We start from the raw sequence: 288,358 nt of genomic DNA, 5'->3' as shown, positions 1-288,358 counted from the left end.
GCACCACTCACACTACGGGACTTATACTCAAAATATTTACACTGTAAAAATTAATATATATATATATATATATATATATATATATATATATATATATATATATATATATATATATATTGGAACTAGAGGTCTCCCTGACCTCTCAAACGATCTGTTAAACAGGTACACTAAAACAATATTCACTCCTCATAATTGTAAGTTCATAGTCTCTGACAGTCTTTCAGAGAGGAGGATAAAACAAAATGATACAAACTTTATATGTAAAATCCCATAATAATGTATATATATGTACGAAGCAGTGTCCTGGTGACTCAAATTCTCAACTGTCCACTTATTGGTAGTCTAGTTTTAAGATAGGGCGGTACACTGTCCATGATGGCAATTCACTATGGTAGTTTCCCACATTACCATTGCACTAAAATGTCCACAAAAATTGAGAATGTTCGTGGCGAGCAGACCAACTGGATGGTCACTTTGTTGATGGTACTGACTCAAGGAATGGCAGCATAGTAGCAATACTAAATGACTGCTAGTCTCCTTGTTTTAAAAAGTTCAAGGATGGCACTGCCGAATAGCGTGACAGCCGAGTAATCCGAAATAGAGATTTGACAAAGAATGTTCTATTCCATACTAGGAATTTAGGATTAGTGCCACTGCACTGTTAATATCATTCGTTGGCAGAATAACTGCTACTTAGCAACGCAGGCTTAGATATAGCCAAAATAGCCATAGTTCAGACAATATTTGAAAAGATTGAATTTTTGGTGAAACAAACGCAACATAACGTGATTTTCAATCTTGGAGAATAGCACTGTTCTGTATCACTCGTAGCAATTCCACAATAAAATTGATATTTATAAGCACTGTCCACTAATAAGAATTGCTGCTCGATACATGATTATACATGTATATTATTCACAGAACTCCTCGGGAAGAACGGAACCTTCACACATGTTCTGGGTAGTTACTTCTCAATACTCGAGAAGTTTAAAACTGCACACGCGATATTTACGAAGTAAACTCTTCTGTGTCTATGAAACAACTGCCCCTGCTCAGCACCTGAACAGGTTATTAAACTCCACAATTCTAAGAAACTAGTCGACTCGCTCTTCTAAGAATTTTCCCACAAAGGGTTTGATGCCTCAGCCGAATATCGTGGGTGGTCTCATACATCCAGCACCACAGAAACTAGCTTCTGCCTGCACACCTAACCAGACACCTCTTGGTAGGTGCTGCCATCATGTTTAAGAGCGGCCGATTTAAAAGCTCCTGCACCAAACAGAAGTCCATCACAATAGCATTATAAACATTTGCTATTTTCACTGAAATCAACACTTTGAATAATAGATACACATGATTAAATATACAAAAATAAAGTAAATTATATACAGAATATATTGGTAATAATATACACAGCTGTCATCTCTCTGAGTATTTGTAGGAAGTCTCTTTTCCTCTGGCTTCCCTCAAAACTGTCTGCTACCAACCCTAGTAGCCATTATTGCAAGAGAGAGAGAGAAGAAACATCTTAGGTTATGATTAATTTTGAAAATATACAAGAACTAAGTGTCTTGAACGAAGGGAAACACGTTGACAAATCTAGTCATGAATTTTAAACGGTCTTTCCAAGAACTAGTGAGCGTAATACGTTAATATTAATATTTTACACATAAAATGAGTCAAAATAAGATACATGTTTTCAAAAGTGCAGTGCATCCTGGGAGAACTACTTAGATCCGCTTGCTTACGACTAACGAACTTTGGGTGAAGCGAAGCCAAGAGCTTGCGACGTGTGAGATTCTTTTAAAAGGTGTGAATATCTCACCTTTAGAAACTCAGAATCTATCATGTTGATGCTAAAAATTTTACGACTTTTTCAACAAAGCCTGGAGAGCGTCTGTAAGCAATGTATCCACCTCATCATTGCTATACAAGAGGAAGTTAACAGTATACTTCCTATACTTAATGAGTCATCTTCTCTTGGTCATTCAGGGATTTCTTCCCTCGTGAATTGTCATAGACCTCACATGCAGTTTCAAGGCGGACTAGTGTCGCCAAGAAAAAAAATCTCTGTCCAACTAACTCTGTAGCACCAAAGTTCAAGCTTCTCTACATGAATCCATTGCATATGATATGATTTCTCCTTTTATTAATCATATGTAGAATAGTATGATGACTATATAACTTCATTAACGCCTGTATTGGGTACACTATAAAGTTCCATTAATGACATGCACGCAAGAAATAAATGATTTATAGCCTACAAAGGAAATAAAGTACATACATGAAATACAATATACAGCAATATTGTATTAATACTCTCGTATTACGCTCGGTGTTTACCCAATAATATTCATAATAATAAGATAATGTTTAACATGAACGCTAATTAGTAAGCAATAAATTTGACCACAAATTAGCATATATTTAAATATTGATATGCAAATGTGCACTCATCTGCATTTTGATATGCAGATGAAGGAGAAAGGCACTCGGCCTTCTACAATACACAATTCAAAAGTGCATATTTCATTAATTTTGAATAGGTGTACAGGATATTTCGTAAAGCATGTAATTCTGACATGCTCTCAATAGAAGTTTCAGATATACCCTGAATTCAAGGAGGGTCCAAAGTAGACAGGAAGTAAACCTTGTCAACAATGGACATCCAACGTTTCGGAGGGAAGTCGGAAGCGTTAGAAACCGTCAGCTCCATGTTTTTTCTATTCGGAATAACGTGTAATCCAATTAGGAATGCGCACAAGACGAGTCGAGACAGGATTTTCCTGATAAAATTCGAGTCGAGACACGGCTCTTCTAATAGAGAAATATACATTTTTCGAGTCGAGACATCACTTTAACAGCATATTTTCGAGACAAGACAACCACAAATCTTGTCTCGTGCGCATCCGTAAATGCAATGTATTTTGTCATTGCATATTTCACATTTTCTTCACTTATAAGCGTGAAAAAAAAACATTGCAGCATGCGTTTGCCGAGTACGAGAGATCGGGTTACTGACGACGTTTAACACTTCCGACATTGCGCCAAATGATTCCATGTTCACTGCTATCAAGGCTTATCATTTGCCTACTTTGGACCAATTTTAATGTCAGGGCATATCTCAAAATTCGTTTGATGTCATGCCTAGGAATTTCAATTTGCAGGGAATATTCTGTACACCAATTCAACATTAATAAAATATGCATTTTCGGATAGCGTATACGTGACCTCCTTTACGCTGATAAGGACCACAATTGACAGTCTTAAATTCGAAATAGGACCTCTTGAAATTCACTTTTTTGCGACTTTGGACAGTCCTACTCTGACACTGTGCACTTTTCCCCACAGGTTCATATGAACTTTATGTTTTATTTTGATGTAAGGATTCTTCTCTTACAGTTTTTTCGTCGGTATAGTTCATTAACACCCTGTATATATATATATATATATATATATATATATATATATATATATATATATATATATATAGATATAGATAGATAGATAGACAAACAGATATAAAAGAGTGTCACTATGTTTGACTTCGTACCGCTTGAACCACCCAACCGATCTCGATCAATTTTTCAACATAGATGAGGTTCGGGTCTGTAATATTTTATTATTATGATTATGATTATTTCATTTTGATGGTGCAACTTATAGGAGAGGGAGTGAGGATTTATATATAAATGATCGAAAATGACCAGCAAGACGAAAAAACTTCGTCTATCAGAGGGCGCTTCAGTAATAGTAAATAGTGACTGACTAACGGAACATTTAATAATTTTTCTTATTTTAACCAGCGAAGCGGGTAATTGAAATTCAAGGGACACATAAAACGTCAGTGTAGCTAGAGACAAACTGAATCAGTAATCGGCTGAAAATCATAAGTGGTATGTCTTTAACTCTTAAGGGGTCCATACATAGGGTTGTCAGATTTGTAAAATCAAAAAGTAGGACACTGACTTTAAAAAGAAATCACTAAAAATTGCTCCAACGGAGACTTAATTTTGCTTCCAGATTATATCAAAGAGCACATCTTAAAGAAAAATTAAAAAATAGAAATTAATACATTATTAAAGTAAACTAATATAAAAAATACAACTACAAAATGATGACTCACTAACAGACAGCAATACTAATTATACTTTAAGTCATGCTATTAAAGTCATAGTACTAATAACTTACGTATTTATCCTATCTCCATTCTGGCAATATTTTAAGCATCTTGAAAACCCATTTCATTGATTAATCTCTTGAATCATCCCTGTTTCATTAATTAGTTGACTTGTCTCATGAATTAGCCTCTATACTCGAAGAGGAGGACAAAAGCGCGTCCGGCTTGGTTACGAAGCCGGACATAAATTTTTATGTCCAAAAGCCGGACGTCTGGCAACCCTACCCTCAGACGGAAACACATGCTTGAAGAAACTTTCCCACATGCATGAAAAATTATAAAATCACAGGAAAGCTGATCGTGTATGGCCTCGTTCATGCATGTTGAAAGTTTTCAAAATTTTCTGTAAACATGCATGATGGTTTTGCCGTTCTTCATGAACGTTTACCGTGTATGTGCTCGTTCATGAAAGTTGGTTGTTTTATATTATGTCTACCAATCACGACAATGGAAGAAATCACGTGACTCTTTCCTCCGATTCATTCTTCTAGTAAGTTGGTACGAGTGTGGGCAAAAAATTCTTCCAACATTCATGACGAAACAAATCTTTCATGTAAATTGGTCATGGAAGTATGTGCGTCTATGGCCTCCTCTAGAAGTAATGTGTGTCAGCTTGACAAGACAAACAACAATAGATACAATCAGGGGCAAAAGTGAGGGGAAACGCGGAGGGACGCCGTTATCTTACTTTCAAAATATATCTATGGCGTCTGCCGACATTTTTAAATCCATATTTACCCCTGGATACAATCTGTTACTTAATAGTCCATTTTATTGATAACAGTAAATAAGTAGCGATGCGTTCCGCCAGAATAAAAGCTGCCCTTTATTACTGGTAACGAACTGGATTTTTGTAGCCTTAAAAAATAGTATTTATCGGTTCCTAGAAAACTACGCATGGGAATTAACCTTCAACACGTTGTTTTGCTCAGCTTGATGTGATGTATCTGGAAATAAGAGTTAATTATTATTTTTTGGCTATATCCTATTAACCATTTTGTATGTTTTTTTTCTTTAACGTCCCATTATTATGCTCCTAGGCGAAAGGAGACAGAAGTCTGATAATGAATGAAATGGGAATAAAGAAGGAGAAAACGAGAGAACTCTATAGACACCAGTAGTATGATGGCAGCGGTTCGTCAAAGACTTTTGAGTCTCGATATTTTAATGTTTTTTTAGTTGTTAACAAGCTAGAGAAAGCGTGTAATGTTAAGTAGTTGACCATTATATCTTTCTGAGTGTTCGATGGAAAGGGGAATGATATTTTGTGAGAAGTTATTGACCTTTGGTGTGGCCACGCAGGAGCATGGCACCTGGCTTTTGTGTAGGACCCTTCCAGGACCTTTCCAATGTTTCCAGGACCCTTTTGTGTCCCAGGGACCTTGTATAGCCCCTAGCCTCTAAACCGATGGTTGTTTCCTGACTTTTCAGGTTCAATACCAGGTAGAGTATAAAAATTACTTGCAAACGCTGAAAGAGCTAGTTCTTGACTGTAAATCTGGACACCGTGTCACTCACTTTATTTTTGTTAGTACAAGTACACTCATGCGCGGAATTTATTGTGCTAGAGTAGGGGCTACGCGAAAACAAATGGGCAGAAAATAAGTATGAATATATTAAAAAAATTTCCAATGCAATACTTGACTACGTATTGAATTACGTTGCATGTATTTTAAATAACAAAAAATATTTATTTCGATCTGTCAGAATAACATCACTTTTATTTTTTATTCTGATTGAATATAATATTATAAGAATCACATTAATTATATACATGATCATATGAAGTTATACTGTGAGAAAACATGGATTTTTATTCATACAAATGTAATTGGGTGGCAATTCTGTATTTGGGTGTTACAGCACTATATCCATGAGTAATGTTTCATAATACAATACATATACACAAAGTAAAGAAATAACAAAGGAATAATTCTGCCATATACGGTCGACCTATGTTTGGCTTATGCCGCACATGCATGGAGGAAGAAACTGTCAAGAAGTATTTGCATAGTGAAAATGATTGTGCCATTACATGCACATTCTGCAACGCAGAATTGCATAAGGCTATACAGTGTGGATATAAGATACTTGCAATAAAGGAAATTTGTGATTTCGCGCACGTAGGTTCGGAGAATTGTAATGCGTGTAGTTTGTTCCGTGACTACGTGAATTCTTTCCTTCAAATGAAGCAGAAATCTTTAGGATTTTCTGCATGGTGTAAAACGGAAGGAGACAGGCACAAATATATTGAAGAGTGTCATGCACATGAAGGCATTCAATTGAATTACAATAACATTAGGACGAACTCTGGTCTCACGTATATTGTAAAAACCTTTTACAAGTCAATGTACGGAAAATGGACACAACGTTCAGACTTACTGCAGACAATATTTTGACTTACTTACTCTTAACGCAATACAACGTGCAAACAGTAGAGCACCTTTCATGACGAACATTTGGTTGTCACATACATGGACTTCGAAAAGGAAAATAATTCGTTACAGCTTGAAAGAAAATGGTAAAGACATTAGTAAAGCTAAAGGTTTATAACGTATTGACAACAGTTGGACTCAATGCAATATTACACGAACAATATTATATTTGTAAAAAAAATGTTCAAATTTACAATTGTTTTTTTTTTTACTTAGGAGAAGTAAATAACTAACTAGTGAAGTTCAAGTAGGGTGAAATGTTATCGTTTTATTACAAAAATATAATTTCGTTAATAAAGTGTTATGCAGGGAATTGGTCAAAGAACCTGATGAGTTTATTGATTTGGTTAAGTTTCCCTAACCTACTGTATTATACACGGACAAGAGTAGTTGAAAATTACCATTCCAAGAGAATAAGTGTACCTAAGGAAAAATATCAACATTTGTTGATCGAACTATAGAGACATTTTAAGGTTAGACAGAATATTATTATATAGCAGAATGTAAATTAGTATTTGATATAATTGATCTTTATCGTGATATTTGTAAACTTGTAAAAAAGTTCAATCAATTGACATTGATAGATAAAACCTATGAACTTAACAAGATCAGGACACATCAAATACAATGTATGGTACAATAGTTTGAAATAGTAAAGACAACATATCGTAATTATATATACAGTGTGCTACAGGGAAAAGAAATAAGTATTAAGTGTTCAAGTGAAAATGAAATAAAAAAAACCTGAATCCTATATCCGATTGATTTTGTAATGAAACAAGTGTTAAGTGGTGTTGATGAAAAGCCCGGGTAGAAATAATAGTTGAGAGCTCGGTTTCAAAGCTGAACAACCCTATATATGTTTCATGGAAAGGAAATCGGAATTGAACTCGGAGTTCCTCTTTTCCGTAGTAGAAAACACCGTCAATATTAATGAGACGTTCCTAATTGGAAATGTCGTCACGTTTAAAGTGCATAGTGTGCATCTCTGAAAGGGAAGAGGTAAGGATCGAACTCGTGGATCTTCCAAGTATGAGGATTATACAAATCTTTTGAAAAAGTGTACCATTGCGATGGAAAGAAATATCTATTGTCTTCCCAGGGCTATCATCGTCGGTAAGGCTAGGACCGATCAAAATTATAGACAAGTATACAAGTTGAAAAATCACCCTGAGCGAGTATTAAAGTAGGCCAAGGATTTGTGTGATGATGCTGATGTTGCAATTGACCATCAAAATGGTTGTGCTATTGCTAATGCAAAACATTCCAAATCGAACTAACCCCTGAATACCAGATCGTCATTTATGAGAACAGAATGAGTCGGGAGTGAACTATAATATATCCGGGAATTAAAGCTGGCAAACAAATTTACATCTTGTATGAGAACAACCATTACCACTTGATAACTAGTGTCCGTAAACATTTGGGAACTGACGGTTTTTGTGATCATTGTTTGCAGGAGAAAAATAAATATGAAATTTATTATTATTATTATTATTATTATTATTATTATTATTATTATTATTATTATTATTATTATTATTTTAGTGAACATCTTACTATCACTTATTTAGTAAAATTGTTCATTCATTCTTACATTATGAAACTTTTAAGAGTCACCAACATCTCAAGACTTATAAACACTTTTTTGCTATAATAATAATTGTACAAAAGGAGTATCTTCCAATATTTTAAATTGGTTTGCACGCAGTTTTAATTTTGTAATAGCGTTAATCAGTTTTCTTCTGCAACATTTACTATTTCCTTCGCCTTATTATGGAAAATAATGTTTATTATTATCGCATTGCACTGAACTACGCAGTAACCCTTTTCAAATTTCTTAGACAATTACAACAGTAAGATTCAGTTATTATCAGTTTTTATGCTCACAGAAAAAAATTAAGTCATAACATTTCTTTTTAGACTTTTATATGTGTAATACACCTGCAGAACACGGACAAGAACACTGAAAGAAATACAGTTCTATCAATCACGAACAGTTTTTAAACACATTTGTTTCTATTCACAAACAATGTTATTAACTTAAAATCTTTATGCAAGAATATTTTATATCAGTTTTTAAGAAAAGTTTTAGTATGAACTCCTTCATAAAGTATGATCATACATTTCCTGAAACTGATGCAGAATTTCATCTTGTATATCTATATCCGTAATAATACTTACCACACTTTTCTTCAATATATTTCTATCTAACAGAATGCAGTCATGGTTTATTTTGTCTTTAAATCCTCTTGTACATCCACTGCAAAGAAGCAAACTTCTTCTTTTAGATTCCCACATTTGAAACGTATTTATTAGACATTGAATGCTTATGTGAATGTTGTTACAGTAATATATAGATGCACACATCTTCACTACTATTTTCATTAGACATTTTGACTTCTAATCTTTAGCACCCACAAAAAAGAAGAAATAGAAGATCCCTCTATTCAAACACTTTTTGAAAATATTGTCTATTTATGTATACATGTAAAACAGTAGGAAGAGAGATCAACACTGCATGAAATACACACTCGCACATAGATTTTTCTTTTCTTAACTCTGGTATTTATAGTTTTTAGTGACCTCATTGTCGAACTTTCACAGGATTTTTTATTGTTTTATTTGGAAGACCTACTTCAAACAAGTTTGAACAAGCATGAGACGGTAAATGACCATGAAACTCCCAGTTTCTATTTTTTTATTACAAATAGGTTACATTCTTTCATGATCATGGAGTGTTCTTGTATTCTTATGTTTAGATTAAGACTATTTTCTAAGTTCAATGAAATATTTTTGCAACAGAATACTCACATTTTTGCTTTCACAGTTTTCAAAACTGTTTATTGTACCCACCTAATTATTTTTTCAATGTATATGTACTCAAAGGACGAATTCACATTACGTGCTAAACCAATAATATTATATTTTAATTTGTTTTCGTTTTAATAGTGTATCCCACATATAGTCTAATACAAAACATTAGAAGTTAAAGGACATGTCTATCTAATACTTTCTAATAGATTCTTCTATACTTAGGTCTTTGTATTTGTCATTTTCTCATTTTGATTATCCTATTCTGCATCTATTCATCATTTTCTTACTTTGACCATAATTAGGTCTCTTTGATGTTTATTTTCTTACTTTGAGCATCTTACATTTAAGCCTTAGCGGTTCACTCTCTTTTGTTTGCTTTTGGCATTGCTTTCATAACAATGTATATTCACATAGTATTTCCCGCGTAAAATTCAGCACAGTTGTCACCAGGAGGCAATAGTTGTTTCACTATCGAAGAAAAGTATGTACACAGATAAGCACAACGAAGAATACCTGAAAATAATACTGTTCAAACGCAATAGGCAAGATCAAATAGTAACAATAACTCGTTTAAGGGTTAAGGATCACGACAATGTTTGTTGGCATTTCATACTGTAGGTTGAAAATATATGTTGCAGTTGGTAACCAAACCAACTATTTTGCCTTTGCTACAAACACATTCAAAATCATATGTACACTAGATAAACCTCCGAATACTAATATTGATCACAGCACAGTACACTTTTTATCGATAGATTGATACTGAGATCTTCATAGCTAACATATTCTTAAATGCTGGTAACCTCAAAGAAAGAAAGGAAAAAAACTGATTCTTAACAATATTTTACTAACTTGTGCAAATTATAAAATTTCCAGCACCGTCCTCCAACCCTCCTTCTCACGTCCTAATAATTTTTCATGAAACTGGCATTTATATTTTACGTATAAATTGTAGTATATCTCCTATTTATCTGTTTTCTCAAACATATATGTTGTACATTCCAAAATCAAGTACATATTCGATACCTTTATATCTATATGTAATAGGTTACACATCTCTGATCTGATAATTTCTGGTTTGATCCCCAACATTCATTTCATCCTTTATTTCATTTATTCATTTATCCACTTATTTTAAGAGGAGTTCTTCATACCTGTAAGAAAGAAAGATTTCAGTTCAAGTATACTTTCTGAGTTTACGTACTTGAGACCGTTCACCTTGTTGGTATTCAATAGCTTTAGATATTTGACGTACAATGTATATTGTGTGTAAGTTTTGAAGTGCTTACTTATCACATATTTAGTGTTCAAAACAGAGAAGATAGACAAAATTTGGAATTGGTCCTAGTAGTTTTCCAAAGAAATGTTGACAAATCCTTTAGCACGTTACCCATAACTCAGTATTGCTTTGAGGAATTCAGTTCCTATTGAATCTCAAGACCAACATTTTGGGAAGAAATAAATGGTGTGAACTATGAAATTGTTGTAGAAAAATAGGTATTATCTGTCAGCAAAGTAAATGTACACATATTTTTCGAGTCTGGCATTCCTGCGCTCCATCCGTGGAGAGTATGAGAATTAAATCAATCAAATGTTTACTGAGGGGCAAAAAGAAAAGTTTAATCTGAATAAGACATTGCAGAGGGGCACAAACTGTGAATACGAATAGTGCATAGTGCAAATAAAGGACGACACCGAAAGAGAAAGTAAGAAACAGCTGTTAAACTTAGAAAAAAGAGTAAAAATTGTCGAAATGGGAACATAAAACACAAATACAACAAATACGCCGACAACCAAACGTTTACCATGCCATGATATTGGTGTAGTGATTGAGGTGCTGCCTTATAAATGCAAAGGTCGCCAGTTCGAACCCTCGGCAAGGACATTTTTAAAAATTTTTGTTAATAATACATACAGCTCATGACAGATGATAAAAGAGTATTTCGTAGCAAATATTATTGGAAATGTTTAGTACTGATAATACTTTTTGTCTTTGCGTATTGCTTTTATTCTTGTCTTCATTTCGAAAGAGAAGAATATCCGAACAAATGGCACTAAAATTCCTCATATTTTGAATGTAAACGCCATTTGCACTTAGCGAACAATAACAATTGAACGTTGCGATGTAGCTGCAAAAAGTAAAAAGAAAAACATGGAAGTGGACCATACTCATGGTTATCAAAAATACAATTTCTACATGCCTTACACCTCCCGACCACGTTTCTACGTTAGCAAGTAAGAGGTTTAAGTTTAGGTTAGGCTGGTCAATGCGTTTTGCAAAGGGGCCCGGTTTAGCTCTGACGCACCGCAGGTGCGAGAAGGGATCAAAACACTTTTTTTCTCTCCCTCTGTGTGTCTATTTATCTATCTTTCTGTATATATATATAACGCTATTTGTGAATGCCATAATCATAATAATTTTCAGCTGACTGAAACGAAACTTGGCACAAACATTAATTGTTGAAATATCTTGATGAATTCGTTAACAAGAATCATCAGATGAAAATGTTCAAAATAGGGGCAATTCAAACTCTTAAAAACATCAAAGGGAACCAAATTTCGCCCATAAAAAGGTATTCAGAAAGTTTGAATAACTTTTCCTCTTTTACTGAAATATTTGTGTGAAGGGACATATTGAAATATTGGATCCGATTAATCGCCTAAAGAAGGTTCGCGCCCTTTTGCTACGGTAGGGCTTTTTTTATTTGTAGGAGAGGAATATTTTCCTATTGGAACAAGATGATTATTCATGATGATATGGAATTACACATTGAAAGTGAAGTAACTTGTGAAACGTGTTATTTGAAAGAATAATATAATAAATGTGCTTTCCTCTAACACAGAGAACTGTAAATCATGTATTTCGAGTTCGGGAGCGTGAATGGCGAGGTGTGTTATTTGATTTGCTTTTTAGTAACACATTGCAATGCAAATAAAGGTAGACAACATTAGTAGAAAGTAAAACAATATTAATAATAATAATAATAATAGGTGTTGTTTGTGGCAAGGCAATATCTTCCTCAATTCTTCTTCAAACGTAATGATTGTAACGTCATATCTCCCTTATAAACAAAATATTTGCAATTTATTTCGAAAGAACTGGAAACTCTTGAGTGATTGGAGCAACGTTGGACAGTATGCACTCATAGTACTCAGAAAAATAAGCGATTTCAATGCAAAATGAACGAAGAGTCTTTGTCATGGGTAGCCATGCAGCCACGGCAGAGCCCTCTTGAGGCAAAATGTCGACAACTTATATCGAGAGAACAGGAGGTGAAAGTGGGATGGGACCAACGTTGGACACCGTGGACCCATAAGGCGCATCGAAAAAATTAGGGGGGCGGGCGCCAACCAGCCTTACCTATTTCCACATAATAATATAAAATTATATTGTCGAAATACACACACGAGTTAGCTACTAATATTTCATATTATTATTATTATTATTATTATTATTATTATTATCGACAGCGTCTTTTCATCACGTGAGCATGTTTGACATGAAGCCAAAGAGAAGATCCGTCATTCATAGAAAGATTAAGAATAGCCAGTTACTTTAACTGTGAACGACGGCGAAAAATACGAAAAGAGTGACTACCTGTAGCGAAAAGAAATAATACTTTATCTCAAATGGATAAAAAATCAAGCCGAGATAGATTCGAACTCGCATGGATGGCGCGAAAAGCCAGTTTATTGTCCACTTCTTTTAAACTGACTCGCCGAACGTGTTTCAGTAACTTACTTATTGCTAATTTTACTTGCTACACTCGTGTAACTTGATTTTTCTAATAACTTATAACGACAGGGACACGAACAAAGACACATCGAGGACAGTTAAAAATCATAAATTCTCTCCCGCCGGGAATCGAGCCCGGGACACCATACACCAAAGGCGCACGTGCTAGCCACTAGACAAGCGGGGAGGGCACCGCTCACTGCCTGTGTCGTTAGGGATTACGACCACTGTATTGCCAGCTACCACTTCTGTGGGTTGTATACTATGATCACATGTTTCTTCTTTGCTGGAAGAGTTAAACCTACATTCAATGTAATACATGAGGTATTTGGACCTACATGCTCTTCATATAATGTAATAAAAGGGTCATGCTGGGAATAAGAAAAAGAACATTCCTTGGACAAAACGGAAAATATTGGCATCAGAAATATTTATCTACGAAGCATGAGCAGTAGTATATTTCAGAATAGTTACTGTTTAGTTCAGTAAACGAAGAAAGGGGTATAAAAAAGCAAATATGTCGCGTCAACGAGATCGATCAGAGTTGACAGAGGCGGAAGCAGATGTGTAGTAATACAACAACTTGGTTAAATTGATAATTGTTACTTTATTATTCTGTAGTAGATCGTATCACAACTTTACGGGAGATCAAAGAGCAGAGGAAGATGCAACCATACAGTAAGCTTTAGTAACCCGATAATATAGACACAAATTGATGTAACTGTGAGTACTACAACTTGGATTTAACGAAAGGCCTTTAGATTTTCAGTGGTTTGCAGGGTTGTATAAAACACAAAAAGATAACACACAATACAATTCTTCATCCTCAGCTTCCAGTAGGTAGATACATGCAATTTCTGGTTAGATACTGAAACTGCTGACGGATTTTAATACATGACGTATTGCAGGATAAAAAATGCTTCGTGTTACTTGTTTGTTTGTAGACAGCTACTAGCTTAGGTTCTGAAAGTTTGTGTATAAACTAGGGATAGCCAATTCCGGAATTATTACTTTTCGGACTTCCGAAAGTAAAACCGGAAAAATTCCGATTTTGGAATAATACCGAAATTCGCAAAAATCCGGAATTTAAAAGTTCCTGATTTCGTTAACACTCTGAAATTCGCAACAATCCGGATTCTTTCGAAATCCGGAATTTTCTAAATTCCGGATTCTTCCCGAGTTCCGGAATTCTTCTGAATTAGGGAGTTTAACTGAATTCCATAATTTTCCGGAAAGTTAAAGTTCCGCTTCCGAAAAATGAATTTATTTTGGTTAATATGAATCATGGAGGAAATAAGTCTTTGACCAGGTAATGGCGACTGCTTTGAAGGAAATAGAGAGTATGAGAATTCAATCTGTCATATTTGTAGTTTCGTGTGGAGAAAAAACAAACTTGTGACCCAACGGTTTAAGAAAAACTCAAGTTATTAATGTAAACTTTGAAGACATCATAAAAGAAATACGAAAGACATTTTGAATCGAAGAAATATAACATACAAGTTTGTAAGCGGAGACAAAGAAACCTAACGTAACCAGACTAAAAACGAATCGTTTACAGCGCAGGGATCGCGGTTCAGTGGTCAAGGTGCTTGTGCGAATGCACGTTGCAATTATTTTCTTTTACTTTAGGATTTCTGATGGCGATTGATCAGTGATAACATACGTTTTATTATATTCAGATATTTGAATACTCGGATGTTTCAATACTTGAACTATCAAATCTTCAGGAATAATAATAAACTAATAATAATTATTATTATCTCGTAGAAGATTAAAAGCTAGAAGCTAATTACCGCTCAGGTCACACCATTACAAGCAGAAACGTTACATTTGGAAAGAATATTTCGGTTTAGTTTAACGTTGCTCACGAGAAGAGGAATTTCTTATCTTGTTTCTAAAACAAACAAAGTAACATGAGAATTAACATTTTACATTCAAGACAGGTCAAGGCTAACTCAGAATTTTCGTCTCTCTTTGGAGATGAGAATCGAGACGAGACGAAAATTATCGTAAACATTTCCCGTCTTGTCTCGATTCTCGAAATAGTGTATGTCCATTCTTAAAGTAACAATTGCTCTGTAGACTGAATCTCATAGGCTATTTCGTTACATTGTATTTCAGAGCTCATTGAATTATGCTCTGTGTAGGTATTTTGTAGCAAAGGTTTCATATTTATCTCTGCATATCCTAAAAATTAGTTTATTATATGCCTTACTGTTGCCTGATATTCAGTTATATTTATTACAGTTATTTTCTTTAAAACATACAGTAGAATACTTCCTACATGAAACTTCAATGGAACGGTCTAGTTTAAAATGTTGGTAGTTGCAGAGGTGTGTCTTGAAGGTACGGAACCCTTTCCCCGAAATCTCTACTTTTAAGTAAGTTTTGCCAAATTTCAGGACAAGTTTAAATTTTTATAACAATAACAACAACAACAACAACAATAATAATAATAATAATAATAATAATAATTATTATTATTATTATTATTATTATTATATCAACACCGTGTATAATCTTTAAAAGATATGCGGTTTGTATCTGAATAGTAAAAGCTAATTGACTGTCGATCTCGGTCGTCGAGAAGTCTTCAGGAGGGAAGGACATCGGTCACGTTCTGGGTTTGAGTTCCGAAGGGGCAAGTATTCGGGCTCGACCCAAAAATTGTTAAAAGTTATAGGCTTCAGCCAAACATGTTCAAAACAGCTGGACCGGGTTTAGGCTTTTTAACGGCTCGAGCGGTTCGGCTTACAGCTCATTCACTATCGAATCGAACCGAGAAGTGAGCCGAGCAAACAGGTTACCCAACCCAGCCGATTTGAGCCATCGGCTTAGTTGAGCTGAGTCGAAACGTGTCGATGGACTAGTCTCAACTTAGCTGGCTCGAACCGGTTCACATGAGCGGAGTAGGTGACACATCCCAACCGAGAAAGCTCGAGACATCGGCTCAATTGAGCTGAGTCAATGGCTCGTTCCAACTGAGCCGGCTCAGGTCATCGGCTCAATTGGGCCAAGCCAACGGCTCATCCCAACCGAGCTGACTCGAGCTGTTCGCTCTGTTGATACGAGCTGAGCCGGTTGATATCACTACCCTAGTTGGTGTTCTGCTTGGGCTCAAGAATTCGACCGTGCAGGTCTCAGCCTTGATTTTATGAACTACAGTATATACTTATATTGGTGATTACGACAATTGAGACTGTCTCGTAATAATAATAAAAAAAAACCTTTGTCTTCTCGTTATCTAGGCGAGACGAGATACACTAAAATTGCCTCACGAGATGCACTAAAATTACTAGACGAGACGCATCCCTGTCGTGAGCAACACTAAAAGTATTCTACATTACTGCTTACATATCTCATGGCTTTCGCTTTGAGTCTAATCAGGCCATTATTTCAAAGCGAGTTAAAACGAGCTTAACGAGCGAGCAAGCCATTATCAAACTCGACTCAACTCGAAACTCGACCTCGAAAACAGCGACTTGGCTCGGAACTCTACTCAAGAAAATTACTTTTGACTCGACTCGAATTGAACTAGAGTTGAGTCGAATTTTGGCTCGACTCGTGCTCATTCCTATTCGTATTCGTTTCCACTTACCTCCTTACCTTGACTACTCATGTGATTGATTTAATTCTCACTTTCTGCGCAGGACCGATGAAAAAACATTATATTATTATTATTATTATTATTATTATTATTATTATTATTATTATTATTATTATTATTATTATTATTATTATTATTATTATTATACTATTGAACGTGCACGGCGAAATTACTGTATAATACGATATTATTTCTGTAATTATACTCCGTTGTGGGCACTAAATTGTCTCCAGATCAACGAATAAATTAACTACGGCATGCACTTTGGTGGAAATATCATTACACGAACATTATTGGTTCGTTCCAAACATGTTCATGTAATGATATTTCCACCAAAGTGCATGCCGTAGTTAATTTATTCGTTGATCTGGAGACAATTTAGTGCCCATTAATAAACTAAATAACATATAATAGAGTAAAATTACAGAAATGTTATCGTATTATGCAGTAATTTAGCCGTGAAGGTCAATAGTATAATAATAATAATAATAATAATAATAATAATAATAATAATAATAATAATAATAATAATAATAATAATAATAATAATAATAATAATTATTATTATTATTATTATTATTATTATTATTATTATTATTATTATTATTATTATTATTATTATAAAATCTTTTCATCGGTCCTGCGCGGAAAGTGAGAATTAAATCAATCACATGTGTAGTCAAGGTAAGGAGAAAAGCCTAAACTGAATAAGACATTGAAGCGGGTCACAAGCTGGGAATAAGAATAGTGCATGGTGTAAATAAAGGACGACACCTAAAGATAAATCTAGAAACAGCAGGTAAACAAAGAAAAAAGTGTAGAAATTGTTGAAGTGGAAACACAAAATACAAATACAAATAGGGATGAGCACGAGTCGAGCCAAAATTCGACTCGACTCGAGTTCAATTCTAGTCGAGTCAAAGGTAACTTTTTTGAGTTGAGTTCCGAGCCAAGTCGCTGTTTTCGAGGTCGAGTTTCGAGTTGAGTCGAGTTTGATAATGGCTCGCTCGCTCGTTAAGCTCGTTTTAACTCGCTTTGAAATAATGGCCTGATTAGACTGGAAAGCGAAAGCCATGAGAAATGTAAGCAGCAATGTGGAATACTTTTAGTGTTGTTCACGACAGGGGTGCGTCTCGTCTCGTAATTTTAGTGCATTTCGTGGGGCAATTTTAGTGTATCTCGTCTCGTCTAGATAACGAGAAGACGAGAGTTTTTTTTATTATTATTATTACGAGACAGCCTCAAATGTCGTAATCACCAATATAAGTATATACTGTAATTCATAAACTCAAGGCTGAGACCTGCACGGTCGAATTCTTGAGCCCAAGCAGAAGACCAACTCGGGTAGTGATATCAACCGCCTCGGCTCGTATCAACTGAGCGAACTTCGCTCGGTTGAGATGAGCCGATGACCTGAGCCGGCTAAGTTGGAACGAGCCATCGACTCAGCTCAATTAAGCCGATGGCTCGAGCTTTCTCAGTTGGGATGGGTCACCTACTCGTGTCATGTGAACCGGTTCGAGCCAGCTAAGTTGAAACTAGTCCATCGACACGTTTCGACTCAGCTCAACTAAGCCGATGGCTCAAATCGGCTGGGTTGGGTGACCTGTTTACTCGGCTCACTTCTCGGTTCGGTTCGATAGTGGATGAGCTGTAAGCAGAGCCGCTCGAGACGTTAAAAAGCCTAAACCCGGTCCAGCTGTTTTGAACATGTTTGGCTGAAGCCTATAACTTTTAACAATTTTTGGGTCGAGCCCGAATACTTGCCCCTTCGGAACTCAAACCCAGAACGTGACCGATGTCCTTCCCTCCTGAAGACTTCTCGACGACCGACATCGACAGTCAATTAGCTTTTACTATTCAGATACAAACCGTATATCTTTTAATGATTATACACGGTGTTGATATAATAACAACAACAACAACAACAACAATAATAATAATAATAATAATAATAATAATAATAATAATAATAATAATAATAATAATAATAATAATAATAAAAGTTTTAAACTTGCCCTGAAATTTGGCAAAACTTACTTAAAAATAGAGATTTCGGGAAAAGTGTTCCGTAGCTTCAAGACACACCTCTGCAACTACAGTAGAGCGTCGATTATCCGAAGTAATTCGGGGACATGGGTGTTCTGAAAACTGGTTTGTTCGGATAATCGAACTGTACATGTTTATTTGCCATGCGCGGAGCGGCACGCCTCAACTGTAAGCTGCCGCAGCTGTTGCTGTGAACAGCTTTGATAGTGCCGCTACTTCAACAGCCAGTGCCAAACCGACAGAAGTGTGCTGATTGTTGAAACACAGCGACTGGCGACTTGGCCGGTCAGCAGCGCCTTATGAAGGCCCCATTAGAAGCAATGTTCCGCCAGCGGTGGCTCAGTGCGGCGACTACTGTGGGAAACTTGGTCTGGGAGTGAGAGGGATGATGGACGGTAGGATGGGAGAGTAACAGGTGCGAGCGAGTACACAGTTCGGTTAACCGACGTTCGGATAATCGACGCACTACTGTACCAACATTTTAAACTAGAACGTTCCATTGAAGTTTCATGTAGAAAGTGTTCTACTGTATGTTTTAAGAAAAATAACTGTAATAAATATAACTGAATATCAGGGAACAGTAAGGCATATAATAAACTAACTTTTAGGATATGCAGAGGTAAATATAAAAGTCTTGCTACAAAATACCTACACAGAGCATAATTCAATGAGCTCTGAAATACAATGTAACGAAATAGCCTATTAGATTCAGTCTACAGAGCAATTGTTACTTAAAGAATGGACATACACTATTTCCAGAATCGAGACAAGACGTTAAATGTTTATGATACTTTTCGTCTTGTCTCGATTCTCATATTAAAAGAGAGACGAAAATTTTGAGTTAGCCTAGACCAGTCTCGAATATAAAATGTTAATTCTCATGTTATTTGTTTTAGAAACGAGATGGGAAACTCCTCTTCTCGTGAGCAACATTAAACCAAATCGAAATATTCTTTCCAAATGTCACGTCTCTGCTTGTAATGGTATGACCTGAGCGATAATTAGCTCCTAGCTTTTAATCTTCTACGAGATAATAACACTTATTATTAGTTTATTATTATTACTATTATTATTCCTGAAGATTTGGTAGTTCAAGTATTGAAACACCCGAGTATTCAAATATCTGAATATAATAAAACGTTTGTTATCACCGATCAATCGCCATCAAAAATCCTAAAGTAAAAGAAAATAATAATTGCAACGTGCATTCGCACAAGCACATTGACCACTGAATCGCGACCGCTACGCGGGAAACGATTCGTTTTTAGTCTGGTTACGTTAGGTTTCTTCGTCTCCGCTTACAAACTTGTATGTTATATTTCTTCGATTCAAAATGTCTTTCGTATTTCTTTTATGATGTCGGCAAAGTTTACATTAATAACCTTGAGTTTTTCTTAAACCGTTGGGTCACAAGTTTGTTTTTTCTCCACACGAAACTACAAATATGACAGATTGAATTCTCATACTCTCTATTTCTTTCAAAGCAGTCGCCATTACCTGGTCAAAGACTTATTTCCGCCATGATTCATATTAACCAAAATAAATTCATTTTTCGGAAGCGGAACTTTAACTTTCCGGATTTCGGAAAATTATGGAATTCATTTAAACTCCGGAATTGAGAACAATTTCGGAACTCGGAAAGAATCCGGAATTTACAAAAATTCCATAATTGAGAAAAACTTCGGATTTCGAAAAAATTCGGATTTTTTCGAATTCCGGAATGTTAACGAAATCAGAAATTTCTAAATTTCGGATTTTTCCGAATTCCGAAAATGTTCCAAAATTGGAATTTTCCGAATTCCGGAATTTGTCCGGTTTTACTTTCGGGAGTCCGAAAAGTAATAATTCCGGAATTGGCCATCCCTAGTTTATACACAACCTTTCAGAACACTAAGTTAGTACCTGTCTACAAACAAACAAGTAATGCGAAGCATTTTGTATCCTGCAATACATCATGTATTAAAATCCGACAGCAGTTTCAGTATCTAACCAGAAATTGCATGTATCTAGCTACTGGAAGCTGAGGATGAAGAATTGTATTGCGTCTTATCTTTTTGTGTCTTATACAACCCTGCAAACCACTGAAAATCTAAAGGCCTTTCGTTAAATCCAAGTTGTAGTACTTACAGTTACATCAATTTGTGTGAGTTTCCGCTTTGTCCAAGGAATGTTCTTTTTCTTATTCCCAGCATGACCCTTTTATTACGTTATATGAAGAGCATGTAGGTCTAAATGCCTCATGTATTACATAGAATGTAGGTTTAACTCATCCAGCAAAGAAGAAACATGTGATCATAGTATACAACCCACAGAAGTGGTAGCTGGCAATACAGTGGTCGTAATCCCTAACGACACAGAGGGTGAATGGTGACCTCACTGCTGGTCTAGTGGCTAGCACGTGCGCCTTTGGTGTATGGTGTCCCTGGATCGATTCCCGGCGGAAAGCATCTATGAATTTTAACTGTTCTCGATGTTTCTGTGTTCGGGTCCCTGTCGTTATAAGTTATTAGAAAAATCAAGTTAAACGAGTGAAGCAAGTAAAATTAGCAATAAGTAAGTTACTGAAACACGTTCGGTGAGTCAGCTTAAAAGAAGTGAACAATAAACTGGCTTTTCGCGCCGTCCATGCGAGTTCGAATCTATCTCGGCTTGATTTTTTATCCATTTGAGATAAAGTATTATTTCTTTTCGCTACAGGTAGTCACTCTTTTCGTATTTTTCGCTGTAGTTCACAGTTAAAGTAACTAGCTATTCTTATTCTTTCTACGAATGATGGATCTTCTCTTTGGCTTCTTGTCAAACATGCACACGTAATAAAAAGACTCTGTAGAAAATAATAATAATATTAATAATAATAATATGGAATATTAGTAGCTAATTCGTTTGTGTATTTTGACAATATAATTTTATATTATTATGTGGAAATAAGTGAGGCTGGCTTGCCCCCCCCCCCGCTAATATTTTTCGATGCACCTTATGGGTCCACGGTGTCCAACGTTGGTCCCATCCCACTACCACCTCCTGTTCTATCGATATAAGTTATTGAAATTTTGCCTAAACAGGCCTCTGCCGTGGCCCCATGACTAGCCATGAAAAAGACTCTTCGTTCATTTTGCATTGAAATCGCTTATTTTTCTGAGTATTATCGGTGCATACTGTCCAACGTTGCTCCCGTCACTCAAGAGTTTCCCGTTCTCTCGATATAAATTGCTAATATTTTGTTTGTAAGGGAGATATGGCGTTACAATCATTACGTTTGAAGAAGAATTGAGGAAGATATTGCCTTGCCACAAACAACACCTATTATTATTATTATTATTATTATTATTATTATTATTATTATTATTATTATTACCACTATTATTATTATTATTCATATTATTCTTCTTACCACTATTATTATTATTATTATTATTATTATTGTTTTACTTACCACTTATGTTGTCTACCTTTATTTGCATTGCAATGTGTTACTAAAAAGCAAATCAAATAACACACCTCGCCATTCACGCTCCCGAACTCGAAATACATGATTTACAGTTCTCTGTGTTAGGGGAAAGCACATTTATTATATTATTCTCTCAAATAACACACTTCACAAGTTACTTCACTTTCAATGTGTAATTCCATATCATCATTAATAATCATCTTGTTCCGATAGGAAAATATCCCCCATCCTGCAAAAAAAAAAAAAGCTTGACCTTACCGAAAGGAAGTGAACCTTCTTTAGGCGATTAATCGGATCCAATATTTCAATAAGTCCCTTTACACAAATATTTCAGTAAAAGAGGAAAAGTTATTCAAACTTTCTGAATACCTATTTATGGGTGAAATTTGGTTTCCTTGGAAGTTTCTAAGAGTTTGAAGGGCCGCCATTTTGAACATTTTATCTGATTATTCTGGTTAACGAACTCATCAAGATATTTCAACAATTAATGTTTGTGCCAAGTTTCATCTCTATCCGCTGAAAATTATTGTGGTTATGGCATTCACAAATAGCGTTGTAAATATACAGATAGATAGATAAATAGACACACAGAGGGAGAGAGAAAGTGTTTTGATAGCTTCTCGCACCTGTGGTGCTCAGAGCTAAACCGGGCTCCTTTGCAAAACGTATTGACGAGCCTAACCTAAACACAAACCTCTTACTTGCTAACGTAGAAACGTGGTCGGGAGGTGTAAAGGATGTAGAAATTGTATTTTTGATAACCATAAGTATGCTCCACTTCCATGTTTTTCTTTTTTCTTTTTGCAGCTACATCGCAACGTTCAATTTTTATTGTTCGCTAATTGCAAATGGCGTTTACATTCAAAATATGAGGAATTTTGGTGGCATTTTTTCGGATATTCTTCTCTTTCGAAATGAAGACAAGAATAAAAGCAATACGCAAAGATTAAAAGTATTATCAGTACTAAACATTACCAATAATAATTGCTACGAAATACTAAATACGACCTCTTTTTCCATCTTTCATTAGCTGTATGTATTATTAACAAAACTTTTTAAAAAAGACCTTGACGGGGATTCGAACTGGCGTCCTTTGTATTTGTAAGGCAGCACCTCAATCACTACACCAAGATCATGGCGTGATGAACGTTTAGTGTTCGGCGTATTTTTTGTATTTGTGTTTTATGTTCCCACTTCGACAATTTTTACTCTTTTTTCTAAGTTTAACAGCTGTTTCTTACTTTCTCTTTCGGTGTCTCCTTTATTTACAGTATGCACTATTCGTATTCACAGCTTGTGCCCATCTGCAATGTCTTATTCAGATCAAACTTTTCTTTTTGCCCCTCAGTAAACATTTGATTGATTTAATTCTCATACTCTCCACGGATGGAGCGCAGGAATGCCAGACTCGAAAAATAGGTGTACATTTACTTTCCTGACAGATAATACATGTTTCGCAAACCATGTAGTTTACTGAATTTAAACTTTCTGCAAAGTGCATTGGCTCAGTTGTAAAATGTACATCTCTTCTGGATCTTGTGTCGATTGGCATTCATTCGCCAGCATTATCCAGCTCTCTTAGCTTAAAGAACATAAGCACTGGGACGTTAAACTGAATGAGGAATAGAAGTTAAGTGGTATAAAATTCAGAATAATTCCAAAACACCATCAGTGTTCCTCCGTAGCTAAGCGGTTAGTGTACGTGGTTTTAGCATAAGAAACTCATCCTAGTTTCCGACAAAACCTAGATTCCACTTTAGGTCCACGTCTCACATAGTCTGCCTGCTAAAAGTACGCAAATCAATTCAAGCCTCTTAAAAAGAAAATTAAAGTATTAGCGCTCTGGTTCTTAGTATGGAAACAATTCCAACGGTGGTTAATCTGAAGGTCCACGTCTCATGTAACCTCATTACTAAACGTAATAATAATAATAATAATAATAATAATAATAATAATAATAATAATAATAATAATAATAATAATAATAATAATAATAATAATAGTTTTTCTTCTCTCTTTATTGTCAGGCCTACCTATGAGACGAGACGAGATAAAAAAACACTTCCGTCATGGTTAAGCGGTTAAGCAGTTAAGCGGTTATAGTACACGCCCTTTGCATCCACTTTTTATTTGTACTATACATTTTCTAATGTCACTTTCCATTTTTAACAAGCAGCTCCTAATATGTTCACACATTTTTTAGTATTTTAGGAACAAGTTTCTCTATGTGATTTCATTGAAATCGATGCGTCAAAACACAAGTTGCACAAGCAAATGGTCCAATAAAAATAAATACACGAGAGAACAAATAAGTTAACAGCGACTTTTTCATTGGATCATAAATAAATTTGTTCTCAGTTCCCTATTGCAAGCTAATCTGTTAATAATAAAAGTCAATAAGAGAGTTTGGTTCCCAGTGGAATCTCATATCCCGGTGGAAGCTTTAAAAGAACTTCAAAGTCTAAGAGTTTGCTCTGTAAGGACTACAAAATAACCTTGATGGTGAACAGGACTGTAAACTCAACTCCAAAAAGCACCACTACCACTACCATAGACTATCTCAATGGAAGTTTTCCTTAATCCTAGCACGCAAATGCTATGTTAAATACATATCTAGCATGTAGTCTAGTCTATTATGTCAAAAAAATAAGATCCTTTTCACATTACGTGCAAGTGGTCAAAAACCAAGCTTCGTTTTCATTTTACAATGAGACTTAACATACAACTTTTATAGCTTGCTTTTCTTCCCTCCGTTTCCACGAATACATGTTTCGAATGAGTTGTTTAACCGTACTTCACCTTAGATGGTTCACCTTATATGGTAGGGATCCCCGGTTCGATCCTTGGCCACATAAGTTTGTGGTGAACAATATCGTGTCCGTGAGTTTTCTTGGAGTTCTCCCGTTTCCTCCTCCTCCCACTTTCTTCACTCCACCATTTCCTTCATTTCTTATCATCACCGTCTCCTTTAGCCTACCTGGTATAATCGTGGAATGTTAAACTAACAGATTTCATTTCATTTAAACTTACAGACTTCATTTCATTATAATACATAGCCAAGGGGAATTAAATCCAGAAATTCAAAGCTAAATCATTTCGCTAATTATCCACTCAGCTAATGAAAAAAAATAATTTCAAATTTCAGTATAGTTGCGGCAGTGGCTCAGTGGTAGTTTTCCCCGATGCTTGAAGTCCCTGCTTCCACCAGTTAGACTTTGTGGTGAACAACATCGTGTGCGTGGACTTTCTTGGAGTTTTCACGTTTCCGCCGTAGCTCAGGTGGTAGAGCGTTGAGTTCACATTTGGGAGGTCGCGGGTTCGATTCCCGCTGCCGACCATCCTGACTGGATTTTTCCAGGGTTTCCCTCAACCCTACCATGCAAATACCGGGATGGTACCTACTAAGACAGGCCCTGGGCGATACTTTCCCAAATCCTTTCCATTGTTTTTTTTTGTTGTTGTTGTTGTTGTTAGATATCCAGTATAAAATGGCCTCTGAGCTGTATCTGGTGATTGTTAAATAAATAAATAAATTTCATCCATTTCTCATTAACACCGTCTCCTTTAGCCTATCCGGGTTGAAAGTCTGATTAGTTTACTACAAGAGAAAGAGAAATATTATTGCTGAAAAATTAATTAGGATATTATCATTAAGAAAATACTACTTCAATTCCCATTGAAGGTATATTTTTCATATAGACGAGATTTTTATAAAATATCATTGTTTGTATTCTACTGTAGAATCGTGTAAGATCTGTAAAACAAAAAAGAAGAAAGATTCCATTTTCAAAAAATATTTACCAAGTTCTTTCATGACAAAGTGGTTAGTGCCCATGGCTTTGGCTAAGTGGTTAGTGCACCAGCCCTTGGCATTGGGAGACCAAGAGTTTCATTGCCGATGCAAGGGATGTGGCTCGGATTCCATGTTAATCAGTTAGGAACATGTCTCATACAGCCTCGGTGCTGAAGAGGAGAATAAACTCAAAAAATCCAACCAATCATAAAAATTGAACTTACCACGATTTCAAGTATATGAAAGAAAAAAACCTTATGTGTTTTGCACAAAGTGAATTTTCACTACACAATATTTACTGACGCTATTATTAAAATACCTCAGCACTGTTAAGAATGTTTAAAACTTCCAAACAGAGAAAACAAATTTTCCCCAGCACTCAACACCAATAAACAATTTATTTACAAAATATTTACAACTTCTTTTATTTCAAAAATTTTTCTTTTAATTTTCTCACCCTCTCCATTCTTTCAAACTTTCCCCTCGCCTTTCGTATAATATCGTCTTCCCCATTGTTCAAAAATTCATCAAACTCATTGTTCCCCACTATCATCACTATTTACAGTTTTGGTTCTACTAATGGAGGCGCTTGCATTTTTCCTTCCACTATTGGAAGTGCTTGCACTTCTGGTTCCAATATTGGATCTGGTTTTGCAGGTTGTTGCAGTTCTTTTTCCATTACTGGAGGTGCTTGCACTTATTTCTTCACTATTGCAGGTGCTTGCAATGCTGGCCCCACTATTCGTTACAGCAGCACTGGTGCATATTTCTTCTTTTTCTGTAACTTGTTCACAAATCTCCCACGTCTCTTTCCAGTTACGATATTTTCGTCAACTTTGTCCAATAACTTATCCAGAGTGAGAAAACATTCCTCTGAATTACAAGATGATGTGGATGGTTGTGGTTGCTCTTCCATTTTCTTATGGAAATATAGAAATAAAAGTGTTACTAATACAAGATATTTTCACCAAAATAATACAAATTATAATTATTGTTTTAATATACACAATATATACTTAATACAAATAATACTACGTAAGAAAGATTAGTCACAAACTTCTGTTAATCTAACCACGTACAAGAATTAGTTTCTTTAGCGTGCAATACTATAAAATATCTTTACTTTCCAAGACCTACGTAGGATTCTGGACTCATTCCAGTTCGGATTCTCAGCAAAGTAAGCCTGTTTTGTGAGACCCATTTCTAATTCTTAATAAAATGTTCATATAATTCAATTTTCTCGTTATGAAGAATATTTTTCCGAGAATCTAAAAGAAATACCGCTGCTAAATGTAAAGTTAAGCTGAAAATCAACTCTAGTGGCCCGCGTAGTATAGCCTCTAACGCTCTCACGTTCGTTGCAAAATATCCCGGGTTCGATTCCCGGTAGGGCTAAGGTGAGAAGGGTCCCGTGTTCGATTCCCAGCAGGAGTTGCAGTACGAACGGTCTCGAGTTCGATTACCGGTGAGGCTCTCGGTCAAAAAGTGTAAAAACTCTTTCAGACCACCCACATTCAATGAGATTCTTCTCATTCACATCTGTCAAATGCCTTGGTTGGTTCCCAACTTATAGGTCCCAGACTTTTTCCTTTCTTCCTTCCCTCTCCCTGGATAGTGTGCTCCCCGAGGGACGTCATCCCTCAGAATGTGGCGGGTTAAAAAGTCTTCAATACCCAGAAAAAATCCTAATCAAAATCAACTCAATCTTTCTGCGAATTTTAGAAGTTAAATTTTATTTATTACAGGAACCAACAAATAGTCTCGCAGTTGTGAAAAATTATGTACTTCAATCTTAGTGAAAATTCTTATGAATCGGATTATTAACTGTAAACAAAGTGTTGATGTTATTAAACCGAGTTCATACAAAATTATTTAATTAAAATGGTAAAGTATTCATTTCATATGTCTGGGAGTCTGTAGTTCAATCCCAGATCATGCCAACTTGACAAACCTATGTCTATGGTTTCTTTACACTTTTTTCAACTTTAATGTAACTGGCATAAGTGTGAGATGTTAACTAAAGATTTCATTTTATTGATTTAAGTATAATATATAGTCTCCTTGGCAAACAACAACAAAAAATAAGATTTTTCCAAGTAAATATATTACATTTCTTCTATTTTTTCTTTCTTGGCATACACAGTACTTTTATACTACTACTACCTATATGTCTTCAAACACTTGTTTTTAAGTTTCCAACCAAATTTTCAGGTCTAATACTCGGAAAATATACTACGGAATATATCTCTATTATATTTTTTCTCTTCATTTATTCTTGTTATGCAAGCAAAACAAAAGGCAATCTTTCTGTTGAAGATAATTATTTTACACTACAGTAAATAAACAATATTTACTACAAATGTGGTTGAGAAATACCCCTATATTGGGCATCTGTCTTTATGTGTAAACTACTCATTTTCGGGAAACACGTCCCAATATCTTTACAGAATTTCGACAATTCATCCAGACCTACAAACAATCAAAAATACTGAGCAATACGTAATTCTGTTTAATCTCTCTTTCAGTTATAAAAATCACAAGAAATTCCACACTTTATTTCTGCAGTAAACTATGAACTATGAACGCTACTAAATAATTCTTTCATCTGTGGCTTCTCTTAAGCGACATCAACATGCATTTTTCGAAAAGATTGATTAACTTCTTTTCGTAACTATTTGGATTTTGTTCACAAAGTATCATATGAAATTTGAATCCTCACATATCCTTAGTTATAATAAGACAGGTCACTCTTCTCCAATGTTTCAAATTTTAGAAATACATACACAGAAAATGTGTACACCTGTAATAATAATAATATAAAAATCTTCGTCCTTCAATCTTTCTTGGTTAAGTCGCCCACGGGACGCGACTAAGACATAGTGTTCAAACAATATAAAGTTTTGGATTGCTTATGTGAGACGAAATCAATACGAAGCAAACACTTAGTTTCAAACAATAATTTGGTTAGAAATAAAACAATTCATGAACAAATAAATATTCACAACATTCAGGGTAACGAGGGGGGCCCGCTGGTTCAGGGGTAGTTTCCTCCGGTTTAAAAACATAATGGATCAGTGGCAGAGTACATATCTCCGATGCTTCGTCGTTCTTGCTTCGATCCTTGTACAAATAAGTTTGTGGTTTACAAACAAATGTATGTAAATTTCCTGGGGGTTCCCGGTTCGATCCTTGTGGAAATAAGTTTCTGATGGACAAACACAATGTATTAAATTCCCTGGGGATTCCAGCTTCAATCCTTGTGCAAATAAGTTTGCAAATAAGTTTGTGATGGACAAACACAATATGTGTAAATTTCCTAGAGTTCCCTTCACTCAATACAAATATATCAAAGTAATAATAATAATATATTGCAAAAACTTACTAGGATTTAATATTTTCTTTTGATGAACACTCAAAAACACACGAAAGATACGTTGAAAAATACACAAGTTTTTACACTACGAAAGATAGCCACCTGTTAACCGCCTCGCAAGAGTAAACTTAGTTCTAGAAGAAATGGATGTGCACTGTATTTATATATATTTATTAAGGATATAGAGGGTATAAAAGAGAAAAAAGGTAAATTGTCCTTTTGTCCTTGTTTAAATCCCATTTGGGTTCAAATATGTCAGTGTACAAAGAAGGAAAGAAGGGATATTTCGTTTCCAGACATCTTGTCGGATCTATAATGACCAGTTCAAGTAATACATTCCAAGATAAATAATTTTCTTTGTTTCCTATGGAAGTAGATTATTATTAAGTATCAATTTCTTCAAAGTAATATCCATTTCTTAGACATTTGTACAGTGTGCTTAAAACACTCGTGGCGACACAACTATTTCGTAGTCCCCAGTATGTCTAAATTAGTGGTGCGCATTGCTACCAACCAAAGACAACTTGACGGGTTTAGTAACATATGTTGCCTCACCAGACACCCAAGATGAGAACTACAAAGGTAGCGAACAATGTTAAGGTGTGGTGTTAGTTCCAATTTTCTTTCAGTATGCAGCTACTAATTTAGATTTTATAACAAATATATTTCAATGAAAAATGAAAGCCTTTGTGATTTTTATATTCTTTAAATTTATTGCCTTGATTTCGACGTATATCTCAATAAATGTATTCTTGCCAAAAATAAAATCGTGCATCTGAATATACAAGGACCAATAACCCATTACCAATAAACACATTCAACAAAATATAAAACTATCTGAAACACTGTTCAATGTACGCCAATTGGTCGACCCGGAAGGCAGGTGGTAAGAGGACAACTATCCATCAACTTATTTGCATGATAGAGGGAGACAAAAAGGTGCAATAAATTCCAGCTAGGTGTCGGTGAAGAGCACACATGGAAAAAAAGAAGCAATGGGAAATCCATTCACCCCATTTTACGGGAGAAGACAGGCAAGGAGGAACTTCAAGTCGCAGAAAAGGTTGTCCAAAGACAGAAAGAAACCCTGTCAGCGGGAAAAGGAGGGTTCTGTCCGGTGGAAGGTCAGGTGTACTCTTCTGCGTTCATGTGTACTCTTCTGTCTGACTACCTGTGCGGATAATTACAAGAAAGAGAGAGACCGATGTAACTTGTAAATCATTGTAGGGAAGGGGAAGTTTACCTGTTCACTCACAACTAAAGAAAGTGCAAGCATTGAAACGGAAGTGATTGACAAGTGTCTACCTTAGAATCAGGTAATGATGGGGCGTGGCTATTTTGCACTTGTTTTACCAATCAGAAAAGATAGCTAGTTTCTGTAGCAGAGACATTCGGGATTTGAGAGATCTTATTTCTCTTCAGATATTTTAGCAAGCATACGCGTATTGTTAATCTTTCATAAAAGTTCCCAAAGTTCGCAACATTTTAAGTCAAATTATTTGTAAACTCATCGCGTAGCTCTTATAAGTTTCATTGGATTTCTTCTAAGTTCATAGCGTAGCTCATCTTAGGACGTTATTTAGTAGAACGAGCCAAAAACATGCCATTAAAAAATCATTGCTAAACATAATAAATCCTTTGATAATGCGGAAATTTGGGGGGCAATGTTTCAGGGGGTATTTGAATAATGTAATCATATTCATTATTTTTTAATTTAATCATAATTTGGTACGTTCACACATTGTGTTCAACTAGTTACAAGCTATTTTAAAGATTCTTAATTAAAAATTATTTTTCGATAAATTAACTCGAAAAATATAAGGAAGCTAGGAATCGCCTCTTAAGCCTTATACTGAAGTTCTAATAATCTGAAACACATTTTAATCTTCATTTGATCATAATATTTAAAATTGTTATTGAAGAAACGTGGAGGATAATGTTTCAAACACCAAAGAGGCCATCCACCCTTCTAGAACCACCTCAGTTCCGTCTATTGCCCAGGTAATAAACTTTCCTCCCCAGGGCCTGTCCGGCTCCACTGACATGGACGTGGTTAAGTAATAATTCACTCAATCAAGCAATATCACTATTCACGACCACTTCTTACTCCAAGACTACTGTAATGTGTATGCAGAATTTGATGCCTTAGGACAGGTAGACAAAAATTGAAATATTACTTCTGATAACATGTTCTAATTTATTCAGTTGAGTATAATAAGGATTGTTGTGCTTTGATTCCTTAGCACAAGTAGACAAAGATACAAATATGTATACTGATAACACGTTCTAATTTACTCAGTTGAGTATAATGAGGGTTCTTGGGCACTTCTCAGCTTTCCACGATAATGAAGATGAATTTATTGTAAAGGAGCTAGCAAATGTAAATTTTGACGTTCCCTTTTTTCAAAATTGGATACTTAAACCACCATATCAATTAAATAAGTCATCTGATCCAATCATAAGTACAAAGAAGTATCTAAGTTAGAATGTGTATAGCATTACCTGGCACGAAGGCGATGTAGAGTATTCTCATCTGAGGAAAATTTTGCAATCATGTTCTTCAATACTATAAGTATTTACGCTTACAGAATGACTAGAAAGTGTTTTCTTGAAGAAATTCTGCAAAGAAATGTTACAAATTTAGAAGAAATAGAGTGTCCAAAGTATGCTGTATTAAGTTTTCACGTTCACAGATGTTCTCATAATAAACATGGTTTGGGACAATATACGAGCAGTGTTTATAAACATTACTGTATAGCGAATATTTAAAACTGTATGATTATGTTTTACATGTGAATAATAGTCATAATTACATACAAACTAGAATTAAGAACAATTATATTTACCATGTATTGCGACGAATTGTCAAAAGTGTTACTAGCTGATAAAGTAACTGTGCAAGTACTACTGGAATTTACCACATTGACAAACATCCTGTAATGGTAGAACCACCGGATGAATCTTGATACATCCGATTCAAGTTGATCGCATTGGATCACAGTGTACATCGATGACAAAAAATAGTTATATTATTTTGATACTCTTGCTATGGGCATTCACAAGAAAATAAAAAAATATCATAAAATATTAAGACATATTTTACAAACAGTCAACAAGATCAGGACGATAATCCTGTGTTCTTTGGATATTTTGTTTTATTCTTTTAACATCATATTATTCGCACTTAATCATTTGAAATGTGTTTAACAAGAAGATTTGAAAAGAATGATGATATCGTTTATAAATTGTAAACAAATATTTAAACAGTTTATATATATATATATAGTATGAGCAAGCAGTTTTTTTATTATATATACATTTCCAATCTTTATTTTTATTATATAAATTTATATACTTTAATTACATTTTTTAAAATTACAATATTGTTTAACTACATTTTTGCTATTTATTTGCAATTCCTCATTGCAATCTTTATAATGCATTCATTATTGCTGTTGATCTTTCATATTGCCACCAATAATTCAACTGTTCTGCTTTACGATATGCACACCCTGATTTCTTTACAATATATGAAAAGAGGAATATCCATGAAATGTGTTTCCACACAATTCATTTAGGGAAGGACAACTTTTTGTTTTTTAAATCAATAACGTTATCTAATAAAAATATTCTCTTAATCCGAAGATATTTCTCGAAACCTTTACATTAAAAGTTTGAGTTCTTTTGACATAATGGATATACAAGGTTGCGTATGAATGATATAGTATATCCCGTTTCGCTATCCCACCTCAAACTGTGTAAATTCAATGTTAACCTATCAATTTGCTTTTGACAACGAAATGACAATAAATTATATTTTATTGCTGATTTTATTAAGCAATGGAAATTTTCTGTATAATTGCAAGCGCTTAGACAAAACTGACGAATAATACATTCATTATCAGACTTTATAAAACTTGAATATTAATAATATACTGATTTACGCATGGTGAAATTTCATTTGTGTACTGAATGAGGAAGGTATAATTTGTCCAACATATTCTGTAATCCTTAAAAGATCAGAAGTTTTACGCAAAAAGCATATTAATGATATTTCGCTATGTTCTTGTTCAAACACTTCAAAAAAATCACTAAGAGTTTTATGAAAAGAAAAGTACTTAGATGCAAATGTAACAGAATTAACATGAGTAAAATCATGAATAATATTCAATATGCATTCCACGCATTCAAGTGGATTATGATTACGTAAGTATACGTTTACTGCTTTTAATACACAATTCATATTAATATTTTCAGCAGTACATAACACACATGAAACACTAACACTGTTCGAATATATTTTTTCAATGTAGAATGTCTGATTTCCGTCTGTCTTTTCTTAATAAAATGTCCAGTGATTTTGGGTGATAGTCTGTATCATTTAAAAATTCCAGATATGTTTCATATAATTTTTCTCTTGTTAATATTCCAATAATGTGTGTATTCGCACACAGGTAAAACACATCTTCTGCAACTCTAGTACTTGCTATAATACTCCAAGCTCGGGTTTCCAATGATTTAGGGTGTACATTCATACAATCATGAACGTAAACTTGATATTATCCTTCTCTACATCCGTCGCATATTAATGTATCGCTAAATTTCATTTTTCAATAGCCTTCTTTATACATTTTCGGTCAACTTCTTGACTATTACAACAACAATCTAATCTCCAAAATCTCGATGCTCCTGATCATACAGGCGGAGGTGAGAGCGGGAATTCGGAAACAGATAGTACTGGCGATTCTATTGCGTCAATAGCAAATTCTTCATCAGAAGATGATTAGTATGTTTCTGATTCAGCATCAGATGATAATCCTTGAATATTGCAATAATCCTTTTTCTCATAGGACTGCATGATGTATCCTTCTATATTTTTTCTCTCATAATTTGTATTTAAAGTACTTTCATACCCACAAGGTAATCACGTGTTCACCTTACACGGCGCCAAAACATGTTTTCTATCAATTCTCGGCATTTTATGATGTCTACTTACCACGACACCAAGCTGTGATGTCACGTAGCTGTAAGCTCAATACCATAGGTCAGCAACTTTTACTTCCGCTCATACATCTGGGTTACAAAAACGCGCGAAATCATAGTTAGTCTCCTGACTTCGGCCAAAAAGAATGTGCGTAGACCATGCTCTGTACATGTACCAGGATCAAGCATTTTACTACGTTCACTTTCAAATTTAACAAGTTTTTAATATTTCAGAATATAATTCCTTCGAGTTTTCTTTAATGAAAAGGAAAAAATAAAAAAGATACTATTCCTGAAATTAAAATGTTTTGCATGAATAAAGTATATTCGCTGCCATCTTTCAAATGATCACAGCATAGCAGTTTTACATTATTTGATTGACCTTCGTTTCGCAACAAAAAACAAATAAATAATATAATCACAATTAACATCGAATCATAATCAAAGATAGTTCACCGAGAATAAATGATTAATACAATTACAATCAAATTTTTAACAACGAGCTTTTAATATGATCACAGCATAGTTGTTCTACGAATTTTTAAATTTTCGGAATATTTTTTACAAGGAGTATGTTTTACAAGGAGTAGGAGTTACGATGTAACACATATGCTGAGTTTTCTTTAATCAAAACGAAAGAACAAAAGATACGGTCGAATTAAAATAATACGATCCAATTAAAAAAGCTAGGTTCGAGATTAATTTTATTTTTAGTATAGCTGTTCGCATGCGCTTCATATCAAATTTTTAATATTATCACAGCATAGCTATTTTGATGGGCTTCCTACGGACCTTTTATTAGTATCCCAGCGTAGCTGTTCTATTTGAATAAACAATTACGTCATAGTCAAATTTAACTGTCAGAACGTTATAAATAATACGAAAGAACGAATAATTAATATGATCACAGCATAGCTGTTCTAATGAGCCCCCTACGAAAGCGAGCAACTATAAAATTATTACGTAAGCAGAGTATGCTATGCATATGATCACGTAATGCAGGTCATTGAACTTTCCAGGAGAACCTTCCCAAATTTTCCCATGTACCACTTAACGGCACAACACTTTCTAGGTCTTGTCAAACATTTAAAAAAAACATTAAAATAACGGGACTCAGAAGTCTTTGCCGAACTCCTGCCATCATACTTCTGACACCGTCGCATTCGGAGTTATTCTACTACGAATTCAATTTTGCGTTAACTGGAATCGAACATTTGACCCCACGCACCAGATATGAGACTCTGCAGTTATATCACTGGGCACTGGGATTATATCATCTTGCTAATATTATATAGGAAAATTTCATTTCAAGATCGATTTTGTGTTTGTAGGTGTCACAGTTATTGCTCAGCATCAACTTTTAGCGTTAAAAAGCCTTCCTTTTTTCCAACACTACGCGAAGAGTTTTACACTTATCCGTATCGCTAATTCATCTGAATGGGCTCTATCAATTAATATATATATATAGTTATTTTAAGCTTGCAATATTGTAGAATTATATTTCAATCAATGTTGAGAGGATTTAGTTTACACGTGAGCGAAACTTAATAATGAGCGAAGCAAGATACGAATAAAGTGCAAGTAAAATCCTATTGGTTCGATTTGTCTGTAGAGAACGTATAAACTACCACTTCTTAAATTAGAGTTATTATGATTACTGTACGGTTACTGAAAGAACATTTTGCATACTAGCAAACCACAAAACCCAAAATCACGATGAAATTATCCTTAAATGGCAAATGAAACTAATTACAAATTAAGCCATATGAAACTAGTGATTTGTATTAATCAAGAAAGACAATAAAATAAAACAAACTCTTGAGGTGGGGAAAGAGAATTTTCTTCCGATGAAGTCTGCATTGTTTTTTTTTCAGAGCAAGAAAGAGCTCTCAGAAAGTAAATAGGATGATAGTATTTGTATCCTTCAAGAGAGACCGCGCTTTGATAAAATATAAGAGATATCAAATGTTTGAATATGGATATGGTTGATACGTAGTGTGTTTCACAATTAGGAAGCTGATGAAAGAGAATGATGAAATTGTGTTAGGGTAGGAGAAGATTTTTTCCTGGATCTAGTTGAGTGACATTTATTGTCAAAGCATAGACCTTGAAGAGTGTCCCTGCTTATGTAAGTTTTATTCTTTCGTAATATGGCCCTTGAAGAGTGCCCCTGGTTTCCAATGAACCTCATAACACTTCCCGGCTTTTTTTAATGACCTCTGGTTTTCATCTTTTTTCCTATCTTTTAATCCCTCGCAATTACGCGTTGAAGAATGTATAATTCTGATGAACTAAAAGCTTGAACACAATGGATGGCCCCTTCCCTGCTTACCAGGGATCAGCTAGAACAAATGACCCCCCTACTCCCCAATGAATTAAAAATGAAATTATATTAATGTGACATGCAACCACAATTATACAGATTCGAACATGGTGTGAGAAATCTTAAAAGCCGCTGAACCACTACAACATCCCCATATTGAAATAATGCAACTATTGAATGGCAAAGCATATTATTTGTTCTTTCGTATTATTATAAATAATACTCCTTGTTTAAAAAAGGAATCCTGCAGGGACCAAACGAACAGTGTGTGAGAAATCAAAAAGCTCCTAACTTGTATACTTTCGTTTCTTATAATATCTCACATGTATAACATGTTAGAACAATATGTGATCATATTAAAGAAGGGACTTAACTTTATTCATAGTGGAACACATTTCTTTATTGATTCGTATGCCAAGGCATACTCGGTGACCGTACTAAAGCTGGAGCGTGGTTCTCGTACATCTGCTGCTGACGAACTCATGACATGAACCGCTGAAGTTTTCGCGCGCTTTTTGAACCCTGAGGAAATGACCTTAGTACAATTAAATAAATTTGTTGATACCACGATAAGTAATCATGACCGTTGACACATGACTAAATAACATGTGACCATTAGAGAAATGTGTTGACGCCACGATGAGTAATCATGACCGTTGACACATGAATAAACAGCATGTGACCATCAGAGAAATCTGTTGATTTTACATGATGTGAACACGTGATGGGTATGAAAATAAGTTAAATACAGGTCATAAGAGATAAAATATACAAAGATACGTCATGCAGGAGTATGAAAAGGAGAATCACTGCTAAAACAATATTGAAACGTCATTATCTGAGACTGAAACATAATTATATGAATCATCTTCAGATGAAGAATTTGATATTGACGCAATAGATTCACCAGCGTTAACAGTTTCAGAAACCCCAGTATCATCACCATCATCATCAAGATTTTGGAGTTTAGACTGTTGTTGTAATAGTCAAAAGGCGTTTCGAGAATGTATAAAGAAGGCTATTGAAAAATGGGAATTCAACGATACGTTAATATATGATGAATGTAGAGAAGGATCATATCATGTTTTTCCTCATGATTGTATGAATGTACCCCCAAAAATCATTGGAAATCCGTGCATAGAGTGTTATAGCAAAACCTAGTGTTGAAGAATATGTGTTTTACCTGTATGCCAACACCCACATTATTGGAATATTACCATGAGAAAAACTTTATGAAGCAAATTTGGAATTATTAAATGATACAGACTATCACAAGGATTTACCAGAGGTTCTATTACGAAAAGACGGACGGAAGTCGGACATAGTAGAGTGAAAAATGTATCCGAATAGTGTTAGTGCTTCATGTGTGTTAAGTAATACTGAAAATATTAATGTGAATTGTGTATTAAAAACAATAAAAGTATACTTACCTGAGAATAATCAAATTCAATGCATGAAATGCAAATTAAATATTCTTCATGATTGTACTCGTCTCCATAATACTGGATCATTTGCAGCGAAGTATTTATCTCTCGATAAAATTCTTGGTGAACTTTTAGTAGTGTATGAACAGGGACATAGTGAAATCTCATTTATATGCTTTATGCGTAAAGCTTCTGATCTTTTAAAAATACAGAATTTGTTGGTCAAATTATACTATTATTCATTCAGTGTACAAAGAAATTTCACCATGTGCAAATCAATATATTATTGATATTCAAGATTTTAAAATATCTGATAACGAATCGTGAGTTTTGTCTAAGAGCATGTGATAATACAGTAAATTTCCATTGCTTGGTAAAATCATCAATAGAATATAATTTATTGCCATTAGATTGCTAAAAACAAATTGACTGGTTAACATTAAACTTACATGGTTTGAACTGGGATAGTAAAACTGGATATACTGTATCATTCATACGCAACCTTGTATATCAATTATGCTCAACGAATTCAATCTTTTATTCTAAAGGTTTTGAGAAATCTCTTTGGATTAAGAGAATATTTGCATTAGATAATGTTATTGATTTAGAAACAAAACATTGTCAAGCATTAAATGAAATGTGTGGAAATACATTTGATGAATATTGTTCTTTTCGCAGAAATGTAAAGAAATCAGAATCTGCATATCGTAACGCACAATAGTTCAATTACTGGTGGAAATATGAAAGATCAACAGCATTAACTAATGCCTTATCAAGATTATAGTGAGGAACTGTAAATCAAATGCATGAATATAGTTTAAAAATTTATTGTAAAAATAATAATAAGAAATGTATATATACAATAATGAAAAATAAAGAAATATTTGTTTTCTTTTTAACATTTTTTTACATATTTATAAACATCATAATTCTTTTTCAATTTTTTGTCGTTAAACAATTTAAACACTTTTCAAATGATTGAGTGCAAATAATATGATGCAAAAGGAATAAAACAAAATATCGGCACAACAGAGAATAATCGTCCTGATATTATTCACTGTTTGTAAAATATATTTTAGTATTTTTTGATTAATATTTTTATTTCCTTGGGAATGTCCATAGCAAGACTGTCAAAGTAGAAGCCATGTCTTTTCTCATCAATGTACACTGCGGCCCAGTGGAATCAACTTGAATCGGATGTATCAAGATTAATTACAAGTGCTGCAAATAGTTCTACCATTACAGGAAGTTGGTCAATAGGATAAATTCCAGTAACACTTTCACCAGTCACTTTAGTTTTAACCTGCTCTAATAGTCATTTTACAATATGTAATTTCTGGTCTGTCTAAAATGATTATATAATTATTTTAACAGTGCTGTATTTTTCTTATGAGCTGTTCATAGCACTTAAAATAAAGTTATTATTATTATTATTATTATTATTATTATTATTATTATTATTATTATTATTATTATTTTGGAGGAGTGAAAGTTAAGCAGACAACTAACCTTGAATGTAGCTTCGCTAACTTACGATATAAATGTTCTGTACACAAAAATCCACTTTGGTAAAGAGCTGGGATCGAATTTTGTACTTCATAATTTTAGAGTTGAACTATTCCTTGTATGAAGAAAAGAATTTCACCTACATAGCCCTCCGTTTCACGACAGAAAGGAACGAATTAACTTAATGTCTTAAAAAATTCAATGCTTTCTCACCGAGAATCGAACCCGGACCCTAAATGTGCTTTCATTTTGAAAGCTCTCTCATCGGAATCAAAACGCAAGACCTGTACTTCACGACCGTCTTCGATTGTAGTTTCGCTAACTTACGATATAAAGGTTCTGTACACAAAAATCCACTTTGGTAGGGAGCTGGGATCGAATTTGGTAATTCATGATTTTAGAGTTGAATAGTCCTTGCATGAAAAAAAAGAATTTCATGTATATAGTACTCCGTTTAACGACAGAAAAGAACGAATTAATTTAATGCCTTAAAATATTCATTGCTTTCCCACCGAGAATCGAACCCGGACCCTAAACATGCTTTCATTTTGAAAGCTCTCTCATCCGAATCGAACGCAAGACATGTACTTCACGATTTAGAGTTGAATTAATCCTTGCATGAAAAAAATCACGTATATAGCACTTCATACTGATTTTCGTTTTCACGACAGAAAGGATCGAATTAACTTAATGCCTTAAAATATGTAATGCATTCTCATCGATGATCGAACCAGAACCCCCAAGGATCAGTAAGTTTCTTACTGTACTTTGACAGAAATAGCATTGGGTAGCTATTGAAGCTAAGAACGCAAACTTCCAATTGCATTGGGTATCTATTTTGAATCCATTGTCCACACCCTCCTCCTGTTGCTAAGTGTTAGGCAACTTCTGTAGGAAACTTTTTTGTCCTGGGAACGTTTCCTGGATTGATAAGATGAATATCATGGTTCATAATTGTTTTAAAACGTGTTGGATTTCATTGATTGAACATGGTCTAATAACTGAATTTTCTCATAGCATTTCATAATGTTCTGACAACGTAAGATGAAGATTTGTATACTCAAGTCGACAGGAGCACTTGTGTTTTATATGAAAGTGATATATGAAGGATCACATGTTTGCTCATGACAATGACCACTCAGGTATATGCTTCCCATAGCAATTCATAATGTTTTGAAGTCATAGGTTGGGAATCTTAAAGATTCCATCTTTTTTTCCTGACTAGTTGATGAGAATAATGTGTTTCATTGAAGCTATTTGCTTTATCTAATATGGACTTGGTATTCTCACGAATTCACTTGTATGTGATCATGGTATTAGGATTTGTTTGCAGATTGTTCTTTGATCGAATAGACCTTAGTTGCTAAGGTGAATATCACATTGCATGATTTTTTCAAACGTATACAGCATTTGAGATTACATGTATATTTGTTGTTGTCTTCACATACGAACATAGTCACGTGCGACTGAAGACAGTGTAATCTGAATGAAAAACGCTGAGTTATGTGTAATATAAAATAAGTTTGTTAAAAGATAAGATTTACTAAAGATGCTACTTTGATACAATTACCGAATAATGTGAGTGAATAAGGAAATGAAACTTTGTTTCAGATGTGGAATTGAATAAGGATATGGAATGTAGCAGGGGGAGAGGGGGGAGGTTGTATTAACTTGGAAAAGCTCATATGTTTCTTGAGAACTTTTATCATAATCAGCTTGCTTTATTTTTGACTTCAGATATAAGTGATCGTATTGCTTCGCGATTGTTTTTACCTTTAATGTATATATGGGATTTATGAATTTTTTTGTTCGTGTGTTTGTGAGATATTGTATTTTGCTGAGCACCTTTTTGTATATTCCAGTCGATATCCTTATGTGGTTTATAAAGAATATTAACTAATAACGATCATCTAGTTCAGTTTGGCGTGCATTTCTCGTGCAATTGAACCGAACATGGCTTATTAATAACGACATTACAACGCTATTTAAGATGAAATCTTTCAGTTTAACGCCCAGAAAATTGTCCTTTTTCACTAAGAGGTCACATGATTTAAACTTCAATGTTTTCCCTCCGGAAATCAAACTCAGGACCACGTTCAATACATGTCCGTGTGAGCTATTAGACCAGCTGGGGATGCTAAAAGAACTTAGTAACGGAAAGATAACCAGATGGTACAGTGGCAGAGCGCTTACATTTGGTTTATGGGAATCCCTAGTTTGACTACAGAATATATTAGATCATGGTACCCTTAGCATAATGGGTATATTCGTAGGACATTAAATAATTTGTGGTGGACAACATCGTGTCCGTTGATTCTCATGGGGTACTTCCGCTTCATCTCACTATATCATTTCATGTACCTTAATCATCCTTTCATCTTAGCCTAAAAGAGATATTCGTGGGGCGTTAAACTAAAAGATCTCATTTTTATCGTTGCACACAATTGTTTTCCCGTTCTACATTAGTAACATTCTACAATTTATTCGTGTTTCTGTTCTTATGGCTAGCTTTGGAAATTTACATTTTAATAAAAAAATAAGAGACGAAACAACGTCTTAGACGTTTCTTAAGTAGAATTACTTCGAACAAGAAATCTTAATTCTGTGGCGAGGATACGTCTCCCCATGATATAGTTCATTCTCGAGACGAAATAGAATACTTCGAGAAGCAAGATCAGACAATACTTTTACAAAAATTTACGAGGAGATCCAATGTCGGACAGAACTCCTTATAAAAGTAATAGAAAAAAGGATTCATTCTGTTTGCACTGTTGTAAATTAAGGCTTTAATCGGAAGATACCCGTTAAATCATGTAATATGGCAACCCGACTCACATCACATACAAAATTTGCCTTTCATTGTACATGTCTATAGTTCTCTCCATATGGTTACATATACTTTCTAGATAATAAAACATGAAGTTCGTAGCCTTGATGAATCGCTACTAAGTTGTAGATTCATGTGTTACTTGTCTAGATGCTCAGTATAATAATAAGGGCGTCAACGCATCTCTCTTTGTTTCAGACCAATCTCATAGTTCGTGAAGAAAATTTATTGCTTTTAGATTTATTTAAATATATGTTAATTAGTTTAAATAATTTTTCTCGGTATTTCAAATTTTGTAAGAATGTTGTACATTGTTTCCCACATAATCGAATCATTGGCCTTTCTCAAGTTAATAAATAATTGATATGCATGGATATAGCATTAGCACTTTTTAGCTGTAAAATTAGTGTAATAAATCTTTGTACCTATGATAAGCAAATTCTCTCGTTACACTCTTCCTTAACTTACTTAGTTGCAAATTTCATTATTTATGCAATTCAGCTTATTTCGTTTACGATTTACTTCCTATGTGATCGAAGAAATGATCTTTGTTCGTGTGATTTCTTCAGACATCATGTTCTCACAATATGTTCAGGAAAATCGATGAGCTTGAAATGTTCAATCCTGTGTGAATGTGTTAAGTTTTGTGTCTCACGCAGGAGAGTTCTTTATTATTATTTCCTCAGAGAGATAAGAAGGGTATCTTGCGAGTTCTTAAGACAATGAGGACATGCTGATTTAGTGGTCATACATATAGAATACGTCTTCGAGAGTAAACATATTATCTATTAGTTAAAGATGGCATCGTCAATGAATTTATTAATTAAACTTAATGCAGGGTCGTTAGTATCTTTTACAAAATTACAAGACGTAGAAATTAATAAAACCTATCGTATTGTAGATTGTCAAATTAATTACAACCGTATATGGAAAGAAGGTTTGTGTGACTTTTGAAGTAGGACAAAAAGTGATTCTACCAGGAAGATTTACTGAAAAAGTAGAAGCAGATAATGGTGCATTATTAACATATTTGCAAAGTGGAAACGTATGTTTAATATACTAAGGAAAAAAAGATTAATTTAACGCGACATAGCATGCACGATACTGAATTCAGTGAGTTGACCGCATCCTAAGTGTATGGACATGTACATGATTATCGACATCATCTTCATTCTCTTCCTTTCTCCCTTTCACGTGTGCTTAGACAAACATGTGTGTATATAGTGACATTATCCTGTACTCTTCAGCTATTGGAGTAACATGTCCATGAGTATTTCTTCATCGATTATGGTAACTAAGAAAGAGTGTTTGCTGTTAAGTGTTCAATATGGACTTAGTTCAATGAAAACAAAATTAATTTGTATTGGTCTGGATAGTGACAAATTTGAGCCAGTAATTCGTTTAGTAAAGGACTTATATTTGGAGTGGAGTTAAATTTGTCGGAGTGGGAAAACTTGTACATTTGATCCCATTTGTTTCGGACTATTTAAATTCGCAAGTGAAAATCACATCTATAAATTATCTTAGAAGAAATAATAGTAGATGTCCCGGCGTTCATAAGGTGGGAAAATTTTGGCCGTGGGAACGTTCTCAAGGTTCTTAAATCGGTATAAACTACTATGTTGCTATATGGTCATGCTCTTGGACGCCTACCAGATGTAGAAACAAGAAGAAACATGCCTTTCTCGTGCTATTGTCGTGTATTGGCTAGTAATTTGAATCCCCAAACCTCCACCCCCTCCTGCGAAGAGCGTAAGTGGAACGTATGTGCTTGTGTAGATCATTCTGTTGGCAGCTGTTGCAAAGGAAGAAACGTCAAATTTAAAGATGTCATCGTCAATGAGTTTATTACATAAGCTTAATAATCCATCAATGGTACCCTTTACAAAAATGCGAGACTTGGAGATTGGAGTACCATTTCGTATTGTAAACTGTGAGATGATTACAACGGTATATGGTAGGAATGCATGTGGACATTTGAAGGAGGCGAAAAAGTGATTTTACCTGGACGTTGTACTGAAAAATTGGATGCAGATAATGGTGCATTATTAACGTATTTACAAAGTGGAAGTGTCTGTTTAATATATAAAGGAATGAAGATTAATGTATCTGGGCGTAACATGCACGATCTTGAATTTACTGAATTGGTATATTCATCGTAAGTGTATGGTGGCATGTACAAACAAGATGAAACATGAGTTTTCCTCTTCGCCCCCTTCCTCTTCATGCATGCGCAGTCATCTGTATGCATAGTGTTGTTATTCTGTGTTGAGCAGCTACTGGAGCAACATATCTTTGAGTGCTTGTGCATCAAATATGGATACCAAAAAATAGTACTTGTTAAATGTTGAATATGGACTTAATTCAATGAAAACCAAATTAATTTGTATTGGACTGGATACATTTGAGCCAGTGATTCGTGTTGGCAAAGGACTTGTGTTTGGAGTGGAGTTAAATTTGGCAGAGTGGGAGAAACTTGTAAATTTGACCTCATTTGTTACGGCCTATTTAAATTCTCAACTGGAAATTATATTTATAAAATATCTTGGTCGAAAAAACGAACTGGTGGTGCGAAAACTAATGGGTGAAAAATTAGTGATGTTAGAGGAGAAAGGAACACTTCCTGCTCCTCGAAACACTTTGTACTTAACTTCAAGTGATTGGCTTTATTTCTTGGAAATATTAACGTGTATTGAACATGCTGTGAAAAACAGTAAAGTTTGTAGTGTTGTGCTACGTGAATATTTTGACTGGTGTACAGATACTATTGGTAATCATGTACAATCGCAGTGTCTTACATGCAGAGGACTTGTCGGAATCCATACCTGTGTAGATGAACAGAGTATTATTAATCTTTTCGGAATCCTATGGTACAATTTGTACCTTATGCACTTTTCATTGTACATTGCGTTATTTCTCTTCTTTTTGAGCTTTTTTGTCCGTTTTTTTTGTTTTCCAAGTCCAGAGGCCTTGCAGAAGACATTACGTATGGTTTTAGACCGTCCTGCGTCCAGACATAGGAGGTGATGATGTCATAAATCAAAAATTTCTTTTCTCATTTTCTAAGCGTATGTTCAATATTTTTTGGCGGGCTTATTTTTCTACGTAGAAGATTGAAATTTTGCACAAACATTCAGTCCACGGAGTAGTATGTAGCAGATTTTTTGTTCCGATGTCAGTGCTAAAACAGGGGGGGAACCAGAGGGGCAAATGGGTAAAAATAGGGATTTTTACCCCAAAAATCCCGTTTTTCTTCATTTTCCCGCCTTACATACATGATAGGATCACGTGAGTCATACCGTCTGAAAGGCAGTTCCATTCTGAAGAGAACGACGGGCGAATTATTATCCTAGGTAATTAGGGATGTCTCAGGGAATTTTTATCCAAATATACTTCTGTATAGGGTAAAAGTGGGGCATGGTAGGGAATTTTTTCTGGCGGGCCGATTTTTTCACGTAGAAGATTGACATTTTGCAAAAGCATTCAGTCCACCGAGTGGTATTTACCAGATTTTTTGTTCCGACGTCAGTGCTAAAACAGGGGGAACCAGAGAGGCAAAGGGGTAAAAATAGGAATTTTTACCCCAAAAATCCCGTTTTTCCTCATTTTCCCGCCTTACATACATGATAGGACCAACTATACTTCTGTATAAGGTAAAAGTGGGGCATGGTAGGGAATTTTTTTCTGGCGGGCCTATTTTTTCACGTAGAAGATTGAAATTTTCCATAAACATTCAGTCCACCGAGTAGTATTTACCAGAAGTTTTTTTCCGACTTCTGCGTAAAAACAGGGGGCCCAGAGTGGCAAAAGTTGAAAAAAGGGAAAATTTGCCCCAAAAATCCCCTTTTTCAGGAATTTCCCGCCTGAGATACATGATGGAGACATGTGAATGGTACCGCCTGAAAGACAGTTCTATTCTGAAGAGAATGATTGGCGGATTATAGTCCTAGGGTAATTAGGGGTGTCTAAGGATTTTTTCCCTGAGATCATAGTGTTTTATGGTACTTTGGGGCATTGTGGGAATTTTTGATAAAAATTCTCCCGGCCTTACTATTCAAGATAGAAACTTGAAATTTGGCACACACATTCAGTATACCAAGTAATATTTATCAGATTTTTTTGATGGCTGCGATCACACAGGGGGGTCCAAGGGGGGCCAAAGTTCGAGAAAAAAATTTCCCTCCGAAATTTTCACTTTGACATTTTTTCCCGCTTCTGGTATATGGTATGAGCATGCAAGTGGTACCATTCGAAATCCAGCTCTATTCTAAAGAGAATGAGGTATGAACCATAATCCTAGGGTAAATAGTGACGATACAGTAGCTGCTTGACTGAAAGTTTAAAAAATAGCCCAAAAAGCCAGGACCCGGAAAGGGTTAATGGTATGAACATCAGTTTTCCAAGTGTCTATCTTGATAAGAACAGTGATGTGAACATTGATTGTGAAAGATTAAAATTGGAAATGAAAAAATTTTGCAAACAAAAACTCATAGATTGAATTATGGCTGATTTATTTGATAGTGTACAGACACAGCCATGGTGGGGGGAAACCGATACTCAACCTTCGGAGGGTATCAATGAAGTGAACGTCTCTTCATAATGAAGAAGAAACTTGATTTGTTTTTTCATGTATACTAAACAACGTAATATCAAATGTAATAAATATATATATAATGAAAGTGAAATGTTTTATTCTGTGTGTCTTTTGTGTTCGTTTTATACACCTCAATATGATAGGATTTTTAATTTTGTTATGGAAAAAAAATCCTAACATTTTTCCTCGTACACTATAAGCGATATGTATAATACTAATAATAATAATAATCATAATAATAATAATAATAATAATAATAATAAATTCAAATTCTTGAAATGAATGTTAATATAAAGTTAGTATTTGAAATTATTATTATTATTATTATTATACTGTCTTAAGTATGATAGGACTTTATTTTTTTAAAAAAAGGAACTAAAATAATTAATACTAAATTTTTAAAAACAAAAGCCCTATCATAATAATATTGAATTCACATACTTGGTTTAATTTACGAAAGAAAAACTGATTAAGTATTTGAATTCGTTATTATTATTATTATTATTATTTAGTTATGTGATTATATCATTGAATTAAAAAATCAGTTTTATACTCTTTTTATAAAAAGACTATGAAATTTTTTAATTCAATGAGTTAAAAGTGTGTTTTATTATATGTGTATTTAATTACATAATTGATCATAAAACATATTTATTTATTAGGAAATGGAGAAAAGAAATGAAACATTTTTTTCAGAGGGAAAAAAGAATACAAAATATTTATTGACGTTGATGATGTTATTTACACAATTAAAACGACGGTAATTATAGTACATTTTTAAAAGAGAGTACGTTAGATTTTTTTCATTGTTCAGTTGATGATAACTTCACAGTTGCCATATAGTGTTCACTGATGCTGTCCATACACACGTACATAGTTGTGTTGTTTTTGCACATACAAATTTCACTGTTCAATTAATGATAACTTCACAGATGATACTTGCTGTTGATAGTGATGAAACGTAGATAGAAGTCATACTGTACAATGATGATGTCCATACACACGATGACTATCTTTTACTCTCTTTAATAAAAAAATTGAAAAACAACTTAAAATTTATTTTATCTATAATCATGAACAAATAAAACAACAAATGATAATATATACAAACACATTGTAATAAAGAAGAAGAAATGGCTACCCGTAATAATAATAGCGAAAATTTTATCTATAATAAAAAGTAATCAAAACAAACGAAGAAGAAGAAGAATGAAGACATGATGATATGTATACAGGAGAAATGATTACCTGTAAAAGTAAATACAGCAAGCGACGATCATTTTTTTCGGGACTTGATGAGAAAGTGTAATGAAATTTATTTAAGAACTTTAATTTAGCTTTGAAGCAAAGGAAAAGATATAAATAGTGTTCACATAGGGACGATTTCATACTTTGAATTTGTTTATTATTAAATGTATAAGAAATTGAATTTCTACGTAGAAATTGAATATGTTGCATTACATATGGAGGAAATCCAAATGTATCGAAGTAGTGGGCACGTCCATCAGTATGAATATATATGGAAATCCAGTGTGTACCAAGTTTGTTCGAGGGATCTGTATTTATGATGATAGCTGCAGGTAGTGGAACATGTGTTGGTAATTGGTTGGCTGCATATACGCCACCGAAATGATTGCGAAATAAACAATTTGTTTGCAAAGCATTCAATAAATCTAGTATAGAGGACATCATGTATAAAAATGCAGACATATACATATATGATACGGTATTTAAATAACTTACCTTTAAAAATCCATGATGATGTTCCTCTGATGATCCACTTCTAAGAGAGATTGGAACTAGCCATATGTGATGCATGAGACAGGTGTTGGTAGAGGATTCCTAAAATGAACTTCCAGACGAACACATCCATGTTTCATTAGATTCCAATGTTGCACAGCGCTGGCTTCTCCATTTTGGGAAATATAGAAAACAAAGATAGTGTATCCTTGAGGAAAGGCAAGGCGAGGAATATTGTTGCCATGATTGGAAAAGTGAATACCTGATCCACAGAATAAGATATGATATGAGGAAACATAGAGATTGTTTTCGAAATTCGGCTGTAAATGTTTGGAAGGTACCAGTTTTCCATCAATGTATAGAGAGAAGAAATTGATGTCAAAATATTTGAAATGAAATGTACTTGAAGTTATTGTTCCTGTATAGGCATCATTTTGTGTAAACGCGACAATCGCTCGAGTTGGTAATACTCCCATAAATAAATTATCAATGGTTTTTGATTGGAGGTCCTTTGGAATGATGAATGACTTCATTTGCACTGTTGTGAGGATATTTGGCTGTTGTTGATTGTAGAAGCTTGTTATGTGCTAGTTTTATTGTAGGACTAACATTAATATTTTTAATATATAAAATAGCGTCTAAAATATTCACTTTAGCCTCAACAGACGAATCACTTGCGATGAGACAAAAGTTTGGCTTTGCAGGAATTAACTTGAGACGTAATTCTACTCCTTGGATTAAAAATTTATCTTGATTAAAAATATCACAATGAAAATGACCAAGCATGTCGAATTTTGCACTTTTTTTCTTAATTCATAACGATGTTGAGATCCTCTATTAGCACTATATGTTGCATCCATATGTCCAGGAGTATCTTGAAACCAGAATGCACATTGAAGATGAGTATTTTTAGCAGAATCATCATAATTTAACAGTTTTTCGATGTATGATCGAAATGGATGATTATGAGATGGAATTGAAATCAGTTTATTTAAATACACTTACACTTCACTGAACATAGAATTTAAAAAGTCATTAATAGGAGCCACAGCTTTATCACTTTCAACAAATGCTGATCCATCAGGCTTAACGATTTGAGCTTGAATGTAAAGAAGAGTATGTGGTAGATCTATGTATTCACAACTTGTTCCTGTGATGACAAATTCTATAGGAGCATTATCAGCTAGTGAACTGATTGGTTTGTATGTAACAAGATGGATATCCAATATACTGGTTTGCGTTGGTTTTGTAGAAAAAATATCTAGTTCACTTTTTACACACTCGCAAGATTGATGATGTAAGAAAGCCATGATGATGATTTAATCAAATATATCGTGTGATACCTTACTCTTCTTCTTATACAACTGATTTTTCTTTGTTTTGGAATGATGTGTAATTCTTCTTTTCCGTCGTTGATATCGAGATCCTAGCATAAATTTCAGTTTATATTTTGCTTTGTCTTGCAAGACGGATCTCGCTTCACCCATTCGTTGATGAAACTATTCGTTGATAGGTTGTTTATCGACGATGACATCAGTAATAACATTTGCTCCAGATTTTAATAATTCCTTTCTTACTGCTTTAGCTCCTTGTTTTACTAATGGTATGACAGAACGAAATAATCCTCCAAGGGAACTTCCAATACCATGTCCAACTTGATAAGGGGTTTCAACATAAACGTTTCCAGTTCCAGAAAGAGCTTGTTTTTGATAATATTGTAAATATGGATTATTCATGTTTGATGATGTTGACGAACTGGTCGAAAATGTAGTTTAATGCATACAGTTCCGAAAGTGTATGATGTTAAGGTGTTGTCAAGAAAATATTCCATTGAACTATTACTGGGAAGCGTAACGTAAAAATCTCCATCTGGTTCTATTGTACTTCTCGATCTTCTTTACGGTTGATGCAGGTATCCAGGAATGGAAAGAAGAAGGATATCCTTTCCAATGAGCAAGATATTCTTTTCTGCTGCCTTTTCTTCTTGTACGTATGATTTTATCTATGAAAAACGTCTTTGACAACGTCACAGGTTGTAATTCCTCTCTATAAAAGAATCCATCCAGTGGTTCCTTGTTTAAATCTTCAATTTCATAAAGAGGTGGATCTCTTGCTATTATCTTCTTCACTTTAAATATTTCCCAAGTCCAGTTTTGCATATAATCTTTATCAAATGTACGTTTAGTGTTACTAATTCGTACTGTATTACCAATCTTAAGATATTTTGAGAAATTTGGATTCTTCTTCTTTTTTCTTCTTTATTTTATTATCATACTGATTGTGCCATACTTGTAATAGTTTATTTTGAGAATCATTTGCAGGTGACATCTTGAATGATATCCTTCATTGTATGATTTCACAAGAAGAGGTAATATATTTAAATAATTATACGTTTGATACGTTGTAAAATACTTCCACATTTTTTCTTTTAGAGTTCGGTTAAAACGTTCTACAATACTAACTTTTATATCAGGATTTTTAGTTGTAATATGTTTTATTTTGTTGTCTTCTAAGTACTTTTATATTGTTTTATTAGTAAACTCACTTCCTTTTTCTGTTCGGAATGTAATTGGTTTTCTGTCCTTGAACACAAGTTTCAATGCTTTTAAGACATCATTTGTACTTTTAGATTTTAATGGCACAGCCCAGGCATATCGACTGAACACATCTATCACTGTAAGAATATAACGATATCCAACATTAAATTTATGAAGAGATTGAAGATCATTAATATCACATTCCCACTCATCATCAATGTTATTCACTACATAGGAATCTCTTTTAAAACGACGACGTACAGGTTTGTGCAACGTATATGTTGTTTGTTGCAGTAACCATTTTCTTACGCAATGTATAGGAATTTTCTTCTTTCTTGCTATCCACAGTTTTTTAACAGTTGAAAACGAGGCAGGATGTGAAGGGGTGTAGTAAATCTTGCTTAACTGTTAACGGTTTCCACTTTGACCATACTGGACGTTTACAGGCACGTTTCCTTTTCCTTATAGGAGGTACTATTTTTTCCTTTTCTTCTTCTTCTTCGTCGTCGTCTTCTGGAAACGATTTCAGAGGTATTTTTTCCCTTGACGATGATGCTGTTGGTGATGCTTTAGTTCGTCGTAAAATATATGACGTTTCGGATTTCCAATACGTTCTTGAGATGTGTTATTAGAAGATAAATAATTACAAAATTTCCCCCATCTCTGTGGATTTGTATGTTTCCGGGGTCGCGACACATCAGAAATTAAATCTACAATATGCGATCCTTCTAGTTTATCACCTCTGATGTAAACAGTTCCTTTATTATCCCACTTGATATTATCATCATGTTTCATTCTATGTAGTAGTAATTCAGCTAATTTACGAAACATTTTGGGTATAGATAATAATATTTCTTCTTCTACTTCAGGCTTCTCTGATTTAGTTGACGTAATCGAAAGTTCTTCTTGTCTGTCTTAATGTATAATTTGAAATTGAGTCCCTCTTACATAACCATTCAGTTCATTTTCCTATACTACAGACGGACATTTGGAAGTAGTGTTATAGAAATTTTTAATCCTCCACACTATGTGCCTATAGAGAAGATGCATTTTGAACACATCAAAATAGATATAAGAGATAGTACAGGCTCTCCACTGGTATTCACTTTCGGAACTCTATGCGTTAAACTACACTTTCGACCACTTCGTCAACATGATCAAATATGAATAATCCATATCTACAATATTATCGAAAACAAGCTCTTTCTGGAACTGGAAACGTTTATGTTGGATCCCCTTATCAAGTTGGACATGGTATTGGAAGTTCCCTTGGAGGATTATTTCGTTCTGTCATGCCATTAGTAAAACAAGGAGCTAAAACAGTAGGAAGGGAATTATTAAAATCTGGAGCAAACGTTATTACTGATGTCATCGTCGATAAACAACCTATTAACGAATCCTTTCATCAACGAATGGGTGACGCTAGATCCGTCTTTCAACACAAAGCAAAAATAAACTGAAATCTATGCTAGGATCTGAATATCAACGACGGAAATGAAGAATTACACATCATTACATCTTTAACCCTTCATCATTACACATCATCAAGCGCAAGAAGAAGGGAAAGAGAAAACGTACACAGAAAAGAAAGAAAAATCAGTCTTATAAGAAGAGGAAGTTATCACACGATATCTTTGATTGAATCATCACCATCATGGCTTTCTTACATCATCAATCCTGCGAGTGTGTAAAAAGTGAACTAGATATTTTTTCTACAAAACCAACGCAAACCAGTATATTGGATAATCATGTTGTTACATACAAACCAATCAGTTCACTAGCTGATAATGCTCCTATAGAATTTGTCATCACAGGAAAAAGTGATGAATACATAAATCTACCACATACTCTTCTTTACATCGAAGCTCAAATCGTTAAGCGTGATTGATCAGCATTTTTTTAAAGTGATAAAGCTGTGGCTCCTATTAATGACTTTTTAAATTCTATGTTCAGTGGAGTTAAAGTGTATTTAAATAAACTGATTTCAATTCCATCTCATAATCATCCATTTCGATCATACATCGAAAAACTGTTAAATTATGATGATTCTGCTAAAAATACTCATCTTCAATGTGCATTCTGGTTTCAAGATACTCCTGGACATATGGATGCAACATATAGTGCTAATAGAGGATTTCAACAACGTTATGAATTGAAAGAAAAGTGCAAAATTCGACATGCTTGGACATTTTCATTGTGATATTTTTAATCAAGATAGGTTTTTAATCCAAGGAGTAGAATTACGTCTCAAGTTAATTCCTGCAAAGCCAAACTTTTGTCTCATCGCAAGTGATTCGTCTGTTGAGGCTAAAGTGAATATTTTAGACGCTGTTTTATATATTAAAAATATTAATGTTAGTCCTACAATAAAACTAGCGCATAACAAGCTTCTACAATCAGCAACAGCCATATATCCTCTCACAAGAGTGCAAATGAAGTCATTCGTCATTCCAAAGGATCTTCAATCAAAAACAATTGATAACTTATTTATAGGAGTATTACCAACTCGAGCGATTGTCGCGTTTACACAAAATGATGCCTATACAGGAACAATAACTTCAAATCCATTTCATTTCAAATATTTTGACATCAATTTCTTCTCTCTATACATTGATGGAAAACTGGTACCTTCCAAACCTTTACAGCCGAATTTCGAAAACAATCTCTATGTTTCCTCATATCATATCTTATTCTGTGGATCAGGTATTCACTTTTCCAATCATGGCAACAATATTCCTCGCCTTGCCTTTCCTCAAGGATACACTATCTTTGTTTTCTATATTTTCTAAAATGGAGAAGCCAGCGCTGTGCAACATTGGAATCTAATGAAACATGGATGTGCTCGTCTGGAAGTTCATTTTAAGAATCCTCTACCAACACCTGTCTCATGCATCACATATGGCTAGTTCCAATCTCTCTTAGAAGTGGATCATCATGGGAACATCATCATGGATTTTTAAAGGTACGTTATTTAAATACCGTATCATATATGTATATGTCTGCATTTTTATACATGATGTCCTCTATACTAGATTTATTGAATGCTTTGCAAACAAATTATTTATTTCACAATCATTTCGTTGGCGTATATGCAGCCAGTCAATTACCAACACATGTTCCACTACCTGCAGCTTTATTCATAAATACAGATCCCTCGAACAAGCTTGGCACACACTGGATTTCCATATATATTCATACTGATGGACGTGCCCACTACTTCGATACATTTGGATTTCCTCCATATGTAATGCAACATATTCAATTTCTACGTAGAAATTCCATTTCTTATACATTTAATAATAAACAAATTCAAAGTATGAAATCGTCCCTATGTGGACATTATTCATATCTTTTCCTTTGCTTCAAAGCTAAAGGAAAATCCTTAAATGAATTTTATTACACTTTCTCATCAAGTCCCGAAAAAAATGATCGTCGCTTGCTATATTTACTTTTACAGGTAATCATTTCTCCTGTATACATATCATCATGTCTTCATTCTTCTTCTTCTTCGTTTGTTTTGATTACTTTTTATTATACATAAAATTCTAGCTATTATTATTATTGCGGGTAGTCATTTCTTCTTCTTCTTTATTACAATGTGTTTGTATATATTATCATTTGTTGTTTTATTTGTTCATGATTATAGATAAAATACATTTTAAGTTGTTTTTCAATTTTTTTATTAAAGAGAGTAAAAGATAGTCATCGTGTGTATGGACATCATCATTGTACAGTATGACTTCTATCTACGTTTCATCACTATCAACAGCAAGTATCATCTGTGAAGTTATCACTAATTGAACAGTGATCTTTGTGTGTGCAAAAACAACACAACTATGTACGTGTGTACGGACAGCATCAGTGAACACTATATGGCAACTGTGAAGTTATCATCAACTGAACAATGAAAAAATCTTACACACTCTCTTTTAAAAAATGTACTCTACTTACCGTCGTTTTAATTGTGTAAATAACATCATCAACATCAATAAATACTTTGTATTCTTTTTTCTTTTTAAAACAATTGTTTTATTTCGTATCTTCTCCATTTCCTAATAAATAAATATGTTTTATGATCAATTATGTAATTAAATACACATATAATAAAACACACTTTTAACTCATTGAATTAAAAAATTTCATAGTCTTTTTATGAAAAGAATATAAAACTGATTCTTTAATTCAATGATATAATCACATAACTAAATAATAATAATAATAATAACGAATTCAAATACTTAATCAGTTTTTCTTCCGTAAATTAAACCAAGTATGTGAATTCAATATTACTATGATAGGGCTTTTGTTTTTAAAAATTTAATATTAATTATTTTAGTTCCTTTGTTTAAAAAAAATAAAGTCCTATCATACTTAAAACAGTTGTATAATAATAATAATAATAATTTCAAATACTAACTTTATATTAACATTCATTTCAAGAATTGGAATTTATTATTATTATTATTATTATTATTATTTTTAATAATATTATTTTTATACATATCACTTATAGTGTACGAGGAAAAAATGTTAGGATTTTTTTCTTACCATAAAAAAATTAAAAATCCTATCATATTGAGGTGTATGAAACGAACACCAAAGACACACAAAATAAAACATTTCACTTTCATTATATATATATTTATTACATTTGATATTACGTTGTTTAGTATACATGAAAAAACAAATCAAGTTTCTTCTTCATTATGAAGAGACGTTCACTTCATTGATACCCTCCGAAGGTTGAGTATCGGTTTCCCCCCACCATGGCTGTGTCTGTACACTATCAAATAAATCAGCCAAAATTCAATCTATGAGTTTTTGTTTGCAAAATACTTTCATTTCCTATTTTAATCCTTCACCATCAATGTTCACATCACTGTTCTTATCAAGATAGACACTTGGAAAACTGATGTTCATACCATTAATAATACTCTATTCATCTACACAGGTATGGATTCCGACAAGTCCTCTGCATGTAAGACATTGCGATTGTACATGATTACGAATAGTATCTGTACACCAGTCAAAATATTCACGTAGCACAACACTACAAACTTTACTGTTTTTCACAGCATGTTCAATACACGTTAATATTTCCAAGAAATAAAGCCAATCACTTGAAGTTAAGCACAAAGTGTTTCGAGGAGCAGGAAGTGTTCCTTTTTCCTCTAACATCACTAATTTTTCACCCATTAGTTTTCGCACCACCAGTTCGTTTTTTCGACCAAGATATTTTATAAATATAATTTCCACTTGAGAATTTAAATAGGCCGTAACAAATGGGGTCAAATTTACAAGTTTCTCCCACTCTGCCAAATTTTACTCCACTCCAAACACAAGTCCTTTGCCAACACGAATCACTGGCTCAAATGTATCCAGTCCAATACAAATTAATTTGGTTTTCATTGAATTAAGTCCATATTCAACATTTAACAAGTACTCTTTTTTGGTATCCATATTTGTTGCACAAGCACTCAAAGAAATGTTACTCCAGTAGCTGCTCAACACAGAATAACGACACTATGCATACAGATGACTGCGCATGCATGAAGAGAAAGGGGAACGAAGAGGAAAACTCATGTTTCATCTTGTTTGTACATGCCACCATACACTTACGATGAGTATACCAGTTTAGTAAATTCAAGATCGTGCATGTTACGCCCAGATACATTAATCTTCATTCCTTTATATATTAAGCAGACATTTTCACTTTGTAAATACATTAATAATGCACCATTATCTGCTTCCAATTTTTCAGTACAACGTCCAGGTAAAATCACTTTTTCGCCTCCTTCAAATGTCCACATGCATTCCTACCATATACCGTTGTAATTATCTCACAGTTTACAATACGAAATGGTACTCCAATCTCCAAATCTCGCATTTTTTGTAAAGGGTACCATTGACGGCTTATTAAGCTTATGTAATAAACTCATTGACTATGACATCTTTAATTTTGACGTTTCTTCCTTTGCAACAGCTGCTAACAGAATGATCTACACAAGCACATACGTTCCGCTTACGCTCTTCGCAGGAGGGTATGGGGGTTTGGGGATTCAAATTACTAGCCAATACACGACAAGAACACGAAAAAGGCATGTTTCATCTTGTTTCTACATCTGGTAGGCGTCCAAGAGCATGACCATATAGCAACATACTAGTTTATACCGGTTTAAGCCCCGTGAGAACGTTCCCACGGCCAAAATTTTCCCACGGTTATGAACGCCGTGACATATACTATAATGAACTGATGATGCGAAACATGATGGGTGAGAAAATAGTGGTAATAGAGAAAAAAGGTACACTTCTTGCTCCTCGAAACAGTGTGTATTTAAATTCAAGCGAATGGTTTCATTTCTTGGAAATATTACCGTGTAAGTAAACTTTGCATTGAGGCGGTACGTGAATATTTTCATTTGTGTACAGTGACTATTCATAATCATGTAGAATTGCAATGTCTTGCATGTACTGGACTTGAGGGAATTCATAAATGTGTGGATGAACAAAATATTATTAGTGAAATGAACATTAGTTTTCGGAATGTATCTCTTGCTTTGAAGAAGAACGGTGATGAAAACATCGATGTTGAAAGATTAAAATTGGAAATGAAAGTATTATGTAAACAAAAAATTATAGAAGCAATCAGGGATGAATTATTTGACAGGATTCAAACACAGCCATGGCGGAGGAAAACTAATACTCAAGCTTTGGAGGATATGGACGAGATGGATATGTATTAATAAAAAAGAAGAAAGAAAAATATAGTTTTCAGTTTAGTGATTTTAGTGAAAGTGATGTATTTTATGACTTAAATTGAGTGGCAAGAGCATGTAAAGGATGTCTCATTGCCTGAAAATAATATGCATTATCAAGTTTACTATTCCATTAGTGAAATGGAACACGCAAAGAAAGAAAACATAGTTTTCAGTCTAGTGATTTTATTAAAAGTGATATATTTTATACATTTCTGAAAAATGTATCATTCATTAGTTCAGTTTCCCTGATTGCTTCTATAATTTTAAGTCGTATTTGAATGAAAAAAATCGTATTTGAATTCATTATTATGAAAAGAAAAAAATTTTTCAATGTAATGATTTTAGTGAAAGTTATATATTTTATACATTTCTGAATATGTATCATTTATTAGTCAGTAATATTTTACGTTGTATGAAAAATCGTATTTGAATTCATTAGTAGTAGTATTTAGTTTAAGTGTACGCTTTTCTTGAATTTGAAAACTAAAAGACTTAAATTAATTGATTAATGAAATGTTTATTACGTTTACACCATCATCATACTTTACTAACCATATTCATCATTGAAAAAATACATCCCCATAACTTATGATTCGATGTGTTGATTTGTGTTTTAATGTCCTATACAACAGCGATGCTATATGAGACGTACGTCTACTATTGCTAATTAACGTTGAATTCAAATCACAGGAGTTTCAGACGAAATCGAACCATGGATCTCCTACGCTAAAGGAACTTGCGCTAACCGCTTAATTCACGAGGGAGATCTCCTTTAACTTTTATATAAGGAGACTCAGTGGTAAATCACTTTGTACACTTCTATTGGTACGTCATGATATCAAATAAAAATGATGTCGCCAATAAAAATCTAATTGAAGAGAGAGAGAGCTATTAGGTTTGGATTTAATCTTGTACATTTGTTTGGAATTTTTACAGTTTAATAAAAGTAAAAGAAACGAAAAATCGTCATAGACGTTCCTGAAGTAGAATCACTTCGAGCAGGAAATCTTAATTTTGTGAAAAGTTAGGTACCACCCCAGGCATTTGCATGGTGTGTATGAGGAAGACCCAGAAAAACCTCATTCAAGGTGACTGACCTAAAAATAGTTACATTTTTCGACCGAGTGCCACCACAGGGAATCGAACCCGGAATCGTTCGCCCTGAAGGCACATCGTGCTTAAAGTTGTGACAGGAAATTCTTATTTATTATGGATTTTCTCACTGCGATACTCTGCAGTACCTAGTTTCGAATTTATTGTTATACTGTGTTGAAGACACACAATGAAAGGGGGAGCGAATCATGTCATTCTCAAGCTCACGTATGGTTAGGCGAAAGAAACACTGACCTTTCCTATGTACAAAACAATAATATCCAAGAGTTTTGTTCTCGAAAAGATGTTAAAGTTATCACTATAATTCACAGGAGTCTCCACCCACCGGTGTTTTGTTTCCTGTACTGAAAGTTATTTTATTCAACTGTCTAGTTATTTACAAATAATATGTATACTAATATTAGTATCGTATAGAATTAAAAGATTCTTATTTGATCACGGTGGGATGAAAGCATGAATTTCACAATAAGCTGTAGGTCTTTTCATCACAGGAAACGAACGAACAACAGGAATGAACATGAATTGTACGTCAACTGTTCTGTAAGGACTAAGGGTTCAATCACAGCTCCCGTCAAGTGAACTTTGCGATGTACAAACATCGTGTGTGCATGGGTAACGTTTATGTTTCTATTCCATTGAACTTTTTCTTCTTATTCAAAAATCCACAAGATAGGTTATTTCTTATTTAAATGCTTCTTTCGGCTTTCATACTCTATCATTGTTTTTAAATCACGTTCACATTTTATGAGAACTATAAAACCAACAAAAGATGGTTATAAAATGAATTAAAAGTGCGGATTTCCCACACTAATTTCCTCGTTCGACTGCGGTTATGTACTGATTTCTGCAGCAGACATGCCCAATGTTTCTTCCTGACATATTTCCGGAGGTAGCGACCTCTTTCTGGAGCTGGTTAGCAATCTTTTCAGGTACGCACTCAGAAAATTTTGTTTCTAAAGCGTGCGGTTCAGTACTACAAGCCAATACATCTATGTGGTATTGAACGGGCATTTTTCTGCACCCGAAAAGACATAAGTACTTGTAAAATACTTCCACCTTTATTTTCAGAAAAAAGGAAGAAATAGATTGTTTTTATAAGAGAAAGAGTACAGATGAAGTGTAAGATCAAAATTTCATGTTGCATCAATCATTTCCCTGTTAAATAAGAATAATTTTGTTGATAAAGTGTACAAGTATGTTGAGTTAGGAAGTTCTGGTTGGGCCCGAATCCAGTGAACCACCATGGGTGCACCCTTAGCAACCTTTTCCGCGCTAAGAAACGATTACATGTTAATCTTGTGCAGATCACATCTTTGCAAATAGTATCCAATGTAACCCACTAACATTTTGAATCAGGTCCAGTTGGGGCAAAAGTTTCTAGAAGAGAGCCTGGACATGGCAATTTTGGTTGCTAATCATGGGCCCATGCTCGCCAAGTATTAGTAATTTTAAGCATTACCTCATTAGCCATTGAAATAATGATAATTTTGGGCAATATCTCATTAGCCATACTGTCTACTATCGCCTTGGTATTTTCACAACGGAAAGCTTACTGACAGTATTCGTAACTATTTGTAAAAGAGTGATGAGTAATCACAATTTAATTTTTTAACGGTCATGATGGGGTCAATGGTTGAGTTCCAATGGTAGATTGGCAGCAGTCAGCCCCAAAATGTAGAGAGAGGGGCTGTAGAATTTAGGAGAGACCCAATTCAATCATATTACAGTTCATCATCATATTTTAGTTCATTTGCAAGCCTACCGTGATAACTTTAGAGGCGCTCGTCATCCCTGTGGATAAGGGCCTGGGTAGAGTGATTACTTCTGGTGCTTGGCGTTCCTGCCTCAATCCGAGTTCATGTTAATAGGGAATTGTAGTAAATAAAAAAACTGTGAGCATTGGTTCTCCTGTTTACTTCTACTTTCTTCATTCCACCATTTCATTTATTATTATTAGCGATCCCACAAGACTAAACTAAAAAACAATCTTTGTTCCGGAGGGGAAAGCGTACTTCAGAGAGCAAAGTTCCATTCTGAAAGAAACATTGATTCCCTCCTCTTTTCTATTCTCGTTACCTCTCATAAAGTTTTGCCTCCTTTATTATTTATGAAAAAAGTATGATAGTCAATATTTGCAAATAAGTCAATATTATTATTTACCAAAATTCTTTATTTCTCCGCGGGGTCTTTACATGATGTACAAACCTATTACATTTTAGGTTTGAGGAGTGTGGTGACTCAGTGGTAGAGACTTTACAATCAGTGCTTTGGGGTCCCTGATTCGATCACAGCTCGAGTCGTGTGGATTTTCTGATGGACAAACACTGTGCTTGTGGGGTTTTCTCGGAGTTCTTCCATTTCCAGTTCATTTCACCATTTCGTTCATTTCTCATCATTACCGTCTCCTTTAGCCTATCCGGAATAATCGTGGAACGTAAAACTAAAAATGGGACATGTATAAACATTTTCGAGAATAAAACTAGCACATAACATATTTCCACAATTAACAACAGCCAAATATTCTCTCACAAGAGTGCAAATGAAATCATTTGCCATTCCAAAGTATGTTAGTAATCATCCGTACACAAAGAAAACATCGTTGAATCCTCGCGACGCTTTCTATGGAGGACGTGTGAATGCCATACGTTTGTATCATAAAGCACAAGAGTCTGAAGGAGGACATTGTCATTTGGAAGCCGTGTCTCTTCTGGTAGGCTTGCCCATTGTTTAATATAGGTACATATCGTAGAGGTGATCGAAATTACATATGTTAGTATAAAATCTTATGCGTAGTTTTCGAGAAAGTTAGAAGGAGATAATAAAGGATGTCCCATAAAGAATGCAACTTTTGAAATGCCAACCATTTTTGTTCTACTGTTAGCAGCACGTGCTTTCAAGTCGGGTTGCCATATTACATATCGGTACCTTGATTGTGTTTGCACACTATCAAATAAATCAACCATAACTAAATCTATGAGTTTTTCTTTGCAAAACACGTTCATTTCCAGTTTTAATCTTTCATCAGCAATGTTCACATAGCCGATCTTATGAAAAAACACACATGGAAAACTGATGTTCATTTCGTTAATAATAATAACAATCATGTTTCATCTTATTTATACATGTCTTATACACTTACGATGAAGATATCAATTTAATAAATTCAAGATCGTACATGTTACATCCAGATAAATTAATCTTAATTCCTTTATATGTTAAAGATACATTTCCACTTTACAAATACGATACTAATGTACCAATATCAATAAAAACCAGCGGCCAGGAAAAATATGTATCGTCCGTTTTATAGCATAAGGAGCATATTTGTGGGACGTTAAACTGAAAGATTTCATCTCTCTCTCTCTCTCTCTTTTACGATGGGATATGATGTCTGAATGATTGTGAAAACTATCACTTAACTCAGTATGATGTTCTTATTCCGTGGCCAATACGAAAACTCAAAGGTCCTTGATTCGACTTCACTTCGAACCGTATGGACTTTGTACTGGACAAAGACTGCGCTCGTGGGTTTTCTCGGGGCTCTGCCGTTTCGTCCCAATTTCTTCTTCATTATACCATGGGAGTATTGTTCAATGTTAAAATAATCATGTTTGGTGATCCCAGAGCACATACATTAGACAGACACAAACAGACAGATAAAGAGTTTTATTTTATTTATATTAAATAAGTAAAGGGATGACTGTTCGTACGTGAGGACACAAAACAATCACTACCTTTGTACTGTGGTATGAACGTATGAATGATAAAGTGTAGGGTATACTTATCTCTGGTGCTTAGGGTCCTTGGTTCGATCTCCGAGGAAGTAAATTTTTTGTGGGCAATATCACACTCTCTTTTTTTCGGGGCTCTCTCTTTTCACATTATATTCCAGCACTTTTCTTAAACATGTGTTCTTTTAGCGTAAGGAGCATATTTGTGGGATGTTAAACTGAGATATTTCATCTCTCTCTTTCTCTCTCTCTTACGAAGGGTATGATCTCTCAATGATTGCAAAAAACTATCACTTAACACAGTATGATGCTCTTATTCCGTAGCAAATACGAAAACTCAATTTAAAGGTACGTCCAGAAAGTTTTTGATACCTTGATCCAAGATCCAATATATTTCGAATCAAAAATTTTCTTGTACGTCTTATATCTGGACAACTACATAAAGTGTAGCCAGATTCAGATTATCACTTAACTCGTTATGATGATCTTATTCCCTTAAAAAAAATACGAAAAGTCGATTTAGAAGGGGGTCTCTCAAAAAATGTTGTGATCCCTGATTCAAGATTCAATAATTATATTTCATTCAAAAATTATCTTTACACCTTATGACTGGAGAACTACATGTAGTGTACGATGTTCTTCATTATAAGCTTACTTGTTCAGAGGTAGAACTAGGGACCCCATGCACTGGGTTGCGGAACATTGTTGTACTACACTAAGTAGCCATCTGAAAGAATAAGTCGTTGCTTTACCAGGGTGATTAAGGCAAATGAAGGATTGAATAATTAGTAGAATGAGAATGTGTGGGTAGCCCATGAAAGCTCACGGACACGATGTTGTTCATTATAAGCTTACTTATTCGGATGTAGAACTAGGGACTGCATGCACTAGATGTAAGCACTCTGCCACAGTGCACGACAACTAGTAATAAAAAACCTCTTTTAGCCTTTCCCACAGGTCTGCGTAACATCGCCGTCCTCTATGAACGAATACAGATTATTATAATCACACTTCTCAGAAACAAGATATCGCAGCCGCAAATGTTATGACATTGCATTCTTCTTCTTCTTTCACACATATAGACACACACATATATATATACATATACTTTCTCTCTCTCTTTCTTCATGCAATGTGATAAAACAAGGAATTAACATACAAACCTCTTCGTAATCTTGCATTGTATGCTTGTCTTTTTTTCACACTACAATGCAATGTGAAGATTGACTTCCAAACTATGTAATGCAACGGGAAGCCACGTGAAATGGTTATGTCTATTCGTCTAATTGACTGACTGAAATTCTGATGCTTTAGTGATTAGTGCGGATGTCATCCTAAAAAACAAAGGATGCTGATAACTTCTAGATAAAGTCAGGGCATACATTTTGTACTTACATTTTCAAAACGAGACAAGACGACAAACGATTTTTGAGAATACTTCGAGTAATCATTAATTAATTAATTAATTAATTAATTAATCATTAATTACTTCGAATAATTCATTAATACGAATTTTGTACACTTTTGTACACCTCTTAAAAAATTTGTACACCCATGTATTTTGTGAAAAATTACATTAAACTTACGGATTCTACCATAAGCAAACAACCAACTTGGAGTGCATATTAGCAATTCCGTAACAATTCAATATTGTCAAAATTCAATTTTGTTACCATCATTTGATTTGAAAACGAAGAACTCAATTTCAATTCAATTCCAATTACAATTACCTAAATCTTCTATATGATGAGTGCGAAGTCCGAGTTGTTGGTTGAGTGAGTAATATTGAAGGTATTCTTTTCGAAACCCAGGGGTATTGAAAATTATTTTAAAGGTTTCAAAATCCTACGGGATATGCACAACAATATCCAACAAATATTTCTCTATATCGATTACACACTCCAGGTTGAGTTCGAAATTTTCAAGTTAATATTCTCGAAACACAATTATGTGCAGAATTATTTGAAAATGAAATGAAATGAAATATTTGAGTTTTACGTCCCACGGATATGCCGGTTAGGCTAAAGGAGACGGTGATGATGAGAGATGAGTGAAATGGTGGAATGAAGAAAGTGGGAGGAAACGGGAGAACCCCAAGAAAACCCACGAGTACGGTGTTTGTCCACCACAAAGTCCACACGGCGCTAGCTGGGATCGAACCAGGGACCCCAAGCGCCGGAGGTGAACGCTCTACCACTGAGCCACCGCGCCCCCCTCAGAATTATTTGAATGGTGTACAAAATTCTACGGGAGGTGTACAAAATTTTATCGGACATGTACAATCATATTCGTTAATTATATCTCTGATATTGCTAATCGGCACTCCAAGTTGATGGCTTGCTTATGGTAGAATCTGTAAGTTTAAGGCCACTTTTCTCGAAATATAGGGGTGTACAAAATTTTTCAAAATGGTATACGAAAGTGTACAAAATTCGTAGACTATTTTTGTGTACTTAAAACTTCAATATGATGATTCCGCACTCTAAGTTGATGGTTCAGTTTGAAAGTGGGAGCTAATTTTCTCGAAATACATTGGTGTACAACATTTCTCGAATGCTGTATAAAATTCTACGGAAGGTGTAGAAAATTTTGCCGGTCATGTACAATCATATCCGTTAATTATATGTCTGATATTCCTAATCCGCACTCCAAGTTGATGGCTTGCTTATGGCAGAATCCGTAAATTTAAGGCCAATTTTCTCGAAATACAGAAATATGCAAAGTTTCTTAAAACGTGTACAAATGAGTACAAAATTGGTAGATTATATTTCTGTACTAATTCTTCGATATGAAAATTCCGTACTCTAAATTGGTAGTTGAGTTCGAAATCTTGGAGCTATTTTTCTCGAAACAGAGATGTATGCAAAATGATTTGGATCGTGTACAAAATTCTACGGAAGGTGTACAAGGTTCTACAGGACATGTACAATCATATCCGCTAATTATATATCCGATATTGCTAAGAGGCACTCCAAGTTGATGGCTTCCTTATGGTAGAATCCGTAAGTTTAAGGACAATTTTCTTGAAATACAGAGGTGTACAGAACTTTTAAAAAGGTATACAAAATTCGTAGATATGAAAATTCCACACTCCAAGTTGATGGCTGAGTTCAAAACTTTGACGGTAATTTTCTCGAAACAGTGGTGTACAAAATTATATTAAATCTGTATAAAATTGTACAAAATTCGCAGATTATTTTTAGCTACTTAAATCTCGGATCTGGTGATTCCGCACTCCAATGCCAACTTGGAGTGAGGAAGTTTGTATAACGAGATACTTTGTATCGGTCCATAATTACATATATCTCTGGCAGAAAGTGCTTTTACACAAGCACTATACCTGTTATAATGTTAATTAAAAATAATAAAAGAAGAATGTTTTAATATATAAGAAATATACATTGTTTTGTTGGTTGCTATGTCGTTGTTTATAGATACTGAACTAAATATTTTTGATTGCAAGACAGTTTGTGTGAATATACGTTAAAAGGTAATCAAAGAATAAATTATTTAATATTTATCATGAACTTGTAATTTCGTTAAAAGGTGATCATCTTAGTGAATATAACATCAGAAGATATTTTAAGGTATAAATGAGTATTGCCACTAGAGATATACTTATATTAACTGAACCAGGGTTAACGGCTACCTTTGGTGAGTCGTTGTAAAATTTTTGGTTTACCTCACCCGGGATTCTTGTAAATTCATATCCCGAAGTCTAAAGTAAGGGTGAATTTACCTTAGTAAGAAGGTTCATGAATACGAACTCAACCGTTCTTAGAAGTGGCAGAGTAATCACAAGAAAAATCATGATTGGTGAAACAGTAGAGAATGAAACTGTTGACAGTGCTAACAACGAGCAGAATATAGCTCCTATTGCACCCGGAATGTTGACCCTAGAGGATAGAATTTTAGTAGCATTGCAGCGACAGGAACAAAGTCGAAAGGATGATTTAGAAATTATGAAACAAAAGTTAGCCCAGATGTCCGAAGAAGTAAAACAAACAGTACAGCAAAAATCCGAAGAATTGAATGGACGACTAGAAACACAGTATGAAGAATTGAGTAGACGATTAGAACAAATAGATCAAAAGTCCGAAGAAGCGAAACAATCCGTAATACAAGCTGTGACAGACATCACGTTACAATTCGACGAGAAGTTAAAAAGATTATCTGAAGATTGCAAGGATAATTACAATCATGTAATCCAAGAAGTTAATATTGTAAAAAAAGATTTTGAAGTAATAGAATCTTCTGTTCGTCAGCAAAAGATTCAGGTGACAGATAATTCTAACCAAATACGTGTAAATACACAATTGATATCTACCTTACAGGAGGAAATTAGGACGTTACAGATTAAAGACAACGCATACAACAACATGGTTAATGATCGTTTGGAGTTCCCTCATTCACAAGAGATGACCTCGCATTCACCCGCAGTAGATCGACGTGGACCTTGCGTTATCTCTTCTTCAAGTAACCCATCCGATGAGGATATTATTTTGGAAAGAATTCAACCAAGGAATACAGATGGGCGGAAAAGAGATGGTGGAACCACGCATAACGCAGTAGGTAGAATTTTTCACTTAACACGAACACGAAATGGTGAAAGAAGTGTAAAGTTAAGTGTAAAAATTAGCGAAATACGAGCTATGAGTAAGTTTAGTGGTAGATGTAATGAAAATGCTACTTCTTTCCTAGAAAAATTTCAGGACGAATGCAGTATAATGTGTATAGATAAATCTCAATATATGAAACTAATCCCTCATTTATTACTTCCACCGTGTTCTTTATGGTTTAAGGCAGTACGTGAACACGTCAATACATATGAGGAATTCAAAGCAGCGCTGATCGCAAATTATGAGAATGACTTTTTACTTGCAAACAGAGACGCTACGATTAGAAATCAACCTTTTAATCCTCGCTTGCACAAATCTGTTGTTGATTTTGTTGTGAATACGTATAATGAATTAAAAATCGTAAATCCATTGCAATCTGAATCTAGAGTGATCGCATCTATTCGAAATCTACTACCGTTTAAATTACAACAAATCCTGTTTTCTACGCAATGCATGAGTTTTAATCATCTATTGATGCTTGTTCAATGTTATGAAACTCAATACCAGGCACAGAATCATCAATCGGGAATAGGCAAAATTAAAAACAATTCAGATAACTTTAGATCAGTACCAGTCCGGAATCTAAATATCCGTAATGTAGACGATACGGAACATAACCTAAATCGAGTAAATTTAAACAATCAGAACAATCAGAATAGGCAAAGATATGATGGGAACACACCTAACCTAACTAATCGTGACAATAATTATGTCAGACCATTTAACCAAAGTAGATTCAAAAACAGACGAAATACATGGCGAAATTCTAGAAATACTGTAAACTACATTGATAGACGTAACCGTAGTTCAAGAGATGGCACTTCGTATCAAAATCAAAACAATGACGCAATTCATGTACAGAATAATAATGCGGAACATAATCATGATTGTGCGGTACAATGTACTTTATTGGAATCATATACAAGTACGAATCTAAACTGATTGCAGTTGATGTGGTAGGGGTTAAACCCATATCAGCTATTGATTCTTATGAATATTTATGTGTGAAAATAAATTTAATTCCTTCTTTTCGTTCACTTGAACATAGATTATTATATCTACCATACGGGAAGATGTTAATGTTGTTAATGATTAAAAACAAAGATTATTTATATTATATTGATTTATGTTGAAACTTTATTGTCAAAGATTATATTCAGTAGAAGGTTCATTCTATTAAGCTAATTATCCGACGACTGTACTCATGTGTCACCTTATATGATACTTGGATAAGATTCTTTTGTATCATGACGCCTTGTTGATATGATGTATTCTTTAAAATACCATCTTACGTAATTGTTATATAATGCGCCCTGGAAAGAGCAAACATTTTTTTTACATGACCGTTTTTAATGATGAATGAAATCGTTGATCATTGTAATTTGTGTTTTAAAATGTAATTATCTCTTACGCTTTTGATTTCGCATCCTTCGTTGATTGTATTAGTAAGCGACAACATTTTTAATGATAAAAGATAAATAATAATGGAATAAAAGTTTTATTATAAATGTATTTATATGAAGGAAACTTAATGAAGTTATATATGAAGGGCGATCAAAATGTAGAGAACAAGATTATTATCATGTCATTATTATAAACGGACCAGTGGTTCTTAAATATAAAAGTCAAGCTCCCTTGTAACTTTTATATTTAGTCCCTTTATCGGGCGACATTTTTATATAACGAGATACTTTGTATCGGTCCATAATTACATATACCTCGGGCAGAAAGTGCTTTTACACAAGCACTATACCTGTTATAATGTTAATTAAAAATAATAAAAGAAGAATGTTTTAATATATAAGAAATATACATTGTTTTGTTGATTGCTATGTCGTTGTTTATAGATACTGAACTAAATATTTTTGATTGCAAGACAGTTTGTGTGAATATACGTTAAAAGGTAATCAAAGAATAAATTATTTAATATTTATCATGAACTTGTAATTTCGTTAAAAGGTGATCATCTTAGTGAATGTAACATCAGAAGATATTTTAAGGTATAAATGAGTATTGCCACTAGAGATATACTTATATTAACTGAACCAGGGTTAACGGCTACCTTTGGTGAGTCGTTGTATTTGATATCACATTTCGAGAAAACAGGAGTGTACATTTTTTTTGAAAAAGATGTTCAAAATTGCACAGTAAAAAATGGTTGTGTTAATTCAACTCAATTTTAACACAAGGCAGTGGTTCCAGCGTGACTACTACCATTATGCGGTGTTAGTTCAACACAGACCCCGTGGTGTTGGCGTTTAACACAGGAAGTGTGTTACGTCTTTAACACACAACCGGTGTTGAGCCGTGCCGTAAGCGTTAATGAAACACAAAATTACTCCCTCAAAATATGTTGAATCGCCTATATGCGTAATGCGTTTACATTATGCTGTCTAAAAAACACTTTAAACAAGTGAAAAAATACTCCAATGGCGGGGAGGGCACGAACCACCAATCTTTCGATTACTAGCCGCGTGCTCTTCTGATTTGGCCACGGAGGCGATGAAGAAAACGTCGCTTCTGGAGGGATAAATTGTTCAGGTCTTTTGAATTTGGCTAATCGGAGTGCTCCCTTTAAGCCGCGTATATTCGACGATAACCGTTCGGGATAAGATAAAATGTGCTTGCCATGTAATTTTATAACAATATGACGACTGTCTATTTACTTTATTTTATAGTTCTTCCATCTTCACTTTCAAATGATCGGCGACAGTTGCCATTTAATAAAGTTGATGCGTTTGTTGCTTCTAGTACACAATCGCTTAAAAAAGAAGCAATAAATGCATCAAATGTGGGAGGTGAAATTTTGCGTATACCTGGAGTTGTTTAAGTATTTCTTTCTACTGTGTTTTGTCTGTAGCTTCAATTCATAAGCCTTTCTAATTAGATGCCAAACATATTTGGCAATCACGCAGAAAACAACACCGAATTAATTTAACGCACGGGTTGTGTGTCATTTCAACTACCGGCATTCGACACACAACTCCAAATGGAGAGTGAGTTGTTCTAACCACTTGTTTGTGTTATATTTTAACAATCGTGTTAACACACAGACATTTCGTTGAAATAGCACAACGATTTTTTTTTACAGTGTATAAACATGTTTAATGTGTGATTTGCCGATTCCGCACTCCAAGTTGATTGACCTGGAAATTTGCCGTTATCTCCTAAAGGACTCCACACCCTGAACCTGCTATGCAATGGAACTAGATAAGGAGAGGTGGGAGTAAGAGACATATGGTGGCATGAAGTATATCTTGGGCTAGACATTGACAAAGAAAAGTGCATTCAATATGCTCTCTTTGTGAATAAAAATTACTAGTTCTGAGAATAAAAAAGATATACTTTACCTTTTATTTCACTAGCTAAGTCGCCATTAGTTACAACTTGTGAACCTATCCTCGCAAAACTGTAATGTTGTAAACTCGTTTACATTGTTTTGTCACATTCTGTAGCGGTTATTAGTGAAATATTCAAGAAAGAGTTTCAGAGTTTAAGCTCCTTGAACAACCATTATTGAGCACGATAAAAATTATGTTTACCATATTGAGTTACATATACGAACACCTCAACTTTTGTGAGCTTCTTGGTGGCTAAGCGGTTAGCATACGCGCCTGTGGCGTGGGAGACCCGGGTTCGTTTTCCGGCGGAAGCTCATGTGGTTCGGATTCCACGTTAATCAGTAGGTCCACGTCTCATATAGCCTCGCTGCTGGTCGGGACGTTAAACTCAAAATCACCTCACGTCAAATTTTTTGTACTTGGGAGCTTCAATTGCTCCCCCTTCTCTTCACGAATTCTGCGTATGCCACAGGTGATTACATTCGTTTCTAACAATATAACTGTTTTGTTATATGCTTTAAGTTCTTACTTGAAGCTGAGTTTGAATTTACGCTCTTAGCTCTATAAAAGAAATCTGTTATTATTTTTATCTGGTTATGTTCATGAATATTCTGTACAGTACGTATTATCACTGTTTTTACATTAGGTTAGTTGATTATTAGTTCTATTAAATTTACACATATAATATAAATATTGCGGACTAATTTTCTGTTTGTTCCGCAGCCTACATTTCCTTTTATTTGATAAGAACAAACCAGACTAATTAAGCATCTAATTGTATAGCAACATAAATAGGAGAGAGAATAATTCTAAATAATAAACAGCGTAATAATAGATGGAATTATCATATATGATGCTAAGAATAAAATTAGTGTCAAGTAAATTGTAGTGTTATTAATTTGATCGCATATTTATTTTAAATGTGACGTTATTAGAGTAATATTCTCAGGGATTAATATTTAAGGTTCAGACAAAGTCAAATTTGGTTTATTTTCTACGTAATTATTGGGGCATACACAAAAATTGCTATGTGGACTTCATTGTGATCATTTACCTCAGTACCGTATTAATGTTTGAACAGAAAATTTCCTGCAATACTTCAAAATTTAATCAAAATCATATACTTCATAGTACAGTGCTTCAGGATACACGGAGGTTTTGTTTCTCCATATTTTAACTCTTATATTATCAGTGTAAATATTATCTTAGAGTCAATCTTAACACTATACAAAATAGAATTGTAAAATGTTCATTAACCCAAAATGTTGAGAAATGTACTACACTAAAAAAAAGTATAATAAAACAAAATATGCATTGCATTTCATTCTCCAACTATTTTTTTAATGTTTGACTTTCGTTGCAAAAACAGATTCATTTAATCTAGTAGTATTAATATTAGGGATGGGCAAAACCAGTTTTTAAAAAAACCGGAAAACGGTTTCTAGAAAAGCCAAAACTTGAAAAACCGACATTTCTTTTTTCTCCAAAACCGTTATCAGTTTTCTTCAAAACCGGTTCGGTTTTCACCGAAACTGGTTTCGGTGGAAACTTTTGGAAAACACACAAAACTATTTCTGTGGAAACGGATTCGGTTTCCGAAGAACACCGAAACACTATTCTTGGCACACATAGAACAAATTTTGAAACAAAAACCGAATCCGCTGGAAAACCGAACTGGTTTTGAAGAAAACCGAAATCGGTTTCGGTGGAAAATCCGAACCGATATTTCTAAAAACCGAAAATCGAAAAACCGGTTTTTCTTCCCACCACTAATTAATATATGATGATGCGGACTCTATGTTGGAACACAAGTTGGTGTCAATTTCACATAACGTCATCATTTTTTCGTTTTTTTTTTTAAAAAAAAGAGTCTAATGGCATATCTACATGTATTTATATACTACTCTGATGATCGTGTCGTAGGATGTAGAACAATTTAGTTACTAAATAATTACAATTTGTAAGTTCTTTTGACATTACTATATGGGCCTAGTTCCACTCGATTGATGTAACTGAATAGTTTACATACAATTGAATTTATCTCAATTATCACAATGTATATTTCTAAAATTCTAATAAATTTAGACAGTGCAGAGAAGAATTAAATTTAAAATACATTTTGTTGTAGTTATAATTTGTGATATAATAAATACAGAATACATCCAGTAAACATCGTAATTTACAAAATTTTTGTTAGATTTTTCTCGATAACAAATTATGTGAGGTGATATAATACAGAATAACGAGTATGAGATAGCTTCACAATACAGACTTTGGTTGAATTAATGCACAAGTACTTTGAATCTTCTCCAATAGGAATTTGAGTTCCTGTAGCTCGCTTTCGACACCAAAATTTCCATCAGTTCGATGACTGTAAGAACAGACGCTCCCATTAATAGACCTAATGTTCCTCCAAAATCACAAAGCATCGAAATTAGTGAGTAAGAAAACTCTTCGGTTATCTCTTCGTAAGCCAAGTCCTAGAAGAAAAATAAATTATGATTAGAAATTTCACTTTTCTTCTTACAAAACTATGCTTTTATACACATAAACGGATCATTTATTTAAATTATTGTCCATTTTTCTTTTCTGTGACAGCAACGTTTTATTTTAATATAATATTCTACATAGTAGTACCCATAACTGTAAAGACGTAGAGCAAAAGATCATCCATTTTTCTTTCTGATAATAAGTTAATGATAGGAATTTAAAATTGCTCTTTAATGTAGAAGCTAAAAGAGATGTTTCTTAACACATTCAGGACAGGTTGTAAGTTTCAGCTCGTAGTGCTTAACGAAAATATTTTCCAAATGTAAAATCAATTATTATGAGTACAGAAAGTTATATCTTTCTAGAAAGTGAGCTTTGTAGTTTCCAGAAATACCTTTAAAAATACAACTTACTTTTGTTCTAAGAACTTTCGAATAACACCGAAAAAACTTCCATCTTCTGCGAAAGACATGTCCATTCGGAAGGATTTAAAGAGGGATCCGAACCACGGCGTTTGTACCAGAAACTGTCAATCTTGCATCCTTCTTAGATTCCATTGGGCCAACACCACAATGCTTGAAGCTACAATGGACTGTCACTGGTGTGCTGAGTAGGGAACAGTTATATCTTCGGACGACTTACGTTTCAACCTGATCTACAGTCGTGAACGCTTAGCCGTTAGATGATATCGTGTTAAGCGCAATGTCTAATGTCATAGTAAACGATAATGTAGAAAGGTGTATTTATAGAAGTCACCCATCAATTTGGTACAACATAAGATTTCGTTTGTAACGCCCAGAAATCAACCTCAACATTAATCCCTACATAGAGGTTCTAGAAATTGACCATATGTCCGTTTTTCAGTCAACTTCAGACGGTATATTTCAGTATAAGAATTCCAACGACATACATCCTATTGTCTATTATTGACTGGTACTGCCACTTCTATAACCATACACCATGACGTGATATGTGGCACATCGAATATCGAATATCGAATATATGTGGTTGTATGATATGTAAGCACCCCATTCGTCATGCTTTTCCAGTCTTATGTACCTCTATGTTCAAAAGAAATAAGCGTATACTGTAACTCACGATTTTTCGCAATAATTCTATTTTCCTTACGTTTATGGGTAAAATTCACTTATTAGTAGGGCCTAAGTGGTGATAATAGAAACCAATCCATCTAAGGACATATTTCCAAAAAGTATAATAAAATAATAAAAATATAAGCAAAAAACAAAATTATGTTCGGTTTTGTATACTGGCAATAATGCTTTCGAGGGATTTTTGCAGTAGCAGAGCACGATTGCAGAGGGAAGAACACGATTGGTGAGAGGAGAATTGAATCAAGGAATTGGAAAGTGAAGTAAAATATTATTGAATTTATTAGCTTAAATCTAGGGTGTAAATTGTCTGCCAAATATAAATTAGGTTCTGTAACCAAGATGATGTACGGAAATATAGAAACAAAGACGGAAACTGTTGTCTTAAGATTGGAAGTGAATGCTCTATAGACATGAGCATTTATTTGTTAAGAAAAAGACAGGCATCAAAAGGTAGTCTGTGTGGTCAAGTGGGTAGAATGACGGATGGGTATTTCTTATACTGTTTTGACACCAGATCGAATCCCATCCCATCCATTTTTTTATACAAAACATTATAGAAACTGTATAATTTTTATGTTAATAAGAACCGAAACAAGGAAACAACTTTCTGTTTCCTCTGATGATGTATTTATCTAGAATTAGTGTACTATTAGTAATAGCAATTGTTTTCAGTTTATGCTGTTGTATAGCTTCTTCTCTCATCCTCTTTTCTTGGAAAAAACAATTTTGTGTCCAATAAAGTATGAAAATTATATATAGACAGAAAAAGACATCTTAGTACCAAACGTAATTTATCGTGGTGAAATAAATTTCTCGTTATTAAAGAAGAAATCTATAGAAAATTACTGAAGTTGGTCTTCATAAGTTTTCAGCATCCTACAAATATTTTTTCTTTATAAAATTATACTTTATAAGGCAATATGTGCGATCATACCTACAAATTTAGCTAGTGTGTGAAAGATGGTTTCTGCACAAATATTTTACAGGTTTAGGTGTATGAAACACCAATATGCCATGGTCTCGCTTATCTGACCTTCGTTTATTCCACATACCGTATTATTCAACATATCATTGCAGGTAAAAAGTAGCATCAATAGACAAGAAGAACTACAAGTTGTGGTCTTCATCTTTTTTTGATGCTCTGGACTCTATCGCCTAGCACGCCCGTCTACAAAATAACTCATACGTCTATCATTCATTGCAGGCACGTATCCAGGTTTTCTTTTCGGAGAGGGCCCAATACGAATACTCGTAAGCATGTAATTCTAATGCTTCAAAAATATCAATAATAATAATAATAATAATAATAATAATAATAATAATAATAATAATAATAATAATAATAATAATAATAATAATAATAATAATAATAATAATAATAATAATGCAACAGTTCTGTATTTCTCTTAAACTTTTTCTTACTTTTCACTTATGAACCGGTTTATTTTAAACAAACTGTATTGTAGCACAAACGAAATCAAAAAAATATTTTTGAGAGATGTAAGGAAAACTGTCTGCTGCGTATATCACATAAGAAAAATAGCAATGGCAATCAGTGTATCGTTCTAATACCTAACGCTATAAACAGAACAAAAACGAAATTGTAATCGCATTTAAAAGTGTTCTTTAATTCTATTTGGTAGCAATTGCATTACGGTATGTTCTTAGAATTATAACAAAGCATTGCTCACAGTTTGGACACTGACTCAAAGTAATCTGATATAAAAGAACCCCAAAAGGGAAAAAGCAGGTTTATTAAAATGTGTTTGAGTATTGGAAGGGGACGGCTTCCAGGACCTCACACTGGATACGTCCCTGATTCAATGCATTATACTATCTATTTCTTACAAAACATGATTACTAGATGCGTTATATGTAAAATTATATCATAGTTTGACTTTTAATAGCTCTTTTCTTAGCTAATCCATATTATCCGGCGTTATGCCTGCCTGTTTTATCCTGGATAAGCGAACCTCTACTGTATTTCCAAAGATAGCATATGCACAGGGACTAGAGGTCTGCACTGGTCGAAATTTTAGCCCGGCCCCGGCCCGGCCACTTGAATTTATAATCTATAAGCATTAGCGGATTAAGGGCGGAGCCAATGGAGCCCAGGCTCCCGGACCCCAAGCTCAGGGGGCCCCTTGAAATCCCTCTGTTTAATACTAAAATAAAGCAATCAACTTATTATATTATAGGCTTCAAATCTACGCTAATTTTTTCCGCTCGTTACGCTCGCGGTATCGCTAGATTTAAGTCTTTCAATCAGGAGCATTTAGCTGTTAATAATGAATATAATTATTTAACTGTTAATAATGAATGTAACTAATTGTTGTAAATTGGAGCACATTAAAATATTACAGCATAGTTCTCAGTGGTTTGATAAGCTTATTAGGCTGTGGAAGGGAGCAAAGAAAATTTATGCTCTGGAACTATTCATAACATAGGGCCCCTATAAATTTATCGGCTCCAGGTCCCCAAAAGCCTAAGTTCGCCCCTGTCTATAAACAATATTTCACGAAAAGCTGGCATATTTTAACAAATGTGTTTGTCATCAAGTTTTCATCCCTTTCTCCTTTAAATAATTTCAGAGGCTGCGGTGTTTCAGTGCTAGAGCGTTCACCTCTGGTGCATGAAGTCCTTGGTTTGATTCCTGCTCACGTTAAGTGAACCTTGTGTTGGACAAACACTTGTGGGTTTTCTCGGGGTTCTCCCGTTTTCTCCCATTTTTTTCATTCGACTATTTCATTCATTTCTCATCATCACTGTTTCTTTTAACCTAGCCGGCATCAACGTGGGGCGTAAAATTTAAAGATTTCATTTCAAATAATTTCAATCAGAAAACAGTTGCAGGACGTATGTCATTTCTAAAAAAAAACAAACTGCTATATACAATTCTGAGTACATTATTTTTTAATGAAATTCTCGCGAACCTTATTTCTAAGTCGAAGGGTAAAAAGACTAAATTTACTCTCTTATTATTATAGATCCATTTCAATTGAAGCAGTTGAAATAGTTGGGAAAAATTAAAAAGCAATACCCTATATTCCAGTGTGCCACAATCGGTATAACGCGGCACACTGGTGTGTTCAGCAAAGTGACGCAAACTTTTTCCTATTATTTGCAAGAATATTTGACGTGATTCTGTTATTTATTATTATTATTATTATTATTATTATTATTATTATTATTATTATTATTATTATTATTATTATTATTATTATTATCAACGATTCTTCCATGAGTCAGCTGTCTGTATACGGTTAAGGGACCACAAGTATCACATTGACGGAATGAGTATAATTATTTACTTTAATAGTAATACAAAAGTCTATTTATTTGTATATTCTACCGGGAATAACTGCATCCGTTTAGAAAGCTAGCACTAACAACAAAGAGATACGATATTCTGAGCACACACCGCTCTAAAGTCGTGAGTGGCACAAGTTCTCTTTTACGCTTTGGCTCAATAACGGCTTTTGCAATTCAGGGAGAGAGAGAAACAACTTAATTCCATTGCAGTAATATAGTTTAATAAATGTTAACTTATGTTTATAAATTAAGTAAGTGATCGTATCGTTTCCGTTTATTATTATTATTATTATTATTATTATTATTATTATTATTATTATTATTATTAATAATAATAATAATAATAATAATAATAATAATTCTTATTATTATACATTTCTTAACACGGAGATTGCCACGTGTATGGAATTCCATACCCACTGCTCTCCGGTGCAGCGCCGCGTGATGATTTTCCATACACAAACAATATATTCCAAGTTTGTTGTGTTTGTTCTATAGGTGTGTATGTAATTAGATACATATGACGTAGAAATCAAAATTTAATGTCCACGCCACGTATATGCAAAACCACCCACAAAGAAATTTATGAAGAAAGACATTGAGTTTGAGTATAACATCTCGTTCAGCAACTAAGCTATATGAGACATCGACTTACTGATTAACGTGGACTCCGAACCACGTGAGCTCTCACCGGATCTGCCACGCCAAAGGCGCGTACGCTAACCGCTTAGCCATGAAGGAGCTCATGAACAAAGACATTTATGGGCTAAACCAAAAGTGAAAACATAGATGTGTGATGTGATTTTGAGTTTTCGTCCCTTTCAGCAGTGAGGCTATATGAGACGTGGATCTACTGATTAACGTGGAATCCAAACCACATGAGCTCCCGCTAGGCGAAAACAAGGAATTACTGGCAGATTGCTGTCCGTGATGCACAGGTGATAACGGCCAACAGTTTTAAATTTAAACAAATATAGTTTTAATTAAGCACGAATTTAACTTACAGTACAGTGGGGAAGGCTCGGCAGTTTGCTAGGATCGTTGCAATATCAAACCCCGTCAAATGCACTGCAAACCTGTCAGTAAGCCCCTATCAATATTAAACAGATATTATGTTATAATGGTCATTTCAATGCAAACCTATACTCGCTCTCAAACGAAGGTGCAGACTATCCATGATTTGCCATATTAAACTCTCTCACACTCACTGTATTCTCCTAACATGTGTCTCAGCGATTATAACATTTTTTAGTGTTTCAATCACTTCTTAGTAGGATAGCTTTATCTAGAGGCCACTGATTAACCCGGCATTGAATTTTTCACTTTTCTACTTTTGAAATTGACAATCATTGTTTGGATATTTCAGTCGCACCTACCTAATATTAACAACGTTTCTTCGATAATTTCGTAACATTGTATTATTTCTTTGTATTATTGATTAGCTTGGTTACGCTTATTTAAACACTTTTTTCTTTGCACCGACGTGTCACATCTCTTGGACGAAAATACACTAGCTCTCACTGTAAATCAAATCCAGAACCAGTGCACTTGAATCATTTGACCACAACAAGGCACATTTTAAAAGAAGTTTCGATTTTGTTCAGAAAATTGTGATTACGTGTAATATTTAAAAATATATTTAAGAAAGGTACGGAGCAAACGCACTGTATCAAACCAGGGGCCTCAAGCACCGGGGATGAACGCTCTACCACTGAGCCACTGCTCTACTACGGAAGCATAGCTACAAAAGACATTTAAAATATTAACTAAATAGAAGTAATATACATTATAGTCCGCGTCACCTAATTTGGTGTATGGCGTCAGCCAATAAGCTCGCAGTGCGCTGATTCCAAACCTTCAGTGAGGAATGTACTCCATACCGTAAGCGTCGGTGGACCACCGATGAGCAACTAGCGACATCTCGCCAAAAATTGGCGGCCCCGCAACGACAGTCCGCGGTGGCCCCACTTCTGTTTTGAAAATTATACCACCAGTTCCAGAGAGGCGACGAAACGCCAAAGAACCAGAAAAGTACTTCCCAAAATATGTTAAATCGGCTTTATGCGTGATTTGTTTACATTAACGTGGGTCTGAAAATACTAAAAAAAAAAGTTAAAAAAGAAACTCAGGAGTTGGCGCGATCCATCAACCTTACGATAACTAGGCACATGCTCATTTGACTTTGCTACAGAAGCGTTGAAGAAAGTTTCGCTTGTACAGGGATAAAACGTTGAAGTCTTTTTTAATTTGTCTAAGCAGAGTGCTCCTTCAGGAGTATGTATTTGACGATAACCGTTTGGGATCAGATGACAAAATATAACGAAATGATGCGCGTCTATTTACTTCATTTCATAGTTCTTCCATATTTATTTTCTAACGATTGGCGACAGTTGCCATCTAAATTCATTTAATAAGTACTCATCAAGATTTTTCACTTCATGATATAGAGGCAGGGAACCTCTTCACCGCCCGGAGCTCACATTAGAAACAATTCGTCAAAGAAAATAATATATGATAATAACAGCATGCATATGACTGGCGATAGTTTGTGTTGGTCCCTTCGCGATTCTCCGCGATGAATTGAAGGAGCGCGTACCAAAATGAAGTCATCGCTGCTACGCGGTGGTAACTTTGACACCACGACTCTACATATCTGTTTCTACTCGACGAAACCATGCCGCTAATGGCACAATCCTTTGACGATCGACATTTACCGGCAAGTGGGCCGGTAGGTGTTGGCGACGTTTACGGCATGGGGTTATCTTCCGTAATTGATATTGTTCATATTTATGGGTGTTTGCAAATGATTAGATATCTCACTGAAGGTTTGGCAACAGTGCACTGCAAGCTTATGGATTGACGCCATACGCCAATTCGAGTGACGTTGACATTAAGAAAATCTATAAAAAGGAAACGTCTGAAGATCTCAGCAGCTACATCAGGTAATATTGTCTTCGACTTAATTCTATAATTTGTTTCCAAGGCACGTACACCGTGTATATGTAATGTGAATATACTACGCTTCCATAGCATTCTACCTGATTTCTCAAATTTGTAATTCTTGATACCACATTGAAACTTAAAAATATATTATCATTGAATGTTAAGTTAATACGTTTCTAACTATTGGCATTTCTTTAAAGTATCAATATGAAGAATACATTAAACACTACATACCTGAAAATACACACAAATCTTAGACACATTTGGTGTATAATAAATCGCTTCAAGGGTTGGAATCATTTTGTTTTCGTTGCACTGGCGAATACACTTACACTGAGTTGATCTCCATGTGCCTCTTTATAAAAGTTCATTAACCACATCTTTAGTTTTCAGGTAATCGTGCCGATTATTACAATATGATGCATTGACATCTACAAAGGAAGCCGCACACACAATTAATTAACATCCATGCAACATGTAATTTGTTTATCAATTTAACAAAATATTTTATGTGGAATATGGATTATGTAATGGGAGAGTAATAAAATTGTATTTTAGATACATAACTACTGGAGCAGGTTCTATACAAAAGTAACACATATCTGCAACCGGTCTTTCAGCTTCCACAACCCCTCTTTGTAGAAAGTGTCACATTGGCTGGTAAACCAGTGCTCCATTGCAGCAATGACCTCCGCATGTGAAGAAAAACACCGACCTTTCAAAGACTGTTTCCGTTTTGGAAACAAGAAAAAATATAATGGCGTGAGGTCAGGTGAATATGAAGGATGAGAAAGTAATTTGTACCCTAAGCGTTGGACAAGATTCAGGGTTTCCTGGACTTTGTGAGCGAGTGCATTGTCAACTAACAGACAAAAATCTTTGATGATGGCGCTTGTCTCCTTTGTCTTTTTCATTTTACAATGGATACGAGAACTATGTTCGTTGTCTCGTCTTTCATTGGAAAACTTCTGTAGTGTACGGAAACGTAAGTAACAAAATCAATATCTGTTAACATGTATACATAGTTTCTAAATGTTGTATCGTTACATATTTTATTGATTGCTACTTTTTCCTACACTTCATAACATTTCAACCTTCTTATTACTTCAAACGAAGAAAAATACGTCTGCACATTTTTTTTTTTTCAGATTGAGATCGTTGACTTGGGGTCTCGACCTTGGCATCTTTGATTTACTGTTTCTGAAGACTTCGTTCAGCTTAATTTCAGCTAAAACGATCGTCCTTTGGAACAGGGTGTATACAGCGTGTAACCTAATTATTGTAACTAACGTCGGGAGGGCATTCCTGACATCGAGATAAGAAAAAAAGTTTCAATGAACATATAGCATGATTTAGCAAGAGTCGAAAGCGTGGGTATAGTTAGTTCGAATAGATAGATGTTGAAAACCAATAAGCTTAGATGTATCGGCCTATGAAAGTTTACAGGTGACACTGGTGTTCAATACGTAATTTTTCGTTTCACACACACAAGTGGTGCTTGTATTCAAGACGTTACAGTACAGGATTTCGGTCATTGTGCTGCGAGTGTTTAATAGGACAAGTGGCAGTGCTTGACTAAAACCTGGTGCCTTATTCAAACCTCTAACAGGCCTAGATGCTATTTATGTACGGTCGTGCAGATGGCAATGTGCGTGAAGCAGCATGTCTCTATACGAACATTGTCTTAACAGACACTAACCATCATATAAGATATTTGTAACAGTTTATTGGCACGTGCGTGTAACAGGGACTGTACTAGCTGCCGATGTAGATGCTAGTCTCGTTCGTCGCGTAAGAACACCTGTTATGAAAGCTGTATTACAAGCTGTAGACAATGAACCAGGTATAAGTACTAGGGAGGTTAGTCGTAAAATGTGTTAGTCACATGACTGTGTGGTGTGAATTACATGAAAATTCCTTGCACCCATACCAACTACAGAGGGTACAGGTACTGACAGAAGGAGATTCTAATCACGTGACGCATTCTGCTAGTGGTTCATCCAACAGATCACTACCATTATACTGTTTCAGGTAGTAGTACTGTTGACTGTTGATGCCATATTTGGAAGGGATGGTATCGTCAACATGTATAACACACACATATGGGCAGACGTACATCCCTTTGGTACGGTAGTTACTTACCATCAACACCAATTTGGATTCAATGTATGGTGTGGTATTATCCATTATCAACTGAATGGCCTATACATATTATCCCGAAGATTGAATGGAGCACAATATTTGATCTTCCTGCAGGAAACACTCTCCGAACTACTGGGAAATATTTCTCTAGCGGTTTCCCGCAACATGTGGTACATGATGGTGGAGACCTTGCACACTTCAATGTGAATGTCCAATGGTGGTTGAACAACAACTTTTAAAGGCATTGGATCATACGTGGTGGTCCAGTGCATTTGTCTGCCCGGTTTTCTGGTCCGGTTCCACTGGATTTTTATCTGTGACGACATATTAAAAGTGTGGTGTATGCTACTGATGTCAACGACTTGGAACAACCTATGCATCAGGGCCGGCCTTAAGCCGATTGGACCGATTGCTCCCAATCGGGCCCCGCGCTAGTACCGTTGTTCAGTCTAATCTACTCTCCAGTGCTGTTTTAACACGAACAGCATATTAGGCCCGAGAGCAAACATGGGTATTGTGGTCCCTATAACTAAACTTAGCTCCTAATACATATAATTAATACATGCCATTCTGCACGCGGGACCCCCAATGCTTGCAAGACCCCCGGCTACGTGGTTATGGTATCGTTAAGATGGCTCTGCTATTCTCGGTTGTCAAGTACACGAACAACATATTGCAATACAGGTATATCCATGTACTCCACAAGGGAGGGTATGACTTCTCGCTAACAAGTAAATGAATAGTTTGTGTTCAGTTTAAAGACACTAGCAAACATTTTCTAACTTCAGTGCTGCAGTAGTTTCTTTATCTTTTTTACGTTAACAACTGTTGTAAAAATAGATATTATGTCCAGGGAGTATTCTGTGCACACCCAACACCGCTAACAATTCCACAAATTTCCTTACACACACACCTCTGGGCATAAGAGTGTTGTTTTCTTTGAGTTTGTGTAAAATGTCTATCATTATTCTGCGTGCACACTCTCCTTTATTTGGAACACCCCACTAAATAAAAGTTCCTGGCGTTCTTACTAATTATGTCTTGTGATACTACCGTGAATACCGAGATGGGATCAAATAAATCAGTCTCAGTGAGACTTCTTTGCATATCCTTTCTCTTATTATAGCTATATTAAAAATACAAAACAAGAGCACAAACTTTGTCCTCTCCTGCGAAAAATCTGGTGGATGTTTTTTAAAAAAATAAGTAACGAAAACAAAATGTATACTAGTACGTACCGAATGGGGGGCAGCTTATGAAGGTTTGTCTTCTAACTCAAATAATTCAATGGAAAATATTTCATCCATCTCCCATCTTCCTTAAGGTTTGTGATCGTCTGATCACCATTTCATTTTCTCTGCAGTCGATAGCGATTTCAAGCTGATTATACCTTTCATAAGTAGCTACCTACGATGTTCTCACTAGCGTACATTAGGATTTCCTGACTTTAATTATTTTCAAAAAGATACGGCTGTTAAGAAATCTTTGAACCAATGAATTCATATGAATATGCATTTCATTATGCCTTACAAATATAAACTTATGGGAACATAGACCTCACCATTGTATTTCTCATAAAATTAAAGCCCAATTTGATATATTACATGACCTCCTTCGTATTTAAAGAAAAGTCAAGCTAGATACAAGATGGCGGCCATGATAAGCATACCATCAAATAAATTTATACTTACTCTCGGTGTCTGTTAATGTGTTTTTGTTTTCCATCCCTTTACCCGTTTAACAAATAAAATGGAATTTTCAAACTTGAAACACTGGTCATGGCTTACTCTGATCAAACAGGTTTTTGGCTACTGCGGACGTCTTTATGGACGAAAGCGCTTTAAATTTTGCTTTCGCTCGTTTCTTGAAATTCCTCACTTCTCTGCCAAGTTCGATCAAGAAACAGGATTTCAACACCGTCAGGCTTAGTTGTAAGAAAAGAAAACTATGAAACACTGGTACAGAAACTTCTTGGAAAATTGCGAGGCACAAGGGTGAAATATGTGTTTTAAAATTACTGCATTTCCATTTATTTCTATGAAAAATTAGCTGATATAGGGGATGACCAGAGTGAGCGTTTTCACCAGAACATTTTTGCACATGGAAAAACGTTATAAAGAGAAATAGGTGTAACCATTAATATATATATATAGGTTCCACAGACCTTGGTGCAAGTTACTTGTAAACCTGGGCTCCCGCAAAATGTTTTAATCAGGCCCCACACTACCTAAGCCCGGCCCTGCTATGCATAATGTCTATGCAACTGCTCGCTATGACCTAGGTATCTTTGAAGTTTCGAAAATCCATGACGCCATTGTCGGTATCTGGTCAAAACAGCGCATGGACAAAAACCGCGCAAGGACAAAAACCGCACATGCAGATACCGCGTGGACAAAAACTGTGCAAGGACAAAAAAACGCGCGTGCGAATACCGCGTGGACAAAAACAGCGCATGGACAAAAACCGCGCAAGGACAAAAACCGCACATGCAGATACCGCGTGGACAAAAACTGCGCAATGACAAAAACCGCGCGTGCAAATACCGCGTGGACAAAAACAGCGCATGAACAAAAACCGCTCAAGGACAAAAACCACGCATGCAATTACCGCGTGGGCAAAAACAGCGCATAAACAAAAACGGCGCAAGGGCAAAACATCGCATGCAAATACCGCGTGAGCGAAAACAGACACCAGCCCATGGACAAAAACCACAGATGAACATTTTGTACTAGGCTCGCTCGCGCTCGAGCTCACTTCTTTCAATTGGGCTCGCGCTGACTTGGGCTTGAGATCACTTACCTCAATTGGCTCGTGCTTCCGACCACTTTCCTCGACTGTTTTCACAATCACTCGTGCTCGCGCTAATGCGGCTCGCGCCTACTCGGACTTGCACTCACACGGGTCAAGATAGGAATTAGGTGGAGAACCACTGTCAGAGACTGTTTACAATTTTTATAGACATCCTTAGCAAGAGGAGTCAGGAACAATTACAGCAGAAAAAGGAAGAATTTTTATTTTATTTATTTAAAGAAAGAAGAACATTTAATATATTTTGTGTATCCAATATATTAAAGCATATACTTAAAAATGCATAAACATATTAAATTAAAAAGTGACAACATACAAAATATTAATGGAATAATGTAAAAGAATAAGGAAAAGTAAACTGCTACAGAAATTAACAAGCCAAATTTCCTACTTGTAAGTGCTATTAATTCTCCAAAGGAAATCGGACTTCCTAGATTCCCTTTATTAATAGTTTAACGACCCGGCATTCAGAGATGAAAGGACTTCGGACATCCAGAAGTCATGTCTATCTTCCGGTGTCGGGCAGATTATTTCAGTGCATTTCTATGTTGGGAAAATTTTTGAATTTCTTGTTTAAAGAATAAAGAAAAGAGAAAATGGCTCACACAATCAAAACCTTGTGTGTGAGCCTGATTCTAGTATTTAATTTACTTGTTTATTTTCTTACCGCAACATATAAGGTTTATAATTCTTACTTTTAGTTAATAATAGTTTTTTTAAAAAAAATACCTTGGATTATTTTAACCACTGTAAAATTAATCTTTTATATACTTTAAAATTACTTTGTTCCTTGTTTCGGAGTAGGAGTTCATTATAGATTATCGGAGCTCTGTAATATGTTTGATATTGAGTTATAGATTTACTCGTTGCTTTAATTTCTAAATATTTGTTTGTCATATTTCTGGTTATGTACATGTTTTATTCCCTCCCATTTGTTTCTATTCTTTTTAACATATGTTAATACGTTCTGCGAATATAATTTTGAAAGTGGTAACACTGAAAATTGGTTATAGAATCTATCTAGTCTAGGGTTGCCAGATTTTGTAAACAAAAAACCGGGACATCAATCTTAGGCTACACAGGGCGACATCCGTAACAAGACCTTAACTCAGGTCCTAGTGTACAGAAATCTTTGAAATTAAATAACAAAGTGCATATGCTGAATTCGTATGGCGATATTTCTGACATCAGGAGCGTCTCTGTAATTCCTCTATGGGGAAACAAGTTCAAAATTTTAAATGGAAACAGGGATTTATTTTGCCCCCATTGAAACAATCACTAAATTTTGAACAACTTTGAGAGGAAACACTTTGTTATGTATCTTTCCGTTTCAGAGCTACACGAGCTCATTAATACTTCAATGCGAGGATAGTAAATAATTGTTTGAAACTAAAGCGAAGTAAGAAAGTGAACATGAGGAAACAAACGGTGCTATTTTCGAAAACTGATTTCTCGTGAATACCTCTATTGGGAGGGGGGGCAACTTCAAAATGTCGGATAGAAACAGAAGATCGATTTTGCTTGCGTTGAAAGAAGCACTAAATATTGGACACTTTCATACGAATAGTTCATGATAGTTGGTACCGTACGGATACTACAGAAGCTGAGTAGTTGGAGAAAAATATGATGAGATACCATTTATGACGCTACATTGGAATGAATTTTGTTACTTCATATTGCAAAATATCTTGAGAAACAAGCATCGGACGAAAAATACTGTACGAAATAAAAAGTTAATATTTTGCAGGAAGAAATTTACTAAAATTTATGCTAAAATTGACCTCTGCTTCCCCACTTAGGGGCGAAACTGAAAACTGATATGGGAACTCCATCATTTTAATTGCAGATTCGAGTTCTAAGGGAAAAATACTCAAATTTTGTCCGAAACAGTTTTTCAAACTCTGATAGGTGGTGGTGTAATCAGTTAAATATAGGTTCACTAAGGTATATTTAATTAAGTTTGTTAGATAGGATTTTAGTGTCTTTCTCAGCACCGAGGGTACGTACAATTCAAACGGACTATTTAACGTGGAATTCAAACCACTGTAATAGGTTAAAATCAGGGTCGGATTAACCTATCTGTATTGATGCGCACGAGACGAGTTGAGACAGTATGAAAAAATAGCCACCCCTCAAAAATGTCTCTGTCTCTCCTTTGACCCTTAAGAAATTAAAGTCGGCGTCGTCACTGTTGTAAAATTGCGCCTCAGAAGACAGCAGACAGGACGAAATAGTTTAAATGCGGTTAACATGCAGCGACTGAGAGCAGTAGTTATTTCCATTGATTACTAAAGTTCCAGCAAATCGCTGGCAATTAAAGTGTAAATAACTAGTAGTTAAAGCCCGTCACCAGAAAAAAAGATATTCTTTTTTCCTATTGAAATTAATATTTAAGAAATTATTGCCACAACATATGATACCTCTTGAATATTTTTAAAAATCCATTTTCCCCCCTCTGAAAGCTAGACACCTGATAGAACGAAAGAATGGATGTGAATTTCAAACTCCTGGTTGTTTGTTTAGTAAAATTAATTGGCTACACAAATCTTCCGAAAAACTTTCGTTATTAGCTGAGACATACTATTTCTTGCACGTTAATTTCTTTCAATTTGAAGAATGAAAACCGGGACAAACAGGCGTCCCGAAAGCCTTTTACGGGACAGTTGATTCTATCATTGAAAACAGGGACCGTCCCGGAAAACCGGGACGTCTGGCAACCCTGATCTAGTCTACTGTCAAGACCCTTTTTTTAAACATATTCTTACAATATTATTTTCTTGAACCATCAAAGATTTCAAACGAGTAGAGTAAGGAGCAGCCCAATTTAATATATCATATATAAGTATACTATTTACAAGAGCATAATATACGGGACGTAATATTTTTATGCTTACAATTGAAAAAATCAGAAAATTGAAAAAACAATTGAAAAAATTTATATAATAACTGTCATATAGAAGTATCGTAAGTTTGACAACCCAAATGTCTTTACTGTGATTCAGGTTGCATAATTGACAGGCACTCTTTCTAGTTAAATAGATATAAGGACAAAAACAACGTATGGACAAAAATAGCGCATGCAAATACAGCGTGTACAAAAATTATAGATGAACATATTGCACTAGGCTCGCTTGCGCTCGGGCACACTTCTTTCAACTGGGCTCGCGCTCACTGAGGCTCGAGATCACTTACCTCAATTGGGCTCGTACTCACTCGAGCTCGCAAACATTTCCTCAACCGGGCTCGAGCTCGCGATCACTCCTCTCAATTGGGATCCCGATCACTAATCCTAAGTGAGCTCGCGTTCACTCAGATTCACGCTCACTTGGACTTGCGCTCACAAATTCTAAGAATCCATCCGCTCCCTCCAGGAGTCCGTTCTGGATTTGCCCCTGCGCAAACATAATATACAACTCATTCAATAGTACATTGTGTTGGCTTTTTAAAATTTTTATTTTAAAGGATTGTCATTTCTCGTGGCTACTTATGCAATTTTGTCCATAGGCATACATGCAATTTCCAATCATTATGCAAATACATTTATATACTTACTAGACTGCGGCTAGTTGGGGGCTTCGCCACTAGATCCCCGTTACTACGGCCTCGCACCACAAAAGCCTCTATAAGAAATGTCTGGGGATTCGCCCTTAGACCCTCGGATATCTCATTTGATCGGCCTACGGCCTCGCACCTCGTAAACCTACAACCATACCGAATCTCAGTTCAAATATCAAGTTGTATGTAATAACATTCCGGTATCCCGAGATATACCGAATTTCAGTGCGAGTAAATGTGGGTTTTCCCCCCAGCCCACAAATTTGTTCGGTCTACGGCCTCGCATATCATGCTCCTGCAAACATAACGAATTTTCCTTCAAATAACAAGTTTCATTTCTCTAAAATTCCAGGGTTCTGAAATATAAAAATCTTTTCTTCCCGCCCCCTTTTCTTCCCTTCTAAGACATACATAAAAAAAGCTTAAGAACATATCTATTTCAAATGAAAGGCCCAAATACCAACTTCTATGCTCCTAACCTTCAGAGGTTCCCAGATATCGACATGTTACTATAATAATTACAATCCAATTATTTTCAATGAGAAATGCAAATACCAAATTTCAAGTCTCTAACCTTAAAGGATTGACCATATTAATACAATAATTGTAATCTCCACTTAATTTTCTTCCCGCCCTTTTTCTTCCCTTCTGAGCCACATATCAAAAAACGTTGAAACACATATCTAATTATTTTAAGTGAGGAGTCCAAATACCAAATTCCATATTTCTAACCTTTTAAGTTTCCGAGATATAGGTATATTATTATACTAGTTGTAATAATTGCAATTTCCACCTTTTTTTACTTTCTACATTTTCCCTGCCCCTTCTAATTTAAATATAAAAAAAACATTTAAACAAGTATTAAATTATTTTCAATGAGAAACCCAAATACCAAATTTGAAGTATCTAACGTCAAGAATCTCGGAGATATGGCCATTTTATTGAAATATTTTCCACCCCATTTCCCCCTTCCTCGTCGAATTTCCCAAAGTCCTTCCTTAGTTGTATCCTACGTTACAGATCCTATACACTGTCCAAATTTCAAGTTTCTAGCTTAAGCGATTTGCCCTGTACGGTGATCTGTCACTCAGTCACTCAGGACTTTGCCCTTTTTATGTAGAGAGATTTATAATTTTATGGGAAAGCCATGGATTTTGTTCTAAGACCGCCAGTGTCTTAGAGATGTAATAGCTTTGCGGTAAACTTTAATCAATCAATTGACTGATCTGCGTACATATTATGTAAAATACCGCTTATGGTATTTGTTTTGCTAATAATAAAAAATAGAAATAATGACGAAAATTAAAGTACATCCATGATTTTAGCGTAATGCTCCAGGAGTTCAGATCACTGGATTAATCATAAGAGCCGACTGTATAAGATAGACTACATCAATTTCCAATGTGGGGCAAAGAAAATATGCAGCATTACTATGCAGTTTTCAACGCTATAACTCAATCTGAAAATATTATCATAGGTCTCACAAACAATCGAATTTTAATCCTAACTCGATTAATATATAACAAAAGGCAGATCTATACAACTACTGACTTGAGATGAAAATGGCATACTCGTAGTACGTTTAAAGATATACGAAAGACTAAATGATGGGGTGTGCGCAACCCGAACCCCGAAAAATGTGAAAATGAGATTTTGATGTAATCTCTTGTCATTTAAATTGAATTGTCTTGTCTCCCACTGAGTTAGATAAAATTCACCTAGTAAATTTATATATATATATATATATATATATATATATATATATATATATATATATATATATATGGATATTTTAGTTCTGGGTCTGAATCTAAGGCTCAAAATATTCAAAACAGGAGTCCGAATCTGAACTTCGAAATTTCGGATCTGGATCCAGGAACCGGATATCCGGATCCGGATCCAAGATCCGAAACTTCGGATCCGCACCCAAGATCCGAAATTCCGTCTGACCATCCCTAGTAGATACTACACATGAAATAAACGAATACGTGTTTTTTTATAATTTTCTGCGGAAAAACGGTTTTAGGGGCAAGAGCCAAACCAAATATTTTGGAAGTTGACGCCCGAAAGGCGAAAAGAAATGCACCTAAGTGAACGAAATTTTGTACAGATATTGCAGACATAAATTGAGGGAATATGTGTTAAGTATTTTCCTGGAAGAAACGGTTGATTGGGGCATGGACGGCACCAAATCTTTGATCACGAAATATCAAAAATGCTAATAACGGTATGTCAGAAGTGCCTAAAGGACATGAAGAATTGTGACAGAACTTTGTATAGGGACAATAAGCAAACAATAAACAAATACGAGTCTTTTATTTTCTGCGTAAAAATTGTTTTAGTGGCAAAAGCCGCACCCAAAATTTTGAAATTTGACGCCCAGAAGGCAAGAAGAAGTGGACCGAAGTGAATGAAATTGTGCAAAGATATTTGAGAAGTAAGATGAGGGAATGCGTGCTTCGTATTTTCTAACAAGAAAAAATCTGTTCGGTGGACCGAGAAGTTGGGTGGAAGAAGGTTGCACCGAACCGAATGAAATTGTGCGTGTAAATTGTATATGTAAAATAAGACCTTTCGCGTTTCACGAGTGTCTCCATCCGATTTCTCCAAATTTGGCAGATCAACAGTAAACACAAATACTATAGCGTACTTTAATCCTTACAATGTTTTTCACATAAACAAAAATACGTGTCGATTTATTTCGTCCTTGCTGTTGATGTCTCAAATTTAAATCAAAATCGGATAGGGACATTTGAGAAAGAAGAAAGGCCTTATTTTACATATATAATATCTACATACAATTTCATTTGCTTCGGTCGACTTTCTGCAATATTACGGTAATATTTATTTTTTTGGAGGGACCTTGGCCCCAAACACTGTTTTTCCGCACAAATTAAAACACGTTTTGTTTGTTTTGCAAATTGCCCGTACATGAAGTTTCGTTGCAATTCTAAATATCCTTTAGAAACTTCTGACGCGTTTGCACTTGAAATTTGAACTTTTGATATTTTCTACTCAGCGGTTTAGAAGGTCCGTGCCCCATTTAACCGTTTCTTCCAGAAAAATATGAAACATATATTCCATCATTTAACGTCTACAATATCTGTATACAATTTCGTTTACTTTAGTGCGCTTCATATTGCCTTTCGGTCGTCAAATTTCAAAATTTTATGTGGCGTTTTTCTCACCTAAAACCTTTTTTTCTCAGAAAATAAAAAAGTATTCGTTTATTTTTACTTATTGTCCTTACACAAAGTTTCGTTGCAATTCTTCATGTCCTTTACACATCTGACATACGGTTATTAACACTTTTGATATTTCGTGATCAAAGATTTGGAAAGATCCGTTCCCCATCTAACCATTTTTTTTTTCAGGAAAATACGAAACACGTATTCCTTCATTCTACGTCTACAATATCTCTGCACAATTTCGTTCACTTCGGTCCACTTCTTTTTGCCTTTCGAACATCAGCTTCCAAAATATTTTGTTAGTTTTTTGCCCCATAAAACCGTTTTTGCGCAGAAAATTAAAAAAAAGTACGTATTCGTTTGTTTTATTTGTAATATGTATCTGCCACATATCAAAATCCTAGTGTTACAATTGGGAAGTGTTACTTGTTAATATAGTTCTGACTGGCGGAAATCAGCAGTAAATGAAGTCTCTAGTAAAGGCTGAAATACTGCAAGTCTGCGCGATCCAACCAAGAGTCAGGTTTAGCGCAAGAGCTAGTGTACTTTGCTAGATTAGTCTCACAACTATTGCCTTAATGTTTGCTTTCGGAAAGGGTGTACATTGCGGGCCATGCATACGCTGCTTTTCTCATAGGCGTCCAAACTAGCGAGATCGACGCTCGTGAGCTCGGCACTGGCACTCAGATGTGCTCCGGCTGAATAATTGAACACGAGCCTGAGTGAGCCCGAGCATCAATGAAATAAGTAAGCGCGAGTCCGGCTGAGCTTAAGCCCAGTGGACATAAATGAATCCTAGACCGACTGAGCACGAGCCCAGTTTCTGGAAGTGATCGGGACCCCGAGTGAGCGCAAGCTAAGATGAGAGAAGTGATCTCGAGTGCGAGCCCAGATAAGGGAAGTTAGCGTAAGCTTGAGTGAGTGCGAGCTCAGTTGAGAGAAGTGAGCGCGAGTCCGAGTGAACGCGAGCCCAGTTACGATTATTGAGCGCGAGCCCACTCGGGAGAATTAAGTGTGAGCTCGTGTGAGCGCGAGACCAGTTTGAGGAAGTGATCGCGAGCAAAGTCAAGAAAAGTTATCGCGAGCTTGAGTGAGCGCGAGCCCAGTTAAGAATACTGAGTGCAAGTTCGTGTGAATTCAAGTCCGAGTGAGTACGAGCCCAGTGGAAAGAAGCAAACGCGATCCCCATTGACGTAAGTGGTCGCGAGCTAGAGTGAGCGCAAGCCCAGTTGAAAGGTGTGAGCTCTAGACGACCGAGCTTAATGTAAAATATCTATCTACGGTCCATGGCAAAATGTGCATGGGCTGTTTTCTTTCACGCAGTATTTGCATGCGGTTTCTGTCCTTTCGTGGTTTGTATTCATGTGCTGTTTGCCGTGCTGTATTTGTATGCGCTGTTTTTGTTGTTGCGCTGTTTTTCTGGATGCACTGTTTTTGTCCTTATACCTATTTAACTAGGAAGTGTGCCTGTCAATTATGCAACCTGAAACACAGTAAAGGCATTTGGATTGCCAAACTTGAGGGATTTCTTCTGTAATTGTTCCTAGCTCATCTTTCCTAAAGATGTCTATAAAAATTTTAAAAAGTCTGTGGCAATGGTTCTCAACCTAATTCATATCTTGGCCCGTTCGTGTTAGTGCAAGCTTGAGTGACTACGAGCCCAGTCGAGAGAGGTGAGTGCGAGCCCAAGTGACCTCAAGCGCGACTGATTGTGAGAGCAATTGAGGGAAGCGTTGGAGGCGCGAATCCAATTGAGGCAAGTGATCGCGAGCCCGAGTGAGCGCGAGCCCAGTTGAAAGAAGTTTGCTCGAGCGCGAGCGAGCCTAGTACAAAATGTTCATCTATGTTTTCTATCCGTCAGCTGTTTTCGCTCACGCGGTATTTGCTTGTGCTGTTGTTGTCCTTGCGCTGTCTTTCTCCACGCGGTATTTGCATGCGCTGTGTTTGTCCTTGCGCGATTTTTGTCTTTGCGCGGTTTTTGTCCATGTGCTGTTTTTGTCCTCGCGGTATTTGCATGAGCTGTTTTTGTCCTTGTATGGTTTTTGTCCATGCGCTAATTTTGTGCACGCGGTATTTGCATGCGCTGTTTTTGTCCTTGCGCGGTTTTTGTTCATGCGCTGTTTTTGTCCACGCTGTATTTACACACGCTATTTTCGCCCATCGCTGTTATTGTTTGCGCTGTTTTGACCCAGAACCGGCGTTGTCATGCATGCAAAATAAATGAAATCTTTGAGTTTTACGTCCCACGGTTATGCCGGTTAGGCTAAAGGAGGCGGTGATGATGAGAGATGAGTGAAATGGTGGAATGAAGAAAGTGGGAGGAAACGGGAGAACCCCGAGAAAACCCACGAGCATGGTGTTTGTCCACCACAAAGTTCGCTTGGTGGGGGCTGGAATCGAACCCAGGACCCCAAGCACCAGAGGTGAACGCTCTACCACTGAGCCACCGCGCCCCCTGTCATGCATGCATTGCATGTCTGAACATCTCCTGTGATGTACGTTTGTGGCACTGCATGTTTTTATTCACCGCTTCGAACTTAATGTTCCCACGCTTTCGGCTCTCACTAATTCTGCCAATATGTCCAATGTACTATTTGTTCATACAACCATTTTTTCTTTTCTCGGCGTCAGGAATCAAATCCCGACATTTGTTACATTAATTAAGTAGCACTTTGAATAAAAGAATCACTGTTGTAACGAGTAGAAGCACTGGAATGAGGAATATTCCTATAAAAAATTAAACAATGAGGTTGAGTATGAGATACTCTCTTAAAGTGCCTTCCGAAAAGGGATATGTGAATTTCTTAACACAAAGGTAATCAGCATGTCCTCCCTTTTACACTATGCGTAGTTCTTATCTACAGTAGGTATTATAGCCAACGTGTATGCTATCGTATAAAATGTCCAGTTTTGTTTATTAAGTATTAGTCCCCAAGTACTTCGAGGGGAAACATTCGTCATCAATACCATATTTCGATCCTGATTAAAAGGACAACGTTTTCTTTACATCCTCAATTTATAACTCATGCTTTTCCGACCACTGTCACCTACTTTTTTTCTTTAATTCCTTATACAATGCCGGAATCTTTAGGTATACCGTTGGTAAGTAACTGTGGAAATTGATCATTCTAAGAAATACTGATTGCATCACATCAATAGGAGGGGAAGTATTAATTATATCATTTACTTTCCTATCATCAGATATGATTTTATTTTATTATGACACAAATAATATACTAATAAAATATTCTTCTAGTGAAATAAGAACGTTCCTTTCTTCATCCATTTTCACATTCTAAACACAGAACCTCTGTAATATTAAACTAGTACGCTGGTAACTTTCTTTGAGGTTCGGTTCCACATTAGATTGTTATCCAAATAACAAATTAATCATAGAAGACCTTTCAACTTCTCATTCATAAATTTTTGAAAAATCTGCTAAGGACATCTTTAAAAAATCTTATTTATATGGATCCCAAGGTGTGTTAACTCCCAAATACTCTTTCACTGCTTGGATATGCGTAAGCATACAGGATTGTTTTAGGTGTAACACAATGAAGTATGAGACATTTTCAAAAATAAATGATGTGTCTCTTATTTAATAAGTTTACGTGCTTTCTTAAAAAATATATATTGGAGCTCTATATTGAAGCTTTTAGAGAAGAACTAGTACGACGTGTCAAGTCTTGAGGCAGTCGGCAGCGATGGTGAAGCCACGAAAACAGGATGGGATAACAGCGTGATAAGTCAGATACAACGATCCCTAGGAAAGGAACAGCAGCATCAGATTTGCCTTCTTCATACCAACAAGTTGCCATTTCGACACCTGGTTACCGAATTGGATGATGGGACGCCCGGACCCAACGCTTTTTACGGCCCCATCGGAAAGAAATTAATGGATTGTAAACGTTCACCGATCGTCTCCTTTACACCCATTCCCATTGAGTGGGTGTCTCAAATGAAAAAACCAGATTGTTTAAGCAGCGACCATAATTATCTCTTTGAAATTTGTAAGGCTTTTGCTACAGGAATGTCTACTACCGATCTAGCAAACACAAAACCAGGACCATTATCACATTCACGATGGCTTACATTGGCCTGTAGGATGCTTCGCCACTACATCAGTACTGATAAACCTAGTTCAAGTTTGTGTCTACTTTGCCAGTACATTGCTATAGTATACGCTCCCGTCTGGTTTTCAATACAGCGAAATCTTTCGTGCGAAATGGGCGCCATGCATCTGTTTAGCATAGTTAAGCTATCACGTTTTCTGCCAGAAAATCCACAACACATAGTTCATTCTGTTCTACAAACAAACGGATACTACGCTCATCATCAAAACCTGAGTGATGACAGCAGATGAAAATCTGCATATTCGAACGTTAGGTTGGAGAAGGATAGAAAAGTGCCGCAAACAGAAGACTGCGAGATCAAGCCGCCCACGTGACTTCATTGTTCCGAAATTAAACTTTACAGCTGAAAATTACTACATAATTAATTGGCCTAAATGTCTAACAGAGCCGCCAATCACACAAAGCCAGAGATGGAGTGGGTCGCTGGATCAGTGGGTCAAGTGGGTCAAGTTTTCTGGCTGGGTCAGTGGGTCGTAAGTCAACAACATTTGACCCACTGTGACCCACCACCCACCATGACCCACTGCAACCCACCACCCCATGACCCACTGCGACCCACCACCCACCATGACACACTGCGACCCACAGACTCAGTCTGACCTACCGACTCACTCTGCTCAGTGCATTGTAGACAGTATCTCATGAAGATTGGTGAATTTGTCTGCGTTTTATTTTCATGACCTTCATTTCCCTAACTTTTCCATTTGTTTCTATCTACTTACCTGAGGTGAGTAGGCTATATCTAAGTGAAAAAAGAACTTCAGGCATTTTTAAATATTGATATTTTTAAGTGTAATAATAGCGATAGGACGTATACTACTACTTGACTTTCGAGGCCTGTGAGTTTTTAGAGGAGCTAACTACTGGAAAAATACATTTTTGAATCACTGTAATATATAATTTTTATATAAAAATTGTATGTAACTATGTGTGCCTGATCATCACGGCCAAATTGCAGTCAAATGAAATGACCTTTGGTGTATAGTTAGGCCTTAATCCAAACTGGGATGTATATTACTTTCATTATAATACATATCCTAACGAGGTAGTGAGGATCCGAATTTTTGCGAGACAAAATGAGTATCTCGCAAGTCGTTAGACTTACGGAGCTGAAATTCAGTGTATTAACTCTTTATTGAAAATAACCAGAATGTGTCCTAGCATTTCTTAAAATTCTCCTTTATGGGGGGGAGTGCACTTTCTATATATCGAAAATTGGTAGTGAGTTGGTTTGTAAAAATGAACGAAAACGATCGATATTAGTTAAGAAAAAAATTCGGAAACAAAAAATACAGTGTTTCGGTTCATATACCCATTGCTTTCTACTATAATAATTGCTGAAGCTTATGTTTATTATATGGAGCGCTTGCAGCACAGGGCAATCAACCCATAAAGCTGTGAGAAAAATATACATAAAGTTTGTACTGTAAGCTTAATTACACGGAAATTTTAAGTTTGGATTGTACGCATAATTATATGGAAAATTTCATTCTTTTTTTTCCTTTACGTTGGTCTACTTACCTTGATTTGGGACTTTCAAATTTCATCCTTTTTTCACTGAAAAGTATCGATAATTCATCAAGGAAATAATTATAGTATGATACTTTAATTAATATTCATAGTAATTTGGCCCATTGCAAACAGCAGTGTGGTAATTGAAGGGGAAAGGGTGGAAATTCCCAGGCACCTCTGAACAATTCCCTGAAACCTCGTTCCCTTTTGCCTTCTAGGGGGAAGGGAACTTGGTAATGACATCAAACCTTCATGCGTAATTACAAAAATTAAATTTATAAACAAATAAGAAATCATCAGTTTAACAGGTTTTAATTGATAATTTATGAACAAGATTTCCTATCGAAGATGTGGTAGATGAAGTTTCTGTTCTCCATAAGTCGACATTGCCAACTGACATAGTCGATATGGAAAAGATGTTGTATGGTGATAGAGAGGTGATACTTCTTGCTGAGAATTTTAAACCTGACCGAGAAAAATCGTTATCAGACTTAAGTCTAACAAGCAGATTGTCGATGAGATGCAGAAATTTCTACGTCGGATAGAAGTATTATCAATTTCCACGACATAGTGCGAACGGGGATTTCCCCTTAGGAATTTACAGATGACTGATATTAGAAATAAATTAAGTGCTCAAACATTGTCTAACTTGTTCATCAATGTTAATGGACACCAGTAGACAAGCTCAAGGTAGACGAGCTTGTTATTTCTTGGCTGAAGGATGGACATCATTTCACTGTGGATGATTTACTACGAAAAAATCCTAGAGGCCAATAGGAAATAAACCTGATTTCAGATTTGTTTTAAGGTGGCAAACGAGTTATGGAAAATGTATACTTGTATTACTAATGACTTATTTGTATTATTCAACTTTGTATCTAATTTTTAATAAGTCTCTTCTTTCCTTTTTATAAACTAGAAGGTAAACTACTTTGAGTAAATATTCATAATAATTGCAATTATGCATATTTGTAACAAATTTAACGTAGTGCTTTAGTGATTACACAAATTACAATTATGAGCATACTTTATGGAGATGCTCCCACAGAGGGTACCAGAGCACCTTTATATGCTATGAAAAACTGATTTTTCAAGTCTTTTGGAGAAAAATACTGTGAACTGAGAAATCATAACATTTTCCATGTTGTACAAGGGTATTTTCCTGCGAATAGAAGTTTCTTTTGGAATGCGTTGAGAAATTAACACTCGCAAGAGTACTCTTTTAGTACAAGTATATTTTATTCACACATTAATTTCCCCCCACCTTGAAGTGCTTCAATTTCCTCAGTGACGTAACACTTTAATATTTTATATCGTAAAGGTTAGATCCACCGTTATTGTAACAGAGTTGTGCTTGAGCGGTTGACCGCAGAAGTTCAAACTGCGATTAGTGACAATATCACAGTCTTGTTTTATTGCAAGTGTAAACTCTTTAGTCAGTAGCGAAGAGGACGTGGATCATGTGTCAGAGTTGACGACGATGGATTTTGGTGAGTCAGAGTAGGTCACAGTGGATGAGGGTGGTTCATGGTGGGTCACAGTGGGTCACGGTGGGTGGTGGGTCAGAGTGGGTCACCGTGGGTGGTGTGTCATGGTGGGTCGTGGGTCAGAATGGGTCATGGTGGGTGGTGGGTCAGTAGTTCGTGGGTCACGATTGGTGGTGGGTCAGTGGGTCGTGGGTCAAGTTTACATTGACCCACGCCAACTCTGCACAAAGCATAACGGATCAGCAGCTTGAAGAAAACATCCGTACTTCAGCTACTCTAACAACAACATTCCGTTGTCATAGTCAAGCTGCGGAACGCACAGTGAAACCAGTGTCTAAGGCAGCGTCCAAAAAGTGCGGCCAGAACGCAAGAGAGATCTACGTTAGACCAAACTGAAGTCTAGAACAAGGATGCCCCTCTTCGAGACCAAGAAGAACTACGTGACCTAAGGTCAAATGTCAACGTAAGCTTACTAGGTGGGTGGGTGGGCGGAACTCGATGTGCAACCACCTCCCCGTGGTGAGTTCTGAGATATTTTGCGTACAGAGCAAAATAAGCAAAGAGTTGCACAAAGAAAATCGTGTTATATCAAGGGCTATGCCTATAATAATCGTTACCGTGGCATTCCAAACAAAATCTGGACATTAATTCCATCAACTGAGCTAAAATGGCTGTACTTTGACTCATAAACATTTTAAAATTATTTACTGGCATTGCTACAAGTATCTTTTAATAAAATAAGTGTATTAAAGCTATCAGATAACTTTAGAAACGACCACAAGTAGCTTTTCTGTTATTGGTATTGTGCGTGTTGCATAGCCAAACACTTAAGTCCATTGGGGCAGGGTAAGGGGTTGTCCAAAAATATTTTTAAAAAATCAGTAAGGTCGGTGCCACGAATGGCACCTTTTCCGCAGTAGTCGTCATCGAATTTCCAACAAAAGTGCAAAACGCTCCACCCTAATATATATCCCGGAAGATCCGCCAGCACAACAGACAATCCCTAAATCTGCTCATGCTCAAAACATGACATTTATATGAATTAAGACAAGAAGACAAACACATACAAAAGAAAGAAACAATTCAATATGGTACTACACATCAAAATATTAACTAGATGAACATCTTTGAAGACACCTCATTTTAAAAGGAAAAGATAGAAAAAAGATAACAAAAATGTCGTTGTTATCAACTTAGGAATTATTTCTACATAAGAAATAAAATCGTCTTACGTGCAAAGCTATTCGTCAATTACTGTGTATAAAAATGGATTTATTAAAAGTATTTAGCATTTACTTTCCAGGGATGGTATATCTTGATCACTTAAAAAAAAAAAACAGAGGCGGTATGCCTTCATCACTGAAAAACCAGAGTTGGTATGGCATAACACAACATCCTGTCTTACTTCGAGCATTGGAAAAGAATGCTGTCTGGACTTATAAGCTGGTGCACTATTCCAGCATTACTTTAATCTTTCAAAGAAAAGCTTACAAAGGCCACTGAGGATGGTTGGTTATAGATTTTTTAAAAGTAGAATTACTCGAACAGCTGTTTCCAGCAAAATTTAAGTCTGGGGCCGTTGACACAAATATAAATTACAATAATAGTAATAACTAGCAAAGGATTGTGAACGTTCACCGATCGTCTCCTTTACACCCATTCCCATTGAGTGGGTGTCTCAAATGGAAAAACCAGATACAAAATTAAAAATATTTATGGCTAGCAAAGTAGTTTTAATAACACTTTAATAATATCTTTAATTAAGAATTTCTCGATAATTATTCGAATTTAGGACTTCGTCGAACCTAAGACGCGACCCGATTTCACTGAGCTAAATTAAGGAAAAATAGTAGTATGTTCCATTTTTACTATTACGAAAGCGCTCTTTGATCATTTTCGGTCATTTGCGGTGGTTTTCGGTGATTATATATCCCTCTCCCCTCTCCATGTTGCGAGGCACTGCATGATAAAAAGAAATCCATGCCCGAATGTCATGTATATTGAAAATTTGATCGAGATCGGTTGCGTGATTCAAGAGTTAAATTATATCTATTTTTATGTATTCATCTTCCCCTTCCCCTCCAATCCCCTAGGTTTAAACGTCAAAGTGAAAATATTAAGAAAACCTTCCAGACTCGAACGTCATCTATGTTGAAAATTTGATCGAGATCGGTTCGGCGGTTCAAGAGTTATTAAGTTTTATTTATTTTTCTATATCTTTCCCCTTTCTATATCTTTCCGCTCCCCTCCTCCTGATCTAAGTTCTACCGTCAAAGGGATATGATAAAAACCACCCCAGGTTCGAACCTCATCTATGTTGATAATTTGATTAAGATCGGTTTGGTGGTTTAAGCGTGATGAAGTCACAAAGACAGTCACTTTTATTAATGTTTTTACATAAATGTCCCCCCTTCCCCTCCCTTACATTGTTATTATTGTGCCGTCAAAGTAAAATAATGAAAACATCCCAGGTCCGAACTATCTATGTTAAGTGTTTGATCGAGATCGGTCGAGTGGTTCAAGAGTTATTAAGTTTTATTCGTTTTCATATATTTACACTCCTTCCCTCCCATCCCCTAAGTTCTACCATCAAAATGAAATAACAAGAAACTTCCCAAGTTCGAACTTCATCTATGTTGAAAATTTGATTAAGATCAATCTAGTGGTTTAAGAGTTATTAACTCACGAACATGGTCACTTTTATTTTTATATTTATTATTTTTTGTATATCTCCCCCTCCTCTCCTACGTTGTTCTGTCAACGTAAAATGGTAAAATCCATCGCAGACACGAAAGTCGCCTATGTTGAAATTTGTTTGAAATTATTTTTTTGTATTTCTCTCTCATCCCTCTACCCTAAGTTCTATCGTCAAAATGAATAGCTAAAGACACTCCCAGGCCAAAACTGCATCTACGTCAAAAATTTGATCGAGATCGGTAAGGAGGTTCAAGAGATTAGGAGTCACAAACATAATCACTTTCAATTTGTATGTGAAGTTTTTTCTTCACAGACTGCTATTAATAGGCCTATATAGATAATAATAATAATAATAATAATAATAATAATAATAATAATAATAATAATAATAATAATAAGAAGAAGAAGAAGAAGAAGAAGAAGAAGAAGAAAGAAGAAATCGGTCAAGAAGGTGTAAAAAAAAAGCCTTTGCAGATCAGCTATCCAAAAAGAGGGTTTTTTCATTCGCACCAGGCAAATGACAGAATTGTACCTAACTTATAGACCCCAAGTAGTCTCCATTCCAATGCTTTTAACGAAGGACGTTATCCTTGTTATCTTCATCATCAATTGGAAGATGCCATAACAACTTTTATAATGTGAAACAAATAAGTAAAATGTACTTTTGTCCAGTGGCGTGCCGTGAGTGGGTCAAGCGGGGTGACGGCCCCGGGCGACGAAGTAAGGGGTGCACAATTCGGGAGTAAAAGAGAAAAGATATATATAAAATGGAAGGAAAGAAAAGTAATAAAAAGTGCTCAAAATCAAGGAAAAGCAGGGTTTATTTTTCAAAACCTTTTGCGCTTCGCGCCAACCATGGTGACACTTCGCGGCTGGTCTGTGGACCTCACTCATATGTACGGGATGGGGGGACGCTGTCATATACTCTCGCCCTGGGCGCTGATTTTCCACGGCACAGCACTGCTTTCGTCTTTCTCTGAAGTAGTAGCCGACAGATTAACATCTTCTTTGGATTTTTCTTCGCCGGTTCTCGATGTCTTTGCTTCTATGTTTTCGTCAATGGAATTTACACAGCTATTGTCTCTTTTTCCTTTTTAACCAATTTTCTAACACCTTGGACATCTTTAGCAAATTGCGAAGCAATTGTTAATTCGTCAACCGCAAAGAATTGTAAACACTACTAATCAAATATTTTCGAAGTGATGGCTGTACTGAAATGATCAAATATTTCTGTGACATGCTCATGCGCTACAAGTCTTTCCTGACTTTTGTTTTCTACTCTCTCCTGTTAAGAAATTTTCTTCAAATATACTTTATCTGAAAGAAAACAAAACAACAAAGAAAATATTTATTTGTACTCCTTCCCTTCCCTAACCTTCCTTTTTTTTTTTTTTTTTTTTTTGCTCAGATGGTTACGGAAAAATTACTACTAATACTTGTTGCTGAGTACAAATAAGCAGTACTTATTGTAAGTTCGCTGTTGTAGTTGGTATTGGAAATGACCGCGAATGCTTCAAACTAGATCGTAGATAGGTCACGTATTTTGTTATTTTTGTGGAGGTCAACAATTCCTTGGCGCAAATACATTCATTAATTTCTTCTTAACCCTTGAACTGAAAATAAAGACATTTTTTCGGAACCACCGTCCGCGATTAGAAAGGAACTGGTTCGATCCCACATTGCCTCGTTCAAATTGCATCTAATCAACAGACTTTGAATTTGGATCCAAGAGTGTGTGAAAACTGTATTCATTGCTATGTCAAAACAGAATAACTTTAATGTCACCAGTCATCACATGAAGGTAGGCACTACAGTAGTATAATATTATTCTACTCACTATTCCTCACCATTCAACTCTATCTCCCCTTGATCTCTAGAAACAAAAGAGTTTCCAAGAAAAGTATTTGGAAACAGCATGGCTTTATTTTATTATAATTGCAGAGGTCAGCTTTCAGAAAATAGGAACAGCGCATGTGACATCTTGAGGGAGAAACACTGCAGATTGAGTGCTGTTTTCCATTATAGAAGGAATTCTCGGTCGATTCTCGCGCCCCGAAAACGCAAACATTTCAAAAGAATCTAGACATTATTCGCGGCAACAGCCTGAAGACCAGCTGTTTAGTGAGAATTTTGTTTTGAAATACAGTGCATGACAAGCAGTTGTTGTTTGTTCCAATGAAGTGAATATACTATGGATCGAATGTAGCATATACCCGCGTACTTCCTAAATTTTAGGTGGCTATACAATAGTTTCCAAAAAAATTAGAGATGGGTATACGCCGTATACCCACGTAGGCCTATACTCTCCATTACATCCCTGGATATAGCACCAAGATTTAATTGCATGGATTGCTACTAAGAGAGTGGTTTAATCAGCACGGCTTAATTTCTGACTGGATTAGCTAAGGTATATGGTATCTCGTAGTATTTAGGAAAGATTGGCATAATACCCTGTTTTGTTGGAATCTCTTCAGTATGTCCTTTAAATTATTGTCGAGTTCTGAAATAGCAGTGAATATTTCGTTGGTTGTATGCAAATTTGGTGTCCCCTGCAGGATCAAGGCTATATGAAAAATTGACCTACAGACTATATGAGCTTTCACCAGGAATTAAACGCGTGGATCGCGCTCCGGATACTCATATATGCTTACTATATAATCACAAGGGAACTCCCTTGCCTGTGTATATTTTGCAATAACTTTTGCTGAGAATAATCTTTTTTTGCATTTGGTTATTTATCATTTTCAGTGTTTAGAATTTTCACACGATTTTTTAATGATTACTATAAGGTCTGTCCTCTAATTAGCACTCAATATGTCCATCCAACTGTTACTCAAAATAATCAAATTAAAATTGTGTTATATTATTAATATAGACAGTATATATATATGAGTCCTCTTGAAGCTAAATCTTAGGAATGATCATGCCTAATATTTTAGTGCCGAAACCATCCGTATTATCTACTTAACCCTTGTATTGATCTACCTTTTGATTTCCGAAGAATTGCTATCAATAATTCTGCCCCATTACTCTTTTGTCTATTAAAAAACGAATACGCATATCATTACACATAAGATCCAATTCATCCATTGTATTTAGTTCAAGCGTATATCTGGATAGATAACCTAACCAGTTATGTTTATTAATACTCGTATATCTAGTAAAACCTACTACTATGTTTTATCAGACGTTCACATCCATCTAAGTTTATAACAAGCTATACAAGTTTATTCCATACTTGTCAAACCAACTTTACCATTCACATTAACTAGCACTCACGTATGATGTGCTCTGGGAATCCTAAAATGCTTTTTTATATTTCCAGTATAATTTTGGCAACCAATCCTGTTGACTTTGACGGCTAGTCAGTAACGAAGAGCTCCAACTTCACTTTTTTATTATTTTGTTCAGCTTGGTCTTTTATTTCACACAAATCAGTAAAATCGGCAATAAGTTACTCAATCACTATTAAAAAGTAAATAGACTTATTACTACATGTAAGATCCAGTGTACTGCACACACTAACTCACAACTAGGAATACCAATATAAACACAATCTACAATGTTATATGAAGCGTTTTGTAAAGTATGAAATACTTCACTTCACTTCAATTTCCTTATTTTCTTGTTCATTTTCCTCTATATCCCTGCATAAACTTACACAAATCTGGCTAGAACAAAGATGAAAATTTTCGATTCCTATAAAATTTGAGATTGTAAAGTCACAGGTCGGGCCGGGCCCAGGCTAAAAATTCCGGCCTGTGCAGACCTCTAAGTCATTCCAATGTAAGAACTGTCACATTGACAAATGGCCTAGTAAACGGTGGGTTGTGAGTGTTGGTCAGAAAACAATCTTTTTAATCCAGAGATGTTTTTTTTTTCATTATTAGAAGCTCTTCACTACTGACTAGTAATCGAAGGCAAGTGATTGGTTGTCGAAATTATACTATTTCAATATGAATATAAAAATCCTTTCAGGATTTCCGAAGACATTACTAAAATATATCAAATAGTGTCTGTGTTAAAGTGAAACCTAAATGTTAGTTTCTCGACATTATTTTAAAGATTAATCAACGCACGTAATAATTACATGGAATGTAACATAACGTGTGTTAATTTTTATCCGGATATAACTTAATTAGTTTAACATTTTCCACCAACATCACTTTGCTCAACTTGTATTCCCTGATCGTATAAGCTTGTTTCTACGCCATTCTACACTTAAATTTAAATACATATAATTATAGTATTTATTCTTATTTATAGTATTTATTCTTATTTATTCTTAATTATTAAGTATTTATTCCTAAAGAAAAAAAGAAACAAAATAATCTAGATTTGGTAGGACTTTGTGAAGTTAGACGAGAAGGTAATGAGGTGTTGAACAGCGAATGAATGTTTTACTCAGGTAATGAAAAGGACGGTCATAATGACGTAGGAATAATTCTTAGAAAGCGCTTAAAGGAGAAGGAAGTGAAAGTGGAATTTATTGATGATAGAGTTATGATGTTAAGACTTAAAGGGAAAACGAAGGATCTAGTGGTGATACAGACATATGCTCCGACGACTTCGCATGCAGCTGAAGAAGTAGAGAAAAATTATGAGAAAATAAAATAAATTATAGACAGGGAGAAGAGGGGTGAATGCATAATTGTAATGAGAGATTTAAATGCAGTTCTGGAAGAAAAACAGGAAGGTAGTGTCGTAGGCAAATATGGTTTAGGCTAAAGAAATGAAAGGGGAGAAGGACTGGTGAATTTCTGTAAAGAATTCACTAGTAATTGGGAACACTCGATTCAATCAGGACAAGAGAAGAAGATAGATCTACACATGGAAATCACCAATAGACGGCGGAAGATATCAGATAGACTACGTTATCATTCAGCACAGGTATCGGAATAGCTTAAAGAACACGAAAACCCCTTCCGAGGCTGATATTTTCTCTGACCATAATCTTGTGTTGACCGAAGTAGATATTCAACTGAAAAACGTAGGCAGAAGAAAAGTAGGCAATAAAGTGTTGAATACTGGAAAATTTAAAAACGAGGAAATAAAAAATCTTTCGTTGAAAATTTCGAAGAAAAATATTGAAACGAGGAAAGGATAGGCGCAGATAGTAACGCACGCTGGGAAAGTATTAAAGTTTGCTTACAGCAGGCTGTAGTAGAAGCAGTAGGTTAGCGCGAACACAAAACCGCTACGAAACCATGGGTTACAGAGCAGATGTTGCAGAAAATGAGGGAAAGGAAGACGTAGAAACAGGTTGATACAGAAGAGGGCAGAAAGATCTACAGAAAGTTAAATAATGGATTACGAAGGGAAACAGACAGAGCGAGAGAAGAGTTTTACAAAAGAAAATGCTAGGACATAGAAGAATTAGAAAGAATTGGGAAATATCAGAAAATGTATACACAACTTCTAAAGTGCATTACCACCTGCAATTCTCCTTCTCCTGCAATAGAAGGCAACCCAAAAAACTCGGCCGTTTGGTTGGGTGCGAATTCGAAAGGCGTTAGACCAAACCTAAATTTTGTAATAAATATATCAGTGTGGCAAACTGCAAATAAGGGAATAAAACAAATTGTTAAGAATGACAATTTTATTATCTTGACGGAGTTGGATGACATAAAAAGTTACAAAATGATGTTACTTAAGAAGTTCAAACAAGATGAATGGCAAGAAACAGATATCAGAGGAAAGCATTTCTGTCTTTCCCCGAAAAGAGAATCTCGTAAAAAAGAAAAAGGTTAATAATGTAAAGGTTAAATATAAAACCAACACCCAAAATTTTGAACGTTGACACCTGAAAGGTAAGAACAACTGAATCGAAGTGAAAGAAATTGTGCACAGATGTTGCAGAGGTAAAATGAGAAAATAAGTGTTTAGGATTTTCCTGGAAAAACGGTTGGGTGGGTGTAACCCCTTCAAACCTTTGATCACGAAATATCAAAAGTGCTAGTAACAGTATGTCAGATGTGTGTACAGGACGCGAAAAATTCAAACCAAACTTTGTGTATGGACAATACGTGAAAAATGAAGGAATAGAGCTTTCTTATTTTGTGTGGAAAAAACGGTTATAGGAGCAAAAGAACCCACCCCAAAATTTTGAAAATTAACACCCGAAAGGTAAGAAGAAGACATAAAATGAGGGAATACAAGTTTCGTATTGTCTGGGAAAAACGGTTGAGTGTGGCACAGACCCTTCCAAACATTGATAACGTGATATCAAAAGTGTCAGTAACCGTATGTCTCATGTGTGTATAGGACATGAAGAATTGCAATATAACTTGGTGTATGGACAATACGAAAAAAAATAAACGAATACGGGTTTTTTATGTTTTGCGGAAAAACGATTTTGGGGGCAAAAGCACCGACCCAAAATTTTGAAATTTAACGCCCGAAATTCAAGAAGAATGGAACCGAAGTGAATGAAATTGCGCACACATATTGCACACGTAAAATGAGGATAGAGGGTTTCGTATTTTCCTTGAGAAAACAGTTGAATGGGGCGCCGACCTCTCGAAACCTTTGATCACAAAATATCAAAAATGCTAGTAAAAATAGGTCAGATGTGTGTAAAGGACATGACGAATTGCAACGAAACTTTGCGCATGGACAATACGCAAAAAATAAATGAATACGAGTTTTTATTTCCTGCGGAGAAACGGTTTTAGGGGACAAAAGATCCCACCCAAAATTGTGGAACCTGACGCCAGAAAGAAAAGAGGAAGTGAAGCGAAGTCAATGAAATTGTACACATAAAATGAGGGAATATGGGTTACGTATTTTCCTGGAAAAAGCAGTTGAGTGTGGCACGGACCCCTCCAAACATTTGATCACCAAGTATGAAAAGTGCCAGCACAGTATGTCAGATGTGTGTAAGGACATGAAGAATTACAACGAAACTTTGTGTGTGAACAATACGGAAAAATAAACGAATGCTGTTTTTTTTCTATTTTCTGCGGATAAACGGTTTTAGAGGGCCAAAAATCCCATCCAAATTTTGAAAGTTGACGTCCGAAAAGGAAAAAGGAGTGAACCGAACTAAATGAAATTGTGCACAGATATTGTAGACACAAAATGAGGGAATATGGGTTTCGTATTTCTTTGGAAAAAATGGTTGGATGGGGTACGGAACCCTCCAAACCTTTGATCACGAAATATCAAAACAGTACGATATGTCAGATGTGTGTAAATGATATGAAGAATTGCAACGAAACTTTGTGTATGGACATTACATAAAAAAATAAACGAATACTAGCTTTTTATTTTCTGTGGAAAATCGGTTTTATGGGACAAAAGCTCCCATCCAAAATTTTGAGATTTGAGCCCGAAAGGCAAGAAGTGGACCGAAGTGAATGAAATGTGCACAAATATTGTAGAGGTAAGATGAGAGAATACGTGTTTCGTATTTTCCTAAAAAAAACTGTGAGTGGACCGAAATATTGAGTGGCGGGAGGAGTGGACCGAAGCAAATGAAATTGTATGGAGATATTGGATATGTAAAATAAGATCTTACGTGTTTCACAAGTGTCGTATGTCCATCCAATTTCTTCAAATTTGGCTTATCAACTGCAAGTGCAAACAATATAGCGTATTTTCTAGTATTTCAAGAGCACCTTTAATCCTTACAATGATTTTGCGCATAACCAAAAACACTTGCCGATTTATTTTCAATTTTCTGTTTATTTGGGACACTTGAGGACTTATTTTACATAGAGCCTATATAATATCTACACACAATTTCATTTGCTTCGATCCACTCCTTCCTGCGCTATTACGGTAATATTTCCTTTTTTTCGGATAGGGCCTAATCCCCAGCACTGTTTTTCCGCAAATATTAAAACAGTAATCATCTATTGTTTTGTAAATTATATCTACGAAGTTTCGTTGCAATTCTCACATTTTTTACGAACTTCTGACGTATGCTTATTTGCACTTTTGATATTTCGTAATCAACGGTTTAGAAAGTAAGTGCCTCACCCAATTGCTTTTTCCAAAAAAAAAATCGTAATCCAATTAACTCATTTTATGTCTACAATATCTTTGCAAAATGTCGTTCAATTCTGTGCACTTCTTCTTGCCTTTTGGGCTTGAAATTTCAAAATTTTGGGTGGGAGCTTTTGCCACCTAAAACCGTTTTCCCGCAGAAAAAAACGTATTCCCTTATTTTTTGCATATTGTTTATACACGAAGATTCGTTGCAATACTTCATGTCCTTTACACACATCTGACATACCGTTGTTAGCACTTTTAACATTTCGTGATGAAAGTTTTGGAGGGGTCCGTGCTCCACGTAACCGTTTTTTCCAGGAAAATACGAAACCCGTATTCCCTCATTTTACGTTTTAGTATCTGCGCACAATTTAGTTCACTTCGATCCACTTACTTTTGCCTTTCGGGCGTCAACTTTCAAAATTTTGGGTGGATGCTTTTGCCCCCTGAAACAGTTTTTCCGCTGAAAATAAAAAAGGCGTTTATATTATGCGTAGTATCTACTTCCAAATTTTATCAAAATCGAAGTGTTTCACTTGGGAAGTATTACTTGTCAGTCATTGTAGAATTATTTTTCCTGGTCCTCCATCAATAAGAAATTGCCTGACAAGTAAAGGGTTCAAATCGATGAATCGAGTTACGGGATGAGACGTAGTGCGACTGGCAGAGGATGTGGAAATATGTATATATGAAAAGTTAAAAGGGCTGAACGTGAAAAGAAACGGAGGGGGTCAAAATTGATGTTAGAAGGGCTATGCTATGTTATTGAAATACATGAAATAAACTGTTGAATGGTGAAAATAGTGAAAGGTAGACAATGCAAACGGTGGTAGTTTTACGTATTGGTAAAAGAAGAATTGATAGAGTAGACCACGAATCTTCGGCGTCATCTTGAAATAAGCCATTTTGAAATCTGTGATAATTTTGTTAATGGAAAGGTAGTTATGTGATATATCAGTTAGGGCCAGCATGTTCTCAAAAGTCAATTATGAACTTTAGTGATCCTTTGGAAGATTTAGGATAATCTTCATAGTTACTTACGAAAATCTAGGAGACTGATACTCGTACGTTGAAAGTTTGGACTATCACAAAAACACATTTAAGTTGAACATATCGAAAGCCAAGAAAACTAACCGCGAAATTTGATATCCAAGTTGTATACTATTATATTTCACTGTCGAATATCAAATTTCGCTGTTAGTTTTCTTGGTTTGTAGATATGTGAGCTATTTCTTGTCCATAATACGACTAATAATTCTAAAAGACTCACAAATCAAATTTAGTTCGTACCTTTAGCATTTCTTACAATCAACGTACAAATGTAGTTCTCAGCTATTCGAAAATTATTAGCCCAACAGACTCCTTCTTCCTTATAAATAATAGTATCAATAATAAAACCTATTAAAAACGGTAACCCACCGACAAACTGTACGCAACCTCTGTAAAATGAAATGAATATTTCGCTTTAACGAACCACGATTGTGCTCTTTAGAATAAGGAAGACAATGAGTAAGGCAAGTGAATGTGGTGGAAGATATGATGGAATGAGAATGGGGAAGGAAATTGGAGTATCCCGAGAAAACCCACATACGATATGATGGTATCCACCATAAAGTTTCTTGGCTGAGAATCGAACCAGAGGCTCCACGTACAGTCCGCGGCATAAAATTTGTTACAAAAATTCCAAGTCCAAATGAACAACAAACTCTTGCCCAGTTTTCTTATGCATTCCCGCAATACATGTATCAATCGATTAGTTGCTTCTAGTATTTATTCCAACTCCTCCCCGTCCTCCACCTCTCCTTGTCTAAAGCAAAGTGTGTGACGTAGTACCCTCTTTCCATTCAGCTGAAAAAGAAACAGGAATCAAGTTTACAACATTATAGCTTTAAAACAGTCTTTTCCATTCGTTTGTTCTGAAATATTTTTAAGAGCCTAAATTAAAGGAAAGTCACACAATCTTCCCAGAGCTTCATAAATATCTTTAGTTTCATTCTTTTCCTTCTTTAAAGAGTGCAAGCTAGTAAGATGCTCCCTAAGAAATCTATGGAAATTACCAAGAGCTCTAAAATATGTACGGACAGAAACGAGTTTTATTCAATGATTCATTGAATTTCTTTTCAGTAAGTGCAAGCAAATGTTTCAGGGGCGTCATTTGGGCAGGACAGGAGGGTGTAATTCCCCCTCTCTTGAGCTTCATAAATACGTATTTTTTGATCAAATGTATAGTAATACACTAATAAAAAGTGAAAATCTTATGTCGCCGGAGAATCTCTTCCGCCCCCCCCCCTCCGAATAGAGTCTAAAAGACACTAGTTTTAACAACAAACCTATAGAGTTAGATAGCACTTTGCTAAAGAGCTTACATTTGGTTTCAAGGGTCGAAGGTTTCATCTCAAGCCATATGACATCCTGGGTGATATTGAGAGAGAGAGAGATAGATAGGGAGAGGGATTCAAGTATGGAGACAGAGAGGGATGATTTGTATACACAGATTTAGAATTGGGGGGAAAATGATCGGACAGCATTCGTATTATGACGAAAATTCTGATTTTGTGAAAGATAAGAAGGGAAGTTTTCGAACTGCGAGGATCACATTAGACAGTTGTCGAATTAATGTGGAGAACTCTTTTTAGAGCATCAGATGATTACGAAAGGAGAGAAAGATCTTCAGAACTGAGGAATTAAGATTTTAAAAAATCTGGTTTCGGCGACGGGTTTCGAACCACGAACCTTGTGGTCAACGAACCATGACTTTATCCATTCTGCTACGGAGAATTCTATTGCTCGTTCACATACGTTTCGCTTAGCTGCGTTGAAAGCTACCTTAAGGGGATATTCCAAAAGTTGACTCGGTGGATGCGCCGTTCAGATAGGACGTAAATCTCTTGTAACTTAGTTACAATGTGCAAAATGAACTTCCTCTTCTTCAGGACACTTTTTAAAGCTTTAAAATTTGTTACTATTGTTTTAATTAAGTTACATTTGATAGAACCATCTGATAAAGTAGTGCCAAGCCCTGTGCGTCATTGTCTGTTAGGTGAATGGTTAATGTAAGTTACTCCTACGTAGATGGTCCGAGCTTCCAATCAAGACCATTTTTATTGATTATTTGATTTGAGCTATGCTCATACTGTATATTCCACAAGTTCAATTTTGAAGTAATGTAGTCACAGCTAGTTTAATTCGAAATAATTTTTCAATATTATATTTCTTACTAAATTTACATGGCACTCCTCACTGTTTGTAGCCCTGCATAAATGCAAAATTGTTTTCAAAGTATATTTTACTTTCAAGTTTTATTGTTTTTTTAATTGTCCTTCAACTTTATTTTGTAATTATTTTCTATTTCTTAATTATAACGTATTTTCTATTTATATTGTATTCTATGTTACACGTTTATTATTTATATTTTATGTCTTACCTTTGAAGAGGAGCTTTTGACAATTCAGAGCAGCAGGGACATATACAGGATGCAGGCCTTTGCAATCAAGAGCTTTTGCCCCCACGAATACAATACTTTTTTTGTAAATTATATCTAATTTTAGAGATGATGATAGCAGGAGCGGATTCAGGGTAGTGCGTTCGGGCGATCACATCCCCCAGAATAGGGAACTTTTTATACTTTTTATTTTAAAAATAAAACATATCCTAAGTATTTTTCATGTTTGTATTATAAACGTAAATTAAAACCTAAAGTAGATAGGCCTTACTTTCTTAAGAAAGTTAATTCTAAAGAAGAGCTACTTCTCCTTTTCTAAATTTGTTTTTTTTTCTTTTCTTTCTTTCTTTTTTCTTTTTTTCCTTTCTTTCATTCTTTTTTTTTTGCAATCCGCTCTTACCTTGATTTGACTTCGAACGACTGCCCCTCCCAAACAATCATCCTGGATCCACCCCTGGATGATAGACACTTTAGTAATATATGCCCTCAATCGCCGAAATAAATTCCTGTCAAGCTTTCGATCGCTGAAATAAATTTCTGTCTACGGCCCTGCAAAACAGTGACGATTTTAGGGAGTGATCAGTTAGTAATGCCTCCCTGGAGCAATGACACTTCCCCAGAAGTCATATCTCCGATAATTCAGAATGTGATTTGTGCATTATCACTTTTCACTCTCAGTGTCTTCAAACGCACCAAAAAGGAACTGTTCTGAAGTATTTACTGGTTCTCCCTATGACCCCATTTCAATATGGCCAACCTTGGACATATACACATCTGAAATATCACCTTTTATGTCAGTGATCCCTAAAACTATCCATTCGACACAAATATAGGATATTTTCGATTCTTTATTCCTGTCACCCTCCCATTGTCAACTCGAAGCCAACCAAGCCTTATTTTGGACTTACGCAGCATCCACAGTGTCACTTTTCATCTTTGCATATGAATTCGACACTAATTTCGTTCGTATTTGACTACCTTTACATGTCACCTTCACCTCTTGGTAGGGATTTTTTCAGTATCTCGCCCCCACAACTATGGAGAAATTTCAACCAACTAAGTATAATTAGAAATTATAATCTGAAACACAACAGTACGAGTGATCTTTTTCGCGGAGGAATTCGTTAACTACTGTTTCAATATCAATGTATTGGCTTTTTTTGCTCTGCATACTGGAGATTGCCAAAGAGCTAAACTTCATTCTGTACTATTGTGCTATGAATATAGTGGTTTAATTCACTGAATACTCTCTTAGATGATGCTCTCGTCACAGGAAAAGTGAGATACAGTTATAAAAGAAAAACGAAACGAAATATTTAAATTTTACGTCCCACGTTATGCCGACTACGCTAATGGAGACAATGATGGTGAGAAACGAATGAAATCGTTTAATGAAGAAAGTGGGAGGAAACTGGAGAAACCCGAGAAAACTCATGCACACGGTGTTTGTCCATAATAAAGTTCATTAAGCGCGAGCTGGGATCTAACCAACAACTCCATGCACTATAGGTAAAGTTATAAAAAAATAGGCGTCTAAACAAATACGGAACACTACTATCAATGAGAGTTGTATAAGATTAGATTTTTATTTATTTCATTCTAAGTTGAAATTTCAATCAATCTTGATCTTCATTACTGTCCGAAATCCGGACTAACCAGTATTCCCTACTAGGGTAAAGAGTAATTGATCGCCAACAGAAATCCAAAATCCTCTGTATAACCCCACGTTCCATTATTCCATATGCACAATTAAGAGTCCAGCGTAACCTACCAGTTAATAAGTTTTCTTATTATTATTATTATTTTTAACACCTCAAAAATATAGACTCATAATTGAACCACTGATTGGAAAAAGGGAATAAGTACATAAAAAATATTTTTTCCACTTTTAAGCTTTTCTCACCAATTGCAGTGCTACAATACAATATTCTTTTTCTTGTCTTAGAGTTTGCCAGTTCTTTTGCTACAATTAATCAGTTATACACGTGTTGAAACAAATACAAATACGCCTTGGGAAGGTTTTTTTAGCGTTTCTGAAAACTTAGGTCTGTTGTACTTATTCCCTTTTGTTGGAAATAGTTGCTGCAAATAGTTGCTGCAAGGACGTGATAAATCTTTTCGGTAGACTTTACAGTCTATAGCACCTTCACAACTTCCTTTTCATCTAAGGCTAAGTAGTTACATTTTAGACATTGAGGAAAAACTGTGAAATTAATTAAAACCCTTCAAAGTGGAGTTACGAATCTTCAATGGACCCCATTTTGCTGTTGGCCTCGCTCAACGCACTCCCGTCACTGTTCAGGGTGCACGATGGAGTTTGTCCCTTTTAGGAATACTTTCTAAGACAGTACTAGTTTTTTTTTACAGCTGTTTCAATTGAGTTGTATTTGCTAGAACTGTCGGTTAAAGGAAACAAAAGATCCTATACTCAAACACAAATCATCTCTCTAGAAGCTCTAATGGGAAACGAAACGAATCGTCGTAAACATGTTACGTTCTTGAAGAGGAAAACAGCAAAACATTGATTGCACAAACGTATAATGGTATCATTTGCTTGCAAATTTAAAACTTATAGAAGTTGATGGCTTGTTAGGTGAGGGGTTAGTGAACAGGATTTTTGTACTGGTGGTCCAGGGTTCGAATCTCGTCCGTTCTTCTTACGTTTTGTTTCTTGAAGCTACACTGAGTTTGCTCATTCCAATTCTTTAAGCTTGAATTAAATCTAATACCAGTTAGTGAATTAAAAGTAGCTAACATTATTTTCAAATACGAGACGTTATTACATGCTTGTCACTAGCTCACAATACTCAACTTTGATATAAACTCTTGCAGCCTTCATTTAACTTATTTCTTGACGTGTTTTGTTACAAAACTCATGAATCGTGCCGAACAAAATTGCTTTACCAGATAATGGTGACTGCTTTGAAACCAAATGACAATTATGAGAATTAAACGTATCATATCTGTAGATTGGTGTGGAGAAGAAACCAAATAGCGAACGAAAAGTTTAAGAACAACCACGTTATTAATATAAACTATGCCAAAGATTATTGACTGATATGATTAAAAAACATCGAAAGCAATTGTGAAAGAACGAAAAATACTAACTTATAATTTTGTAACTGGAGACAAGGAAATCTAATTTAAACATACTAAAACATACCATTTAGCGCATATAGAGCGTGGATCTGTGCTCAAGGCGCTAGCTAATAATTTGGAGGTTCTCAAGTCGGAACCATGTGTGAATATTTTGTTTAAATTTAGAATTTTTGGTGATCATTAGTCGGCAATGACACACGTTTAATTGTCTTAAGGTATTTGAATATTTTGATCTTTCAATATTTGAATGATCAAATCTTCAATAATAATAATAATAATAATAATAATAATAATAATAATAATAATAATAATAATAATAATAATAATAATAATAATAATAATTATTATTATTATTATTATTATTATTATTATTATTATTATTATTATTATTATTATTATTATTATTATTATTGGTATTATTATTATTAGCAAAGTAGTTCAATAACACGTTAATATCTTTAATTATTTCTCGATAACTACTCGAACTTAGGATGTCCTCGAATCTAAGTCGCACAACGATTTTGCTGGGCTAAATTAAAGAAAAATAGTAATATGTTATGGTTTTACTATTACTAAAGCACTCTTTGATATTGGTCATTTTCGATGATTTTATGTATCCCTCTCCCCTCTCCATGTTGGGGGCACGGTATGACAAAAATTATCCCAGGCCCGAATGTCATGTACGTTGAAAATTTGATCGAAATCTGTTGGATGGTTCAAGAGTTGTTCTATTTATTTTTATATATTAATCTCCCCTTCTCTTATCCTCTCCTATGTTCTACCGTCAAAGTGAAAATATTAAAACAAAAGTTTCTAGGCCCGAACGTCGTCTATGTTGAAAATTAGATCGAGATCGGTCAGGTGGTTCAAGAGTTGTTAAGTTTTATTCATTTTTATAGATATCTCCCCTCCCCTCCTCCTTCCCTACGTTCTACCATCAAAGGGATATGATAAAAACCACCCCAGGTCCGAACCTCATCTATGTTGATAATTTGATTAAGATCAGTTCGGTGGTTTAAGCGTGATGAAGTCACCAAGACAGCATTTTTATTTTTATTTTTTTACATAGTCCCCCCTTCCCCTCCCCTACATTGTGCCGTCAAGGCGAAAAATGAAAACATTCCAAGTCCGAACCTTATTTATATTGAATGTTTGATTGATTGGGATCAGTCGGATTGTTCAAGAGTTATTAAGTTTTATTCATTTTCATATATTTACCCTCCCCTCCTCTTCCGCAAGTTCTAATATCAAAATGAAATAACAAAAAGCTTCCCAGGTTCGAATTTCATCTATGTTCAAAATGTGATTGAGAACGATCGGGTAGTTCAAGAGTTATTCACCACCGAACATTGTCACTTTTATTTTTATATTTATAGCTGTTATGTATCTTCCCCCTCCTCTCCATCCTCTACGTTATTCCATCAAAGTGAAATGGTAAAATCCATCCCTCGCGTTAATCGAGACGGGGACATATAGCCTCATTGCTGACGTCCCCATTAATCCCCTTACTCATACCCTTTGGTGTGTTTAAGTTAGTTTTTTTTTTTTTGTCTTCAGTTGCAAATTTCTAAGTTATTTTTCTTTGTTTCAAAATTCTCGCATTTCTTGTATGATAATACAAGTTAATAATCTTTGACTTGTTTTATATTAATAATCTGAGTTGTTCTTAAACCTTTGGTTTCCAATTTTGTTTTGTCTCTACACCAAACTACAGATATGACAAATTTAATTCTCATACTTTATATTTGATTTCAAAGCGGTCGCCATGAACTGCTTAAAAGCACTTTTTCCGTCACGGAACACCCAGCAGAGGGCGTACGATATCGTGTACAGCAATGAGAGGAAACTCCGCCTTGTTACGTGACGTCACATGAAACACGTTCCGTTCAAACACCTAAGCAAAGCTATCATTTTGCTTCTGGTGTGAAAATGGCTCACTACGAAGCTTTTGTTAAAAGCAGCGTGATTGCTTTAATTGAGCATGCGGGCATGAACTATAGCGAGGCAGGCGCGAGATATGGCGTTAACCGTGCTACAGCACGGAGGTGGTGGAGGAGATATGAGGAAACAGGAGATGTAAGACGTAAAAGAGGAAGTGGGCGACAAATAGTTTCTTCTGCCGAAGAAGACCAGAGTGTAATTGCCCAATGCCGTGAGCACCCTTTCATGTCTGCCCGACAGTTACGAGAGGAAACCAATTTCCCAGGCGATGTTACGACTGTTCGTCGTAGACTCAAATCCTTTGGTTTGAGATCATACAGGGCAGCTGTTAAGGAGCGACTAACATTAGACCACATGGTTGACCGTCTGGCGTTTGCACAGTTAAATATTGCAAGTGTGTGGGACGAGGTCGTTTCCACAGACGAAAAAATATTTCCCAGTGCAAACTTCGGGCCGAAGCGTGTTTACCGCCCCCCTGGAAAAAGGTATGCCTCTGAATACGTTTCCCGTTCTGGTCGAATGGGACATGTAACTGTCCACTGTTGGGTTTGGATATGCAAGGCTGCAAATTTCGGAGGAATCTACAGGATTCCTGGTAGCCTAAACGCCCACAAGTATGTGGAACATCTGGATGAAACGCTTCCGGAAATAAAAGCTCATGTAGGTGACGGCATATTATATTTGCAACAGGACAATAGCTCGATACATAATTCAAATGTGGTTCAGACATGGTTGCAGAGGCAACCTGATGTCGAAATAGTTGACTGGGTTCCCCATGGAGCAGATCTGAACCCTATTGAAAATATGTGGGCCTCTGTTGCAAGAACATTGCGGGAAACCTGGTCGAACAATCCTCCACGAACATCTAATGATCTTTGGGAGCGTGTTGAAGATGCGTGGTCGATCTGTTGCACCCAACGCTATATCTCTCGCCTGGTGGATTCAAGGCCACGGCGTATGGCAGCTGTAATCGAGTCCCAAGGGGACTATACACACTATTAATAAATGCTCGCCCACAACACCATCAGCCCTCTCGAGGGCTACCTAATTCGACCCACTTATTAACACAATTTTATGAAATACATTACGCGACACCAGTGAATGTAAGTGTCTCAGTATGTTCTGCATTAATAAAGAGGCTAACGTGCGAGACTTGGTGGCCGATGGTATTATGCTTGCTATGTAAACCAAAACCGCCTGTAACAGTGGTTCGAATCTAGTGAAGAAGATCCCCACTTTTTATCACCAGGGATATTTGCAATACGCCTTCTGCTATGTCCGCCTTCGTACGGTCTATTATATGACACAATGTGGACCGCCATAAGTTTTTACTTAGTAAACAATTTATAAATATATGAACAATTACCTAGGTATATTAGAGTAACAATGGAATATAGTACTTTCGTCCGACTGACGTCGCTCTGCAAATGTTCATTGTATTACACCGGAAGATGAATTAAATAAAGACTGGAAAATTTGATATAAAAATTGATACGTAATAAGTTAAAGACAAAATATGCAATTATAATCTCATATTTGAAACTAATTTCGACTACAATTAATTCTCTACCTGCTTTCATAAATAATCCAAACCAAACTTCGAGGTTTGGAATGCACAAACTAAATGTAGCTAAGAGAAAAAAGTAACAAGAAGAGCAGAGATTCGAACCCACGACCACCAGCGTAAGAATTCCTTTTACTAACCCTTCATCTATCAAACCATGACGTGAACATGACTTTTGTAAGATATAAATTTGTATCCAAGAAAAACCATTAAGCGTATGTGCAACTACTGCTTTGCTCTTTTTCTCTTCAAAAGCATAACATGTTTAGGACGATTCGTTTCGTTTTCCATTAGAGTTTCGAAAGAGATTATTTGTGTTTGAGTGTAGGATCTTTAGTTTCCTTTAACCGACACTTCTAGCAAATACAACTTAATTCACACAGCAGTTAAAAAAACAACTCGTATTGCCTTAGAAAGTATTCCTAAAAGCAGAAGCTGCATCATGCATCCTGAATAGTGACGTAACTAACGGCAGTGCGTTGAGGGAGCCCAGAGTAAAACGGGGCCCATTGGAAATTTGTAATTCCACTATTTTTTCTCGATGTCTAAAATGAGAGTACTTTAGCCTTACATGAAAAAGAAGCTGTGGAGGGGACTGCGAAGTCTACTGAAAAGATTTATCACGTCCTTGCAGCAGCAACTTTAAGTTTTCGAACAGTAATGAAGAACAAGATTAATTGAAATTTTAACTTAGAATGAAATAACTAAAAATCTAATCTATATATATAAAAGAGAACGTACAAATCCTTTGTTAGCTCATCACGCTAATACGGCTGAACCAATTTCTTTCATTTTTGGGGGGTTATTAAGATTTGGACCCTAGATGGTTTTTATCATATCACTTTAATTTTCAATTACCAGTGTCTTGAGATAATTGACCATTCAAGTGTGCATAACGTACAAATCCTTTGTTAGCTCATCATAGCTAAATCTAACCGTATTTATATGCAACCCACATGACCGTGTCACTCGGCGGGTTAACATAAATGACAGGCGATATAATGTTAACATTTACTGCAATCTTCTATGGTTTTTATCATATCACTTGAAAGCGAAAAAGTAAAAATTATCTAAGTAACAAAGTTTATTGCGTTCCGGGGTGACCCCAGCGAAGCAGGGTGAACGCTGCTAGTCTTATATAACTCTCATTGATAGTAGTGTTCCGTATTTGTTTAGACGCCTATTCTTTTATAACTTTACCTATGGTGCATGGGGTCCCTGGTTCGATCCCAGCTCACGCCGAATGAACTTTATTATGGACAAACACCGTGTGCATGAGTGTTCTAGGGTTTCCCCCGTTTCCTCCCACTTTTTTCATTAAACAATTTCATTTATTTCTCACCATTACTCTCTCCATTAGCATAGTCGGCATAATCGTGGGACGTAAAAATTAGATATTTCATTTCATTTTTCTTTTATAACTGTATATCACTTTTTTTGTGACGAGAGCAACATCTAAGCGAGTATTCAGTAAATTAAACTACTAAAACCTATATTCATTGCACAATAGTGCAGATGAAGTTTAGCCCTTTGGCAATCTTCAGCATGGACAGCAAAAAAAGCCAATACATTGATATTGAAACAGTAGTTAACGAATCCCTCTGCGAAAAAGATCACCCGTACTGTTGTGTTTCAGATGATAATTTCTAATTATACTTAATTGGTTGAAATTTCTCCATAGTTGTGGGGGCGAGATACTGAAAAGATCCCTACCAAGAGGTGAAGGTGACATGTAAAGGTAGTCAAATACGAACGAAATTAGTGTCGAATTCATATGTAAAGATGAAAAGTGACACTGTGGATGCTGCGTAAGTCCAAAATAAAGCTTGGTTGGCTTCGAGTTGACAATGGGAGGGTGACAGGAATAAAGAATCGAAAATATCCTATATTTGTTTCGAATGGATAGTTTTAGGGATCACTGACATAAAAGGTGATATTTCAGATGTGTATATGTCCAAGGTTGGCCATATTGAAATGGGGTCATAGGGAGAACCAGTAGATACTTCAGAACAGTTCCTTTTTGGTGCGTTTGAAGACACTGAGAGTGAAAAGTGATAATGCACAAATCACATTCTGAATTATCGGAGATATGACTTCTGGGGAAGTGTCGTTGCTCCAGGGAGGCATTACTAACTGATCACTCCCTAAAATCGTCACTGTTTTGCAGGGCCGTAGACAGAAATTTATTTCAGCGATCGAAAGCTTGACAGGAATTTACTTCAGCGATTGAGGGCATATTTTACTAAAATGTCTATCATCCAGGGGTGGATCCAGGATGATTGTTTGGGAGGGGCGGTCGTTCGAAGTCAAATCAAGGTAAGAGCGGATTGCAAAAAAAAGAAAAGAAAAAAGAAAGAAAGAAAAGAAAAGAAAGAAAAGAAAAAATAGAAAATGAGAAAGATCTCTTCTGTAGAATTAACTTTCTTAAGAAAGTAAGGCCTATCTACTTTAGGTTTTAATTTACGTTTATAATACAAAGATGAAAAATACTTAGGATATGTTTTATTTTTAAAATAAAAAGTATAAAAAGTTCCCTATTCTGGGGGATGCGATCACCCCAAACACACTCCCCTGGATCCGCCCCTGCTATCACCATCTATAAAATTATATATATACAAACAAAAGAGTAGTGATTTCGTGGGGGAAAAAGCTCTGGATTGCCAAGGCCTGCATCCTGTGTATGTCCCTGCTGCTCTGAATTGTCAAAAGCTCCTCTTCAAAGGTAAGACATAAAATGTAAATAATAAACGAGTAACATAGAATACATTATAAATAGAAAATATGTTATAATTAAGAAATAGAAAATAATTATAAAATAAATTTGAAGTACAATTTAAAAAAAACAATAATACTTGAAAGTAAAATATACTTTTAAAACAATTTTGCATTTATGCAGGGCTACAAACAAGTGAAGAGTGCCATGTAAATTTAGTAACAAATATAATATTGGAAAATTATTTCGAATTAAACTAGCTGTGACTACACTACTTCAAACTTGAACTTGTGGAATATACAGTATAAGCGTAGCTCAAATCAAAAAATCAATAAGAATGGTCTTGATTGGAAGCTCGGACCATCCACGTAAAAGTAACTTACATTAACCATTCACCTAACAGACAATGACGCACAGAGCTTGGCACTACTTTATCACGTGGTTCTATCAAATGTAACTTAATTAAAACAATAGTAACAAATTTTAAAGCTTTAAAATGTGTCCTGAAGAAGAGGAAGTTCATTTTGCACATTGTAACTAAGTTATGAGATTTACGTCCTAACTGAACGGCGCATCTACCGAGTCAACTTTTGGAATATCCCCTTAAGGTAGCTTTCAACGCAGCTAAGCGAAACGTATGTGAACGAGTAATAGAATTCTCCGTAGCAGAATGGATAAAGTCATGGTTCCATGGCCGCAAAGTTCGTGGTTCGAAACCCGTCGCCGAAACCAGATTTTTTAAAATCTTAATTCCTCAGTTCTGAAGATCTTTCTCTCCTTTCGTAATCATCTGATGCTCTAAAAAGAGTTCTCCACATTAATTTGACAACTGCCTAATGTGATCCTCGCAGTTCGAAAACTTCCCTTCTTATCTTTCACAAAATCAGAATTTTCGTCGTAATACGAATGCTATCCGATCATTTTTTCCCCAATTCTAAATCTGTGTATACAAATCATCCCTCTCTGTCTCCATACTTGAATCCCTCTCCCTATCTATCTCTCTCTCTCTCAATATCACCCAGGATGTCATATGGCTTGAGATGAAACCTTCGACCCTTGAAACCAAATGTAAGCTCTTTAGCAAAGTGCTATCTAACTCTATAGGTTTGTTGTTAAAACTAGTGTCTTTTAGACTCTATTCGGAGGGGGGGGGGGCGGAAGAGATTCTCCGGCGACATAAGATTTTCACTTTTTATTAGTGTATTACTATACATTTGATCAAAAAATACGTATTTATGAAGCTCAAGAGAGGGGGAATTACACCCTCCTGTCCTGCCCAAATGACGCCCCTGAAACATTTGCTTGCACTTACTGAAAAGAAATTCAATGAATCATTGAATAAAACTCGTTTCTGTCCGTACATATTTTAGAGCTCTTGGTAATTTCCATAGATTTCTTAGGGAGCATCTTACTAGCTTGCACTCTTTAAAGAAGGAAAAGAATGAAACTAAAGATATTTATGAAGCTCTGGGAAGATTGTGTGACTTTCCTTTAATTTAGGCTCTTAAAAATATTTCAGAACAAACGAATGGAAAAGACTGTTTTAAAGCTATAACATTGTAAACTTGATTCCTGTTTCTTTTTCAGCTGAGTGGAAAGAGGGTACTACGTCACACACACTGCTTTAGAAAAGGAGAGGTGGAGGACGGGGAGGAGTTGGAATAAATACTAGAAGCAACTAATCGATTGATACATGTATTGCGGGAATGCATAAGAAAACTGAGCAAGAGTTTGTTATTCATTTGGACTTAGAATTTTTGTAACAAATTTTATGCCGCGGACTGTACCAGAGGCAAGGTATTTACCACTGAGTCACCGCTAAACCCTAAGAGACGCGGGCATCCAGTTAAGAATAACTGACATAGAAAAACGTACATACCATTTTCACACGAAGGGAACTCCACGAATCCCACATTCTGATCGTTTGTACTTCTAGTATATTGATTTATCACACACAATATTTAGTACATCGATACTTCTGTCAGAATCATGGTGTTTCCTCTAAAGTAGGGGCAGAGTGTCTTAGTGATAGAGCGTTTACTTCTGGTGCGGGATGGACTTTGTTCGATCCCAGACTATAAAAGTTTGTACTGGATACTATCGTACCCGTGAGATTTCTCGGGATTATCCTGTTTTCTCCTACATTCTCATTTCACGAATTATTTCCCAAAAATTAGCTTCCATCTATTATCTCTCTCTATTATTGGATCGGATTTCAGTTTAGCATTTCTTCGGTATCAAAATTAGATGAGAGCTACGGATTAACGTGAGGTCCCAAATGTTTGCGCACCCGACGCGAATCGGAGCCGGGTCTCCTATGCGAAAATCGAACGCACTATCCTATAGCCGTTCGTGATCTCTCTGGCTTCATTAGCCTAGAAGACATAGTCAGTCAACGTTTCATAAAATACCCCAGTAATTCAATTTCTTTGGGGTGACCTTTGTGCTGCCACTGTACAACATCGAGTTGTGCATTAATTGAAGCTATGTCTAAAAATAATATACATTTCCTTTCCCCCGACTTCGATCCGATATTTTGTTCCCAAGTTACGGCTGATTTGGGCATTTTTCCGAAAGGCTGGTCATAGCGCCAAAAGGAAGCATTTGTGCACCCAGGCTGTCTTATCTTGTTGTCGGGAATCAGCTCCCAAACGTTGTCAGTATTGTTTTGAAACACCCTGTATATTTCTATCCTGTTTCTGATTAGCTACTGTGTGTCAATCAATTTCCAGTATTCCCAAAACAAACCAAAAGTGAACTAAATTAACTAAATCGCCTTCCCCCTATGCTTTCTTTTTGTATAGTACTTATTATATATTTATATTGTAGTTGACAGAGATTGAAAATATTGATTGAAATATCTGGTTAAAATGCTAGTAGAGGAATTCCCACTTTAGTACAGGAATTCAATCCTTGTATCCTACCGCCATTTTAGGCGAGATGGGATTAGGCAAGATGGGAATTCCCATCTGCCTAAAATGACGGACATTTTTATCTTGGAGATATAAGTGGCTGATAAATCGTTAGGCTAGGTGTGATTAGGCCAGATGGGATGGAATCATCCGACAAGGTAGGGGGTCGGTAGGTAGCGACATGATGTCATGCCGTCCCCCATGAATATCTTTGCTCATTGTAATTTCTTAGGAACTGGAGGGATGCCGTACACATCTTTTGGAGGTGGGGGACTGGGTCCAACGCGTTCCCACGCACTTTTACCCCTGCTGCTAAGTATTAATTGTTTTGAGACCTAACGAAAAATATTATGCGATAATAATAATAATAATAATAATAAAGAATGATAAAGGTACTTTTCAACTTTCTATTTGTTGGTAAGAAATGTTATGGTAGAGTACACATGCTGTGTAGCATAAGGTTAGTAATCTGTGATTGTCAAGAGAAACTAGAGATTGCTAAGATAAACAAGATATAATGAAGATTCAGATTGTATGTCGTGAGGACAAGAATAGAAGGAATAATTAAGTATATGAATATGTAAGATTCAGAGAGAAACTGCTAAGAAGTATTCAGAATAAAAGTAGATTCCAAGTAAGATTTATGTTTGTTGATTCATATGTAGTGAGCACAGAAGTTTTAATTACTTGAGATATACTATTTCAGATAGTTTACGATAGGAGTAATTGAATCTATAAACACTAACCAAATTCTCCTTTTACATTTTTATAAAGTAACAAATGGCGCAGTCAAGTTCAAAGAATTCTATGCTCTCGAGTATATGGGAACAGATACAGAAAATGGTGAACACGAAAGTTGAGAAATGGATCGCAGAGGAATTTCATCGACGAGATCTGGAGATAACGGCCTTAAAAGAAGAAATATCTTTACTTAAACGTCAACTAACGTGTAAGCAACCAAATACAATGATTAATCAAACATATAATGACCATCAAAGTACATCCTTAAGTTCTAGTCAAGTGTTTAAATTGTGTTCAAGATGTCAGCGAGTTCACAACAATAACAAATGTCCAGCTACATTTAAACGATGTTTTAGATGTTTTTTATAGGTCATTATGCAAGGGCATGTTTTGCCAAGAGGTTAAATCCCAAGTTTGAGTGGAAACGTAAAATCAAAACCACCGAAGTTGCAAACGTTGCTCAAGAAAAACCAAATCTTAATCTAATCCAGTTACAGGAAAAAGTGTCAAGGTTAGATCAAGCCAGCAATCATCAATCGTCCCCCAATGTTGCAAGTCGTCAATTAGAAGAAGCGAAGAGGAAGATGGAGGAGGAAGTATGGAAAGCTAAGCAGTACAGCGCAAATGGTGAAGCGGAGGTTGATGGGAGGAAGATTAGAGTAAACAAGTCGAGTCGGGATAATACCTTTAACTGGACAAGAGGGCAGGAGAAGAAAGGTATAGACGGCGTAGTTTCCAGGGTTGCCAGTAGAACTATGAAGAACAGGATAAAAGAGTATAATCAAGATGTAGTTTTCAGGGTTGCCGGAGATGACGTAGTTTCCAGGGTTGCCAGAGATGACGTAGTTTTCAAAGTTGCCACTGGTAAAACTACGAAGAACAGGTTCTTACTAAATCCTAGCTTTATGAAGCAGTTACGAAAGTGGCACTCGGAAGATACAACTAAGAGAAAAGATTGAAAACAGCATAAGAGTTCCTTTAAAGAACTGTAGTTATAATTTTAATATAAAAACAAAAATGTAAAGGGAGGAGAGTGTTGGTAAGAAATGTTATGGTAGAGTACACATGCTGTGTAGAATAAGGTTAGTAATCTGTGATTGTTAAGAGAAACTAGAGATTGCTAAGATAAACAAGATATAATGAAGATTCAGATTGTATGTCGTGAGGACAAGAATAGAAGGAATAATTAAGTATATGAATATGTAAGATTCAGAGAGAAACTGCTAAGAAGTATTCAGAATAAAAGTAGATTCCAAGTAAGATTTATGTTTGTTGATTCATATGTAGTGAGCACAGAAGTTTTAATTACTTGAGATATACTATTTCAGATAGTTTACGATAGGAGTAATTGAATCTATAAACACTAACCAAATTCTCCTTTTACATTTTTATAAAGTAACACTATTACAATGCTTGTGGGCTTCCGTGATTCTGGATATATTGTTTTTATAAGGAATAAAGAGGTTTCAAACAACTTGCCATTTTATAAAAGAAAAAAGCCTTATGGGTTGTTTTACAAAGAACGAAGCAACTAACAACTGATCTTGGGTCTGTTTTTTTAACACAATGTTACAAGGCACAGAAGCCACGCCTGCGAGCAGCTTGCTTTTTTTTGCCTCAGGGCAGCTTCAGTACTAAAATTAAGACTTTCATTCTGTCAATTTATATGTAGCTATCAGTCAATCACACAGGTTCTTTGTAACGCTGAAGTTTACAAGAAAGTTTTGTTCATCGGTTTACAAGAAAGGTTTACAAGATAGTCCATCGTACGTTGTAATCCTTTCCCCTCTTTTGCACACTGTGTGAAATTTAACTTGTACACTGTAGTGAGTTACAGAAAAGACAATGCTATTTTTTTAAAATGACATTATCAAATAACATTGCCCATTATCACAATATATTCACGATGAATAATATTAAATTAACAGTCGTCGTACTTAGTTGCCTGCACTGAAATTAACATAATGTGCTTTCTTCTTGACTAATATGAGCTCCGAGCTTCTTCATGGCTAAGTGGTTAGCGTAGGTTCCTTTGGTGTGAGAGACCCTGGTTCGATTCCCGGCGAGAGCTCATGTGATTCGGACTTCACGGTTAACCAGTAGATCTCTTCTCATACAGTCTCGCTGCTGAAAGGGACGATAAAATCAACTCAACTCATATTAAGCACCATAGGAGATATAACTTCGAGATATAACTTGTCCCTTGAAAACCTCCCCTAATCATCAAAATATCTTTCCTAGACAGTCAAAGGAAGGAATAGATGTTTTTTCTCAGAAAATTGTGTTCGAGGGTGGGGGGTCACACAGGCCCGTATCCACGGGAAATCTTGGGGGCCAGGATCACCATAAAATTTTATATGAGAAAGAAATATGAGCATCGACTCTTGGTGTAAGATCAACTTTCAGTTCTATGTCATTTGCAGGTCTTGTCTGATAGAGATTTGTTGAAAGAACTAAAGATTTTTTTAGCAAAAGAAATATTTTTTTTCTGTAGACTCTGCCCTGTAATCCAGTTTTCCTGAAGGCGTGACTGTATGGTTGGGAACGGACTACCAGATTCAAGCTCCGAAACCGCATTAAATAGACCGTCCTTTATAACCTTGGTGATGTAAAAGCAAAAATACACTGATAGCTCCGGTAACAGATATTATAGGAAAGAGATTTAAAAATAGCTGGTTTTGAAATAGAGAAAGGATCGTACCAGAGCTTTATTAGTATTATCCACTTCGCTGGGTTGAAATGAAAATTAAAACGTACAACTCCTAATTTCATGTGTTTAGTACCCGTGAAATACGCTGTTTTCGTTTTTAATGGCATCGATTTGAACAGCATCGGAAAGATCATTGATCATCTCGGCGACTCCAAAAATCATGGATTCGACACTAATATGGGTCGGTTTCGGTCATTTCGGTCATATATATTTCCCCCTTCTCATGTTGCGGGTCATGGCATCGAAAGTGTCACTGTTCATCTACGCGACCCCCCAAAAATGTGGATTCAGCACTAATATCGGTCATTTTCGATCATTTTTAAATATCTCTTTCTCCCCCAAGTTGCGGTATTGAATTTGAATTTAAACGGGATCGAAAGTACTACTGTTCATCCAAGCGACTCAGAAAACTATAAATTCGACACTCATAGAGGTTATTATCGATATATATATCTTTTTCCCTTCCCGCAAGTGGTGGAGCTGATTTTGCATTCAAATTGATCCCAAAAACTATGGATTAGACACTAATATTGGCCATTTTCGATTATTATTATTATTATTATTATCATATAGCTTCCCCTCGCCCTCCTTCTTGCTACCGCACACGGCATCAGAATTGCTACTGTTAATCTCAGCTACTCCTAAAAGAATGGATTCGACACTAATATTAGTCATTTTCGATAATTTTTAAATGTTTATCCCCGTCCCCTACGATGTACCCTTCTTCCCAACCATCAGGGCTGAACTTGGATTCAAAGAGCATCAGAAGTGTCACTGTTTCTTTCATGGACCCCGAAAACCATGAATTCAACACTAATATCGGTCATTTTTGATCATTTTAAAATTTCTCTCTCCTCCTTCCCCTACGTTGCATCGTCAAACTGAATAGCCTAAAGAAATCTTTGTCCCTAAACTCATATATGTTGAAAATTTGATTGAGATCGATCGGTGGTTCAAGAGTGATGAAATCACAAAGGCAATAATATTATTATTTTTTTTACATATACCTCCCTCTCCCCTACGTTGGCTCGTCAAAGTGAAACGATAAAAAACACCTAAGGCCGGACCGTCATATATGTTGAAAATTTGATCGAGATTAGTTGGGTGGTTCAAACGTTATTAGGGTTTTTTAGTTTTTATTTATACGTCCTCCTCCCCTCCCCCACTCTTAGGATATACCGTTAAAGTGAAATTAGAAAAATGTTTCCAGATCTAAACTTCATGTACCTTGAAAATTTGATTGAGATCGGCCAGTGAGTTCAAGAGTTATTAAGTTACAAAATATTCACTTTCAGTCTTATATAAATTGATTTTTATATATCTCCCACTCCTTCTCCTCCCCCACGGTGCTCCGTCAAATTTAAATCAGAAGAACGATCCCAGGCTTGAACCACACTACGTTGAAAATTTGATCAAGATCGGTCGAGTGGTTCAGGAGTTAAGTTTTATTTATTTTTTACATCCCCTCCCCGCGCCCAACCCTCAGTTCTATCATCAAAGTGAATAGCCTAAAACCAGCCCAGGCCTGAAACTCATTCATGTTAAAAATTTGATTGAGATCGATGGGGCGTTCAGGGGGTTTAGAGTCACAAACATGGTGATTTTGAATTATATATATCTATATCTATATCTATATCTATATATATATATATCTATATCTATATCTATCTATATATCTATCTATCTATCTATCTATATATATATATATATATATATATATATATATATATATATATATATATATATATATATATATATATATATATATATATATATATTGGTAGTGTCGAATCTAGATATTTTACTTTAGGAGCAACGTAAAATTTTACTCCACTTTCCACCAGTCCCCCCCTTTCCAACAGAACGGCAGATGCATTATTTTACCTCTAGCAATCCTCAATATTGAGACTTCTCCCAAATAGGCACTCCTCGCTTCGATAGAACGAAAAAAGTTTGAAGGGCCGCACCGGGCCAGTGAAGAGAAGTATTTTTTTTTTACCTACACAACACGACTAGCCGACGTGACGGCCACCATAGTCTCGCATCACGTAGTCCATTTTTTTAAATTTTCAATGGGGACCTGAATACGTATTTTGAATTGCAGAGGAAAGTAAGTTGTATGCATAAACATTACAAATATATGAGCATTCTGGTATTGAAATTTGAAAGACGTTAGGCCAAATTGAATTCAATAAGTGATGGTATTTCCTTTTTAGGAGATTTTACTTTTTACCTTTGGCAGCTTGTCGTCCCCTAAACTGCCGCTCGGAGCGTTTGTCCCTTTCCCCTAGATCTGGCACTGATTATTGGAGATGACTGATCTGGACAGAAGATCATGGCTTAGTTATGAACAATAATACAGCAAGAAACTAAAACGTAAATATAGTGAGCATAATAACAACTCGATTATTCTGCGAGCAGTTTTCCTGTTTTTCCCTTAGCTGATCTAACAGTGACTGTGCCGATGTGAGTCAAGCCGGCCCGCACAAATTGCAAATTCAAATGAAAACGGTACCAAAAATTTGTACCGAATATGTACCAATTTGTACCACCAAAATTAGAATTTGTACCCTAACAATTTTTACAAATTTCAATTTCTGGTGGTGGGGCAGCTTGACGTCAAGCTGGCCCGCCCAACTTATTTTTCTTTCCAATTCGAATCAAAGTGGTACCAAAAATTTGTACCCAATTTGTACCACAAAAATTAGAATTTGTACCCCTATCAATTTTGACAAATTGCAATTTTTGGTGGCGTGCTAGCTTGACATCAAGCTGGCCCGCCCAACTTATTTCTCTTTCCAATTCGAATCAAAATGGTACCAAAAATTTATACCCAATATGTATCAATTTGTACCACCAAAATTAGAATTTGTACCCCTACCAATTTTGACAAATTTCAATTTTTGATGCCGAGGCAGCTTGACGTCAAGCTGCCCGCCCAACCTATTTTTCTTTCTAATTCGGATCAAAATGGTACCAAAAATTTGTACCCAATATATACCAATTTGTACCACCAAAATTATAATTTGTACTCCTACCAATTTAGGAAAAAAAGAGTTTTTGATGGAGCAACTTGACGTTTTGTTGGCGAGCCGGCTTGACTATTTTTCTTTCTAGTTCGAACCAAAATTAGAATTTGTACCCCTACCACTTTCGGAAAATTAATAGTTTTTATGGCGGGCCTGGTTGACCTTAACAACTTATTTTTTTTCCAATTCGAATAAAATCCGTACCAACAATTTGTGCTCAATATGTACCAATTTTTACCACCAAATTTAAAATGTGTAGCAATACCAATTTCGAGAAATTCGAATGTTAATTGGCGGGTAAAGCTGGCCCGCACAACTTATTTTTCATTCCAATTCTAATCAAAATATTACCAAAATTTGTACCCAATATGCACCAATTTGTACAACGAAAATTATAATTTGTACCTCCACCAATTTCCAGAAATTTGAATTTTTGTTGGCGGGTCAAGCTTGCCCGTCCAACTTATTTTTTTCAAATTCGAATCAAAATTGTTTCTAAAATTTTTTCTCAATATGTACTAATATGAACAACCAGAATTAGAATTTGTACCTCCACTAATTTCGACAAATTTGATTTTTTCGTGGTGGGTCAAGATATCCCGCACAACCTATTTTTCATTCCAATTGGAATCAAAACATTACTAAAAATTTATACCCAATATGCACCACTTTTTAAAGTCAAAATTAGAATTTGTACCTCCACTAATTTCGAGAAATTTGAATTTTTGATGGCGGGTCAAGCTTCCCTGTCCGACGTATTTTTCCTTCCAATTCGAATCAAAACGGTACCATAATTTCTAACCAATATGTACCAATTTGTACCACCAGAATTAGAATTTGAAACCCCACCAATTTCGAGAAATTTGAGTATTTTATGGTGGATCAAGCTGGCTGACGATGGTATTCTTTCGAGAGTGCTAGAAAGAATAAAGGAAACCATTATCACAAAACAATTCGTTGGGGAGGCGGTAGATTAAATAGATAGCATTGGGTTTTGTACAACTTGGTTGGAAGAGAGGGGGTCAAATATCTACACATATTCAGGACTCCAAAATATTTTATGGGTGGGTGATTCGTGTCTCCAACCGTCTGTGATCATGGAGAATACTAATTTTTATTATATAACTCGTTCAGAGGATCAGTTTGCTGTGAACTCGTCACCATCCACTCATATATCCGTTTCGATAACAGTCTAAATTCTGATTTTCCTGATAGAAATTTTTACAAGTTCAGTCGTCATCAATAATAAGCACCAGAGTAAAAATGTTGAATGGAACCAGTCAAACATTGGTTTGCATAGTGCTGACGTCGAACTTAAAACATACGATTGTACTGACTAGATTTGACTGACTAGAATGTGCTGACTAGATTGTACTGTTGACATCAACTAGATTTACATATTTAAGTAAACAAGTCAAATTTATTGAATTGGTACAGGTACAATTTCCCGCTTCTTGTTACAAATTGTCTAAAAATTTTTTTACACAATGTTCATTTGAATTCTAAACAAGACCTTGCACTGAAAAATTTGATTGGCGACAAGTTTCCTGCTATTTGAATAACAATCTCTAATCTTCATTCGTAAATCATTTTGCTGAAGCAAGTTACCCGGTATATGCAAATTTTTCGTGCCATTTTTACGAATTCAAGGGACATCTGGTTATACATTCTTGTTCGATTCGAATGCGAAAAAAAAGGTTTCGTCTGCCTGCCCAGACCGCAATGAAAATTTCATTTTTAGAAACTGGTGGGGATACAAATTCTAATTTTGATGGTAGAAATTGGTACATATTTGGTACAAATTCTTGGTAACATTTAAATTTTAATTTGTAAAAGAAATGTGTCCTGAAAGCCAAATTTTGACATCAAGTTGGCCCGAGCAATAAAATCTCAAATTTCGCTAAATTGTTGCGGAGTATAAATTTCATTTTGGTGCTACAAATTGCTACATATTGGATACAAATTTTTGGTACCTTTTTGATTCGAATTGAAAAGGAAAATAACGTGTGCTAGCCAATTGACGACAAGCTAGCCCGCCATTAAAACTTCAGATTTCTCGAAATTGATGGGGGCACAAATTCAAATTTCGTGGTATAAATTGGTATATAATGGGTACAAATTATTGGTAGTGCTTTGCTTCGAATTAGAAAGAATAATACGTTGTGGGGGCCAGCTTAACGTCAATCTGGCCGCCTTCAAAAATTCAAATTTCTCGAAATTGGTGTGGCTCCAAATTCTAATTTTGATGGTACAAATTGGTACATATTCGGTACAAATTGTTGATTCCATTTTCATTCGAATTGGAAAGAATAATAAGTTGTGCAGGTCAGCTTGATCCGCCTTCAAAAATTCAAATTTCTCGAAATTTGTGGGGTAGAAATTCTAATCTTGTGGTAAAAGTTGGTACATACTGGGTGCAAATTTTTGGTACCCTTTGATTCGTAATGGAAAGAAGAATAAGTTGCAGGACCACCTTAACGTCAATTTCGGCTAACATCAAAAATTCAAAATCCTTGAAATTGGTGGGGGGTAAAAATTCTAATTTTGATTGTACAAATTGGTACATTTTAGATACAAATTTTTGCTACCGTTTTAGTTCGAAGTAAAAAAAAATAAATTGTGTGGGCCAGCTTGACGTCAAGCTGCCCGCAATCAAAAGTTCTAATTTTCTGAAGGGATTTAGGATTTAGATTTCTGGGCTTTCGGCATCTATGGCCATTTAGCCCGTCTCGTTTTGAGGGATGACGTCCCTAGCCGAGCAAACTATCCGGGAAAAGGGAAGGAAGCGGCCTGGGACCTACAAGTTAGGTACCATCACGGCATTTGCCTAGTGTGAATGAGTAAATCCCAGGAAAACCTCATTTTGGGTAGCTGGCCTGAAAAATCGTTTAGCATTTTTTCGACCGAGTTCCCCCACTGTGAATCGAACCCGGGACCGCTCGCACCGAAGGCGAGAGCGTTAGTGACCACGCTACGCGGGACCACTAATTTTCTGAAATTGGTAGGTGTACAAATTCTAATTTTGGTGGTACAAGTTGGTACATATCGGGTACAAATTTTTGGTACCGTTTTGATTCGAATTGGAATGAAAATAAATTGTGTGGGGCAGCTTGACGTCATCAAAAATTAATTTTTTTTCGAAATTGGTGAGGGTACAAATTCAAATTTTGGTGGTACAAAATGGTACATATTGGGTACAAATTTTTGGTACCGATTTTGATTCGAATTGAAAAGAAAATAAGTTGGGCGGGCCAGCTTGACGTCAAGTTGCCCCGCCATCAAAAATTGAAATCTATCAAAATTGGTAGGGGTACAAATTCTAATTTTGGTGGTACAAATTGGTACATATTGGGTACAAATTTTTGATACCTTTTTCATTCGAATTGGAAAGAAAAATTAGTTGGGCGGGCCAGCTTGACGTCAAGCTGCCCCGCCATCAAAAATTGAAATTTATCAAAATAGGTAAGGGTACAAATTCTAATTTTGGTGGTACAAATTGGTACATATTGGGTACAAATTTTTGGTACCATTTTCATTCGAATTTGCAATTTGTGCAGGCCAGCTTGACTCACATCTGTGCCGCACTCAGAACACGTACAGGAGAATTGACAACGCCACACACGAACTCGCCTGAAACAAATACGAGCTGAAACTTTTGAGTAATTCTTCCAACCTACATTCAAGGTTTCTTTATAATGACAAAAAATATATTGTATATTCTACGTTGAACTTCGCTTACAATATTTTGTTCTTCTCTCAATCCCCTTTTCTTTCTCTTCATTCATAAAAACTAACGACCCTTTTAACTTATTCGTGGCATGAATTTTTTTTTTCTTACAAAGGTACTCAACTTTGAATTTAGCGCTTGAGAGTAGCAGAAACATACGAGCTTTATTCCTCCTCCAGACCAACATCCACTCATCACTGGGTTCTGTTGCTAACCACTAGATGGCAATATAAGACGCAGTTACGAAAAACGAGCAATTAACGATTCAAATTCCATTAATTTCGCTTACAAATGTTAACCTATTGCGTTAGTACTGCATTATACCTTTTCCTAAGATAATGTAATTTGTCATTAGCTTTTTGGTTTCTCTCAATTTCCAAGCAGAACTAGACCAGATGCTTTTTGTCTTCACTAGGGCATTTTTCTTTCTATTTTAAATTTGCGTACCAAAGTAATTAATTTTCACTAAGATACAGACAAACATAATAATTACAGAGAAGAAAACAGTACAATCATAATCTTGAAATTCAGTCTTGTTTCGGCTCAAAAAGTGGAATAGTTTCCCATATAAATCAAATGGGAGTATTTTAAAAATGGCTGCGGTATTCAGTCCTCTTGAGTGGAAACTGTCGCCGATCATTAGAAAATTAATATGAGAGAACTATAAAATAAAGTAAACACACACGCGCCATTCTGTAATAAAATTACATGGGGAGTGCATTTCATCTGATTCGAAGCTGTCGTCGTCGAATTTACACGACTAAAGGAGCTCTGATTGGCCAAATTGAAAAGACCTCAGCCATTTACCTTCTACATGAGAATTTCTTTTCGCTGTCACCGGTGGGAATACGGGTTTCTTATTTTCCTAAAAAAAAAGAAAAGAAAAGAAAGAAAGAAAGAAAAAAGAAAACCGTTTAGGTAAAACACAAACCCCTTCAAAACGTTGATCGTGAAATGTCAAAAGTGCTAATAACAGTATGTCATAAGTGCTTGAAGGACATGAAAAATTGGAACGACATATTGTGTAGGGACAATACGCTAAAATAAACAAATACGTTTTTTTTATTTTTTGCGTAAAAACGGTTTAGGGGGCAAAATCCTCCACCAAAAATTTTGAAAGTTGAGGCCCGAAAGGCCAGAGGAAGCGAACCAAAGTAAATGAAATTGTGCAGAGATATTGAAGACATAAAATGAGGGAATACGGGTTTCCTATTTTCCTGAAAAAAAAAAAAGAAAACCGTTTAGGGGGACCCACACCCCTCCATAACTTTGATCATGAAATATCAAAAGTGCTAATAACAGTATGTCAGAAATGCATGAAGGACATGAAGAATTGGAAAGACACATTGTGTAGGAGCAACACGCAAAAAAAATAAACGAATACGTTTTTTTTATTTTCTGCGCAAAAACTGTTTTAGGGGACAAAAGTCCCCATCCAAAATTTTCAAATTTGAGACCCAAAAGGCAAGAAGTGCACCAAATTGAATGACATTATGCACAGATATTGTACATGTAAAATGAGATAAGTGGGTTTCGTATTTTCCTGGAAAACGGTTGAGTGAGGCAAGGACCTTCTAAACCGATGATTACGAAAGATCAAAAGTTCAAATTAGCATACGTCAGAAGCTCGTAAAGAATATGGTGAATTGCAATGAAACTTCGTATAGGGACAATTTACAAAACAATAAATGAAACGTGTTTCAATTTTTGCGGAAAAACAGTGCTGGTGCCTAGGTTCCATCCGAAAAAAGTAAATATTACCATAATAGCACAGGTAGACCGAACCAAATAAAAATGTGTGTAGATATTATATAGACCCTATGTAAAATAAGGCCTCTCGTCTTTATCATGTGTCACAATCCGTTTTCCTTCAAATTTAGCAGATTAACAGCAAACTGGAAATAAATCGACAAGTCTTTTTGGTTATGCACAAAACCATTGTAAGGGTTAAAGGTGCCTACTGAAATACCAGAAAATACGCTATACTGTTTCTGCTTGTAGTTGATATGACAAATTTGAAAAAATCGGATAAAGACACGACACTTGAGAAACACGAAAGGCCTTATTTTACATATCCAATATCTACATACAATTTCATTTGCTTCGGTTCACTCCTCCCACCACTCAACCCCTCGGCACATTCAACATTCTTTTCTTTCATGAAAATACGAAACTCGTATTCCCTTATGTTACCTCTACAATATTTGTGCACATTTCATTCACTTCGGTCCACCTCTACTTGCCTTTTTGGGTCAAATTTCAAAATTTTGCACGGGGGCTCTTGTCCCCAAAACCCGTTGTTCCCCGAAAATAAAAATAGTATTCGTTTATTTTTTTTGTCCATACACTAAGTTTCGTTGCATTTCTTCATGTGCTTTACATACATCTGACATACTGTTACTAGCACTTTTGATATTTCGTGGTCAAATGTTTAGAAGGGTCCGTGCCCTACCTAACTGTTTTTTTTCCCAGGAAAATACGAAACTCGTATTCCCTCATTTTATTTCTACAATATCTGTGCAAGATTTTATTCACTTCGGTTCACTTCTTCCTACTTTTCGAGCGTTAAAAATTTTGGGTCGGTCCTTTTGCCCCCTAAAACCGTTTATCCGCAGAAAATAAAAAGCCGTTTATTTATTTATTTTATTTATTTATTTATTTATTTTTTTTTTTTTGCGAATTGTCCATACAAAAAGTTTCGATGCAACTCTTCATGTCCTTTACACACATCTGATATACTGTTACTAGCACTTTTCATTTTTCGAGATCAATGATTTGGAGGGGTCGGTGCCCCACCGAACCGTTTTCTCCAGGAAAATACGAAACCTGGCACAATTTCGTTCATTTCGGTTCACTTCTTCTTGGATCTCGGGCGTCAATTTTAAAATTTTGGGGTTGCGTTCTTTTGCCTCTAAAACCGTTTTTCTGCAGAACATAAAAACCGGTATTTGTTTATGTTTTCCGTATTGTCCATACACAAAGTTATGTTGCAATTCTTTATGTCCTTTACACATATCTGACATGGTGTTACCAGCACTTTTGATATTTCATGATCAAAGGTTTGGAAAAGTTCGTGCTCCACCCAACCGTTTTTTTTTTTTTTTTTCAGGAAAACACGAAACCCGTATTCTTTCATTTTACGTCTACAATATCTGTGTACAATTTCATTCACTTCGGTTCACATCTTTTTGCCTCTCAGGCGTTAACTTTCAAAATTTTGGGTGGGGCTTTTATCCTCTAAAACAGTTTCTCCGCAGAAAATAAAAAACCCCGTATGCGTTTTTTTTTCGTATTGTCTATACGTAAATTTCGTTGCAATTCTTCATGCCCCTTACACACATCTCACATATTAGCAATTTTGATTTGTTATTTCGTGATCTAATGTTTGGAGTGGTCCGTGTCCCTCCTAACCGTTTTTTCCAGGAGAATACCAAACCCGTATTCCCTCACTTTTTGTCTGCAATATCTGTGCACAATTTCATTCACTTTGGTTCAGTTGTTCTTGCCTTTCGGGTGTCAACGTTCAAAATTTTGGGTGTGGCTTTTATATTAAACCTTTACATTATTTAACTTTTTTTTATTAGATTCATTTTTGGGGGAAAGGAAAAAATGCTTTCCTCTGATATCTGTTTCTTGCCATTCATCTTGTTTGAACTGCTTAAGTAACATCATTTTGTAACTTTTGGTGTCATCCAACTCCGTCACGATAATAAAATTATCATTCTTAACAATTTGTTTTATTCCCTTATTTGCAGTTTGCCATACTGATATATTTATTACAAAATTTAGGTTTTGTCAACGCCTTTCGAATTCGCAATCAACCCAACCACCGAGCTTTTTGTTTTGCCTGCTATTTGAGAAAAAGTAGAATTGCAGGTGCTAATGCACTTTAGGAGTCAAGGAGGTGGAATCTATGGAATTTAGGAGGAAACAAAGGGTATTACGATGGCAGTAGAAAATAAGAGTGGGAAGGTAGTCAGCGAGAGAAATGAGGTCATAAGAAGATGGAAAGAATACGTTGAAGACTTATATAAGAATAAGGATAGACCATGTAGCCTAAATGTTGAAGTAGAAAATGAAGTAAGCGAGGATTATAAAGGGTTTAGGATTCTTCGGGGTGCTTTTGAAAAGGCTACATCCGAGATTACGAATGGAAAGGCAACCAGAATAGATAATATGCCAATCGAATTTATTAAAAACATAGAAAAGAAGGGAAAGAAAGAATTGTTCCGACTATGCAATGAAATATATGAAGCAAGCGAGTTGATGAAAGACTTGATGAAGACGATGAAGAGATATCGATGTCTAAGAAATTGAACCCAAGGAGATGTGAGAATTATAGAACTCAGAGTCTCATAAAGTCTCATAAAGTCTATTATAGAATCTCATATATCATGCAGCTAAAATTCTGCATCGATTACTGAACATATTGTTATATGGAAAAGGAAATGAAAAAAATTCGGGTTCGTTCGAACAGTTCGGGTTCAGGAGAGGTAAAGGCACAAGAGATGCTATTGCATTATTAAGGGTAATCGGTAAAAGATTTATAGAAAAAGAGAAAGAAGTATACGTTGTATTTATTGATGTAGAAAAGGCTTTAAACCGCGTGAATTTTCAATTGTTGTAGGGAGTTCTAAAGAAGATTGGGTTGGAATGGCGAAACAAGCCTTTAGGAATAAGAAAAGTGTTTCGTGTTACCTTGAATAAAGAGTTTAGAAAAAGACTCATAAAATAATTCGTGTAGAGTGTTGTACTGTATGGAACGGAAACATGGACTTTACGTAAAAGTGATGAAAAAAGCCTGGAAGCATTCGAAATCTGCGTGTGGAGAAGAATGGAATTAATTAGTTAGATCGAGCGGAAAACGAATGAGAGGGTGTTAGAAATGGTGGGGGAGAAAAGTACACTTCTAGATATTATTAAGAAGAAACAGAAACTTATTGGGGCAATGCCTAAGAAGAAATTGTATCATCATGGACGTCTTAGAGGGTATTATGGCGGGAAGGAGAGGGAGAAGGAAGACGAAGAGGTTAGTGGATTACCATGGAACATGGAAGTTGCTCCCCTGCGGCAAGTGAAAAATATGAAATGAAATCTTTGAGTTTTACGTCCCACGATTATGCCGGTTAGGCTAAAGGAGACGGTGATGATGAGTAATGAATGAAATGGTGGAATGAAGAAAGTGGTAGGAAACGGGAGAACCCCGAGAAACCCATGCACACGGTTTTGTCCACCACAAAGTTCACTTGGCGGGGACTGGGATCGAACCCGGGATCCCAAGCACCAGAGGTGAACGCTCTACCATTTAAAAAAAAACCTGACTATTTTTTTCTATTTTAACCACTTCTCAGGACTACTAGACACGACAGGGACACGAACACAGAAACATCGAGGACAGTTAAAATTTCACCCTTGCTCTTCAGAGAGACTCGAACCCCCAATGGGCTTCACCTCAGGATCATCAGCGGAACACCTCAAACCGCTCGACTACACCCACCCACTACCACTGAGCCACCGCGGCCCCTGCGGCAAGTGACCATCCAATAAGGGCAGAATACCTATGATGATGATGAATTATAGTATCTATGGGTAGCCGGGGGTGGTAAAATTCAGGCCAAAAGTCGTGAGGTTACTCGCTTTAGGTATATTTACACTGAATTACAGAAATTCTCATTAGATGGGTATAACTTGTACCTAGCTTTGCACTTACTATGTCCTGGAGAAGAAGGATGTTTGAAAGCATTAAAGAAGCAAACATACTCACTGGTAAGTATAAGTGTACTGTAAGTAAGTATGTTTGCTACTTAGTAGAATCGGATATGGTTGATGTCTGTAAATTAGCCTGGCTAAGGCATATTATAATTTCGCAAAACCTTCCAAGCTGATCGTTAACTTCAAATGTTACAGCTCGATTCATACAATAAGATACAGTTAGTTCATAGCTATAACAAGGGAAATATGAATACATCTTATGTCCTGAAGTCCGAAAGTACAAATGAAATTTTATGTTAAATCCTCATGCTCTATATGAGAAAGGAAATTGCAACTTAATTATTACAAAGTTATCACTAGCATTGAAAAGTGAAGAAAACGAAAGATTCCTGAGAAAAGATTAGGTTCATGATAAGCTCGGTTTCAACCCACGATTTTTTACTGAAATAAGAACTTAAAACAATGAAACAGAAGTGAGAACTGCATTACATAACTTATTGAGCATTAATCTGCATTCGAATTTTAAAATTTCAGGATAGTATAAACTACCTAGGTTGAGATGACTTACGTGTCATAAAAGGAAGCCTGCACGTGGAATAATTCATTAGACGATGTTCAAAACACTTGATAATACAATCAGTGTAGGAGTATGATGGATCATTGTTGCATGGTCTGTCGGCTGTATTTAGCGTCTTGAACTAGTGAAAAGAGAGAAAAAGAAAAATACAGTACTTCACAATAGCGACACATAATAATGAATAATTTCTACGTAGTTTAAAGAATAATTGACGAAAAATAACGAAGAACATTTCGAATTTTTGTATAATACAGCCTAACATTTTTGTTTCGAGAGTAGGCTCAGACCAACTTCCTGACTTATGCCTGTTCAATAGCGCAATCTTCTTGTGTTCTAGCTGAATGGAAGAAATAAAATCTTGATGTTATCGTCGTAGTGAATAAAGCGATTATATCTGAGACGAGTGTTGGGAATTAGTAATTACATACACCAAATTTCTAGTTTTCCTTTTGTAACCACTACTAACATTTACATTTAGTTGTTTGATTCACTTTCCTGCAAGCAGCATTTCTTATTAAATATGCCTTTTCATTGAAATTTGTTTCAGATTCATGGTAACGAAGTTTGGAACCGTACCAGCTTAAGAAATACTGAAGCGCTTCCTGTTGTGTAGAGTTCCATATTTTAAAATTGAGAGGGTGAGCGCAACAGTGGTCTAACCCACATTTTCAAAAATTGAGAAAAATCCAGATAAACACATGTGATTTTTTGTACAATATATGTATGTACAATCTATGACACGTTCAAACACTTGTGGTTGCTTTGGTATATTGTACAAAAAGCACATGTGTTTAACATTAACTTAATTTTTCTCCATTTTTTAAAATATGTGGGTTAGACCACTGTTGCGCTCAACCTCTCAATTAGAAAAGCGGGGGATTCTAAACCGTAAGTATTGATGTGAAATTGTGTTTTACAAATACTGACCTGGGATCTCTCGGACGTATTTTTTTAGTGATGACAGTTCCAATGAAATTTTCTAACGAAACTAAAGTGAAGAAAATTTTGTTTTTGCCTTTAATGTTTATTAAGTTCAACAAATGTGAGTCTCGAATTGTAAAGTAAGTATTACAGTAAGATATCTAATTGTAAGGATATCTGTAAGGCAAGTTTTCAAAGAAAAAAAGCAAGTGACATATTTAGGAGTTTTGGTCCATCTCTTATTTCTAATCGGTTTTAAAGATTGTGGTCGTTCAACGTACAAGGATGTTCAACGAAAACACATTGCCGGGTAACGAGAGGAGCGCCCGCTTCTTTTACCAGCAATATATCTTGATGAAAGTAGATGATGAAATCTAGGGATGTAATTAGAAATGAAACACTTCGTTCAACGTTCAAAAATATATTTGCGAATTTACATTTACAAAAGTTAAAGAAGGATATTCTGTAGAAGGAAAAGGGAAAAATAGTCAGCTACCTAACTTTTAGAGTCTGCTGGGCTAATAGTCCACCTTCACTTTGCTGATTATAATATTTTCTTACACAAGTTCAGCACTGTCACTTTGCACTAACACATTTCAAATTAGGATTCACAGGGAACGCAGAACCTCCCTACACTTCATGTCACTAGGATCTTCTATGGGCCGCCTCCTCCGCTGCTGCCTGCCGGACTCGTAACCAAGTCATGCTTGCACTGCACTTTATAGGTAGTGGGGAGCACGTGGCTAGGAGTGTTCCCAGATCCCTCGCCGAGAACGTGTGGTACCAGCTCCTACCACACGATGTTGCTCCCAGAGGACGCCATCCACCGGACATGGCGAGAACTCACGGTTAAGCTGTGTGAAATTTTGATAACACACCATTTAGCAATTTTGATACACAAACTTTATATACACAGTCAGTACGTTTTCACAGTTGACCGTATTTTTTCAAACAAAGGATGATAATTGTTAAATTGAACACACACTAGTAATAGTGCCATAGATCCTACTATTTTGTCCGTCGTATCATATGTATTTACAGGTAAGGTCTCAAGTTTTTCCTTTACTGTCACTGACACAAATTCTTCTTAAAGTTAGTAAGCCTATGTAACCCATAGTTTTTCTATAACAAGTTCACAGAAAACTTGATACTTTGGAGGTCTCCAATTCAAGTCTAGGCGCTTCATACTGTTAGAAACCATCCAATTTTCAAAATACTCAATGTTGCACTAACGGACCCTTACGGTAGCTGACAATAACTTTTGGGAAGTGGAAAGACGATGGGAAATGGTGCACGGAGAGAGAAGTAGAGGAAGTTTCAAGGTGCGTTCTGTATATTCGCCATCTTCTCCTCAAGTTGTCGAAGTGTGTCCCCTCTCACGCATTTTGCATCGAGTTTCAACCAAGCCAACTTGGTTGAAGGTGATGGGAGCCACAACTTCATGTTGTGCACACTATGAGTTCCTATTGATTTCCCGGTAAGCGCGTCGCAGAACTCGAATACTTTGGTGCTTACTTCTCTGAAACAAAGATACGATCCCCGAAACAGATTGATAACTTCGAAATTTCTCGCTCAAGAAAACTACTCGCCGGGTGCTGACGGAGGAAGACTAGATCGAATATTTCAACTTTCCATTTGTTGTCTTTTGTGGCATTGATCCGTTTATTTCGCCTGCGCTTGCGATTTCTTCTTCTAAAGTATGCAAGAAGTAGCTTGCGATCCCATGTTTCTGTAGCATCCTTTGGACTGTGGTTATTCGCTGGGACTTTACAATATTTCTCAATATCCCGCATCCTGATTAAGCTGCAGTTTGGCGGAAGAAATTCCCAAAGATGCTGATACTGAGTTGTTAAGCAACATTACGATTTGTGCAACACACACAAGCAACATTACGATTTGTCTGTCTGAGCAAAAGAAACGGAATAAACAGGAAATGTTCGAGTGTTCCCTCTCCACCAGACTACTTTGAGGATGGCAGGGGGAACGGTGTTTTATTTTGACACGATGTTTTTGCATGACCTCAAGAAAACCTTTCGATATAAACTGTAACCATTGTCGGTCAAAATAATTTCAGGGGTTCCGAGATGAGTGAATTAAAACGGCTCCAAATGATTGACAATTGAAACACTAGTGGCAGACTTGAGACAGTATGCTTGCAAATATCATGTATAAACATCTAACACAGTCAACAGATATTTTTCGCATCTGCTCCACGAGGGAGAGGGCCATACAAATCACAAGAGACCAATTCACCTTTGCGAGAAGGTGTAATGGACTGCATTGGCAGAGCAACTGGGATTTTATGAAATTTGGTGCGCATGCAGATCACACAGTCCCTCACATAATTACGAATATCTCGACTCATGAAAGGCCAGTGAAAAGCTTCTGAAATTAGGCTGAAACATTTATCTCGACCAAAATAGCCATTGGTATGGTAACATTCGATTACTTTGCTGACAAGAGCACGAGGAAGACCAATTATCCAGCGTTCCGGGAAATGGAAATCTCTTATGAGTAATGCACCACGTTCCAACTGATATTGGTCTTTCCATTTTCGCCTGCTAGCAGCAGTGGGGACACAACTTTCTTCACTCTTTTGACTCGGCGTAAGGAAGGAAATTTTATCCGCATACGCTGGATCTTCGCTCTGCATTTCAATTAGTTGTTGCGTTGATACGTTGATGACATCTTCTCTTAAAACTTGAAGGGCGTGTGCGCGAACTATTTTCTGTTCGGGGTTGGCAACACGCGCGTAAGAGCGTCTGGGTTATCATTCAGCCTATCTGGGATGAATTCGACGTCAAAATGGATTTTCTGTAAGTGTAGGGACCAACGCAACAAACGATTATTCCTTGTTTCACTTTCTGCAGATACAGTAAGCTTTTGTGATCACAGCGGATTGTAAACGGGTGTCCGTCCATATACGATTCCTACTTTTTTCTGCGTATATGATACTAAGGCATTCGAGTTCAGAGATCGAATAATTGGATTCACAGTCAGTTAACAGCCTACTGACGTATGCAATCACTCGTTTGTCTTCTCCTTCATACTGATACAGCCCTACAGCAATCGCCCGTAGATTGGCATCACTTTGCAAGTAGAAGCGTTTCTGAAATCCGGATATGATAACATTACATCTTTGATGACGGCGTCTTTAAGCTGTGTGAAAGATTTATCGTGAGCACTAGTCCACTGCCATTTCTCCTTTGCTTTGAGAAGATCATACAAAGGAGAAGCAATGATTGCGAATCCTTCTATAAAGCGAGAATGCCACGAGAATATGCCTAATACGTGCCTAAGCTCCTTATGATTAGTGGGTTTGGGAAGAGCGTTGATAGATTGCCCTGCATCCGGGTCTTTCCTTTTTCCACTAGGGTAAACAACAAAACTAACGAACTTAAATTCAGACACAAAAAATGAACATTTTGCGATGTTCAGAGTCATGCCAGCTACTTTTATCTTTTCAAGGAGAGTGTCCAATGCACTCAAGTGATTGTCTGTTGACTGACTCACCAGACGTCATCAATATAACGAATACTACGCATTAAACTTTCTCCTAGAACCTGCTGCAAACACATGTTTAAGGCGCTAGAACCATTTTACTGACCGAAAGGCAACAAAGTGTATTGTAGCAGTTCTCCCTCAAATAAAAACGCGGTGAAAGGGCGGGAGTTTTCAGTAAGACGTAGTTGTTAGTAGGAATTACAAGAATCGAACGAAGAAAAGACTACGTTACCATGGAAACGGGCTAATAAATCTCCCATACGATCTGACCTAACATGTAATGATGTTACTTCATTTGGTACCTGTCAATCCACTACAAGCCTACAAGATATACTATCAGAGCCAGGGGGAGGCTCTTTTCGAACATGTAAATGATTCAAATGACAAGACTTATTAGGTTAAAAAATACCCAATAATTTTAATCTGAATATTTCCTCTCTTACCACCTCTCTATATTTATGAGGTATGGGGTACGGGTGTCGAACGATAGGCCCTGTGGCTTGAATACCAAGATCATACTCGAAATTCACACACTGTCATGGGAATTTGGCAAACACTTCCCTATGCGGTATCGAAATATCTAAAAGACGCTCCTTGTCATTTCCGGTAACCAGTTGAAACCGGGCTACCGTTTCAAAAATCTCCTCATAAGATGAAAATAATTCAGGGCACGCATAAAAATTCACGCCTCTATCATTGAAAATGTTTTCACCTTGATTTTCTTTCACACTATTTTCATTAAGAGAACGCGACACAGAAATATTGCAGGTAGTTTCGAGATCTACACTCAAAACTTCTTCATGATAGGACGGACCACTTTTGTCGCTTAATGCTTCCTTGTTCAAAGAATCAATATTGCCATTGACGATTGCCACAGGAGGAGATGTTTCAACGCTTTGTATGCCTGCATTAATCACTTATTTCTGAGTGTCAGCCACAGGTAGGAGATTACAAATAGCTTTAAATTCAGCAGTGGAAAATTGTACAGTCTGATTATGAAAATTAAGTATTGAGCGTAACTGAGACATTATGTCTAACCCCAGAACAATATCTTCTAACAAGTCCGTCACCACAAGAAAGTGCGAATAGCTCAATCTCACCCAAATGAATAGGTAAAAGAACTCGTCCCTTGACTATTCTTTCGTCCTAAAAATTGACAAGAGTGACGTTACGTGCTGGTATGAACCGTGACGAGGAAACAAATGAACTAACACTTTTCCAAACCTTTTCTTTTATCAGTGACGCATCGGACCCCGTGTCTAATAATACAATATACTCTTTCTGCAAAACACACATCTTAATACGAACTGAAGCTTCACGCCGTAAAAACTCCAAACTCTGTTTTCCATCTCTACTCTGCCACTTATCACTCACATCATGTTCATCGTGAGAGAGATCTGCACGCTGACACAATAGTGCAGCCCTTACCTTATAAGTAATTGAATTCACACTTTCTTGTATTTCTGAAGATAAGGGATTGTTCTGACTTGAAAATGCTGGATCCGCGGTAACCCTCTTACCGGAGCCATTTACTAGTTTAAATTACCATTGCGAGAAGAATTTTGAGTTCGTTGGTTTGTGCTAGAGGATGTTTCGCTCGTAGTCAGGAGCGTTTAGGAGAGTGTTGCCTGTCAGGATCAGGTAAGTTGGAACGATGAGACCCCAAAGAATCGGAAATCCGTCGTGACTGATTCCGGTTCCGGTTCCTCTGTCGAGTTCGACTGCGCGATTCCGCTTGGGAATTATCTGTACGAATTTTGGCGGTACGCCGTTCTATCTGACGTTCACCTTGCCAACGCCACCTTTAAGGCTGATTCTGTACCTGTGACTGTCGATTATTCGTGGAATGCACAGACAATGACTCTAGTCACTGAATACATGCTGCAAAGTCTGAGAATTTTTTGTGATGAGAAGCTACTAATTGTGATGAGACGCAACAAAGTAATTTCGAAATCTCACTGGCAAAAGTGGAATCAACGATGAGATGATTTCTACCTCAGAGATGGATGATGATAAGGCTTTCATTTCTTGAAACTTACTCATAATGAATGATTCAACGGATTGATGTTTTCCAGAAGAAAATTTCTCAGTTCGCAGGTTGGTTAATTTATTCGCGACAGCAAAATGTATTCTGATAATGAATCACAAATTCCATTCTAAATTGTGGAAGAGTCACAAATTTCTTTTTGTTTAACATAAACCATCTCAGCACATCCGATTCTAACACAAATTCGACCATTTCTAAGTATTAAGACGAATGGATGCTTAAAAATTGCAATTCCCGCTCAAATTTATGCAAAACTATAGACGGCAAAATGTCCGTGAGGAAGCCTGAAAATTATGAGAGATATTTTAAATCTGACAAACTCAGGCGAAGGGGGCGCTGAGAACGAACGCTCTCCTCATTGTCATGTTCTGAAATCACACTATTATGTATCTCGTCTTCCGCAGAATGTTGGGCCTTTATCAGCTGCGGAGGTGAATGCGAATGGCTGGGCCGGGAATCGGGTTGTGCTTGTTCAGACGTTGGCAGGGCAGTACTTCCGGAAATGCTAGCTGTAGAGTATGTGTGTAATTGTCCCGACTGTTCTGACGATCGATTCCCTCCTTACGATTAATGGGGTTAGCCACAACCTGGGAGATAATTTCTTGCAAAGCACGCATCCGGTGGTTTGTCTCGACCAGATTAGAGTGCAAATGATCGTGACTTAGTTGAATACTCTCAACCCGAGTTCTTACATCACTCAAAGCCGCATTTACGTACTGCCCAGCCTCATTCGCCGTTGTTCTTGAATAATGCATGGCTTTCGTTGAAAACTGCTTCGCACAATTCCGAATTTCGCACAAAAATTCTCGGAATTTCGGTTCCCCATTTTTTCGTGCTTCGGTCTCACTCTACCCTACTATTTAATACCTGCACTTGACTTTTTAAACTATCATGGGCAAATGCCTGATCTTGCACAATTCCACGAATGACGCTGATCTCTTTCTTAATTGTTTCTTGTGCACTTCTTAAGAACTGTGCATTAATATCTAGCGTTTCTCGAAGTGATCATATTTGCTCGGAAACACCCGTGAATTGTGCTTCAAATTTCTTTGACAAACTTTCTTGCTCTGCACGCTGAGCAGCTAAGATTTCTTCTTTGAAAGTGTCTAAGATACTAGTTAGAGCAGCCGAACCCGTATTATTTGTATGTCCACCGCTACGTAAACGCATAAACTAGTAAGTATAGAAAGGGGACGGTGTATATACAATTGCGCGCAAGACCCACATAAAAAGGCTACACGGTTAGATGATAGCAAATCTAGTTTCTATAAACAACAAACAACGAATATGCATAGTCTCTAAGCGACACATAGGCACTATTAAAAACAACTAACCAAAAGGCACAGAAATTAAAATAACCATGTAAATAAACATAACCAAATATATATCTAACATAAGTGAGCACAGGTTAACTAAAGAGTATTCTAAATACATAAATAGTAATGTAATAATCCGATAACTCGTATATACTGTAGCAAATCCTGCCTTGTACAAAGAAAATAAACAATTGAATTACGATACATATAAAAACAAAGAAAACAATTTAATTAATATTTAGACGAGTTTAAGGATAATACATTATTATGGAATGCGTGGGAGACCCGGGTTCGATTCCCGGCGGAAGCTTATGTCCTTCGGATTCCACGTTAATCAGTAGGTTCGCATCTCATATAGCCTCGCTGCTGAAAGAGACGTTAAACTCAAAATGAACTCAATTTACTATGGAATTCCTACACACAAATAAAATGAAGCAAAAATATCTACAACACATGTAAATTTCCATGCCTGCAAACAACAGAATATGTAATCGCGAGCGCAAGAGACTTGATTTAATTTTACAGCGAATAATAGAGTAATTCTCATAGTAAACCACTAGTGGTCGGTACTGAATGCAAAAGGAAACTCCATTGCCGCGTGCATACTAATATTTCTACATTCAAAGAAAATGATATGACGATACAAGCTTCACGCAGGGGTCACAACTTTTCCTTAGTAAACTTTTAAGTGCAAAGCGCCAACCATACCATGCGACGCACCGTCGTACTGGAACAAAGAATCACGCGCGCGCAAACAAAGTTGGGCATCCCAATTCATTCGTCGCCCACGAGATTCCATCAAGACTCACTAAGCAGGAAAAGAACACGAACACGAAGTCTCATAATCTTTTCATGTGGTCGTTCAACGTACAAGGCCGTTCAATGAGCACATTGCCCGGTAACGAGAGGAGCGTCCGCGTCTTTTACCTGCAAAATATCTTGATGAAAGTAGATGATGAAATCTAGGGATGCAATTAGAAATGAAACACTTCGTTCAACGTTCAAAAATATATTTGCGAATTTACATTTACAAAAGTAAAAGAAGGATATTCTGTAGAAGGAAAAGAAAAAAAATAGTCAGCTACTTAACTTTCAGAAAGTCTGCTGGGCTAATAGTCCACCTTCACTTTGCTGAATATAATATATTCTTACACAAGTTCAGCACTGTCACTTTGCACTAACACATTTCAAATTAGGATTCACAGGGAACGCAGAATCTCCCTAAACTTCATGTCACTAGGATCTTCTATGGGCCGCCTCCTCCACTGCTGCCTGCCGGACTCGTAACCAAGACGAAGAAGAAGGGCGAGTCATGCTTGCACTGCACTTTATAGGTAGTGGGCAGCACGTGGCTAGGAGTGTTGTCAGAACCGTCGCCGAGAAATTGTGGTACCAGGTTCTACCACAAGATTGCTACTTAAAATCGTACTAACATACAAAATTAGCACTGTTTCACAATATGAAATACAATATAAACATTTTGAAAGAAAACTATTAATAATGACTCTAATCATAACAAAATGCTAGGGATACCGTAATTCTCAATCTCGATTGAGATTAACACAGAGATGTAGCAGTTTACGTTGAATATAACAACAATTTATCAACAAAGTCGTGATAGAGTTTTCTCCAATTCAAAAAAGCGGGTGTTTTTTGGTAATTAAGAGATGACTAAGCGGAGGAAGAATATAGGGCCTGAAAAGCTGGTGGTAAAATCGGGTAATATGGCAACTCTATGTTTTACAAACTCTGTATTTTAGCTATTGATCAGTTTTGACGTTTCAACTGAAGAATATTGTGCCCAAGCACAATTTTATCTAGTTTTTTTCGCTCTTATTGACACACTTTCCAAGTACCGTCTAGTGACCACGGCTGCCGAGAACCCAACTCTCGTTTCAACAATAGGAACCACATATATCCATGATGATGCAACAAAAAAAATCACAAAAATATGTGTGTAAAACTCTTTTTTTTGTATTCCATTTCACGTATCACCCGCTTCATGTACGTCACTGTTGACTTCACCGTATGATCTGGTGAATGACAATGCAAAATGTGTAGCTATCAGTTAGGAATACAGTGTCACAAAGAATAGTTTTTCCAAAATGTTTGTCTGGTTATAGGTTGCATTGATTTTTAAACACATTTCTGTTTACTCTGTATCGCGTAAGTTTGTCATTCATCTCCAATTGTAGTAATCACCAATATCTATAAAACCACTTGGAAATTTTCCCACAAATTCGCGTACTCAGTCAGAACGACCTTTGAAACCACGAGGTAAAATATTGCTCGCTTTCCATCACATTTCCTAAATATCCCACACATAGTGATGTTATTAAGTTAGTTCCTCCGAACCGGTTGTTAATTCTTCTAGTCCTCGATATCGGTTTTTCAATTTGTCTCTGTATCTCTAGATCTAGTTCTCATGAAAAAACTCTTGGGTTCCTGCCTGTTTCTCCGATTCCTGTTTCGCCAAATATCTTAAGCTATGAAATCATCGCATACGTGGGCAATCAGCCATGCGAAACAGGAATTCTTGTTGGCGGAAAACTAGTTAAAAGAGAATTTGCATACAGAAAGGGATTTTCCCATCTAAATCTTCATTTGTGCAATGTTACCAATTTTCATGGAAAGCCATGTGTATCGTTGTCAAGTGTTACACTCCACTTAGATGTTGTTAGGTACAGAATGTTTTTCCTTCCCAAGAAACTTCTAAATTAAATGTGCAAATAATAACTTGGAAGGATGGCATTCGAAGATGAGAAAGTCAATTATTGATCATCCAAATATATTTAGGTTTATTACCTTGATAGAAAAGAAACAAGCAGGAAACAAAACATTAACGTCCATGTTGGAAGTTGGATATTGTTCTAAACCAGGATTTCTCAGCCTGGGGTCGCGACCCCTAGAGAAGTCGTGAGAGGGTTTCTTAGGGTTCGCAAAGATAAGTGGAAGAGATAAATGTAATTAAAATCTAATTTTGTTCTGATAGGCATATTTTTATTTTTATACATACTGTTAAGAACAACAAAAATAGGTCTACTAAACATTTTCAGCAGGTGCAGAGTTGTTTAAAAATCAATTTAAATGAAAGAGGTACGATATGAAACTAATGAGAACTGCATATTGAAATATCAGAAAAATACATATGCAACAAAACCTGCATATTGAAATACAATTAAAACTGAGGAGTTTGATGTAATAAGGGCGTAAGCGAGTTTGCATCAAACGCATTTGTGGCTTTTGCCATGCTTGTTTAGCCTCCTGGTAACATTTCAATTCAATATCGGAATAAAATGCTGCATATTATTGTTTTATGTAACTGTATGTTTCAGACTTATGCCCTTATTGCATCAAACTCCTCAATTAAAAACATTAATCTACAATAGCTGTGTTGCGTTTGTTGATAAATCAACAGTGAACAAATTATTCTGTCGGCAATAAAAGGGATTGCTTTTGATAGGATACTTTGTTGTTCTGTGCAGAATTGTGCATATATGTGTGTGAGCGAATAGTCTCTTTTCCAGCAAGCTGGCCACAATGAAGATAGATTTTAGGTGGGAGATTTTATTTGTTTCCTAAGTTTTAAGTGTGAACAAGTTGCTTTTAACAGTTTTCGGTGATACTGAACCATACACAACAATATACCAAATTCACAACCAGTGCTATGCCGTGGAAATTCAGCGCCCGGGGCGAGAGCATACGACAGCGCCCACGTACATATGAGTGAGATCGACAAACTAGTCACAAAACGCCAACATGGTAGGTGCGAAGCGTAACCAAATTTTCAAGAATAAACCCTGCTTTTCTTTGATTTTGAGCTATTATTATTTTTCCTTCCATTTTATAAAGGGTGCGCATGAATTTCTAATATTAGTAACGTTATAAGACCACTTCCTAAAGCAGGAAGAGGATTTATATATATACTAGTAATTTTTCCTCCCGAATTTTGTGCTCCTCTTATTTCAGCGTCCGTGTCCGTCGCCCCCTCCCCCCTTCGGCACGATGTTGTTCACTATATTATGAGGTAACTCAAAATGGTGGCCTCTCGAGAATTAAATTACTCAATATCATTTTAACAACGGTCCAAGTTTTTTTTAACCAAAATTAGAAATCACTTTATTTTTTAATCATATGACACAAAGCTAAGGGAGTTATGAAGTTTTGACATTTTCAACGGCCTCCATTTTGAAACAGTTTGACGGATCAGATTCAATATTTGTAATATGAATGAAGTGACCAAATTTGTTTTTAATCCATTCGCTTTTAGGGAAGTTACTGTATCCACTATAGACAAGAAACGGATTCTACTATTATAGAAATAGATCGATATCGTAAAATCTCCGTAATAGGTATATTAAAAACTCCTCACAAGCTTATTACAAACCAGAAATTATAATGAGGTTGCTCGCAAGAGGATGTGATAATATGGGGATCGTGATGGGAATTGAGAACCACTGTTCTAAGCCATAAAAGATGAAACGGAATCGTATAAACGAACGCCTTAAAGTGCTGAAGACTAGACTTCGTAGTGGTCACAGTGACTTTAACCGCTATGTTATTGCTGTGGCACACTGCGTTCGAGGATTAAATGATCAGTAACTGTGATCACAAATAATTTTACTTTTCTCAATTTACTCTGCATATTTTCACATTTATTTTAATGTCTTGACTTTGATTGCATTTGTGAATTTAAAAATCACTTATTTGCATACAGCTTGTTCGTAGTTGTAAAACTTTATTTCTTTCGGTTTATATTATACGAGTTCTTGACAACTGTAACAAACAAGGTTCCTTCTTGGAAGCCGCACGTTGTTCTTTTTGTTAATTTAAAAATCAGTTTTACTTGCATATACAGGGAGTCCATAAAGTCCTGCAGAAAAGTAAAACTCTATAACTTGGAAACTACGTAATGTATGAACAAATAATTTTTGATGTTCTTACAGAAAGGTTCAAAGTTTTATTTCAGCTAGTTAAGGTTCATCGCCAAACCTCCAGTTGTGCACCATTCACGTCCAAACACTCTTGCAGTCTTCTGTGAGTCAATGCTTAACCGCTTACAAGAAGATGATGACCTTCTGTCTCGATCTCTGTTTTCAGGTGAAGCCACATTTCATGTGTCGGGAAAAGTGAACAGGCACAACTGACGAATTTGGGGGGTGGAAAATCCACGTGAATTCGAAGAACACAAGCGGGGTAGTCCCAAAGTCAATATGTGGTGTGCTATTTCAATGGATCACATTATCCGCCCTTTTTTCTTCGAGGAAGAGATGGTAAATGATAACAATTATTTGAACATGCTACAGACATTCCTTTTGCCAGAACTTACTAGGTTAGGCATCCTTAACGAGGTCCACATGCAACAGGATGGGGCACGCCGCACTATGCCTTTCAAGAATTTAAGGAGAGATGGATTGGCCTAAGAGGACTCACACCTTTGCTTGCAAGATCACCAGATTTGTCGCCTTGTGATTAGTGGCTGTGGGGACACGTGAAGACCAAGGTGTATTCGCAGAAGCCTGTTAATCCGCACAATCTCAAAAACAAAATAACTGATGTGATTTTGAAACATTCCAGACAAGCACTACCAACACGCAATTCTTTGTTTCCCAAAAAGACTGCAAGAGTGTTTGGACGTGAATGGTGCACAATTGGAGGTTTGGCGATGAACCTTAACCAGCTGGAACAAAACTTTGAAACTTTCTGTAAGTACACCAAAAAGTATTTGTTAATACATTACGTAGTTTCCAAGTTATAGAGTTTTATTTTCTTGCAGGACTTTATGGACTCCCTGTACATGTAGTGTGTTCATGGCTGTAGAATGATCTTTTTCCTTTCTTTCTTCTAATTTATATGGCATGCCTATTGACTACTGTAGCGGACAAGGCTTCATTTCGAAGCCGCATCTGATTATTTGCCTGAAGTGTTGTGTACACATCCGCAGCACGTTTTTCAAATGATTTGATGTGTTGTTACTATAATGGTTTGAGAAATGTTCTCTTTATTGAACTTGCTGGCAAAGAGTAGACCAGTGAAGGGGATAACGTGAGAGCACCATCTTTCGGGAGAACGGGTCTAAAGCTGCATGATAAGGAGTCCTGACAGAGTATTTTGCACCGTCTGCAGCTTGTCTCGACATACCACTCAACAGTTTGCATGGCATTCTATGAAAATCGGCTTTTTAGCTGTCAACTTAATTTGACTGTTTCTGTTAATGTTTCATATTGCAAATTTTGGGGAATTACATAAAGTCTAGTTTTTGTAAACATTTAGATTCTATTTCATTGCATAGTTTTCGCGTGAAGTGGAGGTTTCCTGTCGTGTTTTTATGACGAAATGATTTTCTACTCGTGTTCATTCACCGAAAAATCACGATGGTGAATGTGTTATATAAGTATTGTAGACAGGCGTTCAACCAATCAGAGATAAGAATTTGTTTACGTTTGCTAGTTTTGGCTAATCACAAACAAGCATTTGTTTATATTTCTTATGTGTGTGTACCGTGCATCCTAGTAACTGTTCTTCTACTTTTCTATAAATGATCCTTATATTTGAGTTTACATCTTAGTTATTGGGGAGAAAGATTTGTTATATATTTTTGTTGTATTAAATTGTTATTGAAAACAAGATGAGGTTAAAAATTGTCAATAATTATTATATTTTTCTGGTTATACCGCTACAATGAGGACTAGCATTATGTATTAGGAAAAGTATCCGCTTCATTGTCCTGTGATTAGACTAATTTTGTGCCTTAAAATGTTCTTTTAGGGGAAAAGCCACGACAATATTCTTCTTTCTGAGAAAGTCCACCAAATTCACGTTCGTGCTATCACCACTTTGGGGAATAACCACTAAGCCTCTATTTTATTTTTCTTAGCTTAATTTGCAAATATCATTTTCAAAAATTTTATTTTATTTGATATGTTTTATTTATATATAAGCTACTTAGCTATGTGGTCCTATATGTAGAACATTTTTTGTTTTTAGTTTAGAAGACACTGTCGACAATCTTGTGACGTATTATTTTACTTGGAGTTTGATTTTGTTTAGTAATTTAAATATCATAAGCTACATACAATAAGCTCAATTACATATTTTTTATTCGGACATTTTTTAATTCAGATATCAGTGTTTTGACAATTGTAATGATGAAAACTTTTTCTCATAATTCGCACCTGATTTTATTTGCCTGGTGTAACTGTTTAAGATGATCCACAGACCGTTTTTCAAATTATTTTGTGTGAATTATTATTAGCTTGAATTGCCAAATTATTTTTAGGCATATTGGAAACGTGTGGAATGATGTAGTGGATTATGCAGAACCTTGAAAGCTCAATTCTCATGTTCGGCAATCATAAGAATTTGTTCTAACCACACAATTCTTTTATCTTATCAGGGAAGTACTGAAATTATATCTAATAACAAAGCTGTTATTCATTTCTCTCTTCTCTCGCAGTCGTACAGTTAATGCGGGATGACAATGAATCAATAGTTATTACTTTAAATTAGAAATTTTGTAGAACAGAAAAAAAATATTTTCTGCACTTAACACTAAATGGAGTGTTTTGTTTCATAATCAGCCTAACCCTCAATTAAAATTGGCAACAGTGCACAAAACAAGCTAAAAAGAGTTTAAACTTTGCTGAGAAAAATCCTTTTCTGTATACAAATTCCCTTTAGCTAAACTAGTTAAACAGGATTTGGCGAAACAGGAATTCTTCATTCGCCGAATATTGCCGCCTGCCCAGGTGTGCGATAATTTAGTAGCCAAACGCATTCGGCGAAACAGGAAGACACGATCTTTTGTACTATTTTAAAGAATATAGTGAAGAAATGTTTTTTCAGCTTTTTAAGAGAAAACTACGCCCTGCAGCAATTGACATATGTATAACACTTTAATTTTTACAGTTTTTCATCAATTGAAATGTACACTACTCGAAAATATAATTGCACTCCTGAAATTTTCTGTCAATTAAATTGTGAGTTTGACAACATACTCGAAGTAATAGGAGGGGAAGACATAAGAATAAGAAAGTAGTGAAGCCTTCACAACAGACCTTGTCGTTTGCTGTTTGAAATATTCATGTCTTATTTCATTACCTAATGAAACGTTAGTTTCAGAGCAAAATAGTACCTTAACAAATTGAGAAAACTTTTTTATAGTTAAAGAAAACACACGCTTTTTAACTCAAAGAAAATCATAAAGAAAAAGGGAGATTTTTAAGAAGTTCCCTCGCTGTCAATACACGTGAAAAGTAGTTCCACAATTTGTTTCGATAGCTGGAACATGGTGGACCAGTGGCAAGGTGTTTGCCTATGGTGCGATAATTTCGTGGTGGACAACACCGTGTTCGTGGATTTTCTTGGGTAATTTTGTTTTCTCTCACATTCTCATTCCACCAATTCTTCTATCATCGTTCACTTGCTTTAATCATCCATGTCCCTTATCCTAAACGGTATAATTGTGGAACGTTAAGCTGAAAGATTTCATTTCATTTAATAAAAGAAAACAGTTCGCGTCGAGATTCAGGGCGCATAACATCGCCTCTCTGTCCGTACCTTTACTATCCTTTCTACCTGCTTTATGGGAACTGCAGATGAATTTTTGTGAATTACTAAGTGTGTACTGGGAGTAGTTTGTTCACTTGTGTACAACACCGTATTATCTTTATTAATTATCTAGTTGGCGTTACCGTCGAGTTTGAGCAACATGAGCGTGTGAGATTTAATACGCTTAGATTTAACTTCGTAACTGTGCCTCAAAACGCGACATCTTTCATATTCATGAATTGATCCCAAGGGTTTTCTAATTAACCATTAAGCAAGTGCTGAGTATAAAAATGGGCTTTATTCGTAAACTTTTATACATCAAGCTAATTAGTAAAGTAGGGATGGCCACATTTTTCGCAAAACACTTTTTCGAAAAATGAATTTTTCGAAAACGAAAAATCAAAAACGAAAATTTTTCAAAAAACGAAAAACGAAAAATTTTTTGGAAAACGAAGACGACAATTTTTTCGAAGAAACCAAAAGTTTTTCGAAAACAGAAAACGAAAACTGCCGAGAAAGGGAAAACGGATAACTTTCGTAAAACAAACTGAATTCATTCCAAACTACAGTGTACTATGCATACGTATGGGAAGTCTTATAGAACGGCTATGTTAATCTGTCTGTCTATCCATCCGTTCGTCTGTCAGCTGGCATCAGAGCAAGAGCGTTTAGAAATATCGAGAAGCATAGTTTTGCAACATGAATAGATTCATCTAATCCATTTGACTTTCATTTAATCCAGAAGTGGTAGAGATCTATCGCTTTCTGCTACATTGTTGATGACCACAGAACACAAACAGTAATATATATAGAAAGACGCGGTTTTCCAGAACCAAGTCAGTGTCCCAAGAATATATTCAATGTTCGCCCTTATTACACTTGCAGCTTAAGCTATGCATAAGTGTCGAAAGTCTTTAGAATGGCTTTGAGATTAAATGAAATTTTTGAGTTTTACATTCCACGGTTATGTCGGCTAGGCTAAAGGAGACGGTGATGATGAGGAATGAATAAAATAGTGGAATGAAGAAAGTGGCAGGAAACGGGAGAACCCCGAGGAAACCCACGCACATGGTGTTTGTCCACCACAAAGTTCACTTGGCGGGAGCGGAATTTGAACTTGTCCGTCTGTCTGTCGATAGGTGTCAGAGAAAGAGCAGTAACAGATATTGAGAAGTCGTTTCTTGCGGTCAATTTAGGGCCCCTAAAATAGGTTAAATCTCCTCCATTAACCCTTCATTCAAGCCGTAAGTGGTTCAAATACCATTTTTTGGTTTCAACTTTTATCGCCATAGAACGTAAAGAGTAATAGAGCGAGAAGCTATTTATTGCAAACAATTTAGCGTCTTAAGATAACATATAACTATCCACAACATTCAATCAAAACCAGAAATTGTTCATATTTACTATTATTTCCGGTTTCAATACTGAATTACGAGATATCGAGATGTAGATATTTGCAATCAATTCAGCTTCCAAGAAATAGGTCTATCTTTTCCATTAATCTTCTATTTAGATCGGAAGTTGTTTAAAATAACCGTTTTCGGTTTCAACATTAATCGATATAGAACAAAAATAGTAATAGATAGCCACAAATGCTTTTTTTTCAATCGAATCAATACAGCGTCTCAAGAGTATATAAGTTATATATCATCACAAAACACAATACTATCGAAACCGAAAGTGGCTGAATTTACTAGTATATTGATTTCAATACTGATTTTTATAAAGCAAAAACTAGGGAAATCATGATGCGGTTTTTCGCGATCGACTAAGCGTTCCAAGAATAGGCTCTACCTTCTCCCTTGATCTCTATTCACACCATAAGTGGTTCAAATAAGGATTACAAGTTTTAACATTTATCGCCACAGAACAAAATTGGTAATAGATAGCGACAAGTGGTTCACCTACAATCGATTCAGGGTCTCAAGAGGAAACACAATTACAATTCGCAACATTCCACAAAGGCAGAATGGTTGAAGTTTATTACTATTTTTTATTTTATAGTTAATACTAATTTCCATAGAGCAAAATCGGTGAGAGATACCGAGAGGCATTTTTTTTTTTTAATCAATCCAGCGTCCCAAGAATGGATTCCACTTTATTTGAACCGAAAGTGTTCAATGAACCATTTCCGGTTTTATCACTTGTCGCGATGAAACAAAAATTGTAATAGATAGCGACAAGGAATTTTCTGGAATCAATTCAGGGTTTTAGGAGAACATATCGTCATAATCTGCTTTACTCTTTTGTAACCGGAAATGCTTGAAATTTACTACTACTTTCGGTTCCAATACTTATATTCATATAGCAAAAACTATAAGATATATCGAAAAGAAGTTTTCTGAATCGATTTAGCGTCCTAAGAATAGATTCCATCTCCTCCTGTAACCCTCTATTCAAGCCGGAAGTGGTTCAAATTAACCATTCCCGCTTTCAATATTTATCACTATAGAATAAAAACGATAAGTGATAGCTAATAATAGCTTAAATACGGATTCAGCATCGAAGGAACAGATTCCATCTTTGATCTTATTAATCTATTCCTACCAGGAGTTTTAGTTGTGCTACTTGTTGTACTGAAGTTTGAGTATTCAAATTCGTATAGATTGGAAGTCTACCGTAGTTTTATACTGTGAAACGAAACTCACTTATTTCTCTGCAGAAACAGGAAGTAGGAGAAATGTATTACAAGCAGAGGCGGATCCAGGGGAACGATTCCTCCCCAGAAGATGACACTTTCTTATTTTATATATAAATAAAACCCATCCCAGAGTTTGGAGCTCTTAAAAATAGCTCTATGTAGCAGTATTACAACTTCCCCCAGAAGTCCGCCCTGGATCTGCCCCTGATCACAACTCCCGGTTTCAGTATTGATCACCATAAAGCAAGCATGGTAATAGTTAGCGAGAAGCATGAATTCAGTACCTTGGCAATAGACTATCTCCAAGTTTTATCCTGTGGTGGAAATTTACTGCCACTTCTAATTTCAATAGTGATCACCATAGAGCAAAAATAAGAGATAACGAGATATGTTTTATATATATATGTGAATACAGGATTCGAAGATTGTCATCTCGATTTCTATCCCTCTATGTAAAGCGGAAATACTGAGAAAATACCATTTCCGGATTCATAGTAAAGAAAAACGATAGCTGGAAGCAGTTTTGATATGGATTCTGTGCCACAATGGTAGTTTCCATCTCTAAGTTTAATGCAGCCGAAAGTGATAAATACTTACTATATCTCTGGGTACAATATTTCTTTTTCTCATAGAACGAGAGAGATACTAGGAAGCGACAAACTTTTTTTTTATTTCCAAGAAAAGATTTCAAGCCCTGCTCACTGTGCATCCCGAGTGGGAAAGCATTGAACGTCTTATGGTGGTTCGCATTCCACTTTAAAATGTAGGTCCACGTCTTGTATAGTCTCACTCGATACTGGAAAGGGACGCTGAACTTCAACAAACAACCAAATAAAAAATACTTCATCTTAGTAGTATTCTTCTACTGAAGTTAGTAGCAGTAAAAACTAATACGAAAACGAAGACTCACCTACAGTATTTAAAATTTGAATTCTCGTTTAATGAGATTATTATAGTCAGATACTTAGTTCTTTGTCCTACCGTATATAAAACATCTTTAGAACAAATAAACAATTCTATAATATTTTGTTAGTATTAAATTGCCTATTTTTGAAAACAAATTGTTTTTGATACTGACTTAGTTAGTTATAGAAAATAAGAGAAATGAATGGGGGATCTTAGTGAGAAGTCTTTGGAATCAGTATCAATCAGTGATGAAAATTTTCCGGAAAATTTTCCGATTCATAAAAACATACTACACTTATTCCTACGTCCGTGTATAGCCTTGATGTGAGGTGGAAAATTTTCTTCTATACTTTTCCGGAAAATTTTCCGTTCTTAACAAATATCAGTGATCAAGTAACAATTCCTCAGTATTCATAAATTGATTAAATTCATATATAGAAATGTTAAAAATTGAAAGATTATTTAAAGAATCTGAAAATTTTCATGGCTCAGACAATTTTCAGTACTATGTAGGAACAAGTGAAACAATTTTTCATGAATCGAAGAATTGTCTGTCCTGTACAGTGATGAAAATCTTCCGGAAAATTTTCCGATTCATAAAAACATACTCCACTTATTCGTACATCGGTGTTTAGCCGTGATGTGAGGTGGAAAATTTTCTTCTATATTTTTCCGGAAAATTTTCCGTTCTTAACAAATATCAGTGATCAAGTAACAGTTCCTCAAGTATTCATAAAATTGATTGAAATCATGTATAAAAGTGTTACAAAGTGAAGATCGCTTAAAGAATCTGAAAATTCTTATGGCTCACACAATTTTTAGTACTATGTAGGAACAAGTGAAACAATGTTTCATAAATCGAAATATTTTGTGTCTTATATGAAAAAATTGAAGAACTTTTTATGAGTTGGAAAATTTTCACCATTTTGAAGCAAAAAGTAAAACAACTTTTTGTGAATCAGAAAGTTTTATTGTTCTGTAAGGAATTATCATGAATCGGAAAATTTTCATCACGATGTAGAAACAAGTGTAAACACTTTTCATAATCCGGACAGTTTTGGATATTATGTTTAGTAATGTTAGGTGGAAAGTTTTCCACTATATTTAACTGCACATTGAGATATACAATTCCTGTAGAGAAAAATTAGACAGCAACAAATTATAATTTTCTAATTAGATTTTGGGAACCAGAAAATTTTGAATATTTCAAGTTGGGAAGTAAAAATTTACATAGTGTTTCTCTCCCCTCCCCTCTCTCTCTTTCTCTATTATATCTACTTATTTATAAATGTTGCAGTATGTAAATCTATAAAAGTAGTAAAGCTATGAGTAAACCGTCTTATGCGTATTAAACTGACGAAATCTAATATTGTAAGATCAAAGATGGATTCTGAGGGAAGAACGCATTGAAGTTTTTGAAACATTCTTGAAATGAAGAATCGTTAGATTTTCACTTCATGAAACTTTCTAAGACAATATTTATCACCAATAAATTTTACGGCTAAACAACGATGTAGGAATAAGTGGAGTATGTTTTTATGAATCGGAAAACATTCATGACTTTTAATAAATTGAAATTTTAAATAATAGAATCGGATATTTGTACTCTACGAACGCATGTCCTCTACACTTTCCATACACACACACACACACAGAGAGAGAGAGAGAGAGAGAGAGAGAGAGAGAGAGGAGTTGAATTGAGTTGATTTTGAGTTTAACGTCCCTTTCAGCAGCGAGACTACATAAGACGGGACCAACTGATTAACGTGAAATCCGAACTACATGAGCTCCCGCTTGGAATCTAAGCCAGGTCTTCCATGCCAAAGGCGCGTATGCTAACCGCTTAGCAATGAAGGAGCTCGTAGATGAAGAGAGAGAGAGAAAAACTGTGCAAAAGTTTACTTCCCAACTTGAAATATTAGTAAACTTTCCGGTTCCCGAAAGCTAATTGGAAAATTATAATATGTTGTTGACTAACTTTCCTCTACAGAAATTCAGTTTTGTAGCTGAATGTGAAGTTAAATATAGTGGACAATTTTCCACCTAACACCACTATATATAATATAAAAAATTGTCCGGCTTATGAAAAGTTTTTTCCACTTGTTTCTACATCGTGATGAAAATTTTCTGATATATGAAAACCCTTTCACTTTTTCTGCAGAGCAATAAGACTTTTCGATGCACAAAAAGTTGTTTTACTTTTTGCTTCAAAATGATGAAAGTTGTCCGACTCACAAAAAGTTCTTCAATTTTTCCATAAAAGACTGAAAATATTTCGATTCAGGAAATTTTTTTTAAACTTATTCCTACATAGTACTGAAAATTGTCTGAGCCATGAAAATTTCAGATTCTTTAAACAATCTTTCACTTTTTTACATTTCTGTATATGAATTCAACCAATTTTTTGATTCCTGAGGAATTGTCACTTGATTACTAATATTTTTTTTAAAACAGAAAATTTTCCGGGAAAATATAGCTGAAAATTTTCCGCGGAAAATTTTCCACCTCACATCACTAGTATCAATACACATAATCACTTCATGGTTCATATTTTGTTAAAATCAATTGTTAAAAGTCAATTTATTACAGAGTTGCCTGATACAATCACGATCAGTTTATACAGGATCCTTCTATTTGGTAATTTGTTAGTTCTTTTTTTACATTATAAAATATATTGTCGATAACACATTAATATTCACTATTAGTAAATAATTATATTTTAGTATTCTGTAAAAAAAATTTACACTGTTTACCTTTGTGAATTATTATTTCTAATTTATATCCTTCCAGAACCGAGATCCAAAGGTCTGTGCATCACAATATTTCGTGCTGAGCTCGCACGCGTACCAGACTCGCTAAAGTCTATGACCATATTAACTAAGTTCATAGAGTTGATTTTACTAAGTTCAAGTCCAATTTTTCTGGACAGTATTTTGAGAAAAAAAACTGCTACCAGCTAGTCAGAGCATCAATGCAACTGTGTACTGTCAGCAGTTGAGCCGTGTTCAAGAAAAAACTCAAGACTCTGGAGCCAGCACTTCTGAATAGCAAAGGGAAAACGCTAAGCAAAGGGAAAACGCTTGACTAGGTTGACCAGGGACACCATTCTACACTTAGGATAGGAAACACTATTGCATCCGCCATACTCCCCGGACTGTTCCATTCCTTGGACAGTCGGCTTAGACGACGCCAGTTCAAATCCCTAGTAGAGGTGCAAAATGCACTTGATACTTTCTTCGCTTCACGGTCCACCAAGTTCTACCGGGATGGAATACATGGCCTTCCAAAAAGTTGGCAGAAGGTCGTCGATGCTGATGGAGAACATTTTTGATCTTCCAGGTATGTCTTAGGTTACATAGCGATGTTCGAAGGTGAAAAAGCGACAGATCTTTCTTGGTTACCTTTATAGTTACTAAGTTCGTCAAGATCTACCACCTTGCCAAATTTGGTAAAAATTGGATGAGTTCCATCTTTCGCACTTGAATGAAATTTCTTGATTTTACTGATTCCAAACCTAAAATTGAGAGCTAATAACTCAAAAACAAAAAGTCTGTACAGCATCATATTTTATACTCACTCAGCTTCCATGCATACGAAGCTCGTCATTATTTACGATCGTACCAACTTTCGTCAAGATCATTTGAGTTTAATCAAATGCGTCTTAGTAAAATTTCTTGATATCACTAACTTAAAACACAAATTTGATTAGCAATAACTCTAGAACCAATCCCAAACACCATCATGTTTAACGTGTGTACTAAATACATAGCAGTCCATAACCATACTAATTTTGGTCGTGATTGGATGAGTTTCGTCAATAGTAGACATTATACACTATCCTTTCATTAAATCCAAATCCAAGGGTGCACGGAACCTCAGTGTTAGAACGCTTACCTCTTGTGCATTTGATCCCAGGTCAAGTAACTTCGTGGCAGACAACATCGTGTCCGTAGATTTTCCCGGGGTACTCCCATTTCCTCCCAAATTATCATTCCACGAATTCCGAAAACTTTTCAAGGAATTAAAAATCATCGAAAAACGGAAAAAGAAAAATAGAAAACTGGTCAAAAACGAAAAAGAACATTTTTTCGAAAAAACGAACGATTTTTTTGAAAAAACGAAATACGAAAAAAATTCGAAAAACGAAAACGAAAAATTTTCGAAAAATGAAAAATCGAAAAACGAAAATTTTTTGAATAAACGAAAAATTTTCGAAAAAGCGAAAGCCGAAAAAATGAAAAATGAAATTTACGAAAATCGAAAAAAAGGCCATCCCTATAAGTAAAGTGTTCTTTGAACGCTAGACGATCAAATGCTAATTCTAGGCGATTAAACGTGAACAAACGACGATCAAGTGATCTGGCTCAATTCTGATCAATTTTACTTCTATAAGAGCTAATAGATTAACTTTTAGCTTCCCCTACATATATGCGTATGAAGTCACCACCCGTGGCGAGCATATGTGTTCAAATTATGATAAAATGTTTTGCACCAGTTCCGATCAGTTCTGCTTTCGTGGGAGGTGAAAAGGCTAACTTGTTAACTCCCACTACAAAATTATGCGTATTATGTCACTAGACACAGCGATTAAACGACAATTGTAAACTGTCAAACGTGTTCAAATAACTATCAAGAAAATGGCCCAATTCCTTTCAATTTTGATTCCATGAAGGCTTGCGGGTTGATTTATAAACCCTACAAATTTTTGCTTATTACATCACTATGCGTGTTAATTAAACGATGGTTCTCGGCGATCGAATGCCCACGTCCGGTCAATTATGATGACATTAGGGTTAATAGGTTAACTTGTTAACTCTACAAATGTATGCTTATTACAGCAGTTTGTATGGTGGTCAAACGATATTTCTCGGCGATCAAACGACTGTCGAACAATCTGGTTGAACTTCAGTCAATGACGCTTACACGGAGGGACGATTCTCGATTTCGATCAATTTCTTGCATGAGAGGACAGCAGAGCACCGGCGTTCGTTTGTCTGTCTGTTGCACTATGGATTAATAATAATAATAATAATAATAATAATAATAATAATAATAATAATAATAATAATAATAATAATAATGTGGAAAGAAGAAGGAAACAAAGGAATCCTTTCTTCTAAGTTCAATCTCAAGAAGTATGCCAAGGGGTAATTTTGAAGCCTCAAAGAAAACATTACACAGTGAAAAATGGTTGTGTTAATTCAACTCAATTTTAACACACGGCAGTGGTTCCAGCGTGACTACCACTATGCAGTGTTAATTCAACACAGACACCGCGGTGTTGGCGTTTAATACATGGCGTGTGTTACGTTTTTAACACACAACCGGTGTTGAGCGTGTTAAATTTGAATCTGTGTTAGTATTTTCGGTGTTGATTCGACACCATGTCAGGGTCGGTAATGTGGGGAAAAGTGTTGAGTGTTACTCGTGGCGGTGTTGCACCAACACAAAAAAGTAACACAGTGTGTAGTGTGTTAATTACTTTGTGTTAATATTACACTGTGTCAAGTATCATGGGCGGTCCCAAGCCCGTGCTGAGAAAGGGGAAGGGACACCGTGTTTATCCACTCTCGCATCTGGTTCCGGGAGCGGTAGCCTCACGGGGGAGATAGGGAGGCCCTGTGTGCCAGGCTCGCTGTCGGTACCTTAACTGCCATATGGCAGCGGGTGCGTTGCAGGGTCAACAACCTACCGGCGGAGGTAAGTCCTCGGGTATCCTCCGAAATGAGCGACTAACTCGTGCCATTGGATCTGGGAGAGTACGTGTGATCCCACCACATCCTCAATGGGGTAGGTGACCTTTGGCTGCCGTACCTACCGGCGGGGGTGAGCCTTCGGGTATCCTCCGAAATGGGCAACTAGGCCGTGCCCTTGGGTCCGGGAGAAAAAGCTGCGTGGTACCCCAACACGCTAAAAAAGAGTGGGTAGCTGGTGTGTCCAAGATTGTGGGCGGATCCAGCGCCCTACCGGAGGATGATATAAGTACTGCCCTCAGAGAGAGTGTAATGCGTTCTCTTGGGTCCGGGATGGGATACTTAGTATCCTAACGCTTACTCGCACCTCAGAAGCGCTGAGGAAGTGGGTCACTCCTTCGTCCCAGTTGTGTGACTGGGTGCAGGAGCCACGACTCTACCAGGGGAGCCGCCGCTCCCAAATGGCCATTGTCTTTAAAAGTAGACAGCCTACATCAGCCATTGGGTCTGGTAATGTACGGTTGACCTCTCACGTAAGAAGAGATAGTTCCGTATTGTTTGAGCGGCCTTACCGAAGGAAGGGTGTCGGTATCCCTTCTAATTGTGGCTTACACGTACCATTGGGGTTGGGACAAGTAGCTTTGCTACAACGTGTACGTGGTACCTAAACACATTAAAGATAGGTAGCCCCGTATTGTTTGGGCGGGCCTACCAGGGGAGACACGGCTCCCAAATGACAATGTCTGCCTTTGAGCAAACGGTCTACATCAGTCATTGACTCTGGTAATGTACGGTGTACCTCTACCGTAATTAGAGGAAGTCCCATATTGCTTGGACGACCCTACCGGGGGGAGTGTCGGATTCCTGCCTGCGGGGGGACCAAACGGAGGTGGGGGAGGGGCCAATCCCAGGAATCTGGGTAACGGTTCTGATCCTGCTAAAGGGAGGAAACTCTGTAGGATATGGGCCGGCACCTACACGTACCATTGGGTCCGGGATGACATAGGGAATATCTCGATGTGTGCGTGGTACCTCTACACGACAAGGCGGTTGCCAGTTGAACGATAGAGGTAGGCAGGGCCGGGATTGAACAAGCCCCCTCGGGCATTGCCTGGAGCCCCGGTTTTGGGATGGACTCTGCCGGGCTGTGGTCATACCGTGAGATCCGGTAGCTCGTGGGAGCCAATCCCAACAATCTGGGTAACGGTGAACACGGGCGGGAGGTGAGCTTGCCTTATAACGCTCGGGCGCCATGCCTGCAGAGCATGGTAGTAATGACTCGCTAGGAGTCTGCCTCAACTAGTAGGTCAACTGGTAGGCACTCAGGATTTGGTCCGGCCGCGTAGTGGGCGATAACACTCCCTCAGTGAATGGGGGTTACATCGCTTCTGCGAGTCAGGATTAGGGGACAAATTCTGACGGTGCACCACGTGCACGTGAATACAATAGTGTATCGAGGAACTACGGACGGGGTGCGACACATTTTAGCGGGACCTTCCATCAAATAGACCGAACGGTCGCGGGCATGCTCTCCATGCATGCAACTAAGCGTGGCAGTAGTAGACCACTAGCAAACAATACCAGTCTCTGTGTTATTTCAACACATAATGTGTATCATAGTTCAAGGTAAAAGCCGTATAAGTAACACCATTTTGGTGTTACTTCAACACTCCCTTTGTTAATTTCAAGGTCAGACCACCATATTAACGCTGTTTTTGGTGTTATTTCGACTCCACCTCTGTGTTACTACAACACATATTTCAACCGTTCGTATTTTTTTTTATAAATGTACGTTTCCTTTTAGAAAAACTGCCTATCGTTTTTTTTCAAATGTTTTTTTTTCAAATAGTCATTTGTAATGCATCTTACGTTTATTTAAGTATGAAATATTTTTGTGTGCGTGTAATCAACGTAAAGTGCAACATAAATTAAACACTAGATATTAATACGCAACAAATATTTTACAATTTATATGAATAGCATACCTACTAACAATTCAGGTTTCAGTAGTTTTCATCAATATCAACTAAGAAATGAAAGTAGAAATGAAATTTGTCTTTTCGTGAAAGCAGGCCTTTAATAAGTACGAAAATAATGTCACCAACTGTACAAAATTCAAATAATTTGTCTAAAGGTAAAAACTAATACTAATTTGCCTACTAGTATTTTTCTAAATATCATATATAAATAATTTGTCGACTAGATATATATATATGGTATACAGATCCGGCTCTACCATATGTGTAACGTGCAACACGTGCATTTGCATGGAGCGGAAAGTTTGAAGGGTCCGGCAAAATCTGTCATAAGTATATTATTTAAATTAAATATTTCTTGTTGGAAAGACTTCATGATAATGGTAGTTACATTTACTAAGCTGACCTTCTATTTGAATAGTACATTCATGAATTATGTTTAGGTCGCATTAGTTTAAGGCCACGTGGACAATGCTAAAGCAAATGGTCAAATAAATCCGAGTACAAATTGCTTGATTGTTGTCAAATGCAAGAATTCAATTCTCGAGTAGTATGTGAATATCTGTTCCATTTAGTCAGTTATCACAGTTTTCATGTGACAACTAATCTTGTTTTTGTCACAAACAAGTTCCTTATCATCGAAGAAAGAAACAAGTTTTTCTTTAAATGTTAACAGATGTAGAAGAAAAATCAAGAAATAAAGATAAAAGAGCTAAGTTTAGTTGCACTAGAATTGCAAACTGATCCACTGATATTGAAGCTCGATTTTGAATTCTGCAAAAAGGGTTACCATCTTTTCTCTGCAGGTGTTTGCTTTATCTTTCACTAACGGAATAGATTAATATTTAAAGAGAAAACAGACACAACGGGATTGTATTTTTAGTAAGTATTTAAGCCTCTCTGAGTGCGACTGCACTTACCCTTGCCTTCGTTGTTCATGCTGGAGTAGCATACTTAAAATCATGACTCTTAAGATTTGTTCTTTCTGGAGAAAGGCGGATGCGGCAAATTATGCCATTGCATGGAGCGACAAATTGCCTAGCGCCGGCCCTGATGATATGTATATACAAAACATGAATATAGGATGACATAATTTGAAGTAATGAAGGATGTTTCAAAATGAATATTAGGGTTTTGAAACTTTGTAGTATCTATTAAAATTAACTTACAATTATAAATATTATATCAAATGAAAGAGCAACTCAAACAATTTTGTACGCACGCATGCACATGTATTGTTTCTTCTGTGTGCCGTTAGAAAGAGCAAGTAGCAAAGATGGAGACTAGAGGGCAGAAAGCTTTTTTGTGTTTTAATAAAGACTGAATCTGTAGTTAAAGTGCAACCGTCTGTGTGAAGAATATTAAGGAGACGCTTGCAACTACGCCCTTATCGTTTTGCAGTTGCTATAGGTCTAAAGTCTACAGAGTTCGGTTTACGTGCCAATTTCGCAAGTGAAATATTGCTGCATAACAATAAAAAATTTCTGGATCGTGTCGTCTTCAGTGATAAATCGACATTTCACCTAAGAGCTAATGTGAACAAGCATAATGTTCGCATCTGGCGGTCAGAAAATCCTCAGGGGATGGTACACTTGAAATGAGACTCCCCTAAATTAAATGTGTTTTGTGACAAATGGCGGAATGTTTATGGGCCTTTCTCGCCTATCGAATAGATGTGTGCCGTGTGACGACTGAATCTCACATCGGACACTCGTAGCAAAGACTGTTTGAGGTGTTTTATTTCTTGATGTACTGTTTATAATTGTACGTAAAATGTAATAAGTACTACGAAGACTTAAAACCTCGATATTCATTTTGAAACACCCTGCATTTCTCACCAACAGTGTTGGAACTAAAATGTGAAAAGAAGAGAAAATTTTCCTTACAAAGTTATTGTTTACAACAACAACGATACTATTATTAGTCGAGACTATAACTACTACAACAACACGGGTTAGTAGTCAAAAAAATTTAATCAAATATACACTCGTACCCCTTTCGGAGCCAGGTGGCCAAAGTGGCACATACAGGTGTGTCACTTTTTTAATCCGCTCCTGTGTAGACACTAATTAAGATGTCGGGATATTATTTTTGCCAAATATGATAGGACCATCTATATATATAAAAGAGAACGTACAAATCCTTTGTGAACTCATCACGCTAATACGGCTGAACCGATTTCTTTCATTTTTGGGGGGTTGTTAGGATTTGGACCCTAGATGGTTTTTATCATATCACTTTAATTTTTAATTACCAGTGTCTTGAGATAATGGACCATTGAAGTCTCCATAGTTCATCATAGGTAAAAATAAACGTATGTATATGCAACCCGCATGACCACGTGACTCGGCGGGTTAACATAAATGACAGGCGCTTGCAATTTGAAAGCGAAAAAGTAAAAATTATCTAAGTAACAAAGTTTATTGCGTTCCGGGGTGACCGCAGCGAAGCGGGGTGAACGCTGCTAGTAGTTTATAATATTAATTTCTTTTTCTTCTGTGTGTCGAATTTCCTTCTCAAATTTCACCCCAGTCAAAAATTCGAGAATTTTCTAATTTCGAATTTCTAATTTCCTTTACTTCTTTTTCTCCCTGCAGCTTCCTTCCTTGTACAGAGACCTCCTTAAGACTTACCAAACAGATACATCGGATGGACCTAATTGTTGATATTCATTGGACGGCCCGCACGCAGTGTTGCTAATTAGGGAAATTAAATTTCCTTAAATTTAGGCAAAAAATTGAAATTTTTGTTCATAAATCCGTACCTATACGTCTGAGCGCAAGTCAATTTACGCCAGTCGAACACTTGTCCTTACTGAACAAATACCGGTGCACATCTTTACAATCCGGTAATTCTGTGTTGCCGGCTACAGAAAATTTTAATTCCAGATTTTAGGGGAAGATTTTGAAAAAAATTCCCTCTTTGTTTCTATTATTTCCCTCTTGTTGACTACATTCAAACAAACGTACCAGTGTCTAAAAGCCTCATCCTTAGCCTACACAGTGCACCCTAAAAATTTTCACTAGAATAATTAGGGGAAATACACTTTAGGTTAATAATAAACCATGTTATGTAAATGATAAGAAAATGGTGAACTTCTGAGGTAGAATGAGATTTTTTTTTAATTTCATGCTTATTTTGTTAGCTATCGTCATGATACTTCTATTGTATTTTCTTGGGGTACCAAAGTCTATTTCCAGATACTTTTCGTCTGTCTGATGGCAGTGTTTCCAGCTAAAACGATTAATTCCCGATTTTAGGTGAAAAATTCGGTAAATTTCTCTTTTCTCTTCTATTATTTCCCTCTTTCAGGCTACATTGAAACAAACGTACCACTACCTGAAAGGTTTCTCTTTGGCCTACAGAACCCATCATAAAAAGTTTCATTAGGATAATTAGAGAAGCTGTAGCCACGGCATATCTGTTGATTTTTGCTTCTGAGGCGTAAAACGTGTCAAAACTTCATGTGTATGATGACAGAGAATTTTTTCTTTCCTTCTTTGAATGAAAGCCAGTGACTTCAGGATTTCACTGTACCTTGTCAATACTCCAAATAATTTTTAGGTGACTTGAACCCATATGGCAGCAGTGTTCCTTGATTAAAAAAAAAATAAATTCGATTAGGAATTTTTTGTAAATTTTCACCCCTACATTTTCCTCAATAATTTCCCACCCGTTGGCAAAACTGCAATGCAACTTACACCACAAAATAACCACATCCATTTCCTAAGAAACAAGGCCTCAACCATATCAATCGAATAAATGATTTTTGAGCAACAAGCCACTAATTGACAATGTAGGGAAACGACAAAAATGACCTGGTTCCGAAAGGAATAATCACACACTTTTTTCGTATAGGTACAAAGAAACAAACGATTTGTGAGTTACGAGGGCTTTGACTCAGGTTCTGTCGATTATTTCAATAATCTGCAACATAACTCAATAAATAATAGTTGCCAGAAAAAAACAGTCATTTGAAAAAAACATGAAAAAGAACGATGTTTATTATTGATAAAAACTTCACAGAAAAAAAAACTTTTTTTACAACACTAGATGTAACCATGTGTTGGAAAACTTGTGATGTGCATGCTTAGGCTTACCGAAGATTGTAATTTTAAAATAAAAATAGTAAACTACAGAACACTTCATTTAAGAAATCTCCATAAATTTTTTTGTAGTCCTCCCCAACATTTCTTCAGAAACATTATGTAAAACAATTGAGAACACATCCTGGATTTGTTTAAGTATTTCACAAGCGTTTGTAATTCGATGCCCAACATATTTGGCAATCACGCAGAAACCGATACCGAAGATTCTACACTTGTGTTAATTTAACACAGGCTGTGTTTCATTTCAACTACCGGCATTTAACACACAACTTCAAATGGAGAGTGAATTATTCTAACCACGAGTTTGTGCTATATTTTAACACATTCCTGTTAACACATAGGTATGTCGTTGAAATAATACAACATTTTTTTCCGTGTAGGAACAACCAGACAGACTGATAAATAAATGTCGTATGAAATGTTGGAAGTTCGATTACACTCGCTTCAATAATTGGAAGTACAGTAATTTAGCAAAAGATACTGACATTTTACTGATTGGATAACACTTTTCTGATTCAAAAAACTTTCAACATCATGTACATCTTTGTGTATATCACATAAACACTCTTGGGATGAATCTAGATGAACCTATCTTCTGAAAAAGTCGGTCCTTATCTTGGTTCAGAGCTTGCTGCAAACGCGTACATACTAATAAGTTTTGTAAAAAAAAGTTTTCTTTCTGTAAAGATTTTTTTCAATAAAAACATCGTTCTTTTTCATGTTTTTTTTTTTCTGGTAACTATTATTTATTGATTTATGTCGAAGATTATTGAAATAATCAATAGAACTTGAGTCGAAGCCCTTGTAACTTACAAGTCGTTTGTTTCCTTGTACCTATACGAGAAAAATCATATGATTATTCCTTTCGGACCCAGGTCATTTTTGGCGTTTTCCTACATTGTCAGTTAGTGACTTATTGCTCAAAAACCATTTACCCGATTGATATGGTTAAGACTTTGTTTTTTAGAAAAGGATTGTGGATATTTTTTGGTGTAAGTTACATTGCAGTGTTGCCAGCGGGTGGGAAATTACTGAGGGAAATGTAAGGGTGAAAATTTACAAAAAAAATCTCTAACCGAATTTCAAGACTTTTTTTCATCTAGCACCACTGTTGCCATATGAGTCCAAGTCACCTAAAAAAATTCTTTGGTGCGTTGACAAGGCACAGTGTAAACCTGAAGTCCCTGGCTCCTATTCAAAGAGAGAAAGAAAAACTTCTCTGTTTCCATACACATGAAATTTTGACACTTTTTACGCCTCAGAAGCAAAAATAAACGGATATGCCGGGGCTACAGCTTCTCTAATTATCCTATTGAAACTTTTTATGGTGCGTTCTGTAGGATAAAGAAAAGGCTTTCAGGTAGTGGTACATTTGTTCCAACGTAGCTAGCAAGAGGAAAATAATAGAGGGGAAAAGGGAAAATTACCGAATTTTTCACCTAAAATCGAGAATTATTTGTTTTGGCTGGCAACACTGCCATCAAACAGACGTAAACTATCTGAAAGTAAACCTTGATACCCCAAGAATACATTCTAGAAGTATCATGACGATATCTAACAAAGTAAGCATGAAATATTTTTTAAAAGTCTCATTCTACGTCAGAAATTCACCATTTTCTTATCATTTAAACAACATAGTTTATTATAAGCCGCAACTGTACTTCCCCTAATTATTCTACCGAAGATTTTTATGGTGCACTGTGTAGGCTAAGGACGAGGCTTTCAGACAGTGGTACGTTTGTTCTAATGTAGCCAACAAGAGGGAAATAATAGAGACAAAAAGGATTTTTTTCCAAAATTTCCCCCTAAAATCGGAAATTAAAATTTTCTGTAGCTGGCAACAGTGCTTGCAGGCACACACAAACTATCGTAAAATAAGCTTTGGTATCCTTTTAATATATTTTACAAGAATTGTGACGATATCTAATAAAGTAAGCAGGTCTTTAAAAATATTTCATTCCACCTAAAAAAATCACAGTTATCTTTCCACTTAGAGAACAAGGTCCACTGTAAGCCTCAACTGTACTTCTCATAATTATCCTATTGAAACTTTCTATAATAAGTTGCGAAGGGCAAAGAGAAGAATTTCAGATACTGGTACGTTTGTTCCGATGTAGTCAACACGACGGATATAATAGACAAAACACGTAATTTTTCCAAAATTTTCCCCTAAAATCTGGAATTAAAATTTTCCGTAGCTGACAACACTGCTACCAGACAGACGAAAATTGGTCTTAAAATAAACACTGGAATTACTAATATATCCTACAAGTATCATGGCAATATTTAAAAATAAAGCTTCTAATTACCAAAAATATATTTCGATAAACAAAAAAGTCCAGGAAAATCAAGAGTTAGAACCTAAATTCGAATTTTTCGTGCGTTCCCTATTTATCCCACTGTAACTATATGTACCCAAGTTTGTTCAGTAAGGAAAAATGTTCGACTAAAGTAAGTTGACTTGCACTCGGACGTATTGGTACGGATTTATAACAAAAATTTGGAATTTTTGCCCAAATTTAATGAGATTTTAATTTCCGTAGATGGCAACACTGCGCGCAGGCCCGTCCAATTGATGTCAACAATTAGGTATCCATCCCACGTACCTACCTGACAAGTCTTATGGAGGTCTCTCTACAACGAATGAAGTCGGAAAAGTAATAAAGAAAATTAAAAATTCGAAAATTTTCGAATTTTTGACTAGGGTGAAATTTGAGAAGGAAATTCGACACACAGAAGAAAAAGAAACTAAAATAATAAACTATGATCCAACCATATTTGGCAAAAAAATCCTGATATCTTAATTAGTGTCCATACAGGAACGGATTAAAAAAGTGACACACCCGTATGTGCTACTTTGGCCACCTGGGTCCGAAAGGGTTATTGTACATTTGATTACATTTTTTTTACTAGTAACTCGTGTTGTTGTAGTAATTATAGTTTTGACTAATAATAATATCGTTGTTGTAAACAATCACTTTATAAGGAAAATTTTCTCTCCTTTTTACACCTTAATTCCAATACTGTTGCTGAGAAATGAAGGTGTTTCAAAATGAATATCGGGGTTTTAAGTCTTCGTAGTACTTATTACATTTTACGTACAATTATAAACAATACATCAAATAAAAGAACACCTTAAACAGTTTTTGCTTCAAGTGTTCGATGTAAGCTTCATTCGTCACACTGCACACATTGAATCGATAGGTGAGAAAGGCCCATAAACTTTCCGCCATATGGCACAAAACATTCAATTCACACAGACGGTTGCACTGCAACTACAGATTCATCCTTTGCAAAATTAAAACACAAAAAAGCTTTCTGCTCTCTAGTCTCCATCTTTGCTACTTGCTCTTTCTAACAGCAGACAGAGGAAACAAAGCATAGCATTAATGTGTACAAAACTGTTTAAGTTGCTCTTTCATTTGATAATACTTATAATTCTAAGTTACCTGTGATAGATACAAAGTTTCAAAACCCTAATATTCATTTTGAAACACCCTGTATTACTTCAAATTACGTCATCCTATATTCATGTCTTGTATGTACACTCATGTCCAAAATTATTGTCGCATGTCTATAAATATGTTGTTATAGGATTACAATTTGATAAAGAATCCGCTTGTATTTCTTATAATGTTAGTATTTATATAATTGGTAAAGATATGTATGTGGCAAATTTTATGTCGAAACAGCAGTAAATAAAAACAATGAAACGAAAATAAAACTTTCTTGTCCATTTAGCAACATTTTCTTTTACTCTTTCTCATTTTCGTATTTATAGTTCTTTTCCTTTGAAATTTACCACAAATATACATTTTCCGATTATACACATAGCATCAGTATTAAAAGTACCCTGCAAAATCATTATCAAATTATATTCATACAAGAAGACATAGATATACGACAATCATTTTGGACATGAGTGTACATATCATCAGGGCCGGCCCTAGGCAATTTTTCGTCCGTACAATGACGTAATTTGCTGCCTCCCTCTTTCTCCGGAAAGAACAACTGTTAAAAGTCACGATTTTAAGTATGCTACTCTAGCATGAACAACAACAACGAAGGGGAGGGAAACTACACTCGCACTCAGAGAGGCTTAAATACTTACTTCAAATACAATCTTGTTGTGTCTGTTGTTTTCTTATATATTAATCTATTATGTTAGTGAAAGATAAAGCAAATACATCTGAAAGATGGTAATCCGTTTTATAGAATTTAATGTGAAGTTTCAATCTCAACATATCAGTTTGCAATTATAGTGAAACTAGCTCTTTTATTCCTTCTTCATCTGTTATTTTTTAAAGTGTTTCCACCTTCAATGATAACGATCTTATTTGCGACAAATACAAAAGAAGCTTTCGTATCAGAACTCTGATAACTATCCAAAGGGGACAGGCGTTCGAGAATTGAGTTCTTGTATTTGACAACAATCAAGCAATTTGTTCTGGGATTTATTTTACCATTTGCTTTAGCACTGACCATGCGACTTAAACTAATGCGACCTAAACATAATTTATGAATGTAGTATTCAAATAGAAGGTCAGCTTAGTAAATTTAACTACTATGATCATGAAATCTGTTTCCAACAAGAAATATTTATTTTAAATAAAATACTTATGACAGATATTGCAGCCCCGTGCAAATGCGCATGTTGCACATATGGTAGAGCGGGCAATGTATATCATATATCTAGTCGACAAATTATTTATATATGATATTCAGAAAAATATTAGTAGGCAAATTAGTATTAGTTTTTACCTTTAGACAAGTTATTTGCATTTCATACTGTTCGTGATATTATTTTCGTATTTATTAAAGGTCTACTTTCACGAAGAAAACAAATGTTCACTTATATTTTTATTTCTTGGTTGATATTGATGAAACACCACAGAAACCTGGATTATTAGTAGGTACCGGTTTCTACTCATATAAATTGTAAAATATTTGTACCGTATCAGTATCTAGTATTTAATTTATGTTGCATTTTATGGTAATTACACCTACATAAAAATACTTCAGACTTAAATGACGTAAGATGCATTACAAATGACTATTTGAAAAAAAAAACGATAGGCAATGTTTTTTTCTTTAAAAAAAGTACATTTCTGAAAAAATACGAACGTTTTTTTTTCTATTTACAACACTAATACTAATGCTCACATTGGATTCCATATTGATGTGGCTAACATTGTATGTTTGGTGAAAGAAACGTGCTTAGCAACAATTGAGTTAATTAAAAGTCTTACCTCTCTGATGTACATTTTGAGTGCTCCACCCCAACCTGGATGCATAGCCATTCCGTGTGTTGTTATAGAGAGTATCGGTACCTCACTCGGATCATGAACTAAAAGCGTCCATCCAAAAACTTTAGGATTAACTATTTTTTCTGACTCTTCAAGCTTTATCAGCATACCGCTGAATGGACCCGTAAAGGATACTTGGGGATTATCTGCAAAATAAAATGTTGCGTTTCATTTACTCATCCTCACTCTATATAGGTATTCTATACATAATGTTACAGTAAAGAAACTGATCTCCTCCTTTCATTCAACTGTTTACAAGTGGAAATTACATCACACACAAAAAATGAATCAAATAAGTAAGTGCATAAGTATTATATTGTTTCGAATGAAATATCCACCCTAGATGCATTATTTGCAAAGGCCAAAAGAATTAAAACCACAGAATACGGGAGTTGAGAAAAGGTTTCATACTGTAACTAATGTAAAGTTTGGACTGTCCTTTGAGCGACATATAAGAATGGATTGTTGTACAATATGAGAACATCAAGTCTGTTGATAATTGTTAGAAGCTTGTGGATGCGTATTGTCAGTAGACCCTATTTCATAGAGTTTAGGACTATAACAATCCTCAGTGATAATGTTGTCTCCAAGGAGAGAAACATGATGAATCACACTCACCACACGCAGAACACATTTCTCGGTTAGAAACATGGTTTGAGACTTCCTACGGACACTGATCGCTACACAACCACTGTTATGACCATTTAAAGTTATCGTCTGAGAATTATATTTTATCCTAAGTGACAACCCTATGCAGACAATCTTCGAAGCTATTCCATATACTCAGAAAATTGCCCACTTTCCGACAGCTATTCTTGTTGACCGGTGTCAGTTCATATGCCAAAAATGAATCCAACATTTTCACCTTATTAATTACCCTGATATTGGGATGGTGTATACCAAAATCGTCTGCAATGGTCCGAGGTTCGGTTCTAGGGGAGTTCATCCAAACACAATGGTTGATGCTCAGGGAGCTCATTTTTCAGTGCTATGTCACTCGACCAAAATTTAACAAACTAACTGTGCATGGTGCGTTCATTCGCCATTTCTAGTTACATGCACTGTTAATGCTTTTTACAGGTTACTGTTCAGGATGTCTAAGTTTGACTTCGTGAAGAAACCTCACTAGCAATTGTACGTTCTCTATAGCGCACTTTCAATCGACCCTATTCAACAACGCACTGCCTCCTTTCCTTTTAGGTAAGCATATTTGCAGGATATGTGAAGAGTTTATAACGTTAGACATGTGACTAAGTCCATCACTTCGTTTTGTTGCCGAGGTCAGTTTCCCACTAGATACCAAAGCGGACATTTCATTCGGAACAGCATAATACCAGAAACAGACTCCATCTGTAGGACCATGTCTCTTATATCCTTGGTGCTGAGAAGGAACGAAAACCTCCATATGGCTATATTTTTCTCTCAGAAATAACTGGCAGATACGATATTACCAATTTGGCTCTTTTGTTCTCTATTTGTATTTGAGAAGACTTTACATAAGTATATACTGTATTTCTTTTAATTTTGTAGTGCTTGAATATTACCACGTTTTGCTAGTGTAAAGTCTTTCCAGCTTTAGAACAAAGTAGATGTAAACGAAGCGAAATACATTACTCCGCGGCTCACACGTGCTTCAGCAGCGAAAGACGTGGACAGCAAGATCTTCTGCTAGCTTATTGTCGTCGCATAATTTTCAAAGTCTAAAGCTCTGTTGGTTGGTATATAACTAACGCATTGACACTGACTTATGTTATGTTGGAAATACATATTTTCTTAAATCGTTATGTTAACGATACTGTCTCTGTTCCTGTTGTTCTCTTTTGAGTTTTATAACACGAGAGGAAGGTGAAATATTGCAACACTTTTTCGAAATGGAACTCTCTGTATTCTACAATTTCCAATGAGTGGGGTTGGCGCGCGAACGCATACGGATGCGCAATGTCCAAAGACGAGTGAGGTTGAAATAAAGCTACATCTGTTGTTAAATATTATATATATTGCGTTTATTATCACAAAATACAGGATAAATTCGGATATTTTCATTTGAAATTATTATTTTAGTAGGGATTATATTGCGGTAGGATATTAGTGCAGTGAGACGAACAACCAATCACTGGTCATCGATCCACTGATAGTCAGGTGAGTTTGTTTACATCCACCTTTTTCTAAGGCTGGAAAGAGATTAGTTGAGTTATAATAGGAAAGATTTATTTAACTTTTAATTTGATTTTTTAAAATCTTACTCATGGTGTTCACAAAACTATAAAGGAAGAACATATTTATTATTATTTTCTTAGTAACTATTTTTCAAATATTTGTTACAGGGAAAATGTTAGTTTTTGTCTCACTACTTGGGATGCGGGTGCAGCTCTAGATAGAAATGATACGGATGCGTATAGAAGCTGTGGATATGGTATCAATGAGGATGCAATGTTTATATCTGCGCAGTCCTCTATGAGTTTCCCGGGAGAGGGTTCTCCTGTTTGTTTACTGTTTATTCGTTCCACCAGTGTTTTCATTTTACTGTAACAACCACAGTATATTTAGAGATTTAATCTCTCCTTTTCCATGGATTATGAGCAACTATGGAATATGGACAACTTTTACAAAGAAACATACAAACACACTAAATAAATAATTGAACAGAAACATGCTTGTGTACTTACTCAGATGGAAGCTGTGACATACACCCATCACAGTATAAACAGGTTTCCAATATCCTCTACTATTGCATGTTATATTTCGGACAAAATAGCACTGAAATAAATAGTATACACAGTTAATAGAAACGAAAATAATTTATGTAATTGCTCGCTCTACTGTTTAAAATTATTTTCCTTAGAACACAATTTTGATTACAAATGACCTTTACTACAAATAGTTTGTTTTACTGTAAAACGTTCATGCTTGTAGCACATGCTAGACACACAAACCTACTGTGTGGAGTGCAATGCACAAAAGTCTTAACGCCAGCTTTGTACGTACCACATAGACTTTTCTAAGCTGCAAGCAATGAGATAAGAAGTCTGTAGTGGTATTTTACATATTCTCTTCCCACCAACATATGACAAAATGAAACAAGGTATGAGTCTGACAAGGGAACATCTTATATTGATAGTAGCGTTGTCCAATCAAGCAATGTGCAATTGACAGAGGAGTGAAGAAAAGTAAGAAATCCAAAGTTTTACGGGCCCACACCGGAAAACACAGGAGATACAGAGTGTGTTAACAACGTTTATATCTGTGAAATATTAAAATTTTTATTGTATTATTTAAGTATCAAAAACTTTTGTATAAGTATGCTCAGGAACTCAAAGACCTATAAAAATGTTAAAGTATAGACATTTTCAAGTGCATAAAAAACTCCAAAATAGTCTACAAGGATCTGTAACGGACGAGTCTATGGGTTTATTTTTTTCCCTTTTATGGTTATAAATTTGAAGAATGTTATTCCCTTTCTTGCCTTATAGGGTATACATATAGCCTACTTTATTTTTGTTCCCTTTGATACGCCCCTGCGCCCACCTTAGCATTGCCTTTGGGATCACGTCATGGGGTCACGTGATGTTAGGCCATGCCTTTTTGCGTTTATATGCTCCGCCTTTATGGGATAGTCCAACTGAGGGGTTTATTTCGTTCCCTTTTATGGGTATAACATTTTGGAGATTGTATCTTTATTTCTTACCTTATAGAGTGTATGGATAGTCCGTTCCCTTTGATGAGTATTAATTATTGATTTTGGTGCCTTATTACGTTATATGATTATATGGAGGTGTACTTACGATCATTCCCTTAAATTTGATATATACTTCGTGATCCATTTCGTTCCTTAAAATATACCTCATAGATACCTTAAAACTGTATTGTTCACCCTTACCAATTTTAAGTTACTGTAAGACCTCGTGATTTATATCGTTCTCCTTGAATAATGATTGATTACTATGTTGTCGAAATTGCAATCGTCCGAGTTCCATTCTTGGTGCTAGTTTCAGGAAATTTTAAGTTTAACGTTCCCTCGAGGCTAAGAGAAACGATAATGATGAGAAATAATAGGACGAAACAGGAGAAAACATTAACTTACTTGACTGAGGACTGAAGATGGGATCTCACACATCAGAGACAAGCGCTGAGCCACTCTGCCCCATTGAGAAGTTTTTAGTGCGAACAGTTTTCACAATAGGTTTATGTTTCATATAGAAAAGAGGTCTGTGTTATCATCTTTTTTACTTCATGTACGACTTTGACCTTGAAGGAAACCTTGCTGACAGTGCTGGCATTTATACGTATAAAGATAACCTTATTGTGTAGTTGGCTGTATTTAGAGACGAATCAGACGTTTAGGAATGTTAGTTCGGATCTGGTTGTGTTCGTTGTAACACAGTGCCTTAGCGATACTACAACAATAATCGCGTGATTTTCCAGTGTTGCCAACACTATCAGAATGGATCGATTCATTTAGTCGGAGCTGTTTCGTGACGAAAACTGAATTTGTTTCGTACACAAATTTTTCTGAAACAGAATATTGCATTGTACAGAAAACAATTTCTGAAACAGAATATTGTTTGTACACATTTTTTTCTGAAACAGAATTTTGTTTGTACACAAAAAATTTTCTGAAACAATTTTGTTCCGTACACAAAAGTTTTGTTAAAAGTTTCTGAAAGAGTATTTTGTTTCGTACACAAAAATTTTCTGAAACAGATTTTTTTCGTACACGAAATTCTTTCTGAAACAGAATTTTGTTTTGTGCCCAAAACTTTTCTAAAAGAGAATTTTGTTTCGTACACGAAAAAAAGTTCTGAAACAAAAAATTTAGTAACGAAAAATTAGTTTTTCGTAAAACAACAATTTCAGAAACTTTATTTACCGGTAGACTGATTCAGAAAAATAAATTGAAATCGCGGTACAGAAAAAGAATTTGATTTTAGGATGTGAACAAAAATTTAGTAACGAAAATTAGTTTTTCGAAAACATTGATGTCAGAAATTTTATTTTACTGGTAAACTGATTCAGAAAAAGAAATTGAAATCGCGGTACAGAAAAAGAATTTGATTTTAGGATGTGAAATAAAATACAGAATTACTTTTCTTCGTGTTTTTGTACATTTATTTTAGGATGTGAAATACAGAATTTATTTTTCTCCATGTTTGTGTGCATTTGTTTTTCTTCAAGAAAAGACGTATCTGTGACGGGGCACAAATTCTGTGAAGAGAAAATAAAATATACGTTGTAATATTTATTTTGATTCCTATAAAAGAAGAAAACAGATTATTAACATCTAACAAGAACATAACATCAGATATTATATAATCAGCAGGTACACCAAGACAGTGAGTGAGAAAAAGAAAAGTAAATGTGACGTACCTGAATTCGTTTTCTCCACTGGTTTCTGTAAGGTGATGTCATCTTCTGCACCCGAGTTTGTCTCCGGTGTAGCATCAGAACGAACTCGGGCATCGTTGAAGCATGTCTCGTGTTACGGTTGTCTTTTTGCCCGTCTTTGGGAGGTGATGTTGGTGGGATTAAGGAAAATATGGCTGTTATTTTGTTCTGGCTTTTTATATCGATAGGGCAATGTCTCGTATATATCGGGTATTAATCGGTGTTTTTAATAATTGAAACTGTACTTCTTTTCTTCAGGTTTCGTGACAAGATGTTGATTCTGGGTTCTGTAAACTTTGTGTAGCGTGCTAATGAAGATTTTTCACTGGACTGATTGACGATAATTTACTCCAAACTTTTGAAATTTAACTTTTAGCTTGCTGTATAATTGAGTGTGAATCAACGAATTTTGCATACATAACTGATTGATTTCTTGTCGGGGTCGTATATTTCTAAAGCATATTATTTTGGGCCATCCGACACAAATTTTTTAATGTATGCTTTTACGAGCTTGATACGTCGCAAATGCTCCAAGGACAACACTAGCATTGTGATTTTGTACTGGAACATCATCTTCATACTGCCAATGAAAGTATAAGGACGAATCATTGACAGGTGAAATTTGGTTGACTTGTATATCTTGAGCAGTTAATTTTTGATACAATTCTTTGGGGGTCGTTAATGATGATCGTTTGGCTGAAATTATCTCTTATAGCGAGTCGTCACCAGAAGGCATTCAAACAGAGTTTTGCAAGACTTCGACGTGCTGAATTTGTCATTATATTTGCTGCATCTAAAATTATGCCTTCACGTTGTTGTACCATATGAATGCACTGTTGCTTTTCTTCTTTGGTGACGCAATTGTTCGACCATCCAGAAGCTTCCAGCTTAGATTTCGAAAATGTGTTGATATATGCACTGAATAATCCGCCGTCTTTTGTTTCAGGATTATATACGTTGTTGTCGTTATCCCAAATTTCGTAAATTTCAACTACTTGATACCCAAGTTCAATGGCTTTTTAAATTTCATAGGACAACCACGTTCCTGTTAGACTTCGTTCACTGTCGGAATGCGTACATTCAAAATCTTGATTTAATGCTGTGGCACAAGAAGCACAAAGTGGAAACAACAACTTCTTATTTGAGCGAAGTGGCAGTTCTGGATAAAAGACATTTCTGCTGGGCAAAATCTTTAACTTGATTAAACCGTTCACATTTTGAGTGGCAATCATTTCTGGATCTCCCTCTAGATACATTTGTGGGCGTCCTATTGGATACTGTCCACATTTATTGATATACAGATACAACGAAACAATATCCAAATATCGAATTTATTCGCCTTCATTTTCATTTGCGACGTTATACAATTTAATGGCATTAATACGGCCACCATAGAAGCTGTCTCTTGGATTTATTATTTATTTATTTATTTTCTTATTTAAAATGGCGGAGTTAAGGCATAACCTTTTCTTCCACTCAACCATTTACATTTTTCTTTTACAGTCGGATCTCATTTTGTTTTACGACGAGAATAAAAATGATATACAGTTAGGCACGTTAAAGAGTTACCGACATACATAACAATACAGAAAATAAAACATGAAAAATGAAAATGAAACTTATTACATATAAAATAAACACTAAAACAAACAAGAGACAATGCTAAAGACATGTTAAACTTTACAAGGAGAAACAAAGATGTTAATCTTGATTATATATAAAATAAAATACATTCCTATGATTCACTATCTATAGATAAAATGATGCACCTACTTAAGTGATTGTCTATAATGTATACGTTCATACACATGTATCAGAAGGGAATAGAAAAGAAAATGAGAAGAAATAGAAAGAGAAAAAAACAACAAACGACTGCATGGTAACGCCAGGAATAGTTTCGTGTGTAAATTTTTTTTCTTACTGAAGACCTTCATTAGAAAGATATTCTTTAAGCCGACGTTTAAAAGTCAACACTGAACCAGAGTTTCTGATGCTTTCAGGGGTGTCATTCCAAGCTTTGGTGGCAAATAGTGTGAAAGATTTGGAAAAGAAATTAGATTTGTGCGTTTGAACGGCGAGTGTTGTATTTCCTTTAGGACGGGTATTTAGTGGGTGAGTATCGCCGAGAAATTTAAATTTAGAGGATAGATAAGTAGATTTCTTACTATTAATTATTTTGTATAAAAGTGTTAGAGAATGAATGCGGCGGCGGGTATTTAGATTGCATCATCCTAGTTTCTGATAACAATTGGAGATGTGGTCGAAGCGCTTTTTATTAAATATGAATCGAACGCAGGCATTCTGAATGCGTTGTAAACGTTTTGCCAGATCTTCGGTTAAATCAACATATGCTGCATCACAATAGTCTAAATGAGGGATTACTAATGACTGAACCACGGACGCTTTAATGGATTCCGGAAGAAGGTTTTTTAAACGCTGAAGAGAATGGAGGGAGCCGTAAGCTTTCTTGCATACTCTATTAATATGGTCTGTCCAATTTAGGAATTTATCGATCTGGAGTCCTAGGCTATTGACGCTATCGCTTACAGGAATGGCTACATTGTTTACAAGAACATTCGGTAGGCTTGTAATATTGACTGTGGAGAGTAGTTTACGAGAACCAAGCATGATATATTTAGATTTGGTTGGGTTTACTTGCAGTCCATTTTTAAGTGCCCATGTGCAGATACTTTCAATGTCACTGTTTAAGTGATCAATCGCGGTGGTTAAATTTAGAGGATTAGTGGTTAAATAGCATTGTATATCATCTGCATACAAGTGATATTTACAATGGGTGATGTGCTCAGGTAAATCGTTGATGTATAAGGAAAACAGAAGAGGTCCTAGGACGCTACCCTGCGGGACTCCACATGGAACAAGTTTCGTATTGGAACATATGTTATTAGTGACAACTTTTTGTTTTCTATTTGATAAATAGGAGCTAAACCAAGATAAAGTTGACTGGGAAAAGTTGTAGAAGGAAGACAGTTTGGCAATCAGTATGTCATGGTCTATAGTTTGGAAAGCTTTAGAAAAATCTAGTAGGGATAACAGTGTAACTTGGCGTTCATCCATAGCGGCACGAATATCATCAGTGATATTTACTAGAGCAGTGCAAGTGCTATGCTGAGATCTGAAACCTGACTGAAACGGTGTCTTATTAGTGTAATGATGTGTGCTTAAAGACGAGGCCAAGGCTGGATTGGATTTTAACACTTGACGAAATTCACATTCTCACATTTCATGTACTTTATATCCCATGGACCGTAATAATTTCATTTTACGCTGTGTTCTCTCGTAGCGATAGTTCATAGTCTCTTCGGAATTTTCACAAATGGGGTGATCACGGCCTGTAGGGACACAGAAAGGGCAGGCATGGAACCTACAACCTTGGAATTCATACACGTGTTCTTCTTTAGAGTCGGGATGTTTGTAGTAGTCATCCAGATTAAAACCAGCAACATAAACTTATTTTCCTCTTGGAGCATGTAGAATTGGATGTCCCTCCTTTTCTTCCATGTAGGCAAGCCACTGCAATGCAATCCCGACTGATTATTTCTGTGACGGTATCCAAGTGCAGGAAGAATGCTGATGGTATTGGGTTTTAAGAAATTTCGTTGAAATACTAAATTGTACGCACTCGCCGAAGTGATAGCCTCCAGGAACGGATTAACGTGATGTCTTGTTCAAAAGTGGTCATGAAGGATATACAAGCCGTTCGAATTACATTGACGTCCTGAAACACAATATTTCACCAATTCTTCTTGGAAAATAAACGTATCGTTCTGCTGTTCGTTATACCATGTCATAAATTTCTCTCGTTCATCCACTTTCATTTCATCTGCAGCATAATAATGGATGTCCGGTAATTTTCCCACATACGTTTGGTTTGCAAATGTATTTAAAAAGTGTGGAAAATATCCTTTGGTCACTGGTAAATGAAATGCCTTGGATAATTTACTTAAAGCCATTGGCATCAAATTTAATTAGTCAATAAACGATAAATGATTCACTTTCATGCTTAAAATTTTTGTTCCGTTCAAAATCAAAGTAGGCTTCAATTCATGATCTTTCACTAAAGATTTAAGAATAAAATGTGCATCGTAGCCTTTAAAATTATGTGCCAAAGATACAATAAGTTTGATGTTGGATCTTGGTTGACATAGATGTGCAAGAAAGGCATTGATCAGATCATCTTGAAAAGTATGTTCTCGTTATCCACAAACTTCACACGGATGATGTATATCTTTATCTTGAACACAGTTGTAACATACTTGATAGGCCACCAGTAAATTGGGCTTATGAATAAACGTGTCTTCATTAAAGAAAGTATCCTGTGTGGCTTCGATATCATAAAAACAATCATTGCCTTCTTCACATGTAACACTGATGGAACTTCCAGGCTTTAATTGAGTCGTATCAGGCAACATGTAACATTGGTTGGTAGACATAACATGTTTATGACACACATTACAAAAATAATCTGTACAATCATGTCTTTCACCTGTATGAACAAACGAATAAATGCATAAACATTTGGAACACTGTTCCACCATCTTGCATATTGGCTGGCCCTTATGGTATAGTACATTCAGATAATTTGTAAAGTACGTTTCACCATAAAATTCACGATTGCATTCTGGACACTGTTTCTCCGTATTGGTTTTACTGCATGGCGGTCTCTGCAACCATTTCTCACACATGGCCGAACAGTTTTTGACGTGTGTAGTACGATGATCATATTTTTGTGGCATGCAACACAATAGTACTTAGTAGAAAAAACGGATGTTAATGACGTGATGATGTCATAATGAGAATTCATGCACATTAAATTGATTGGAATCTTGTCTTCGCCACCAAGCCCTTCATATAGAATATATTCTCCCGAAAACCTGCTGTATACGGTAAGTTTATAATCGGTAAAGTAACGTTGCAATTGTCGCAATTCTTCCACGGATCCCCCATGATCTAAATTCACTGAGGATCTAGACAAAAGTTCAAGTACGTCTGGAATAGCAACACACTTGCTGTGGTTCTGATATTGTTTGTACAGTTTCTTATTTGTATCTTTATACTTTTCCAATCCAATAGCAATCACAATCGCATAAGCTAAACATTTCTTGTCGGTGTTTTTCATTAGTAGAATGTCTTTCTTGCACTTTAATAACTCATCGTTTGATAAAAGACCTTGACGCAATAATCCAAATCCACGGGGCACATCCACATGATGAAAATGTACAATGAACGGTTCGTTCATGAGAAAACTATCGTTACTTTGCAAAATGAGATCGAAAGAAGCCCATAAAGTTTCCAGTGTCAAATTACTTGCATGCCTAGAAGATAAATTAAACGGCTTGTTCTTCTAATCATGAGATAAAATGGATAATCTAACCATCGATGATTCGTCGACATTTTCCAATAAGTAATCCAACATATGTTGAAAGGTCTGAAGCCACTCAACAATATCAGTGTCGCAGATCGGAGTATTTATTTGAATTTCAAACATTCGTCCTTCGAGATTAAAACGCCGATAATGTCTATTGATTTCCCGCAAGATAGTAAACCCAGAGGTAGCCATATTCAAACAGGAAAAGGTAAGGTAAAACAAAAAGGGATAGGCAAAGAAAACAAATATCTGAAACGAGAGAAAAAAGCACGAATTAAAATTGAATTACCAAATCAGAGATCATTAACATGTTCAACGGTATCAAATGACTACACGATCAATCCTCAAAGAAGAAAAGAATTATCATATCTCAAATAGTCGTACTGCTGAAACGTTTTATTGTTATCATACTGGAAATCAAACCCGGGACCAACAACATGTAACTTACCTACTACTCTGTAGTGATAAAACGAATGAATGAAATTGTTTTCTAACTGTGCTGAGAGGATCATTGTTGTAAGCATTTTTCCCCTCACACTGAACTTTGAAACATATGACGAACATGAAACTTAAACAAAAACACATGCGTCTGCTTTTTCGAGCTAAGCGGTTGGACAAGGAAGACGGGTTCAATTCACGGCGAGAGATCAGACCCCACATTAAACTGCAGGTTCACGTGTTGTTGTTAAAAGGGGTCGCTATCAAGCCTTTTCTGAAATTTAATTTTATTCTCATGCGTAGTTTTCGAAATTTGTAATTTCCCCTCCAATTTATCATGCGTTCTTTTCAAAACTATTCTAAGTGGTTAGCATTACGCACCTCTGGCCCAGGCTCAAACACCGGTTGACGCTGAGTTTCAACATTAAGCTGAAGGGACGCTAACCAAAATCAACAAATCATATCATTTCTCGTGCTTGCTTTTGATGTGTGGGGATCCTGATTCGATCGCCGGCCAGGTGAGTGAGGGTACGCCCAATAATTCTTCCATTTGCTCTCCCATAGACTAAATATTTCATGCTAAAATAAAACAGTACGTTAGTGATAATTTTATCCCAATGCGTAATACGGTTCAAGAAGCATTCCATTGATATTAAGTAACGCGGTTTATAAACTTGTCTGAGAATAAAATCTTAATGAACTTACCTCAAATCCAATGAACGGAGTAAAGTAACGCTGTAACTAGAGGTACACCTGCACAATTTCAAGATCTTCGTGGAAGTAGGACTTGAAAAATGTAAAAGGAATTTTTATTTAGGTCAGAAACGTGTTCAACTATAAAGTGAAGTCATCATCAACCAATCAGAAACGAGGAAATTCATAAATGACATCACGGAGAACCAATGAAAACACAGCTTTCAATATTAACATCATCGAGTATCATGAACCGAAACGACATGTAACAATCGATCGTGGCGTCATTCACTTACCTCCTGACACATCAATCGTTACGACATATTTTAATTAATCATCTAGTATTGCAATTCTGATCATGACATCATACCATTTATAAAAAATATGCTTTCGTTGATTTATTACGACATTCAAATTAACACATCTAAAGTGATTCATTTTCCATAAACTTGGCTGAAAAAAATGTAACGCTCATCAATACGTTACGAAACTGTCTTTGACATAAATGTAAAGTTGAGCTTTAAAAGCCCGTCAGCTGAAAGAAAATGCTGATGTATAGTACGCGACAAAACATAACGAATGTTTTCCTCGAAGGTTTACTTGTCCCTACCATAAATCATTCATTGTAACTAGGTTTCGGCGTTGCCGTTCCAACTCAGGTAAAACTGTATAAAGCACTCAGCATGGCTAACTCCATTACGGTTATCATAGTAGCATCGTACAGCGTTTGTTCCGTCTGGCATCTGTAGCTTTTACAGCGTGATTGAAGAACGTATATTTCGGTAGCTATGCTTTGCAATCAGAGCACGACACGTAACAATATATGAAAGCTATTTTATTCTACTTTGTACAGCTTAAAACACAAATTACTTTGATGTTTATTATGCTGGGAAGCATGTAAATGTTATCAAATAGAGCAAATCTTCTTTAAATTTTACTCCCGATCCAAGCCTTTGCATTATGCTTTTTCCATAAATGACGTAAAGGCAATGCTCTAAATAGAAGAGGGAGAGTATGCGGGGTATATTTCCTTAGATATTCCACTTCGGGCACTGCATAAAGGAATAGCAACACAATTTAAAAACCGAGATCTTGCTATCTTGAATATTTTCAGTGCGTAACTGATGCTTGTTGCATTGCGACATTGTTTGGGCACTGCCCGTCATTGACCGTAACTCCAGGGAGTCAGTTTAGTATATTTTCTAGCTAATTTTCTCACTATTTCAATAAGCATTTATTATTTCATTCCCAACGTCCTAGCCACACTGGAATATCACTCCCTATGAGATCAGCGAAGTCAAGCAGTCCTGGGCCTGGTCAGAGGAAAGATAGGTGTGACTATTCTTACTCACCAGACGGTGTTGGCGCTGCGGAGTCCACCCAGCGTCGCGAGAACAATTGGAAGCTACTTGAAAGAAAAAAGTAGTGAACTGCAGTAAAGAAAGCAAGCATTAATGGCGAGCGTAGCCGATCTGCTGACAACACATCACCTCACAGAGATGAGTGCTATAAATCCAGGTCTTCTAAGGGCTGTTGCGCCAAGAATTTAGTTATCATTAGGCCTATTATTATTGCTAATAATAATAATATTAGTAATAGGCTTAATAAAGATACTGTCTGTTTATCTGCTCTGCTCGTAAGTACATTATTTCTAACTTTATGATATAGTTAGACAAACCAATAATTGATCAGTTTCTTTCTAATGTGATTCGTCACGTTACTGGACGATAAAAACTAGACAAGCCACAAATTAGGATACTATATACAGGAAATTTATAATGATAGCTTTATTATTTAGATATTAACCTGCATACGTTAATAAATATGAGGATCTAGGTACTTAATAGAATGTTTTCTAATCATTTCTTTTTAAAAAAATTTAAATTGTCATTATAGACAGATGGTCTGTCGAATAATAATAAATAATAATAATAATAGTTTTCCAAGGACATTGAACAAAGTTATCGTGTCTTGCAAAATGTATTTGATGAAGACAAGGATCACGTTGTCATCGAGATAGATCAATCGTCCTCAGAAAGTGAGGATAACGAAAACGAGGACATGTTTTAAACTCTTGAAGTGTCAAGTTCCAATTGTATATTTTATCTATTTATGTGAGAATTTCCAAATAATATTCAATCAGGTGTGATATAGTGCTTTATATGAGATTGATTCTAAGTTGCATGAAGGGCATAAACAAGAAATAATAATAATAATAATAATAATAATAATAATAATAATAATAATAATAATAATAATAATAATAATAATAATAATGCTATTTACAAAAGACATTAGTGCATCACGGTAACTCCTAATAGTAAATCACGTTCATGCTCATTGCAATAATATAATGCAATAATTTAGGTTTGAGCATTTATATTTATGTATCCGCAAGTTCGTTGGTCGGCTAACTAAAAAAAAAAAAGTGTATGCAAACAATTAGAGCTCTTAATATTGAATTTAACCTATAATTAGTGCTTGAACTTTTCAGGTAAACAGTATCCGCTCGATAACCATTGCGTTTGGTTTACTCGATCCTTTGACCTGATAATCCCGTTTGACCCGTGTTTCGCATGTTTGGACCGTTTGACCCGATAGACTCGTTATGAGTTCCTACGTGATAACTAGAACAATTTGTGTTACGATAATAGAGTGAAACAACACACTATTTGCAATCATTACAGACTAATCTTGTTTTCATAGAAACGGGGTTATCAGGCCAACCCTATTCATACGGTTCAATCGGGCAAACCCGATTCATACTCGTAAAAATACAATATCAGTCCAACGAGCGGTCCAGGATCAATTCTACTGTACTTTCCGAGCATTACCGAAAATGCACAGTAACCGGAAAGGGCTCGAACGTAAAAACGCATATTATTATTATTATTATTATTATTATTATTATTATTATTATTATTATTATTATTATTATTATTATGATTATTATTATTATTATTATTATTATTAAATGGAGAGAAAATTATTTGTTGAATGACCGGTATGTATTTATTCCTATTTCAAATGGTTATTCTTGTTTTATTTATCTGCTTAATGATTTGCAATACTCAGAAAGAATAGTTCGAGACTTCATTGTTTACCGTGGCGACAAGGACAGCGGCTAAGCTTTTGTAATACCGGCATAATCCAACTGGATGACAAACCGCAAGTAGCTGCTAAACACCATATAACAGTTTTACTGCTGATAAGACAAGTTGGTTTAGCTTTGAAAACCACTATAGTACGACATTGTACTCTTCGCAAAGAGCAGATTCTGCAATTTAAAAATAACAAATAAACTTGAATGCGTAACAACGAGCAGAAATGTGTAATATAACATAACATGTCCATGTTCTTTTCATACGTAAAACCGCTCGCACTAAAAACTGTGGCACCGTGCTTCAGCGCTTGTCTCTGATGTGTGAGATCCCATCTTCAGTCCTCAGTCAAGTAAGTTAATGTTTTCTCCTGTTTCGTCCTATTATTTCTCATCATTATCGTTTCCCTTAGCCTCGAGGGAACGTTAAACTTAAAATTTCCTGAAACTAGCACCAAGAATGGAACTCGGACGATTGCAATTTCGATAACATAGTAATCAATCATTATTCAAGGAGAACGATATAAATCACGAGGTCTTACAGTAACTTAAAATTGGTAAGGGTGAACAATACAGTTTTAAGGTATCTATGAGGTATATTTTAAGGAACGAAATGGATCACGAAGTATATATCAAATTTAAGGGAATGATCGTAAGTACACCTCCATATAATCATATAACGTAATAAGGCACCAAAATCAATAATTAATACTCATCAAAGGGAACGGACTATCCATACACTCTATAAGGTAAGAAATAAAGATACAATCTCCAAAATGTTATACCCATAAAAGGGAACGAAATAAACCCCTCAGTTGGACTATCCCATAAAGGCGGAGCATATAAACGCAAAAAGGCATGGCCTAACATCACGTGACCCCATGACGTGATCCCAAAGGCAATGCTAAGGTGGGCGCAGGGGCGTATCAAAGGGAACAAAAATAAGTAGGCTATATGTATACCCTGTAAGGTACGAAAGGGAATAACATTCTTCAAATTTATACCCATAAAAGGGAACAAAATAAACCTATAGGTGGGACTACTCCATAAAGGAGGAGCGTAAAACTATGTAAACCAGAGGGGCTAGGGGCGCAAAATTTCGGCGGGCGACGGGCGCCACGCTCTAGGGGCGGAAAATTGAAATCAAAAGGGGTAATTACTACTAACAGTTTCTATTTTTCTCTGCAGTTAACTACTAATTTTCACATCCGTAGAAAACAAATGATTTTCACATCCTTAGAATATAAAGGGTTCAAATCTGTTTTTCTATATGGGTTAGCAACCAACTTTATTAACTTTCATAAAATGCGAAAGATTCAATATCCATTCTTCTCTACGAGTTTAAGAGATTCACTTTCATATCCATAGAATGCAAAATGTTCACTTCTAATATTATTTTCTGCGAGTCGGCGATTAACTTTCACATCCAGAGGATATAGAAAGTTTAACTTCTATCCTACTTTCCGATTTGGTGATGAACTTTCAGATTCATAGTGTACAAACGGTTCAGCTTCTTTTCTTCTCTTGCGGGTTACCGACAATCTTCATACCGATGGAACACAAAGATTAAACATCTATTCTTCTTTGCAAGTTGGTAATCAACTTTCACATCCATAGAATACAAAAACGTTTTAATTGTTATTTTTCTCTGCAGGATAGTGACCAACTTTTACATTAATACAAAAGAATTTTCAAGTTTTAGTTATTTCCTTATTAGTTGCGATTTCAAAAAAAAAAAGAAAAATGCGTGAAGTTGCAATATGTTAATCTTCGACATCAAGAAATTTTCCTTATTTCCTTGTTCATGTATTCGTTGGGGTGAGGGTATGGTGGGTTAGTGGTAGAGGACTTACCTCTAATTTGTGGTGTTCCTGGCTCGATTACTAGCCAAGTAAGTTTTTGGTGGATAAAATCGTGTCCATGAGTTTTCTCGGGGTACTAGAAATGGGCACGAGCGAGTTCGAGCGAGTTTTCTTTGAAACTCGACTCGACTAAAAACAGACATCTTTGAACTCGACTCGAGAACTCGGCTCGAAAAATTTCCCCCAACTCGACTCGAAACTCAACTCGAATTCGGGTCAAGTTTCGAGTCGAGTCGAGCCGAAACGAGCCAAATCCAGCCATACCCTGTGTGAAGTTTCAAATACTCTCTTCAAGTGTTCTACGTAGACAATATAATTATTATCAATGATACTATTACTACTACTACTACTACTACTACTACTACTACTTATTATTATTATTATTATTATTATTATTATTATTATTATTATTATTATTACCGACCTCGGAAATCGTGAAGACTAGGAGGCAAAGACATCGTTCAGGAGGTTCCGGGTTGTTATGGATTTATATTTCGGAGGAGCATAAGACCCGTTGCCAGACGGGGTCAAGGGTTGAACCCTCCCTCAAGGTTAATTGACCCCCTGAAACTGTGAGTGGTGATGACCTGTGTTTGAGAATTTAATCAAAACATTAATTTGCTATAGAAACTAATTTTGCTTTCAGGATTACTTTACGTCATATATCCAAAACTAAGCAAATCCTTGAGTTGCTTCTAAGTTTAACGTCCCTTTCAGCGGCGATGCTATATGAGATACTGATTAACGTGGAACCCGAACACATGAGCTCCCGCCGGGAATCGAACCGCGTCTCCCGCTCCAAAGGCGCTTTTGATAACCGCTTAGCCACGAAGGAGTGCCGAAGCAAATTTGTATGTAGTTTTAATTACTATACAGAGAATAGTAGAAAGAACATATAAAGAAATAAGGACCACACGCAAATTCAATGTCCACCCTCCACAGAGCTGACGTCATTTTCAAGAGCGAGGTGACAGGTACAAAACGGAATTGAATTAAATTTAATTACAGCAAACTGGCATCTTGGCTTATGCTGTTGCAAAGAGATGAGGGAAGTTAGCTGCCAGATCAGGGCTGTTTTAATATAGGTACCATCCCGATATCGCCTCGTAGGTGAAAACAGTGTTACGTCATTTTCCTATGTCAAATGAATAGTGTCAGGAGAAAGTACTGCAACGCCCAGAAAAAGATAAAAAAAACTCATATTTTACTCGTCTGTCCTTTCTCGTATATTTTACAACAATTCGCTTAAAAGAAAAAAAATATATAGGGCATGACTTCAACGGTCAGTTGTGACAACAAAATACATTAATGTTGATAGTGCAATTTTCCAACAATTTTATAATAGACTTTTATGTTTGAAACACAAATAAAAATATCGTATAATACACCTTGCTGTTTTGTCTTTTGTCGGTTTACCTAGAAAATCAAATCTAAGCGTGCGATGGCAAGTAAAACTGTTGAAAGTTAAAATAATGTACAATAGGAATATTGGTGAAGGCTACAAGCGTATTGTTTGAAGTGCGGGGATTCAAGAGATCCCAATCCTTCAACGGAGCCCCGCGCCGAGTCAAGGAGTTTTCGAAGTCTGTTCTTGTTGAATATTAACTTATTACATAATGTAACGTTTGTCATGCAGTCAAGTCTAGAAGACTTAGTAGTGGCTAAATTTCCGCTCAAGTCGTTTTTCCTCAGGTATAAGTAGATGTGGGATGGTACCTTTATAGCAGGCCAAACGGTTGTTTCTAATTCATTCTATTCTATTGAGTGTAAGGAATGTAATCTCTCTCTAGACTTCAGATAGTATATTTAGGGCGCAGAGTCTATTACGCAAATAGAAATAGGGATTGACAAAAGTGAAAGTGAATTATGCTGCAAAATATTTTAGAAATTATTGTAAATAAAGCATAAATTTAATCTTATACGAGTACTTATTAAAATAACGATGAAAACGACGTCTTTTTAAATTAGCCCTATTGCAAAATCAATTTCCCTACCCTCCTTCCGTATTAAATCTATGTCATATTTATGTACAAAATATTAGGTTAATAAAATATCAGAACTCGATACACTTTACGTAGGTTTAATAAACTTACAATTTCTGTTTTAAAAAATTACAAATTTCCAATTTAAAAAATGTTTACACAATTGTTGATACACAAGCATATATCCTATAGCATAGTGGAATAGATCAAGGATACGAAAATATGAAAAGTGTTGTTACTATCAACATTTTCTATTGTCTGACGAAGCCATGAATTCAGAGTTCTTAAGGTAGAAAATAAATAAATAAAAATTTTCTAGCTTTACATACCATAATTATGAACTTTGGACTAAAAGGAACGACTGAATGAAGAAAGTGAATTATTATGAAGAGTACTGGGATGAGAGTGTAGGAGCACATGGACACCGTGTTGTCCGCCAAAAATTCACATGGTCTGGGCTCGAACCCAGACTAGAAATTGACTAGAAATTGGGTAATTTTGAATAATATGGGCACATGAAAAACAAAATGATAAATATATCATTGATATCAAAACATAATTTGACAGAAACATGAAATATCTTGTAGAAAATGAAATGCAATCTTTGAGTTTTACGTCCCACGGTTATGCAGGTTAGGCTAAAAGAGACGGTGATGATGAGTAATGAATGAAATGCTGGAATGAAGAAAGTGGGAGGAAACGGGAGAACTCCGAAAAACCCACGCACACGGTGTTTGTCCACCACAAAGTTCACTTGGCGGGGGCTTTGATCGAACCCGGGACCCCAAGCACCAGAGGTGAACGCTCTATCACTGAGCCACCGCGGCCCCCAGATATCTTGTAGAGTTCAATCAGTTGATTAAGTTACTTTTAAAATATAACGCGTTGCTTTGTCATCAACTTTTCCTTATATACAGTATATGACGCAAATTACACAAGTTGATAGCTGTTACTAATATAATTCACAGTCAAGTAATGCTGCCTCTTCGCTGCCAAATGGTGAATATACTTGCCTTCTATATGTGCGGTCCCGGGTCTACTCTTGGAGAGTTTGCTTGCCTCAGTTTTAACAAGCAGTAGGACTAAATTTATTATTCTTTTAGTCGATTTTCTGTATGTATAGAAAGCTTTTAAAGTTAAGAGACGATTTAGAGTATACCCAATGGAGTAGCAAGGGATCCATGGCCCCACCGACCTGAACCAATGAAAACTACTAAACACTGCTTCAATCCGTTTATTTTTCAATATAGTTATACAAGAAATTTATCGTGTTGGAAATTTACACTGACAGTACAAGAACTTGGTTCGTAATAGTCTTCTTTACAGTCAAACCAAGGATTTCTTTAAACGAGAATTCAGATACAAGAAACCCACTGAGCCGGATGTACTGTAATTTCCTCAAACCGATATCTGACCTCTAGCGAACAAAATTCGATCCATTTGATCGTGTTGTATGATCTATGCCGACTCAAATGGCGCAATTGGTTTGAATGGATCGGCTCACGGCTTGTTCACCACAGAGCTGAGATCAGAATGACTGCTCACATGTCACGCCTACCGAGCCGATGCTTCACCTCAAGCGAGCCGATGCTTCAACTCAAGCGAACCATCTCGAGCCAATGGCTCATTCCAATCTAGCCAGCTCTAGCCGATGGCTCGCCTGAGCCGAACTGAACCAAGCTGGTTGCTCACCCAAACCAAGCCGGCTCGAGTCGATGGCTCATTCAATCGAGCCGGCTCGAGCTCTTCACTAAGTTCAACTGGATCTAGCCAGTTGATATCACTACTCGGGTTGAGCTGAAAAATTCGACTGTGCAAGTCTCAGTCTTGATGGTAAGATTTACAGTCAGAGTGGCCCAAAAGTAGGTATACAGACCAGCATTGATCAAGTAATTTAATTTACTAAGATAATACATTTATCTACTTCGGTCTGTTCAAAGCTTTAGGTATAAGTGAAAAGACATTAAGAACAAACAATGAAGAAACTAAGTTAATACCTGTGTGGAAAATAAGAAAATGATATAAAATGCCATGAGCCGATCAGTACTGGACTGTATACCTACTTTTGGGCCACCCTGTATTGTCATTGTGCTCACGACATTTGAGGCTGTCTCATTATAAAAATCTGTTTTTGTCTCGTTATCGAGACGAGACGAGATGCGAGCAGTGTCCCCTCTCATGAGCAACACTAAAAATATTCCACATTACTGTGATATTTCTCATGGCTTTCGCTTTCCAGTCTAACCAGGCCATGATTTCAAAACGAGTTAAAACGAGCTAAACGAGCGAGCCACTTATCAAATTCGACCTCAAAAAGTGACTCGACTCGGAACTCGACTCGAGAAAATTACTTTTGACTCGACTGGTAACTCGACTCGAATTCGAGTCGAGTTTCGAGTTGAGTCGAGTTTTAGCTCGACTCGTGCCCATCCCTATGGGGTACCCTCATCTCCTCCCACATTTTCATTTCATCAATTCTTCCATCACCAATCATTGTCCCTAATTATCGTCTCCCTTAGCCTAAAGGGCATAATAATGGAACGTTAAATTGAAATATTTTATTCATATTTTTCTTGTTTACCCCGTAATTGTTATCATTCTTCTCTATTACGATTCTGCTGTTATATGAAATTATGAAGTTTTCTTGTTTGACTTTTAGCTATAATAACCTTATAAACCAATTAATTACATTCTTGAATATATTCTAACTATAAAATAGGAAACTATACGCATTGTTCCTTTGAAAATTAATACAGTAATGGAGGTTACTATTAATATTATTAAGAAATTTATATCAAAAAATGACAACCAAATAACGGTGTCTGTCTTTTTTTTTTTATGAGAATGGAGAAACTTCTTTCAAATCTAATGACTAGAGCGAATAACCTTGACGCACTAAGTTACGTATCCCATTCACTATGGGAGATCATTCAACGTACTTCTGTAGTTCAGATCCCAGTTTGGAACTGTATGTTTCGTCCTATACAGCCAGATTTCTGATAAAAGGCGTAAATGAAATACACTCAACAAATGAAGAATGAAGAAATTAAAGAATAAATTTCGCGCCGTTGTAGACAACATTTCCCAAACTATGGTCCTCGAAGAATACCCTGGTGATCCTCTTAGATTGAACATTAGTCCAAAAAAGGCAGAAAAATTACAATTTAAGTGAACTGCGTATCGCACATTATAATTGTGAGTTCCAAATGTATTAATTATGGAATTAATTGATTAAACAATTTAGTACGTGAAAACTATGTAAGCTCTAATAGTTATTACAGATGTGTTGTGATAAAATGTTATTCATTTCATTCATTTCTCAAAACAAAGTACTATGTATTTTCTTATATTAATGTAAATAATTATGAAGGGAATTTGGATTAATAGTATTTGAAAAGCATAAATGTATTGGTATATATTCAAGAAAAAATGTTTAAAAGGAAAAGTAATTAGGATAGTCCGTATAATATCGTGACTAAAATTGTTTGCCACTTGAAACGAGTTTGAGAAACATTGGGTTAATACAATCACATTAAATGCTCATCAGTAAATATGCGTTGTCAAGTTCCGGCTGTGTATTAGTAGTAAGCTAGACTTCAGTTTGGTTGTACATATACATAGATAGACCGACATGGTTTCGAACAACTTTTCATAAACAATGGCGAAACTACTTACCGCCTTAATCATCTTCTCAATCCTATAACTAGTAAGACTCCATAAGTCATAAACGTTCTTAACCTTGGTTCCAAGCAGACCTAAGTAAGCAGTATCATTTCCTAAATGAACAAAGCTCTTAGGTTGTTTCCTTATCTGTTGCAATTCCTCTACAGCACTTAAGTTGTAAAAATTCCTGTTACAAATAGTTACGGCAGGAAATGTCAATGACTCATTTCGTATCACTCGTACATTCACATTAATAGGAACATTCAGATATAGCGACAAACGACTATACAGCTGGCCAACCATCAGTCCAAGACATGTGCAGATGACGATGGTCCATATATATCTTCGCACCCTTGGGGTCGACTCATCGAACATACCAGGGACACCAATAACATTCATATCAGTTATAGACTTCTTGATCTTTTTTCTTGGTCTGATGGACCTGAAATTATATTTAAAAAATGAATTAGTGTATATACTTATATATTTATTAGGAATAAATTCATACAATATGAAGGAAGATTTCACATTTTCATTCAAAGATAGATTTTTTTTTTCAAGAACCTGTGAAATATGTTGCTAATCTTCTTAATGAATTTCCTATCCATTCTTATTCTTAGCTGAAACAGAAAAAGACTGTTTACAGACACAAATTCAATATATGAGGAAAGATCAATAAATAATCCAGAACAATTTTTTAACGCAATATTATACTGATCTAGGATGTGAAAATTGAAAAGGAAGTACTTCGAAGTTCGCACTGTAGTCGGAAGTTGTTCGACCAGATATACTCCTAGCAGTGGAAGTGCGAACTTCTGCGCAAAGATGGCGCATGTGTTACAGTCGTCTATTTTGAAGAGCAGAGAGGTAAAGTTTCTCCTTTTGTGGGCAAAAGAACATAAGTTGAGTGAAATTCACAGGGAAATGGTGTTCGTGTATGAGAAAGACTGTATGGTTCGTAGCAATATCAACAATTCACAGAAATTATTTGAAGAGGGCTGTGTGAATTTGCGGATTTGTCACGTGCCAAGCTTCCAGTAACAGCATCAAACGAATCAAATGTCAAGGAAATTGAGGAGCCAATTTGTAATGACCAGCAAATCCACCTTTAAATTTTGTCTACGTGATGCATGAAAACTGAAATTTTGTAAATTGCTCGATGCGTACCAATGAACTGCACAATCGTCTATAAGAGATAGCGAATGGAGAACACCTGGACTATTTAGTACGGAACACTGAAGCATGAACATATTTTTCTAGAAGGTATCGATACAGGTGACAAGTCATGGGTTTACCACTACACGCCTGAAACAACAAAGTGGTATCTACAGAATGGAAACATACCCTTTCTCACTAAAACAGAAATTCAATATGACTACGTATGTATAAAAGCGGTAGTGACTGTATTCTGGGATATGCAAAAGATTTCTACACGTGTATTTTCTAGTTCTTTTTTAAACAAATTTTATGAAAATTTCAGTATACAGCCTTAAAAATTCAGAAGATTTTTAAAACCTTACCTATTCACTGTGAATGCCTGATCGCTATAAAACAACATTGACAAAGTTAAGTCATGGGCTTCCTGATAAGCGCCCTAACATAAGCGCTTGAAGTATCAAATTTCGTCATGTTAATGCTTACACACATGTTACTGCTTCTGTTCGTGAGACGCACGAGAAATTTAGATGGGAGGATCTCAAGCACCGTCACACGGTCCTGATCTGGCCCCTTCATACTACCATCTTTTTCTAAGGTGCGTGAAGTTGGCTCACCACTTGTCGCCAAAATTCACCAAATTTTGACCAGAGTTAGTGCTACGTTAGTGCTGTTTTTGCCGTAAAAAGTTTCGTTAGTGCTGTTAAACTTCACGAATTAGAGCAACTTCAAAATGAGCACGACCAACTTTACGCAGCCCGCCACTAGTCGCCAAACTTCACCAAATTTTCACCATCGTTAGTGCTACGTTAGTGCTCTTTTCTGCCACAAAAATTTTCGTTAGTGCTGTTAAACTTCACGAATTAGAGCGACTTCAAAATGGGTCCGGCCAACTTCACGCAGCCCGCCACTAGTCGCCAAACTTCGCCAAATTTTCACCATCGTTAGTGCTACGTAAGTGCTGTTTTCTGCCATAAAAATTTTTGTTAGTGCTGTTAAACTTCAAGAATTAGAGCATCTTCAAAATTCCTTCAGCGTGAAGTTGGCCCGCCATTTCGCGAAAAAATCACCAAAATTTGACGAGCGTTAGTGCTACGTTAGTGCCGTTTTCTGCCGTAAAATGTTTCGTTAGTGCTCTTAAACTTCACGAATTAGAGCAACTTCAAAATGGGCCCGGCCAACTTCACGCAGCCCGCCACTAGTCGCCAAACTTTACCAAATTTTGAGCATCGTTAGTGCTACGTTAGTGCTGTTTTCTGCCATAAAAATTTTCGTTAGTCCTGCTAAACTTCAGGAATTACAGCATCTTCAAAACGGCTTCAGTGTGAAGTTCGCCCCTCATTTCTCGAAAAAAATCACCAAATTTTGACGAGCGTTAGTGCTACGTTAGTGCTGTATCCTGCCGTAAAAAATTTGGTTAGTGCTGTTAAACTTCACTAATTAGAGCAACTTAAAAATTTGCCCGGCCAACTTCACGCAGCCCGCCACTAGTTGCCAAACTTAACCAAATTTTGACCATAGTTAGTGCTACGTTAGTGCTGTTTCTGCCATAAAAATTTCGTTAGTACTGTTAAACTTTACGAATTAGAGCAACTTCAAAATGAGTCCAGCCAACTCCACGCAGCCAACCCCTTTTTACAATCTTCAGTAAATTTCGTCCTTTGTTAGTGCTACGTTAGTACTGTTTTCTGCCAGAAAAATTTCGTTGGTGCTGTTAAATTTCACGAATTAAAACTACTTCAAAAGGGGTACTCTCAACTTCACGCAGCCCATAACTTGTCGCCAAACTTCCCCATATATGGACCAGGGTTGGTGATATGTTAGTGTCGTTTTCTGCCATAAAAACTTGCGTTAGTGCTGCTAAACTTCAAGAATAACAGGATCCTCAAAATGGCGTCAGCGTGAAGTAGGCCCTCCGCATGTCGAAGAATTTCACCATATTTTGACCAGCGTTATTGCTACGTTAGTGTGGTTTTCTTCCGTAAAAATTTTCGTTAGAGCTGTTAAACTTCACGAATTAGACTAACTTTAAAATGGGCCCCGACAACTTCACGTAGCCCGCCAGTTGTCGCCAAACTTCAACAAAATTTGACCATCGTTAGTGCTGTTTTCTGCCATAAAAATGTCATTAGTGCTGCTAAACTTCAAGAATTAGAGCATCTTCAAAATGGCTTCAGCGTGAAGTTGGTCCGCCATTTCAAAAAAAATCACCAAATTTTCACGAGCGTTAGTGCCATGTTAGTGCTGTTTTCTGCCGTAAAAGTTTCGTTAGTGCTGTTAAACTTCACGAATTAGAGCAAAATCAAAATGGGTCCAGCTATCTTAACACAGTCAGTCAGTCACTTGTTACCAAACTTCACAAAATTTCGTCCATTGTTAGTGCTACGTCAGTGGTGTTTTCTGCCGTAAAAATTTTTGTTAGTGCTGCTAAAGTTCACGAATTAGAATAACTTCGAAATGGGTTCAGCCAACTTCATGCAGCACGCCACTTGTTACCAATCTTCAGCAAATTTCGTCCATCGTTAGTGCTACGTTAGTGCTGTTTTCTGACATAAAAATTTTGTTAGTGTTGTTAAACTTCACAAATTAGAGCAATTTTAAAATGTGCCCGGGCAACTTCAAGCAGCTCGCCAGTCGTCGCCAAACTTCAACAAATTTTGACCATCGTTAGTGCTGTTTTCTGCCATATAAATGTCATTAGTGCTGCTAAACTTCAAGTATCATAATCAAAATGGCTTCAGCATGAAGTTGGCCCGCTACTTGTTGAAAAAGTTCTCCAAATTTTAACCAGCGTTAGTGCTACGTTGTTGCTATTTTCTGCCGTAAAAATTTTCGTTAGTGCTGCTAAACTTCACGAATTAGAGCAAAATCAAAATGGGTCCGATCAACTTCACTCAGTTAGCCACTTGTTACCAAACTTCACCAAATTTCGTCCATCGTTAATGCTACGTTATTTCTGTTTTCTGGCATAAAAATTTTCGTTAGTGCTGTTAAACTTCACGAATTAAAGCAACTTCAAATTGGGTCCGGCCAACTTAAAATCTGGTTTAACGTCCCACGATTATGCACCAAGGCTAAGGGAGAACGGTCGTGCGGCCAAAGATTTGGGCCGTATAACAATACGGGAAGAGCAAATTACTGTGTGAGTTCAAGTGTGTACTTCTGTCAACACTAATTGAATATGTATATTCTGCATTCATAAGTAGCAAGATCTAGAATGATGGAAAAAATAAAACTTTCTCTGCATGGATTGAAACGGCAATCCTACCCTGTAGGCTTCCCTTCTGTCACAGTTGATAAAAGGATTTTAAATGAAAACAGGCATAGTATTACATCCAGAGGAAGAATCGAATCCTTCTTGAGAGAAATCAGATGAGATTGTATAACTTACCAGAACCAGAGTATTAGATCTGAAGAAAGAATCGTTGTTTCAATCTACTGAAAGTAACCGAAATAGAACCAAACTGCTTATCTATCAGTAACACCAAAAGAATTTTAATTGTTGGAGTCGCAGATTTTGCTCTGGCGAGGAAATAGATTATTTTGTTTTTGTTTTCATTATTGGATTACATGTGAGATAAACGAGTTCAGTTACAACCAAATGGTGGCTACATCAGGGGCGGATTCAGAGGGGCGCGATCGGGGCGATCTCCCCCCCATAATAGGAAGCTTTCTTATTTTATATATACTGTAATATCCTATGTGATGTTGTAGACAAACAATTCCACGCATCGGTGTTTACAAACAACACCACGTGGTTTGCAAGAGGATCTTCCACCAGATGGATCTACAGTCATATGCAAACGACGGCTTCTGGCCCCTCCCACGGAGCAGAAGACGACATCGGAGCAGCAGCGCCACCACCACCCTAAGGAGCCTATAAATTGGATGGACAAAGGCAATTCAGTACCAATTTTCTGGTGACCCTCCTCTAGTTCTGCTTCGGGACTTTAGGAGTAACCTAACCCCAGGGCCTCTAGTCTGCTTCGGGACTACGCCTATCCTTTCTCCTGGCTTAGCCTGCTTCGGGGCTCTGACTGGGAATCCTAACATCAGCCACCTAGCCTGCTTCGGTGCTCTGTTGGCCATCTAACCTACCCACTGCTTGCTTCGGAGCTTTGGGCACCTAATTCCATTCCTCTTAGCCTGCTTCGGGGCTCTGTTGGAGATCCTGTCTGCGACCTTACGGTCAAAGACCACCTATAACTAACCGTTGATATGAGAGAGATTAATTTGTACAGTATTTTGTGGAAATACTTTTATAGTGGAAGCTTTTATAATAAAATTGGTAGTGAAAGATCGATTCCGGACGCTCTTTTTATTAAATGCTCTACCCACAAAACCTATATGAGACAAAGTTTTACAATATAAATAAAATTCATCCCAAAGTGTGGAGCTCTTAAAAGTAGCAGTATGACAACCTATCCCCCCCCCCTCTTGGTGGTCGGTCCTGGATCCGCCCCTGGGCTACATTGAGTTCTTGGAAGACACACGTACTTAAATTAGATGCAGCTTGAATTAGAGGTCTGCACGGGACTGAATCTTTAGCCTGGGTCCGGCCCAGCCGGTGAATTTATAATGTTATTCCCGACCCGAGTCCGAAATATGTTTTAGCATTTCGGCCCGAGCCCGGCCCGAGTTCGTGTGATAACGAAATGAGCCCGAAATAAGCCCAAATTACAGAAACAAAAATTAACGTAAAATTGTATTTTTATTCACAGCAATTAGAGGCTTTATTTTGCAGTTGTGCTTTAAAAGTTCTTCAGAAAGAACGGTGCAGTATATATCGTTGTACAGTATATTTACAAAGTTAGGCGCGAGAAATATGGTTGTATATTTAAAAATTTATGTCCGAGCCCGGCCCGAAGTGATATATGCTTTATAGGCCCGAATCTTCTCTGCAGACCGGGTCAGGCTTAGGAACGCGGGCTCGGCCCGAGCCCGTGCTGACCTCTAGCTTGAATACAGTGCTGAAAATTGTAAAGTAATATGTAAAGTAACTCTTTCAATAGCAATATGTTTGTTGTGTATTGATTCTTAAGATTATAATAAAGCACTTTGATTTCCATTGAGGCAAAAAAGTACCTTCATCTCAGATATTGTTCAAACTTTGTGTATAAAAACTACAGGTATAGACCAATGTGGTTTTAGTGGACACGTACAGTACTTTGTATTTTCTAAGGAAGTGTTATTTTTTTTTGTAAAAAAAAGTTCTTGCGAAATAATTGGACACCAAAGACAACAAGTTAAAATTATGAAGTGAAGCCAACACGGAAATTAGTTTGGAGCCCTAGCATTCAGCTGTGGAGACTGGTAGTTATACTTCTTGTTGTGCTATGTGTGGTACGTACGGATAGGCCCCTCTAACGTTTAATTTTTAAATTGTTTTTATATCAATCGTTTGATCAGGTATGATTAACAATTTTTAACGTTTGATCAACTTTACTAACATAAATATAAGCTATATTTTGTAGCGGTGGTTAACTACACGCTAGCCCCCTTCACGCCAGATCAAAAAATTTCGATGCCAAGCGTTTGATCAAGTTTCGAAGATATATAAGGGTTAGAAAAGGGAGGCAGTCCCCTACACCTCTGATTCAACTTTTTCTTATGTCAGTCGTTTGATCATAGTTTGATCAGGTGTGACGAATAATTTTTAACGTTTGGTCAGTTTTTCAGAGATAAGCTATATTTACTAGGGGGGGGTGACTACGCGCTAGCCCCCCATCACGCCGATTCGATTTTTTTTTTTTAATAATCGTTTGATCAGGGTTGCTCAACATTTCATCTACTTTTCACTAACATCATCTACATTTCATCTACATTTCCAACATTTCACTAACAGAGCAATAAAGGTCTCAAACGGGGTGCTAGCCCACTACACCACCAATTGGACTCTATTATGTCAATCGTTTCATCAGGTACTATCAACAATTTTTAACGCTTGATCAGCTTTACTAAGACAAATATAAGCTATATTTAGTAGGGTTGGCTAACTACTCAAAATCAAGCCAGAATCGAAATCTTTCGATGTTAATCGTTTGATTTTCGTTTGATCAGGTTTGGTTAACAATTTCCAACATTTGATCAACTTTGCTAACAGAGGTATACAGGATATAAAAAAGAAGAGAAAATGAAACAATGCTACATTGCTACTTACTAAGAGAAACATTGTTTTTGCACACACACACACACACACACATATATATATATATATATATATATATATATATATATATATATATATATATATATATATATATAGATATAGATATATATATATATATAGAGAGAGAGAGTGGTTCTGGGTAAATTGCACATACTGAAAAAATGCACAGGGCTAGGTTTCTTGGCTGCCTGGCAAGACTGAGCAAGTTGAGTTGTATGTCACGAGAGCACAGAAGGGAAGAATCGTACCGCAAGAAGAAATGCAGTTTTCGTAGATAAATAATCCTTTGAGTGTATAAAATTTATTTTCATATGGTTTGATATAACTTTGAAATACTATAGATATAGTTACAAACAACAATCTATTGCTATTAGAACAGGATTCCAAGGTGGAATGGAAGCATGAGGTATTCGTGCTTGTCCGTACTCAGCATAATGGCCGCCGAGTTTTTCTGTAATTAAGGGTTGCCAGTGGTAGTAAAATTTACACTTTGGGGGTAAATGCGCATATATATCTAAAGATAAAATGCACATATGTGCAAATTCCCCCAAACGTTAATGTTTCATTTTGTATGATGTGATAAAAGCGTAAATATTTTGTGGGTGGGTGGGGGGATTCAACTGTATAGCTGCACGATTGTAACTGTAAGTGCATGTCGTGATCAGTGATGATTTCAGAGGGTTTCCTGAAAGCGTTCAACAGAGACGTTATGTATAGACCAAAATTAGGAAGACCCATAGTACTTGGTTCAGCGGAGAAGGATTTAGTAATACATTGATTGCAGTTGGAATCAAAGGGTTTTCCACTAACTATGGCTGACTCTCGAAAAATCGCATATCAATATGCAGAGAAGAATGGACTGAAACACCCATTTAGTTCGCGAACTGAAACTGCAGGATATGATTGGTTGTATGGGTTGCTGCAACGGAACAATGTTGTTAGTGTTCGAAAGGCTCAACCCTTCTCTTACGCACGTTCAGCTTCTTTGAATAAAGCTTAATGTGACAAGTTTTTCAAACTCCTCGATGAACAAATGGAAAACCCTGGAGGTAATCGTTTGCCTCCATCACATATTTTCAACTGTGACGAGACGGGTTTGCAAATGATATTTAAACCGGGAAAAGTGTTGGCGGCTAAAGGCAAAAAATCGGTGCATACATAACTACGGGGGAGAAGGGGGAACAGTTACTGTAATGGGATGTATGAGTGCTTCAGGAGTTTACGTTCCGCCCTTTATCATTTTTAAGGGTGTTAGCATGAGAGAAGAATTTCAGAATGGGCTACTACCAGGCTCCGCAGTTGCTATGACTGATTCAGGATACATGACAGAGATAACATTTATGCTCTGGTTACAACATTTTCAGCGTCACAAGTCTCAAGGAAGAGTTCTGCTGTTATTAGATGGTCACACAACACACTACAATAACATTGAAGCAATTCAATTCTGTGAAGATAATCAAATAGCTCTATTGTGCCTTCCAAGCCATACTACACACTGGCTACAACCCCTTGACAAAGGAATATATCGGCCATTAAAGCACTATTGGAATGAACAGTGTTCAGCTTTCATTCGGCAGAATAGAGGAAGGAAGATAAGTAAATTTGCTTTTGGATCTCTTTTTGCTGCAGCGTAGGGCAAAGCTGCTACTGTGGCTTCAGCAGTGAATAGTTTCCGCACATGTGGAATTTATCCATTAAACCCTGATACCATACCAATTAGTGCGTTCCAGGTGGATACAATCCCAGGCGACACTTCGGCAGAACCTTCAACCAGTACTTGCAAACAATCTGAAGGAATACAAGGAACTGCTTCACGAAGTGAACGAATTGCTGTAGCAAAAGTGCATGGTGGTGATAAAAGTAGGGATCAAACTACGTCATTTCAAGATATCATGCCTGTTCCTACCCGTCAAGAGGCTACACGCACTACGTCTACCAGAAGTGCAACATGTCTAACAACCCCGCAACATATCGAAATTCTCAACAAGAAGAAACGAAAGATTACAAGTCTATCATGTGCCCAAAACAAGAAGTTTAAACGCAATCTGCGTGCAAAGGAAACTGTAGGAATTGTTTGCAGCCGAAATGAGTTACCCAAACCTCACACACGTCAGATGATGGCAGATCCCAACAATTTTTGTGCTGCCTGTAACGGGTATTACTATGCAAGTGAAGCAACCAACATGGGTGATTGGGTTAAGTGTATGAGTTGTTTTAAGTGGTATCATGAAAAATGCGCAAGAAACAATGTATTGTTAACTTGTGACAACTGTTAAAATCACTTCCATATATAATTTTTGATGTCCAAATGGGAAAACTAATGTGACTTGTTTCTGAAGTGCAGTACATTAGGACCTTTACTAGGCTATGTAGGCATATATTTACACTATATAATGTATGTTTAATCTACACACAGTGCATGTTGTATAGTTGTGTCCATAATTATTGCAGTACTCACAAATATTTTCAATGCAAACATTTGGATATGCTACTTTTTTTAATGTGTAGGTCCTACGGTGTGTTAATGATTTGCATTAGGTATTGAGAACAATGTTCCATAATTCTGCCTAGACTACTAATTGCTCAAGGCGTAGATATTGTATAGCAATAGTACATTAGTATTGTTAACATTTATTTCTACTCATATTTATATGAATCTATCAATAAAGCAGAGAAGAGTTCCAAACATATTTTTTAATGCAGATGTGCGCAAATTTTCCGTATATGTGCTTTTTACCCCGATATTGGGGCAAAATGCCCGTTTTGGAAGGGTCACTTTTAACTCCATTATTTTCTCTACTAAGCTGAGTTGACAAACATATTTCACATTCGTAGGTAGTAGAAAGATGTAAGTATATTCCCCTAAGTTTTCGGGTTTCTTGATCTGATAGTTACAATTTTAGAAGGCCCAATGTCAAAAACTGCGCATATTGCCCCAAATTACTATATATATATATATATATATATATATATATATATATATATATATATATATATAAATTAAAATAAATCGGAATTCAGTATGCTACGAGGATTGACAATAATGTCTTCCCTGAAGGAAAATGGATGCAGAAAGTGAGTGTATTTATTTATTTTATTTTATTTTTTTACTTTCAATAACAAATTTTTAATATACATAGATATTTTTGGGAATTACATTACAAATGCATCCACACGGTCAAAAATGCGTTCACATCACCATTTAGAGTGTGTGCCTTATGCCTAAAGTAATCTGTGATGTAGTTTTTATGTTGATTAAACAATTTTGCTGGTAAGGGGAACATAATGATATGTCACATTGTCTAACCGAGTACACTGCAAAATAAGATTCAACATTCCCATGCAAAACAACGCAATGACACATACCAAACAAGCCTCCCCTGTTATATGCAGTTAGATTACCGAAACTAAACTACCTACATTTTGTTCTGGGTTTAATTCCAAACGATTTCACTTAATAATTCAACTTCATGGAAGGGGGGGGGGGCTTACAATTACGTTCGGCCGAACCGCTTAGTCAAGCAGCAAATCTATGTAATTAGGACACAGATACGCAGCATCAATGCAATATCTGAAAAGATACAATTTCTCAGTTCCTCGATTCTGAAATAAAAAAAAATCTACTCTCTAAAAAACCTCATACAAAGGAGTAAATGTCATTCAACTTGCTAAGAAATATAATCATGTAATTTATCACTACTTAATTTTACTATACTTATCTAACGTTAGTTTAAATATTCATATTTACTTTAAATATCTTAATGTCACTACCTAGAGTTACAACATAAAGGAAAAACTTGACTTTCAAGATTTAAATCATCATTAAAGGTGGGCAAATTTGCTGAAGTTTGGCAACATGTAGCAGGCATGCGTAAAGTTCATCGGACCTATTTTCGGGTTCCTCTAACTCAAGAATTAAGTAGCACTAACTAAAGATTTAGGGTATAATGTACCATCACAGTTGAGAGTAATAGCAACTATTTTTTACGCACCCTGTACCTAGTAATTTTTTTTTAAAATTCGATTTCGGTTTAATTACACAATTTATTTATTCTCTTTACTTCAAATTAAATGTAATGAATCGAAAGGTCTCATTAGTAATCATATTTTAACTGAATAATATATTTATTTATATTTTGATTAATTGTAAACCCCATACCGAAATATAGTTCCGCCATTGGATATAAATTTTCTTAATTTCAGAACAATGTAGAATTTAGTCAGGTACCTAAACCTTCCCTCACCCCCTCTCACTAGTCCATAGTCACTTTCAGATCCGGTTATATCTTGATTTGACAAATTTCTATTTGTTTTGTAATTTCCGCGGCTAAAGATTTCTTCCTGATTGGAGGAATTCTCCTACCCCTGTCGTTTTCGGCGCAAAGTTTTCATTCCCAACACGGACGATTCTGCAGGTACAGCCGTGGACAGCATCTTCTCCATATTTGCTGGTAAGACTTAAATTTTTTGTGAAAATCGAGTAAAAATCCGATTAAATGTCATCGTAAACGCCGTGTGATCATTTAGGAGCCAGAAACACATATTTTTGTTGAAAGAACTGAAAAACCAAAGGATAAATAGGAACCAGCTTTTCAGACTAGGGATGGCCAAAATATCCGGATAACGGATATCCGGATAAGAAATTATCCGGTATCCGTTTTTGAGGAAACGGATAATCCGAATAACGGATAATATCCGGATAACGGATAACGGATAATATCCGGATAACGGATAATATCCGGATAACGGATAATATCCGGATGACGTATAACGGATAATATCCGGATAACGGATAATATCCGGATGACGGATAATATCCGGATAACGGATAATATCCGGATGACGGATAACGGATAATATCCGGATGACGGATAATATCCGGATAACGGATAATATCCGGATGACGGATAACGGATAATATCCGGATAACGGATAATATCCGGATGACGGATATCGGATAATATCCGGATGACGGATAATATCCGGATAACGGATAATATCCGGATGACGGATAACGGATAATATCCGGATGACGGATAATATCCGGATAACGGATAATATCCGGATGACGGATAATATTCGGATAACGGATAATATCCGAATGAAGGATAACGGATAATATCCGAATTACGGATAATATTCGGATGACAAATAATATTCGGATAATGGATAAAAAATAATATCCGGATAAAGGATAATGTCCAGATGATATATAATATTCGGATAACGGATAATATTCGGATGTCAAATAACGAATTATGTCCCGATAATGAATTATATCTAACTTACGGATAACGGAGAATATTTGCGTGAAGAATATCAAGACAATTATTGAGTATCTGGAAATTAATTATTGCTGACTATAAAATAATTGTGAGATTGCCTTGTTCGGGTTTTTACAATTGGTTTTAAATACAATTTGTTTATTACAAAAAAATATAGGATAATAGGTTTCAGAATATTATATATATATTGTGCGTGTTTGCATTTTAAACGCTTAAAATAGGGATGGGCACGAGTCGAGCCAAAGGTAATTTTCTCGAGTCGAGTTCCGAACCGAGTCGCTGTTTTGAGATCGAGTTTCGAGTCGAGTTGAGTTTGATAAATGGCCCGCTGGTTCAGCTCGTTTTAGCTCGTTTAGAAATCATTACCTCATTAGACTAGGAAGCAAAGCCATGAGATTTGTAAGCAGTAATGTGGAATATTTTTAGTGCTGCTCGCGAGATGGGACACTGCTCGTATCGTCTCGATAACGAGACGACAATAGATATTTATAACGAGACAGCTTCAAATATGGTAAGCATCAATATAAGTATATACTGTACTTCTCACCATCAAGGCTCAGACCTGCACGGTCTAAGTTTTAAGACCAAGCAGAAGCCCACTCCGGGAAGTGATGTTAACCGGCTCAACTCGGTTCAACTGAGTGAACAGCTCGAGCCGGCTCGTTGGGATAAGACATCGGCTCGGCTCAACTTAACGGACGGCTTGAGCTGGTTCGTTGCGATGAGCCATCGACTTGACTCAAGTAAGCAGGTAGCTGAAGCCGGCTCGGTTGAGATGAGCCATTGACTCTGTTTGACTCTGCTCAGGTGAGCCTTCGGTTCGTTGGGCTCGGTTGAAATGAGTCCATCGGCTCAGCTCGACTCAGTTCAACTAAGCCAATGGCTCCAGTGGGCTCGGTTAGGGTAAGGCATCAACTTGGTTCGGTTCCGCTCTGGTGAGCCACCGGCTCAAGCCGACTCGATTGGGAGGAGCCATCGGCTCGAGCCGGCTTAATTCGGATGAGCTGTTGTCTCGGCTCAGTTGTCGGTAGGGATGCGCACGAGAAGAGTCGAGATTTAAAACTGTTTCGACTCGTCTCGAGAAAACGCTGTTCAAGGTTTTATATTATATATATATATATATATATATATATATATATATATATATATATATATATATATATATATATATATATTTAAAACATTTACATGCCGTACATATAAGCGTTTTTTTTAAAGAATTTACATATTACGTAGCAAATTGCGATACAAATTTCAATTTTTACGCAAATTTGTAAATTTTGTAGGGCATTTTATGCACTATAATGAGTAATTATATATTCATAAAGGAAGTCCAATACATACGAAAGTACTTGACAATTGCATTCATTATGAAGGAATTTGTGAATTACTTTCGTATTCATTGGATTTCTTCTATGAATTTATTATTATTATTATTATTATTATTATTATTATTATTATTATTATTATTATTATTATTATTTTCTCGACTACGAAGATACAAAGAAGAATAATTCAGTCACTAGTAACCTAGAAGCGAAAATGACTTCTAATTGGAAATAATAATCTAGATCTATGCATTTAATTTCGGGCAGATGCTACAGGGTACTTTAGAATTTACTGCTTTTATTATATTTATATTTTATTATATTATTGGTCAAGTTTAGCGAAATAAGAGTTTTACCACAGAGACAAATTGAACAATTAGGGTCAGAAAAACAACGCATAGACTGTTCTTTCTTCAAACATACACACACAAAGAGAGAGTCCATTTGGTCAGGATGTTTTTTCAGTTAGCTTTGTGGCGTCTCGCAAGGAGAAATCTTGCAAGTATAGTATTCATGTACAAAGGTAATATGACGCTGTTTCACAAAGATAATAAAATAAATTAATAAATAGCACTATATATATATATATATATATATATATATATAACGAACTGAGGAATTATTCCCTGGAGAATTCCTTTCTCACAAAACCTGCCTTATTAGCAGCCTAAATTAACAATTGATTTTTTTAAAAATATATCCTGTTTAGTATTCACAGAGAATATTTTTTTCAAAATTTAAATTTGATGGGTGCAATAGTAGACTTTTAATACATTCACAATATATCCACTGAATTGCGAAATAGTCTACCTCCAGACGCACTTAATTTCTTAACCATCCCCAGGTTAATCGAAGAGTTTGATACATTTGAATGTGACTTAAATTTATATTCGTAACTATTCTTATTAACAGTGGCGTAACTAAAGGCTTGGGGGCCTCCCAGCAAACAGCTTGGAGTGGGGCCCCTTCTCTACGTCCCACTTCATGATTTGGGGACCCTGATGGCTTGAGCCCCCCCGCAATGTGGGGTCTGCGGGGCCCTTATTTACGCCCCTGCTTAGGAGATTATGAAGGAACGGATGTACTGTACAAAATAGAATAAAAGTATCTAATTCGGATTTATATAATCCCACAGTCCAACCCAAGAGTGAACCACAAGAGATTGACTTTCTGATTTTAAACAAGATAATGTGCCTAGCTGAGACTTTACATTGTGAAGATTATATTAGAGAAAATTATGCAAATGCAATTTTACAATTTAATAGATATTACTAAATATTGAGCCTCCCCGTGGCTATGTGGTTAGCGTACGCTTCTTCGGCGTGGGAGCCCGCAGTTTGATTCACGGTAGGGGCTCATATGGTTCAAATTCCACGTTAAGCTGTAGGTTCACGTCTCATACAACTTTGCTCCTGAAAGGGACACTAAACTATAATCTAATTTAATATTACTATTTTTTTAATGGCTTACCAAGATGACATGAATTTGACTGCCATCAAATCCGTTTTATATTTTCACCTAATCCAGTGGATATTAATATAACAATTATAACACACGAATGTATATAAATATTCAGAAACAAGTGTATACACACACACGCACGCATACCAAATATCAACACTTCAAGACTATTTTACAAGTGGTAGACTGCGCTGCATCAAGCAGTGTTATCTTCAAACAAAACTTCTTCGTTTTTCCATTAACGTCACATATAGTCTCGCTGCTGAACGGGACGTTAAACTTAAAATCAACTCAACTTATTTTCCCATTTGCTGAGCTGAGCTGATTTTGAGTTTAACATCCTGTTCAGCAGCGAGATTATATGAGACATGGACCTACTTATTAACTTGAAATCCGAACCATATGATCTCCCGCCGGGAATCGAATCCGGGTCTCCTACACCAAAGGCGTGTACGCTAACCGCTTAACCACGAAGGAGCTCAATCATCTTCCCATTTGTCTGCATTATTTGATTCACCCACAGATTTGTCATATATATTTGCACTTGTCATTGGTTTTAGTATTTTCGTGGAGGGTTCAAACTTGTCACAATCTGTAAGCTAAACACACTCAGAAACTAAAAGAATTACGTTCATTGTGTACGATAAAGAACTTCGTGCTTGAAACGATTGTTTCATTTTCTCTGAACATCTTTCTTCAGCAAAAGAGTCGGTTCTCTGTATTAGAAAGAGGGAAGGGCGAATTTATATTTTATGAATGGATAGCATTTTAAGAAGTATATACAAAACATGCTGCTTCCGAGCTTCCGACATAGCCCTGAAGCATTTCTTTAACTGGCTGTCCCCTGACGTTCATGCCCCCTACCTTCTCAAGTTGTAAATTGAAAAGGGACAGAAACATTCCAGATAACCACATACTCAGATTTCAGTTGACAGTAATAAAACTATGGGTAGGTAGTAAACAGTCTTTTGTAGAATCACGTTTTGCTTATTTTTGAACATTTCTGTGAATTCGACAATACAACAGCGTAAATACTGACTGGTTTTATTACTCCTACTATCGATTCAACTAAAAAGGATAATTCCCGATGGTCGTTGAACTATTTAATTTTTTTTTCTGTTCTCCAGAAGTGAGAATCAAGATGCTAGATGCTAAATGCGTGTAAATTATGGAGGGTGGAAAAAATCATTTTGTTAATTTTTTTATTTAAACCAAATCTTTCTCCTCTTATACTACAAATCGCGAACTGAAGAAAAAAACATTAGGAATTAGTATTAAATATTAATTATACAATTTAAGTGAAAGTACCGGAGTTGAATTTTCAATTAATCCCCAATCGTTAACCTATTTCAATCCCAAACAAAGTTTCTTAAGCATTACGGAAAAAGTACAACAACGTTTATCAACATTGCATTTTTTTCCAAACGTTATTGATATTTGGTAGGGCATATTTTAAAAAATCAGAACTAGCTTGCGGCACGAAATACATATAAAATCTATAAATTTCGCCTAAAGTTATAAAATCTTAAAATAAATAAATAAATAAATAAAATAAAATCTGGGAACAAACAGACATGCACATAAAAGAATTTTCTTCTTAAATTCGAATGGTGATTTCCTCGTTGGAATAGTTTATGATTTACAAACCCTATGTTACGAAGAGAAGAAAGCAGGATTGCCTTGTTACCCGTTCAAAATGGGATTTTCCCTATTCATTCTCTGCATAACACTCATTTTCATACTGTGCTGTACATACATTTGAGTCTCATCGTATTATGATTATTATCCTCCATAATTGAAATAACAGAACAGAAAAGGGATTTTACTTATTTTCAATTCAAATTAATTTATTTCGGAATTTGATTTTAATAATCACTTGATTGTTTAAAAAATCAAATGATTTAAATCTTGATTTAAATCATAATGATTTATCAGAATTAATCCAATGCTCCAGATATAGCATTTGACTAAATAACAGAACAGAAAAGGGATTTTACTTATTTTCAATTCAAATTAATTTATTTCGGAATTTGATTTTAATAATCACTTGATTGTTTAAAAAATCAAATGATTTAAATCTTGATTTAAATAATAATGATTTATCAGAATTAATCCAGTGCTCCAGATATAGCATTTGACTAAATTTTTACTAAATCCAATAAATTATTATAGACTGCCAATTGCTCACTTAGACAATTTACGAAGTTCACTTCAGCGCAACAGTTTTATACACATTAGATATCTGGATGGTTACTTAAGTGTTGTTAGCATATTTAAAGTCTATCAGATATCATGACATATAATTATTAGTTTTAATTAACTGAAATGAGAAGACAATTAAAGCCCGCTGGCGAAAGGTTAACTATTAACTTTAAAAATACCTGTACCTTTTCGAAGTAATAAATGCTGGTATGGTATTGGTTTCAAGGAAAATACCTGTTTCTGTGTGATTAGTTACTTCGAAATAATTTTAAAAATAAGCAAAGATTTTCGAGACATTCGAGTCGAATCAAGAATTTTACGAGTAGTCTCGACTCGACTCGTGTCTCGACTGAGAAATTCGAGTCGACAAAGAAGTTTGTCTCGACTCGAATTCGAGTCGAAATTCGAGACATGTCTCGACTCGTGCGCATCCCTACTTCTCGGTTCGGCTCCATAGCGAATGAGCTATGAGCCTAGCCGTTCGAGCCGTTGACAAACCCGGGCCGAGTAGTTTTGAACATGTTTGGCCGGCGCCCTATAACTTTTAACAAATTTTGGCTCGAGCCCGAATACTTGCTCCCCCGGGATTCAAATTCCAACCTCATGAACACCGTTCTTGCCTCCTAGACTTCACGACTACCTAAGTTGCAGTCAACTAGTTCTTCGTATTCAGATACAAACTGCCTATCTTTCATGTTTATACACGGTGTTCTAATAATAATAATAATAATAATAATAATAATAATAATAATAATAATAATAATAATAATAATAATAATAATAATTGTAGTAGAAGTAGTAACATTGATAATAATTATATTGTCTATATGGAATAATTCAAGAGAGTACTTGAAACTACGTACAGGATTTGGCTCGACTCGACTCGAAACTCGAGCAAAATTCGAGTCGAGTTGAAGGAAATTTTTCGAGCCGAGTTCTCGAGTCGAGGTAAAAGATGTCTGTTTCGAGTCGAGTCGAGTTTCAAAGAAAACTCGCTCGTGCCCATCCCTAGCTTAAAAGTTGTAGGAAAAAAGGAAACAAAACATGTATTTAATCAATTGTAAGTGAAAAATGAAATATATCTGTTTACAACTCACTGTTATGCCGTGTAGCCTGTATAGTAAAACATTATTAATGAAAGTGAATGATTATGAAGTGACTTAGTGGAATAGATTTTCAAATTTTAGACGAGTCGTAAATTTTCTGTAGTTTCGTGGGCTATAATAGTTCGTCCAAGTTTTAGGTCTCAAACAATGTTCATTGTTACATGATTCGTAATATAGAAACTATAAGTTTATGAGGTGATTATACGAACAAAATGAAGAGCATTAATAAATGTTTGAAGATATGCAAGTCAGTATACAATATACTGTAATAATAAACATATTTAAATGTTGTTACATTTTACTCTTGAGGAGTTCTTGCGCAGCGAAAGGCTATTGATCAATTCTTTATTAAATTAAGAAACCAACAGAGCATACATTTTCTACATAAATTACAAAACGAGACAAGAAAAATCGAGACCAGACGAGAAAAAAATCCGAAAATCGAGACTAGACAACAGTTCTATAATGGGTCTCGAGACGAGAAAATGTTTTCTGTCTCGTCTCATTTATGAGCACCATCAATTAACAAACATATTGTCTATTCGTAAATATGTCATCTAATAATACAAATAGCGTTGATACCAAGCGCACGTGACCTCAACCTCACGAACTGATCGTGAGTTTATTGAGCGTGATGTCTAGATCATGATGTAAGTATAAAGTCGTGTGAGTAATGTCGAAAGGATGTTCTAAGTGTGAGGTCGAATGTGATAGATGTTAATGTTGTGAGTATGAAGTTAAGTGATCGTGTGGTCGAAAAGATGTTGTAAGCGTTATGTCGATTGTCGAATTGATGTGAGTGTAAGGATGATTAAATGTAAAGTCGCTCGAAAGGGTGTTGTGAGTGTGATTTTCTAGTTATATTGTAATCATGACGCTAAGTAAGCGTAATGTCGAAATGATATTATGACAATGCGTGTGAGGTCGAGTAAGTGTAATGGCGGATTAATTAGGTAAGTATAAAATTAGTAGTATTGGCACGATTTTCTCGTCTTGTCTGGTGAAAGTGTCGTATTGTCTCGACTCTCAAACATTTTTTCTCATCTAGTTTCGATGCTAGATAAACTTTTCTCGTTCTCGTAAACTTATACATAAACTTTATCAAGCTCATTCGTGACTACACTGAGAAAAAAATGTAGGTGGCATACTTAAAAACGTAGGTTACATTCGTAATTCCTGTAGTTTCTGGACTTAACGTACAACCGTATATAACATCCTGCAGCAAACGTATAGCTGAAAAAGTATGTATTATACGCACTGTCTGCATAAGTGCAATGACGTCATTCGTGTGACGTCATCTGCAGTAACAAATATATACGGAGGTGATATCTAGCTTTGTGACGTCAGGATCGTAGACGACACACACTGACTATCAGGACGGAGCATAATTTCAAGAAGTATGCAATATACGTTCTTTACGTATGTTTCTTTCGTTCAACCCCAAGACAGCATCTATATTGTACTTGTGCCCCGTACGTACGACTAGATACAGTATACGTATTGTACGTATGTATTATACAGATTTTCCTTATGTCGCACACAGCTTGTCCAGATACAGCATACAGAATATCCATATGCACCATACAGAGTGCACATATGTAGCTTACAGACTGTATGCATGCAGCATATAGATTATACGTATGTCGCGTACAGGTTGGCCATATGTAATGTATGGATTGGATGTATATAGCTAATAGGTTGTCCATATGAAATATACGGATTTTACCTGTATCGCATACGTATTGCCTTCTTGTAATATATGGATTGGACATATGCAGGATCTAGATTGTACGTATAGTGCACCATTATTAAAGTGCTGCAACATACTGCAAAATGCATGATACATTCTTACTGTAATGTTGTCAAATATTGTTTTACTCTGTATGCAAACTAAATAGCTTAAAATATGTTTGATCTCCTTTGTGCCAATAATAATAAAATTAACAATCTTAGTTTGGAGCAGTGAAAGTGTCCAAAGAAATGTATTTACCTGCAGGGTGTCCTATAAGTTTGGATTTCCTGCTAATTCGTTGGGAAGCTACTGCAAAGCCAAGTGTTGAAAAGTGACACAAGCGTTAATTTTAAAATTATGGGCACAAAGGAGGTTAACCATATGTTAAACTATTTTCGTTTTCATACAGAGTAAATCAATATGTGATATATTACTGTAAGAATTTATCATATGCTTTGTTGTTAGTTAGTTCCAGCACTTTAATAATAATGCAAAATGCACAGCCATATACAATCCTATATTCAAACTCAAACAACTTCTCTGTACATTTTAATTAACAGGTATGTTTTTTTTTTTTTTTTTTTTTTAATGTCGCAACAATTAAAAGTATGGTGTCAGCTGAAAACGTGTTCGCTCACAAGATAATTTCTACTCAGTACTCGCCATAAAAATGCAACACCAAGAAGGAGGCTGGGTAGCTGCGCCAAAGTTCCCAGGCCGATACCTAATAGTAAGTGCAGAATACTCTTAAACGTCCGCCGTATTCGCTGTGCGACAACGTGGTGACAGCGGAGGCGTTGTGCAGCCATCGACTAAACATATTTATCCTTCCCTGCTCTAGACATTCTGCAAATTTGGATTTTCGTGGGTGCATCCTTCTTAGTGCAACATTTTAAGCAACGAGCGGATTAACAGTCTCATACATTACTTAAAGAAAGAGCAATGATTCTCAGAATTACTCGGAAGATATTATATATATATATACAATAATTTAAAACTGTTATTTCAAACTTTGCAATTCAGAGCACGAAAAGAACTATAGCTAAAGGAACACTGATTTTAGCCAGATAGTAACTAGTAAACTCAATCACACTCAGTACCATTAGTTCATGGTGTTATCCGTAAGTCAGAGATCATGGTATCTCATTTCGTGTAGACTTTTGCATTTGTTTAATGCTAAAAATGTATTTTATCGCTACTTGAACCCAGTACCATATATATATACCGACAGGACGTACCTTAGTCACAAGGTGACATGAGTGAAACACTAAACTATTCGATTGACACCTGCGGCCTTGTCAACACTAGAGAAAGTTACAAAGTGATTAAGTAAATACGGAACATAGTTCATACAAAGTATAGCGATGTATGAAGTCTCCGTTTCATACGACTTGGATAAAGGATACATCTGAAATTGCAACAAAAAATATATGATTTCTCTGGATAATTTGGATTAGTCCAGAATTCGAACACATATACGTTGGTAAGTCGAACTTTTTTTTTTTTTTTTTTTTTTTACTTCTTTCTTCGGATTCCCAATAAAGTTGACTACTGAAAAGCTGAGTTACAGATTCTGTATTAAAACAACACCTTTGCTAGACATGTTCAGTATACACATTGTCTTACATACAGAACAATACATTAGTTATTAATGCATGTCTGAAATAATAGTGCTTCGTATAGAATTTTACTTCATTCAAACGTAATAGCACGAAGATAAAAAAATATTGCGAAAGATAATGTTCTTATTACAGAGAAAAAGAGTTGAAATGACTTAACAGTAACAAACATTTTCTTTAAACAGAGACAATATTTTATTCTAATTTATGGAAGAAAGAAATAATTTGTAGTACAGTATCTTTATTAGGGTTATATGTTCGTACAAAAGAATGTAAGTACAATTGGGTCTGTCTTCAGAAAGGACGTACTTTTAGCCACAACCTACACTGCTTCTTTTCACTGTCTTTCAAGCAGAATCCTGGTTTGATGCACGAAATACCTGAAACAAAAATCAGAAAACATTTAAAATGTTACATTCGGTGTGCTCAACTTGGTTGTACTTAACAATACAAAGTATCTTAACATTTTTGAGATTAAATGGACAAAATCTGTTCGGTCAGGTATGGACTTTTAGGTTGCACATAGAAAAATTACGAAGTGTTTATTGATGCTGAATAACAACTCAAAATGTATTGCTATTCAAAAGTAAGTGGGTACCCCAATGGTGTTCGGGGTACCATGGGGTATCTAATGTCTGTATTTTTTTAGATATATGGAAATGTATGTCTCTAAAATGTAAGGAACTGACATCTGTTTACCGAAAACCTCAACTCGGTAAGCCTTATGGATATTGAGATATGGGAAAATAAAGAGCGACACCATAGAAGTGTGGGGTTTGAGTACTAGATGGTGCAGTTTCGGAAATGTAATTACGAGGGCTTACAACAACCTCAAAAGTAATTTCAATTAAATACACTACACACACGCCCTGATGGGGCTTTTCGGGTACCATGATATTCGCAGAACTCTCATTTCTAAATATTCTAAAATATGTCTTAATAACGTTTTAAAGAACGTTAGAGGTGTGTGTTTGCCGAAACTGCAAGTCGGTACGCCTAACAGTTACCGAAATATGGTGAAATAAAAAGCGACACCATAGGTACGTGGAGCTTGCATATTAGACAGTACAATTTAGAAAATTAATTAAAATATGACTATCAAGATATTGTCAAATAAAGGGAGGATCCATACAGTTATGGGATTTTCGTGTTAGGTGGTAAAGTTTCCGAAACCGGTCATGGAAAGTTAATAAGCATCAGTAGCAATTTCATCTTAAAGTAATTAGGTACTTCCATGGAGTTTAAGAACATCATGGGGTCTACCAAGGTTAAATTTTAAAAGCTTTGGAAAATATATTTTGACATTTGTAAAGAGTATTAGAAATATGTATTTACCTAAAATTTCCAGCTAGTACATCTAGCAGCTAGAGAGACACCATACAATAAAAGCGTATTAGATCTTGAAATTTCAGAAAACAATTATTGATCCTAACAAAAGTTAAATAAGATGGTACTTCTATGGGTTAAGTGACTACCTCAGACTTGTCAGTACAATTTCGATCGAAAGATTAATTCAGCTCTAAATTTTCTTTGGACAATTCCAAGCGTTCATCGGGCTCTGAAATAAGTGAACATTTTTTGTCAATATCTAATATAGCAAGCGAGATATAAGAAATTATTTTATGACGTCGTAAAAATAGAGACCAACATGGATTTGTACTTTTGAGTCTTTGCTGTAAGAAGAAATTTCAGAAAACAACCGTATATACCTTAATAGAAAATTAAATTGGCGGGAGCACGGTGGCTTAGTGGTAGAGTGCTTACCTCTGGTGTATTGGGTTCGTGGTTCGATCCGCGGCCGTCAGTTTGTAGTGGACATCGTATTCGTGGGTTTTCTAGGGGTACTACCTCTCCTCCCACCTTTGCATTCCATCAATTCTGTCAACAACATTCACTTGCTTTAATCGTAATCTCCCTGAGACTAAAATGCATAATCGTGGGTCGCTACACTGAAATATTTCCTTTTATTTAATTTTAAAATGAAATAGGGAGTTAAGTATGATCGTATCTCTATGGGATAAGTAAAAACTCCAATAGTTTCTGCAAAAGAAGACTAGTTAAAAACCCTACCACTAAGCTACTGTATCCCCGTCCATTGAATTGTCTATTAAGGTATATACAGTAGTTTCCTGAATTTTTTTCTTATGGGAAAGACCCAAAAGTACAAATCCATAAAGATCTATTTTTACGTCATAAAATATATAATTCCTTATATCTTCTCGACTATCTTAGATATTGACAGCGACTTTTCATTCTTTTGCACAGCTCGATGAACCCTTGGAATTGCCTGAAGAAAACCTAGGACTGAACTAAATTTTCGATCGAAATTGTACTAAGGTACTCATTTAACCCATAGAAGTACCCATCTGATTTAATTTTGTTGCGACCAATAATTGTTTCCGAAATTTCAAGATCTCATACGCTTTTATTTCAGTGTTTCTCCAGATGTTAGATGTACTAGCTGGAAGTTTTGGGTAAACACATATTTCAAATATTGTTTACAAATGTCAGATTATATTTTCAAAAGCTTTTAAAATTTAATTTTGGTAGACTCCATGATGTTCTAACACCCCCTGAAGATATCTAATTACTTTAAGATGAAATTGCTACTGGTGTTTATTAACTTTCTATGACCGATTTCGGAAATTTTAGTATCTAACACTAAAACCCCTTAACTGTGTTGGTCCTCCCTTTATTTGACAACATCTTGATAGCCGTTAGTCATATTTTAATTCAATTTCCGAATTCTAGCGTCAAGTATGCAAGTCCCACATACCTATAGTATCGCTCTTTATTTTCCCATATCTCGGTATCCATAAGGCTTACCGAGTTGCAGTTTTCAGTTAAAAAAAAAATCAGTTGTTTACATTTTAGAGACATGTATTTCCAAATATCTAAAATGCAGAAATTAGGTACCGCATTGGAACCCCATTGGAGTACTCACTTACTTTTGCATAGCAGGGTAAAAACGCCAATGGTTCTCACTTTAAGGTTGAAAACATACTATTTTGTCTCTTCTCTGAGCATCGTGAATCTGTCGGAGCTGTACCATAGTTGGAAGGACTCACTGATCCTTCCTATAATGACCATATAGTCAGAATTCAAAAAGGAGTAGAAGTTGAAGGAAAAACAATATTTTAAAATCCTTGCACCAGTAGTCGTCACCTTAAAATCAAAATGTTCCAGTAGTAGTTAGAATTTTCTACCAGTATTCGTCACTCAAATAACTTGATATAATTTATTCAAAAACGCACTGTGTATCAGTTTAGGGTTAAGAATACAATATAAAGTAGTAAGCTTAATAACTTTGCATCACTTTTAGCACTCAAGAAAGAAAATAGAAACGTTTTTACATACTTTTTAAAGCAATTTCAGAAAGAAAAATGTTAACTGAATTCAAAAGTTAACTGTATATCACTTTCACGTTAAGAGTACAATATTAAATACTATGTTTAATAACTATACATCACTTTAAACACTCAAGAATGAAAATAAACGTTTGTACATTCATTTTAAAAACAATCTGAGAAATAAAATAAGTTAACTGAATTCAAAATTTAATTATACATCACCTTAAGCTTAAGAATACACTATAAAATACTGAGATTAATAAAAAATGAAATCTTTAACGTCCCACGGTTATGCTGGTTAGGCTAAAGGAGACGGTGATAATGAGAAATGACTGAAATGGTGGAATAAAGAAAGTGGCAGGAAATGGGAGAACCCCGAGAAAACCCACGAGCACGGTGTTTGTCCACCACAAAGTCCACACGGCGCGAGCTGGAATCGAACCAGGGACCCCCTGCACCGGAGGTGAACGCTCTGCCACTGAGCCACCGAAGAGTAGACGACTGAAGGCGCAAGTAGCATACAAATTTATGATGCTGAAGGCGTTATTTTTCACAGCTATGGAGGAAAGAGATAGAAACAAAAAAAAAATAACAGGAAATCTTTGTTTTACGTCCTACGAATATGCTATGTAGGTTGACGGTCAGAATTGAGTAATGAAAATTGATGATCTTGGAATACGATTTGGCCGAATAACGAGGGAGAAAATAATCATTGATTAAATATTAAATTGAAAAGAATTAAGAACCTGACGCTTAAATACTTATCTACCCGGCACCCATCTTGATCCCCATAAAATATCATGAAGTGCTTGATTGATTCTAAACCCAATAATAGTAATAGTAATTTAACAAGAAACACAGAATATATAATTTACGCACCTTGAAATGTAGAAATAAATGATTGTAATCCCCAGCTTTCCAATAGACCTTTGATTTCTTCAAATGAAGATTCGGATATCTTGTTTCTTCTCAAGCAATAATGGGTTACAATAATCAGTTGCAGTCCAAAGCCAAGTCACTAAGTGAAGCATGAATATAAAAGAATTCATTAGTTAGATGCATACAAAATCCTACGCATGTAAATCCGAATCTACTTATATTAAATTGTAAATTTAAACAAACTAAATTATACTACAGTTATAGTGACATAAAACATACATTAAATAAGGTATACAGGGTGTCTCAAAAGTCCCCTGACATAGGGTAACTCTGTTATTATCAGAGTTACAACAAAATGTAGGAGAGGAAAGCATCTCCAAATACGATGTTTTCAATCTAAAGTGAAGGAATTTTTAAAATCGGATGACTCGTTTGCGCTGTACACTCTTTATGCGCCTAATGTGAAATGAAAATGCAACGTTGCCATTTACCTGGACCTACAACATAAGTGAATGAAGTTACTTTCTTTTGCGCTAACATTTCGATGGCCAGCCCCCGTTTCAAACAGGAACTTCATTCACTTATGTTGTGGGTCCAGGTAAATGACAACGTTGCATTTTCATTTAAATTTGGATGCATAAAGAGTATACAGCACAAATATCTCGTCCGATTTTTTTTGAAAAAAAAAAGTGTTCACTTTAGATTGAAAACGTCATATTTCGATATGATTTTTCCTCTTACATTTTGCTGTAACTCTGATAATAACAGAGTTACCCTATGTCAGGGAACTTTTGAGACATACTGTATACATCATAAGAAGTTCCTTTCTAAATTCTACACGGATGTGGTTTCATTGAATGTGAGGTGGGTGATACACATTAGGCCTTTTGGGAGTACATCACACGGACGACCGTAATTTTGTGTTCAAAATTTTTATTATGAACTGGTGGGATATGTGATACATATGGCCACGGGCTAGAATTTTCTCAGTATGTCAAAAATGCAATCAGATTTCATGCAGCTTAATTTGGTGAAAAGCTATTGCCAATTGAACGTTACATTTACCTCTTTCTTGCAGATGTTAAACCATGCCGTTAGCACGTGAGGAATGGATCGAAATAATAAAACTGTGGGACTGGAGGAGTATATCGTCGGCGGCAATTCAAAACCTGCTATGTGCATTTTGCAGGAGAAGCGAAAAACAGTATCCTGGTTAGCTTTTTGGCTTTATAAAAGTGATGTTATAAGTAATATTTGATGCTGCACGTAACTGGTACCTTCTCAAGTTACTTGAGAAGGTACCAGTTACGTGCAGCATCAAATATTACTTATAACATCACTTTTATAAAGCCAAAAAGCTAACCAGGATACTGTTTTTCGCTTCTCCTGCAAAATGCACATAGCAGGTTTTGAATTGCCGCCGACGATATGTGCAGTGGTTGCCGATTGCAGAGTCATCCACAATGTGACTCTGTGTCACATGTTTCAGTGCTACAGTAATTAACTAAATTTGAGAAGACGAGCACATTCGTGAACATACATCGTAACGGTTCAAACTCGCGGGCCCTTTTTCCTTCCCCATTTTGAACCGGTACGTGAAAATGCCATTTTCTCTATGTTTGCCTGCGCCGATTTTGAAAATTCCTTCACTAATCGATTTCTCTCGACGAGTACTACAAGAATCAGTTAAAATCGCACGGGCCCTTTTTTCTTCCCCATTTTGAACCGGTACATGAAAATGCGTTTTTCTTCATGCTTGCCTGCGCCGATTTTGAAAATTTCTTCACTAGTCGATTTCTCTCGTTGAGTACTACAAGAATCAGTTAAAATTTCGCGGCCCTTTTTCTTCCCCATTTTGATCCGGTACATGAAAATGGGTTTTTCTTCATGCTTGCCTGCGCCGATTTTGAAAATTCCCTCACTAGTCGATTTCTCTCGTTGAGTACTACAAGAATCAGTTAAAATCTCGCGGGCTCTTTTTCCTTCCCCATTTTGAACAGGTACATGAAAATATGATTTTCTCCATATTTGCCTGCGCCGATTTTGAAAATTCTTTCAGTAATCGATTTCTGTCGTCGAGTACTACAAGAATCAGTTAAAATCTCGCGGGCCCTTTTTTCTTTCCCAACCCAATATTTTTATATATTTTGAATGTATTCAAGTATGGAACAAAAGTGTTTAATGAATTCCCTTAGTAGGCTTCTCAACTTAATATTTTTCAACTTAAATTTTATTTGTTTTGATTATTTATTTTCTTGTGACTCAATATTTAATTGCAATCGTTCATTGGGGAGAAGGGTGGCCATTCTCAAATATATAAATATAGTATTCTTAAAATTTATGTCTTCTCGTATTATTAGTTTCTTCCACTAGACCTGGAAATTGCAAAATTAATACCTGGAAAACCTGGAAAATTCAGGGAAATTGAGTTCCATATTTATGTATGAACCCTGCTATTTACAATTTTTTTCGAATAGGGAGAATTGTACAAAAGGGTGTTTTGGGAATGGTATAACAGTAGGTTTCTGGGGGTGTTGTTCGAAATGAAATAAAATCTTTAAGTTTTACGTCCCACTATTATGCTTGCTAGGCTACAGATGACTTGGTGTTGTTCGGTGGGGGTCAATGTTGCCAATTTTGGGAAAAGTCACTAAATCAGGGGAATTCGACCTCAACGATAGCGTAGGGTGACCATAAAATTTTCAGTTAATAACGGGATAGGTTCTGGCTTTTAGATCTACCTTTGTTCTTACCAGTGCCTTGGGGCCGCGGTGGCTCAGTGGTAGAGCGTTCACCTCTGGTGCTTGGGGTTCCGGGTTCAAACCCTGCTCCCGCCAAGTGAACTTTGTGGTGTACAAACACCGTGTGCGTGGGTTTTCTCGGGGTTTTCTCGGGGTTCTCCCGTTTCCTCCCACTTTCTTCATTCCACCATTTCATTCATCTCTCATCATCACCGTCTCCTTTAGCCTAATCGGCATAACCGTGGGACGTAAAACTCAAAAATTTCATTTCATTTCATTTATCAGTGCCTTGATATCAGAGTTCCCCCTCTCTCTCTCTCTTTGTTACTGAGCGGGTACTTATGAAAAAGGAAAGACACGTTGAAGTTTGTTCAACACACAACCAACTGCTAAATCTCTGCTGTCTTTCGAGCAGTACTACGAACTATAGAGTATGTTTAATATAGGGAATTTCAGTTCAATTTTTGCCTCTTTGTTGTTATTAATACTTTTAAAAGGAGTAAAGGTACTGGGTTTGTTATTTACTTCTTTCATTTACATAAAATGGGACGAATACTACTTTTCTCCATCTACTGACGGGAAGGCCGGGAAACGCCCCTAAAACGGGACGTATGGTCGCCCTACGAATAATTTTTCCGATTGGAGACTTTTATGGGTGATTTTTAAATGACGATTCAGCTACTTATACATTTAGCGACTTTTTGCTGCAAACAAAATTTTCATCTGTAGAGAAGCATTATTAGTTCAAAACAGTTTTTGAACTAATAATGCTTCTGTTTGTTCTTTTTTCTGTTTGTTTGTTTTAATCAGCGCAAGTGATGAAGAGTTTGGAAATACAGCGTACCCACTGGCCCACAATCCTGCATTGTTATGTTGCCCTTGTCCTCTAACGAAGAAGAACTACAAACTTGATGTCCTTTAGTTCGCAGTTTCCGTTGAGAGACACACGTAATACATCTTTACCGATAGCAAAAAGATTAGCTATAGATGCGTGAATAAAGGCGATGTGGATGTTTGTTATATTTGTTCTTTGGGGTCTTTTAATTATTCTGCAGTTTTTCTTTTACAAAAAATTGCTTAACGTAAGTACTGTAGTGTTAATTATTTCGGAACTATTTTGACTCCACAATATGAACAAAAGTACCCGAAACAATCTGAAATGATCCCTGAATTCAAGGATTGGTTGCGCCCTGTTTACAAAGATGTGAGTAGAACCAGCGGCGCAAATCTGTCTTCAACATTGGGGGGGAAGGGTAAGACCGTTACCATACTTTTTATTTTGCGATGTCCAAAATAGTTATGAAGTTGAAAAACAATGTTGTGGAGTATCAGAGTTGTCTTCAGCATTGGGAAGCTGCAGATTTGAGGCTTATTCTGGGAGACGTCTATTTTATCTCACGTTCCTTTGTAGCAATTGGACAAAAATCATCAAATTTCTCCCAAAAAACACATTTCAAATCGGATTATTGGGGAAAACTCCCCCTCAGTTCCAAGATTGGAGGGGACATGTATCCGTCATCCCCCCCCCCCCGGGATTTGCGGCAGTGAGTAGAACATATTGTTTAGTTTACATCTACAACTTTAAAACAATGCTTATAGACAATGAATTTCTCGATTATTTTTTATAGCGACTTTTCACCCAAAATTCGAGTCGCCACCTCTCGTTTCGCAAACTTATTGTCAACATTTTGGCAACACTGGTTGCGGGGAGAGCTACAATGGAAATGAAAATGAAATGAAATCTTTGAGTTTTATGTCTCACGGTTATGCCGGTTAGGCTAAAGGAGACGGTGATGATGAGCAATGAATGAAATGGTGGAATGAAGAAAGTGGGAGGAAACGGGAAAATCCCGAGGAAACCCACGCACGCAGTGTTTGTTCACCACAAAGTTCATTTGGCGGGAGCTGGGATCGAACCCGGGACCCCAAGCACCAGAGGTGAACGCTCTACCATTGAGCCACCGCGGCCCTAAGAGATTGAGAGTCATAAACTTAGTCACTTTCAATTTTGTAATATATATATATATATATATACTGTATATATATATTACAGTATATATTACTGTATATATATATTACATCACTGACTGATAACTAAAATGCTTGGATTGTATATATAAAAGTCACCCCCTGCCCGTAAAAAGCTCCATTCAAACTCGGAATCGAACAATTGCATCTGTAAAGCAGTGCTGAGTTGATTTTAATCCGAATCACATAAGCTCCGGCCGGGAATCGAACCCGGGTGTCCCACGCCAAAGGCGTGTACACTAACCACTTAGCCACGAGGGAACCCATCTGGGTAATAGTTAAGAACAGGTACTTCTCATCTCCCGTGCACGAGGATACATCTTATTGTTGCACTACCTAAACACCCTAAGTACAAGGGCAAGAACTCAGTCTATTACCTGCTTTTTAACATCCTAGATCAGCGTTTCCTAACCTTTTTCAACTTGCGGCACACTACGGATGTAACTTGAATTCTCGCGGCGCACTCATAGATATTATTATTTGTAAATATAAAACTAGTATTTTTTCTGCGATTATTGATCTCCTTCTCACAGAGAAGAAAGCTCAATCACTGTTTTTTTCCCCGTGGTAAATTATTATGCTTATTTTTCATTCTAATTTAAAAATATAAAACAATTGCAATGAAATATTGGACTCAGGTTTTTAAAACTAAGCTTTCTTGTTCGAAAACTGTATCCAACCTTTCACTAAGAAGTAAGATCACTAAATAACGAACGAACAAACAAATCTTTTTTACTTTTAAAATACAAATGTATTTAATTTGTCGAAAGGATTGAATGTTATTTTAAATTTTCAAGTTACAAAATAGTCTGCAACAATAAAGAAGCAATAATAGTTACAACAATGATAACCAATATATATTTTCAACATTAAAAATGTACAGAAAAGTAACACGGTATGAAACTTAAAGTTGTAGATTCATAGTAGAGGTTCATAGTAATGTTAAATAAAAATATACATTTTTCCTTCGTCTTGCAATTTGATTGCTATAGAATTAATAATTTGCTTCGACTTCCTCGCGGCACACTAGCGGCCCATTCACGGCACACCAGTGTGCCGCGGCGCACCGGTTGGGAAACGCTGTCCTAGATAGTCAATGAATAATTCCTGAAAGTATGGCGTTTCTCGTCCTTCCCTAAATGGGAAGTACGGCTCCTTAACTATAACCCTCATCTGTAAGGCAGTGTAAGCAACAAAAAATTTTTTTAAAAAAAAAAAAACGCACACTGGATGTTTGCGCAACTGAGGATCAAAACATCCTCAATGGAGTATGAGAAATCGTAAACGTCAATCAAAGTGTGTTTTTGCTTATTCATTACTTCGTTAATAGTTAATTCCTTCTAGAAATAGTGAAACAATACTATGAAGAAACACTAATTAAACTAATAACTATTACGTTGTGTTTCTTACCATACCGTTTTTACCAGCCATAGAATTTGAACCTAGTACTATACTGCATTAGTCACGCCGGAACGAAGGGTGAAATTCAAACGCCTGGCACTCGTAGGTGTTGAAGCTGTGTTGTAGTTACGCGGCCTGCGTTGGTACTCCTCAACATAAATACGTCACTGCCCAAAACCAGGAAACATCACAGACAGAAGACAGGGGCACAATCAGTGCCTGACACTTCACGAACTCAAACCCGCCAAGACTCAACTCAACATGACCTTCAATTACGTTCTACAGTAGAAACCAAACCAATGCTAAGGCACAAACTTACCAACTTCCTATATGAAAACACAAGAAAAAAAAATTCAAACTTTTTGGTTCCAAAGTGATGCCATAACAATAATACTAAAAAGGTTTTAATTCTCAGTAACCCAAACATTAATTAACTAGGGAACATAACAAGCAAAAATAAATAAATAGAAATCAAATCAAATTAAATTTAAAAAATAAAAACCTGACAAGTAAGCTCTCCCTGACTACTTTTTTTTAAAATTTCAGTGAGGCTGTAAAATATATCAATATCTTCGTCAAATATATATATTTCAATGTAAACAAGTTCTTTAAACAAAAGAAAGCTCTGTAGTAGAGCGCTTACCTCTGACCTGTTAGGTCCCTGGTTCGATTCCTGCTCCCGACAAATAGCCTTTTGGTGAACACTGTAGGTGTGGTTATTCTTAAGACTTTCCAGTTTCCTTACATTTTCTTGATTCCACCATTATCATGTATCTCATCGTCACCTTCTCACTTACGTTTATGTACAATCATGGGGCGTTAAACTAAAAGTAAAAAAAAATGCAAATATCCTAATAAAAATGAGTTTTCTAGACTACACAAGTGGCCCCGCGTAGCGTAGTTGCTAACGCTCTCGCCTTCGGTGCGAACGGTCCCGGGTTCGATCCCGTTGGGGATCGATTTCCTCAGTCGAAAAAGGCCATTGATGCCGAAAGCCCAGAGACCTAAAGCCTAAATCTTCACTACACAAGGGAATTTTCGCGCTGAAAACGGTTTCTTAGCAATTATGTTAAGCAGTCCTGTAGTAACTCTGCACCACGTAATAAATCGTCACATATAAAACGGAATGAATAAACACATAACATTCATTTTGCTACCTTGTAACGTAAAATGTTTCAAAACATTAATATTCAAAGATTTCTCAAAATTCAGATTCACCCATTCCATTCTCCTCAATCATTAACGAGTTGTAGTCATAAACTATATTACTTACTTAGTACTATACTAAAGCAAGTTACACTAAAAGAATATATAATTAATGGAATATTTAACTAAAGTAATAGTTAACTAGTGCACTTACCCAGGTTTTTGTTTCCTTCCTCTCTCCTTTTCCGATTGTAACAACCTCGTTTCGCAAGCAAAAGACGGTAGTTCAATGACGTCAGCCATGGCGAAAGAAAGAGTGTCTATAGGCGGTCTGGATCTCACGTACAGATGGACGTATATAACGTATAACTGAAGTACTTAACATACGTATATGTATGTAAAATACAGAAGATTGTTAGATGTCAGACATTCTGCAGCGAAATGATGTAATATCTAAGCGGGTAAAAGGCAGTACCTGTGTAGTATATGGATAAAGTACGCTCCGTACAGATTTCCTTAGTAAACATAACGAATCCTTGTATTTGTACAATATACCGCTGTCCGGATAATGGATTTTTCTCAGTGTAACGGTTAGCGTACGCACCTTTCGCGTGGGAAATCAGGGTTAGATTCCCGGCGGGAGTTCATGTGGTTCGGATTCCATGTTAATAAGTAGGTTCCATCTCGTATACCCTCGCTGTGAAAGCGACGTTAAACTCAAACTCAACTAAATTTTATGGCCTGATTGTGTTTCTTAATTTCATCTAGAAGTTAGCAGAATTTTTCCTTGTTAGAGAGGTTCACGTTCAGGAAGAGTACATGTATGTACGTAAGAACATTTAAGCCATATTTATTATTAAAGTATATTATATAAGACTTATGAATGTTTATGTACAGCAAATTATGAATACGTTAAAATATTAAATAATACTTTTTGCTAAAGTGGATACTTTCAAATATCTAGGATCAATATTAACAGACAAAAATGATATTCACGAAGAAATTAAATGTCGACTAAAAGCATCAGGGATTTCGTGTTACTATTCAGTTCAAAATCTCTTGTCGTCGCGAATTCTGTCGAGGAATTTGAAGGTTAAAATATATAAAACGATAATCGTGCCCGCTGTTCTGTATGGTTGCGAAACATGGTCGCTTACTCTGAGGGAAGAACATAGACTGAAAGTATTTGAGAACAAGATCCTGAGACGAATATTCGGACCCAAGAGGAACGGGAATGGGGAATGGCGAAAACTTCATAACGAGGAACTACATAATTTATACGGTTTACCCAGCATTGTTAGGGTCATCAAGTCTAGGAGGCTTAGGTGGGCAGGTTATGTAGCTAGAATGGAAGAAAGTAGAAACGCTTTCAAAGTCTTGTCTCAAAGACCAATCGGAAAACGACCATTAGGAAGACCTAGGCGCAGATGGGAGGACAATATTAAGATGGATTTCGCAGAGACAGGAATACAAAGTAGAAATCGGATCCAATTGGCTAAGGATAAAAGTCAGTGGAGAGCTTTTGTGAATGGGGTTTTGAACCTCCGGGTTCCATAGGCCATAGAGTTAGTTAGTTAATCGTCGAAACAAGCTAGGTTATCACTACTGTTCTATGGCCTACATCTGGCCCACCCAGAGAAACAGTGGAGCGCTGTCCCTGATTGCAGACATGTGTCCCACTTAATCCAACTTGAAATAATCTCAATACTATCCTTTTCTTATAGTTAGTTAGTTATATAAGACTTGTGCATATTTAAACATTGATAAATGATCTTCATGGTGTTCGTGCAATCACTTTACCAATTTTTAGTTTTATGCTATGAATCATGTAACAATAAAGTTGTGTTTGAGATGTAGGACGTGGGTGAATTCGAGTTCCCCTCGAGATTAATTATGTTTCTCATCTCGTCTCGAACTTAAAAAATAGGTATCAATCTTCTTGAGACGAGAATCGAAGCAAAACATTTCTCGCACTTTGTTGTAAATTGTGAGCGTGATGTTAGCATTGAACGTGATGGCAAATATTTAATATCCATCTGAACAGAACAGCCTGTAGAGTTTGACTTTTATGTGTCTGTATTTAGGCTATAGAGGGTGTTTTATGCTATTGGGTTGGATATTCAGAGCAAATTTTTAAACACATTTTTAAGTAAATATAGATATTTCCTGTCTGAGTTGTTGCTCCAGTGGCGGATCTATCCCGGGGCCGGGAGCCTAGCCCCAGTTTTTGAAAAAATAATCAAGCAAAAATTATCAAGCTATTGTTTATTGTTTATATATTTTTGAAAGTTTATAATAAGCTCATGATATACATGTAATAAGCTGGGTTCTCGCTGCCTCCCCTCCCCAGTTTTTGCCTTTTAGATCCGCCTCTAAGTTGCTCTGAGGTGGGCTCTCTTAAAGTCGTTTGGTGGAGTCACTATCACCGTAGATGAGAGATTGTTGCTAGTTGAACTTTAGCGTGTCTTTTCAGTACCGTGTACAGAGATTATACAGTATTACATTTGGACCTAAAATTTCACATACGATATGAACCACCGTAATTTGCGTTCCAGTTATTTTTTCGCAGGAAGTTTTATTCTTCATATGAGGCACACTTTCTAACGACTAGGAAAGAGGGAAGGGCCACAGAGCGTTGATATAGTGGTCAGTTCTTTTCCCACATGTATCTAAAAACTAAAACTAAAAGCAAAAAAACACGTGAAGTACAAATATTCACTTCGAGTTTAACGTTCCACCTTCATGCTCCTATGCAAAGAAAAGGCAGATGGGAATGATAACAAAAGAAATACTGGAATGCAGGAAGTAGGAGCAAACATAATTCATAGACAGTCCACGCACATAGTGCCTGTCGAACACAAAGCTCACTTGATGAGATCTGGGATCGAGTCAGAGACCCCACGCAACACAGGTGAGCTCTCTACCATTGAGCCAACGCGGCCTCCAATAGGTGTTGGATAGATTGGAAATTAGAATTAGGAATACAGGTATATAGTAAAACCAAATTATTATTATTAGTAGTAGTAGTAGTAGTAGTAGTAGTAGTAGTAGTAGTAGTAGTAGTAGTAGTAGTAGTAGTAGTAGTAGTAGTAGTAGTAGTAGTAGTAGTAGTAGTAGTAGTAGTAGTAGTAGTAGTAGTAGTAGTAGTAGTAGTAGTAGTAGTAGTAGTAGTAGTAGTAGTAGTATTAGATCCTATTAGTTTATTACGTGTATTCCGAATTACATGAGTCCCTACCGGGAATTGAAAATGAAATGAAATGAAATTTTTAGGTTTTACGTCCCACGGTTATGCCGGTTAGGCTAAAGGAGACGGTGATTATGAGAGATGAGTGAAATGGTGGAATGAAGAAAGTGGGAGGAAACGGGAGAACCCCGAGAAAACCCACGAGCACGGTGTTTGTCCACCACAAAGTTCACTTGGCGGGGGCTGGGATCGAACCCGGGACCCCAAGCACTAGAGGTGAACGCTCTACCACTGAGCCACCGCGCCCCCTGCTACCGGGAATTGAACTGAGCTCTGTTGCGACGAACCGTGTTCGTTCTCCATACATCCGCTGTTGCTACATCCGAAGAAACATTTGAAACCTGTTTGACCTTATGAATCATTTCCAGCTCTATGAGGGGTTGTAAAACTACAAATGCAGAACAAGAGTTTATGTGACTGATCATACCGCCCGGTCCCTTCAACCACTATAGCGAGAGCGAGGGGAGAGCGAGTAATTCCAGCGGGTGGTGGATTTGTGTCATCTTATCGCCAAACAAAATCTTCGCAAATGAAAGAAATGTTATGGGTGGTGCTTAGTTCACAGCTTTGTATTGAATTGGGAAACTTTGATGTCATCTGAGAGTTGGATGGAAGTCGTAGATTTTATCTGGAGTAAATTCCTTTCGTTCGTAAACTTTCTTTTCATAAGTGAGCATATTTATGACTATGGAACACTTTTGTGGAGAAAATGGGACCCCGAGTTGATGGTTCACATAGTCTTGGGTTCGATTCCAGATGGGAAAGCATATGTAAAATTTTAACTGTCTTCGACATTCGTGTATTCGTGTCCCTGTCGCGTGAAATTAGGTACAATAGAGGTAATTACAGAAATAAAGTTACTGAGGAATGTTCGATTAATCAGTTAACTTTTAGAAAGTGATAAAATCCTAATCTTTGGTGCAGTGGTCCGAGGTTCGATTCCAGTGGGGACACTCGATCGAAAAGACGTAACAACTTTTCCCGGCCAGCCATCCTGAGTGGGATTTTCCTCATTCACACCAGGCAAATGCCGGGATGACACCTAACGTACAGGTCCCAGGTCGCTTCCCTCCTTTCCCTGATACATACTACGCTCGCCGAAAGATGTGATCTCTAATATGTTACGGGTTTATAGCCATAGATACCAGTAATGCCCAGAAATATGTATAGATAGAATAAAATAAAATCTTTGGTGCATGAGGACTCTGGTTTGATCCCATCTCGCGCCAAATAGGCTGTATGGTCGACAAACATCGTGTTCTTGAGTGTTCCCTGGGTTGTCCCGTTCCCTCCCACTTTCTTCATTCCACCATTGTATTCATTCTCATCATCATCATATATATTATACACGGTATATGAATGGGACGTAAAACTGAAAAGATTTATTTCAGTTTCTTGAGGTAGAAATGACCTAATTAAAGTCGGAACAAAGTTATTTAGTTTTGTATCCGCCTTTAACAAAAAATCCTAACCCAATCCTAACTATAAACAAAACTACATGAACTGACATAAAATAGAGGGGTACTTCCAGTTGACGTGGAAAGTTGAAATTTTTCATGATTGTAGCTTTTCGGGACTAACTCACAGGAAAATTGCCAAAAACGAATATTTTTAAATTTTAGGGGGTCTAAAAGGGAATGAAGAAATCCCCCATGTTAAGTAAATGAGCCCTTTTTGAGATCTATAATCTCATGTTTTAGATACTTGGAATAGATACTTGAAAATCGATGTGCTTGTACATTTTCCTTAGCGTTAACTAAGTAAAGCGTCAAAAATACAAATTTCCAACTGTAGAGTTGTTTTATGGGGAACTAAAAAATATTCTCAATGTTATTTCTATGGGACATCTTCTACACCCCAAAATATTTAGACACTTCCAGCAGAATTACAATGATGAAATTTGGCATGATTGTAGCCTTCCAAGATTAACCCACAGGAAAATGCCAAAATTAAATATTTTTAGTTTTTAAGGGGTCTAAATAGGGGCGAAGAAATCCCCATATTATTGAAATGGACTTTTCTTCGGATACAAAATCTTATCTTTTAGATAGTTAAAATATGAAAAGAAATTTGAATTTGATAGAATTGTGGGTTTAACAGGTGCGAGGCTGTAGGCCGAGTCAGTGGGCGAAATCCTCAGGTGGATCAAATTCAGGAAATGTAATTAAAGAGCAAATACACGAAATTCACTCTTGATGCAAAGGCTGATACACAAGAAATTCGAGGCCGTAGGCCGAGCAAACGTGGAGTCTGGGTTCTGGGGGCGGAGCCGCCAGCTAACCAAAGGCTAGTATGAAACTAAAGCTACAGACACCAGAATCCATCTAGACTTTTGTTCTCGGTTTACTCATACAGCTAAAGTTCAGTGAGAACGAATGGTATGTGCTGTATAATGATTCCAGTGAGTCACGTTCTCAGGGTTTGATCATTTCCTTTCAGGTCAAGCGAGATTTTTGTTCATTTATCTCACCTCTGGTGCTAGGGGTCCCGGGTTCGATCCCAGCCCCTGCCAAGTGAACTTCGTGGTGGACAAACACCGTGTGTGTGGGTTTTCTCGGGGTCCTCCCGTTTCCTCCCTCTTTCTTCATTCCACCATTCCATTCATTACTCATCATCACCGTCTCCTTGTGCCTAACCGGCATAACTGTGGGACGTAAAACTCAAAGATTTCGTTTCATTTTTTTCGAATTAGAGTAATGAGTCATGAAACTATTTACAACTTATTATATCTAGAAGTTATATGATTATCTACATTTTATTGCAAATGTCTGATCATATTAGATTTAATACCAGACGATTTACGTCTGTACCAGATTATTAAATGTAGCACCGTTTTGCTTATTAAAAAATTATGCAATAATTGTAGCAAAGGCTCTCCTTATTTAAACCTTACTGATCCGTCTCTACCTTTTAGGTGCATATTGTTCAAGAAATTCAATTAAAAATCCTTTACCTACAATCATTTTCTCCTTCAGCACAAATCCTCATGCATTGTAGTCCGATGATGAGACTCCAAGTCGTTTTCTGAGTGGTGTTGTTCTGCTGTAAGATCTCTCAGTGGTAGCCGAGCCGTTGATATAGGTACAGTTAATATTTTCACACATACGCTTTCAAATACATCGTAACCTAGAGCTGAACTTCTTAATAGATTACTGTTTCTATACAACATGCATTTGTAGGTTTAGAAACAAATTAGTTTTCTCGGCTTTATCGGAAACTACGCATCATTTTGTTCCGTTTAATGAGATCTGTCGATTAGTAGACTTCTCATCTTTAGACATTTTTTTTTTCGTTAAACGCTAATAATGTAAATTCCTGCATTACATCTTACTCAAGAGGAATTAAACCTCGAACCTTCCTTGCGTGCGCCATTGATTCCAGCTAAATCTTTATTATGGGATCCGATTCAAAGTACTCGATAGATCGGAGTTTGGATCTTGTTCTAATGAGAGTCTAATCTCAGACTATATTGCAAAAATAAATGTTGTAGCTATTAGTCCATAGAAATCGTAAACTTGCGAGAAGCCTGTGTTATAAAGTTTTAATTAAATTAGTATTCTTTCTCTCAATCTTTTCGACGTTTCTCTTAACTTTTCTCTATAAAGTCTGTCCCGGAATCCTCCCACCAGAAGTAATTCTTAATCATGTCCATTCATTTCATTCTTAGTGTCTCTTTACCTCTCTTTCTATCCACTTCCATTGCCATCGCTCCTCTAACTACATAGTCGTTTGTTCTTTTCATTAGTTAGCCATTCTAATGCAATCTATTTTCTGGATCTTCTTAGATATGTATATAAATTTGGTTGCTCCTCTTACTCTATTATTCATCAGTCTGTCTCTTCTTATTCCATCACATGTTCACCACAACATTTTTATTTCGGTAACATTCTATTTGTTTTCCTATGGCTTCTTTCTTAATCAAGTTTTTGCTCCGTATATCATTGCTGGCATAACCACTGTTTTATAAACCATTACTTTGTTCTTTAATGTGATTCTGCAGTCACACGAAACGACTTATACTTTCCTCCTATTTCGACATCCCTTTGCATTCTGTGCGTTATTGCCAAGTCTCAATCAAAATTCTTGGAAACAGTTGAACCTAATTAAAAAAAAAAAAAATAACTTCATTAAATTGTTCTTCTGGTAACCTTTACTTCCAAATTTCCTTTTCCGTTTAACGAGAATTGTTTTCTTTCTACTAATTTTTAGCCTTCTATCTTAAAAAAGACTTCTTCCTATTCACTTCCCTTTCAACAGTAAGACTTGCAAATCTAAAATTGAGACAAGTTAGTTTATTAGGTTGGTTGGATTTGAGTTTAAAGCTCGTTTCAGCATCAAGGCTATATGAAATGAAATGAAATCTTTGTTTTACGTCCCATGCTTATGCCGGTGAGGCTAAACGAGACGGCGATGATGAAAATGAAGTAAATATTGGAATGAAGAATGTGGGAGGAAACAGGAGAACCCCGAGAAAACCCACGCATACGGTGTTTGTCCACCACAAAGATCACTTGGCGCGAGCGGGAATCGAACCAAGGACTCCATGCACCAAAGGTGAATACCACTGAGCCACCGCGGACTTGGGCTATATGAGACATGGACTTACATTTTAAGGTTGAATCCGAACCGTCATAATGCTTACAATTTCAACACTTTCCACCTGATATTGAACCCCAGATTCCGTGTATCAAAAGTGCGCTATGTCAAACTCACATGCCGTGAAACCACGAAGATTTCTAGCAGGTGTGAACATCCTATCAGCATATTATATTCCTAATGAGGAGATCTTCTCAAAAATTAAATGTAATGGTGTTTTCTAACCAAAATCGGTAGTATGCAGGAAAATTAGCATAATGTATGCAAAACAGATTGAAGTGGCGAGAACAAAATCTTATAGTTATAAAAATCGTCATAAAGATAATTGGTTATTTCTACAGTTCCATAATAGACACATAGGTATGCCCTCAGCAAAGAGGATCAAAGGTACAGTCCCTCCCCCAGGAATTTCGAAGGGTGTTAGTTCTTGTAAATACATGTCAAATAATACTAATCTTTTCTCGCATATTATATAATATTTAATATATTTTATATTTAATACTACTGTATTATAGTTTGTTTACTGTAGTTAATGAGGATAATGCTTAATAAATGTTATGTTATATGATGTATTATGTGATGTATGATGTGTTATGTGTGTGTATTATGTGTGTTATATGATGTATGTGTGAGCATTCGTGACTGTGCTTGGGGGTCAGTCTTTGCCAGGGGCGGATCCAGAACGGACTTCTGGGGGGGGCGGTCGGCGGTAATACTGCTACTTTTAAGAGCTCCAAACTTGTTATGGATGGGTTTATTTATATATAAAATAAGAGTTTCCTCTTGTGGGGGGGGGGGGGCGATCGCCCCGATCGCCCCCCTCTGGATCCGCCCCTGGTCTTTGCCCCTTCCCTTGGAATCGATCCTTTGCCACCTTTTGGAAAAAAGCCCTGTAGGCGTTCCTGCGTATAAAAGTAGAAATTTTAAGATTTAGAAATTAAAATTGAGAATGAAAGTGTGAAACAAATAAGTTCTGTAAAGGATGGCATACACAAGATGTGTAGTTGAACATTCAAGGGAATTTCAACCTTATGCATTAAATTTAAAATACTTTCAGTACACCAGTGAAAACGAAAAATAAGTCTATCTACACAGCTAAATAAGCATTTTTTTTAAATAACGGTAAGACTTTATAAACTTTTTCCACCACATAGACCTTCATATTACCAACCACCGGAGCAAGAAGCAGAAAATGGACAAAAAGTGGCTTATTATATTCTGCCATCTTCATATCTTATCTCTATATACAAAGCTGAATATTTGTTTGTTTATTTATATATTTTTCCGCTATAGAAATTCATATCACTGGCTGAGGATAATCCTAGGCAGTGCTTTTATTGACGCAATGAAAGGTGCCGGTAATCATCATAAAAATGTAGCTCTCATTCTGATTGATTGCGAGGATAAAATTTAAACAAGTGGGAGGAATTATGGATATTGTCATTTACTGATCGTATTACGTATTTGAATGTTTATAATATATTCTTGTTTCCATCTTCAAATCAATTCAATTTTTTTGAAAAAAATATATAGGTTAGGTAAATACAAAATAAAGAAGGTACTGACGCTCCGCATTGTACAAGCGAGCGGATTTTTGACATTTTCATTGTCTTACCTTTCATCAATTGCGTATTGCATTATTTAGCTTCAATATCTCATCCAGTGTCCAGTCATGACATATAAATGATAAGATTTTAGGGTAAATAGGGATCCCTCTTTTCCCTAATCCTTTTTACACTTAAAACGGCGGACAATAAATGCACGCGGAAATGCGAAAGCACAGAAAAAGAAATCCCTGGTATATAAAGAAAATATAATTTTTATATTATTGATATTGGTATCACATTGTCCTCCCTAGTGAATATATTTTACTTTGATTATTTTAATTTTATGGAAAATTTAACCTTTATCACGTATATTAAAAAAAGTGATGAACCAGATAGGATTTTTTAAAATGTTAGCTGGTTTGTTGATTGAGGTTACCATCCTACTTTTGCACCGATTCTCTATGAGACGAAAATGCAAGATCTACCAGCTGCGAATCCAACAAACACCAGTAATTCTTTACCTTCCAAATAATAATAATAATAATAATAATAATAATAATAATAATAATAATAATAATAATAATAATAATAATAATAATAATAATAATAATAAGTATAAGTATCCTTGAAATGAAGTCAGCGTGATGTCGGATTTTTATGAGGTGAAGTTGAGCAAGTATAATGTCGGACTGAGATATCAATTGTCGACTTAAAGGCGAGTGAGCATTATGTGAATTTTCGAAGTGATACTGTGAATGTGAGGTCCAGAAAGCATTAGAACAGATTGGCATGTAAACGTGAGGTTGAGTGAGGGTGATGCCGAAAGGAAGATGTGAGTGTGAGGTTGAATCAGTGTGAATCCGATTGATGGCATGAGTTTAAGGATGAGTGAAGTTAAGTCAAAGTGGGAACATTTGACCATAGCTACTGAATTTAAAGAGGCTTGGGTGTTGGGTGAACTTCAGAGCCGCATTTTGATGAGGTTAGACTAAATCCTTTTATAATGGACCATTCGTGTTAATAAGCATTAAATCATTAAGCTGCCTCTTTCCAGTTATGACCTCAAACTGTTCTTTGTTATTACCCCGTAAAAAATAAAAAAAAAAAACTACTGGCAGGTAAAATTAGAAATAGAAATGTTAAATAGAAGATTTCCACTATACTCGCATTTCTACTTAGCCTGCTGTTCGGGAAGTTTCGAACCCTGAATAGAGAAGTTACCAACTTCTACTATTTTATATAATAATACATAGGTATAGATCGCGGTAAGAAGAAGTACTCTATTATTCTTCACTGATTTTTACAAAAACATTCATTCATTATGAATTTAAAGCCCCAGAAACATAATCCATAGTCCATCAAAATCAAATATATTACGAAAGTTCTCGTGGAACATGTTTAAGTATAAGATATCCTGTTATTCCTTATTAACTTTATCTTCATGCAATGGAAATCATTAAACAACCTTTGAGACCCTGCGTATTGCATACAATACGTTTTTCGAACACCTGTCATGACTACGAATATTTAAGAACATGCCCGAATCTCGGTTATTGTATTCGGGAAGTGTCGAAATTACTGCAGAAAAGGTAGCTGGTTTTTGTTTTTACCTACAGGTGGCTCTATTGTCTGCTGAAGGCAAAAAGAAGACAATTGGGATTATGGACGCATCTGATCCAGATGCATTGATTGAATAATTTCTCAGAAAATAAAACATGGTGAAGTAAATTTCAAGTTTAATGATTTACATATTTTATGCTTATATTACGAAGGGAAATATAAAATTTTCCTTGTGTATTGTAAGCAATACATAGCAATTTGAGATCCAAAGTACTGCATACAATTCGACCCATTACCGATCAATAGGAAAGCAGTATGATAAAATTGTTTTTAAAGATGTACTATTGGGTCTATTGATACCTAATACACAAAATTTCATTAAAAGTTCTTGACAAATAAATGGTCAGGTCTCAGGAGGTTAAAAGAAATAGTAGCGCCTATATGTTCCATATTTCTTCAAAGTGGAATTGTATTCTTTTTTAAATGAAAATTATCGTGAAACATATTTTAATTTTAATTTGGGAGTTTACTCTTATATTTTTGAGAGACTTTAACCTCAAATAGTGGGATGACTGATAAGCATTAAAGAAAATATGCGGCATGCTGCATCAGAACAGAATCCTTTATCATTTGTCATAATTAGAAGAATTTGGTGAGAATTATTAGAAATTTTTATCATATTATTTAAATGAGGAAGCTTCCAAATTTGAGGGGATATTACCTACTTTGGACCTTTTTTGTCTTTGCAATAAACTGATGGGAATTATGTTGACGCCCTAAAATACGTGATACAATGTTTTATCAAAAATCAAAATCGAATAATTTTTACATATTTTATTCTGGAGTGGAATTGGCTTTACTGATATTAAAATTCTTGACTGGGAAATGTAGACCCAAAAATGGGGTTGTTACGGAAAGTTGAAGAAAGATTCGAAATTTCGTAACACTTGGATAAGGTTTCCGGGGTTAAACGGCCACACACAAATGTTGATTGAGTTGGAAGTTTCAAAAGTTTACTTAAAATAAAACTATATATAGTCTACTCGTGCGGAACATACCAGATGCAGGATACTTTCCCATCTTCTTTGTCAAAATCTCAGAACAACATAAGAAAAAATAAATAAAATCTTTGAGTTTAACGTCGCACAATTATGCTCGTTAGGCTAAGGGAGATGATTAGAGCAAGTGAATGATAATAGAAGAACTCGTGGAATGAAAAGTGGGACAAAACGGGAGTACCCTGAGAAAACCCACGGACACGATCTTATCCACCACAAACTTACTTGGCCGGGGATCGAAACAATGAGCACCCCACGCACCAGAGGAAGCGCTCTGCCACTGAGCCACCGTGCCACAACAACAACAACATAAGAAAACTAGAAGTTACTAGGAAACATTTTAAGAAGCAATGCCTTTCAAAGGTAAAACTCACTGCCCGAAGGTTTTAATACCTCCATGAGCAGAATAGACTGATATGTCCCTCTCCCATATCATCTTTTTAAAACCATATACGTTATCCGGATATTATCCTTTATCCTTCATCCGTATATTATCCGCTATCCGAATGTTCTACTACCCGGATATTATCCGTTATTTGAATTTTATCCATCATCCGGATAAATCCATTATCCGGATATTATCCGCCATCCGGATATATCGATATCCGGATATTATCCGTCATCCGGATATATCCGTTATTCGGATATTATCCGTCATCCGGATATATCCGTTATCCGGATATTATCCGTCATCCGTTATCCGGATATTATCCGTTATCCGTTATCCGGATATTATCCGTTATCCGGATATTATCCGGTATCCGCTATCCGGATATTATCCGTTATCCGTTTTGTTATCCGTCATCCGGATATTGCAAATCCGGATAAGTTTCTATCCGATATCCGAATAAAAAATTATCCGGATATGGCCATCCCTAACGCCATATTGCTCGTCATCCAAGCTAAAATAGACAGAGTGAAATAGTGATTTTACTTTCTTTTTCTTTCAAATTCAGTTAGGGATTAGGGAAATACGACCTGTTTTGTGCATATTTTTCTTGTATTTGGTAAATGTGATTTTTTTTAGTAAGTGCCTGTACGTAGTAGGTTTTGTAATATTAACCATCAAAATGACAGCTTAAGTTAACTAAAAGGCTCCTGTTTCTCTTTCCAAACTGAACCATTTCTAGCGGGGGAATGAGTTAGTTATTGTTTGTTTTAGGGCCTTTTCCCCTCTCAGGGGAAGGGTCCCTCAATAAACCTTGTTAAAGTGCCCCCAGGCCTTCAAATTCTAGTAAATATGTTTTAAATAATGGGCCAGGTCAAAGTTTGCCCCCTAAAGTTTAATAGATCCAACTCTATATACCGACAAGGAGTAATATGTTTAAAGGTGCTTGCCTTTAATATGCATGTAATTAAATGGTGCTAGTCTAGTTAGTATTTATGTGTAGTATTTATAGTGGTGTGTGTAGTTAGTAGTTCTGTGTGAGTGCGTGATTTTTTACTATTAGGACAGTGTATTAAACATGCGTCAATTTAGTACCATTTTTCTAACTAAAAATAAATAAACCAGAATAAATATTATAGATTTGATTAGCAAGTGTAAGGCTATATTTTAGTACACAGCGGATTATTCCTTACTACAGCGCCATTGCGTTCGTTTTCTGTAATCAGTCGTTGGTTGACATTACGTCATCGCCCAAGTTAGTGATCTAGATTGTTTGATTTTGGCCCCTTATTTCTAAATTACATCTAGTAGACATGGTTTACGGCTCGAGTGAGTATGCATTCACATGAAATAGCATGAGATCTTACTATTCTGAAAATTACAGCTTGCTATGTCAATTAGCAATCGAAATATCCACTGAAATCAAGAACGCCTATTTTCTTAATAGCCCACATAATGTTACTGTTTGTTTCAAAATGTAATATTAAATTCTCTTTTCCCGTGGCTGTAGAAAAATTCCATTGTTGCTTTAGTTTTATCAGCAAATCAGAAATAAAATCATCGTTGACAATTTAACTTTCAGTGTGTGCACGTATGATTTTTTTTACAAAACTGCGAAGTAAATATAATTTGGGTGCTGCGAATCAAAGAGTCAGTGGTTCGATGAATGTTATCGTGTAGTAGTTTAAGCGTGACGGATTGTGATAATTATATGTTTATTAGTGCGTAATGTAAATATGTGTATGGCCTGCTTGTGAATGTATTTAATAGGGTGTCTGTAAAATATTACTTCGCGCGAAAATGAGTAAATAATGAATGAATGTAATGATATAGTAATAATACTATATAAAATATGAATGAGATGGTAGGACACCCGTACTTAAATGAATAGGCCCAGTGTATATTATATATGGAGAATATGAATATGTTTTACTGAAAATCTCTCGCGTTTTGACTTCTACACCAGTACATTCATCCAACCGAGTTTGCTATTGGATAGTAACGTGTAGTTGGGAATTGTATGTTACTTCGCATTTAAGTATCTCATACTAACAGCCCCGGATCTTAAGCCTTTCATCAGATAGGATAGCATCATGTGGGAATTACTTTTAAAGGTCGACAGAAATGATAATTAAGAAAAATAACTGCTATATCCTGTGATCATCGAAAAGTACAGGTTTGGTCATTTGTACCTTTATCATTCATTGACTCTCTGAGATTTTTTTCTTTCGTTGCTTACCTTATTTATTGTGCAGTGTTCATATAGCTGACAGCTCAGTTCGGACTATCCGATTAAATCAACCGCTACTAAATTAATATTTATGTCCGTCGCGTACCCGGACGTCGACCCCTGACCCTCTTAAGTATTTTTCGTTTATTTTCTTAGTTTAATTAGATGATTGAAATTAACGACGTCCCAGACTTTGGCATGTCTGCGCAGGGTAGCCATCGGTGATGTTTGGTCACTGAAATCACCGATCCAAAATTCAGTTTATTTAAACTTTTATTTTGGAAAATCACTAATTAGGAATATCTTAGCTATTATTTTACTCTAGTTTCATTACTATTCTGGATTCTCTTAGTTTCTAAGAGGTCGGATGATTTTTTTCCTTTTTGAAATTCTAAATTAGTGCCTTCTCTAACCTTCCGGCATGGCCGGGATTTCCAAGGACTCAACCGGATACAGCGAGGAGGGGAATTTTCTTAAAGCTTTCGCCTTTCTGAAAATTCCCTTGTGGGCACGGACTAGTTGTGTGTTTGGAGATAACTTTTGAGTTTACGTATTTAAGTAAACCACCCTCTTTCGGCATATGTGAATAATCTTGGCTGTGAGTTGTTATATATTTAAATTCGATCACTCGTCTGTGTAGTGAGTAGTACCTTAATCTTTCTCTTTTCGTTGGCGCCGCTTTCTCTATCTTGTCTCTTTCTTCCTTCTTACTTCGAGATTTTTTTTAAATTTCAACCTCCCCTTCCCGGTTTTGAAACTCATGAAAACATACAATGTTCATATCAATTATTTCGATCGTATGTACTAATTGAGACATCGAGGAATACAATTCGTGGAGGTATTTCAGCACAACTCAGGACCATTTTCACGATACTCAATCCACCACGGGAGAAACTGACGAGAAGGTACACTATGATTTCGGATTCCCAGAAACTTGCTTGTTATTCATTGATCGTACAAATTGATCGTACATTGACTACTGATTTCTGGTTTTCTTTCTATTGATTGGTTATATGGTGTACGTATTAGTCGTTTGGGCCCATTAGTTTCGAATAACCTTGATTTATTTCTTTCTCTGTATATACACATATATATATGTACTTACATAGTTTGAAAAGTTACGTGCCTGCTCTATTTGTTGTATTTCCACCTCTTATGTCAACTTATTAAATAACACCAACTACTTCTTTATGCGCGGATCTTTAGTAAAATTGAATTATTATTGATTATCGGGTTTATATATAAAGTTCAATGTTGCAACCTTATGAGAAAAAAAGAATTTTGTTAGTCAGAGTTTTTGTTTTGTTTTTGAGCCAATAAAATGTGAATACTTGTTGAATATGAAAAGGTTATGTAGAATTTAAATGTCGACGAAATACTAAGATGGATATTAAAGTGAAATTTATTATATTGAGTAATATGAATATATATATATATATATATATATATATATATATATATATGCGAGTATGTATGTAAAGGGCTCGGTATTTACCCTGGTTGTTTTAGGTTGCCATAGATTTTTGATACCCGACATTGACCGATTATTTGTGATGTAAAGTATTACCGCGTAACTTATAATTAATGACACCTTACTAATTTGTTAGTAATGTTTGTAACTATTCAAATTTTTAACACTATGTCAAATGTTGCATGTAAATGGAACAAGTAGCAGGTCGTAAGAAGAAAAAACCCTAATCCGTATCCAAAGTTATTTTGCGAGATAATAGTGAAATCAGTAAACTTCGAAACAGTGCGCCCCGCCAACAAATCCTTCTATCAGTAAACTACGAAACAGTGCGTCCCAAATCCTTCCCCTACGATCGGAAACCTAATTATTTGTCGTTCGTCAGTTCAGTGACTAAAACCTTTTGACTCCACGATCTATACTAAAAAAAAATTAGTGATCTTAAATTCAATGAACTGAAATGTGGTCAATAATTTAGTAATGTGAATACAGGACCTAGATAGGTCCAGAGACCTAGCTCTATTGAGACATATAGTATTATGGAAATATGGTCCCAATGTCTGGGATTGGATTCGATAATTTTTTTTTAATCTTGATAAATTTTGAAATTTTTCTACTAAGTGCGTCAAGTGACGAAATAAAAATATATATAATATGAAGAAACTATTTTTTCTTTCGTCTATAGTTAAGACAAACGATTAAATGCTCTCATGGACACAAATCACAGTGCATAAAGAGAGTTGATAAAGGAGTTACTATCGAAGTGAGAACAAGGACTCATAAAATTGTCGAAATTTCTCCTCTTGGGACAGAGACTCAATAAAAATGCTACCAAAGTTTTTTTTTTAAATAATTAACCAATGTTTTTTTTTCTTTCTTCTTTCGCATTGGTATGTACTCGTTTAGTTCTGAATCTGAAATATGTGCAATGTTATTTTTCTTTCTCTTTCTTCTTTCGTTTTGTCGATTTTTTTTAACGCAATCCAATTTTTTTAAAATCTTTCAACAAAGAGAAATGTATTATTCTATATTGTCGAAAGTAACAGATTTCTGTGCATGTCTAAAAACCATAATATTATCATTATTAGTTTTTTCTTTAATTCATGTATCAAACTTTTTCTGTTATGTCAAACTAAGTTTTCTTTTCTTAAAATGTAATAAATGTCTATAGAAATGTAGTTAGGTTAGTTTAATTCAACTAAATGCAACCTGAAGTATACAGGTCCTGTATGAATGTGTGTGAGAGTGAAATGTAGGTTTAGTATTAAGTGCACCAATTCTTTTGACATATATGTGTTACTTACTATAATTAATGGTAGTTGGCAATTAAAGTCGTTGAAAGTCAATACTAACTTAAGTTGGCTCTATAAAGGAAGAAAAAAGGACCGAAGTAGCCTGAACGAATGATCATCATGAGAGAACTTTGAAAGTCAAAATCTTCGACAAATATATGTATTACTTTGATTTGTTTTTTATTCTTCTCTGTGGTCAATTCTAGCATGGGGTCCACTTCATCGTTTATACTTCAAGTACTGGATACTCGTTAAGAACTTTGGAAATATTTAATAAACGGTTAAATTAAACTTTCTCGTCTATCTCAGAGCTAGATTGGGATAATTCGGTAGTTGGAGTTAAATGGATCTAGGTCTGAGAGGTATGGGTTAACATGTGTCTACCTTCGATCACCTTAATACCAAATACTCACCCAATAGCTATTGGAAATGATCCCAATTCGATAATTATTCACTTTCCTTTACCATATTTCTCAAAAATATCCAGTAACAGTACCTTTTTTTTATCTTCTTACTTTCCCTATTTTTCTTCTCTTTTATCCCAACTTTCTCTTCTCTTCTTTACTTTTTCTATTTTTTAATAAAACTGAAAAGGGGGTCGTGACTGGGAATTCCATATATAATAAACACGGTCATGTATTTATTTATTTTATTTTATTTTCTTCAGAAGTCCGATAAAAAGTTTTCTCATTTCGATCGAATCTAGTATGTTCGAACTTAAGAAATGGATAATATATTCCAATATAATTAGACATAAGCCTATAGCTTCATGAATATCCCCACCAGGGGTGAAGGGTTCCCAATCACCACTTATCCCATGCATCTCATTTGCACAATACAGGGTTTCCCAACCCTCATTTGTTACAGAGCGAGCTTAGTATTTTTTTTCCCTTTTCAAGGGCCTTATGTAGACTCATACTGATTCGTGATTAGTGTCATACTAAAGAGTTTCACTAACATATGTTTCCTGCACTAGTCAGGCCTTTAGTATGACGCTAATAATACGCCATAAAGACTCTGCATAAGGCCCTTGAGGTACAAAATAACAATAGCATAGAATAGAGCTAATGATGAAGGAAATATCGGTTCATTTTTCATACTAGTCACGGGCTAATTTCACGTTGGTGCCATTTTTAACCTGCTCTAATTTATGAAGTTAGCCGAACAAATGAACATTTTTTGGCAATAAACAGCATTAATATAGCAATAAAGACGGACTATATCTACTGACGTTTCTTGAAAAGGAGCTTGCATAAAGTTACGCGGAACCGTTTTGAAGTTGTTCTAATACATTCAGCTTAGCAGCATTATCAAAAATTGAAAACAGCACTAACGTAATACTAACAATGGACAGATTCTGGTGAAGTTTGGCGACAGGTGGTGTGCTGTGTTAAGTTGGCCGGTCATATTTTGAAGTTGCTCTAATTCTTGAAGTTTAACATCACTAACGAAACCTTTACGGCAGAAAACAGCACTAACGAAAGCTTTACGGCAGAAAATAGCACTAACGTAGCACTATAAATGATAAAATTTAGTAAATTTTGCCGACAAGTGGAGGGCAAACTTCACACTGACGCCATTTGAAGACGCTCTATTTCTTGAAGTTTAGCAGTACTAACGAAAATGTTTATGGCAGAAAACAGCACTAACTTAGCACTAACGCTGGCCAAAATTTGGTGAAGTTTGGCGACAAATGGCGGGCTGCGTGAAGTTGGAAAGACACATTTTGAAGTTGCTCTAAGTCGTGAAGTTTAGCACCACTAACGAAGATTTTTCTGGCAGAAAGCAGCACTAACTATAGTCAAAATTTGGGGAAGTTTGGCGACAAGTGGCGAGCACACTTCACGCTGACGCCGTTTTGAAGATGCACTAATTCTTGAAGTTCAGCAAAGCAGCACTAACGATGGTCAACATTTGGTGAAGTTTAGCGACAAGTGGCGGGCTGCGTGAAGTTGGCCGGACCCGTTTTGATTTTGCTCTAATTTCGTGAAGTTTAACAGCACTAACGAAACATTTTATGGCAGAAAACAGCACTAACTTAGCACTAACGATGATCAAAATTTGGTGAAGTTTGGCGACAAGTGTCGGGCTGTGAGAGTTGGCCGGATCCATTTTGAAGTTGCTCTAATTCGTGAACTTCAATAGCAATAACGAGGCATTGTAGGGCAGAAAACAGCATTAACGTAGCGCTAATGATGGACGAAATTTAGTGAAGTTTGGTAACAAGTGGCAAACTAAGAGAAGTTCGCCGAACCCATTTGGTTGCTCTAATTCGTGTAGTTTAGAGGCACAAAAGGAAATCTTTACGGCAGAAAACAGCACTAACGTAGCACTAACGCTCATCAAAATTTGGTGAGTTTTTTCCACAAGTGGCGGGCAATTTCACGCTGAAGCCATTTTAGAGACGCTCTCATTCTTGAAGTTTAGCAGCACTAACGAACATTTTACTGTAAGGAAACAGAACCAACGTTCCACTAACAATAGACGGAATTTGGTGAGTTTTTTCGATAAGTTGCGGACCAACTTCACGCTGAAGCCATTTTGATGCTGCTCTAATTCTTAAAGTTTGAAAGCATTAACAATTTTTTTTGTCAGAAAATAGCACTAACATAGCACTAATGATGGTAAAAATTTGATGAAGTTTGATTATGATTCTTTATTTCTTGAGTTTTTGATTATGATTCTTGAAGTTTAGCAGCACTAATGACATTTATATGGCAGAAAACAGCACTAACGATGTTCAAAATTTGTTGAAGTTTGGCGGCGACTGGCGGGCTGCTTGAATTGTCCGGGCACATTTTAAAGTTGAGCTAATTCGTGAAGTTTAACAGCACTAACGAAAATTTTTATGCCAGAAAACAGCACTAACGATGGACGAAATTTGCTGAAGATTGGTAACAAGTGGTGGGCTGCGTGAAGTTGGCTGAACCCATTTCGAAGTTGTTCTAATTCTTGAAGTTTAGCAGCACTAACGAAAATTTTTACGGCAGAAAACACCACTGACGTAGCACTAACAATGGACGAAATTTTGTGAAGTTTGGTAACAAGTGACTGACTGACTGTGTTAAGATAGCTGGACCCATTTTGATTTTGCTCTAATTCGTAAAGTTTAACAGCACTAACGAAATTTTACGGCAGAAAACAGCACTAACATGGCACTAACGCTCGTCAAAATTTGGTGAATTTTTTTGAGAAATGGCGGACCAACTTCACGCTGAAGCCATTTTAATGATGCTCTAATTCTTGAAGTTTAGCAGCACTAATGACATTTTTATGGCAGAAAACAGCACTAACGATGGTTAAATTTTGTTGAAGTTTGGCGACAACTGGCGGGCTACGTGAAGTTGTCGGGGCCTATTTTAATGTTATTCTAATTCGTGAAGTTTAACAGCACTAACGAAAATTTTTACGGCAGAAAACCACACACACTAACGTAGCAATAACGCTGGGCAAAATATGGTGAAATTCTTCGACAAGCGGCGGGCCAACTTCACGCTGACGCCATTTTGAGGATCCTGTTATTCTTGAAGTTTAGCAGCACTAACGCAAGTTTTTATGGCAGAAAACGACACTAACATAACACCAACCCTGGTCTATATATGGGGAAGCTTGGCGACAAGTAGTGGGCTGCGTGAAGTTGAGTGGACCCCTTTTGAAGTAGTTTTAATTCGTGAAGTTTAACAGCACCAACGAAATTTTTATGGCAGAAACAGCACTAACGTAGCACTAACTATGGTCAAAATTTGGTTAAGTTTGGCGACTAGTGGCGGGCTGCGTGAAGTTGGCCGGGCAAATTTTTAAGTTGCTCTAATTAGTGAAGTTTAACAGCACTATCCAAATTTTTTACGGCAGCAAACCCACTAACGTAGTACTAACGCTCGTCAAAATTTGGTGATTTTTTCGAGAAATGAGGGGCGAAGTTCACGCTGAAGCCGTTTTGAAGATGCTGTAATTCCTGAAGTTTAGCAGCACTAACGAAAATTTTTATGGCGGAAAAAAGCACTAACGTAGCACTAACGATGCTCAAAATTTGGTGAAGTTTGGCGAATAGTGGCGGGCTGCGTGAAGTTGGCCGGGTCCATTTTGAAGTTGCTCTAATTCGCGAATTTTAATAGCACTAACGAAAACTTTTACGGCACAAAATAACACTAACGTAGCACTAATGATGGACGAAATTTTGTGAAGTTTGGGAGTTAGTGGCAAGCTGCGTGAAGTTGGCCGAACCGTTTTGATTTTGCTCTAATTCGTGAAGTTTAGCAGCACTTACGAAACTTTTTACGGCAGAAAACAGCACTAACGTAGCACTAACGCTGGTCAAAATTTGGTGAATTTCGGCGACAAGTGGCAGGCCAACTTCACGCTGAAGCCATTTTGAAGATTCTCTAATTTTTGAAGTTTAGTAGCACTAAGGAAAATTTTTGTGGCAGAAAGCAGCACTAACGTAGCACTAACGATGGTGAAAATTTGGTGAAGTTTGGCGACTAGTGGCGGGCTGCGTGAAGTTGGCCGGGCCCATTTTGAAGTTGCTCTAATTCGTGAACTTTAACAGCACTAACGGAACTTTTTACGGCAGAAAACAGCACTAACGTAGCACTAACGCTCGTCAAATTTTGGTGAATTTTTTCGAGAAATGGCGTGCCAACTTCACGCTGAAGCAATTCTGAAGATGCTCTAATTCTTGAAGTTTAACAGCACTAACGAAAATTTTTATGGCAGAAAACAGTACTAACGTAGCACTAACGATGGTGAAAATTTGGTGAAGTTTGGCGACTAGTGGCGGGCTGCGTGAAGTTCGCCGGGCCCATTTTGAAATTGCTCTAATTTTGAAGTTTAACAGCACTAACGAAAATTTTTGTGGCAGAAAACAGCACTAACGTAGTACTAACGCTGGTCAAAATTTGGTTAATTTTGGCGACAAATGGCGGGCCAACTTCACGCACCTCTTTTTTAGTCCGTCTAAGAAGTTCTTTACTGGCGAATGTTTCAGTCCTTTTGTCAAAGTAAAATCGGTTGAGCACAGACTTTGAAATGAACTACTTCTATGAAGAGAGTATCTTGAAACTTGTATAACGTGCAATAAGCTAGAATGGGTAAATTATAGTTTTTGAAAGAAATATTTAATTTTAAGAAAGTCACATTTCATCGAAAAGGGAACACAATATCCGGTAACAGAGCTATTTTAGAAATAAACAAGGTATAAGACAAACAGATTTAGCGGATACCCCAGAAACAGAGGACTTTCTTACTAGTTAGTGGTGAAAGCAACAAACAAATACTAGAAACATGGAAATAGAAAGGAATAAAAACTGAGGATTATAAAGTGTTTTGTTCAGTTGGTTCAGTGCATTCAGTCATGGAGCTGATGCTGTCCGTTTAGTTGGTTCAGCTCGTCCCGTTCAGGTCAGCGGTGCTGTCCATCACTTCAGCGAGCGCAGGACAGCTATCCCCAGGGATCAAACGTCGCACAGTGTGACAATTTGATGATCTAGGAGGACAAAATCCATTTTCCCAAGTGATTAATGTACGTACATACAACTGCTAGCTATTTCAAAAATAGAATAACCATAGTTTATCAAAACAACATTTGTTTCCAATTCTGTTATCGAATCTAGCCCATGGATAAGCTCACACTTATCAGAACACCTGCTGAGCCGTTCCGAGGTGGGTGTTCGAAAATCTATGATGCGATTTCGCTTTCTCAGTGTGGATAACACAAACTGTGTAACAGCAAATGAAAAGTGGGCATATAGTGGTGGTTGTATTACGTCTGTTCTGAACTGTAGTGTTTCGTTTCAAAACATTATGTTCGTTTTGAAAAAAGGTACGGAAAAATATAAGTATTAAACATACAATTATATTGAAATGTGAAAAAGGGCTTTGAGTTTTAGTATTCCACATTATTCCAGTGTTAAACTGTATATAAGTTACTGCTGAGAATTCAGATTTTTGAAAAGTGAAAAGTGTTATTGCACAAATTTGCACACTTAAAGAATATTGATTTTTAATTACAATGACGCCACAAATTCCCGATCACACTTTATTTGAGATACGGGTACAGAATTGAAGATCGACGAGAGTTGCTGCCATACTGATGCATGCTAAGCGATCAGTTAGCTGCTTCCCATTATCTGATGATGAAAATGAAATGAAATGAAATTTTTGAGTTTTACGTCCCACGATTATGCCGGTTAGGCTAAAGGAGACGGTGATGGTGAGAGATGAATGAAATGGTGGAATGAAGAAAGTGGGAGCAAACGGGAGAACCCCGAGAAAACCCACGCACACGGTGTTTGTCCACCACAAAGTTCACTTGGCGGGAGCAGGGTTTGAACCCGAGACCTCTAGAACCAGAGGAGAACGCCTTACCACTGAGCCACCGCGGCCCCCCGAAATGAAATTTTGAGTTTTACGTCCCACGGTTATGCCGGTTAGGCTAAAGGAGACGGTGATTATGAGAAATGAATGAAATGGTGGAATAAAAAAGTGGTAGGAAACGGGAGAACCCCGAGGAAATCCACGCACACGGTGTTTGTCCATCATAAAGTTCACTTGGGATCGAACCTGGGTGCTGGGATCGAACCCGGGACTCCAAGCACTAGAGGTGAACGCTCTATCACTGAGCCACTGCGGCCTCGTTATCTAATGGTGATTTATAATCTATTAAGACGACGTTTAGGACTTTCAGTCACGCACTTGAAGTGAATTGGAAGACAGCATGAGGACATCTCAAACATTTTCTGCAAAATAATTCACCTGGCTTGAAGGAAGTCTTCAATTTCCTGACCTCATAATATCGCAATCTAATAGATCCCAAGGTCATGTTGAAAGACCAGTGACTGCAGCCGAAAGTCAAAGAAACGTAAAGTGAAGAGTCTGATTGAAGAAACAAGCCATGAGGAACTGTCGTTGGCCATTGAACTAAAACTTCGACAAGAAGGAAAGAGGGATTCTGCTTCAATTGTGACTGAACTGTATGTGAAAAAATAGTCTTGGTACCCAATGCCTGTCAGTGTACATAAAGTGTATTCCACGAAAAGATACCCTGTCTTCTTGTATTCTCCCTATTGGCCAGCTCTCGGTGGAAGCACAAGAGACCAGAAATAAGCACCACAGTTAATGCTTTACGAGGAAAACATCAAGAACTGATACAAATACCGATCTGCTCCACAGACTTCTCATTACCTATGATCCAGTCATTGGAAGTTCCGATTTCCTCCAAAAACAAAACACAGTCGTATCGAAGGAGAGGTACTCGATTTATTGGATCAGCCTTCTTTGCACACTTCCAGCGAACATCGATCTTCATCAGATCATAGGCCAACGAACTCACACGGGAGGGTCCCACAAGTTGTCGCTAAAATCTGATTACCACATAGCACATTTGATAGAGTATCTTGAGAAATGAACATCAGCAAAATTTAAGGTGCTATGGACCAGTAGGATAGGAGCTACTGGGCTTCAAAATCTGAAAATCCAAAAAATTATATCGTGGAATTACATACCGTAATTGTGGGCTACTTGGACCCTTAAGGGGCTACTTGGACCCATACCAAAAACTAGTTTAAAGTCCAATATGCAATGCAATAATGATGAGTTCAGAGTTAGATCCGTTAGATAGGATCAAAATGGAGGCGTACACACATTGAAACTAGTTATGTGGTAGGCTACGATTGAGCAGCATTGGTGAGAAAGGTCGTTGACGAAAAGAGTGTATTTATTAACCGCCAAACTTTTATGTGTGGACACTATTTGCAAGGAAGTGGAACCAATGCTAAGTAAACACATAAGTAGTTACATATAGGTTAATGAAACTGACATGGTAAATTTCTCATATACAATAAGATGTGTTCGTAATTGCATTATTTATGAAGTGTGTACATATAACGTGGAAAACATGGATATTTTGTCCCACCACATCTTTTGTTATCTTTATCCCACCCCATCCTTTGTTATCTTTATCAATGAAAAATAAAATTCTGTTGTCACGTGGCACACAAGTAAGGAATTTTCATTGTTTCCTTAAGGATACCGGTACAAAATGGAACATCAATATAAAAGATTGCCTGCAGGTTGAAAATATGCTGATTTTTCATAACATCTTGAAGAATGTTTACCAGCAATTCAGTCGGGGAAAATGTCACAAAAAGAAACAGTAGCTCACTTGAAGATAAGTCATTCCACCATAGAAAGAAGATTAAAGAACAGGTCAAGGCAGAATCCGGGCCATCTGAAAGTGTTCATTGAAGAAGAAGAATTAGCCTTCGCTAGTTGAGCTCTTGAATTAGCCTTCGCTAGTTCTTGATGATAAAGTTTGTGATTTCGGATTCTTCGTTAATTAACTTGATTTCAAATTTATTGTGAAGTCCTATTTACCATGCATGGGAGAACTGTCATTGCTTTCTAAGACAATCTTCCAAGTCGAGATTGGGTGAAGTTATTTTAGAAACTGCACCTCCAGTCAACGACTAGATTCGCTGCTAATATAGATAGGGCTCGTGCAGCTGTAGAAGAAAATGTAATCGGCGATTACAGTCATTATATTTGATAGTGCCTCTTAACATGTTCTCTTTGTGGTTTGCAGTAAATAAAAAGTGTTGTTCTTGGAACACCTACGTACTACTTAGTCTCAGAGCAGATTTCAATGGTTTTCTGTAGGAAAATATGGGGGTGGGTTCAAGTAGCCCGAACGCGAGTCTTACTTGGACCCATTTTTTACAATAATCGTCTGTGCTTTGTTTTCAATATATGTAACGAAAACTGTCCTCGATATGTACAATAAAGCCTGTAGTTCCACTTAATATGGGTTATGACAATAACTTTCGAGTTTTCGTGGATGAAAACAGGCCGAAAGAACTAATTTATTGCAAAATTGGGTCCAAGTAGCCCGCATCTACAGTACGTTTAAAGTAAATATCTTGAAAACTTAAAGCAATCAAAACTAAAGTTGCACAATATAATGACAACAAAATGCCCTATCGAAAGCCATAAACAGTGTTGCCATAGGTGTTTCAGTGTTGCCAACTCAGCCTAAAAATATGTTGTTTCAAATAGCACAATACATTTCAATTGTGTGCACAGATTTAAAATGCACTATTATCACTAAACATAACAGTGAAGTGTAGTAGTACGGTGTTGCACACAATTGGAGCTACGTATGCTGAAAATGTACAGTCATGTCTAAAATGATTTTCACATAGTGGAGTGTAAAGTGGAATCCAAATCACTACGAAAGAGAAATATTACAAAGAAATGTACGGTGAAAAGTACAGCAAAAACATGTCCGAGGCGGGATTGGAACCCGTGATGCTTAATATGTCGGTTGTCTAGCCTTCTAGACTACACGGCTATCCCGGCCGACTAAAAACGAAATGAGGTAGTAATGAAATAATTATATTTCCAATGTGAATATTGTAATATTACAGTATACAATCATAATCATATGTTATGTAGGAGAGGAAGTAAAAGAATATGTCACTTAACAAGAAAGACAGAAACCAAGAAAGTATTCTTCCAAATATCGATAAGATAATCGAGAACCACTTTGCAGAATTAGAAAACACGTGTTTCTTTTCTCGTGTTAATCATTTTTTTTTTTATTGCGAGTTGTTTGCTCATTCATCGCTGTTACAGAAGTATAATGCAGAATCCTCACTTGCGTTCAGTCCATTTCTTTATAACCCTTTGTTGCCACATATCAGACTTCTCTATTGTACATTTTCAGCACATGTATTTCTAATAGTGTGCAACACTGTACCGCAACACTTCACTGTTATGTTTAATGATAATAGTGCATTTTAAATATGTGGACACTTGTATATGGTGCTATTTGAAACAAAATATTTTTATGCTGAGTTGACAACACTGCTTCACCTATGGCAACACTGTTAATGGCTTTCGATAGCGCATTTTGTTCTCATTATGTTGGGCAACTTTAGTTTTGATTGCTTTAACACTTTTCAAGATATCTATAATAATTTTTTGGATATTCAAATTTTGAAGCCCAGTAGCTCCTATCCATCTGGTCCATTGCACCTTAAATTTTGCTCATGTTCATTTCTCATGATATTCTATCAAATGTGCTATGTGGCAATCAGATTTTAGCGACAACTTGTTGGACTCTCCCGTGTCAGCAGTTGGGTTCAGAGAGTGATATGTGGATAATTTATAAATGAACATAATGTTTGACTGTCCTGTATAGTTTTATAGTCCAAATTATGTTATATTCTGTGTTTTGTGTTGTGTTATATTTATATAAAGTGAAATATGTGGTAAATGAAAACACAGGAGATAAACCATTAATAAATACTCAACAAAAATAATGAGAAACAGGAAACCAAAAAATAGTTAGCTTACTATATATTTGTTTGTTTCTTTCTTTGTTCTCTTTTCAACCCGTTCCTTTTTTATTCCTGATTATGCGAGTCCACTGTATGACAAACTATGTTTTCCTTTTTTCTTTTGTAAAAAAATAATAAATTATAAATTAATAAAAAATAAACGGCATGGCTTAAAGTAATAAGGTATTATGCCAAAGTAGCAGCCACGCCTCATCCTGTTGAGATTTCAAACAAGAAAATAGGAGAGAAAAACTAAATAAAAGAAAAATGTAGCGTAGACAACAAATTGGTAAGGGATAGTTGCGTCTGCCATGAATAAGACCGAAAAAACTTGGCCAAGGCAAGTGGAAGTGAAGGCCAAGAAAAATCCAAATTCATATATCCATGCTTTGTTTCAATAACTAATGGTCATTACTATTTTTTTTTAAATCAACTTTCCTCTCGATATCGTTTTTCTTTATGTGAACAAACCTTTCTTCCATTTTTTTAAAGTGTGCCTACAAAAGTTATTATTGTTGGCGTGGATTCGATACTACTGCTTTTCAAAAAAAAAAAAAAAAAAAAAAAATCAATAGCATGGGTTCAGTCATTTCTACTACTATACCCCATAAACGTAAATTATGTCACGTTAATGTGATAGATTCTTAATATCAGAATTTTGTCCTCCTAGATTGCTAAAATGTCACACTGTGCGTCGGGTAGATCTTGAAGACCACGACATAGTCACTCTGTAAAACGACCCTTGATAGTAAGATGAACAGCTGATGACAGCCCAGTCTCCAGTCCCAAGGAGTAAAATTTCAAGAACGGCGATGATAGGGAACAAGCGAAAGAGGAAGGAGTGGGGAGATGCGCGGCCAAGGATACAATCCCAACACCCCGTCCTGTAACACGATGATCATTAATTTCACGAGTGCACGACAAATATGAAAGTGAAAGTGCAAGCCTGCCAGTTTCGAGTCTGATTTGCTCCAACATTTATATAACTTAAATAAGCAAATCTTATTTCATGTTCTCTTGACAGTAGAGTTGAGGAGAGGGAAAATTAAGCTATAGTTCTCTATTAGCTTCCCACACATTAGTCAGAATCATGCATGTTAAATTAATTTAAATCTATTTTACTCTATTGTGATTTATCTCAATCTATTTCAAGTTAAATTAAGATTCTAGATTTCGGCTGTCAGAATTTAATTATCATCAGTTTTGCCTGACCCTTGAGATCAACGTGCAGATTGTCAATTTTAGTTTACTTTATTATTAATTTAAAACGGTCTCCCAGTTCATTACATCATCAAACACCATCATATCCCTTTTGTAATAAAATATTAAAATCCAACCTCTAATATTTCATTTCAATTCGAATAATAAAAGGGTGTATTCAGATGCGCCATATTTGAATATTACAGAGACACACTTTTCCCAAGTACCAGGCAGATACTAGTAGTACTACGAGGTTTATGGTAACAGTATTATTATATTCTTGTATGTAATATCCTAACATACTGTACAATTAGACAACACGAGGTATGTTATACTTGTAATACGGTGGGAGAGATGTGTTGAAACTTATACGTAGTGGATATAGTATAAGTAGCCTTAATATGGGACTTTTATATACAGGGTGTTCCAAAAGTAAAAATTGAAACCACAGATTCCTGGTACCAAAACAAGAAAAAAGTTTATAAGACATATAGTTCGGAAGTGGGCAGAGGCGAAACTAGACAGCTTCGAATGGGGCAAATGGAGCTTCACACTTAAGGAAAGAAATTTGCCAATTTACAAATCCGCATGTTGGAGGTGCTTCTTCTTCATAGCACGTGTCAACAGTTGCTTCTTTCGTGGTTTGCGGGCTGGCATACCATTTTCACAAAGCCGCCTTCGGACTGTTCTGCAGTTGTGTTCCGAATGTTTCCACTTCGAGCTTGAGGCGTTTGGGACATTTTCCTATTCTTCTGATTTAGGCAGATCAACACACGAACATCGTGGGGTAGTTACCCGTTTCCCTCCACACTGCCCTTTCAGTTTGGGCTCCTGGAACACAATTTCACTAAACGGCTCAATTTGGACACCACTTGTTGTGAAACATACACTGTTTTGGCAATTTCACTTTGTGTTATGAAGGAGTTCTCCAGCAGAGCCTTGATCTGCCTACTTGCCCATCTTAATGTCAGAACGTTCAGGCTCTATAGTAAGGAGAAAACAATGCTTTCCATATGAACCTTTGCTTGTATACTGCACGTAATAAACACCTACGTAAAAAAAAAAAAAAAAAAACACGGACAGTTTCACAGCACCATCTACTTTGCACCATTTGTCTTTCTCGGCCCTTTCTCGCTTGTTCATCTAGCCAGGAATACGCTTGACTGTGCTAATGTGGCGATATTTTGGCATTATTTCTCTGCACGGAGACCCGTCTGCCAATACACATTTTGTGGTAGAACTGATGTTCCTGAATGAATTGTTCTTGGGGCAACTCATTTGGTCAGGCACTTAGCCAAGGGGTGGGTCCAGGGGGTCCGGCCCCCGTTCGAAACCATAAATGAAAAATTAAGGAAGGATTAATGAAAAAAAGAATCAGTGTTATAAAAAGAAAGCTACAGCAAGCGTTTGGTTACTCTTTCTTATAAGGAGCTTAGTGTGGTGAAAACGGGGGAAGGGGGTCAAGTTAAAAATGGGTAATACGGAGCATTCCGAATTCCATCTAGCTTCATGCTAATACTATGGACTACAAATTTCGATCGATAAACCGGTTCGATCAGATGAGTCTCAGTTAGTTTAAGAACTGCCCACAATCACCAATAATATGAGCCTGGCAACATAGATTCCAGTTACACTTGTTAAAGAAATTTTCAATTCCGTGGCAACCCTAATCCATTTTATAGGATGTCTTTATTGCGAAAAGAGGAGTCGTTTCTATCCTTGACTGAATTAAACGAAGATAAGAAAGAGAAGAAGGAAGAAGCCAAGAACCGAGTTCGAATGACCTCTGAAGACTATATCTTTTTCAATACTTTTTAAATGTTCTTTTACTCGAGAAAAATGTTGCCAGTAAAATAGTTTAGATTGCTCGAGCCTCTGGCGTGTAACCACAGTATTTCGTGTCACGCCCTCTCTCCCCCCATTAGGAAATCCTGGTTAAACGAACCAATATATGTTGCCAGTAAAATAGTTTAGAATGATCGAGCCCCTGCTGTGATGACCACAGTATTTCGTCACGGACCCCCCCTATAACGAAATCCTGGCTACGTGCCTGATTTGGTGCAATTCCTAGAAACGACGACTAAATACACAAACAACACATAAGTACACTTTACCATAATAATTTGGCCAAGACCGTAATTTGTAGTGCTACTCTGTGTTAGATACTACGGTACAAGTACAGTTACGTCGTTGTGTAATCTGCCTGTTATTTCGTTGTGTTACACGACTAGTTACACTTATTTTTATTTCTACCCTTTCTCTCTCCAAGTTTCTATCTGGTATACTACTTTCCATTGCTCCCTGAGATTATGCAATCATGCTTAGTGGTCTTTATTTTTACTCCCATTGTATATACATGAGCGTGCAGTTGTGCCGTGGATAACAACTTCTTTCTGTATGGTTTCCATCTTTACTGCACTGTTTCATTAACCCTACTGTACAGCCATTCGGTGAGTCCCTAAATGATGTAAGGAGAATCTCTGACGAAGTTATGTAACATGCGTATAGCATGTCAAGCCAATATGATTTTTATGTATTTATGAACCCTCTCCCTAGCTCCTATTATTATTCCACTGGCAAGTGTGAAGTTTCTTTGTCCCCACATTCGGAGCTGTTTAGCTCCACCCCTGTCCACTTCCGGACTATATATCATATAAACTTTTTTTCTTGTTTGGGTGCCAGGAATTTGTGGTTTCATTTTACCATTACTTTCGGGATACCCTGTATATAGACAAAGACAAATATCATTTTGATCTGCTCAATACTATGTATTAAATGATAATGGCTCATTTTTGTACTATTATTTTGTAAATGCTAATAATATTATAGCATTCATCCGCTCTTGTAAAAGCAGCAAAAAAAAAAAAAAATGTATAATAATTTTAGTACACAACTTTGAAAATTCCATAATTGTATCGTAAGCTTGATAATAAAGAAAAAAGAAAAGAAACTCGCAAATTTTGGTGCTCTTTTAACATGCTCTTTTCTTCCCTTACATTTACAAGCAAAAAATATGTGACATAAATCGCTACTTAATTTTATCATATCTTGTTGCTATGAATATTTAATTATTAACAGGCTGTCATTATCTGCTTATTTGCTGTCTGTGATAAATAAAAGAAAACGGAAAAGGAAATTTTGGGATAAAGATAAGTTTTGATACATTGTCGAATTTCAGTTTTGGGGTTTAAAGATCATGATAGGATGCTACATAGCTATCCTCAGGCATTGTTTACGTGAATTAGATATTTCAAGTAGTAGTGGAAAATTATTCACTCAGTTATTGCAAAATTATGGAAGAACAAAGGCGCCAATTTATGTGTAACTTGGGGGGGGGGGGCATTCATAAAAAATACGTATAACAATATATATAACAATAAAAAGTAAATATAAAAATACATATTCATAAAAATACAGGGGGCCCCACATGAAGTTTGGGCGGCCCGGTTCCCCCAGGATCGGTGCCTTTGTGGAATAGCATTTTTCAAACTTACCAGATGAGATGTCAAAAGTATAGCCTATCAACTTGCGATTTGTGTAACAGCATTCCTAATTTGTTTTCATCAAGTAGACTTAGTGGTCAATGAGTAACCAAATAGGCTTACGTCTTACTTTCTGAATTAGGCTTACAACTATATTTATTTAACTTATTTGTTCTGTAGGTAAAGTTTTCAGCGGGCCTACTTTGATTGCACTGCATTATTAAGTTTAGTACTATAATATGGTGCTTGTTTGATTTGATTTCACTTTTTCTCAAAACAATGCTTCTTCTTCTTTTTAGCTATCTCCCCAAATTAGGAAGTTCAAAATCTAGTAACTTTTTTATACTGTTGTAAATTGGTATCTATCACAAAACTTTGAAATGGTTTGGCCGCTGGTTGTTATTAAGTTTTTCTTATTTAATTTTATTGCAAGCAACACCATTCATATTTTGGTACAATGCTGTTACAAGTAGGGAATATTTCAATTTTTTGAAAAACAAACATCCCCAAATAAGAATACTTTCCTCCATTTGTCAAGCTTCGTGTTTTGATTGGTTGGAGTTTAGTGTCACTTTCAGTGTCGATGCTATATAAGACGTGAACTTACAGTTTAGAATGAGATCTGAAGCCCCTCTCTCTCACCAGAATTCGAGGCCAGGATTTCCTGTACTAAAAGTAAGTGCACTCAGCACTAGATCAGAAAAGAGGGCATTCCTTAAATTTCTTTAGAGTCTGAGATTTGTTTCTTAAACTTACATATTCAGAAACTTAATATCCATGTTATGCTGAACCAAATTTCAAGTTTTAATGTGACCCTCCCCCCTCTTCCCACACAGAATTTTCTTTTTACCCACAGGGTAAGATTAATACACTGATAATCAAAAATTGAGATTTCACAGAAAACAACTCTAATAGTTTTCTTCCTCACCAAAATTTACGGCAACTAAAAGTCAGCCCATGGGCTTGAAAGTGTGATTTTTCTTTTGAACTAAGATTTATTGAACTGAACATAAGATTGTATGGGAAAACAAATGAACAAATTGAGGAGGAATAGTTCTGCAGCTCATACATCTCTGTGCTGAAATCGCAGTTTCTGCATTTTCTCTCATTGACCAAATTCTCCAGACAGTTTACGTCTGCGATTTTCACAATTTTACCTAATTTTGATAATGTGTAATTGTGAACACAAATTTATACAGAGTTTACATTTTTCTTGTTGCTTCAGTATTTGTTTATATTCTTGTGACACTTGCAGACTCGTGTCTGTTACTTCATGAAAAACAACAATCATAAGCAGTATGTAACCTGATGTTATAATCTGTCTGTCTGCAACCTAATTAATTTCTCACAACAAGTTAATTTATAAACAATACTTTACTTTTACTCTTTGTAGCCAATTAATAAAATTGAATGAATTTTGATATTAAAAATATTACTGAATTTTGGCATACCGTGACAATATGAAAATAGTACAATTGATTCAGTACGACGGTACTTACTGATCTTTGAAATATGAGCAAAGGGAGATTAGGAAATTAAATTTCAAGACCAATTCAGATTTCATATTATGATGATGTTAAAGAATCAATAATTTAAAACGAACAAATCTCGATCAGGCACTATATTTGAATGCAATTTTATCTTGAATATAGCCGCAACAAACTTCAATAATTGGTACATGCCTACCTTTTTGGTGTAAAAAAATTATTTAATAAGGTTTTATTTGGAAAACCCACTTTTATGTCTACTTGGAACATTTGGAAGAAGCTATGGTGTACCGCAGTATCTAGAGAACGTACAAAATCCTTTGTCCGCTCATCACGCTAATACGGCTGAACCAATTTCTTTCATTTTTGGGGGGTTGTTAGGATTTGGACCCTAGATGGTTTTTATCATATCACTTTAATTTTCAATTACCAGTGTCTTGAGATAATTGACCATTCAGGTGTCCATACGTACAAATCCTTTGTTATTAGTTCATCATAGGTAAAAATAAACGTATTTATATGCAACCCGCATGACCGTGTCACTCGGCGGGTTAACATAAATGACAGGCGCTATAATGTTAACATCTACTGCAATTTGAAAGCGAAAAAGTAAAAATTATCTAAGTAACAAAGTTTATTGCGTTCCGGGGTGACCGCAGCGAAGCGGGGTGAACGCTGCTAGTAGGGAATATTAGAATTATTTTTAGTCTTTAATTAACGTTACACTGAACAGCTTAGTTGATTTTTCACGGAGCGTTTATACTTCAGCAGTAAATCACCATACATTCAATACTATAGTGGGTCGAGGAAAAGTATTTCTTCAAGACCAATATTTTAAACCCTTTAATTCTTATAACAGAAAAAGATGCAACCAATTCAGGTGGATTCATAATGAATTAAGCGAAAGCAAAATGGTCGCAAATTACGCGTCTAAGATATATATATATATATATATATATATATATATATATATATATATATATATATATATATATATATATATATATATATATATATATTCAGATAACCATTAATAGCTGCATCTGACGCACTTGAGCAAAGACTTATGTACGTTGAGTCTTAACAACTTCCATGAAATCGCATAAATACCTCTATGTGTGTGTGAGGGGGGGGGGGTGCTTGTGTGTGTGTGTGGTGCATTGTTGTAAGCAAGTGAATTGGCTATGGAGCACTCATTTACGTTTGACTTTTAGGGAGAATCATACGATGTCGTGTTGTTTGACACGGTGTCGTCTGCCACGATTTTGACTTGTATTTGCATTTCAGTTTTATCAAATCTCATTATCGTGAAGATTCACACACACTTGACGTAAAAAGTAAGGATTATTAGGCACCTTTATATCTTCTCCCTTTTGAATAAGTAGAAGTGTTCTTCAGCTTTGGCCTCAAAAAGGTCTCATTTAACATATATATATATAAAAATAAATAAAATTGATTTATAACGGTGTGATGGGTAAAGTGTATTACTATACCACAATAATGAAAGGGTAGTATAGTGGGATTATAGTGGAGACCATTATCCAAATGACCCATGAAATTTATTCAGATGTGACAGATAGTAGAATAAAATAGATTGAATAAAAATAATAAGATGAATGCATAATGTAATTAATTAACATTTAGAATAAAAGAAACAATTACATATAAGTTAAATGCAGAAATATATTACGGTATTAAAAGAAAGAAGCATACAATAACTACAAAAGCATGTAAATTGCTAATAGATACTTTTGACTTGTCATACTATACCATACATTAGTTATACTTACTTTCCAAGTTTATACTTAATGTTCTGACGACAGCTACTCAGAGACTAGTGCTCTCAACGGGTCGGGTTGAAGACCGACCCGACCCGACCCGTGACCCGAATTGACTGACCCGAGCCGATGACCCGACCCGACCCGACTGACCCGAACCGTGATCTGACCTCATTGACCTGACCCGACAACCCGATCCGAGCTGACCCGATTGACCCGACCCGACAACCCGACCCGAATAGCCTGACCCGACAACCCAACCCGAGTTGACCCGACTGACCCGACCCGACAACCCGACCTGAGTTTACCCGACCCGTAACCCGATCCGAATCGGGTCGGGTCGGGTCGGGTCAACCCGATCCGTTTGAGAGCACTATGGTCACGACACTAGGTGAACGCCAAAATGCACTCCCATTGGGAATTAAACCCGGACCACGTGTAGCGAAGTCTTACACGTTAACCACTAGCTAGATCAAGCGGTGGATTTGATTATGCATCTTAATGAATAGTTGGCACTTTTGAGGTTTGGTTATTTCTTTTGATAACTGATACCAATGTCCGACGTGGGAGAAGTTTATTTTTTTTCTTGCTTTAGTTCTATGTGACGAAATTTTTATTCAAGGTCAGTGTTCTCACCTGCTTGGACGGCAGGAAGTCTTCTCGCAAGGCAATAGCAAGAATCTCTTGGCGGAGACAAAAGGAAATCCTTTAACTACAATGATAAGGGTTGAGGAAACAGGAGAACACCTGTGATTTTTTTCCAACCCTTCAATTTTCATTCCAAAATAGGTTCTTATGATTCCGGGACCCGTGCCACTTTGATTTTTCTTTCTTGGTAATTAAAACGTATTTTACAGTATATATAGTTGCACGTAAGAAGATACATAATATGAATTTTGTAATTTAAAATTTAAAAATACAGTATGATATTTAATAACAAAGTACTAATTTTATTTCATCACTTTCAGCCCAACAAATGAAATTCAAACAATTCGCTCCCTGGGTCTTGGTCATCAATACTGCGTCTTATTCTTTGTCTTGCACAGTCAAGTCTTGGTCCTGCATTTTGTACTTTTGGTGGTCTTTCATGCTATACAAGAGCCAAGAATGCTCGCCTCATCGGTACAAATGAAGACCAAGTGTGATTTTGATTATGGTCTTTCATACTATACGGAAAGCAAGAAAATATGCTCATCGCTACTTGGTGATCACTAGACTTCGGAATTTTAGGCACCAAAAAGTTTAATTTTAGGCGCCTAAAATAGGTACTAAAAATAGGAAAATAGGCGCTAAAAATTAAAAATAGGCTCTAAAAATAATAGTATAAATTATTACATACCCCTTTTTATTAACATCTTTTGTTTTCAGTGAATCAGGTGATTCATTCAGTACACAACTTGCTCATTCGTAATTTTGGAAACAGTAAATTACCAACAGTTTCTCAAAGTTTTCGACTGTCAATCTCTCTCTTTTGTCTGTAAGGATCATCTTTGCTGCCGAAAACGATCTTTCCACTGAGACAGATGTTACAGGAGCATACTTAAATTTCGATACATTTTTCATTTCCACTTCGTCGGGGATGGTTTCATCCTCTCCCATCAAAACTTTCCCTATACGAGCCAACACAAGAAATCCCTCATTCTTCTTCACTACACTTTCCCACTTACACTGCACTTTTTCCCCAACTTTCCCCGTAGCACTTTGGATTTTCTTTTCGGCTTCGTTAACTACTGACACCTGTTCACTAAGTGGCTTTCCCGTAGCTTCCAACTTAGTGATCGTCGTAGGTAAGAATGAAAAATTTGACTTGATATATACAAGATCTCTTTTGAGAATGGGATCTTTGAAAAGTTCCTTCAAAACTGAAACACTTGCAATGTTTTCCACACCAGGAAGTTCGCCAACAACACCAGCAATAGCGTCCAAGTTCTCTGCGTAATACAAAGCTGCTTCAAGCCATGTTCCCCAGCGCGTTAGGACAGGTTGTGGAGGAAGAGAAATGCCAGGCAGTTTTTCTTTAAAGACAGCGATTCTCGATGGGGCTTTGCAAAAAGTTTTTTTCATGTTAGAAATGAGGGCATTGACTTGAGGAAATTCGTTCCTGATTGTTTCAGAAATTCTATGAAAAGCATGTGCTACACAGGTAACATGGATGAGGTTGGGGTAGAAAGGTTTTAGGTTCTTAAACGCAGCAATCATGTAAGAAGCTGCATCTGTGCAAAGAAGAAGAATTTTAGAATCATCCACACCACTAGGATACAGAAGTTGCAAACTTTTGTTCACGGTGTAAGCAATTGTCTGGGCACTCACTTTCTTAATTTCCTTGCTACTTAACAAGTGAGGAGTTGAAGGTCCATCTTCATCAAGTTTTCCTACAACAACATTCACTATGTATCTATTGCATGCATCAGTAGTCTCATCGACGCCTACCCAAATGCTGGAATCGCCAATATCCTTTCTGATTGTATCAAGTGTATTGTTGTATTCAGAATCCAAACACGTTTTCCTGAGTGTTGACTCACACGGTATCGATTGCTGGCACCACTTCTGTAAAAACTGTCGGAATGTTTCATTTTGAAGTGTGTTCCATGGGATGTTGGCAGCGACAAGGGCTCTAGCAAGATCCGCATTAAATGTGTTCGCAGTTCCAGATTCAGATCCAGATCCAGAAGGCTGAGTTAACTGTGTCTGTTTCTGTTGTTTCTTCGCTTTAGATTTGGCAAGATGTCCAGCACCATCAATGTGTTGCTTTAAGTGGCACTTCTTTTCCTGAGAAACCTTAAAAAAAAAAAAAAACGCTTAGAAATATATTTTCAAATGCTTCTTACAAAACTAGTGAAGATGGTGGCGTTTTAACTTTAATTTCGGTTTCAAATTCTCTAATTTTCTTCGTGTACATTGCGACTAGTATTTTCAAACGGGTCAGTTCGGGTCAGCTTATTGTTGGACACCCTCAGTAACGGGTCGGGTCAGGTCAGCCTAACTCGGGTCACGAGTCTGGTATCGTTAGACCAACTCAGTTCACCAGTCGGGTCGGGTCAAACTATCTCGGGTGACCCGACTCGACCGGTGAACTGAGTTGGTCTAACGCTACCCGACCCGTGACCCGAGTTAGGCTGACCTGACCCGACCCGTTACTCGAGGGTGTCCAACCAAAAGTCGACCCGAACTGACCCGATTGAGAGCACTAATTGCGACAACTACCATCACTGTTTGCTTGCCTTTCTGGTCGTAATGTGCTTTTTTTTTTTTTTTTAATCGGTGAACGTTACATTATTGATTTAAAGTTGACAAAAAGGCAAACTTGTTGGTCTACCTCGTTAAAGACCAATATACCCCAGTCCCATTTCGAATCAGAACAGATCAAATAAAAGACTAATCGATGAGCATTTTACTTCAGAATAATCCCCAATTTACAGACAGAAGCAATAAAATTGTATATCAATATCTGAGAAATAATATTTAATTTTAAGCACTGTAACTAATTTAATTTTAAGCACTATATTTTATTTAATTTCGAATGCTGACACACTCCAACTTGGCAAAAATTAAAACATAATTTGGCAATATTTTGTTTGAGATTTGGATGCCAAAATAATTGCATGAAAAATTTCAAAATATCGTCCCTTTAAAATTTTCTTTAAAACTGTAATTTACAAAATTTTTAACTGATTTGAACCAAATTTTCCCCAAAATATGATTAAAATGTTTCAGTGTGAAAATCAGTGACCTGTCAAAAATTTAAAATAAGGGCCGTTTTAAAATTTCAAAAATTCAAAATTTTTGCAACTATCAACTGACAGAAACCAAAGTTAGAACGAAAATAAAGTATTAGCAATGCCTTAGTTGAGCGTGAACATCAGCATGATACAATAAATAAAATTGGCGTTTTTTAATTTTTTTTTTTTTTTTGGAAATTAGTTGTCTCTTGCGGCCCTGCGACAAAAGGTGTATGGATATTCTTCATCAGGAGAGAGAGAGAGAGAGAGCAATCGATTAGAATTCCTTTTTTTTTTTTTTTTTGGCTTTGGGGAGAGAACATCAGAGACAAATTCTTCCTTTCTTAAGATCTGTCCTAAAATAAAATTATCCGCAATTGTAATTCTTGTTAGACGAGTGTCAGACTGTTCTTTTCTTGCCCCTGTGTGGAATTTATTTGTCTGTAACTATGGATGGAAATCAATAGCATCTTAAGACAATAGACAGTAGCACCTCGAGCAAAATTGATAAATAAAAAAACAAAGAGACAAACAAGTTTCTGCTTCGTAAAACAAGTTCTGAGACAATCTATGAACCTCAAACGCCGTTATTTAACTATTAACAGATCTTTTCTTTCTTTTTCGAGAAAAATAACAAAAAAAAAAAAAAATGGCCTTTAAACATTTTTCCTATCTTTTATGCTTTTCAAGATATTGACATTTCTAGTTTTTCTTTCAAACTGAAATCCTCGTTTTTAGATATTTTCGGGATGAAAGGATATATCCAGTTTCCTTAACTTTTTAAAGATAATCAATATTGGCATTGCACATTTCTTCTTTCAAACTTTTGGAACTGTTGGCATTTAAAAAAAATTGAATCCCGCCTTTCTTAACTTCTTTCGTATTTTTTTTTTTTTCTTTTGAAAAACGAGATAGCAAAAATATGTTTTCTTAAGCTCCTGAAACTGTCGAGTAATTGCTGGCATTAAACATTTTTCTCCGAAAAGAGGACCCCTTTTGGAGTTACTGGCACAATATGTCAACTTTAACTTACATTGTTTTTAACCTTTACCGCTTTTTTTCGGGGGGGGGGGGGGGAGTCCTTCGGAAAGAACCGAGAATGCCATGTCCGCTTTTCTCAAGATCCCCGAGAATCCCTAAAACTGTTGAATGTGTAAGTCTAGACACTTTCTTCCATTAGCACTTTCAAAACCATCGTTCATATATTTCATTTAAGCAGGCTGCTAGAAGTCTTTACATTTTAAAGATTTTCCTGTGTTACAGGATTATTTTTATGTTTTTTCTTAACTGATCTAAATTCCATGTAAATTAGATTTTCACGAGTTCAGCAGCTCAGTAACGTTGTCTCTTAAAATAGTTAACCTCCCATTGATAAAGGTTTTACTTTAGCTAGCTATACAGAAACAAGGAGGGGGGGTGTACAATTGATTTAATTAAATTTATAAATTCTGTAAATAAAAATAGCTTTTCTTACCTGCTTGCTGCACAATGGACAAAAGATTATTCTTCCATCGTATGTTAGATCTGGAAATTCTTGCAACCACTGGCGAATCAAGGTACTTTTTGAAGACTTCTCCTTTGGCATTGTTGCGTATGATACAAAACTTCTTTTTAAGAATCCTCAAGATCTGTGACTGGGCTGTAAGCCGTTGAGTCCAATTGTTCATGCGTTGTAGAGACGATGTATCGTTCTTGAACTACGTGTTTAAGATAAATCACTGCACTGACCCGAAAATGATACATGGATGGATACTCCAGTCAACTGAACCGCGTCACTTCATGAATCGTTTCTGTTCGTGGACTTTGGTTTTTCCCAAATATTGAAAGCGAAGACCCGAAGAGATTCTTGCTTCAATAGAGCTGTGTGTTGATTTGTGAATGTGTGTGTGTAAACTATTGTCCAAATTCCAGAGAGCTGAACGGATCACAGAAGAGCTGAAGTGAGCCGCTACAGAAGAGAAAAGGTGGAATAGTTCCAAGAATGCAGAACGGCAGGGAGGGGAATATTGGTTACTGCGATATGCACTTAGCAATAGCTTTGGTTTTGCCCCTGGGGAAAGAGAGACAGACAGAAAGAGTTAGAGATCTTTCAGTACAGTGTCTGCAGGATGCAAAGGGATGGTTTGTCTTTGTCTTTCACAAATGGGCTTGACCTTGAGCAGAAATAGCTCAACTTTTAGAAACAATTTTTTACATACAACCACCCTCTGCGTTTCACTTCTTCATACGAGTTAGACTAAAATTAGCCTCGACAAACACACTCACTCTGCCTTCAGATTTGTCAATTAAATTTCACTCAACACTAAAAAAAAAGTTTATTTAAAAAATACAGGAATTTTGTATTTTTTGCAGTTTTAGGCATTTTTAGGCCAAAACGGCCAAAATAGGCGCTAAACTCCATTTTAGGCATTTTTAGGGCACTTATAAAGTGTTTTAATAGGCTTAATTCCTCATGATTCGTAAAGATCCGAAGTATTTTTTACTTCCTATAAAGGGAACAAAATAGGCATTTGCCTTAAAATCCGAAGTCTAGTGATCACCAAAACAAGGCCAAGAGCAGGATTACTATGCAATTCGTCTTGCATATCCAATCTTTATCTTGTTCTTGTATCGATGTTCTTGGGCTTGGTGAAATAAAATGAAATATTCACTTTAAGGTCCCTCGATTCTGCACCGAGGCTAAGGGATACGGTGACCATGAGAAATGAATGAAATGGTGGAATGAAGAAAGTGGGAGGAAACAGAACCCCGAGAAAACCCACTACACGGCGTTTCTCCACCACAAAGCCTACTTAGCACAAGCTCGGATCGAACCATGGACACCATGCACCAGAGATGAACTCTCTACCACTGAGCCACCGCAGCCCTGCTTGGGCTTGGTCGTCCATATCCAATCTTTTCTTTAGCCTTGCTTAACACGTTAGCTGCCATGTGGGTCCGATCGGACCTACTGGAGTGATCTAAGAAAATGTTCTTGTAGGTCCGATCGGACCCACAATTTCTAATTCGTCGAATTGACGTTAGAGTACTTGTATTGTTAAATCCTCTCTCTACTGTTATTGAACTGTAGTGTTTTTATTATACATGTAGGTTTTGGCCTTTGATATTAATTATTAACGCCGCTAGGGGCGCTAAATACTAACTAACAAGCATTTGTTGCTTTTGTAGACCCGATCGGACCTATGTTTTGCTTTTTCAGTGACATGTTAAAAAGTTTAACAATAGATTCATTATTTATTCTAATTTATTTTCACAAGATGTCAGTGTCCCTGTCATTTGCTGAATTTTCAGAAAAGTCTAGATCACTACACTGCTATTACTAATGAGATCGAGTTCTGCGCATATTTCTTCGTTTTTCATTGCACAAAGATATTACTTATTAGCACTAAAAGCAAGATTAATATATCCACACTTCTCACTTCTGCACGTGTAGTAATAAACAAATAACTTTCTAACAGAGTTGCCAGTTCAACTGTAATTTATCCCCTTGCCAGTGGCGTAGCAGCTGCCCCCGCAACCCCCGCAGTGCGGGGGGCCCTGACGTATAGGGGGCCCCGAAGTCTTGCGATGAATAAAGATTTAAAGAAGTAGAACTTCAATCTTACTTCTATCGGCTTTACAACTAGGGCCCTTTCTCTATACTTTGCGGGGGGGGGGGCGCAAAATTGTGCTACGCCACTGCCCCTTGCCCATAAACAAAATATACACTTGTAGGTCCGATCGGATCCCCAACTTTTATGCACGCGGATTCACTATCATGCCTTAGATTATGTTTCAATATTAATATTATGTTTAAAAAATATGAACAATACAAGAATAATGTAAGTGAGTACGCTTGGCACTCTACCGGTGAACAACAAAATTCACCCTTGGCACCAACGTGTTAAACAACTTCTAGTTTTGTTCTAAATCCAGACTCCATATTGGCGTAGATATTAATATTACAGTCGATTGGTAAAATAAATCTTCCATATTTACAAATTAAAGTACACACAAGTACAAAAATAAGCATTTACCATAAAAACACTAGCTGCAAGTGTTCAAAATAGATTTATGGTTTCTATAAAAGCAATTGAAAATTGCTATTTTTAATTAAGCAGCTAATGAAAAACAGCAGCTTTCGACTCCAGCCAAGTTTAAGCTCAACCTAAACTCAGTTGACCAAAGTGAGCTGACCCGACTGACCCGACCCGATAACCAGACCCGAGCTGACCCGATTGACCCGACCCGAATAACCCGACCCAAGCTGACCCGATTGACCCGACCTGACAACCCGACCCGAATAACCCGACCCGACAACCCGACCCGAGTAGCCTGACCCGACAACCCGACCCGAGTAGCCTGACCCGACAACCCGACCCGAGCTGACCCGACTGACCCGACCCGATTCGGATCGGGTCGGGTCACGGGTCGGGTCGGGTTGAGAGCACTATAAGAGACTTACTGTAATGTTGAAGCTCTGGATGGAACGAAGTGAATCCGAAATGGTGGAAGCCGAATGAATGATTGTTGAATGATTCGGAATGATTCCGAATGAATGATCCTTGGTTTATAAAATCTGTCTTTTTATACTCGTAAATGTCCTTATTTGTTACAGCTAGTTGGCACTATATTTTTGAATCTTAAACCAGTTAAATAAAAGTTTTCTGATAAATATTATTGTTATGTATACAAATATAAAATGTTGGTTATTCTTTCTTTTTTTTTTTTCAGTTTTGGAAAATCCATGTATTTGCCCAACAGAACGTTACCAAATATTTTGTTTTTAACTTTTCTTGCAAACAATAAATCAGATCATAGATGTACATATTGAGGTCAGCTAGGTGTTATGTTATAGTTTGTTGTGGGAAAGTTTATTTTCCAGTTTATACAACCTTGGCTTCATGTTATTCTTATTTTTGGATGCTTTGATTATTCTCTCACCTTCCACGTACCAAATATTTGCACTAAAAATATTATTTTAATTGTCCATTCTGTTTCATGTTAGACCTAATAAAAAAAAAACTTTATACACTATTAAGCAATAATTCATTTATTATGTAATACATTAACCTAGATGCTGCAAAAGAACATTAAACTCCAACAAACGAACACAAAACCTCATTAATATCACAAATCATCATTAAGATATTCATAAATTGATACAATTACGTTTTCTTTTTCTTTTATCGCAGTTCTTAATACTACCTCCCCGGTATATAATGTCCTATTTTCTGTTATGCTCTGCGACTAAATAACTGAATCTTATACAGTTAAGAAAAATGAAATGTTATAGTTCAATTTTACGACGCACCGTTATGACGTGTAGGCTATTAGAGACGGTAGTGATGAGTATGAATGAAAAATGGTAAAATGAAGAAAACGGGAGAACTTCTAGAAATCCCACGCATACGGTGCTTGCCTACCACAAAGCTCATATAGTCCTTTTGGTAATTCTAACTCGTTTCTAATATCCGCAGCAGCCTTTCAGTAGAGATAACACACAATAAATAGAACTTATGTGCCAAGAAGCATGAAATAAAGTAATAATTATAACATTACATTATATTTGGCCCATGCTTCTAGCAGCTGCTAATAGACTCTTGCCTACTGAATTCTGTACAAACTGTACGTCATCTGTTCAAGGAAATATACGAGTAAATTCGAAATAAAATGCTGTTAGTAACTATTGAAATTTATGTACAGTACAAAGTTCAAGCTTCTGAAACATGTCTCAGGTCACCATGTACTCTCAAATGATGAAGGATTGACTGTATTCTATCGTCAAGTCCTATATACATTACTTTTCTTCTGCGGATCCAGGACCGACTTCTGGGGGGGGGGGGGGGTTGTCGTACTGCTACTTTTAAGGGCTCCAAACTTTGGGATGGGTTTTATTTATATATATAAAATAAGAAAGTTTCCTCTTCTTGGGAAGCGATCGCCCCTCCCCTGGATCCGCCCCTGCTTCTGAGTAATTAAGTATCATTCTCCTTCAATCAAATATAGTACCATACGCTGAATATTTTTGCGTAACTGCGGAAAGGTAACAAATCAAGCCGTTTCTGAAGCAATTGATCATGAATAACCTATAACCACAGTGTGCAAGTGAAAACGAGGTCCACAGTTTGTAGCAAAGCCCACAGTGACTCCTATGAAGGTTGTGCAGTGTGTTTGGTGGGATTGAAAGGACATTGTGCATTAAAGTTGCTGCCGCCGCGCCGGGCAGAACAATTGCCTCGGAAATGTACTATGACAATGAACATTTGTTTTCTGATTAAAAGTTGCAACTTTACAATACTATCGTGTAGAACTACTCCTCAATATAACACATACTAAAAATCTAAGAAAAATATTTCATTGTTACGAAGATACGAGCCTTTCAATAACAAAAATTTCCTGCTTACGTCACGGCAACAGAAACAAGATGTTTAGGTGTGACAGGATGTTTAGGGTTTAAAAATGGCATGTTAACAAAACTTATGCTGCTAGTTTAAAATACACTAAACATAACCTGCAATGTTTTATCATTACAAATATTTTATATGTATGTCAGCAGGAATAATTTTTATTATTATTATTATTATCAGACCAGAAATATTACAGGTCTACCTACTTCATCAACTCAAAAATAAATCACACGCAAATTAAAAATATCTATAACACCATATGATACAAACATAGCTTTTGTTTATTTTGAAAACTTAGCTCCAAGTGCTCTGAAACTTCATGTTTTATTGGCGCTTTATATTTCTCCCACTCCTAATTCTGCACATTGGTAACTTGTTGGCATACCTATAATAAATGTAGTTAATTTCCATGCTATTATGCTACTGCTAGAAATATGGCATTTTCTGTACCAAAAAGCCCTTAATGTTTTTTTTTTTTTTTTTTTTTTTTTTTTTGATACGTGTCCCACTACATCCTTTATATAGTTTTTACCATTTATTGCGCAAAGTCGCTTTTCTTTCTTACTATATTTCCACAAGAAATATGCTTTCATGGTCACTGCGAAGGTTTGGAGTTTAAAAAAACTATACCAAACAGAGCCAGACAGATGGTTAGGCGGCCAAAACAGCAGTCCTCGAAAATTTTCCTTTGACCCATACACAAGTCCTCCAAACCAGGTATCATAATAATCCAAACGCAATGTGACATATGGGTCTACATATTTTGGATTTAAATTATCTAGACACCATTGCTACCTGGCACTTGGAATATTTTGAGCCTGAACAAGAAAAATATTAACAGATATTTCATTCTGTATTCTACCAACTCATTATATATTACATGCGTTATTACTTTGAGACTTGAACTGTTTTTCCTTTCAACAGCCTCACACGAAGTAGTGTTCTGAGCATGCAACACATTTATATATTTTTTTCTGTCGTCAGCCCTAAGTGGGAATAATATTTGGTATATGGTGGTACACTTTCGAAAGATTAGATTGTCGCAGTATTGCATTCTGTTCGTTATCTGAGCTCCCTCCCCCCCGTAAAAAACATTATAAAGGCAAATATCAGAAAAGTTCGGCCCTATGTTAAGTTTCGTTAGTGCAGGTTGATTTCCCATATATTGCATCACTGACTATTCACTGACAGAATATTGTGTATATTACTCATCATGTCATATGACAAACATATATGATTAGGGAACACGATGGATCAGTGGCGGAAGGCAGGCTCACCTCTTGAGGGAGGGGTTCTGGTTCCATCCGAGGTCATGTGAGTTTGTCGTGGAGAACTTCGTGTCAGTGAGTTTTCTCACGATTCTGACGTTTCCGCTCATATGACCATTCTACCAATATTATAATCTGACGTTAATCATCCATTTCTCTTAGCCTACAGAGCATAAACATTGGACGTGAAACTAGAAATTTCAGTTCATCTCACTCAGTAATCAGCCATTATAACCAATTCGTTACCATTACTGTGATATCATATTTGTTTATCTGTTGATTTAAATATCAACTCGAGTGTTCAAAATACTTTAGTAGATCTGTAAATGTTCACATGAACTAATATAAACAGTTTACGAGTATATTTCATTAGCTAAAAAGAGAGAGAGAGAGCGAACGACGGTAAGCGCGAAAATGTTATGAGCAAATTATATTACTAATGTAAAAAATAATTCGATAATAAGTACTGGAGAATTCTCCGAAATCCCATGGACATGATTATCATCTTCAGTTTCATCTTAAGTTTATGCGTCCTAGTATTTGATTCAGTAGAAAATTTAGAATATTGTTTCCTTGGGAAAATATTTTCTCATGGGTAAATTTCCACGGGTTCTCATCTGAACGTAGTAGTATCGAATCTATAGCGAACTTGCACACTAGAAATCAGCACTGTACTATCAAATAACTGTCCTTTAACATCGTTGATTTTATCTTAAGAATGAATACAGTTCGTTTCGTAAGCTCTGTTGGCAGCTCAAACATGAGGACATTAATTAGTGTATTAGCTCAGACTCCAAACAATATCCATTTGAGTAAAGATAGTAAAAAAAAAAAAAAAAAAAAAAAAAACTGATACCTTTCACTTTAGCGTTCCACTTATGCCCTTTACACTAAGAGAGTCGATGCTTAGAGCAAGTGAATAATGATGGAGGAATTGGTGGAATGAAAGTGTAGGAGGAAAGGCAATATCCTGAGAAAATTCACGTCAAATGTTTTCCACCACAAACTTACTTGACCGAAGATCGAACTTGCGAAGCCACGCACCAAAGATAAGAAGCATTCTAACACTGACAAGAGAACATCTTATATTAATAGTAGCTTTGCCCAATCAAATAATGTGCAATCGATAGAGGAGTGAAAAAAATGAGAAATCCAAAGTTTTACGAGCCGATACCCAGAAACACAGGAGATACAGAGGAAAGAAGAATCTAGAATCATGTGAAGATAGCAATGCAAAAGATAAACTTACACAGAAAGAACTTCAAAATGATTAAAGTATTCAAAATGGCATTTGCACAACAGTATAGCAAGCAAATATTGTACCTACAGACATGCTCAATAATATCATATGTAATGCAGTGTTGCCAACTGAGCACAAAATGAAGATTTGTTAAATGGCACGGAACACAAACTATAACATGTAGAAAATCAAATTATGAAGAGAACCATGCTATGTTTAATGATTAAACACTATAGTGGTAGTTACACTACTGTGCATTTAGCTTACAGTTTCAACAGTAATTAGTATAGAAATTGGTATGTTAGTAATTTGTATGTATTTTTCACGTATTTGTATTTATATTCTGTACTTATCATGTTAGAATGTTAGTGTAGCAAGGTAGTAAGCTCAAACATACCTATCATGTATATATCTTCCTTTAAATTTCAGTGTCCGGAATCGTCAACCTACTGTCCGGATTCACCTGTCCAAATTTGCAAATCAAAGATTTTGTCAACTTTCAGAAAATATTTTTTTTTATTTCTTAACATGGCATTCCAGGAAAATTATTCCAGTTGTACATGCATACCAACATAACACTAAATAATATGACGAAGTATTTTATATTTTCGTTTAGCGAGGTAGTAGTAAAAGAAAAAAACATCAGAACTGTCCGGGTTCACCCAAACTTACCCAATTAGATCTTGTTGTATACTCCTGCAAATTAGTATACTGTAACCTTATTCCTAGATATTCGAATATATTAAATTAATTGAGTATAAACAAATACTTCACTTTTCAAAGAAACCTTAAGTTACGAGTATGTGACCTTCTTCTCTTTGTTCTTTAAGCAAAATCGTAGGCACTTGAAAAACATGCATCGTATTTTTCTTTAAGGCGTTTCCATACTGATTGACACAGTTTATCCTGAACCGACAGATGAAGTACAAACATGGCGGACGTTGTTTTAAGCACAAGAGTAACAATCCGAGATTTAATAACAAAATTTAAGTAGTTAAGTTCAACACATGAGCGAAAGGAAGTGCTTGCTGTAATCAATTAGCTCCAAAGTATTAATATTTTACAACTGCACAAAAAGAAAAAAATCAGTGGAAATCCCCATTAGCAAGAGTGCACCTAGAAATTTAAACGAAAAGATCGCAAATGTTCATCCAAAAGAGTGTTATATACCACACTAACAACACGAGACTGCATACATCTTTAAAGATAAGTCAGAAATGAAGAGAATTTGACAAAACTTTCAATGTTTACACCATATATTCCAGGCTTGACGCCGTAAGACTACCAGAGACTGTTTGTTCTGGTCTCTGGATAATTCCCTGAATGATGTTAAGTTAGTTTCAACAAATGTCTGTGAAAACTACACACAGAGCCCGAAGTACATGATATGGCATAAAAATATATGTCAAACCTGTCCGTAATAGGGCACACACACATGTCGTAATGATACCAAACACACTGCCAACAACGTGAATAATACTGTCGCTAAACACACTGCAAGAAGACGCTAGAAATATTACTTTTAGTGGAAATAATACTAGTTTAGTCACTAGGCAACATTTAAAAAGTGCTAAATTTCTTTTCTAACAATGATAAATGAACCAATTGTTTTTGATAAAAATATCCTTAAAAATTTCTAGATCAAAGTGCTACATTGGCAACACTGATAATAAAAGGCAAACGACAACCGCCTCACGTTTCCGCTCATGTATATACATTTTTAACGTACAAGTATATCATCTCAAACATTGCCCCAGTGATCCAAACATAATATACTAATCCCTCAAAACTAATGAAAACAAGGCAATAGATCATTTTGACATGCTATAGTTGCTCACATTTTTATGTTCATAGCGGACAAATCCGTAATGTCAAAAAATCGACATATTTCCTTTGTCCACCATTAGAAGGCAATTCATTTGTACACATTAAAATATGTCCAAATTTGAAGACATGCATTTTTCAGTCGTTTTGATTCGTTTCGGGCTCTGTGTGCATGTGCCTCAATTTTTGACCAGAAACCACAGAAATTCTATAATGGTTGGGTTATGGTGTTGCCAGAGAAACAATAGATCATCAAAGAAAATGTTTTTATATGTAATTACATAATTTTATTTTCAAATCACAATAAATCTGTTCCTAATTTCCACCACCAAAGTCACAATATTTTTTAGCCAACCAGACACGAAAAGTAAATATTAGATTTTTAAGTTTGGAATAAACGTGTGTTATCTTATTGATTTTTAGGTTCCAACTGCTTAGAAACTTCGAAAGAATGATTATGGTGAGTACTTTACAAAGTATGCACGATGACTAAACGAAAATAAAGAGATAGAACTATTGACACTATTTTGTTGACCCTAAAAGAAACGTAAATTTTACAGCTCGTTGAGAATAACACTATCCACGGCTTTGGATTGGGTATTGTGATAAAAGAAATACTGACGAAAGCTTCAACATGCACTGCATATTTTAAACTATAATGTGTTACAGTGTCGGATATCTACCATATCTTTCATCAAACACTATATAGACGCTATCTCGTTGAGAAAGTTAAAAAATAAATACCTTCTAACTTTTAAAACTGAAACGATCTATAAAATTAATTAAGTTGATTTTTTTTTTCAATTTATTATCTCAAAGTCAAATCTTAAAACTAATATTTCTAATTCTAAATAAAATCTACATCTACCCCTCCTATTACAAGGTTATTTTGTTCATAGAAATTATCGCATAACAAGAAAACTTGTAGTGTGTGATCAATCGTACAGGCTGACTGTAAAATTACCGTTCAATTTTCTCACTACCTTTTTGTTGTTGTTGTTGTTGCTAAAATTGCGTTCTAGTAAAAGTGACACTGCGTATCACGATGGATACATGTGTATATGTATATATTTTATTTTATAAAGGCACATACAGAAGTTGGGTAGGATTTAATTCTTTGAGGAGAAAAAGGAGACTGATATTTTGAGTGGAACATACGTACTATTTTTTAAGAGACATTATTTAAGTGTTATGCTTTTGAAAAGAGATGCTTATACCATCTATTGGGAAATATGAAACAAAAAAAAAAAACTTGCATGGTTTGCGTTTCTAGCCATCAGCCACAAAGCGTACGAGAGATATAAGCAAAGGTGGTTAGTGTAAATGACCACCGACTTAAAATGACCCGTAAGTGACCACCTCTTTACTTCTTAAAATCATCAATTTTAACCCCGAACTATAGGCCTTAGTGAAGATTAAACGAAAACACTCCAACAGGGGTGACTTTTGAGTTTTAATTTTGGGTAGGCCTGCTCCCTCGTTTATGGATACATTGATGGATTAATGACAGTAGGAAATTACTTTTACAGTAGTGTTGATGCTATTTGTTAAATAATTATCTACCATTAATATAAATAATGGAAAATGTATTTACTCTTTATTATATCTTTTAGCGTTTATATATTTTTCAAAATATTTGGGTAGACCCGTGCCTACCCGGTCTACCTGCTAAAACCGCCACTATACTCCAAATTTAATCCAAGTCGAATAAATTTTGCCAAAGTTATCATGAAAATAGAAGTAGACAAGGCACATGAAATATATTTTGAGTCGATATCTTCCTTAAACCCACTTCAAATAATAAGTACGCTTGGACAACGTCAGTACTAATACTACTACTGATACTACCACCACCACCACCACCAATAATAATAATAATAATAATAATAATAATAATAATAATAATAATAATAATAATAATAATAATAATAATAATAATAATAATAATAACTTACAAGTCCCCATTACAGCAATGCATGGAATTACATTTTTCATCCATGTGAATTCGTGCTTCCTGAGAAGGAATCATTAATTTTGAATATGCACTGTTATTGCAATACGAAGAATAATTATAAATGTTTTCAGTTGTTTTTGCTTGGACAGATCATTACAAAACACATGCTTACAAATTTTACTGGACGAAAACATAAAACTACTGAAGGAAACAGATATCCTTGGGTCATTTTGATTACTCATCTTTGCACTTTCAGTCACAATCAACACGTAATCACCAAAAGTTTCCACATGGAAGATAAGGTCACTGATTATCGCAACTCAATAACAACAACTGCTGTTTTCCTCTTAAAATTTTCTAAACTATGCATAAGATGACTCAGCATCCCAATTATATTGCAGCTATTGTATTTGGAACAGAATTTATTCTCGATAATGTACTATAAGAAGTACGTGTGTCGTTGTTAGGACTATATGTGTTACTGTTAGGATCATGTGTGTTACTGTTAGAACTATATTTGTCACTGTTAGGACCATTGTGTCCTGTTAGGAATATATGCCACTGTTAGGGACATGTGTGTCACTGTTAGGACTTTAAGTGTCACTGTTAGGTAGTGTTGCGTGCGACAAAATTTCACCAGTCTTGTAAGCAACACCAGCTTATCCATGTTTTAGATCTCAAACACTTTATTACTGTTACATGATTCATACCACATAAACTAGGAATTGATAAAGTGATTGTAGAA

At 36.0% G+C, this 288,358-nt stretch overlaps 1 protein-coding gene across 4 annotated transcripts; it reads right to left on the bottom strand.

Annotated features, from left to right (window-relative positions):
* Window positions 1–71,823: 71,823 nt before the first annotated feature.
* LOC145683839 (bile acid-sensitive ion channel-like) lies at window positions 71,824–288,123 on the bottom strand. 4 transcript variants are annotated; one of them, XR_014131195.1, is made up of 8 exons: window positions 287,615–288,094; window positions 284,233–284,298; window positions 201,963–202,392; window positions 182,111–182,201; window positions 179,388–179,590; window positions 142,467–142,596; window positions 81,026–81,222; window positions 73,281–73,414 (listed from the first exon to the last, which is right to left on the bottom strand). XR_014131195.1 is itself a non-coding variant. In XM_081755435.1 (6 exons), the coding sequence occupies exons 1-6, from the start codon at window positions 287,686–287,688 to the stop codon at window positions 73,353–73,355; spliced, it is 990 nt and encodes a 329-aa protein (XP_081611561.1). In that variant the 5' UTR covers window positions 287,689–288,105; the 3' UTR covers window positions 71,825–73,352. The 4 variants fall into 4 exon arrangements, 2 of the variants coding, with proteins under 2 accessions (XP_081611560.1, XP_081611561.1); XR_014131194.1 differs by lacking the exon at window positions 284,233–284,298 and having other exon boundaries at window positions 287,615–288,100; XM_081755435.1 differs by lacking the exons at window positions 81,026–81,222; window positions 284,233–284,298 and having other exon boundaries at window positions 71,825–73,414; window positions 287,615–288,105.
* Between the last annotated feature and the right edge of the window lie 235 nt (window positions 288,124–288,358).

Source organism: Thermobia domestica, chromosome 4 (genome assembly GCF_964235325.1).
Source record: "Thermobia domestica chromosome 4, izTheDome1.hap1.1, whole genome shotgun sequence".
Classification (NCBI taxonomy): domain Eukaryota; kingdom Metazoa; phylum Arthropoda; class Insecta; order Zygentoma; family Lepismatidae; genus Thermobia; species Thermobia domestica.
Note: the sequence above shows the minus strand (reverse complement) of the source record. Positions and strands in the feature narration are given on the sequence as shown.

Excerpts from the sequence above, each read along its gene's own strand:
- LOC145683839 (XM_081755434.1), bottom strand. The coding sequence starts at position 287,688 with ATGATTCCTTCTCAGGAAGCACGAATTCACATGGATGAAAAATGTAAT. Across the intron at positions 202,393-287,614 it reads CATTGCTGTAATGGGGACTT|GTCCATCAGACCAAGAAAAA; the intron begins GTAAGTTATTAT and ends ATATAATTTCAG. Across the intron at positions 182,202-201,962 it reads TTGAGAAGATGATTAAGGCG|TGCTATTTTGTCCGAAATAT; the intron begins GTAAGTAGTTTC and ends TATTTATTTCAG.